The sequence below is a fragment of the Onthophagus taurus genome, chromosome 2 (assembly GCF_036711975.1).
Source record: "Onthophagus taurus isolate NC chromosome 2, IU_Otau_3.0, whole genome shotgun sequence".
Lineage (NCBI taxonomy): Eukaryota > Metazoa > Arthropoda > Insecta > Coleoptera > Scarabaeidae > Onthophagus > Onthophagus taurus.
Window position 1 is genome coordinate 4,173,940 of NC_091967.1, and position 216,575 is coordinate 4,390,514.

Sequence of the window (216,575 nt, forward strand, 5' to 3'; positions counted from 1 at the left end):
ATTTTGAATTGTCAGTTTCAACAACATGTTTACTCATCTGGAATAAGTGTTTTGAAATGTAAAAACATAACAATTAATGTTTATAATAAATAGTATTGTTTCTCTGTAAGTAGATAACACTTTTTTTTTGTATTGTTGCTCATTTCAATAAATTAAGTCTGTTTTGATTAAGCTAAAAATGCGTTACGTAATGAAACTAGTGCGGTAATGAACTTCATTACGTAACTCGAATCACCTCAAATGAGTGCGGTAATGATGACTTATCCAGGCAGTCGTAGATAATAGTATATTAAAAAACAAGTTTCGTAAGACACGTTTGAAATGCACGAATTCAAGTTGAAAAACGAGTTTTTTAATGAATGAGTGCTTTAAGTCTTATGAAACGTGTTTTTTTATGCTATTTTTTGTAATTCGCGTTTTTATATTTTTTTTTTTACAAAAATAAAATAAATTTTAACAATGTAGGGAAATAGGTATGTAGCAGTTGGTAACAACATAACACTTCAACATAGAAATTTGAATGACAAATAGAAACTGTCAAAACACAAAACCTCCCAAAATAAGAGAAATTGCTGAGTCACTCAGAGTTCAATGTCCTCATCATTGTGGACCTTGTATTCGTTCTAAGAACGTGTTTAAACATCCATAGACAAAAATTGTCACATTGATAACTAGAAAAATTAATGACCCAATGTCACCAACTTGAACTGATTCCATAAAATGTTACTAAAATCTCATTACAGCATCGGATGCTATAAAGAGTGTCATTACAGCACCCGTTTGAGTACTGTAATAGCTTTCATTACCGTCGCGAATTACAAAAAATAAATTTACAATATAGTAAACAAGTTAGATTGATTTTAAGTTAAAACTGGTTACAAATTTCAGATGCTAAGAGGATCTGGTGAATTTCATAAAGAGTTTTTTTTGGTACATACTCACCTATCAATTGATTCCCCGTGATATCTAATTACACAGGGTGTTAATTCACATTGGATTGAGTGATTTTTGTAAGGATCATAAATGTTGCATAATATAAATAATAATATTAAAAGATAACGCTAAAATGATTATCTTTAATTACTAGATGTTGCAAAACTATTCTAATATTTGATATCAAAAGTAATTAAGGTCAAGGTTACTTAAATATAATAGTAAATATGAAAACTTAACTGATCTAAACTTATTTATATAACAACGAATCATTATTTTATTAATAAAATATTAATTAAATAATAACCAGAAATTTATTTTTACGCGATAACCTAAGCTTCTTAGTATTTACCAAACATTTCGATTTCTTTGAAAATCGACGACCTCTCTTTCTGTGAATATAATTAATATGTTAATACACCGAGATATGACTGAAATTATATAAAGAAGAGCTTAAACGTGGTCGCAAGTAGTCATGATTCGAACAGTTATGAAGCCGCATCTCATATTACTAATAGTGTTTGTGCTCAAACATCAATTAGCTCACTCACACAAATGTACGTATTTAATTAAACAGCTTTGAAACATTTTAATTTTTTCGTTTAATTTTTAGGTGAAATCCCCGAAAATGATGTAAGTGATTTGTTACAATCAAATTTGACTTGATTTAATAATTTTTTTTTGTTAGGAATATGCAAATTGTGTTGTTACAAAAAATCTCAAAGATTATAACATTAAGACGGTTCAAGGCGAATTCTATAGGTTAAATTTATTAATTAATTTTTTATCTTACTAAATAATCATTTATTTTGTTGTATAGCTTTAAATCCGATTGTTTATACACTTTATTAAGTTATGAAAGCGACGATGGCGATCAAATTTCTATTAATTCCGCTAATTCTAAGGTTGAAATTGTTGTGGGTGCGAAACAATACGAGCTAAAAGTTACAGGTACTTCCTTTTTAAAAATTATTTAAAAGATTAAATCGACAAAGTTATTTCGGTTTCAGGAAAGAATCAATTCGTTTTTGCAACACCAGATAAAATACATAAATTGCCAGTTAGTGTAGGTAAAATAGATGTGTCAAAACCTGGGGTATATGCAGTTGCGAAATTCAAAAATTTGGGATTAACCGTAAAATGGAACGGACAGGTATTAAACGAATCAATTTTATTAACAATTTTTTAAGATAAATTACTTTAGGAATCAGTTGTAATCCAATTAGATAATGCTAAACAATACGATTTATCAGGAATTTGCTCTAAAGATTGTTTAGAAAGCACTCCATCTCTCCGAGAACAATGGAAATTAACTGATAAATGCGTTGATGAAGAATCAGGAAAATGTTTAACCGTGCAAGATAGGTCAAAATCATTACAATACTGCCGCACCATATTAAGAAACAAAAAATACAACAAATGTTTAAAAGCATTAAACGTCGATTCATTTTTATCAGAATGCCAAGCAGTATTTTGCAGTTGCAAAAAACCTAAAGTCGAGATGTGTATGTGTGAGTTATTCGATAGTTTCATCAAACATTGTGAAGCAAGAACCGGAGAAGCAATATCATGGAGGGAGAAAAACTTTTGTGGTAAATACTAATTGCCATTTTTAAAATTTAATTTAAAAAAACATCGTTTTTTAGAAAAAAAGTGCAAAATTCCGAACCAAGTTTACGTCGAGTGTGGGCGTCGACAAAAAGCGTGCGGTGAAGTTGTTGAAAACGATAAAGATGATAAAGCTTGTATTGAAGGCTGTAGATGTCCGCTAAATTTGTTCTTATCAAACCAAAAGTGTATTACCGCAAAAGAATGTCCATGTCGATATGAAAATGTTGATTATGCCGCTGGAAGTAAATCGACTCAAGATTGTAATACATGTGTATGTAATGGAAATGATGGATGGGATTGTACTACGGTATGTTTATCTAAATTAAGATTAACCTTAAGACCTTATTTGGTGTCTAAATAGTCCTACATCAAAGTCTCGATGTAAATATTACATCGATTATACAGGGTGTATCTGAATGACTGCAACAAACTTCAAGAGGTGATTCTTTAGTGAATTTTAAGGGTACTTTGATATATGAACCATGGGCGACTTCGGCTCCCCTAAGGAGCTACACCCCTTCAAAGATGGCGGAAAATTTAGGTTTAATTTTTTTTTCTCAAAAATCATAAACGCTAGGAAAATGAAATTTAGGAAATATGCTTAATTCATAATAGAGCACGTTTTGACCCTATTTGTACTTTCAACCTACCCTTCTAAACTACTAAACGTAACCACCCCCTTTGCATTTTTGCGAAAATTTTTTGTATGCAGATGATAATAATAATAATAATAATAATAATAATAATATTTATTGGCACAACCCACATACTTTACATATATAATATCAGAAAGAAAATAAACAAAAAAAAAAAATTACAAAAACAATATATATTACAATAGAACGGGGTTGCAACCAAATGGACTGCGTTTGGCTCGTAACATAGTCACGATCCACTCCTCCACGCAGCCCGGAAAAAAAAAGAAAAACTATAGATATATAACAATATAGATGGATTAAGCTAAATACCTCAAACAGCTTTTGACCAGATCCACCAACTGACCAGTTTAAACACATCGAACATTGCCACACCCAACGAACCCACCCTCACCGCAGCTCAGACAAATATTTTATGACGGCCTTTTTAAATTCATATCTCGACTTAAAGCAAAAGCAACGATTAAGATCAATGAAATACTTTGCAATATTGTATGAAAATGATTTCTTAAATAGTTGAATGATAAACTACATCACAGTAATTAAAATGTGATAGTACAAATGACTCACATAACAATTTTCTAAGTTTGACATTCAAAACCGCTTTGTGTGAATATAACAGCTTTAAACTGGCAAACGCCCTCCCGACCAGGCAGGACACAAACTTCCTCAATCTCAATTCTGAATCTATCCAGACTCCCAAATACCTGACTGAATCCTGATACATCACCTCAGCCCCTCCAATAAGCAATCCCAAATCCCGCTGCGCAGCCAGTGTATTTCTTCCATTCGCAAAGACCAAACCAACAGTTTTATCCGAATTCACCACCAAACCGTGATCATCCGCAAAGCGAAGAATCCCGGTCAAGTCCTGATTGATTTGACTAGAAACTAACGCAACATCCGATGGCTTAAAGGAGTAATATATCTGTGTATCATCCGCATAGAGATGATAGCGACAGGTACGAATGTACTTTTGAATATTGAGTGTATATATCGAGTACAGCAGTGGACCAAGCACTGAGCCTTGGGGCACGTCCGATTTCACATTTAAGATGTTGGATCGACTGCCCCCAAACAACACACTCTGTGTACGATCTCGCAAATAATCGTCCATCAACTGAACACCACACCGGCTCATCCCAACATAATGAAGCATACATAACAGCAACTTATGATCGATCATATCAAAAGCCTTTGAAAAATCTAAAAGCACAAGCACTGTAGTTAATCCCGCATCCCTAGCCGTAACAATGTCATCCATAACGTTTGCCAGCGCAGTGGCACAACTGTAGCCAGATCTAAAACCTGACTGCAAATCGGGCAAGATTTTAAACTGATTTAGGTGACTCGTCAATTGTGATGCCAGTATCTTTTCCAGTACCTTAGACAGAACTGGAAGAACCGATACGGGTCTAATATCATTTAAAGTGTGAGGACCAGATTTTTTGGGTAGTGGTACAACCAGCGAACTTTTCCATTTATCTGGAAATACCGAGTTAATTATACATGAATTAATCACGTGTGTGATGTAGGGCAGTAAAACAGGTAGACATAGTTTAATCATTTGTATGCTTACACCGTCAGACCCGACAGAATTAGTTTTAATAGTCAGTAAAGCCTTCATTACATCACTCTCCTCAACTGCAGAAAAATTCATAGCTAAGTCGCCGGTCATACCACAAACAAAATTTGAAGTGTAGTAGTTATAAATTTCATCAGGCGGAGGTGTGAGGTGTATCGAATTAATGAAATGATCGTTAATAGTATCAGCATTAATTGCTTGATCAGATAAATTGATTGATATGTTCTTTCTACCAACTCTCAAATTTCTCAAAGTATTCCACGTTTCCTTGGGCGATTTTGTACGCAAACAATAATCGAGATATGCCCTTTTTTCATTTTTAATTCAAATTACGCAGGTCCCTATAGTAGCACCAATGAGCATTTAATCTAGTTGCTCTGTATTTCCTGAGAGCTTTATTACGTAAACCCATCATCATTCTTATGGTACAAGTTAACCAAGGTGCAGGAGGACGCGTAAAGACCACCGATTTCAGAGGGACGTGCTTATCAAAAAGATTTAATATATTTTCAGTTAGTTTATTTACTTTAATATTAATGTCGTTCTCTAACAGAAAATCTTGCCACGATAGCGAATTTAAATCAGCCTGAAAGTTATCATAATTAATCGATGAAAATGAGCGAAATGTTTTCAGAATAGGAGTACGCAGAGATTTTCCCAACCTAAGGCCACAAAAAACCATATCATGATCGCCAATATCAGTCACACTCATCACACCAGACGACTCAATACCATCATGATTAGTAATAATTAAATCGAGTAATGTGCGAGTACCATTTGTTACTCTCGTAGGTTCCGTAATCAATTGCTGAAATCCAAAAGATTCTATCACATCGAGCAACTGAAATGAACGGTAAACCGTATGATCACCCAAATTCACATTGAGATCACCCACAATGAAAACCGTTTCGAAGCGATCATTAAGGGTCTCAAGAACACTCTCAAAGGTTAGAATAAAATTAGGGAAACTACCTTCAGGTCTATACATTACACACAATGCCATGTTCTTACCATCCACTCCAACACTGACCACCATAAATTCAACACCATCCTGCACCGAATCGTACACATTTAAATGTTCCACGTGCAAATAACTTTTGAAGTAGACACCCAATAATAAATACATTAGAAAAATTTTACATAGATAGATGAAAGTATTCTAAAACTTTTTTGTCTCTCTGAAATTTTTCCAAAAACGACTAATTTTTGAGAAAAAAAATAGTAAAGCAAACACTGCCCGTTAAACAACGGGGTTGTCGATCAAAAGTTGGAATGAATTTTAAATGAAAAAATCTTAGTAAGCTTTGCAATCTTTGTCAGAAATATTTTTGACGTTTAAATGTCAGTTTTTCTTACTATTATTGTTTTTCAAATTAATTTTTGAATAAAGTTCTATCGCAATTACTCGACGATTCAAAATTTTAAATAACACAATAATAAAGTAAGAAAACCACTGATATTTAAACGTCAAAAATATTTCTGAGAAAGATTACAAAGCCTACTAAGATTTTTTCATTAAAAATTCATTCCAACTTTCGATTAACAACCCTACAGCTTAACAGTGAGTGTTTGCTTAATTATTTTTTTTCTCAGAAAGTATTAAATTTTCGAAGAACATCAGAGAGACAAAAAAGTTTTAGAATAGTTTTACCTATCTAACTGAAATTTTTCCAATGTATTTATCATCTTCATAAAAAAAATCTAGGCATAAATTGAACGGGGGTGGTTACGTTTAGTAGTTTAGAAGAGTAGGATGAAAGTACAAATAGGGTCAAAACGTGCTCTATTATGAATTAAGCATATTCCCTAAATTTCATTTTCCTAGCGTTTATGGTTTTTGAGAAAACAAAATTAAACCAAAATTTTCCTCCATTTTTGGGGGGGCGTAGCTCTCCAGGGGGGGCGAAGTCGCCCATGGTTCATATATGAAAGTACCCATAAAATTCACTAAAGAATCGCCCCTTGAAGTTTGTTACAGTCATTCAGATACACCCTGTATATTCATTGATTTTTGATTATACTTCTAATATAACAAATAAAATTACAACTACCGTATTTTCTCGAATCTTATCCGCACTCGAATCTAATCCGCACCCCGATTTTAAAAATGCATAATGGTAAAAAAATTTAGTTTGCGAATATAATCCGCATCTTTCTCTGAGCAATTCGACAACAACAAAATGATGCGATGCTTGTTGTTAACCATAAATATATAATAATAATAATATATTTATGCATAGTATACATATATACATAAAATTATTATAAATTAAGCCAGCACAAATTAGGCGGAGTTCAGGTGCAGCCTGCTCTTCCAACAACACCTGCTCTTCCACTCAAACCTAATAAAACTAATTCTAAATATATAAGAGAGAAAAAGAAAAGAAAAACGAAAAGAAAAAGACCCGATGGTGAAATCATAATTAATTACTAAGCGTAAACTGCCCGATCCCTGTCGCCCTACAATGCATTCTGAATTTGAGACAAGCGGCCGTTCACTCTGTGACGAAACAACCTTGAAGAAGTGCAACATTTTATAGTTGATGGCAAATCATTAAGAATATGTGTTATTTGGTATGAAAAGTATTTCTTAAATAGCTGGTGATGATGTATCGGCGGGGTACGAGTGCCCTTGAATCGAATATTCAATTGAACATCGGTACGAAATTTTATTTTATTGAAGAAGTATGGAGATTTCTTCAAAGTAATTATATTAAAGAACAAAACCGCCGAATGAAGTATGCGCCTGTTTTTCATGTTGAGCCAACTCAAATCCTTTAATTTGTGCGAAACATGCTGACGTCCCCGTAACCCAAATATCAAGGGCAAGCAAGAATTTTGAATTTTCTGAATTTTTTTCGTATTACTATACGAAATACACTGATCATACAATGTATCACAATAATTAAAATGCGCTAACACCAAGGCCTCGCACAAAAGCACCCTTGTTCTACGATTGAGGAACGACCGACCGCCATAAATCAGCTTAAGAGCAGCATACGCGGAAGCAGTGCACTTATTGATGTGTTTATTAAAGTTTAAATTTTCGTCCAATAAGACACCCAAGACACCCATCTTGACCCGACCTCGAACAGAATTATCACTTATCACCTTTCTTGGCCCAAATAAAATCAGCTCTGTTTTAGCAGCTTTAAGACAAAGGCAGTGACGCCTATCATCGACATCCGATGGCAGAAAAGATATATATAACTGGGTGTCATCCGGGTAGAAATGATGATTACAACTTTTTATGTATCTGTTAAAATGCGATGTGTAAAGTGAGTATAGCAGTGGACCCAAAATGGAACCCCGAGGAACACCGGACGTTGTCGAAAGAAACGATGAAACGCAACCATTCACCTTCACGCACTGCATTCTGCCCGTCAAGTAACTGTGCAAGTAACTAACCCCGATGCAAGATCATCAAACCCAATGTAGCGAAGCTTGGCATGATTGATAGTATCAAAAGCCTTTGAATAATTTAAGAGACACATCAAAGTGTATTTTCCTTGGTCTGTGCTTCGTATGACATCGTCCACAATATTCGACAGAACTGTATTACAGCCATAATGCTTTCTAAAACCTGACTATGTAGGCGGTAAAAGGTTGTATTCCGTAACATAGTCCATTAATTGTAATTCGATTACTCTGTCTGTAATTTTAATACTAGCAAAGGTTGGACAAACTACAATTTCCCAAAAGCTCCTAATGATTTTCAAAAAAATTTCAATTTGTCTCAAACAGTGAATGCCGACGAAATGGCACTATATCTGGATATGCCTCCCAATTTCCTTAGAAACGAGTGGTTGCGAAAAATTGTGCATAACATTAGTATGCTAGCAGCAACAAGTGACAAAATTGGGGAAAAATTGCTGTCATTATTAATATTGAGAAAAAAACCATTCTGAAATCCGAAAGACTTCCCGAATGACGTCTTAGTTAGGGCACAATAAAAGGATGAATAATGGAAAAGCTGATGATGGAATGGTTAAGACAAGTATGGAGTCGTAGACCAGGAACACACATGGAAAACGATTCCTGAAAACAATTATAACGTCATTTAAGAAGTTTTGTATAACCACTGCTTTGGACAGATCCGAAGATGACGAAATATGGACAGAAAATGATACATAAAAATGTAAATATCGTTCTAAAACCCTTAACAGCGTTATTGTTATAATGCGATTTTATTTTACTATTTTCCAAATCGCAACTATACGACTGCGAATCTAATCCGCACTCGATTGTAATCCGCATTTGATTTTAGAGCATATAAAATTTGTAAAAAGGGTGCGGATTAGATTCGAGAAAATACGGTATAAAGTTTAAATTTTCAAAAATTTAATTAAAAGCAGATATTAACAAGTTATTATTAAAATATTAATCTTGTAGGAGATGTGTTTTGGTGAAGCAGACGTTACGGGAGATCCCCATTACACCACTTTCGATGGAAAACGTTTTGATTTTATGGGAAAATGTGTTTATTATTTAGTGAAAGGACTCGACTTCTTTATCACAGCTGACCATTACGTTTGGCAGAACGGACAGTTTGTGGTATGTTAAAATAACCTTATTTAATTAAAACGATGTAAAAAAATTTTTTTATTTACAGAAAGATTTTAAATCTCCTCTTCCATCCTGGACGAAAATGGTAGAAGTACATCATGGGGATAACGTAGTTTCATTAAAACCGAATTTGGTGGTAACCTTTAATAATAAACCTTTGACGAAATTCCCGCATAAAGAGTCAAATATAACTGTTAGTAAACCAACGGGTTCAAAAATAATTGGTATTAACAATTAAAATGATTTTATTATTAAATTATTGATTAATTAATAATCTTTTTAGTTGAATTACCTAATTACCTTCAAGTTCATTGGGATGGTCAAACTACGGCTAAAATTCGCGCACCAACAACAATGCGAGGTTATTTGCAGGTATGATAAGAAACCCCTTTTTTAAAGCAATTTAATAAAATTTTTATTTAGGGTTTGATGGGCAATTTTAATAAAGATCCAAAAGATGATTTTGTATTACCAAACGGAGATTTAGTTGATGATCCAAATGTATTTGGACATTCATGGAAAGTTGAAGGAAGTTGCGAAGAAGAGAACACAGACCCTATTCCAGATCCGTGCCAAAATAATCCGGCACATAAACGAGATGCAGAAAAAGCTTGTTCTATTCTTAACGGAAACTTATTTTCTGGTTGTAAAGACCACAATTCAAAAGAATCGTATGATTCATGCGTTTACGATTGTTGTCATGCGGATGATTTGGTAAATTTTAAAACTTATCCTATATAATAAAATATTTCATTTGAGTCTTTAGGGGGATAAATGCGCCTGCGAAATTATAGCAGCTCACGCAGGTCGTTGTTTAAATAAATCAAACCAATGGAGAAAACAAGTTCCCGCTTGTGAAATAAAATGCCCCGCAGGATTGGTCTACAATTATTGCCTAAATCCTTGCGAAAGCAGTTGCGATTATATTGCGGTAAATCCAACCTGTCAAAAGCAATGTTTGGAGGGTTGTGGTTGTCCAGAAGGAAAAACGTTAGATGAAAATAATAAATGTGTCGAAATAGAAAACTGCAAATGTAAATTGAATGGGAAATATTTTCCAAAGGGATACAAAATTACTGAAGATAAATTTATTAAGTACTTAAATTTACTAAATCAGAAACTTTTCAGTTCTTGACTTATTTATTTAATTTTTTATAGGACATGTACAAAAGCTAAATGGATTCAATCACCTAATAATGATTCAAACAATAAAAACATCAACTCCATCGACGATTTAAAAGCTAAATGTAAAGATATCAAGAATTCTGTATATACACCATGTAAATCGTCGAATTTTTTAACATGCAAGGTTAATAAAAATAAAAAAATAATATTTTTTTGTAATAACATTCCTTTTTTTTTGAAGAATATGGACAAATCGCAAGATGACACAACTAATAATAAATGCGAAGAAGGTTGTGAATGTGAAGAAGGTTTCGTGTTAGACACAAAATCCAACAGTTGTGTGTTACCACAAAATTGTCCTTGTTTCTTTAACGGAAAAAGCTACGATGATTTAGCAGAACGAAAAATTTTTAATGGAAAATGGTAAAAAAAGAAAACAATAAAAAAAATTTTTATACAAACATAATTTTCAGTATTTGCAAATCGAATAAATGGGAATGTACGAAAAAAGAAAACGCTGTTGAAAAATGTAGTATCTTCGGTGATAGCATTCGAAATTTTGATGGAAAAATAATATCATTTAATAGCGGCTGCGAGTTTGTATTAGCTAATGGAGAATTTAATAAAAAACCGTATTCAATAAACATAAAGGTAAAACAATTTTAATCAAATATTACTTAAAATCTAATTTAAATTCTTCTTAGTCTGGTGAAGTCTTTATGTCTTACACCGATGATGAAAATAACAACGTTGAAATCGAAATAAAAAAAAATGCGGCTACTTTTAATAATGAAATCGATTTACAATCAACGAAAATTGTCGATTTGGACTCAATTGGGATTCAAATTATATGGACCAAAGAAGGGTATCATTTAAAATTCAAACCTGAAAATATCGAAAATGTAAGTTGACTTAATTCTTTTATAATAATTGTTTTTGGTTTTTCTTAACATTGTGTTGATTTAGATGAAAATACTTTTTTCTATACTTTTTCAATGTTATATTTATTTAAGTTCTCTATTCGACATGTTTCGAGGATCCAGTCCTCATCGTCAATTCGTCAATTCGAAAATTCGTCAATTCGTCAATTTTTGACGAAAATTTTCCTGAAGATGAGGACTGGATCCTCGAAACATGTCGAATAGAGAACTTAAATAAATATAACATTGAAAAAGTATTTTCATCTAATTCTTTTATGTTAATAAATTATTAAAAGATGTAATTAAAGGTTGTAGGTCTTTGTGGAAAACTTGAAGATCCGGATACCATGAAAGATAAGGATAACTTAATTGCGTATATTGATTCTTGGAATAATGAACCAAGTTGTTTTGATACAATAAACATTCCAACGGTATGTTTTAAGGGGGGAAATTCATTTAGAACCGTCAAAAAACTCACTTTTTTTTCCATAAAAAGTTGCCTGAACATCTTAAGAATATGATAGCAAAATTTTAAAGCGAAATTCTAAGTACTTCCGTTAAAATAGCGTATTTTCCCGGTGCGCGTTCTTCGTGAAAATTATACATATAAACTAACTGGCGCACAGTGGGGTATTTTGAAGATCTACGCGGCCAAAAATATTTTTTCACTTTACTCAACTCTAAAAGTATTTATATAGGCTTTTTATAGTGTTTTATAAGTTTTCTATTAAATCTGGATAACAAATGGGCTATCCTGCAATATTAAAGTTCACGAGAACTATCAGTTCTTCATCGGTTGAAAAACGAAACAATAGACAAATCAAAGTTATATTAACTACTATAAAACAATAAATTAACATCGAAACGCATAAGAAGTTGTTAACTAAATGATGATACTGAAGAAAATGATGTGTTAAACGATTTTTCGTGCACAGACAGATTGTCATTTTCATCTGAAAAATCTTGTCCTTCTGTATAAGGTGCAGCACAAATTAACATTGCTGTCGTTTCTTTTAAAAATGGTTTGCTTTTTTTGGGAGATTTGGTCACATTGCTGTTATGAACGGGTCTGAAGTTAATAATAGTCGATTAATTACATCGTGGTTACAGGATTCTCTTGAGAATTTTCGAGCATAATATAACCTATAAAATCTAAAATGTTTGTTTCGGGCTTCTGACGCTTCTTCTGATAACTGGCCAATCGGAAGTAACGCGCTTTCTATAACTGCTGCTCCGTGAACAAGTATTTTGTGTAATGTAGGAGTCATCGGATGCCAGGGGTAAAGTTTAACATAGAGCTCGGCAGTTTCCTTCGCGTATGCAGCAAAATAATCTGAAGAGACTTTAAATCCACTCGAGATGGTTTCCAGGATTACTTTTAACCTATATATTAAGTTAACATCAATTCCTGTAATTTCTGCTGCTAGCTCATGGTCCGAAAAAAATCTCCTACTTGTTGCCATCATTACTGTTACCGAATCCCGGTTTAGGTACATCTACGATCAAGCCCATCTTTTCTCGAAAATTCTTTTGTTTTTCTGTTTTTCTTTTCTTTATTACAGCTTTCTCAGTATCTACCTTTATTTGCCATTTTTTTACAGGTAACTTGTAAGAAAGATGTAAAATCGATTCAAATAGTCTTATTCGGGCATGTAACACAGAAAGACCAAAACCAAGTGCCTCCGTTTTAGCTTCTGTTTTTACGTTTAAATCATTAAAATTTTTTGAGGTTAAACCACAGATATAACATCTCATGGTAGAAGTAGTGCCTGTAATAGCATTGCAGACTTTTCCATCTACCATGGTTAGCATCATTGTGTGTTTAACTGAATAACTTTTGTTAGAGAGTGTAACTGTAGAATTTTGTAATAAATCTATTTCATTTTTAATATATTTGATCTCTTCTTTAGTTAAGTCGGTGGTTTCTTTACTACTCTATCTTTATAGGGCGACAATAACGGGGTGAGGATGGTTTTGGATTCTGCCAGATGACTTTATTGTTCATAGAGCAACTAAGTTAAAGGAGTACAAACGAACTCTGGAATAAGTGCGCATCAGTGTCAGATTCATTTACAAACTTTTGTTTGTATTGAGATTGTTGTGCCCCATCACATCCCCACTTGCTCATTAAAACCAACGAATCCCTCTCGGATTTCTGCAAAGATTGCACTACTTCTTCTAGATGCTTAAGAAGGCGCGTGGCAGTATAATCCATTAAATTTTGAATTTTTATTTCGGCACAAGTTTCGGTAACCTTGTAAGCTTTCTTATCAGGATGACATTCCTGTTTTGCTTTTTGTAGTACGCTATAGCAGGGATATATGTTTTTACTGTAACTTCTTATTACCTCGTACTGACTTCTGGAAAGTCCTGCTTCAACAAAAAGTGATAAGGCTTGAGAAGTACTTAATTGTGAGGTTATCACATTTTCTTTTTCAATAGAAGATTTTTTGTATTTTGTAGCTCGCTTTGGTGAACTGGTGATATTTTTAAACATCAGTGAAGCATCTCTTTTTCCACTGACTCTTAACTTCGACTGAGCGGCAGAAGTAAGGACATTTAAGTCGGTAGATTGACGTAACTTTTCAGTTTTTCTTCTTTTGCTTCTATCACTTAATTCATCAAACGGCTTTATCGGTCGTCCTACTTGCTTTGAAATGTTTGCCTTCGGAACGGTGAATGTTCCAGCAAGCCATTCTTCATTTTTTTTCAAAAAAAGCTTCTCTTTTCGTAATGCTGCAGCCCATCGTTTGTTCATTTCGGATTTAAATCTTGAAAAATGTTGCTTTATTTTTTTTGCCTGCTAGTCCGAGGAGTCTCTCAAAAGATGATTTTCCAAAAAAATCAATTTATCGTTGATATTATTTAAATCCTGACGCTGCATAAGAGTAAATAATTCTTTCCTAGTCATCATTTTGACATTAGAAGTTCCTAAAGAAATCAATCAATAAAGACTTATAGAACTTAATTTCTATCTCGTATATATAGATAACACTGATAGACTAATAATGGTGTTGCAGTGTGTACGAAAAAAATTATTAATAATTATAATTAATAATATTTCAGAATTAAAATATTACTCTCAAAAATTCAAAATAAAAACTTTAAATCGTTAAAAGGTTACATAGAAAACTATAAGACCTTTGTTACAAACGAAACTACATTAATATTCCATAATTCGTGTTTGAATTAGATAGGCGTCAAACACAAGTTGTTTTCGAAGTAATTGCGCGTTTTTCAAGAAATAAACACATGTTCTCTTCTTCTAATCTATTACTGTCTGGAATCCCAATCTTTCTCACCACTCAGTACTTTAAAAAATCCATTGTACAAATAAAATTACAATAAAATATTTAGATCGGCTGTATGTACTAAGTATATGTTAACAGTTAAGACTTGATCATTTGAAAATTCGCAATATTTCACAGACAGAAAGAGATGTGTTATATACCGTTGAAAAGAGCAGAAAATTTCCCATGAGATGAATATAGTTCTAGAGTTTTCTCCCCGTCATACAAGAGAGTTAGTTATTGACCTAAGCGTGGTTTAGCCGCGGCAAAAATTCGTGGTTTAGGTAGTTCATAGTCAGAAAAAAGGATTGTGCAAACGTGTGATCACGGTGTGTCACACATCGTTGGAAAGAGCAGGAAAAGAGCTGAATATAGTTGTAGAGTTTTCTCCCTGTCAAATAGGAAAGTTATTAGTGCAAGAAATATTTGCGTGTTTCTATCGGTAGGGGCTTTTTCAGGTGGGTTTTTCTTACAGACGCAGATAGATATTGGCGGACGAAAACTCGGAATAAGATAGTCCAAGGTCAGCTCTTTCCGAATATATAAGCCATTTATTGAATTTCCATCTGTTAACAGCTGCACAAGGCCGTGAGTTTGGTAATTTTGAGGTAAATTGAATGCAGTGCGACGTTTCTTATTTTTTCTTGCTCTTATTATCAGCATATCGGCGGACGAAAACTCGGTTTAAGATAGAGAAAAGGCCAAGCTTTCCAACCGTGTGCTTACTTTTTCGCTATCTTTCTAGATAACAAAGATATGGGCCCTAGAAGTAGGGGGAAATATAAAGGAAAAAGTTTGTTGCTATCGTCTCGCCGGTTATAAACTATGTGACTCACGCATGATCACGTGATCAAAAAAATCGATTATTTTTATAGCAATATCTTGTTTAAGCTCTTGATTCTATGAAGTTTTAATTTCAAATGATTTAAATTGTAGAAGTTATAAACCTTTAACAAGTACGTTATAGATAACAATCTACAAGTCTTCCCGGTTTTTATAACTCTGTATCTTTACTTCTGTGGGAATAAAACAATATTCGTATCATTTGATAGAGTTTTTTACCGTGTTCAGTGCTTTGGCTAATGTTGTTATTTGTTGCAAATGTAAAGATACCATATAATTTGAGGTAGATGGAATGAGAGGTCTTGGGTTCAAGCTCGTTTTGCTTTGTCATTGTGGCCGAAGAGACATAAATTCCGGACAGTTAATTCAAACTGGTTATGAAATAAATCGTAGAATTGTTTTTGTTATGCGTCTGCTGGGCATTGGGAGGCAAGGAATAAATTTATTTTGCAATTTTATGGATATATGCGACGGTTTGAGTAATAGTGCATACAATAATATTGTTAAACATCAGCATTCAGCCACCAAATCGGTGTTCGAATATTTCAGCGGAAAAGCTGTTGAAGAAGAAATGAAAGAAAATGAAAGGCAAGAAAGGTCAATCTTGAATTTAAAAGTATCTGGTGATGGTTCTTGGAAAAAGCGCGGATTCAAATCATTATACGGCGTAACATCGCTTATTGGGTACTATTCTGGTAAAGTTATCGATGTAGCTGTAAAAAGCAGTTATTGTCTGTACATTTTATAAAAATAAAGAAAATACAGAAGAATATATTGACTGGTATGAAGAACATAAAGAAAATTGCATAAAAACTCACGAGGGTCTGCCGGTAAAATGGAAGTCGATGCACTTGTAGAGATGTTTTTGAGATCCGAAGAAAAGTTTGGTGTAAAAAATACGGCAACTATATAGGGGACGGAGATTCCAAAACGTTCGAAGCAATTTTAGAACAAAATCCATATGGCGACGATTTTCCAGTAATTAAAAATGAATGTATTGGACATGTTGAAAAGAGGATGGGATCCCGACTACGAAACATAAAAAAAACATACAAACTTGGCGGAAAAGGAAAATTGACAGATACTCTAATCAGAAAACTTACGACATACTACGGTCTTGCTATCCGTAGAAATATCAACAGTGCAGAGGACATGAAAAAAGCGATAATGGCTAGTTATTACCACATGTGCTCTACAGATGAACATCCAAATCACCAACATTGTCCGTCAGGATCCGAGAGCTGGTGCAAGTGGCAAAAAGCTAAATCAAACGGGATCTGGATCCAGTGCCATTGCATCCAGATGTTCAGACACACATATATTCAATTTATGAAGATTTATCCAGAGAAAATTTATTAATAAGATGTTTGGGGGGCCACACTTAACCCTTTGTGTCCCAAGAAGTCAAACATTTTAAAACTTTGTGACAGAATCAGACAGAATTAAAACGCTATCAAAATACACTCAGTAAAGGCCTTTGGAATAAAATTTTAGCAAAATATGCAATCCCCCTATTTTCGCATAGTCTAAACGTCAAAAGAGATGCTAATTCAAAAATTCCTGGAAACCGTGTTTATTGAAATTAAGAAATAAAACTTATTTTAAATTGAAGCTTCAATTCTGTTTAAATCGATGTATAACAATCGATGGGTTGAATTAAAAAAATATTGAGAAAACGAGTATTGAGTTAAAACTAACATTTTCGTATAACCTAAAAGTGTCAAAAAAGATGCAAATTCAAAAATTCCTGGAAGCCGTATTTATGGAAATTAAGGAATGAGACTTATTCTAAATTAAAGCTCAAAGCTTTTTCTTTAAAATGATGTATAATAATTGTTGGGTTGGATTGGAAAAATATTGAGAAAAAAAATGTTGAAACAAAATTTACATTTTCGTATAACCTAAAAGTGTCAAAAAAGATGCTAATTTAAAAATTCCTGGAAGCCGTATTTATTGAAATTAAGGAATGAGACTTATTCTAAATTAAAGCTCAAAGCTTTCTCTTTACAATGATGTATAATAATTGTTGGGTTGGATTGGAAATATATTGAGAAAAACAATGTTGAAACAAAACTTACATTTTAGTATAACCTAAAAGTGTCAAAAAAGATGCTAATTTAAAAATTCCTGGAAGCCGTCGTATTTATTGAAATTAAGGAATGAGACTTATTCTATATTAAAGCTCAAAGCTTTCTCTTCAAAATGATGTATAATAATTGTTGGGTTGGATTGGAAAAATATTTTAAAAAAATGTTGAAATAAAACATACATTTTCGTATAACCTAAGAGTGCCAAAAAAGATGCTAATTTAAAAATTCCTGGAAGCCATTTTTATTGAAATTAAGGAATAAAACTTATTTTAAATTAAAGCTTAAAGCTTTCTCTTTAAAATGATGTATAATAATTGTTGGGTTGGATTGGAAAAAAATAGAGAAAAAAAATTTTTAAACAAAACTTACATTTTCGAATAACCTAAAATGTTAAAAAGATGCTAATTTAAAAATTCCTGTAAGCCGTATTTATTGAAATTAAGGAATGAAACTTATTTTAAATTAAAGCTCAAAGCTTTCTCTTGAAAATGATGTATAATAATTGTTGGGTTGGCTTGGAAAAATATAGAGAAAAAAAATTTTGAAACAAAACTTACATTTTCGAATAACCTAAAAATGTTAAAAAGATGCTAATTTAAAAATTCCTGTAAGCCGTATTTATTGAAATTAAGGAATGAAACTTATTTTAAATTAAAGCTCAAAGCTTTCTCTTGAAAATGATGTATAATAATTGTTGGGTTGGCTTGGAAAAATATAGAGAAAAAAAATTTTGAAACAAAACTTACATTTTCGAATAACCTAAAAATGTTAAAAAGATGCTAATTTAAAAATTCCTGTAAGCCGTATTTATTGAAATTAAGGAATGAAACTTATTTTAAATTAAAGCTCAAAGCTTTCTCTTTAAAATGATGTATAATAATTGTTGGGTTGGATTGGAAAAATATAGAGAAAAAAAATTTTTAAACAAAACTTACATTTTCGAATAACCTAAAAATGTTAAAAAGATGCTAATTTAAAAATTCCTGTAAGCCGTATTTATTGAAATTAAGGAATGAAACTTATTTTAAATTGAAGCTCAAAGCTTTCTCTTGAAAATGATGTATAATAATTGTTGGGTTGGATTGGAAAAAAATAGAGAAAAAAAATTTTGAAACAAAACTTACATTTTCGAATAACCTAAAAATGTTAAAAAGATGCTAATTTAAAAATTCCTGTAAGCCGTATTTATTGAAATTAAGGAATGAAACTTATTTTAAATTAAAGCTCAAAGCTTTCTCTTGAAAATTATGTATAATAATTGTTGGGTTGGATTGGAAATATATAGAGAAAAAAAATTTTGAAACAAAACTTACATTTTCGAATAACCTAAAAATGTTAAAAAGATGCTAATTTAAAAATTCCTGTAAGCCGTATTTATTGAAATTAAGGAATGAAACTTATTTTAAATTAAAGCTCAAAGCTTTCTCTTTAAAATGATGTATAATAATTGTTGGGTTGGATTGGAAAAAAATAGAGAAAAAAAATTTTTAAACAAAACTTACATTTTCGAATAACCTAAAAATGTTAAAAAGATGCTAATTTAAAAATTCCTGTAAGCCGTATTTATTGAAATTAAGGAATGAAATTTATTTTAAATTAAAGCTCAAAACTTTCTCTTTAAAATGATGTATAATAATTGTTGGGTTGGATTGGAAAAATATTAAGAAAAAAAATGTTGAAACAACACTTACATTTAAAAGAGTCAAAAAAGATGCTAATTTAAAAATTCTTAGAAACCATGGTTATTGAAATTAAGGAATGAGACTTATTTTAAATTTAAGCTCAATGTTTTCTTTTTAAAATGATCTGTAATAATCACACCTAATAACCATTTATCAAAGAAATACCTTTTTGAACAACAAAATTCAACAGCACCACTTTTCACTAAACTTCTAACCTCACATCTGGATGAATAAGTTTAAAGTGTACCTAAAAATCCTACAGTGCGGTTTGCGACGTTTTTTATACAGATTATTTCTTGTATACACTTGTATAGTAGAAAGTACAGACAGCTCTAAATGCGCCGAATAGATAACTACAGTTTAAAATGAGTGTTTAAAATTACCGGTACTTTAAAGTACCGTCGGGACACAAAGGGTTAAAATGCCAATGAAAGTTTCAACTCTACTATTTGGCGATTGGTTCCAAAGCACCTGAATTCTGGCTTAAAAATAGTGGATATTAGTACATATATTGTGGCTAGTTTATTTAATGAAGGACACAGTAGCATATTAGAAATAATGAGTAAATTAAATCTAATTATTGGGAGGCAAGCCAACATATACGCTGAACAAATGGACGAACATCGAATTACTCGGCAGTAACGATGTAACGAATCTGTGTTTAAAGAAGCTCGAAAAGCACAAAAAGACCAGTTGGCGATCGAAAGTGAATTTTATGAAGAAGCTGAAGGTCTGATATACGGTCCGGGTATTGCAGACTAGCCAACAAGTTATTCGTGATTGAAAAAAATTTGTTTTTACGACTTGAAACTTTAACGCGCTTTTTCTCAAATCAATGTATTTACACCTTATAAGCACGATAACTAATAAACTACTTGACCGATTTTCATTAAATTTGTTACACATATAAATAATAATATCACCTTCTATTTGAACCTCTAAGTATACATAAGTTATGTTAAAAAATTACTTTTTTATTAATTTATATATCAATATTTTCTTAATAAGTTATAACATTATTTTAAAACACCTGTATTTTTTAAATGCTTAACTTTTTTAAACTTTTTTTTGGTTCACATAGAAGATATGAATGTTGGGAATAATTTAAATGAAGTAATTCTAACCACTGTAGCGAATGCTAGAATGTTTGAAACGGAACCGCTCACTCCGTAATGTTCCCCTATCTGATCACTATTTGCCGTTCGCCTATAAAAGTTTTAGAATATGTGAATACATATTTTTATAGTACAAAGCATCACTAAATAGTAGTGGGTATCAAAAAGGTTTTAAACTAATTTCAACTTCACGAAAAAATAACTTGAAAATGCGCTTATTTTATCTCGTCTAAATGTATTTCCCCCCTTAATTGATTGTACAACTTTTGAAACATTTACGTAATTAATACATTCCTTTTTATTTATATAGAATAAAGAAAGTTTCAACTTTGATGGTAAACCCGCACCAAACAAATGCGATGTTTTAAAAGGTCCAATTTTTGAATCCTGCACCAAACACATTCCAGTAGATGATTATTATAAAACATGCGTTATATCAGCACAAAATCAAGAAAATACAGAAGACACTGATAGCATTTATTGCGCAATATTTGCTACGCTCGCTCAAGAATGTATCGATATAAATAATCCGATAAAATGGAGATCACCAGATCTTTGTCGTAAATAATTTAGGATATATTTTTAGTGCACATAATAATTAATTGTTTTCTTTCAGCAATTGATTGTCCTGCTAAAACTACTTATAGCAGCTGCATAAATTTATGTTCTTGTGAAGATATTGAAAAGAATGGTGTTTGCCCTGAAAAACCATGCATTGAAGGATGCGTTGCAAAGAAATGTAATGAAGGAGAAGTATTTAAAACTAAAAAATTTGACGAATGCGTCACAATTAAGGAATGCTCCAAAATCAAATGTATGAAGGAATTAGAGAAGAAGGATGATGAAAATTGTAAATGCGAAGATGAAAAGATTGTGTGCACACCTAAAGTGGTAAATTAATTTTGAATTGAATAGATAATTAAATTTCTAATAAAAATATTTTTAGACTGAACCACCGGTTACAATTCCAATTACTACAACAACTGAACCAGTGACTAGAGCACCAATTCAACCGCCAATTGAATTACCTACTCAACCACCAACTCAACCTCCAACTCAACCTACAACTCAGCCACCAACTAAACCCACAAAGATTGAACCAACTAAAGAACAAAAAGAATTATTTAACGTATTTAATGACGTCAAAACAACTTTAAAACATGTAAGAATTCAAAAATTTTTACTATTTAATTAATTATTACTATTTTATTATTATTTTAGATAAAAGAGAGTCCCTTATACGATTGTAAGTTTACAAATTACACAAAAATTAATGAAAAATGTTTAAAACAGTTTCTATTTTTAGCTTTACCACCGAAAGAAAAAGAGTTGATTGAAATGTTTGCCGGTCATGTTGTTGAATTTGAAGATGAAATAAATTGTCAACATAAAATTGCGGATGTGCAAAAATGTAGATGTATCAATAACGAAGAGGTTTGCAATCACAACATTAAAGTGAGTTATACTACGGTTTTATTACAAAATATTTTTATTTAATAAAATTATTTAAATTAGAATCAACAAGAAAATCAACATGAAATATCTAATAACTTGGATTTAATACTATTTATGAAACAACATTTGAAATGTGTAGAAGATGAATTTAACAACCCCGAAAATTGCACGTGCATAAACGGACAAAGAATATGCCCTGAAAAAGAAGTTTTAGTATCAACTGTAAGTTAATTAATTAATAAAATCTAATTATAAATAATTAATTTAAACGTTTCAGACTTCTAGACCAAAACCAAAACTTTATTGTAAGTAAAATAAATATCTTAAACGATTAATTTTAACACAACAAAATTGTAGATTACATCACAAAATGCGAACGACGAATTGCTGTTTCGTTGTACAATGTACAATTTGCGAAAAAAGGTCAAAATTGTTATAAACAATTGAAAGAAAATCCATCGAATTGTTTCTGCGTGGATGAGCAAATGGTGTGTTACCCAAATACTCCAAATCCAGAGGAAAATATTAGAATACCTAAAGGTAATAAATAAAAATAATCAAAATAAATTTTTTAAATCAAACCATTTTAGATACACCACCAGAAGTTTACAACGAATACCTTAATGATGCTAAAATCCAATTACAATGTCAAGCTAGAATCGCTAATCGACAAGAAACATGTTGGTGTGAAAAAGGAAAAGAAGTTTGCGAGAAGAGACCTCAACCAATTCCCGAACGTGATAATGTAAGAATTTTTATTTTATGTATACGCTTATTATTTAATAATAAAATTTTGTTGTTATTTTAGTACGAAATAATCAACGAATACAGTAAGTTAAACAATATATTACGTTCAATTTAAAATTAAATTATTTAATTATTGGTTATATGTAATTATAGAGGAATCAACAATTAACAGAAATGAAATTTACGACCAATTTCATAAAGGTCTCGAGTGTACCGAAGATTTGGGCGAGGACAGTCAAGTTTGCACTTGTATAAATGGTGAAAAAGAATGCTTTGATATGGATTTCGTAAGTATCCTTTTGTTATTATGTAACTAAAAATATATCAAATTCTACAATATATCTGATCAATATTGCCTTTTTGTGATTTAAAAATATATACAGGGTGTATCTAAATTGATTGAAAATTAACTTTTTAGTCACAACCACTTCTCCTCCAAGTTACAGCCCTCTAAAATTAGGGGAAAAAATGACACGCACTTTTTTGTCTCTCGTCATTTTCTCTTAAAATTGTTAGTTTGACCACAAAAAAATAAAATAATACACAGGCTCAGGTGAATTAACCCTTTGTGCCCAAAGAAGTCAAAAATTTTGAAACTTTGTGACAAAATTAAAACGCTATCAAAATACACTCACAATCAGTAAAGGCCTTTGGAATCAATTTTAGCAAAATATACCAAATAGCAAAATATTAGTACCATAATCCCCTCATTCAGGACGAAAATGATATTGAGAAAAAACATATTGAGCAAAAACTAACATTTTCGCATCTTTTATCAATATAATTGCTAATTTAAAAATTCCTGGATGTCGTATTTATTGAAATTAAGGAATGAGACTTATTCTAAATTAAAGCTCAATGATTTCGCTTTAAAATGATGTATAATAATGGTTATGTTGGATCACAAAAATGTGTAGAAAAAAAATGTTGAAATTAAACTTACATTTTCGTATAAGCTAAAAGTGTCAAAAAAGATGCTAATTTAAAAATTTCTGGAAGCCGTATTTATTGAAATTAAGGAATCAAACTTATTCTAAATTAAAGCTCAAAGCTTTCTCTATAAAACGATTCTTAATAATTATTGGATTGGATTGGAAAAGTATTGAGAAAAGAAATGTTGAAATAAAACTTACATTTTCGTATAACCTAAAAGTGTCAAAAAATATGCTAATTTAAAAATTCCTGGAAGCTGTATTTATTGAAATTAAGGAATGAAACTTATTCTAAATGAAAGCTCAAAGCTTTCTCTTTAAAATGATGTATAATAATTGTTGGGTTGGATTGGAAAAATATTGAGAAAAAAAATGTTGAAATAAAACTTAGATTTTCGTACAACCTAAAAGTGTCAAAAAAGATGCTAATTTAAAACTTCCTGGATGCCGTATTTATTGAAATTAAAGAATGAGACTTGTTCTAAATTAAAGCTCAAAGCTTTCTCTTTAAAATGATGTATAATAATTGTTGGGTTGGATTGGAAAAATTTTGAGAAAAAAAATTTTTAAACAAAACCTACATTTTCGTATAACCCAAAAGTGTCAAAAAAGATGCTAATTTAAAAATTTCTGGAAGCCGTATTTATTGAAATTAAAGAATGAGACTTGTTCTAAATTAAAGCTCAAAGCTTTCTCTTTAAAATGATGTATAATAATTGTTGGGTTGGATTGGAAAAATATTGAGAAAAGAAATGTTGAAATAAAACTTACATTTTCGTATAACCTAAGTGTCAAAAAAGATGCTAATTTAAAACTTCCTGGATGCCGTATTTATTGAAATTAAAGAATGAGACTTGTTCTAAATTAAAGCTCAAAGCTTTGTCTTTAAAATGATGTATAATAATTGTTGGGTTGGATTGGAAAAATATTGAGAAAAAAAATTTTTAAACAAAACTTACATTTTCGTATAACCTAAAAGTGTCAAAAAAGATGCTAATTTAAAACTTCCTGGATGCCGTATTTATTGAAATTAAAGAATGAGACTTGTTCCAAATTAAAGCTCAAAGCTTTCTCTTTAAAATGATGTATAATAATTGTTGGGTTGGATTGGAAAAATATTGAGAAAAAAAATTTTTAAACAAAACTTACATTTTCGTATAACCTAAAAGTATCAAAAAAGATGCTAATTTGAAAATTCCTGGAAACCGTGTTTATTGAAATTAAGGAATGAGACTTGTTCTAAATTAAAGCTCAAAGCTTTCTCTTTAAAATGATGTATAATAATTGTTGGGTTGGATTGGAAAAATATTGAGAAAAAAAATTTTTAAACAAAACTTACATTTTCGTATAACCTAAAAGTGTCAAAAAAGATGCTAATTTAAAACTTCCTGGATGCCGTATTTATTGAAATTAAAGAATGAGACTTGTTCCAAATTAAAGCTCAAAGCTTTCTCTTTAAAATGATGTATAATAATTGTTGGGTTGGATTGGAAAAATATTGAGAAAAAAAAATTTTTAAACAAAACTTACATTTTCGTATAACCTAAAAGTATCAAAAAAGATGCTAATTTGAAAATTCCTGGAAACCGTGTTTATTGAAATTAAGGAATGAGACTTGTTCTAAATTAAAGCTCAAAGCTTTCTCTTTAAAATGATGTATAATAATTGTTGGGTTGGATTGGAAAAATATTGAGAAAAAAAATTTTTAAACAAAACTTACATTTTCGTATAACCTAAAAGTGTCAAAAAAGATGCTAATTTAAAACTTCCTGGATGCCGTATTTATTGAAATTAAAGAATGAGACTTGTTCCAAATTAAAGCTCAAAGCTTTCTCTTTAAAATGATGTATAATAATTGTTGGGTTGGATTGGAAAAATATTGAAAAAAAAAATTTTTAAACAAAACTTACATTTTCGTATAACCTAAAAGTATCAAAAAAGATGCTAATTTGAAAATTCCTGGAAACCGTGTTTATTGAAATTAAGGAATGAGACTTGTTCTAAATTAAAGCTCAAAGCTTTCTCTTTAAAATGATGTATAATAATTGTTGGGTTGGATTGGAAAAATATTAAGAAAAAAATTTTTAAACAAAACTTGCATTTTCGTATAACCTAAAAGTGTCAAAAAATATGCTAATTTAAAAAATTCTGGAAGCCGTATTTATTGAAATTAAGGAATGAAACTTATTCTAAATTAAAGCTCAAAGCTTTCTCTTTAAAATGATGTATAATAATTGTTGGGTTGGATTGGAAAAATATTGAGAAAGGAAATGTTGAAATAAAACTTACATTTTTGTATAAGCTAAAAGTGTCAAAAAAGATGCGAATTTGAAAATTCTTGGAAACCGTGTTTATTGAAATTAAGGAATGAGACTTGTTCTAAATTAAAGCTCAAAGCTTTCTCTTTAAAATGATGTATAATAATTGTTGGGTTGCATTGGAAAAATATTGAGAAAAAAAATTTTTAAACAAAACTTACATTTTCGTATAACCTAAAAGTGTCAAAAAATATGCTAATTTAAAAATTTCTGGAAGCCGTATTTATTGAAATTAAGGAATGAAAGTTATTCTAAATTAAAGCTCAAAGCTTTCTCTTTAAAATGATGTATAATAATTGTTGGGTTGGATTGGAAAAATATTGAGAAAAAAAATTTTTAAACAAAACTCACATTTTCGTATAACCTAAAAGTGTCAAAAAATATGCTAATTTAAAAATTTCTGGAAGCCGTATTTATTGAAATTAAGGAATGAAACTTGTTTTAAATTAAAGCTCAAAGCTTTCTCTTTAAAATGATGTATAATAATTGTTGGGTAGGGTTGGAAAAATATTGAGAAAAGAAATGTTGAAATAAAACTTACATTTTCGTATAAGCTAAAAGTGTAAAAAAAGATGCTACTTTGAAAATTCCTGGAAACCGTGTTTATTGAAATTAAGGAATGAAACTTGTTTTAAATTAAAGCTCAAAGCTTTCTCTTTAAAATGATGTATAATAATTGTTGGGTTGGGTTGGAAAAATTTTGAGAAAAGAAATGTTGAAATAAAACTTACATTTTCGTATAAGCTAAAAGTGTCAAAAAAGATGCTACTTTGAAAATTCCTGGAAACCATGTTTATTGAAACTAAGGAATGAGACTTATTTTAAATTAAAGCTGAATGCTTTCTACTTTAAAGTACCGTCGGGACACAAAGGGTTAATTCAGCGATTGGTTATTAGTAATTAAAAAAATTAAGTTATGTCAAATTGATCTCAGCATTATTTTATTTTTTGTGATCAAACTAACAATTTGTTAGTTGTAAAATGTCAAGAGATAAGAAAGTTGCAGATTTTTTCCCTTAACTTTAGAAGGCTATAACTTGGAGGAGAAGAGGTTTTGACCAAAAACTTATATGAACTTAATTTTAATCTTAAAATCTTTCGCATCAATTTAGATACATCCTGTATATATTCGTAATTATATATTCTTTTAGGAAACACCAACGGAAGTAGAACCATCCGATGATGGTAAATATGGCATAATATGGTTTAATCAAATTAAAAATTTAAATGATAAAATTTTATGTTTTAGGTGATACAGATAACATAGATCCATCACAAAAAATAATAACGTTAATTACGGAATCAGAGCCAAAAATTGTATGTTTAAGAAAGAAAAATTTAGGACCGAATTGTCGTACATATAAAATGAGTCACGTGAAACGTAAATACTTATAATTAAAAGAGAATGATTTTTAATTTTTCTCATTTTTCAGCGACCCAAGAAGATGTTACGCAATTAAACGTTTACCATCAATACATTCGCCACATCAACGAACAATTAAATTGTTTAACAACTAAACCATCTTATTGTCTTTGTGTTAATGGTAAACAAGAATGTTCGTTTAAAGAATTCAATGTGAGTGTTTTAATAATGTTTTTATTAAATTATTAATTTTTGCTTTCAATTTTAGATCAGGGATATTAAAGAAAAAGGTAAGAATTGATTTGATTTATTTTTTTGTTGTTGTTATATTTTGTATTCGTTCTTATGAGCAGAAAGGAATCAAATAATTATTTATACCACATTTTTGGAACACATCAACGCCCAAATGGAATGTTTATCGCGATTAAATAGAGAATCATCAGGTTGTTTCTGCGATAACGGCCAACAAAAATGTGAAAAGGATAAAAATTATGTAAGATTTTTTATTTTTTTATTGATTTTTCTCATATTTTTATTATTTTTTAAGGTGATTTATCCGTTGTTTGATAACCATGGTATGTAAATAACTTAAATAATTATTAATTTGATTAATTTAATCATCTTTTAGTTCTTGAAGAGTACGATGTCGACAAAAAATTCACCGGAATAGAAAATCAATTGGAATGTTTCAACGCGTTAAAATCAATATCGATGAAATGTTCTTGTAGAAATGGAGCTATGGAATGTGAACCGGATGAGGTATTTAATTTCTTATAGAATGAATTAATTAAATTAATTATTATTTTATTGTAGGATTTACGAAAACCGGAACCAAATGGTAAATAATTTATTATAATATATCTTCATATATTATTTTTTTTTCTTTTATAGATGAACTTGCTAAAGTAAAACGAAACATCCCCGAGCAATTAAAAACAATTAAAACAATCGAGAGAAAAATGTACTGCATCATTAATAATGGTGCTCCAAGACCTTGTGGGCGAGTTTTTTCACCACAAAAAGTCGTACCAGTTATATCACAAGATGATAAACAATTATTAAAAGTTTATGGCAATTACTTTGATCACATAGAACTCCAACTATCATGCTTTGCAAATATAACTAGTCCTAATTGCATGTGTTCTAATGGAAAATTAGTATGTGGGATTGAAATTGTAAGTTTTTGTTAATTGAAACATTTATAATCAAATAAAATTAACGCAATTATAGGAAAACATGAATGAACGAAGAACTAAGGTTGCCAACACCCTCCAAATTTACGCACTCTTTATAAATTACGTCGAATCTCAATTAAATTGCGTCGAATCTTTAGGTGATAATCAATCTGCTTGTAATTGTGGGATAGAAAAAATGTGTGGAGAAAACCCGCGTCGAAATGTAATAAAAAAGTTTAAATTAATTTCATTTTATTTATTTTTTTTATTTTTAGAAACTTGTTTCACTTGTTGATGCCACAATTTATAGTAACCGAAATATTAATTCGCAACTTAAATGTTTATCTGAATTGAATAACAGAAATGATCGTCAGTGTTACTGCTCAAATGGATTAATGATTTGTGATGAACAATGTAAGATTTAAAAATAAATTAAAATTAAATTAATAAATCTGATTTACTTTTCAGTTGAAAGAAGATGTCCGGAAATTAAATGCCCGAAAAATTCAAAACTTGTTAAAAAATGCGCCGAGTGTTGTCCGGAATGCGAAACTGAACATTGCCTTGTACCAACAACTTTAAGAAATGGTACAGTAAAATTAATCCCGAAACAGGTAAATAAACATAAATAAACGTAAAATTTATTTATTTTATGAGATTTGTTTAGCTTGATGAATCGTGGATGGAAAATATCTGCAAAGAATGTTACTGCAAAAAAGACGATATCGGAACGTACACTCAATGCATACAATACATTTGTCCGGTATTAAACAGTCAAGATATACTTTATAAATACGTAAAGGAAGAAGGAAAATGTTGCCCGCAACCGGTACAAATTGGATGTAAACATAATGAGAGATCATATCCATTAGGATCAATAATTTCAAAAACATTGTGTGAAACATTATCGTGTGTTAAAAATCGTCATGGAGATATTGTAAAACAAATACATAAAACAATTTGCTCTCCATGTCCTAAGGTAAATTAAATTTTCTGTGATATACAGGGTGAGTCAGAAAGAATACAAACAGAGTATTCAATTTTACATAAAAAAGGTACTCTTATTGAAATTGTCTAAGTCTATCGGGTTTCGAATTATTTACTTTTAAATGTTTAAATGTATTTTTTCTTCTAAAATATTTATTTTTTAACATAAGCAAAGTTGGGTTATTTTTCCGCTTATGTTTCGACAATTGCCTGTTAATTGTCAACATTGATCTAATTTTCGTGTGCAATAATCATTTTTACCAACAATAAAGTTATTACCAATGTGAAAATGTCATAATGAGTTTTTTAATAGTGAGAAATCCAGATTTAAGTCCACTGGATTTTTGAAAATGGTTACAATATTCTATTGTTATTAATCAATTGTTTTTGTTATCGATTATTATCGTTACTGATTGCTATAGTTACTGTGTGTTATTGATTTTAAATGTTAACCTTAAAATTACTTTGAAACAATTAAAAGCAGATAACTTGGAAACCAGTAGACTTAGACAATGTAAGCAAGAGTACCTGTTTTGTGCAGAATTGAAAACTCCTTCAGATTTCTGGTTCTAATTCACCATACCTCAACTGACAAAATAGTCATGACTTGATATCTCAAACATACAGTGTGTATCTAGCGCCCTCTACGAGTAATCACAAAACAAATATCAAATTCGTATTTCTCATGCTCGGAAACATCTAACTACCAAATTTTTTGTTAATAGTACAAAAACTTTCAAAATTATCAAGAAATTTCGAAATAAAAATTTAACTTTCAACACCCTGTGTATTAAAAACCACCGACATTTGTATAAGACTGTTAGGTTAAATCGTCATATTTTGGTGTCTAGTGTCTCCGGTATTCCGATTTCCCATTCTTTCTGACTCACCCTGTATATATAATAACTAGTTCTAGGTTTAGTGTTAGTTCTAGTTTTAGTTCGATAAAAATGTGTAACAATCTAACGCTGAATAATAATTAAAACTAGAGCTAATACAAACATGAAAGTAAGTTAGAAGTAACACTAGATCAAGAACTAGAAATATTCGGGATTAGCCGTACGTCTCTTCAAAGCCGAATGATTCTAGTTCCAGATTTAGTGTTAATTCCATTTTTAGTTCAATAAAGATATTCTCACAATCTAGCGCTGAATAATAGTTAAAACTAGAACTAACACTAGACCTAAAACTAGAAAGATTCGAGTTTAGCCGTGCGTCTGAAGACGTCTGAACATGATTCTAGTTCTAGGTCTAGTGTTAGTTCTAGTTTTACAATAGCACTATTACTAGAACTAACACAAGACCTAGAACTAGAATCATTTGGGTTTAGCCGTCTTGAAAGAGGTGCGACTAAATCCAAATGCTTCTAGTTCTCGGTCTAGTGTTAGTTCCAATTTTGAACTATCACTAGAACTAACACAAGACTTAGTGCTAGAGTCATTCGGGTTTAGCCGTCTTGAGAGACGCATGGCTAAACCCGAATGTTTTTATGTAGGTCTAGTGTTAGTTCTAGTTTTACACTAGCACTATCACTAGAACTAACACAAGACCTAGAACTAGAATCATTCGGGTTTAGCCATCTTGAAAGAGGTGCGGCTAAATCCAAATGTTTCTAGTTCTCGGTCTAGTGTTAGTTCCCGTTTTGAACTATCACTAGAACTAACACAAGACTTAGTGCTAGAGTCATTCGGGTTTAGCCGTCTTGAGAGACGCATGGCTAAACCCGAATGTTTTTATGTATGTCTAGTGTTAGTTTAGTGTTAGTTCTAGTTTTACATTAGCACTATCACTAGAACTAACACAAGACCTAGATCTAGAATCATTCGGGTTTAGCCATCTTGAAAGACGTGCGGCTAAATCCAAATGTTTTTAGTTCTCGGTCTAGTGTTAGTTCCAGTTTTACAATAGCACTATTACTAGAACTAGCACAAGACTTAGTCCTAGAGTCATTCGGGTTTAGCCGTCTTGAGAGACGCATGGCTAAACCCGAATGTTTTTATGTAGGTCTAGTGTTAGTTTAGTGTTAGTTCTAGTTTTACACTAGCACTATCACTAGAACTAACACAAGACCTAGAACTAGAATCATTCGGGTTTAGCCATCTTGAAAGACGTGCGGCTAAATCAAAATGTTTCTAGTTCTCGGTCTAGTGTTAGTTCCAGTTTTGCACTAGCACTATCACCAGAATTAACACAAGACCTAGAATCATTCGGGTTTAGCCATCTTGAGAGACGCATGGCTAAATCCGAATGTTTCTAGGTCTAGTGTTAGTTCTAGTTTTAGTTAAATAAAAATTTATAACAAACTAACGCTGAACACTAACTAAAACTAGACCTAACACTAACACTAGATCTAGAACTAGAAATATTCGGGTTTAGCCGTCCGCTTCGTAAGATGGCTAAATCCGAATATTTCTAGTTTTAGATTTGATGTTAGTTTTAGTTCATATCATATACAGTGTCAGCCAAAAAGTCAGCAACACCTTTTCTGTTCCATTGCATCTACGTTTCTGAAATTTAGTTTTTATGGGTGGCCACTTCTGGCCCTCCGGAAGTAGATCTTAACTCCGTTATTTTAAATGGAATGCTATAGTATTTATTGCACCTTTTAATTATATGCAAAAAATATGTTGACCTTGATAAAAGTATTTAGCATTTTTCGTGTTCGAGTTATTTTGATTTTCACCATGCTGTATCTCAGGCAATATTCATTCAACAAACTTCTAACTTGGCACGATTACTCTTCAGATAATACCAAATAGATTGTCATTTGTTATATGTTATAGAGTATCTTATACAGGCTGGTCAAAAAGAGTTTCAGGCATTCCGTGCATGTTTTGAAAAATTTCCCAATATCAGGGAAACTACAATAAAGAGGTATAGACATGTTTACGGATGATTTGTAGAGAATTAAATTCTCTCTGTGATAGGTTAAAAAAATATGGGTCGTTCCATTTAAAATTTTCGACTTTCTTTTCGCCATTGAATGCGGAAAATTTTTGACCAACCTATATAAGATACTGTAATACAGCCAATGACAATCTATTTGACAACATTTGAAGAGTAATCGTGCCAATTTACAGCTTTTTTGAATGAGATATGGAATTTTAAAGATCATGGTATATATCATTGGTCTGACTTAAGACCAATAAGCATATTGCCGGTTCTCTCAAAGGTGATGGAGAAGATTTTATTTGAACAACTTAGCAAATATATTGTAAACAACAGCATTCTGCCGGACCGACAATCTGGTTTTCGCCCTGGGTTCAGTTGCGCGACCGCGCTGGTTGACGTTGTGGATGACATTGTGGGAGCGATAAAATTACCGTTCTTTGTCTGCTTGATTACTCGAAGGCCTTCGACACTTTGAACCATAAAATCTTGCTGTCCAAACTGCACCATATAGGGTTAAAGTGCAAGGCAGTTAATTTACTGGGGAGTTTTTTGGATAATAGGGTGCAACGTGTGAGTGTGGATGGTCGGGTGTCGGAGGCAATGACGGTATCGACAGGTGTCCCACAGGGATCGGTCCTTTTCTCAATATACACTAGCGATTTTCACAAGCATGTATCTTTTTGCAATATGCACCAATATGCCGATGACACTCAGCTTTATGGGTTTTTTGGCGAGGGTGAGGTGGAGGAGGCTGCAGGCGGATAAGTGCTGACCTAGATAATCTTGTGAATGTGTCTCGTCGTCATAATTTATTAATTAACTCAGCAAAAACCGGTGTTATTGTTTTTGGCCCGAAAAAACTTAGGGAAAGAATTAAACCCAAACTTGACATACGCATAGGAAACCAACAATTAACGTGCAAAGATTCAGTTAAAAGTTTGGGAATAATTATTGATGAGAATCTAACTTTCAATGAGTATATTAATAAAAAGATCCGGGCGGCATACTGTCAATTAAAATCCATTTATAACGCGCGTCATTTTCTAACCGGTAGCAGTAAACGTTTACTTTCTGAGAGCCTGGTGTTATCGGGTTTTAACTATGAGGACATGTTGTACTCCTCTTTTCTATCTAAACGTATAGCTCGAAAAATACAAAAAGTACAAAATTCATGTCTGCGACTAATTTTTGGTATAAGGCGACGAGAGCACATTAGTCACAAGTTGATTGAAATAAGCTGGTTAAATATGATCAACCGCAGAAAATTACATTGCGCAACAGCTTATTTCAATATTATAACGACAGGTCGACCACCCTACCTTCGCCGGAAGATACGGTACAGGACGACGTGCACACCCTCAATATTAGGTTTAAGGGAACTCTCACACCACCCATTCACAAACGTCTATTTTTAAAGAAATGCTATTTTCATACCAAATTTCAAAACTGGTTAACGAGATTTCTGGATCTGTAGGACTGTGCACGTCCGTTGCATTACTTAAACGTCGATATAGGGCAGCCTTGTTTTCGGCTCAATGCACCTTTCAGGGTTACCGATGATGTTAATACCTCAGCTCTGCCGTATCTGCCTTATTTGCGCATAAATTCTCTCTTGTTCGTGTTTTCTTTCTCTTTTCATGTTCTTTTCTGTTTTGTCTATGTTTATGTTTATTATTTTTAAGGGGGTGATTGTGGAAGAACGATAGGAGACTATCGAACATCACCTTTTGTTCATAAATTTAAATTTAGATATATAAATTTTTTTTGTATTTTCTATAATATGTACCTATATCGATTTTTGTGAACAATAAACTTGTTTATTATTATTATTATTATTATGGTGAAAAGGTGCAATAAAAACTATAGCATTCCATTTAAAATAACGAAGTTGTGGTCTACTTCCAATTAACCGGAAGTGGGCACAATTTTGCTTCTAAAAGTTTTTTTGTATCGTGCTCTATTTCTCGAGTGTTATCATTATGCCATTAATAACTTGAAAAAGCAACAAATTCATCAAATTTTTACATTTACGTATTTTTCTCAATATTAACGCATTCAAGAGCAAAAGTGCAAGAGAGCAATATTGTTAAAAATAAAATTTGCTACAACTTTTGTTCTAAAAGTTTTTTCGTATCGTGCTTTGTTTCCCGAGTGCTACCATTAACAATAAAAAGTAACAAATTCATCAAATTTTCACATTTTTGTATTTTTCTCAATATTGACGTATCTAAGAGCAAAAGTGCAAGAGAGCAATATTGTTAAAAATAAAATTTGCTACAACTTTTGTTCTAAAAGTTTTTTCGTATCGTGCTTTGTTTCCCGAGTGCTACCATTAACAATAAAAAGTAACAAATTCATCAAATTTTCACATTTTTGTATTTTTCTCAATATTGACGTATCTAAGAGCAAAAGTGCAAGAGAGCAATATTGTTAAAAATAAAATTTGCTACAACTTTTGTTCTAAAAGATTTTTTGTATCGTGCTTTGTTTCCCGAGTGTTACCATTAACAATAAAAAGTAACAAATTCATCAAATTTTCACATTTTTGTATTTTTCTCAATATTGACGTATCTAAGAGCAAAAGTGCAAGAGAGCAATATTGTTAAAAATAAAATTTGCTACAACTTTTGTTCTAAAAGATTTTTTGTATCGTGCTTTGTTTCCCGAGTGTTACCATTAACAATAAAAAGTAACAAATTCATCAAATTTTCACATTTTTGTATTTTTCTCTATATTGACGTATCTAAGAGCAAAAGTACTAGAGAGCAGTTTTGTTAAGAATAAAATTTGCTACAACTTTTGTTCTAAAAGTTTTTTTGTATCGTGCTCTATTTCTCGAGTGTTATCATTATGCCATTAATAACTTGAAAAAGCAACAAATTTATCAAATTTTTACATTTACGTATTTTTCTCAATATTAACGCATTCAAGAGCAAAAGTGCAAGAGAGCAATATTGTTAAAAATAAAATTTGCTACAACTTTTGTTCTAAAAGTTTTTTTGTATCGTGCTTTGTTTCCCGAGTGCTACCATTAACAATAAAAAGTAACAAATTCATCAAATTTTCACATTTTTGTATTTTTCTCTATATTGACGTATCTAAGAGCAAAAGTACTAGAGAGCAGTTTTGTTAAGAATAAAATTTGCTACAACTTTTGTTCTAAAAGTTTTTTTGTATCGTGCTTTGTTTGCCGAGTGCTACCATTAACAATAAAAAGTAACAAATTCATCAAATTTTCACATTTTTGTATTTTTCTCTATATTGACGTATCTAAGAGCAAAAGTACTAGAGAGCAGTTTTGTTAAGAATAAAATTTGCTACAACTTTTGTTCTAAAAGTTTTTTTGTATCGTGCTCTATTTCTCGAGTGTTATCATTATGCCATTAATAACTTGAAAAAGCAACAAATTTATCAAATTTTTACATTTACGTATTTTTCTCAATATTGACGTATCTAAGAGCAAAAGTGCAAGAGAGCAATATTGTTTTATTTGACGAACACTGTATAGTATATTTTATTTATATTTTTCGTACTAATTTTCTTAATAATAATATTTTTTTAATTAGGGTTTCAATTACACTCCATCGACTACTCATTGTTGCGGAGAATGTACTGCAATGGGTTGTATGTATAACAACGAAATTAAACAATTAGGAGATGTTTGGTATACTGAAGATAAATGTTATAAAGTGATATGTACTCAAGTAAATGGTAGATGGATATTATCAAGACAACGTAAAATATGTCGTCCAATCCGTAACTGTAATGGAATCATAGAAAAACGCGAATGTTGCAATTATTGTAACACTTCAGTTCTTTAATATTTTAGTACTATAATAATTGTGAGGAAAAAGTGTATTCAAATTTTATTTTAAATAAATATGTATTAATTTTGTAGCATCAATCAGTTTTTGATTAGCTTAGAAAGCAACGATATAAAATATCTAGAAATTGAAATTTGTGTCAGCTACAATCTATTTGACTGATAGCCAATCAATACCTAATAACCGTGGATTCGATTACCCATCTAGATATTTCATATTATAGACAAGATAATTAACTGTTGCTCTCTCCAACGCATAACGATAATTTTTCCATTTAAAATTAAGTTTCTTGTTGCGTTATTAATTCTTCGATCTTTTAATTTTCCAACATTTAATTTTAGTAATTGCAATTTCTTGTAAAACTTTAACATATCCCCTTCATTATTTAATTTAAGTTTCTTACCTAGAAACACTCTAACGAAGCCAATTAGCAACAACGTAATAAACTTTTAGCGTCAAACTTACGTAAGAAATTAATTAAGGAAAAGTTTCCAGACGGAAAGCTCAATGTCATCCCGTTAAACGTGTTTCGACTCGTCTCATATTCTGAAACGTTGACAAAAAAATTATAGAAGTATTACGATTCGATCGTAAATTGGCAATAATCTCACATTGAGGACCAAGTCTAAAGCTGAAAGAGTTCGCCGACTGATATATTATTGATTAAGGGTTTTTTTTTCAATCAACACGTCTGAATAGACGATAAACAAGTTCAACGGACACAAACAAGGGATTTTTTTCTCAACATCCAACTAAATGTATGGAAATTTACCGTCACGGATTTTTTAACGGTGCTTTTTTTGTCAAACGATTTAAAACGTTTCGGTTTAAAACCCAAAGGGGAAAGAGAGTATCCCATTCAGTATAAATTGGAAAACACAACAAGAATTTATTGATGGAGTCAGAGGGTTTTCCCTTAATTTAACTTAATATAACACCTTTGCCTTTGTCAGTTTCAATTTGAACCCTTCCTAATCCGTCTTAATACCTATCGTAACTTTAACGATTTTACGTCAAAGTTCATTGCTTCTTCTATTTACTTTGTTAAGTTGCATTTAGTAATTTTATCTATTTAATTCAAAATGTTTGATTTAATTATTAAATGATTCATCTCATTTTTTATAATCATCGTTGTTCTGATTTTTTAAATCCAACTCTGCATGTTTGATTATTATAGATATGAAATATAAATTTTAAAAGATCGTATTTCATGAACGAATTGAGATATCATCATGAAATAAAGATCATTTTAAAGCTAATTTGATGAAGATTTAATGTGCCATAAATAATTTCTTGTTTTCCATAAACATCGTTGTTATGGTTTTTTAAATCAAACTCTTCATATTCGATTTTTTAGATTTAAAATATAAATTTTAAAAAATCGTATCTCATGAACGAATTGAGATATCATCATGAAATAAAGATCATTTTAAAGCAAATTTGATGAAGATTTAATGTGCCATAAATAATTTTTTATTTTCCATAAACATCGTTTTTATGGTTTTTTAAACCCAACTCTGCATGTTTGATTGTTATAAATATGAAATATAAATTTTAAAAGATCGTATCTCAAGAACGAATTGAGATATCACGATGAAATAAAGAACATCTTAAAGCAAATTTAACGAAAGGTGAATGTGCCATAAATAATTTCCTATTTTCCATAAACATCGTTGTTATGGTTTTTTAAATCAAACTCTTCATATTCGATTTTTTAGATTTAAAATATAAATTTAAAAAAATCGTATCTCATGGACGAATTGAGATATCATCATAAAATACAGATCATTTTAAAGCAAATTTGATGAAGATGTAATGTGCCATAAATAATTTTTTATTTTCCATAAATATCCTTTTTATGGTTTTTTAAACCCAACTCTGCTTTTTTGATTGTTATAGATATAAATTATAAATTTTAAGAAATCGTATCTCAAAAACGGATTGAGATATCATGATGAAATAAAGAACATCTTGAAGCAAATTTAACGAAAGGTGAATGTGCCATAAATAATTTCTTATTGTCCATAAACATCGTTGTTATGGTTTTTTAAATCAAACTCTTCATATTCGATTTTTTAGATTTAAAATATAAATTTAAAAAAATCGTATCTCATGAACGAATTGAGATATCATCATGAAATAAAGATCATTTTAAAGCAAATTTGATGAAGATTTAATGTGCCATAAATAATTTTTTATTTTCCATAAACATCGTTTTTATGGTTTTTTAAACCCAACTTTGCATGTTTGATTGTTGTAGATATGTAATATAAATTTTAAAGAATCGTATCTCAAGAATAAATTGAGATATCACGATGAAATAAAGAACATCTTAAAGCAAATTTAACGAAAGATGAATGTGCCATAAATAATTTCTTATTATCCATAAACATCGTTGTTATGGTTTTTTAAATCAAACTCTTCATATTCGATTTTTTAGATTTAAAATATAAATTTTAAAAAATCGTATCTCATGAACGAATTGAGATATCATCATAAAATAAAGATCATTTTAAAGCAAATTCGATGAAGATTTAATGTGCCATAAATAATTTTTTATTTTCCATAAATATCGTTTTTATGGTTTTTTAAACCCAACTCTGCATGTTTGATTGTTGTAGATATGAAATATAAATTTTAAAAAATCGTATCTCAAGAACGAATTGAGATATCACGATGAAATAAAGAACATCTTGAAGCAAATTTAACGAAAGGGGAATGTGCCATAAATAATTTCTTATTATCCATAAACATCGTTGTTATGGTTTTTTAAATCAAACTCTTCATATTCGATTTTTTAGATTTAAAATATAAATTTTTAAAAATCGTATCTCATGAACGAATTGAGATATCATCATGAAATAAAGATCATTTTAAAGCAAATTTGATGAAGATGTAATGTGCCATAAATAATTTTTTATTTTCCATAAATATCGTTTTTATGGTTTTTTAAACCCAACTCTGCATGTTTGATTGTTATAGATATGAAATATAAATTTTAAAAAATCGTATCTCAAGAACGAATTGAGATATCATGATGAAATAAAGAACATCTTGAAGCAAATTTAACGAAAGATCAATGTGCCATAAATAATTTCTTATTATCCATAAACATCGTTGTTATGGTTTTTTAAATCAAACTCTTCATTCGATTTTTTAGATTTAAAATATAAATTTTAAAAAATGGTATCTCATGAACGAATTGAGATATCATCATGAAATAAAGATCATTTTAAAGCAAATTTGATGAAGATTTAATGTGCCATAAATAATTTCTTATTTTCCATAAACATCGTTGTTATGGTTTTTTAAATCAAACTCTGCACATTTGATTTTTAGATTTGAAGTATAAAACTTCAAATAATCATATTTCAAGAACGAATTGAGATATCATGATGAAATAAAAAGCAATTTAAAGCAAATTTACTTAGTATTTAATAAGTTAAAGATCATTTCGTCAAATCTTCAAATTTCAGATTTATGAATTTTTGAACGTAATCATGTATAACCTTCAACATAAATGTTAGGGTAATTGTAACATCTAATTATTGAGATATTAAACGAATTAAAAACGTTTTGATTACCCAAGATGAAACACAATTTATGGTAAAAAGTAACAAAATCACTTTTAAATCAATTTGTATCGTTTGAATGAATTCAGCCTGATTGTAGATGTTAAAGTAAAAAGTTTCTTGGTCTAAGTGCGTTCTCGAAGACGAAGTAAGGAAAGCAATGGTCTCAATCTGTACACGCCACTTCGACACAAATCAACTGACGAATTTCTGCGGACGAAAGATTGTTCGATACATTACAATGCGAATCGAAACTGGAAACCTCTTTGTGCGATGTGAAATCTGGTAATGGGGTACCGAGATTGAAGTATAATTTTATTTCATGTAATATTGTGTAAATATCTAATAAATAAATCTAAATAAGAAAAGTTAATTAAATGAAAGAGAATACGAATCCGGTTTAACCGAAAGTCCATCTTAAATGTAAACGAACCGTGCAAAGTAACCAGAGTTGCCGATTAACAACTTGCTTGTTTTTGTGGGTTCGGAAACTTCGCTACACAAACTGTCTTTGTAAGACAACCGAGATTTACTCTCGCCATTATCTGGAGTGGTGACAATTCGTAAACAATGTTGAATATTGTTATTAACACAAACGAATAGGAATAAAACTCTTTCAACAAAAGATAATGGTAAAGCTCTAGTTAAGGAATACATGACTGTAAATTGTGTACGGATGATCGACAAGAAATGAAAGCCCCATTATTAAGGAAATTGTTTCCAAGAACTTGCATTACAATGACATGAAACATTAACGACATAGACTCCCGAAGATTACAATTCTTGCAGGATACTGATTTATTTTCATCTAGAATAGTGTTTTAGATTTTATAATTTCATTTCTCTTAATAAAAATCAAAAATATCACGGAATTTATATTAGAAAGAAGTGGGTCGATTTAATTTTTTCGTTAAAAGCACGTAGCACGAGATTCCGAAGTGGCCGAGAATTGAAACGTATAAATTCTAATCGATAGCAGAGCTAAAGCTTCGACATCGATTACCCAGCATTAAATACCTACTTGAATGTTCTTATAACAAACAATATTACGTTTTATTTACATATTATTCAGCTCAAAATTGCCCAAGCATGATATTTCCGGTCGAATAGTTTAATTTCAAGATGAAATTTGTGTTAATTTTATTTATTATGTTTAATTATTGTATCAAATTATTAATTAAATTTAGTGAGGAAAACGCGTTAGACCGGAACGATGTTCCTTCATGTTGAAACTCCATAGATGATGTTTGTGTAATTAATAGGACTGTTTCTATAATATCTTTGGGGGTTAACGCTCATTACTTAATAAAATAACACCTAAAATATTTTATCTTCGTTACCATCTTTTTCTTCTTGCGACTTTGTGAAAGAAGAAATCTATATGGTGATCTCTTATAGGACATTGAGTTTTATCTATAAAGTTATGTCTCAAAGAAGGTTTTTAACGTGGATACGACGTCTACCACTATCTTTTATTAATGGATCAACAAAAATGTGGGGAGTTATTTTATGTTAAAAATTTCAGTCTATATTTTAACCTCTTAGTTTTTTAGGCTTTACCCTTTTATTGACCCTTTTAATCTTACCCTTCCTAATGATACCTCCTCTTATTGTCTTTCTGGGTCAACCAGAAACATTCTCTTGAGTATCCTTACATTCTGCTTCGTCTCCATTCGATTAATAAATTGTAATTGCTCATAAATATTAAGGGGGAAGATATATTTAATAATTTCCTTGTCCTTTATATGATAAAAATATATCTCTAAAACTTTTCAAAATGAATGGCAAATGGTAATTGTCTTGAGGAAGGCTTCATTTAAAAAAAATCAATATTTTAAGAACTACAACGTATTTTGAAAAATCGCTTCTTTTGTTGGAAAGCCCATATTTTGAGGTAGCTATGATGATAATTTGATAATGATTTACTGAAATCCTGATTTATTATGATTTTATGAAAATTTAGTGGAAATAATAGTTCTCCCTAGAAAATGAAAAAAACCGCGTTGTTTTTAAAAATTAATATCTCAAAAACTAGAAGATATTTTAAAAATCCGTTTCTTACCTTGGAAAGCTTATAAATTGTATAACAAATGTTGATAATTTCGTAATAATTTATTGAAATCTCGATTTGTTATGATTTTTTGAAAATGATTATTTATCCCGAAAAATGAGAAAGTGCTTTATCATGTTTAAAAAGTCATATCTCAAAAACTAATGGATATTTTAAAAATACGTTTCTTTCTTTGGAAAGCTTATAATTTGTGTAACAAATGCTGATAATTTCGTAATAATTTATTAAAATCCCGATTTGTTATGATTTTTTGAAAATGATTGTTTATTTCGAAAAATGAGAAAGTGCTTTAGCATGTTTAAAAAGGCATATCTCAAAAACAAATGGGTATTTTAAAAATTCGTTTCTTTCCTTGGAAAGCTTATGATTTGTATAACAAATGCTGATAATTTTGTAATGATTTATTGAAATCCCGATTTGTTATGATTTTTTGAAAATGATTGCTTATCCCGAAAAATGAGAAAGTGCTTTATCATGTTTAAGAAGTCATATCTCAAAAACTAATGGATGTTTTAAAAATTTGTTTCTTTCCTTGGAAAGCTTATGATTTGTATAACAAATGCTGATAATTTTGTAATGATTTATTGAAATCCCGATTTGTTATGATTTTTTAAAAATGATTGTTTATCCCGAAAAATGAGAAAGTGCTTTATCATCTTTAAAAAGTCATATCTCAAAAACTAATGGATATTTTAAAAATACGTTTCTTTCTTTGGAAAGCTTATAATTTGTGTAACAAATGCTGATAATTTCGTAATAATTTATTAAAATCCCGATTTGTTATGATTTTTTGAAAATGATTGTTTATTTCGAAAAATGAGAAAGTGCTTTAGCATGTTTAAAAAGGCATATCTCAAAAACTAATGGGTATTTTAAAAATTCGTTTCTTTCCTTGGAAAGCTTATGATTTGTATAACAAATGCTGATAATTTTGTAATGATTTATTGAAATCCCGATTTGTTATGATTTTTTGAAAATGATTGCTTATCCCGAAAAATGAGAAAGTGCTTTATCATGTTTAAGAAGTCATATCTCAAAAACTAATGGATGTTTTAAAAATTTGTTTCTTTCCTTGGAAAGCTTATGATTTGTATAACAAATGCTGATAATTTTGTAATGATTTATTGAAATCCCGATTTGTTATGATTTTTTAAAAATGATTGTTTATCCCGAAAAATGAGAAAGTGCTTTATCATCTTTAAAAAGTCATATCTCAAAAACTAATGGATATTTTAAAAATACGTTTCTTTCTTTGGAAAGCTTATAATTTGTGTAACAAATGCTGATAATTTCGTAATAATTTATTAAAATCCCGATTTGTTATGATTTTTTGAAAATGATTGTTTATTTCGAAAAATGAGAAAGTGCTTTAGCATGTTTAAAAAGGCATATCTCAAAAACTAATGGGTATTTTAAAAATTCGTTTCTTTCCTTGGAAAGCTTATGATTTGTATAACAAATGCTGATAATTTTGTAATGATTTATTGAAATCCCGATTTGTTATGATTTTTTGAAAATGATTGTTTATCCCGAAAAATGAGAAAGTGCTTTATCATGTTTAAGAAGTCATATCTCAAAAACTAATGGATGTTTTAAAAATTTGTTTCTTTCCTTGGAAAGCTTATGATTTGTATAACAAATGCTGATAATTTTGTAATGATTTATTGAAATCCCGATTTGTTATGATTTTTTGAAAATGATTGCTTATCCCGAAAAATGAGAAAGTGCTTTATCATCTTTAAAAAATCATATCTCAAAAACTAATAGATATTTTAAAAATCTATTTCTTTCCTTGGAAAGCTTATGATTTGTATAACGAATGCTGATAATTTTGTCATGATTTATTGAAATCCCGATTTTTTATGATTTTTTGAAAATGATTGTTTATTCCGAAAAATGAGAAAGTGCTTAATCATGTTTAAAAAGGCATATCTCAAAAACTAATGGGTATTTTAAAAATTCGTTTCTTTCCTTGGAAAGCTTATGATTTGTATAACGAATGCTGATAATTTTGTCATGATTTATTGAAATCCCGATTTTTTATGATTTTTTGAAAATGATTGTTTATTCCGAAAAATGAGAAAGTGCTTTATCGTGTTTAAAAAGTTATATCTCAAGAACTAATGGATATTTTAAAGGTTTGTTTTTTTCCTTGGAAAGCTTATGATTTGTATAACAAATGCTGATAATTTTGTAATGATTTATTAGAATCCCGATTTGTTATGATTTTTTAAAAATGATTGTTTATCCCGAAAAATGAGAAAGTGTTTTATCATATTTAAAAAGTCATATCTCAAAAGCTAATGGATATTTTAAAAATCCGTTTCTTACCTTGGAAAGCTTATAAGTTGTATAACAAATGCTGATAATTTTGTAATGATTTATTAAAATCCCGATTTGTTATGATTTTTTGAAAATGATTGCTTATCCAGAAAAATGAGAAATTGCTTTGTCATGTTTAAAAAGTTATATCTCAAAAACTAATGGATGTTTTAAAAATTCGTTTCTTTCCTTGGAAAGCTTATAATTTGTTTAACAAATGCTAATAATTTCGTAATGATTTATTGAAATCCCGATTTGTTATGATTTTTTGAAAATGATTGTTTATCCCGAAAAATGAGAAAGTGTTTTATCATGTTTAAAAAGTCATATCTCAAAAACAAATAGATATTTTAAAAATCCGTTTCTTTTCTTGGAAAGCTTACTATATGTATATTAAATGCTGATAATTTTATAATGATTTATTGAAACTCAAATTTTTTATGATACTTTAAAAATAGGTTACAGAATCGAATATTTTGAAAATGTGTTAAATGTTAAAATGATATCAACTATAAACCAGCGAAAATGAATAATCGATTGTGAACGGTAAATTACTTGATTTGAATGTGAAAATTAATACGAGACTATGGTAAATTTATACTGACGTGGACATTATGAATAAATTTTCCGAGTCATTTGTTCGATCGGTTTATCGGCGATATTAATCGAAATACTATTCCTCTTCTTTTATAACTGAAAGTTTAAATTCTCCAAACACGAAAAATAAAAATAAAAATAAAAATAGAGTTTATTAAACTTTTTGTGTTGGTAAAATTGTTCGGATAAGTGATACACAGGCAATCATAAAATAAAACAGCCCGACCTAAAAATTATGGGTCACCACACCTTTTACAAACCGCTGTAATTGGAACAGTAAACATAAACTTCATTGACGTTATTGGCTCGTCAGAATTTAATCGTGATTTCGACTACATATCAGGATTAAAACCATTAAATTTATATGTTTCGTTCTCGTTCTAATAACCCATAACAAAAAAAAAAATAATAATTACATTAATAAAGTCGATTAGTATTGACAAATTATTAAATTGGATACCATCTCGCGAACTTTCAAGATTAAATTCTAGGGGAAGGACTACAAATTGAACCCCGAACTAATTAGTATTATGAATTTATTAGGTTTAGAATTCGGATCCTCAGTTAATTAGGGCCGAAGACGTCCTTCTATACCCACTTGATGGTATTTAGTTTGATAAGGTGAAGATACCGGGACCAATTAGAAGGCTTTTGCATTAAACCAATTAATTAAGAAAATTACATTTTCGTTAAATATTATTACAATACCCGTATTAATACATTTAGAATTTCAAACTTTCTTATAATACAAGGTGTTTAAAGCTGATTTAATTTGAATTTTATTAAAAGCTTTAACAACACCCGTATGTACAATTTACGGGTGGTAAAATGAAAATTTTAATCAACAAAAACCGTAATTTATGATATGGGGTAACACATTCGATGAATGAATCTATATTAACTAAGCTCTTAATGCAACACATGGTCCCGGATATATAGGTCGGAGTTAATATGAATTTATATTGAACAAAATTGCTCGTCTTCAGCGCAAGCAACAATTTCTTTTAATCTGTTCGTAGTGGTAACCGCCTTCCAACAATCTGCCGGAAATTAAGTGAAGCCATACGACACCGGAGATTGACGTAGTTATAAATGCTTCTTTCATTAAAAAACTTTAATAAATAGAAAATTAAAATATAACGACATATAACGATATAAAATGGTCGTTCTTTTTTTAACAAGCTTCGCCGTGATGGTAGAGTGCTGTCAGTAACCGTGGTAGAGCTTAAATAAACTCCTAGCTGCTTCCGCAAACATTACGTCTGGATATTCAAATTGCATTTGCATTTTGGGCGCTTGTAGGCTTTTATGGGAGCCACATTTAGTTGAAACATGAGTATATTTACAGTACCAGAGGAAAAGTGCTACGTTTCCACAGGTGAGAAAACTTGAATAAAAAAAATTTATAAAATATAAACGAAGCCTTCGAAAAGTCATAAAAGAGGACTTCTTTTCGTTCCAACTTTCTTTTCGAAATGTTTTCGAAGAAAAATTTGTAGCGAAACTATTATTAAAAATTAACGTATTCGGTCGATAAGAGCAGACATTGTAAGACCATCGACCTTTCGAGATGCTTCTAACCCATTAATCGAACATCATTTATGAAGAGGATAGCGAGGTCATGTATCGATTTCGAAATTCCACTGCCATAGAATAGTACAACAAAAAGTATTAGGTATCGTAATGAAATTACCAGTTATAAAAATAAAAGTCAGTAATAAAGATAATATCCCAACAAATCATTGATTCCATAAATCTTAATGTATAATAGGTAATAACTTCTCTTGATGCTGAGTAGGAGCTATTTTGGAAAGCCATTAATTTACGTAACACCACAAAATTTATTATCCACTGCAAAATCTCGTTTAAAACAAAATGGGTAATTTAATACATTTTTATTTAAACTGATTGTGCGTTACTATTGTGGGAATTTCACCTCGTTGAAAAGCGGAGTATTGCAAACGTTCACCTTAAGAGTACTCCATTCGTACTTCCACGGCACCGAGGAGAATCCAAGTAATTACGTGCTTTAACCAGAATGACCCTTTACCAAAGGGAATTCACTTTTGTACAAGTGACAAATGATTCGAACTGTGTTCACAATACAAGACTTCTCCCAACATCCAACCAGTCTCTTAAGTACTACATTTAAGTGTTAGAATATAAAAATGTTACGTAACATTTACACGAGTTTTAAATTGATTGAACTGAACGAAATTAAAATATTGAATAATATCCTGTTTCATAATTGAGGTATTTATACTTTTTTAATTACATCGTCTGATGCTTTTATGAAAATGCAACGTAATCAAACAATGTAGAAGATGAGGTGATTCCGAATATAAATTTAATGTGCACACTTCAAGTGAATTCGAATGGAGTCGGAGTGGGAAATGTGCAACCCATGTTACTGTACTTCGATCATAAATACTTAAACAATTCGACTGGACAAATCTGTGGGAGTCATCCATTACAAATCGAGAGATAGTATGTGCGATGGTTTGTTTGCATCCAGGGAGTGTTCCAATTTAAATTGGATTGAGTAACAATTTTGTCTTGCTTGTTCATTAATTGTCAATTAATCAATTTTAGTTTATTAAACACTCATCTAACACTTCTGGAGTGTGAAAAATCGGTTTCTTGGAAACCATTATGAATTTTCCACAAATTATTCCACGTTTATCCAGAAAAATGAGAAAGTACTTTATCATGTTTAAAAAGTCATATCTCAAAAACTAATGGATATTTTAAAAATGCGTTGCTTACCTTGGAAAGCTTATATTTTGTATAACAAATGCTGATAATTTCGTAATGATTTATTGAAATCCCGATTTGTTATGATTTTTTGAAAATTATTCTTTATCCCGAAAAATGAGAAAGTACTCTATCATCTTTAAAAAGTCAAATCTCAAAAACGAATGGATATTTTAAAAATCCGTTTCTTACCTTGGAAAGCTTATAATTTGTGTAACAAATGCTGATAATTTTGTAATGATTTATTGAAATCCCGATTTGTTATGATTTTTTGAAAATGATTCTTTATCCCGAAAAATGAGAAAGTACTCTATCATCTTTAAAAAGTCATATCTCAAAAACGAATGGATATTTTAAAAATCCGTTTCTTACCTTGGAAAGCTTATAATTTGTGTAACAAATGCTGATAATTTTGTAATGATTTATTGAAATCCCGATTTGTTATGATTTTTTGAAAATGATTCTTTATCCCGAAAAATGAGAAAGTACTCCATCATCTTTAAAAAGTCATATCTCAAAAACGAATGGATATTTTAAAAATCCGTTTCATACCTTGGAAAGCTTATAAATTGTATAACAAATGTTGATAATTTCGTAATAATTTATTGAAATCCCGATTTGTTATGATTTTTTGAAAATGATTGTTTATCCCGAAAAATGAGAAAGTGCTTTATCATGTTTAAAAAGTCATATCTCAAAAACTAATGGATATTTTAAAAATTCGTTTGTTACCTTGGAAAGCTTATAATTTGTACTATAAATGCTGATAATTTCGTAATGATTTATTGAGACCCCGATTTGTTATGATTTTTTGAAAATGACTGTTTATACCGAAAAATGAGAAAGTGCTTTATCATGTCTAAAAAGTCATATCTCAAAAACTAACAGTTTTTTTAAAAATCCGTATCTTACTTTGGAAAGCTTATAATTTGTGTAACAAATGCTGATAATTTCGTAATAAGTTATTGAAATCCCGATTTGTTATGATTTTTTGAAAATGATTGTTTATCCCGAAAAATGAGAAAGTGCTTTATCATGTTTAAAAAGTCATATCTCAAAAACTAATGGATATTTTAAAAATTCGTTTCTTTCCTTGGAAAGCTTATAAATTGTATAACAAATGCTGATAATTTTGTAATGATTTATTGAAATCTCGATTTGTTATGATTTTTCGAAAATGATTGTTTATACCGAAAAATGAGAAAGTGCTTTATCATATTTAAAAGTCATATCTCAAAAACTAATAGATATTTTAAAATTTTCTTTGTTTCCTTAGAAAGCTTATAATTTGTATAACAAATGCTGATAATTTCGTAATGATTTACTGAAATCCCGATTTGTTATGATTTTTTGAAAATGATTGTTTTTATCAGGAAAAATGAGAAAGTGGTTAATCATGTTTAAAAAGTCATATCTCAAAAACTAATAGATATTTCAAAAATTCGTTTGTTACCTTGGAAAGCTTATAATTTGTGTAACAAATGCTGATAATTTTGTAATGATTTATTGAAATCCCGATTTGTTATGATTTTTTGAAAATGATTGTTTATCCCGAAAAATGAGAAAGTGCTTTATCATATTTAAAAAGTTATATCTCAAAAACGAATAGATATTTCAAAATTTCGCTTCTTTCCTTGGAAAGCTTATAATTTATATAACAAATGCTGATAATTTCGTAATGATTTATTGAAATCCCGATTTGTTATGATTTTTCGAAAATGATTGTTTATCTCAAAAAATGAGAAAGTGCTTTATCATCTTTAAAAAGTCATATCTCAAAAACTAATAGATATTTTAAAATTCCGTTTGTTGCCTTGGAAAGCTTATAATTTGTACAATAAATGCTGATAATTTCGTAATGATTTATTGAGACCCCGATTTGTTATGATTATTTGAAAATGACTGGTTATCCCGAAAAATGAGAAAGTGCTTTATCATGTTTAGAAAGTGATATCTCAAAGACTAATAAATATTTTAAAATTTCGTTTCATTCCTTGGAAAGCTTATAAATTGTATAACAAATGCTGATAATTTCGTCATGATTTATTGAAATCCCGATTTGTTATGATTTTTCGAAAATGAGTTTATCTCAAAAAATGAGAATGTGCTTTATCATGTTTAGAAAGTGATATCTCAAAGACTAATACATTTTTTAAAATTTTGTTTCATTCCTTGGAAAGCTTATAATTTGTATAACAAATGCTGATAATTTCGTAATGATTTATTGAAATCCCGATTTGTTATGATTTTTCGAAAATGATTGTTTATCCCGAAAAATGAGAAAGTGCTTTATCATCTTTAAAAAGTCATATCTCAAAAGCTAGTAGATATTTTTAAAAACCGTTTCTTATCTTGGAAAGCTTATAATTTGTATAACAAATGCTGATAATTTTGTAATGATTTATTGAAATCCCGATTTATTATAATTTTATGAAAATGATTGTTTATATCATCCGATATTTTAACAATCCGTTTCTTTCCTTGGAACAACATCTAACACCTCTGAAGACAGATTATGTTTAGAAAATCGTGAAAAATCGGTTTCTTGAAAACCATGATGAAATTTCCACAAATTATTCCACTTTTCAATAAAAGTATCGCAGTTAAGTGAAGCATCACTTTTAATTCATATTTTCAAGAAATAATAGATGTTAATTTATGAAACGGATAATATTAAATACCATTAATGTTTTAAATGCAAAATTACAAAATCTCTAAAACAAGAAAATAACATAATAATAATAATAATCTCTTTATAACATATGTTCAAAGTGCTGTCCTTGCATTTCGACGCACAACTGCGCACGACGAATCCAATTTAACGATAATCGTGGAAATCGTGGACGTATGTCCTTTGTAGCGGCAGTGATGCGATGTCGTAGTTCGTCGATTGTATTAACCTCGGTGGCATATACTCTATCCTTCATGAATCCCCATAAAAAAAAGTTAATGGGTTAAGATCGGGTCTACGTGGTGGCCATGGAATAGGTCCACCTCGACCAATCCATTTTTGCCGAAAAGCATTATCGAGGAAATCTCGTACATTACGACTAAAATGTGCAGGACAACCGTCGTGCATAAACCACATCTCACGTCGCATAAGTAGCGGGATATCTTCCAGGAGTACTGGCAGATTTTCTTGTAAAAACTGTAAATAAGAAGTTCCATTAAGAGTTCTTGGTAATTCGAAAGGTCCTATTAATGTATTGTTCACAATTCCCGCCCATAGATTCACTCTGAATCGTTGTTGAAAAGAGCCTTGACGAATAACATGTGGATTTTCGTCCGACCACACATGGGAATTGTGAACATTTAGAACACCATTTCTGGTAAAACAGCATTCAGCCGTTACCAGTATACTGTCCGCAAAATCTGCTTCTCTGTTGGTACGATGTAGTAGCCACTCGCAAAATTGCAACCGCAAAGGATAGTCAGCGGGAGTCAGTCCTTGCACTTTTTGAAAATGATAGGGGTGTAAACCGTTACTTTTCAACGTACGCCAAACAAAATTCTGGGATACCTCGAGTTGGTGAGAAATTTGACGAGTACTCGTGTTTCGATCCGCTTCCACAATTTCTAGAATTTCTTCTTCCACATTCACTCCATGTCTGTTTAGTCTACCGCCACCAAGACCTTTCTTAGGTTGCAAATTTCCTGTCTCTCTTCCCCGCTGGATTAACCGAAGAAAAGTGTTTTCAGAAGGGATCTGTCGATTTGGATATCGTTCTAAATACAGACGTCTTGCGTGTGCAGCGTTTTCTCCAGCAGCTCCATAAATAATAAGTATATCTACGTATTCTTCGTTACTGTACATTACCATTGTATTTTTTGATTAGTAAAAATTCTAATTTTGACGTTAAATGACATTGATTATGAAAATTAAATGACATGTCCGTTGCTAGGTAACCAAGTCAACTGGATTGACAGCAATAAAAACATGGTATCAGCGGTTCTCAAAAAACAAACACCAGTTTTTGAGTGATTTAACAAATTTTTAAATAGCCGTAACTGCCATATTACAAAGATTTTATTATTGGTGCTAATCAGGCATTGCTTAAGTAACCCCGAAATATTCGCAGTTTGAATTTAAACGTAGTGTAATACCGTATATCGTAAGAAATGCTGGGCAATTAATTCAACTTTAATGCTCTATATCTTTGTGATTATTACGTTGTAGTCAAAACATTATTAAGAAAATATCTTCAGTTTGGCCCCTAGTACTTGCTCTTTTAATCTGCTCGGTATGTTATAAATCACCCTGTATAACAAATGATGAAATAGTCAAAAAGATACTGATTTAGATTTTTTAATAATGTAACTTCATTTTTTTTAAGTTACTTTAGTTGCTTTTTTTTTAAATGATTTTGAATGAAATAATTAATGATTAGAGTAATTAAACTGTTGAATTTATAAATCGATATTTACTAAGATAAATTTGAAAAGTTACAAAGTAAAATTTATCACCGTTGATTAGTTAGAAGGCTGAACTCGCCTAGTTTAACAAAAGTTATTTTAGACCGGACGCAGAAAACTTATACGAAACTAAGCCATTCGGAAAATTGCTGTACTTCCAATTTGCTAACACTAAATACGTATTAAGTAATCTACGTTGATGGATAATTCAATCTTAGTTTAGCGGGAACGTACAATAACTAATTATTTAAAAGCGTTGCGAGCAACAACTAAACTAACTTTTCCGGTTACAATTTAATTTCAAACCGACTAACTTTACGAGTACTTATCAAAGGAAAACTGTGAATGCCGTTTTACAGTTACAACTTTTCGATTTTTCAACCGTGATAATAGCCCACATACTTTTTTGATACTTTTGTTGGTTTTTTCATCAGTTTTTTTCATTCGCATCGTTTCAACTTTTTAAATATTCGCGAAACTTCAAACGACCGCTTTTTTTAGGATGATTTACCAGCTTGATAGCTTGGTTTTAACATATAAAAAAATTTTTAAAGTAAATTCGGTTTTTTATAATTTGCATTTTAAATCATTATTACATAATCAAGATTGGTAAACTGATTTTGACACTTAAATTAGAAGATAAATAACGACGTCATTTTCTCAAGGTAAATGCATTTATTCACGGAACTTTAATCCTCCGCACCGAGTTGATTTATTCAAGAACTTTATTTAAGAACTTACAATGAAGTAATTAACACTGCGCATAAACGTGCTGAGTGAAAATTAAATGCTTGTCGTCTTCTTCAAAGTGTTTTGTCGACAATTTTTTAATTACTACTTTCATAAAGCTCAAAGACATTAAATAGACACTTATTCATTTTAAATAATCGGAGTACTTTAATTAAACGACACTTTATTTAGATTTAAATTTGTAATGCTAAAACTGTTAGAGTTGCGTAAATGGCGAATTATTCTGAATCGAATTAGATTACAAATCCTTTCAAAATCTAAATCGGATTAGTTTAGATGTGTCGAATTAACTACTTAGGTACACAGATGCAGCACAATTCTCTTTTCTCAAAATCGTCAAAACAAATACGTATTTCATTTAGTTGAATGTACTTTTGGTCTAGTTACTCTTTTCTTTTATTATTCAAAGTCGTTTGAGAGACCTCGTTTAGAAATTAAAACGAAGTGCTCATTACTGTACTGAAGTGCTATTCGTATAATGGGTTTTAATTAAACCATGAGACCTTAAATGCAGCAATAAGAATCTCATAAAACGACACTGAGCAAGCACGACACTACTACTTTGCATTACTTAAATAAACAGGTATTAAGACACTTTCGAACCGAAGAAAAATCAATATAATTGAGTTATTTTAGGTGCATCGAAATCGTAATTATTGTTTTCATACATATTTTACGACCACATCAACTTTAACCCTTTAATATCTTTTGAATAATTCAGAGTCGAAGGAGTCGTATTAAAACTTTACTGCCAAGTAAATGAACTGAATGGTTTTTCTTAATGTTTTCCGCATTTATTGTACCCTGAATAATGAAAGAAAAATATTTATGTAAGTATTTTTTGGTATTGAAATCAAATATTTTCACTCTTCCAACGTTGTCATCACAACTTCCCGAATTCTTTATTATAAAAAATTCCTCGTTGAATTACAAATTTTGCTTGGAGACGTCACCACGTGTACAGCACATTAAATCGAACGGGGACCGATGCCTGAGATGAAAATGAAAAATGTTCGAAACGATGCAATTTGTTTGCAAACGAGAGAGCTTCCTTTTAAGCCAAACACCGAAGTGGGGAATACTTAACTAGGCAAAGTAAACGAAAAAGAAGAAGGATGGATGCTATTGAATATTTTTTGGAACCATTATAGAGTGAGTTATGAATTTCAAACATCTTTAAACACAAATTTATTAAGTGTAATGATATGATTACTTTTCTGCGAGTAAAAAGTCACAATATCAAGGGACTTTCTTAAAGTGCCAAGTTGCTGGTTTTGCTCTCGAAGTTGTGAGTTAAGAAAGTTCTCCGACGCCGTCGATTTTTATTGCTACTGATTTCTCCAATATCGACGTCATTTATATATTTCCATCAAAATAAACTAAATCAAGTGATTGAATAAACTAATTGAATTAATAGACACTTGATGCGATGAAATTTAATAAACTAAAAGTTATTTATATAGGAATTAATTTATGCATTGAGGTGTATTGCGTACATTTAATTATCGTTCAATTAGTAATTTATGGTGAAGTTATCGGGAGAGTGAATTTTGGTTTGGCACATTATCGGAAACTGCGTTATAATCATTTTCCAGCAGAGGCATGTTCGATAAGGGTCATTTAGTTTGAACATATTCGCATCATTCCTACCTGCATGCGCAGGTGGTTTCATCTTAAAATTACGTCAACATCAATATTAGTTTTAATCTCGAAATGAACTTGAAGGGGAAAATGTTGGAAATGAGATATTAAGTATTATGATGGAATTCTTTGATTTTATTTAACCATATTGAAGGAGCAGACAACAGTGCATTACTAATTAATATTCCTCCGACCAGAAATCGATTTTTTTTGCCTAAAAATAAGTGTCCGATTTTGTTTACGTTGTTAATGCCCAAAATCAAAATTTATAGAAACTGGAAGCCGCATTTTGCAATTATTGCCTCCATCTACTTTCATGGTTTCTACCATAGATTGTTGGTGCGAAGGATTGTTGCTGCAATGACTGAATTGCATTAAAAATCTACATAACATTTTGATTTTGAACCCAGTTCTATTTGAAGCTATATTAAATTCATTGTAACCAGGAAGAATGTGTGGCTTAGCGTTGTCTTGCTGGATCCAAATTGTTTAGCGACGACCAGATCTTCATTAGAAACCACTTTTGTCTCAATGGTCCCAGCTGTCCGACTTTTATTGCTTCGTTTAGCAGGTTCCAAAAACACAAAAGGCCAAATACCAAGTTTTCCATCAAAGTTCTTGTTTTCAGAATGATTTCAACGTGGACGAGCTACAGCGGCTAAGAACATTACTTTTGTGAGAAAACGCTTACTTTTGCAGGTCCTGTGTGGTACGTCTCAGCTGTTTTGGTGAGGTAAAAGCATTTATCGTCTCCACGAATGCATTTATGCTTTTTGGTTTAAGCATTGACAGACAATATTTCAGTCTTTCAATGTTATTGGCGTCTGTGAGGAAAGGCTTTACTATTCTATCTCAATTAGTTCTTGAGATACGATTCATTAAAGTTTGATGTCCTACACTTTATCATTTTTAATTATAGCCACACAGAGTTAAATTCAAAAAATCATAACACGACAGTTTGAAAATTTGAAGAAATGAAATTGAGCTCGCTTAATACTAATTGAATTTGCTTCAAAATGCTGTTTGTCTCATTCTAATATCTCAATTAGTTCTTGAAATACGGTTGATTAAAATTTGATGTCCTCACTTTATCATTTTTAATTATGGTTACGCAGAGTTAATCTTAAAAAATCATAACTTTGAAGTTTGAAGATTTGAAGAAATGAAACTGAACATGCTAAATACTAATTGAATTTGCTTCAAAATGCTGTTTGTCTCATTCTAATATCTCAATTAGTTCTTGAGATACGATTGATTAAAGTTTGATGTCCCATACTTTATCATTTTTAATTATGGCCACACAGAGTTAATTTAAAAAAATCATAACACGAAAGTTTGAAGATTTGAAGAAATGAAATCGAGCTCGCTAAATACTAATTGAATTTGCTTCAAAATAGTTTTTGTCTCATGCCGATATCTCAATTAGTTCTTGAGATACGGCTGATTAAAATTTGATGTCCTACACTTTATCATTTTTAATTATGGCTACGCAGAGTTAATCTCAAAAACTTATAACCTTGAAGTTTGAAGATTTGAAGAAATGAAATTGAACATGCTACATACTAATTGAATTTGCTTCAAAATGCTGTTTGTCTCATTCTAATATCTCTTAAGAAATTTTTGACGGTCATTTAAGTATTTAAATTGAATTGGTGATGTCTTTTACATGTTGATAAAGCCCAAAATCAAAATTTATAGAAACTAGAAGCTGCATTTTACAATTATTGCCTCCATCTACTTTCATGGTTTCTACCATACATTTTTGGTGCGAAAGATTGTTGCTGCAATGACTGAATTGTATTAAAAAAGGCTAAATCTAAGACTATTGGGTGGCTGACATAACATTTTGATTTTGAACCAAGTTCTATTTGAAGCTATATTAAATTCATTGTAACCAGGAAGAATGTGTGGCTTAGCGTTGTCTTGCTGGATCCAAATTGTTTAGCGACGACCAGATCTTCATTAGAAACCACTTTTGTCTCAATGGTCCCAGCTGTCCGACTTTTATTGCTTCGTTTAGCAGGTACCAAAAACACAAAAGGCCAAATCTCAAGTTTTCCATCAAAGTTCTTATTTTCAGAATGATTTCAACGTGGACGAGCTACAGCGGCTAAGAACATTACTTTTGTGAGAAAACGCTTACTTTTGCAGGTCCTGTGTGGTACTTCTCAGCTGTTTTGGTGAGGTAAAAACATTTTTATCGTCTCCATGAATGCATTTAAACTTTTTGGTTTAAGCATTGACAGACAATATTTCAGTCTTTTAATGTTATTGGCGTCTGTGAGGAAAGGCTTTACTATTCTATCTCAATTAGTTCTTGAGATACGATTCATTAAAGTTTGATGTCCTACACTTTATCATTTTTAATTATAGCCACACAGAGTTAATTTCAAAAAATCATAACACGACAGTTTGAAAATTTGAAGAAATGAAATTGAGCTCGCTTAATACTAATTGAATTTGCTTCAAAATACTGTTTGTCTCATTCTAATATCTCAATTAGTTCTTGAGATACGGTTGATTAAAGTTTGATGTCCCATACTTTATCATTTTTAATTATGGCCACACAGAGTTAATTTTAAAAAATCATAACATGAAAGTTTGAAGATTTGAAGAAATGAAATTGAACTCGCTTAATACTAATTGAATTTGCTTCAAAATACTTTTTGTCTCATGCCGATATCTCAATTAGTTCTTGAAATACGGTTGATTAAAATTTGATGTCCTCACTTTATCATTTTTAATTATGGTTACGCAGAGTTAATCTTAAAAAATCATAACTTTGAAGTTTGAAGATTTGAAGAAATGAAATTGAACATGCTAAATACTAATTGACTTTGCTTCAAAATGCTGTTTGTCTCATTCTAATATCTCAATTAGTTCTTGAGATACGGTTGATTAAAGTTTGATGTCCCATACTTTATCATTTTTAATTATGGTCACACAGAGTTAATTTCAAAAAATCATAACACGAAAGTTTGAAGATTTGAAGAAATGAAATTGAACTCGCTTAATACTAATTGAATTTGCTTCAAAATACTTTTTGTCTCATTCTAATATCTCAATTAGTTCTTGAGATACGGTTGATTAAAGTTTGATGACCCATACTTTATCATTTTTAATTATGGCCACACAGAGTTAATTTAAAAAAATCATAACACGAAAGTTTGAAGATTTGAAGAAATGAAATATCGAGCTCGCTTAATACTAATTGAATTTGCTTCAAAATAGTTTTTGTCTCATGCCGATATCTCAATTAGTTCTTGAAATACGGTTGATTAAAATTTGATGTCCTCACTTTATCATTTTTAATTATGGTTACGCAGAGTTAATCTTAAAAAATCATAACTTTGAAGTTTGAAGATTTGAAGAAATGAAATTGAACATGCTCAATACTAATTGAATTTGCTTCAAAATGCTGTTTGTCTCATTCTAATATCTCAATTAGTTCTTGAGATACGGTTGATTAAAGTTTGATGTCCCATGCATTATCATTTTTAATTATGGCCACACAGAGTTAATTTTAAAAAATCATAACACGAAAGTTTGAAGATTTGAAGAAATGAAATTGAACTCGCTTAATAATAATTGAATTTGCTTCAAAATACTTTCTGTCTCATGCCGATATCTCAATTAGTTCTTGAGATACGGCTGATTAAAATTTGATGTCCTACACTTTATCATTTTTAATTATGGCTACGCAGAGTTAATCTCAAAAACTCATAACTTTGAAGATTTGAAGAAATGAAATTGAACATGCTAAATACTAATTGAATTTGCTTCAAAATGCTGTTTGTCTCATTCTAATATCTCAATTAGTTCTTGAGATACGGTTGATTAAAGTTTGATGTCCCATGCATTATCATTTTTAATTATGGCCACACAGAGTTAATTTTAGAAAATCATAACACGAAAGTTTGAAGATTTGAAGAAATGAAATTGAACTCGCTTAATACTAATTGAATTTGCTTCAAAATACTTTTTGTCTCATGCCGATATCTCAATTAGTTCTTGAGATACTGCTGATTAAAATTTGATGTCCTACACTTTATCATTTTTAATTATGGCTACGCAGAGTTTAATCTCAAAAACTCATAACCTTGAAGTTTGAAGATTTGAAGAAATGAAATTGAATATGCTAAATACTTAGTTAATGAAAAACACAAAAAATGTGTGAAGAATTAGTGTTTATTAATTAATTTGCTTATCTGCGCAACCGGTTTCAAAAAATATTACTTTTCGTCTTCAGGCGCAACTAAAAACAGAAAATCGAAATACAATATGACGTCAAGAAACATAACAGTTAAAATTCTTACCGTCTAAAACGAACGATGGACAGAGTTAAAAAACGCTTCATTTATTTTAAGATTATACACACATATACTATATCCCAGTATATGTTAACAATTAAGATCAAATAACGATATAAAACACTACACACGATACAAGAGAAAGGTGGTCGGGTCGATATGAAAGGTTACTAACAACCGGTATCTGTAACAATTGTACGTATTGAATATGAAGTCATGGAAAAACTGGTCTTTTTACGAAATTCAGAAACATTCGTGTGTGAGGGACGTCGGTAATTTCATTTAGAGTAATATAGTTTGCGTCATTTTTCAATTTAATAATTTCCATTTCTTCCAAAAGATCCAATTTTTTGGATTTAGGGTAGTTATGAAGGAGTAGGATATTTTTGCTGTCTATTTGATGGTCGTTGTCCCTTAAATGTCTAAAAACTGCGGAATTGTCGTTTTTTAGATGTTCTTTAAATCTCACTTTTAAATTTCTGCCCAATGTATGCGGCATTACAGACCTTACATAAGATTTTATGCACACCATTAAGTTGTAGTTTTTCGAATTTATGTTTACAATTAACTAGAAAGTTAGAAATTTTGTTGTTTTTAGGAGTAATACTAAAATTATAGGTGGACACGACTCTCTGTAGTGAATTAATTATAGGATTGTATTTGGAGACAGAAATGAACCTGTTTGGAGCTGTTCGGTGAGGATACAGTTTGGAAGTGATTAAATTGTTATGGATTTTATAAAAGGTTCGTTGTAAGTCTTCCAATTTGAAACCGTTGTTTAAACCGATGTTTATAATGGTGAGAATTTCGTTATTGAAATCTTTTGTACTCATAGGAGTTTGTAAGGCTCTGAGAAATAGGAAATTGCAGGAAGCATATTTGTATTTAAACGGACAGAAAGATTTTTTAGGAATTATTGTATCTGTGGAGGTAGGTTTTCTATAAATTTTGTAATTAAGGCATTTATTAATAGAATCTCTTGAGATGTTTAGATCGAGGAAGTTAATTTGGCCATTATTTTCTCTTTCAATTGTAAATTCAATAGCTCCTACTAAAACTGAAGGAATAGCATATAACTATTCTTATTCCAGTAACGCATGATAAATGGCTTGCCTTGTGTTGGGACTTAAGTTTGGTCTTTTACTACCGGTTCTTGTCAAAATGTTTTCCCTCTCTCCCATTATTTCCTTAAACCGGATCTTTATGTGAGGTCTTGAAAAGTCGCGTTTTTTAGATTAAAATCTTATACTGTAGGAAAAATTATTTATAAAAATCGATATCGGACACTTATTTTTGGACGGAGGAAGTACAATATTTTTAATAATGACTCAAGTACAACTTACGCAATAAAATTGTATCAATATTAATACAGAAGTTGCCCTATTAAAGTTTCTAATGAAGGTAGGGCTGCGCTATTAATAATGGAAGCGACGCAGAGCGACGCAGAGCAAATTTTACAAAGCGGTGCATAACGGAGATTAAAGTTCATAGTAGCAACTAGCTAGTAGCTTGACGGTTTTTAAAATTCTTTTTTTTTTTTTTTTTTTTAATATCAACAATAACCAGCTCAACATTACAATGTTCTTTCATGGTTTTTATAATATAATAAGGTGGTTTCACAATGATACGTGGGAAACAAATGTCTTCCTGAAACTATTCACTGTTTATTAGAATATCTTCTTCTGCCAGGTTGTCTTGGGGAAGTTTTCTTTTTAGTCGAGTATGGATTCCTAGCTCTCCCAGGTGATGACTGCGTGCACTTGGACACTTTTGCAAATTTTCCAGATATTTCCTCGTTGTTTTGTTAATATGTTCATTGATCGTTTCTATATGCAATTCTTCATGTATTTGCGAATTCCGCACAAACCACGGCGCATCTACAGCTATTCTTAATATTTTGTTTTGCAGAATTTGGATTTTGTTGATGTTTGCTTTAGCTGATGAACTCCAAACTGGGCATGCATATGTTACTATAGGTCTTATTAATGATTTATAAAGTAGCACTGCACATTCAATTTTTAATTTTGATCTTCTATTAATGATAGGGTATAGTTCGTGTAATCTGACGTATGCTTCGTTTAGTTTTTTGTTAATATGGTACTTCCATGTGAGCCTTTGGTCCAAGTAAACACCCAGATATTTAACTGCGCTATCTTTCGGATTCCAATTTAAATGATGATCATCTATTGTTATCATCGTGGGATTTTTGACTTGTCTAAGAGTGAATATCTTGGCCTCACACTTACTGGGATTTAAGTGGAAACACCACGTTGACAACCACCTATTAATTTCATTAATTGAAATTTGCAGATCTTTGATAGATTGTTCCTGGTTTTCATTTTGCGTTATGATAACCATGTCGTCTGCAAATAATGCTTTTTGCTCATTTTCGTGAATTGGAATATCATGTAAGCAGATATTAAATAGAAGAGGTGAGAGAACGCTGCCCTGTGGAACTCCTGACTTGATGGGTTTTGATTCCGATGTATAAGCATTCACTCTAACGCAAAATTTTCTATCTTCAAGAAATGAGTAAATTAATGCTTTAAGGTATTCCGGAATGTTAGTTTTCAGGACCTTATAGATTAAGCCATATAGCCATACTGAATCAAAGGCTTTAGATATGTCTAAGAACGCAGCTGTTGTGTACTGTTTATTTTCGTACCCTCTTTCTATTATCTCGACTACTCTTGTTAGCTGATGTACTGTTGAGTGACCAGGTGTAAAACCATATTGGATGTTAGGTATGATTGTGATTTTGGGTCGTAAGCGTTCAAAAATCAGTTTTTCGAAAAGTTTACCCAAGGTTGGAAGCAAGCTAATTGGTCTATAGTTTTCAAGATTTCGTTTATTTTTCCCGGGTTTCTTAAACATTAATATTTCAGCCTCTTTCCATGTTTTAGGAAAATATCCCATATTCATACATATATTGAAGATGGAACTTAATATATTTAAAGTCTTATTCGGTAGATTTTTTATCACAGCATTGGGAATGAGGTCGTGGCCAGGAGCTTTTTTAATTGGTAACTTTTTGATAAGCGTTTGCAGTTCTTCTGGTGTTACATGATCTATGGTACTATTGTTAACAGGAAGATTAGTTTCTACATGCTGTCGAATTTTATTTGTGAATGAAAAGCTAGCTTTTGAGAATTGTGGAGTGAATGTTTTCTCTAGATAGTTTGAAAAACCTGTGGCTTTCTCAGCATCTGTACTGTAACTATTTCCTTGATAAGTTAATGTTGGCATAGGTTCGCTTTTTTTGATAATTCTTTTCGTTGTTTTCCACATTCCCGGATCATTCGTCTTAATATTTTCTATTAAATTATTGTAAGTATCTATTCGATGTTTATTTAGTTCGTTAGTAATTTGGTGAGTTAAATAGTTAAGTTCTCTTTTAATAGCTGGATCACGTGTTCTCTGCCATTCTCTTCTTACACGACTTTTTTGTTTAATCAGTTGAATAATGTAAGATGGAGGAATGTAGTGATTAGGATTAGTAGATGTTTTGGTGGGCTTGAAGCTACTACGTACAGATGTACATATTTTATTGGTAAGAATCCTCAAGTTATTGTCTATGTCAGAAGGCGTTATTATATTGTTTATCGGTATTCTTACTTTTACTACTTCTTCTCTGAATTGTTCCCAATCCACTATTCCATATATTAACCTGGGCCTGATACTTTTAAATTTAGGTTTACGAGCTATTGTTATTATAATCGGTAGATGATCTGAATTTAATTCGTGGATTACTGTTTGTTCAATAGGCAATGATATCAGTTTCGTAACTAGTACGTCTAAGATATCTGGTTGATGATCATTTCTATACGGGTAATAGGTGTATTCATCAGGTGCGTGGATGAGTAACCCTACATCAGTAAGGATGTTGTTTAGGATTTGACCGCTAGGATTGTTGGCTCTACATCCCCAAATTTGGTTTTTACTATTTAAATCTCCTATTACTATGGTTGGTATTGATGAGTTAAACATTATTTCAAAGTCTTTTTTATCTAGTTTGACATTTGGCTGTTTATAAGCACATATAATTCTTAACTTAGTTTTATTTTCGAGATTAACAGTAATTCCTACAGTTTCGACTGATTTTGTCTCAGGAAGCAACCATTCCGAATGAAGCAGACAGTTTTTAATAAAGATAGCAACACCACCTGCTGCTGCTCTTGATGGACGATCTTTTCGATATATACTATAACCCCCTATTGAAAGTAGCTCTCTGTCTGCTAGGTGAGTTTCTGTGATACATGCGATGTCTATCTTATATCTTGCTAGAAAAGCAGCCAATAGATTTTTTTGTAATTTGATCCCATTAATGTTGAAATTTAAAATGTTGATGTCATTGAGTGACCTGTCTAATTTAGGCATTGAGGATGTTTGGGATTAGTTCATTGATAATAAACGATTTTAACTTTAAGTGGATTAATAAGGTTTTTTAGGAAATTTAGGATGGTATCTGACAGGGCTGAGGGATTGGGAAGGTTACTCAATAGGTTGTTATTTGTTTCTTCGGTGGAATTTAAATTGTTGTTATTGCATGAGGAGGGTTGCGTTTTTGTAGCTGTTGCGTAAGAAGAATGGGTGATACGTGGTGGATATTGTTTGTTGCTTTGATTCTGTTGATCGTGGTTTACATTTTGTTGACGTCTGAGGTTATATCGGTTGTGTTGTTCTTGAATTTCTTTATGAGTTTTACATCCTCTATAATTCGAAGGATGTTCATCTCCGCAATTCGCGCATTTAGGTGGTTCTGGAGCTTTCTTTTTACAATTAATATATGAGTGTCCTTCGCCACATTTAGCACACCTTGGTTGTAGAGCGCAATAATTTTTTGTGTGGCCATATATCTGGCAGTTGTGACATTGTGGGATATGTGATGACCTTTTGCGGGGTTCTACCGTAACTATTGCCTTAAATATTTCATTGACATTAAATATTTCTTTTGCGTTATCTGTGGCTGTTAGTTCCACCGCGCATAAAGGCATTGGGTGCGTACTTTTGTTCAAAAGTCGGGTTACTTTGATTATAGGTAATTTTTTAATTTTGAATTCATCTTCTATTTCTTTGTCAATTAAAGAAATGGGTACGTTTCTGATTACTACTGATAATGGTTTGTTATTTGGGTCTTGGAAGGTATGATATTCTACTTTATTCTCTTTGTAGTACTTCGTAAGGGTTCGATAATCATTAGCGTTTGTTAAATTAATTTTGAGGTAAGTATTTTTATATGCGGTAGTAAACGTTTCAGTTGTTAGTGCTTTTATGTCACTTATTATTTCATTGTGGTTAGTAGCGTTGCGTAAGAATATAGGTGGAATTTTTAGTATATTTGATTGCGGCTCATCTCCGCTTTTTTTACTATCATTCGATTTTGATGAACTACCCTTATTACTCGTACTACCATTGTTATTTTTTGATTCATTATCTTCGTTCTGACTATCCTGAGTTATTATATCCATAGAATCTTCATTTGTTGATAACGGATAATATCGGTTTTGTGTAACTAGTTTGTCTGGTGGGCACCAGTTGTATCGTTTAGTGACCTCGCTTACGGGAGGGGATAACTGGTCTCGAGAACGTTTTTGGCTCGCAGACATTGTCTATTAATAAAACCACCCCGAAGGGTGACAATTCGATCTAACTACCAATTATTACTTTTGTAGAAGGCCCGTCGTTTTGTGTTTAAGATAAGTTACTCACGTGGAGTTTTATTTTAACAAATAACTCACTTTCGTCTTATACGGGAAACTCGTTCACGAAACACGTTCGTTCACTTCGAATACTCCGACACCTGTCGGTTTTTAAAATTCTAATAACTATCATGCTCCAAAGGATTTCTAATACAAAACCTTCACAAATGAATAAAATGTATCAATTCATTAATGTTCTTTCTTACATAATATTTTAAACGATTTTTATGAGGCGAATTCTAAGGTAACCTTTAGTTTTATCTATTTTAACGGGTCTAATTGAAAGTAAACGATCTAAATGGGTAGAAACTTTAAGTGGACGGGAGCGGTTCAATTTCCTTCATCTATTTTAACGCTTCGCGCTAAGCAAACGAAATTATCACATTTTTGTATTCTTTTTAGTTTGGTTTGAAGAAACTTCGATATCGATAATACTAAAATTTCGTCTTTAAAGTAATAAAAAAACTGTGAATGGAAAAAAAATTAGAAACCTGTGATCAAATCGATATATTGATTTCATTTTCCCAATGGAAATACATAGGGAATCAGATTGGCGAAGGGGAACTACAACCGTAAGAGAATTGCGGTTTTTACGATTGGGTTTTATTATCCAAATCCAATCGTTATATTTATTAAAATCGATAAAAAATTGTGATGTTTTCATTAATTATCAAAAAAGAAAATCCTTCCACGAAATATTTTGTGAAAGCTCGTATACAAAACGAGTTTTAAAAATTTTACAATAACTTCAAACAACGATATAGAACCGGTAATGACACTTTTTTTGAATGTGTGAATACAATTTCAGTTAAAATCTCCACAAAAGTAATCCTTGAATAGATATACGACCACGTACGGTATACATGAAAATCGATTACACGTACAAAAAGCTTTTGATTATATTTTTTTGTTGCTAGTATTAAATAGAATTTTTTTTCGATATCTATAAAACCTTCAATTTTATGACTTTTAAGCAAAAAAGAACACTTTAGGGCATTAGGAAACACTGTAATGGTTTGGATGGAGCTTTTATATCGAAAAAAAAGATTAAAACGGACAAAAAAAAATAATAGAAAGTATATTTTAAATGAATTTATGGAATAGTGTGTATACATAACAAGTTGAATGTATCTTTAAAGAGTGTTGTTTTAAAATTACTTGTTGGTAAAGTATAAAACTTTAAAGTTTCATCATAAAGTGTGTTATAAATGATTTGTGGTTTAAGAGAACTTTTCTTGAGAAAGAATTCTTGCATAAAATGCAGTGTTTAAAATCGTTGAAGCTGGCTGGATACCTGGAACGTTTTAGCATTTTTACATCATAAAATCTACAAAATAACTTCTAACCAGGTCAAGTTAGACGACATTTTTATAAAAGGGGTTTATTATACGGAATAGTTTTGTTGTTGAAAGCAAAATCTTTTAAATAAAAATAATTATATTAATAAGTTACTTGTCGATGAAAATTATACGTTTTTTTAGGAAGGAAATAATAAACGCACCAAAGTTTATTGTACAAACTAAAGTTTACATTAAATTACGAATTGTTTGCGCTGTATTATTACCACGAACATATTATTTCTGTTAAACTAGAAACCAAAAGAAAACATCACTTCAGTTTCCAAACAAAGATCATAAAATAACGTTTTCATGTATTTCGAGAATAGTTCCAATACAACTAAAGTATCCATTACATACATATAACGTAACGTTACACCGTAATTTGAAAATTCGAAGAAGTATCACTTAACATATTAAAAACTAATTCAATTTGCTTTAGAACATTTTTTATCTCATCCCGATATCTCAATTAGTTCTTGAGATACGATTCATTAAAGTTTGATGTCCTACACTTCATCATTTTTAATTATAGCCACACAGAGTTAATTTCAAAAAATCATAACACGACAGTTTGAAAATTTGAAGAAATGAAATTGAGCTCGCTTAATACTAATTGACTTTGCTTCAAAATGGTGTTTGTCTTATTCTAATATCTCAATTAGTTCTTGAGATACGGTTGATTAAAGTTTGATGTCCCATACTTTATCATTTTTGATTATGGCCACACAGAGTTAATTTAAAAAAATCATAACACGAAAGTTTGAAGATTTGAAGAAATGAAATTGAATATGCTAAATATTAATTGAATTTGCTTTAAAATGGTGTTTGTCTCATTCTAATATCTCAATTAGTTCTTGAGATACGATTGATTAAAGTTTGATGTCCCATACTTTATCATTTTTAATTATGGCCACACAGAGTTAATTTCAAAAAATCATAACACGACAGTTTGAAAATTTGAAGAAATGAAATTGAACATGCTAAATACTAATTGAATTTACTTCAAAATACTTTTTGTCTTATGCCGATATCTCAATTAGTTCTTGAAATACGGTTGATTAAAATTTGATGTCCTACACTTTATCATTTTTAATTATAGCCACACAGAGTTAATTTCAAAAAATCATAACACGACAGTTTGAAACTTTGAAGAAATGAAATTGAGCTCGCTTAATACTGATTGAATTTGCTTCAAAATGCTGTTTGTCTCATTCTAATGTCTCAATTAGTTCTTGAGATACGGTTGATTAAAGTTAATTATGGCCACACAGAGGTAATTTCAAAAAATCATAACCTTGAAGTTTGAAGAATTGAAGAAATGAAATTGAACATGCTAAATACTAATTGAATTTGCTTCAAAATGCTGTTTGTCTCATTCTAATATCTCAATTATTTCTTGAGATACGGTTGATTAAAGTTATTTATGGCCACACAGAGTTAATTTCAAAAAATCATAACCTTGAAGTTTGAAGAATTGAAGAAATGAAATTGAACATGCTAAATACTAATTAAATTTGCTTCAAAATGCTGTTTGTCTCATTCTAATGTCTCAATTATTTCTTGAGATACGGTTGATTAAAGTTAATTATGGCCACACAGAGTTAATTTCAAAAAATCATAACCCTGAAGTTTGAAGAATTGAAGAAATGAAATTGAACATGCTAAATACTAATTGAATTTGCTTCAAAATGCTGTTTGTCTCATTCTAATATCTCAATTAGTTCTTGAGATACGGTTGATTAAAGTTAATTATGGCGACACAGAGTTAATTTCAAAAAATCATAACCTTGAAGTTTGAAGAATTGAAGAAATGAAATTGAACATGCTAAATATTAATTGAATTTGCTTCAAAATGCTGTTTGTCTCATTCTAATGTCTCAATTATTTCTTGAGATACGGTTGATTAAAGTTAATTATGGCCACACAGAGTTAATTTCAAAAAATCATAACCCTGAAGTTTGAAGAATTGAAGAAATGAAATTGAACATGCTAAATACTAATTGAATTTGCTTCAAAATGCTGTTTGTCTCATTCTAATATCTCAATTAGCTCTTGAGATACGGTTGATTAAAGTTTGATGTCCCACACTTTATCATTTTTAATTATGGCTACGCAGAGTTAATCTCAAAAAATCATAACCTTGAAGTTTGAAGATTTGAAGAAATGAAATTGAACATGCTAAATACTAATTGAATTTGCTTCAAAATGCTGTTTGTCTCATTCTAATATCTCAATTAGTTCTTGAGATACGGTTGATTAAAGTTTGATGTCCTACACTTTATCATTTTTAATTATGGCCACACAGAGTTAACTTCAAAAAATCATAACACGAATGTTTGAAAATTTGAAGAAATGAAATTGAGCTTGCTAAATACTAATTGAATTTGCTTCAAAATGGTTTTTATCCCATGCCGATATCTCAATTAGTTCTTGAGATACGATTGATTAAAGTTTGATGTCCCATACTTTATCATTTTTAATTATGGCCACACAGAGTTAATTTAAAAAAATCATAACACGAAAGTTTGAAGATTTGAAGAAATGAAATTGAGTTCGCTAAATACTAATTGAATTTGCTGCAAAATACTTTTTGTCTCATGCCGATATCTCAATTAGTTTTTGAGATACGGTTGATTAAAATTTGATGTCCTACACTTTATCATTTTTAATTATGGCTACGCAGAGTTAATCTCAAAAAATCATAACCTTGAAGTTTGAAGATTTGAAGAAATGAAATTGAACATGCTAAATACTAATTGAATTTGCTTCAAAATGCTGTTTGTCTCATTCTAATATCTCAATTAGTTCTTGAGATACGGTTGATTAAAGTTAATTATGGCCACACAGAGTTAATTTCAAAAAATCATAACCTTGAAGTTTGAAGAATTGAAGAAATGAAATTGAACATGCTAAATACTAATTGAATTTGCTTCAAAATGCTGTTTGTCTCATTCTAATATCTCAATTAGTTCTTGAGATACGGTTGATTAAAGTTAATTATGGCCACACAGAGTTAATTTCAAAAAATCATAACCCTGAAGTTTGAAGAATTGAAGAAATGAAATTGAACATGCTAAATACTAATTGAATTTGCTTCAAAATGCTGTTTGTCTCATTCTAATATCTCAATTATTTCTTGAGATACGGTTGATTAAAGTTAATTATGGCCACACAGACTTAATTTCAAAAAATCATAACACGAATGTTTGAAGATTTGAAGAAATGAAATTGAACATGCTAAATACTAATTGAATTTGCTTCAAAATGCTGTTTGTCTCATTCTAATATCTCAATTATTTCTTGAGATACGGTTGATTAAAGTTAATTATGGCCACACAGAGTTAATTTCAAAAAATCATAACCTTGAAGTTTGAAGAATTGAAGAAATGAAATTGAACATGCTAAATACTAATTGAATTTGCTTCAAGATGCTGTTTGTCTCATTCTAATATCTCAATTAGTTCTTGAGATACGGTTGATTAAAGTTAATTATGGCCACACAGAGTTAATTTCAAAAAATCATAACCTTGAAGTTTGAAGAATTGAAGAAATGAAATTGAACATGCTAAATACTAATTGAATTTGCTTCAAAATGCTGTTTGTCTCATTCTAATATCTCAGTTATTTCTTGAGATACGGTTGATTAAAGTTAATTATGGCCACACAGAGTTAATTTCAAAAAATCATAACCTTGAAGTTTGAAGAATTGAAGAAATGAAATTGAACATGCTAAATACTAATTGAATTTGCTTCAAAATGCTGTTTGTCTCATTCTAATATCTCAATTAGTTCTTGAGATACGGTTGATTAAAGGTAATTATGGCTACACAGAGTTAATTTCAAAAAATCATAACCTTGAAGTTTGAAGAATTGAAGAAATGAATTTGAACATGCTAAATACTAATTGAATTTGCTTCAAAATGCTGTTTGTCTCATTCTAATATCTCAATTAGTTCTTGAGATACGGTTGATTAAAGTTAATTATGGCCACACAGAGTTAATTTCAAAAAATCATAACCTTGAAGTTTGAAGAATTGAAGAAATGCAATTGAACATGCTAAATACTAATTGAATTTGCTTCAAAATGCTGTTTGTCTCATTCTAATATCTCAATTAGTTCTTGAGATACGGTTGATTAAAGTTAATTATGGCCACACAGAGTTAATTTCAAAAAATCATAACACGAAAGTTTGAAGATTTGAAGAAATGAAATTGAACATGCTAAATACTAATTGAACTGGCTTCAATATGCTTTTTATCTCATACCGATATCTCAATTAGTTCTTGAGATATGATTAATTAAAATTTGATGTCCTACACTTTATCATTTCTAACCATGTCAAGTATTATACGGAATAGTTTTTTTGTTGAAAACAAAATCTTTTAAATGAACATAATTATATTAATAATTACGATTTGTTTGCGCTGTATTATTACCACGAACATATTATTTCTGTTAAACTAGAAACCAAAAGAAAACATCACTTCAGTTTTCAAACAAACATCATAAAATAACGTTTTCATGTATTTCAAGAATAGTTCCAATACAACTAAAGTATCCTTTACATAGATATAACGTAGTCTTTTCAACATTTCCAGGTCGTTGACTATCGACATCTCATATCTTAGAAGTTTCTATCAAAGAGTTCAAGTTATTGAAAGTTACCCACCGTTCATAACATTACTTGAAACATATATTTTTTTAAATTCTTTTTTGTTGCAATCAAAAAAATATCTAGTACAATTTAAATATCAACCACTGTAAATCTGCACGGTCAACCAGTGATAGATAAATTGAAACCCGTTATATTTGTTTTTGTTCATTTTCCTCGCTATCGATTTAAACGTAATTTTTTTATTGTTTTATTTTCAATTTCGTTGAACGTTTGCAGACACAAAATCGGATGGCAAAGCGAAACCGCAAAATTGCGCTCGTCAGTTCGAAACGATTCAGAATTATAGCTTATTTTTCTCCCCTTCTTCTTCGGTTTTTATTGGACACTTTCTGCACTTCTCGTAATCAAGACGATTCGCGCCGTTTAATTTCGAACGTGGTTAATGGAAAAACCGCCCGACCGGGGACGAATTGATGTATACAAACGTGGTGACGTTGAAAAAATAATCATGTCTTTATAGTGTTATAAGGTTTTACGAGCTTAGGCCTGAGTTATAAAACCGTATGTTTATGTGCTTATGATCCAGAAATTGTTTAGATATACGTAAATATTTTATGTATATTAATCGTTATCTGGAACTCTTAATATAGAATATGAATTAAAATGTCTTAAAATTTTGACCGAAATGAAATAGGACAATGAAAAATAGGTGAAGCTTACCTACGTGAAAAATGAAACGTACTTTCAAAAAGCTGGTAATTTACTGTTACGTGCATCTCACGAAACATTCTCTGCACAAATGACCATCTTCGTAGTAAATGATCCGCACGTTCTATCTTGAAAGTTTACTTTAAACTATATATTAGAGTCTACGTCTGTTAAAGGGGGGAATACATTTGGAAGTTTGATCATTATTTTATCAAAAAAATGTAACTTCTTAAAACTACTTCATCAGTGCAAACAAATTAATGAATACCTTGTTAATTAGTAAAACACGAAAAAGACCTTTTCTTTATTATTCAACCCTTTTCAATTTTAATTAAGTCCATCCGGCATTTTTAGTGGTTTTACTTGTACGTCATATCATTATTTTTCATTACGAACGTCTAAGTGGCGCAAACAGAATGCTGTAAACAACGAAAATTTTATTATTTTGGGGTTAGACATGATCAATAATTTTACGTAATTGAAACTCTTTATATACATTTTATAACTTTATTTGCAATAAATTCAAAATGAGATTATGATATCCTTAAACGCGGGTATTTTATACGACGATATTTACGACTATAAAAGAGATATGACTATAAATATTCTGAAGGATTTCGGTTTGGGTTCAAACGACTCAATAAAGATGGTTTTAGACGTGATGTGTTCATGCATTTACAGTGTGGCTTTATATTTATTTAAAAAAAAAATTTAGCAAACATTTTGAAACAGATGCTGAACGAGACTGTATCTTGTCGTTATAATTAAAGTGTGAAATATCACCCTAGAGCCGTCCCTTATGGGCCTGTCAAATATTTCATTCTCACAACGAAATTTTATCCACCAGTAAGTAATCAACCGCACCTGTTACGAAGGTTAGGCACTTCAATTTAATATAAATTAACTTTTTATAAATATATATCAAGATAAACATAAAAATTTAGAAAGATTCAATAATAAGTGTTTTATTACATACATTCAACAAGTATTAAATTGCGGTTATTACAAGGTTATCAGGTTGTGCTGCTAATGATGGATTTAAACGGAAATGTAAAGAGGAACATTGGAAATATCGGTATGGATATTGAACACTCTCTTTGTTGCCTTATTGGCGTATTTGAGATCAATGGTTGTAATTTATGGCAGTGTCATACTTTCAAATGGAATTTGATGCACGGCTTTCGCGCATACTCTCCATTCCGTACTAAATTGTGAAATACTCGAGTTGGATAGAATCCAAAAGCCGATTTGCTCCTATTTGTTCAACGTATAACTGTTCGTACTTTAAATATTTTTTTTCTTAAACATTTTTTTGTTACTTCTACATAAATCCAAAATCAATAATATAGTCGTTTATACAGGGTTTTCCAATAAGAGGTGTTATTTTGATATTCAAAGAAAAATGCTATTTTTTAGTATAAATGATCAGATGTTTATTTCATTATAAAGAAGAAAGTATGCCGTTAATATTGGAAAATAATATTAGGCAAATGACCACCACGACCACGCTGACAGGACAACATCCTTTCCATGAAATTTTCCATAACCAAATTGCAAAGTGGCTGCCCTATGTCCTCAATAGTCTCACGAATTCCATCTTTGAGATCTTGAATCGACGCTGGGCTGTTGGCGTACACCTTCTCTTTCACGTAGCCCCAAAGGAAGAAGTCGCAAGGTGTTAAATCACAAGATCTCGGTGGCCAATTGTGATCACCTCTTCGAGAGATAACACGGTCCGGAAACTTTTCCCATAAAAGATCAATGGTTTCGTTGCTTGTGTGGCCACTTGTTGTCCACATCAATACCATCCAATTCCGGCCATAAAAAATCATTAATCATCTCTCGATAGCGCAATCCATGTTGCTCCAGCCTCATTTTCGAAAAAGTAAGGTCCAATGACTCCGCCGGACCATAAACCGCACCAAACAGTCACACGTTGAGGATAGAGAGGCTTTTCAACAATAATTCTTTGGTTTTCCGAGCCCCAGATGCGACAATTTTGCTTGTTGACGAAGCCACCGAGGTGGAAATGGGCCTCATCACTCAAGATGATTTTTCGATGGAATTCCGGATCATTTTCATGCATTTCAACGACCCAATCAGCAAAGACACGACGTTGTTGATGATCGGACGGCTTGAGTTCTTGTGTTAACTGAAGTTTATAAGCCTTAAAACCCAAATCTTTATGCAACATACGGTGTAATGACGTTTGTGGAATGCCTAATTCCAAAGAACGACGAGGAATGGACAAACCTGGGTTTTCTTCAACACTTTCGGCTACAGCAGCAATATTCTCGGCTGTTCTTGAGCGACGTGCAAGGGTTTTATTCTTCACATCACTAACTTGTCCCAACAGCTCGAATTTTTCCACCAATTTCTGTATTGCGGTCCGACAAGGTGCTTCACGACGACCCAAAAATGTTCGAGTTTTACGAACCGTCTCTGCCAAAATTTCGCCATTTTAATAGTGAATTTTAATAATTTCAATGCGTTGTTGAAGCGTGTATCGTTCCATTTTTATTAATGGCGTACTTTCTACTTGTCAAATGTCAAAAAATGACAGCTTCAAAAGTGACATCTACCGAAATAACGGGCTATTCAAAATAACACCTCTTATTGGAAAACCCTTTATATTACGAAAAGTGTTATTGTTTTGTATGATTCATTCAAAAAATCGTTACACCGTAATTTGAAAATTCGAAGAAATATCACTTAACACATTAAAAACTAATTTAATTTGCTTTAGAACGTTTTTTTATCTCATACCGATATCTCAATTAGTTCTTGAGATACCGTTGATTAAAGCTTAATGTCACATACTTTATCATTTTTAATTATGGCCACACAGAGTTCATTTCAAAAAATCATAACACGAAAGTTTGAAAATTTGAAGAAATTAAATTGAGCTGGCTAAATACTAATTGAATTTGCTTCAAAATGGTTTTTATCTCATGCCGATATCTCAATTAGTTCTTGAGATACGATTGATTAAAGTTTGATGTCCTACGCTTTATCATTTGTAATTATGGCTACGCGGAGTTAATTTAAAAAAATCATAACCTTGAAGCTTGAAGATTTGAAGAAATGAAATTGAGCACGCTAAATACTAATTGAATTTGCTTCAAAATGCTGTTTGTCTCATTCTAATATCTCAATTAGTTCTTGAGATACGGTTGATTAAAGTTTGATGTCCCATACTTTATCATTTTTAATTATGGCCACACAGAGTTAATTTCAAAAAATCATAACCTTGAAATTTGAAGATTTGAAGAAATGAAATTGAACACGCTAAATACTAATTGAATTGGCTTCAAAATACTTTTTGTCTCATGCCGATATCTCAATTAGTTCTTGAGATACGATTGATTTAAGTTTGATGACCTAAACTTTATCATTTGTAATTATGGCTACGCAGAGTTAATCTCAAAAAATCATAACCTTGAAGCTTGAAGATTTGAAGAAATGAAATTGAGCACGCTAAATACTAATTGAATTTGCTTCAAAATGGTTTTAATCCCATGTCGATATCTCAATTAGTTCTTGAGATACGATTGATTAAAGTTTGATGTCCTACGCTTTATCATTTGTAATTATGGCTACGCGGAGTTAATTTTAAAAAATCATAACCTTGAAGTTTGAAGATTTGAAGAAATGAAATTGAGCACGCTAAATACTAATTGAATTTGCTTCAAAGTGTTTTTTATCCCATGCCGATATCTCAATCAGTTCTTGAGATACGATTGATTAAAGTTTGATGTCCTACACTTTATCATTTGTAATTATGGCTACGCGGAGTTAATTTTAAAAAATCATAACCTTGAAGTTTGAAGGTTTGAAGAAATGAAATTGAGCTCGCTAAATACTAATTGAATTTGCTTCAAAATGTTTTTTATCTCATGCCGATATCTCAATTAGTTCTTGAGATACGATTGATTAAAGTTTGATGTCCTACACTTTATCACTTTTAATTATGGCTACGCAGAGTTAATTTCAAAAAATCACAATCTAGAAGTTTGAAGGTTTGAAGAAATAAAATTAAGCACGCCGAATACTAATTGAATTTGCTTCAAAATGTTTTTTATCTCATGCCGATATCTCAATTAGTTCTTAAGATACGATTGATTAAAGTTTGATGTCCTACGCTTTATCATTTGTAATTATGGCTACGCGGAGTTAATTTTAAAAAATCATAATCTAGAAGTTTGAAGATTTGAAGAAATAAAATTGGGCACGCTAAATAACAATTGAAGTGGCTTCAAAATGCTTTTTATCTCATGCCGATATCTCAATTAGTTCTTGAGATACGATTGATTAAAGTTTGATGTCCTATATTTTATCATTTGTAATTATGGCTACGCAGAGTTAATTTTAAAAAATCATAACCTTGAAGCTTGAAGATTTGAAGAAATGAAATTGAGCACGCTAAATACTAATTGAATTTGCTTCAAAATGGTTTTAATCCCATGCCGATATCTCAATTAGTTCTTGAGATACGATTGATTAAAGTTTGATGTCCTACATTTTATCATTTGTAATTATGGCTACGCGGAGTTAATTTAAAAAAATCATAACCTTGAAGTTTGCAGATTTGAAGAAATGGAATTGAGCACGCTAAATGCTAATTGAATTTGCTTCAAAATGCTTTTTATCTCATGCCGATATCTCAATTAGTTCTTGAGATACGATTGATTAAAGTTTGATGTCCTACATTTTATCATTTGTAATTATGGCTACGCGGAGTTAATTTAAAAAAATCATAACCTTGAAGTTCGAAGATTTGAAGAAATGAAATTGAACATGCTAAATACTAATTGAATTTGCTTCAAAATGTTTTTTATCTCATGCCGATATCTCAATTAGTTCTTGAGATACGATTGATTAAAGTTTGATTATGGCTACGCGGAGTTAATTTTAAAAAATCATAACCTTGAAGTTTGAAGATTTGAAGAAATGAAATTGAGCACGCTAAATACTAATTGAATATGCTTCAAAATACTTTTTATCTCATTCTAATATCTCAATTAGTTCTTGAGATACGGTTGATTAAAGTTAATTATGGCCACACAGAGTTAATTTCAAAAAATCATAACCTTGAAGTTTGAAGAATTGAAGAAATGAAATTGAACATGCTAAATACTAATTAATTTTACTTCAAAATGCTTATTATCTCTTGCTAATATCTCAATTAGTTCTTTAAATACGACTACTTAAACATTGTTGGTTTACAAAACAAAACCAAAAAGCAAGTTTACAGAAACAATACTAACTATTTATGGGAGTAATTAATTTAAACCTTGCGTAAATAACGACTGTTTTATTATTTGATTATTTAGAAATTTAAATTCAATTGTAGCTTTAATTTAAGTAAATTGGTCTGTTCCTTGTTCCATTTATCTTAGTGGATTCAGTATTGGAACTTTTCCGTGGCAAGTTTTGCCAACTATTTCGAATGCAAAACGAAGCGATACCCCCCATTTAAGATTCAACGAGCGTGACAAAGATAAATTTGTAAAATTCAAATTGTTTAAATAAAATTTGATGCTAATTACAAAGTGGGGAAGATAACATTTTATAAACAAAATTATTTATATAGGAATTTATCAAATAACAAATCTAGTTTTAAAACGGCTTTTATATAATACTGGCGTGCCGTTGACAGCGATCCCAAAGGTACGAAACAAAAATAAATTATTAACGATGCTTTTAAATAGGTAAAAATTATTGTTTGAAAAAAAATTTGATTTTTTTAAAATTTTGCTATATAAATAACAACTTATGACATATTTCGAACTTTGTTCTTTTATGGTTTTCCTCATTCGAAGTTTGTAATCTCACGGGAAATATATTTACAGCATACACAACACTTTGGTGTAACTTAAAGTATGTTCTTATCAAATTAAATAAGTTGCTTAAACTTAAAATAAAAATTATGTCGAGTCAAGAAGATTCCGCAAAATCTTTGAAACTAATGATGACCAGATTTTCTTTTGAAGATGTTGAAAAAGCCTTCCATCACACACCTCATTGAACTAATTATGAGGACATCTCAGCAAATAAAAAAATAATACTACCTAATAACCCATAGGTAATTTTGAAACATTTTTACATAAAAATAAATCAAAGAAAATGTTGTGTTGAAATTGGTGATGGTAAGAAGAGTGAGAGTTTCCATGGAAAGACAAAAAATTGTACGTGCAATTTAATGGGTGCTTCTTGCGCGCATGATCCCGGTATCGTGGGTCCAGTTTTGCGCGATCCTCCTTCTGGCAACCGTTGTTCATCAGATTCAGTCTACATGAATTCGCGAACCCGTCGAAACATGCGACGTTATCTCATATGAGTCGCCCGGTACGAACATTACACGGTTCATGAACTTTGCCTTCATCCCGTTTTAGACGATTTTCAGCCGCTCGATTCGCCTTTTTCATGCGATTATAAATGTAAGTTTGATGTTCTCATAAACGAAATAGAAATTTAGATAAAAATATTAATCAAAAAAATTATAACAAAAAAGGAGTTTCATCAACAACGAAAATATTAGTTTTAAAACAAAAAGCGATTAACACACAAAAAAAAAACTAAATAGTATTCATATACACGAATAGAAAAGGAGGAAGTTAAAAGCATGTTTCAGCTTGTTTGTTCACATTTATTAGTTATATTTTTAAGCTAACTGTATCAGATAAAACTTCGATATCTTGTATTTACATTTTTTTTTTAAATTCGTTGAATTAAATTAAATTAACATAGATATGCATCTGAAAAAATGTTTCATCTAAACCCAGATTTAAATTAATAAAATATTGAAAATTAATTCCGTCTCTAAAAGAAATATGAAGCCTGGTTAAACATTTTTTTTGTTATAAATTGATTTGTTTTTAATTTATTTATTCAAAATAAAATATACCACAACGATATTTTATTTACTACCAAAAAGAATTAAATTGCAAAAATATATTATTCCTGCATAATTTTGATTCATAGAATTTCACTTGTTCAATAACAAAAAGGAGAATAAAGGGTAAAATTTATATTTGAATTCTAAATATTTCACAATAATGAAAATTTAATTTAATTTATTACGTATTTTAATAAAAAGCTGTTTTCTATTCATCAAATATCAAAGCAACGCGAAAACTATGAATTTTGAAACGGGTAAAAACAAAACAATGGGAACTATTTCAATTGTAATTAAAATTTGATTATTTCGATTATTATATACCGTTAAATTAAACTAATAAAAACAATTATTCGATTTTATAAAGCTTTGTTAATAATACATTTGAAAAGAAAATTCCAGCTTTAATATACCCACAACAATATAAGCTTAATTTAGGTTTTGGCAATAACCATATCGTTACCTTTCGAGTGTTATCATCACAGCACGGTTAGTGATGTGCCACGTTATTGACGTTCAAAAGAAGTGATCGCCCCTCTAAAAGATAATAAAGTTACTAATTACTCACACTTTTATGACCGACACACTCGATCGAAATAACCCATATTCTTGATCCACCCAATAATTATTGCTAATATCAAACCGTTAAACGCACCTAATTAAATTTTATTAATAGATTATCGCTCATCTCTACATATTTCATGAATATATCGTGACATTTTACCATATGTATATTATCCCAACAAAATAATGTATCATTTCGGTCACAATTATATTTAAACAAAGTTAATTCGTATATAATATCGTGGAAGGGTTATTTATAAAAATTAAGACGTGATTCTATTTTCAAATTAAAGCTGAGGATTTCTTCTTTAAAATGGTGTATAATACACATTGAGTTGTATTGAAAAAATTTTGAGAAAAAAGAATTAGAAAATTTTCGTGGCATTTTCAAGGCGATAAAATGACTAATAAGTTTAAATATCCGTGTAAGGGGTAATTGTTTATGTAATGAAACGATTCTGGTACCAAATTAAAGCTGAAAGATTACTCATGTATAAAATTTTTTGAAATAAAATCGGGAAATTTTTTCGTTTTCGATATTACTTCAAAATATCAAAATGTAGGACTAAATTTAAAAACGTTGTATTTCTGTTATTTATGTAAATTATGAAACGATTTTATTTCCAAATTAAAGCTGAAAGATTGCTCTTTAAGACTACGCATGAAATATGTTAGGTTGAATAATGAAAATATAGCAGAAAAAAATCAAGAATTTTTCTTATATTTTCAACATTATCAAAACGATAAAATGTAAGTCAAAATTAAAAAAAATCGTGGAAGGGTTATTTATGAAAATTAAGAAGTGATTCTATTCTCAAATTAAAGCTAAAGATTTCTTCTTTAAAATGGTGTATAGTACACATTAAGTTGTATTGAAAAAAATTTTAGAAAAACGAATTAGAACATTATCGTGACATTTTCAAGATGATAAAATGAAGAATAAAATTTAAAAATCCGTGTAAGGGGTAATTATTTATGTAATGAAACGCTTCTGGTACCAAATTGAAGTTGAAAGATTACTCTTTTAAACTATGTATAAAATATATTCGGTTATATTATAAAAATTTTTTGAAATAAGATCTGGAAATTTTTTCGATATTACTGCAAAATGTAAGACTAAATTTAAAAACGTCGTATTTCTGTTATTTATGTAAGTTATGAAACGATTTTATTTCCAAATTAAAGCTGAAAGATTGCTCTTTAAGACTATGCATGAATTATGTTAGGTTGAATAATCAAAATTTAGCAGAAAAAAATCGAGAATTTTTTTTATATTTTCAACATTACATCAAAACGATAAAATATAAGTAAACATTAAAAAAATCGCGGAAGGGTTATTTATGAAAATTAAGAAGTGATTCTATTCTCAAATTAAAGCTAGATTTCTTCTTTAAAATGGTGTATAGTACACATTGAGTTGTATTGAAAAAAATTTTAGAAAAACGCATTATAACATTATCGTGACATTTTCAAGATGATAAAATGAAGAATAAAATTTAAAAATCCGTGTAAGGGGTAATTATTTATGTAATGAAACGCTTTTGGTACCAAATTGAAGCTGAAAGATTACTCTTTTAAACTATGTATAAAATATATTCGGTTATGTTATAAAAATTTTTTGAAATAAAGTCGGGAAATTTTTTCGTTTTCGATATTACTTCAAAACGTCAAAATGTAGGACTAAATTTAAAAACCTTGTATTTCTGTTATTTATGTAAATTATGAAACGATTTTATTTCCAAATTAAAGCTGAAAGATTGCTCTTTAAGACTACGCATGAAATATGTTAGGTTGAATAATCAAAATTTTGCAGAAAAAAATCGAGAATTTTTCTTATATTTTCAACATTACATCAAAACGATAAAATATAAGTCAAAATTAAAAAAATCGTGGAAGGGTTATTTATGAAAATTAAGAAGTGACTCTATTCTCAAATTAAAGCTAAAGATTTCTTCTTTAAAATGGTGTATAGTACACATTGAGTTGTGTTGAAAAAAAATTTAGAAAAACGAATTAGAACATTATCGTGACATTTTCAAGATGATAAAATGAAGAATAAAATTTAAAAATCCGTGTAAGGGGTAATTATTTATGTAATGAAACGCTTCTGGTACCAAATTAAAGCTAAAAGACTATACTTTATAACTAGGTATGAAATATGTAAGGTTACATTAAAAATTTTTGAAAATAATTTAAGCAATTTACCTACTAAGAAAAAAAATTTGGTTTTGTTAGATTCATTTTTCAAGATAAAAATTTTCAATTATTGTCTGAATATAACAGGATCATTCTTAACTTTTGCTAAAAGTGAAAACTTTCGTAATTAATCAACGTGTAGTTGAGAGGTCTTTCCGGAACGCGCTCAAGGGCTGTCGAAACGGCCTCTTTGATAAACAAGTTTCAGCTCTTAAAAGCTAACGGTTTGTCGACGCCTCTGTTTAATTTTCATTTTTAAGATTATTCCCTTTGTATGGATATTTTAATTCAGAAAATCTCTATATGTTTGGAAAGGCTGCATTCTATAGATGTGGTGTTACAACCCTTCCTTTAAAGTGGTTGGAAGTTGCTTGGGTGCCGAGCTCGTTACTCCATTTTATTATGAAAGCATTAAATCGAGACGCGCTAACACGTTAAATCCCAGCTTTACTGTTGATCGAGGAACCCTGACTTACTCCACCTGTTCAGTTCACAGAATATAACTATCATACCTTTATATAATCGTTTATTTTTACCCTATTTTCAATCAAAAAATTGATTACGATAAATTTTAATTAAATTTTTTAACGTATTTATTTATTTTGTATTTCAATTTGTAAAGTTAAATAAATAAATTTTAAAATAATTTAATTGGTTATATGAACATAACATTTTTGTATATTACGTTTTATTCAGTAAAATTATACCACAATATAATATTATACAATATTGTGTTGATTTTTCTTGCGTTCAGAATTTAAATTGCGAAATTTGAAAAATGAAATTTGAATTTGAAAATTGTCGCGGACTAATTTTGCAAACGATTCAAATTACCCTCGTGGCAACCTAAAATAGAATCCAATAAAAAGTTCTATTATCACACAGATAGATTCGCCGAATATTGCACGAAAAAATTCCAAAATAACACCTCTTTTTTGGATGTGTCCACTGAAAGTTAGATAAAAAATAAATCATGGAAAACAGGCGATTTTCTAAAGGATTATAAATCATAGTAGTAAATGGTCGTTATTACTAAACTACAGAAAGGTCGTAAATCTCCCATTATAATCGTTGCTAACATAGATTTAGCATCCAAAGTGCAAATTCGTGCTTTACTATATGTATTGTCGTCTTTGGTTTAAAGAAATTTGTTACAAAAGAATCGAAAATTTTATTTTTACTGTAATAAATTACTTCGTCCCAAATCAATAACAAAAGTAGAAAATAAAATGAATTTACACAATACTATTTAAAATGGATTAAATCGGAATATGATATGCACAATGAATAAATATGTGGGTTTTCAGTTCCCATTGACATAATTCCAGTTGAAATTAGAGACGTACATTTCAATAGAATTAGTAACTACGCTCGTAATGAAATACATTTTGCACATATTCTGCAAATAATATTCAAAAACAGTTTTTACGAATTAATTTCGTTATTAAAATTCACATTTTTAAAACGAACAATATCAATTCGAAATGAAAAGAAACGATTACTCTATAACAGAACTAAAGGGAGAATGTCATTTGCGAAATACAATATTGGAAAGTTGGAAGCAGAATGTTTTGTTTACTTACCAATATCAGGTAGAATGAAATTTTCCTACAGCGGAAATCAATATTCAATATTGCCCAGTCGCTTATAAAAGATAGTTTTGTGTCTACTACTCAAGGCAGCGATTAAAAACGTCGAAAGCAGACGTTCTTAATTGGATTTTCATTTAAATATTTATTATGTAAGGCAAATTTCTATTTATTTCTAAAATTAATATAAAATAAAAAGAAATGAATGCCTTGAATAATTCTAAAAAAGTAGCTATATTTAAATTATGTTTTAATAGAATTGATTTCTTTTGCATCTTCAAAGAGTGTTCATCTTCTAATAGGATTTTTATCAATAAAGATATTTTTTACCATCTTATTACGTTCCTTTGAAAGTAGCTTTCGAGGAATCTTTTTTTACTTTTATTTACGAAAAATTCCTTTATATAGAATGTTTACGAGTTGATATGATGTTAAATGTAGAGCTTCGGCTACAAGTGACCTCGGAAACGCAACTATGTGATGATTAGGGCACTTAACTTTTGTAACAAAAAGATACGATTTCCCCCCTCCACTCGTTCTTAGCAAAAAATTTCATACAAAATCTAAATTAAATTCTAAAACTATTTTCTCAATAAAAAAAATATATAAATAAATTTTTTTTAAGATTATGTTCTTAATTATTGATCAAATCAAAAATTTTTATTAACAATATTTGTTTAGAATTACTTCAGGAACAGTGTTTGTTAATAAAATTTTTTGCTAACTTGAAATTTTAATTTCCCTCTGAATAGTATGGTATCAAAATTAATTATCTCAACAATTATTGTTTTTATTAAAAAATGTTTTAAATAAAATTTGTTTCAATTTCGATTTTGAATCAATTATCTTAATAAAAAATTTTTACATCTCTATTAATTAAGCATCTAAGTATAATTATGTATAAAAACGGAAAAATTATTATTTTGAGGTTATCTCCTTAATTATTGATTAAATCAAAAAAGAATATTGACAAAGTTTGTTTAGAATTGTTTCAGGAACAATTTTTGTTAACATAATTTTTTTCTAACTTGAAATTTTAATTTCCCACTGAATAGTATGCTAAAAGAATTAATATTTTTGAGGTTATATCCTTATTGTTGATTTAATCAAAAAATGTTGTTAACAAAATTTGTTTAGAATTACTTCAGGAACAGTGTTTGCTAATACAATTTTTTGCTAATTTGAAATTTTAATTTCCCTCTGAATAGTATGCTATCAAAATTAATTATCTCGACAATTATTGTTTTTATTAAAAAATGTTTTAAATAAAATTTGTTTCAATTTCGATTTTGAATCAATTATCTTAATAAAAAATTTTTACATTTCTATTAATTAACCATCTAAGTATAATTATGTATAAAAACGGAAAAATTATTATTTTGAGGTTATCTCCTTAATCATTGATTAAATAAAAAAAAAATGTTGACAAAGTTTGTTTAAAATTGTTTCAGGAACAATTTTTGTTAACATAATTTTTTTCTAACTTGAAATTTTAATTTCCCACTGAATAGTATGTTACAAAAATTAATATTTTTGAGGTTATATCCTTATTGTTGATTTAATCAAAAAATGTTGTTAACAAAATTTGTTTAGAATTACTTCAGGAACAGTGTTTGTTAATAAAATTTTTTGCTAACTTGAAATTTTAATTTCCCTCTGAATAGTATGCTATCAAAATTAATTATCTCGACAATTATTGTTTTTATTAAAAAATGTTTTAAATAAAATTTGTTTCAATTTCGATTTTGAATCAATTATCTTAATAAAAAATTTTTACATTTCTATTAATTAACCATCTAAGTATAATTATGTATAAAAACGGAAAAATTATTATTTCGAGGTTATCTTCTTAATTATTGATTAAATCAAAAAAAAATGTTGGCAAAGTTTGTTTAAAATTGTTTCAGGAACAATTTTTGTTAACATAATTTTTTTCTAACTTGAAATTTTAATTTCCCACTGAATAGTATGCTAAAAGAATTAATATTTTTGAGGTTATATCCTTATTGTTGATTTAATCAAAAAATGTTGTTAACAAAATTTGTTTAGAATTACTTCAGGAACAGTGTTTGTTAATACAATTTTTTGCTAATTTGAAATTTTAATTTCCCTCTGAATAGTATGCTATCAAAATTAATTATGTCGACAATTATTGTTTTTATTAAAAAATGTTTTAAATACAATTTGTTTCAATTTCGATTTTGAATCAATTATCTTAATAAAAAATTTTTACATTTCTATTAATTAACCATCTAAGTATAATTATGTATAAAAACGGAAAAATTATTATTTTGAGGTTATCTCCTTAATTATTGATTAAATCAAAAAAGAATATTGACAAAGTTTGTTTAGAATTGTTTCAGGAACAATTTTTGTTAACATAATTATTTTCTAACTTGAAATTTTAATTTCCCACTGAATAGTATGCTAAAAGAATTAATATTTTTGAGGTTATATCCTTATTGTTGATTTAATCAAAAAATGTTGTTAACAAAATTTGTTTAGAATTACTTCAGGAACAGTGTTTGTTAATACAATTTTTTGCTAATTTGAAATTTTAATTTCCCTCTGAATAGTATGCTATCAAAATTAATTATCTCAACAATTATTGTTTTTATCAAAAAATGTTTTAAATAAAATTTGTTTCAATTTCGATTTTGAATCAATTATCTTAATAAAAAATTTTTACATCTCTATTAATTAAGCATCTAAGTATAATTATGTATAAAAACGGAAAAATTATTATTTTGAGGTTATCTCCTTAATCATTGATTAAATCAAAAAAAAACTTTGGCAAAGTTTGTTTAAAATTGTTTCAGGAACAATTTTTGTTAACATAATTTTTTTCTAACTTGAAATTTTAATTTCCCACTGAATAGTATGTTACAAAAATTAATATTTTTGAGGTTATATCCTTATTGTTGATTTAATCAAAAAATGTTGTTAACAAAATTTCTTTAGAATTACTTCCGGAACAGTGTTTGTTAATACAATTTTTTGCTAACTTGAAATTTTAATTTCCCTCTGAAAATTTATTATTTCAACAATTATTGTTTTTATTAAAAAATGTTCGAAATAAAATTTGTTTCAATTTCGATTTTGAATCAATTATCTTAATACAAAATATTTACATTTCTACTAATTAAGCATTTAAGTATAATTAAGTTCTTTTAATCAAGATTTTCTGAGAACGAGCGGAGGGGGGAAATCGTATCGTTTTGTTACAAAAGTTCCGTGCCCTGGTGATGATTATAGTATAAATAAATATTTCAAAATATCCTTAATGATCTGAAAATAGAATCATAATATCATAAACACTATATTTTTTATTTATTTTTATATATTTTTCTTAAATAAAATAAAAAAGTTGTTTGATGTAAAAGTTAATTTCATGAAATCAAATTTTGATCGAAATTTCCGTTAGAATGAGTACTACTATTATATTGCGTCGAACACGAGTTTCTTCACGCAATACAAAGCTCAAGGAGGAAATGCGATAAATTCAATACCTCTCTACATCTCAAACAATTTTATTTAAAAGACATTTTCTAAAACCTTTGCATTTTCAATCAATTTATCATTTCATCAAATAAATTTCAATTTATCAATATAAAAAGTATAAACAAAAATTTGAAAGGGTTCAAAAGAGGAAAAAAATAAAGCTCGGTTTTTACGACTCATTTTTTATGTGATGTATTATCTCAGTGTGACATCGTTATTTCAGTCTGTTTTGATTTGGTGCGCGAACCCGGAAGTGTTCTTATATAAAAACGAGGGAAATGGGCGAGTTATTACCCCATTTATATTCGTATATATTTAGTTGAGACATAAATATCTTATCATTCTACTAGTTTAAGCGTGAAAGCGGCAAAATGTTTTATAGCTACTCGAAAAGAAACGATATTTTATTTTTCTTGTTCACAATAAGTACCATTTAAGAAATGTTTTTTTAATAAAATTTATTCAACAAAGTCTCTTTGGAATTAAAAGTTTTTAAAATCCTTTCTAAAAGTACCTAGTATTACTAAAGGTTGAATAAAGTTAATAATATTATTTCTAAAAAAAATCTGTTTGAATTAAGTTCACAATAAACCTGAAAAATAGGTTAATAACAAGTTTATGTATTACGTATAAAAATAAGAAACAAAAACTAAGAAAGTAGAGCAAATTAAGAAATTATGTAACTATTTATAGTAGGGTATCTTGATGAATGGTTTGGATCAATATCAACAGAGAGTAAATTATAATTTATGCCGGGTAGTTAATGTTACGTGCATGGTTTGAAATTTTATTTTAAGCTCGACTTGAGTACACAAAGCTAACGCAGCTAACATTATTAATGACTTTAACGTTAACATAAAATAAATATTTAGATAGAGTATAAAGAAAATAGTCGCGAAATCGATAATTTCTAATTTAACCAATTTAAATATAACAAAATAAACAATTTCTTAGCAATTTTATCAACAGTATCAAATAAATTCTGGTATTAACTGCATTTTTTCACTTTATTATTATTATATATCATCATGAATAGAGTTATTACCACTTTAATACAAATTGTTACTTCTTTGTTGATATTTTTATTTATTTAGATTACAGCATTAAAAACTAAAGCAGCTAACGTGATCATATATCACGTATAATTGTTAACGGATACACGAAACACATAAATTTCCATCAAGGTATTTTCTGCAAATCCGTCGTAAGCTGTGTGTACATACGGCACTGTGGTGGATTAGTAGAGTAAATTGAATACATTAAATGCAGAGTGTGATCGATTACAGCAAATATCACAACTAGAGATGCGTGTCAACCCCACCTCTAAGGATTTCCAATACAAATGCTATAAATGTAGTAATAATATACAGGTGTCTCACGTAACTGGTTCGTTAGAACTTTTTTAGGTTCCACTATTCATAGAGGTTTGAAATTTTGGTAGCATAGGTTGTTCATTCTAAACTTTCAATCTAAAACCTACCATGTTTTCGAGTTATTTTGATTTTAAGCTTTTTTTGGCAAATTTCACCATGCTCTTTAAAAGCCTATATCTCAGTTAACGTTCATTAAAAAAACCTCTGAATTGGCACGATTACTCTTCAGATGTTGCCAAATAGATTGTCATTTCTTGTATCAGAGTATCTTATACAGGTGGTCAAAAATTGAATTACCGTTTCTCCATATTCAATGGCTAGAAAGTCGAAAATTTTAAATGGAATACCCCGTATTTTTTACCCTATCAGAAAGGGAATTTAATTCTCTACAAATTATCTATAAACATTCCTATACCTATTTATTGTAGTTTCCCTGATATTGGGACATTAATCAAAGTATGCACGGAATGCGGGAAAACGTTTGATTTTTTTATTAGAAGGCAATGGAATTTTGACAGTTTTTGGTCCATATTTGTGTTATTGTTGTTGTTACTTACTTTTGATCACGAGTGAAAGTTATTGTATATAGTCATATTTTAAATTTGTTTTATATTCATGGCAATGGCCTCCACGATCTCGATTTAACACCATTGGATTTTTATTTGTGGGGTCACTTAAAAAATCAAGTGTACAATTCACCGATCAACACACGACAAGAGTTGCGTGATAGAGTGATGCGTGCACTACGTCCTATTGATGGCGACCAACTTCTACGGGCCACAACCGTAGAAGTCGAAAGAAGAGTTGAAAAATGTTTAATGGTGAATGGTCAGCATATCGAACAGTTTTAATTTTTTTATAATTTTAAGTTTTTGTTTTTTTATATGTTATTCATTCTAATTTCTGTTATTAAATTGTTGTTTTTCATTGTTTCATTTATTCTTCTTGCTGTTGGTTATTTTTGGTAAATAAAAGCGAGCAAGCTAAAGGTTATTCAACCATAGTTAATTGTAGAAATAATACCAATAATAATTTAAATAAATTAAACGATGAACTGTCAAAATGTCTTGGCCTGCTAACAAAAACACAAACGGGCTTTGGGATTTTATGTCTGATTTTGATTAATTTTCCAATATCAGGGAAACTACAATAAATAGGTATAGGAATGTTTATAGATCATTTGTAGAGAATTAAATTCCCTTTCTGATAGGGTAAAGAAATATGGGGTGTTCCATTTAAAATTTTCGACTTTCTCGCAATTGAATATTGAGAAACGATAATTCAATTTTTGACCACCCTGTATAAGATTCTCTGATACAACAAATGACAATCTATTTGGCAGCATCTGTAGAGTAGTCGTGCCAATGCAGAGCTTTTTTGAATGATCGTTAGCTGAGATATGGGCTTTTAAAGACCGTGGTGTAATTTGTCAAAAAACATTTAAAATCAAAATAACTCGAAAACAAAAAACGCTAGGTACCAATAACTTTTATCAAAGTCAACATATTTTTTTACGTATAATTGAAAGGTGTAATAAAAACTATAGCATTCCATTTAAAATAACGAAGTTGTGGTCTATTTCCGGTAGACCGGAAGGGGTGGCCATCTTGAAAATATTTTAGATCGAAAGTCTAGAATGAACAACCCATGCTACCAAAATTTCAAACCACTACGAATAGTGGAACCTTAAAAAGTTCTAACGAACCAGTTACGTGAGACACCCTGTATACTAAAGATAAGTTATTTTTAGTATCACACATCGTTATAGAAAAGTGAATTGACGCTAATATGATGTAGTCACCACTTCGTCGTCTTATTATTCCAACTCCGTTTCGTTAAATCATACAAATTGTATACAGAAGACAGTATATTTTACGTAAAAGTTATTGAAATGAATATTATTTTATTTATTCGAATACTTAGGCATCATAAGTTTTAAAGTAACTAAATAAAACGCTAAAATTTAGGTAAAGTTTTAATGAAAACCTTAAAGTTGGAGATACAGAGTTAATAATATTTGGTTTTAATTTCGAGAGATATATTTTTAATTCACCTTAATTCCAAACATTTACACGATTTCTTTGATTAATCAACGTTTGTGAAACAGCACTAAACTCACTTTTAACTAAATATAAAGTTGTAACTTTATTATAACCTTATATACAGGGTGATTTATATCAAACTTTGACATATGATAGCTAATCCAATTACCAAAAAAAAATTTTATGAACATATTTCAATTATTTACGAAATTATAACACTTTAAAGTTTTAATTTTTATATCATAATTAATTGCTACATTTTTTTAAAAATTAATATTACAAATATTGTTCAAAAGTTCTGCTAGAATACATGCTTCACAACGACGAATTAAAGAGTCAAAGTTTGATGGTGAGCTAATAAATCACCAACAAAACTTTCTAGTTCTAGGTCTAGTGTTAGTTCTAGTTTGAATTATTATTCAGCGCTGACGCACAGTGGTCCTCAAGCGGTAAAATGTGAACGAAAATCAAATTTTCGAAATTTTTCTTTTCGTTTTTTTTGCATGTTACATGTACTTTAGGTCCTAATAGACTGAGAGGTGAAAGGAATACAGTCTTATGTACTTTCTAGTGCCAACTGTACGCAATAAAATAGTACTACAATTCTTGTGTATTAAATATCATAAAATGCTACAACTTTAGATGAAGAAAATATATTGTGTTTCACTTTTTCAAGACAATGCGTTGTTGCTATCTTGAACAGTATAGAAAGGTCTTCATTTGGCACTTTTCTAATTTTTAAAATATTATTGCAGAAATACGTAATAAGCACTTCTTTTAAAGCTAATTAACACCTACTTGAAGTTACAACCAAATGTTTTAACATATATATCTGGCAGAAGACGCAAGAATATTCTTATTGTTTGAGATGTGCTCTATATAACATGATAACCACATCTTGCTTTAACTTGCTCCTTACCAAGATATTAGCGATCAAAGATGATCAGTGCCTGAGTGTGTTATTTGACTGTTTTCATATAAAATGCTTATATTCTTTTTCTTAAAAGATAAATCTCGTATATTTGGTGTAAACCCGCATAACAATAATAGAATACCAGACTTAAAGTTTCGGGCATATTTAACAACCGGAAGTGGTTGTTAGATACAGTGCGGCAAAAAACTGGAACACTTGAAATATCTACTTTTTTTATAAGTACGAAGGTTTTCACGGCCGGAGTTAATTGAACTAAAATTAGAACTAAAACTAGTACTAACTCTTAACTAACTAAACTGGTTCGAAGTATTTCTGAAGAAGGTTGCAACATGGCATCCGAAACGTCAAACCTTTTCTTAGAAGACGCACGACAAAACCCGAAAGTTTCTAGTGTTAGTTGATGAACGGTAGAGCTAGAAGGTTTTAAGTTTGATTAAGTTCTCCATGCATACATTGGGTTTTTTGTGTGTCTGCTTCACATTTCATATAGATTAAAAATTAGAACTTGCAAGGTGACTGGTTCATACGTACTTTTACTAAATTATCATCAGAGATTTCATTAAACAGTGGGTACAATATTAATTGCAATGAATTTGATAAATACTGTTTCAAAACTGCCGAAAAGTACGTCCATTTTATGGTTGGTACTATATGCCAACCAGCGTTCATAAAATTTTGATACATGGATCTGCAGTCATTAAAGAACCTCTACTACCTATTGGAGAGTTGTTGGAAGAAGCGCAAGAAGCTAATAACAAAAAAATCTGAAAATTTAGAGACACACAAGGAAATGTAGTAGACTGGATACGAATGAAGATCTATTTAAAAGACTGCTACTCAGCTCAGATCCATTTATAAGTAATTTTCAACAGCACATTTCTAGAAAACATAAAAAGATGAGTATGGAGACTAAAAGATTACTTATAATAGACAATGTAGAAGACCAGGAAGAAGAAAAAGATCGCGAAGAAGAAGATGAATATGACGAAGAACAAGAATCAGAACAAGAGCTATATGAGGCAGGATGCAACGAAGATGAAGATGACAAAGAATGGTCTGAAACAGAACAAAAAGAAACACACATTGTTAAGCAACGTAGATAATTTATAGAGAATTAAATTTCCTTTCTGATAGGCTAAAAAAGCATGGTGCGTTCCATTTAAAATTTTCCACTTTCTCGCCATTGAAAATGGAGAAACAATAATTCAATTTTTGACCACCCTGTATAAGATACTCCGATACAACAAATGACAATCTATTTAAGTACGAAGGCTTTCACGGCCGGTGTGAATTAAACTAAGATTGAAAATCTATTTGACAATCTATTTGACAGCATCTGAAGAATAATCGCTCGTTGTAAACAGCATGGTGAAATTTACCAAAAAAAGTTTCGGTAGACCGGAAGTGGCAGCCATCTTGAAAATATTTTAGATTGAAAGTTCCGAATGAACAACCCATGCTGCCAAAATTTCAAAATTGTACGAATAGTAGAACCTGAAAAAGTTCTAACGAACCAGTTACGTGAGACACTGTGTAGTTAAAGATTTATTTATAGAAACCTTACATCGAAGTAAACTATATAACCAATTTAGTTTAAACAATTTTGTATTTAGCTATCCTTCACGATTTAATAGCGTTGTATAAAATTTTGTATTTATCCAATTCTAAGGACCTAAATTATATGAAAAAAATAGAATGTGACCTCAAGTAAATTAGTACTTCCGGTTGCCATATTTGATCCAAAAGTTCACATAGTCTTTAGCATATAGTCCTATAGCCACATACCAAGTTTCAAAAAATTATCTCAACCCAAACTGCGTTAAAATATTTTTGTTCGGGTTTTTTCGAATTTAGACCACTGTATGACGTCACGAACGGGCCTTCGAGCTGTGCACTTATTCCCGGAATGTAGCACTTCTCTTAGATTCTCCCGTCCTTGGCATAAATTATTATAAAACTACGTAGACTGAACACAACGGTCCGAATTTGTGTTCATTAAAATTATTCATATAACGGCCTTTCGGCTAAAACAAACACCCCTTCTCCATATTAATCTGTTTTAATGGTTTTACTGTGTTAATATACAGTGTTTAAAAAATTATTGCAATCAAACAACATAATTATCTCTATTTAAAAAATTGAACATAAAAGAATCTGATTGTAATGCGTCAATATTTTTCTTCTATAACAAAAAGAATTTTTATATCTGATGAATAAAACTTGTTAGTACACCGAATCAAATTTTAAAGGATACCTTATATTTTTACAATGTTCGACAGGTCATATTTTTTTGATGCATCGCGTTGTCGAGCTGACATCAAACGTTATGATCGATAAAAGCACGAACAGGGCACCACGATAATGCTCGTACATTAATCCGATTTATGTCAGCTATAACCGCGTTTCGAAGGCTTTTTATACCAGACGATCCTGTTATTAATGCTATTATTGCTTACGCACGATTTATACACTAATTTTTACATCAAAATCAAAACCTATGTTAACAATACGTTTACTTCATTTTGCAGAAGGCGCTATTTTTTGTAATCCGGTAGATTGACTTTAATCCGACATGGGCTATCTACAAAATCTATCCGAGCTAATTGCTTGTGTATGGCTTAAATGTTCAATTGTTTGAATGGAACGGGTTTATTTTGTGGAAAATTGTATATCAAAGAAATAACATTCTATCTAAACGAGAAGTAGTAACATAAAGGTAAAAGGTTTGCTCGTTAACTCAAAGTATTGGCAAACGAATACAAGATAACGAGAAATGTGGGTTTTGAATTTCCCAAGGTTGCCGCCTGTGTTTTAGGGAAAGGTTACGACATGAGAATCTTAACTTGTATGCCTCCACTATCTGGGTTCGTTTAGAAAAGTGGTAAAAGTAGTAAACGTAAAATGTGTTTAGGTACCCACTAAAGTGGTCGAAATAAAATTTGTAAACAAATGATTTATTACTTATATTTGTTAATTTTTGCATTTTATCAATTTATCGTTGGAGTTTAATAAGCGAACTGTTATTTCATGATTGCGATGCAATTTAGTTTCCCAGTTAGACCGAAAACCGTACGAGCGAAAATCGAATTAATTAAGCTAATGGTAGTTAACGCTGCGTTTGTTCGTTTCATGCGTTATAATAGGTTCGGGATACCGCTTAGATTACATAGAGATCATTTATTATTTTATTTATTTCGTAAATTTCTATTAACAACGTATTTTTAATGGAATTTTCTTTATGAAAATTTGCATGATGCAAACCGCGTAAATAATCTTGCAAAAACATATTTTAACTTAAAGTTTAATAACATGATCGGAATTTAAATTAGACGTCAAAAAGATCACACTACCGTTACGTTAAAAATGATGAACCAAAATGTGAACGATATTTTTAGACGCTAAAATATAAACTGGGTAATGTGTTGATGTTTATGTTGTGTGTAATTAAGTAATTTTTCATGGCTTTGTATGAAGTATTTATTCTTTCAACACAATGCAGCTTATTTTGTTTAATACAAACTAAAAAGAGGATACTTTAATTAATAATTGGTGATATGCTCACAAGGATCCTTCAAGAAATTAATTTATTAGCGAAGTTTGAAAGTTATCGATGAAAATTGCAACATCGAAAATTTTATCAAAACTTCAAATTTTGTTTTCTCAAAAACTAAAAGTTATTTTGCAAAATGGGTTAGTTCATTGGAAAGAGGACACTTTTATTAACACTTTGGGAAATTTTCATACTTATATTCCAAGAAATGGATTTTATACGAATTTTTAAAACTTAATCGGCGAAAATTGCAAAATTTGAAAAAATTGTCGATCATTTCAAAAATTTTTTTCTCAAGAACTAAAAGCGATTTTTCAAAACGGCTTGTTGCATTAAAAAGAGGATACTTTAATTAATAATTGGTGATATTTCCAGAAGGATCCTTCAAGAAATTAATTTTATAGTAAATTTTGAAAGTTATCGATGAAAATTGCAACATCGAAAATTTGATCAAAACTTCAAATATTGTTTTCTCAAAAACTAAAAGTTATTTTTCAAAATGGGTTAGTTCATTGGAAAGAGGACACTTTTATTAACACTTTGGGAAATTTTCAAACTCATATTCCAAGAAATGGATTTTATACGAATTTTTGATGTTTAATCGGCAAAAATTGCAAAATTCGAAAAAATTATTGATTATTTCAAAAATTTATTTCTCAAGAACTAAAAGTGATTTTCAAAACGGCTTTTTGCATTAAAAAGAGGATACTATAATTAATAATTAGTGATATTTCCACAAGGATCCTTCAAGAAATGAATTTTATAGCGAATTTTGAAAGTTATCGATGAAAATTACAACATCGAAAATTTTATCAAAACTTCAAATATTGTTTTCTTAAAAACTAAAAGTTATTTTTCAAAATAGGTTAGTTCATTGGAAAGAGGGCACTTTTATTAACACTTTGGGAAATTTTCATACTCATATTCCAAGAAATGGATTTTATACGAATTTTTAAAACTTAATCGGCGAAAATTGCAAAATTCGAAAAAATTGTCGATCACTTCAAAAATTTGTTTCTTAAAAACTAAAAGCGATTTTTCAAAACGGCTTGTTGCATTAAAAAGAGGATACTTTAATTAATAATTGGTGATATTTCCACAAGGATCCTTCAAGAAATTAATTTTATAGCGAATTTTTAAAGTTGTCGATGAAAATTGCAACATCGAAAATTTTATCAAAACTTCAAATATTGTTTTCTCAGAAACTAAAAGTTATTTTTCAAAATTGGTTGGTTCATTGGAAAGAGAACACTTTTATTAACACTTTTCGGAAATTTTCATACTCATATTCCAAGAAATGGATTTTATACGAATTTTTAAAGCTTAATCGGCGAAAATTGCAAAATTCGAAAAAATTATTGATTACTTCAAAAATTTATTTCTCAAGAACTAAAAGTGATTTTTCAAAACGGCTTTTTACATTAAAAAGAGGATACTTTAATTAATAATTAGTGATATTTCCACAAGGATCCTTCAAGAAATTAATTTTATAGCGAATTTTTAAAGTTGTCGATGAAAATTGCAACATCGAAAATTTTATCAAAACTTCAAATATTGTTTTCTCAAAAACTAAAAGTTATTTTTCAAAACGGATTGGTTCATTGGAAAGAGGATATTTTTATTAACACTTTGGGAAATTATCATAGTCATATTCCAAGAACTAGATTTTATACGAATTTTTAAAACTTAATCGGCGAAAATTGCAAAATTCGAAAAAATTGTCGATTATTTCAAAAATTTATTTCTTAAGAATTAAAAGCGATTTTTCAAAACGGCTTTTTGCATTAAAAAGAGGATACTATAATTAATAATTGGTGATATTTCCAGAAGGATCCTTCACGAAATAATATTTATAGCGAATTTTGAAAATTATCGATGAAAATTGCAACATCGAAAATTTTATCAAAACTTCAAATATTGTTTTCTCAAAAACTAAAAGTTATTTTTCAAAATGGGTTAGTTCATTGGAAAGAGGACACTTTCATTAACACTTTGGGAAATTTTCATATTCATATTCCAAAAAGTCAATTTTATACGAATTTTTAAAACTTAATCGGCGAAAATTGCAAAATTCGAAAAAATTGTCGATTATTTCAAAAATTAATTTCTCAAGAACTAAAAGCGATTTTTCAAAACGGCTTTTTGCATTAAAAAGAGGATACTATAATTAATAATTGGTGATATTTCCAGAAGGATCCTTCACGAAATAATATTTATAGCGAATTTTGAAAATTATCGATGAAAATTGCAACATCGAAAATTTTATCAAAACTTCAAATATTGTTTTCTCAAAAACTAAAAGTTATTTTTCAAAATGGGTTAGTTCATTGGAAAGAGGACACTTTCATTAACACTTTGGGAAATTTTCATATTCATATTCCAAAAAGTCAATTTTATACGAATTTTTAAAACTTAATCGGCGAAAATTGCAAAATTCGAAAAAATTGTCGATTATTTCAAAAATTAATTTCTCAAGAACTAAAAGTGATTTTTCAAAACGGCTTGTTGCATTAAAAAGAGGATACTTTAATTAATAATTGGTGATATTTCCAGGAGGATCCTTCCAGAAATTAATTTTATAGCGAATTTTGAAAGTTGAAGATTATTACAATGAGGTTGCTAATGACAAACCTGATATAAATAAAGTTGTATTCAATGAAAAAAGAGATACTAATTCTTGTGAATGGTGGAGTACTAAGTAATAGGTTTTTAATATCCGACTTTTTCCGGGTATTAAAAACTTTTGTGGGTTACACTTCTCCATACAGATGATTACAATTAAGTAAATTCATATATTTCTTTCAGTATGGGAATTTTTCTGGCATTTCCAGCCATTTTCTTGCAATTTGTAGTTTGCCAGAGAAAATGTTTGGACATTTTCTGGAAATGCAGAATTTGATTATCCACCTCTCAATTTTTCGTTCATCGAGTAAGTTTGGAACAATTTACAAGCTCTACACCACGAAATTACAGGTTGTTTAAGCCACAATAACTTAATAGAAAACTAACTATCTGTTAGAATCGATACCCCGAAGAGTGTGGGAGTATGTAACCAATAGGCACATATCGGCTACAAGAAACAAGTTATCTAAGAAAATAGTTATATTGAAGGTAAGAAGGATGAGTTAAGAGATAAACAAATAAATCTTTTTTATTATTATAAACTTATTTAATAAACATTTGTATAAATAAGATAGTTACAAGTTAATTAGAATCAAATCAATGCATCGTAGTTCAAATCAGAACCATCCGTGCATATTGTCCCCGCAATATGTATGTTCGTGATATCCTATCTATGAACATACGTAATAAACCGTGTAGCCCCGGTGTAACCACAATTAGTTAAACGTAATTGCGGCTAACTTGCCGCATGTTCCCACTATGGTGTTCGCGATGGCATCAACAGTCTTCATTAACATACATATCAATATTCATTTAGTAATCGATAAAATAATTTGAATAATAATAAAGATGGACAGATTTAAGTAAATTTTTTAAATACATTTTTAAAAATGAATTATTGTCTTAATTGTTAAAAAACTTGTACAATGACTTGAGGTATCCTACAAATTTGGGCGTGGTGGATCGATTCCGTGGCTTCTGTACGCATCATTTCTGGACGTCTTCCCTTCTATATCTAACAGTGGAAACGTGGTGCAAACGTCAAGACCATATTTCGGATGATGCGTTCTTCTGAAAATTCAATTTATACCACGAAACCAACGAATTCAACTGTCGGGAAATATATCCGCGAAAAAAATCTTCTAGAAATCCAATTTCACATCATATTAGCAGAGAAATTTTAGATCCTCAATTATATTTACATGTTAATTATTACACGAATCGAGATATTTTATAAAGTAAGTTTTAAAGGTTATCTACATATACATGGGGAAGGTGCTACACGAATTTGCACTTTAACCCATTTCCATTTACTCTATGCTTATTATAACGTTATGCTACTATCTATTCGTTATTTTTCAACAAAAGTTTTAACGTTGGTCGTTAAGAATAATCCATCATTTACATGGTTTGACTATGAATCATATGATGAGATGGGCACAAAAGTAATTTAGAATATGTCAGTCGACATGTATGAAAACGACGGTTGGCAAACTATTTTTCATTCTTGGTTCGTGGCCAACAAACATCCTCTGGTACATTTACACAAAATTTCGGGTTGAATGAGCGAAATTGGTGACCGTTATAAAACGACAAACAGTACCAATAATTGATCATGTCGTTTTACCGGACGAAGAGAAATCGACGAAAAGGTATAAATTTTGGCGAATGAACGAAAATTGCAATTCTAACAAGACCAAACGAATAGTAAAGTCAATAGAATACCCTTCTCACTGGAATAACAAGATAAAGATAAAATACGTTTTTAAAAAAATATCCAGTTCGTTAGTTTCTATTCTAACTTTTTCTTTTAATTTTAATACAATTTTAAATCTTTTTAAAATTATTTTACAATAAAAATGTTATAGATAATGGTACATAATTTGCATGAAAAGGGTTGGAAATGTCAAAAGCTAAAATCTTGATATTAATTTGGAAGCGATTCAGTTTTGGTTTAATTTAATTTCCTCGCGCAATACGGTTTCCATACAATTTAATGCACAACTATTCAATGCAATCTGTGGTGACAAGTGACTCGTGTTTGATAGTTTGTTGCTCAGTTGCGCCGTGAAACTGGGAATTGTCGGGTTATTAAGGCTGGTGTAGTTTCATATTTTGTCAGTAATATATCTCGCATAGACAGGATATTGTTATTATTAAAGCGCAACGTGTAATTAACTATAGTTATTTTCAAAATTTAATCAAAATTTATCGTGCAATGAATTTATATTGGAATATTAAGTAATGAGAGAATGCTGTTTTTGTTATTCAATTTGAGGTTACTGCAATATACGAATGCAGTAACCATACTTACGAAACTACTATGCATTTGAATTGTCCCACATAAAATGCAATATAGCTTAATAGTACAGGGTGTCCCAATTTCGATGTCCGCATAGGCTATCTCCGAAACTAAAAGAGATAGAAAAAAAGTAGCTTACATGTCATGATCTCGTTTTTCGAGAAAATGCTAATGCCGAAAACTCCGAACAGCTATAGTCTTTTGTTTTCGCCCTATCGGCAAAAACTGAAAATTTTGCGAAAACGACAATCGCGAATATCTCACTTATTATCAAAGATGGAGTATTATAAATAAAACAATATATGGGCAACTTTTTACGAAGAATACAGTGGCGTAGGTAGAATTTTTTTCCTATCTTTTATTTTCGAGATTTTAGACGTAACTTTATTTTTTTAAATGGAAACCGTAGTTGGCTATGACCTAAAATAATTTGTTATTTTCTTCTGATAACAAATATCTATAGTTTGTGGGGTATATTTCTTATAGTTATTGAGTAATTAACAAAAATTCATTTTGTTTGATCTAAAAGTAATGTATGTACACTGTTGGAAATAATTCACGAGCACACCCTGTATAATCTGAACGCGTGTGTCTAGCGCAATAAAATTTGGTATGGAAGTAGTACTAAAGTAGTGTAACTTACTCTTACATGGAGAGCGGCACAACTCTGCTGGGAGGAGAAACATCAAGAGCGAGAGTATCCCCCGTGAGCTTCGCGTACCATCGCTACACGACGTGGCATGGAGTCAATAAGTCGCTGTATTGTAGCAAGAGGGATGGCCAACCATGCCACCTCAACTCGCCTCCATAGCTCCTCATCGTTAGCCGAGGAAGCCGGATAACGTAGAAGTCTCCGACCAGTCATTTCCCAAAAATGTTTGATCGGATTTAGATGCGGAAACCGAGCTAGCCATGGAAGCATTCGTATACGGTGCTCTTCCACAAAGGTCTGTACAACACGCTCGATGTGCTGTCGTATGTTGTCGTGCATGTATAGCAGACCTGGGAGCCGCCAAACGTAGGGAAGCACAACGGACCGTAGCACCTCATCTACGTATCGTTGACCCGTCATGGTCTGCTATACACGCAGCAGACGTGTACGTCCACCATGTGTAATAGCACCCCAAACCATAATGCTCGGTTGTCGGTGGATAGGGCATTCTTGCACGCACTGCTCGAGTAGACGATCACCACGTCTCCGACGAACTAAAATTCGCGCATCACCGATGCTCAATTCGAATCTTGATTCGTCGGAAAACAAAATGTTCCTCTACTCGGCAACCCTCTAATGCCTAGCGTTGACCCATTCGTGACGTATGCTGCGGTGCTCGGATGTTACTGGAATCCGCTGTTTCGCACGACGCACGCGCAGTCCACTATCTACCAAACGCCGCCGTACAGTTCGCGTAGTGAGTGCACCTTCCCCTGCCGGTGGTCAAACAGCTCCAAGTTGCCTAGAGGAGGACTCACACAACGCTAAAGCGCTGAGCACTAGAGCGCGATCCTCGTGTGCTGGGGTCACGCAGCTACGTCCTACCTCAGACCATTCTCGCCATACCCGTTGCACTGCCGATAACGACCGGTCTACGACGCGCAATTTCACGGAACGATACACCCTCAATGTGCATACCCTCAAACATTCCTCGCTCAAACTCGCTTAAGTAACGCGATCGCCCATCCATTGCGCACAGAGTACGATAACAATGTGGTTCCTCACACCACACTAAAAACGACCGGTATTTTCCATCCACTTCGCTCTCCATAGCGACGGAATGTTCCACTTGGAAGAGCGGCTCAGTCAACAATGCCGCGACGGAACAACTCGAAACTCGATGAATAAACTCGTCTACAGTAAACCTTTGTGCTCCGCAAATATCATGGATTTATCTTCACACGTTCAGATTATATAGGGTGTGCTCGTGAATTATGTCCAACAGTGTATTTAAAAGTTAATGTTGCAATGGTGATAACCATACATACTATGATGGAACATAATGTATCAAATAATTGCCAAAGTTTGTATTTAAAAATTTGATAACAACTCTGACATTATGTGCCGGTACGAAGCACTAGCATGTTAAGTGTGAAAGTATAACAAAACTGAATAAAACTTTACAATGAATTTCGAAAATTATGAAAAATGTAACATGATGGAACGCTATATGTTATCAGATAAGAATGCCACGTTAGCCGCGGAATTATATTTCACAAGTGTCCGGAAAAAAGACAACCGCACGTAAGAACCTTCAGCCGATTAGCAGAAAATTTAATAGATTTTTGGTCCTTCCCCAAACCACGTGCAAAAACATACCAAAATGACCTGCAAGAGGATGAAGTCAAACTGTGGCTTCAAGTCGAGTATACTCGAGCATAGCAGCGAAAAGGTTTAAAAAAATGAGCGATGACTTCCAGAAAAGAAAAATTGAGTTAGGTTAGTTTTGTTTACAAATGTCAATCAACTCTAACAAATATTTTTGCGTAATGTTAAGATAGGTCAGTTTTCTTTTGAACCCCAATTACAGCGTGAAGGAATGTCGGTTTTCTTTTGTACCCCAATTATAGCGTGAAGAAATCCCAATTAAAACGTGAAGGAATGTTAAGACAGGTAGTCTTTTTTTTGAAACCCCATTAAAGCGTGAAGGAATGTTGAGTAAGGTTAGTTTTGTTTTGAAACCCCAATTATAACGTGAAGGAATGCGGTTTTCTTTTGTACCCCAATTATAGCGTGAAGAAATTCCAATTAAAGCGTGAAGAACCCTAATTAAAGCGTGAAAGAATGTTACGATAGGTCAGTTTTGTTTTCGCCTGGCAATCAACCCGGAAAAAAATATTAGGTTGTGTTGGGTTGGGTTGGGTTGGGTTGAGTTGGGTTGGGTTGAGTTTTTGTAAACTATACTAAGAGGTCTACAATTAAACTAGACAAATTCTTAACTGCAAGATAATATATGAAATTACGCTAACAAAAGTCTAAACTTCAAAAGAAATGTCTGGAACCTCACTAGGATTAGGAAGAGATAACCTAAATTTCTTATCAAAAAGATATATTACATCGGCCAAACTCTCATTTATGTGAGAAAGACTAGAATTCGATTGACCAAACTCCAAACTGTAAGAAAATACCTGGGGCTACAGTGGCCAAACTGTAAATTCCAAGAGAGAGTCTAGAATAACACTGGCCAAATTCTCAATTGCAAGAAAATGTCTGTAATTACAGTGCAGTAAGTCTAAACTGTAAGAAAAACTGTAGGTTACAAGAAAATGATGACCAAACTCTAAATTATACGACATAGTCTTGAAATGTAATGGCCAAACTCTAAGCTGCAAGTAAATGTCTAAAATTTTAAACTGCAAGGAATATTTAAATATGGGACAAGCATTATTCTGCTGGAGACGTGAGGCTTTCAACTACACATGACATGAAAGAATATAGGATTCTACCTCCTGACTGACATATCGCTGAACCATAAAATGAAGATTAAAGATATTATTAGTATTAGTCTCAATTTACGCCACTTCAAATAGTTCAGTTCGTATTGAGATGTTTACTAACCATTTTAAGAGAGGTACCGGTTTCTAGTTCTAGGTCTTGTGTTAGTTCTAGTAATAGTGCTAGTGCAAAACTAGAATTAACACTAGACCGAGAACTAGAAACTTTCGGATTTAACCGCACGTTTTTCAAGACTTCTTTTATTAACATGTAACATTTTATGTGGGACAACGTGAAATTACAGTGAAATTCTCCTAACTCGAATCACTAAGGGAGCAGAAATTAGAAATACGTATATTTAAAACAGAAACCTTAATACTATTGTATGTAGAAAATTAATCAAGATCTTTGTCAAAAAAATCTTCTTTTAAATGTAAAGAATTAAGAATATTATCTGGAACACTCTCTCTTGTTAATACAAAGGTTTCAAGCTTTTTAAGAGAGGAATAAGCTTCATCAAATGTAGGCACAGCGATAAGTAGTTCATTTTCAAGATAATCATCACCCTCATCTGATTCTGAAACAATAAGAACCTTAGATTTGTTTTGGTTCAAGAGTCTGTAGTTTCAGAGTTTTTGGTAAATTCAACTTACAGAAGTAAAAGTTGAAGAAATTCCATAGGAGTTCAGTTCGAGTTACAGAGAAATTAAATTCGACTTAGAAAGATAAAAACACATTTGAAACCTAGTCAAAGCTTAAGTAGTAGTCGTAAGCTTGAGCTTACGAAAATTATTCTACTTATGTTAGAGGGTAATTCGAGATATAGAAGTTATTTTTGTATATTGCTTCTATTTTAATTTAATTTAACAATCTCTAGAAATTGAACGGATGAAGTCTCATTTAAGTTTGATAATATTCAACAATCTGATGTAGCGTGACCCCAGTCCAGAGTGACCTAAATATTTATTACTAAAAACGCCACATTTCCTCTGACACTCAACATAACTTTGTCATCTTTCAACATCGTTCTTGATAACGTTAAATATTGTCCCCAAAATTAGGCCTGATTTTTAATATTTAATTCTATTTTCAACGTTTATTTCTGTAATTTCAATTATACAAAGTTATTTATGATCTTCATCGGAAATAAATTATCTGATGACATTTAATATTGCGTGTTGTGTTTAGATATGGACGCGCGATAACAATGTTGCTTTTGGTGCTCAATGAGATCAATTAATTTTATGTTACGTAAAGTAATTTGCAGCGTTTATAATGTTTCATTTTATAATGTAAAGGCTATTACAATAACAGCTACGTTTTCATGAATATCGATTTTAATATTTCATAAGATTCTATCAATTTTTTTTACTTTACAATGTAATTCTTTCTTAAAAATGTTCCTTAAAAAGATTTTCATTCTTAACGGTTCTACAAAAAAATGTAACGACGGCTAAAAGATTAAAACTCATTGTATTCTTTGCCGCGAGGGAAACAGACAAAAGGTCGAAAATGGGTCAGCGTCATATAAAGTACTTTTCCATTCAATGGGGCGGCTTGCACTCCGTGACTTTCTCGAGATATAAATCTGTTTTCCTTAATACCCCCTTATTTTTGAACCTAATCTTTCATTAATTTCCGTTTTCCACATATATAAATTCTTACAATATAATTTACATTTTTTATAACTAATATTAAGCGTTTCCTATTCTACGTGTAAATTAGTGAGAACTAATTACTAACAAAGTTTTAACCTGTCAAAACTTACGCGACAAACTAAACACCACGTTGCTTATTTCACAGGTTGTCAGTCAACATTTAATACAGTTGGATTTTCGATGTTTACTGGAAAATGAAGTTATATGAAGTTAAAACAAACAAAAATTAACAATAAAAACCGCTAAATATGTTCCACAGAGTAATAAAATAATAATATGAAAAGTTAAATTGTGCGCCTCGAAAGCTCGACTTGTAGAGTGTAAAACAGATCGTTTTAGTCAACGGAGTTTATTACCTAATAAATTCACAAGAGTTCATCTTCTAGTTTTGAATTTATCGCTACCTATTTTAATGTTGATATGTTACAATTTAAAACCCAATTCGTCTTTAATTCATGAAATTGAATTGAATTTTTCTTGAAAACCAATCTTAAAATGGTTTTTAATATTGTTAATGTGAGTAAACATTACATCTAATCTTGAAATGGGATTAAAGCACATGGTGCTTTAATCCATTATAAAGATGAAATACTTTTTTGTTGAAGCGTAACTATAAAACCATAATATATAAACAGCCAGAGGGTTGATATAATATCTGGCGTACCGTAAAACGTTAAATTTCGCGATATTGACGTTTCAAATTGGTTTTCGTAACGTGTGACGACGTGAAATATTTACCAACCTTTCGTTTCAAAATTTATTGCCAATCATTAACGTCTGCCCAATAAAAAATTTTATTATCCGAAATTATTTATCCGATAAGAAAAATAGATCATCAAATAATATTGATTCGATTCGAAATTTATTGAAAGAGAAACGTGATTTTGGGAGGACGTGACGGTATCAATGGATAGCACGCAATCAAATGCAATTTGGAAATCTCCGAGTGATTGCTCGAACGCAAATAGTGATCAGGGTTCCCATCTCGAATTCGTCGTCCATTGATAGCACATTACGTGAACATGTGTAAACTGAAATAAATTTAATTAAGTATAGTTTAAACCGATTTACACACATTAATTTGTAGTGTACTCTAAACTTATCTAATTCAACAAACTATAGTAGACGCCACGTCATCGTTTTCCGCTGTTACAAATGCCATACGTAGTAAATTAAAATTCACAAACCGCTAGAGAGTAATGTGTGTTAGAAAGAGATAGCATTAGTTTAATATGTCTGCTGTACAATTAAAATAGCCACGTCGAAAAAGTATGTCTGTTCTTCTAAGGGATGTAACTCTATAATTATAACCTCAAATCGAAACGTCTTGTGAATCTGTTGGTGTTTTCACAAGCCGAAAATGAAATAAATTAATACTTACTTAACCCTTTGTGTCCCAAGAAGTCTAACATTTTGAAACTTTGTGACAGAATCAGACAGAATTAAAACGCTATCAAAATACACTCAGTAAAGGCCTTTGGAATAAAATTTTAGCAAAATATGCAATCCCCCTATTTTCGCATAGTCTAAGTGTCAAAAAATATGCTAATTCAAAAATTCCTGGAAACCGTGTTTATTGAAATTAAGAAATAAAACTTATTTTAAATTGAAACTTGAAGCTCTCTGTTTAAATCGATGTATAACAATCGATGGGTTGAATTAAAAAAATATTGAGAAAAAGAGTATTGAGTTAAAACTAACATTTTCGTATAACCTAAAAGTGTCAAAAAAGATGCTAATTTAAAAATTCCTGGAAGCCGTATCTATTGAAATTAAAGAATGAGACTTATTTTAAATTAAAGCTCAAAGCTTTCTTTTTAAAATGATGTATAATAATTGTTAGGTTGGATTGGAAAAATATTGACAAAAAACATGTTGAAACAAAACTTACATTTTCGTATAACCTAAGAGTGCCAAAAAAGATGCTATTTTAAAAATTCCTGGAAACCGTATTTATTGAAATTAAGGAATGAAACTTATTTTAAATTAAAGCTCAAAGCTTTCTCTTGAAAATGATGTATAATAATTGTTGGGTTGGATTGGAAAAATATAGAGAAAAGAAAATTTGGGACAAAACTTACATTTTCGAATAACCTAAAAATGTTAAAAAGATGCTAATTTAAAAATTCCTGTAAATCGTATTTATTGAAATTAAGGAACGAAACTTATTTTAAATTAAAGCTCAAAGCTTTCTCTTTAAAATGATGTATAATAATTGTTGGGTTGGATTGGAAAAATATAGAGAAAAAAAAGATTGAAATAAAACTTACATTTTCGTATAACCTAAGAGTGTCAAAAAAGATGCTATTTTAAAAATTCCTGGAAACCGTATTTATTGAAGTTAAGGAATGAAACTTATTTTAAATTAAAGCTCAAACCTTTCTCTTTAAAATGGTGTATAATAATTGTTGGGTTGGATTGGAAAAATATAGAGAAAAAAAATTTTGAAACAAAACTTAGATTTTCGTATAACCTAAAAGTGTCAAAAAAGATGCTAATTTAAAAATTCCTGGAAGCCGTATTTATTGAAATTAAGGAATGAAACTTATTTTAAATTAAAGCTCAAAGCTTTCTCTTGAAAATGATGTATAATAATTGTTGGGTTGGATTGGAAAAATATAGAGAAAAAAAATTTTGAGACAAAACTTACATTTTCGAATAACCTAAAAATGTTAAAAAGATGCTAATTTAAAAATTCCTGTAAGCCGTATTTATTGAAATTAAGGAACGAAACTTATTTTAAATTAAAGCTCAAAGCTTTCTCTTTAAAATGATGTATAATAATTGTTGGGTTGGATTGGAAAAATATAGAGAAAAAAAAGTTGAAATAAAACTTACATTTTCGTATAACCTAAGAGTGTCAAAAAAAATGCTACTTTAAAAATTCCTGGAAACCGTATTTATTGAAATTAAGGAATGAAACTTATTTTAAATTAAAGCTCAAAGCTTTCTCTTGAAAATGATGTATAATAATTGTTGGGTTGGATTGGAAAAATATAGAGAAAAAAAAATTTTGAGACAAAACTAACATTTTCGAATAACCTAAAAATGTTAAAAAGATGCTAATTTAAAAATTCCTGTAAGCCGTATTTATTGAAATTAAGGAATGAAACTTATTTTAAATTAAAGGTCAAAGATTTCTCTTTAAAATGATGTATACTAATTGTTGGGTTGGATTGGAAAAATATAGAGAAAAAAAAAGTTGAAATAAAACTTACATTTTCGTATAACCTAAGAGTGTCAAAAAAGATGCTATTTTAAAAATTCCTGGAAGCTGTATTTATTGAAGTTAAGGAATGAAACTTATTTTAAATTCAAGCTCAAAGTTTTCTCTTTAAAATGATGTATAATAATTGTTGGGTTGGATAGCAAAAATATTAAGAAAAAAAATGTTGAAACAACACTTACATTTAAAAGAGTCAAAAAAGATGCTAATTTAAAAATTCTTAGAAACCATGTTTATTGAAATTAAGGAATGAGACTTATTTTCAATTTAAGCTCAATGTTTTCTTTTTAAAATGGTCTGTAATAATCACACCTAATACCTACTGAGGGAGTGTGACGAGCTAAGAGAGGAGGTGATCGGCTGGAAGCAGGTGCTGGGGGAGGGGCAGAGGGAAGAGAATGGACGAGGGAGGTGGAGGCGACTAGGCAGCGTAGGGTGATGCGGGGAGGAGATGGGGAGGGGTAGGATAGGAAATAAAATGTATTGTATTGTAATGTGATATATGTAATTGTAGTATGGTTAAAATTTAATTGTTTGTGGAATGTATTGCTTATTTGGTAGCAATAAACTTAATTAATAATCACACCTAATAACCATTTATCAAAGAAATACATACCTTCTTGAACAACAAAATTCAACAGCACCACTTTTCACTAAACTTCTAACCTCACATCTGGATGAATAAGTTTAAAGTGTACCTAAAAATCCTGCAGTGCGGATTACGACGTTTTTTATACAGATTATTTCTTGTATACACTTGTATAGTAGAAAGTACAGACAGCTCTAAATGCGCCGAATAGATAACTACAGTTTAAAATGACTGTTTAAAATTACCGGTACTTTAAAGTACCGTCGGGACACAAAGGGTTAATCCCTTGCGACCTGTAAATAACCTTTTAAAGTATTTGATAAATAAATAAATAATTACATAAATTTTATTATAAATTAATATTAACGATTTTTCCTAAATTTGACAATGTTTGACATATAACCTCCATTACTAACCTAACATACATTTAAATGTATGTGGTGAAATAATCTAAGTCAAGTCACTGCCAGCTCTCGTGGTTTCTACTGTAGTAATAACATCCTTTCTTTTCGAGTAGTTCGCATTATGAATTCAATTCACTACCTTTTTGACCTCTCTCTAAAAGATGGAAAATTCAATAACCTCGTGAAAGTCTCTTCTAACCTTAAATTGAACAGTTTCGGTTCGTCTGTATTTAAGTAAGTGACTTTACACAGTATGAATTTTTCAACGATGACACCACTTCTTTTTATACCAATTATTTAAACTTACTGATATTTTTATTCTTGATTTCACCTGATATTGTGGCGAGACGCAATCATCATATTTATCATATTCAAGGATGATCCTAAATGCAAACAATCGATAATCTCGTTTACATAGCCATTCAACAAGTTTCCCACACATTATAATTACGTGTCATAAGTAATTGATTGCCGTAGCCTAAATCCCAAGTGAGCTTCTGCGGAAAATTCAATCAATCATTCTTAAGACTGTGCGCTATTCACAGCTTTAATAGGTATATATGAAAAAACAATGTCACATACTTTAGTAAGTGGCAACAAAAAACTAATTTCAAAAAAGTATATAAGAAAATTATTGCCAATATCATTTATTTTCTTAAAATTATGCATTTGTTTGTGTAAGATACATTCGAGAAGACTCGAGAGAAACGAAAAGTAAACCTAGGGAGCTGTCGGAAATACACTCCGGAAGAAGGTCGTGAACTTTAACAAGACCTCAAAACTAACTTTACGTGTAAATAACCAGAGGGAATAATAGATCTATAACTTAAAAGTTTTACTATGAATGATCTTGTTATTCTAGTTTAAGTTAATTTTAACATTTTAGTTTTAAGTCGCCATCAAATTAATTAGAACGATCCATACTCCACTTTAATGCATTTTTATACTACTTAAATATAACTTCTCCCATTTGTGATTTATTTTACGTAAAGGGTGTTGGATGCACTAGAAGGCAACTTGGAGATCTATATATGAGGTCAAGATGACGGTATCACTTACATAGGGATGACACGCATATCAGAACGCATATCGATCTCAAGTGGATCTCAGCTTATAGGGTGAAAATACTAAAAACATACTGAGATGTCTAAAATTAAACTATCCAAATTCTTAATTGCAAGATAGTATATGAAATTACGCTAACAAAAGTCTAATCTGCAAAAAAATGCTTGGAACCTCATTAGGATTAAGAAGAGATTAACTTAAATTTGTTATCAAAAAGATGTTTTACATCGGTCAAATTCTCATTTATGTGAAAAAAAAATACTTGGAGTTGTAGTGGCCAAACTATAAATTGCAAGAGAGAGTCTAGAATAAAATTGTCCAAATTCTCAATTGTAAGAAAAGGTGTGTAATTACGGTGCAGTAAGTTTAAACAGCAAGAAAAACTGTAGGTTACAACAACGGGTTGTGCAAACTCTAAATCATAAGGTATAGCTTTGAAATGTAATGGCTAAACCAAAATTACACTAGAAAATATTAATCTGAAGGAAAAATTAAAAATGGGGCTGAAATTAAAACTGCTGGAAGGGTGAGTCTTTGAATTACACATGACATGAAAGAATATAGGATTCTACCTCCTTATTGACATATCGCATATCACCATAAAATGAAGATTAATGATATTATTATTATTAGTCTCAATCTACGCCACTCCAAATATTTCAGTTCGTGTTGAGATGTGAATGCCAATACAAGATGTGGCTGATAAGATTGCTGAAATGCGAAAACTCTGCTTCTGTAGTAAATCGTTCAATGGTTACAGGACGAACTGTGTTATCTAGCTGTTGATCGTGAAACGATTTGAAGAATTGTCTTCTTAACCCTTTGTGTCCCGACGGTACTTTAAAGTACCGGTAATTTTAAACACTCATTTTAAACTGTAGTTATCTATTCGGCGCATTTAGAGCTGTCTGTACTTTCTACTATACAAGTGTATACAAGAAATAATCTGTATAAAAAACGTCGTAATCCGCACTGCAGGATTTTTAGGTACACTTTAAACTTATTCATCCAGATGTGAGGTTAGAAGTTTAGTGAAAAGTGGTGCTGTTGAATTTTGTTGTTCAAGAAGGTATGTATTTCTTTGATAAATGGTTATTAGGTGTGATTATTACAGATCATTTTAAAAAGAAAACATTGAGCTTAAATTGAAAATAAGTCTCATTCCTTAATTTCAATAAACATGGTTTCTAAGAATTTTTAAATTAGCATCTTTTTTGACTCTTTTAAATGTAAGTGTTGTTTTAACATTTTTTTCTTAATATTTTTCCAATCCAACCCAACAATTATTATACATCATTTTAAAGAGAAAACTTTGAGCTTTAATTTAAAATAAGTTTCATTCCTTAACTTCAATAAATACAGCTTCCAGGAATTTTTAAAATAGCATCTTTTTTGACACTCTTAGGTTATACGAAAATGTAAGTTTTATTTCAACTTTTTTTCTCTATATTTTTCCAATCCAACCCAACAATTATTATACATCATTTTAAAGAGAAAGCTTTGAGCTTTAATTTAAAATAAGTTTCATTCCTTAATTTCAATAAATACGGTTTACAGGAATTTTTAAATTAGCATCTTTTTAACATTTTTAGGTTATTCGAAAATGTAAGTTTTGTTTCAACATTTTTTTTCTCTATATTTTTCCAATCCAACCCAACAATTATTATACATCATTTTAAAGAGAAAACTTTGAGCTTTAATTTAAAATAAGTTTCATTCCTTAACTTCAATAAATACAGCTTCCAGGAATTTTTAAAATAGCATCTTTTTTGACACTCTTAGGTTATACGAAAATGTAAGTTTTATTTCAACTTTTTTTTTCTCTATATTTTTCCAATCCAACCCAACAATTATTATACATCATTTTAAAGAGAAAGCTTTGAGCTTTAATTTAAAATAAGTTTCATTCCTTAATTTCAATAAATACGGTTTACAGGAATTTTTAAATTAGCATCTTTTTAACATTTTTAGGTTATTCGAAAATGTAAGTTTTGTCTCAAAATTATTTTTCTCTATATTTTTCCAATCCAACCCAACAATTATTATACATCATTTTAAAGAGAAAACTTTGAGCTTTAATTTAAAATAAGTTTCATTCCTTAACTTCAATAAATACAGCTTCCAGGAATTTTTAAAATAGCATCTTTTTTGACACTCTTAGGTTATACGAAAATGTAAGTTTTATTTCAACTTTTTTTTTCTCTATATTTTTCCAATCCAACCCAACAATTATTATACATCATTTTAAAGAGAAAGCTTTGAGCTTTAATTTAAAATAAGTTTCATTCCTTAATTTCAATAAATACGGTTTACAGGAATTTTTAAATTAGCATCTTTTTAACATTTTTAGGTTATTCGAAAATGTAAGTTTTGTCTCAAAATTTTTTTTCTCTAAATTTTTCCAATCCAACCCAACAATTATTATACATCATTTTCAAGAGAAAGCTTTGAGCTTTAATTTAAAATAAGTTTCATTCCTTAATTTCAATAAATACGGCTTCCAGGAATTTTTAAATTAGCATCTTTTTTGACACTTTTAGGTTATACGAAAATCTAAGTTTTCTTTCAACATTTTTTTTCTCTATATTTTTCCAATCCAACCCAACAATTATTATATACCATTTTAAAGAGAAAGCTTTGAGCTTTAATTTAAAATAAGTTTTATTCCTTAATTTCAATAAAAATGGCTTCCAGGAATTTTTAAATTAGCATCTTTTTTGGCACTTTTAGGTTATACGAAAATGTTAGTTTTGTTTCAACATGTTTTTTTTTAATATTTTTCCAATCCAACCTAACAATTATTATACATAATTTTAAAGAGAAAGCTTTGATCTTTAATATAGAATAAGTCTCATTCCTTAATTTCAATAAATACGGCTTCCAGGAATTTTTAAATTAGCATCTTTTTTGGCACTCTTAGGTTATACGAAAATGTAAGTTTTGTTTCAACATGTTTTTTGTCAATATTTTTCCAATCCAACCTAACAATTATTATACATCATTTTAAAAAGAAAGCTTTGAGCTTTAATTTAAAATAAGTCTCATTCTTTAATTTCAATAGATACGGCTTCCAGGAATTTTTAAATTAGCATCTTTTTTGACACCTTTAGGTTATACGAAAATGTTAGTTTTAACTCAATACTCTTTTTCTCAATATTTTTTTAATTCAACCCATCGATTGTTATACATCGATTTAAACAGAAAGCTTCAAGTTTCAATTTAAAATAAGTTTTATTTCTTAATTTTAATAAACACGGTTTCCAGGAATTTTTGAATTAGCATATTTTTTGACACTTAGACTATGCGAAAATAGGGGGATTGCATATTTTGCTAAAATTTTATTCCAAAGGCCTTTACTGAGTGTATTTTGATAGCGTTTTAATTCTGTCTGATTCTGTCACAAAGTTTCAAAATGTTTGACTTCTTGGGACACAAAGGGTTAAGGCCCCTACAGACGGGAACAGTAGCAGTAGAATCCACACGTGGCGGTCACTGTATTGTTGTACTGGCTGCCACCACAACTGTTGTATTGGCGGCCAGTGTCATCACGAAGGATTTGACGAGGAATACAAAAATGCAGTAGATGAAGCTATTGAAGAAGTTGTTGTTGAAATAATTCATTGTTTGAGTGAAGAATTGCAAGAGATACTAAAAAGTAATAGGTCTTGTTGGGTCAAGGATTGTGTAGGACGTCGCAGTAACTTCAGAGCTTCATCAACGATTTTAAGTGAACTTGCCGAAGAAGATCCACAAGAACATAGAAAAATTATGAGGATGAGTTATTATTAGTTGCAATCTCTGCCCGTATAAAACTTAACATTTTTAGCAACTGGTGATTCATATCAATCCCTCGCAATTTTTTTCAAGTACCAAAAAACACAATTTCAAGTTTCATGTCAGATGTCCTCAAAGCAATAACGACAGTATTAAACGACACATGAAGGTAATTTCAATGAATGTATCAAGTGTCTTTAATTTAGTGTCTTTTTATTGAATCAATTTATAATGCCAAAAGCGTTTACAAATCGGTTTTTGGTCATTTCAGATTGTTTTAAATTAATTCATTTACATGGGTGAAATTGTCACTACTTTCATCATCTGAACCCTGACCGTTGTTGGAGGAGGTACCAGAACTCATAGGAGCTTTAATCGTTGAAAAAAGTTGAAGGCCTATTCTCAGTTAGCTTTTATAGCTTTTCAATGGCCCCCTCAACCTTAAACAATTTGCTTAATCACCTTTTTTTGTATAATGGCGTTGTCATATGCGTAGATGGTACTGGAAAGAGTGGAGTTTGAGCCGTTTCTTGCTGGTCCTCCACAGCATCTTCAAGTCTTCGATTTCAACATCATCATTGGAAGTCTTGCCGGTTGCTGGAACATTCTGGAAAAACACAAATGCTCATTAATATTCAGGTATTACACATTTTCCAGTGTACAAGGGAAACAGAATTTCCCTTCATGTGTAGGCGCAATTAATGGAATAAACGTGGCTATAAAACGTCCACCTGGAAGTTGCTCAGAGTTTTTTAACTACAAAGGGGGCTGCAGCTTTATTCTTTTGGCGTTGATAGATGCAGACTACAAATTTTTGTACGTTGATGTGGGAACCAATGCAAGGGCCAATGACGGAAGTGTTTTCCGGTTGTCATCACTCAAAGTAGCAATGGACAACAAGACAGTAGAGTTCTCTGAAGAACACTTCATTGTGGGAGATAACGCATTTCGATTGGGTGTAAACCTAATGAAGCCCTTTTCAACAAAGAATTTGACATTAGTGACATTATCTTTAACTACCGATTATCACGTGCACGCTGAGTGGTAGAAAATGCCTTTGGTATAATGGCAGCAAGATTCCGCATTTTTGGAAAACAAATTGAAGTCAATTTGAAAACAGTAGATTTGATAGTGTTGTGTGCATAATCAGTTACATACTTTGCAAGGGGTTGGATTGACCAAAAAGATACTGAAAGTGGTAGTTTCTTCCCTGGTCCATGACGCTCAACAGGAACAGTACTGCCATCATTGAGAACAGCGCGATCAACCAACTCACATTCCAAGAAAGCTTCAGATACAAGAAGGAAATTAGCAGAGTTCTTTAACGGAGAGGGACGTGCATCTTGGCAGATGAACAAAAATGTGTACAAAAATGTAAAATAAAGGATTTACCATAAATAAATTAGTTTATTGTTCATTTGATATTATTTTATCACCAAACTCGAGGTTTTGAGAAACGCTTACTTTTAGCACTTCTGCTCTGTAGGCGGACTTTGATTTTAGCTCTAAGAAATCCCATATCAGGTACTTGTACTTCCAAAACAACCATTCATTCTTCAATTTTAACATCGCACTCTGTCTCTTAGCCTTGTTGACATAGTCTGGGTGACGGATATTCCACAGCAGTTCGTTATGTTATCACAGTTATGTTATCCGCACTCCATTTAACACTCGGTACTTTCTTCTGCTCACCATTTTTCATGGCCGCCATTAATGGGTAGGTCTACTAGACGCCACTAATTTCCCCGTCTGCAGGGGCCTTTATACTAGTATAACATAATAACACTTCATTAGTATATAGAAGCTAAACAACTTCATTCAACACACAAAATGAGGAATTCTTGCTTCAGATTTAATCAAAATCCAGAATAGATGTATTAAAATAGATGACATCTTAATTAAAACACTTTGAATGATCTGCAATGTAATTTTAGAAAATGAGGTAAGTAAAATTAAAAACTTAGTAACTTCTTTTTTTAATGGTTGTCAATTATAAAATACGAAACATCGCCTTTGATGTTCATCAAAGGAATTGCGTCAACGAGTTCGCTTTGTGCCCTTTGCTTACTCAGATTACTTTAAAACCCAATTGACCGTTCTCAACTTTATACTTTTACATCAATTGTTAAAGTAGCATTTTTGTTTAAAATTTAAATTTATTTGTATCTAATTTTATTCGTAGGATTATTGGAATATTGCCCAGATCAATATTTGTCAAAAATTTGTATTCAAAACCAAATAAACATTAAATTTTTCGTAATTTTAAAATAGAAATGAGAAAGTGCTGTGTTAAAAGAAATTTGTAAATAGGGTGATTTGTAATGGAAACATTTATTCATTAAATTAGCATCATATCTCAACACTAACGAGATGGAAAATGAAAACTGCCCCAAAAGACTTTGTGTATAACGTGTTTGTTTCTGGGTCATAATTAAAATAAATGATGATGGAAAGGCATGTAAGATATAATGAAGCCACTACAACATCTGTTATAATGAACAAAGTTATCAAGTTTATAAAGCAAACAACAAGAATTTTTAATATAATTTTTTTTAAATAAAGTAATAATTAAAAGTTGCTTCGTTGAAACGGCTAAATGTTATATTCACGGAAATAATGAGGTGCACAAGAAGACGTCGTTAAGTTACAAGAACGTATTCCTGGTGAAGGTTTTCTTGAAAGTTATACAATGGATTTTGCTTGAATATATTTTGCTTTTTCGAACATCAACAGAAAAGTTTAGAAAGGATAAAAAGTCTTAAAATTTAAGAAGTAAATGTAATTCGAAAACATCTATATATACAGGGTGATTCACATAAGAACCGAAACAAAGCAGGGACATGTAGAGGACAATAAATTAAGATGATTTAAGGCAACTTGTCTCTATACCAAGTTGTACCTCTGAGGAGTTATTATAGGCTTTCAAAGTTGGATCTTAAATTTTTAAAACATTGAATATCTTCGTAATACATTAAGCTTGAAAAACCAAATTTGGTATATAACGTATACCGAGGGTATTAATTGGTAGCAAGTTGAGACCAATTGAGGCATTTCAAAGGGTTGATTAAGGGTGATGGTTCCCTAAATTTTGGCAGATTTTTTTAACCTTTTTGTGGATTTAATACATTATTACCTCATTTCATGTGGAATTTAATTCTAAAACTGTTTTTACTCTTACTATTTTTTAAAAAACATTGTCATTTTCATAAAAAACTCAAAAAACTAAAGACGTGTATCTGGTTAATGCTACTTAAAATCATCAAAAATTCAGTAGTTGGCTGTGAAATTGTACGTAATTTGAGGAATAAACTGTTTATTATGAACTAAAAAGACATCATCCATAAACAAATTTAGTTTAGGCATAATAATTTTCTAGTGATAAAGAGAAAATCCCCAAAATCTCAAAATTAAGTACTTTTGGTTTTAAAATCGATCATAACTCAAGAATGAAAGGTGATGACGAAAAGTTTTTTAGGAATAAATTGTTTATTATGAACTAAAAGGATATTATTGATAAACAGATTTTGTTTAAATGTAATGATTTTCTAGTGATAAAGAGAGAATCCCCATAATGTCACAATTGAGTACTTTTGTTATCAAAATCGATCATTACTCAAAAATTAATTGTGATGGAGATAAGCTTTTTTGAAATAAATTGTTTATTATGAACTAAAAAGACATTACTCATAAACAAATTTGGTTTAGTTATAATGATTTTCTAATGATAAAAAGAGAAAATCATCGAAATATCAAAATTGAGTACTTTTGGTATTAAAATTGATCATAACTCAAGGGTGAAAGGTGATGGAGAAATGTTTTTTAGGAATAAGTTGTTTATTATCAACTAAGAAGACATCATCCATAAACAAATTTAATTTAGGTATAATGATTTTCTAGTGATAAAGAAAAAATCACCAAAATGTCAAAATTGGGTACTTTTGGTGTTAAAATCGATCATAACTCAAGAATGAAAGGTGATGACGAAAAGTTTTTTAGGAATAAATTGTTTATTATGAACTAAAAGGATATTATTGATAAACAGATTTTGTTTAAATGTAATGATTTTCTAGTGATATAGAGAAAATCCCCATAATGTCAAAATTGAATACTTTTGTTATCAAAATCGATCATTACTCAAAAATTAATTGTGATGGAGATAAGTTTTTTTTTTAAATAAATTGTTTATTATGAACTAAAAATGAACTAAAAAGACATCATCCATAAACAGATTTGGTTTAGTTATAATGATTTTCTAGTGATAAAGAAAAAATCACCAAAATGTCAAAATTGAGTACTTTTGGTATTGAAATAGATTATAACTCAAAAATTAAAGGTGATGGAGAAAAGTTTATTTGAAATAAATTGTTTATTATGAACTAAAAGGACATTACTCATAAACAGATTTGGTTTAGCTTTAATGATTTTCTAATGATATAAAGAGAAAATCATCGAAATATCAAAATTGAATACTTTTGGTATTAAAATAGATCATAATTCAAAAATTAAAGGTGATGGAGAAAAGTTTATTTGAAATAAATTGTTTATTATGAACTAAAAGGACATTACTCATATACAGATTTGGTTTAGTTATAATGATTTTCTAATGATAAAAAGAGAAAATCAACGAAATATCAAAATTGAGTACTATTGGTATTAAAATTGATCATAACTCAAGGATGAAAGGTGATGGAGAAATGTTTTTTAGGAATAAGTTGTTTATTATCAACTAAGAAGACATCATCCATAAACAAATTTAGTTTAGATATAATGATTTTCTAGTGATAAAGAGAAAATCCCCAAAATGTTAAAACTGAGTACCTTTGATCTTAAAATCGATCATAGCTTAAAAATGAAAGGTGATTGAGAAAACTTTTTTAGGAATAAATTGTTTATTATGAACTAAAAAGGCATCATCCATAAACAAATTTAGTTTAGGTATAATGATTTTCTAGTGATAAAAAAAATATCACCAAAATATCAAAATTGAGTACTTTCGGTATTAAAATTGATCATAATTCAAAGATGAAAGCTGATGGAGAAAGGTTTTTTAGGAATAAGTTGTTTATTGTCAACTAAGAAGACATCATCCATAAACAAATTTAGTTTAGATGTAATGATTTTCATGTGATAAAGAGAAAATCCCCAAAATGTCAAAATTGGGTACTTTTGTTATCAAAATCGATCATTACTCAAAAATTAATTGTGATGGAGATAAGCTTTTTTGAAATAAATTGTTTATTATGAACTAAAAAGACATCATCCATAAACAGATTTGGTTTAGCTTTAATGATTTTCTAATGATAAAAAGAGAAAATCATCGAAATATCAAAATTGAATACTTTTGGTATTAAAATAGATCATAATTCAAAAATTAAAGGTGATGGAGAAAAGTTTATTTGAAATAAATTGTTTATTATGAACTAAAAGGACATTACTCATAAACAGATTTGGTTTAGTTATAATGATTTTCTAATGATAAAAAGAGAAAATCAACGAAATATCAAAATTGAGTACTTTTGGTATTAAAATTGATCATAACTCAAGGATGAAAGGTGATGGAGAAAAGTTTTTTAGGAATAAGTTGTTTATTATGAACTAAAAAAACATCATCCATAAACAGATTTGGTTTAGTTATAATGATTTTCTAGTGATAAAGAAAAAATCACCAAAATGTTAAAATTGAGTACTTTTGGTATTAAAATAGATCATAACTCAAAAATTAAAGGTGATGGAGAAAAGTTTATTTGAAATAAATTGTTTATTATGAACTAAAAGGACATTACTCATAAACAGATTTGGTTTAGTTATAATGATTTTCTAATGATAAAAAGAGAAAATCATCGGAATATCAAAATTGAGTACTTTTGGTATTAAAATTGATCATAACTCAAAAATTAAAGGTGATGGAGAAACGTTTTTTAGGAATAAATTGTTTATTATGAACTAAAAAAACATCATCCATAAACAAATTTAGTTTAGGTATAATGATTTTCTAGTGATAAAGAAAAAATCACCAAAATGTCAAAATTGAGTACTTTTGGTGTTAAAATCGATCATAACTTAAGAATGAAAGGTGATGACGAAAAGTTTTTTAGGAATAAATTGTTTATTATGAACTAAAAGGATATTATTGATAAACAGATTTTGTTTAAATGTAATGATTTTCTAGTGATAAAGAGAAAATCCCCATAATGTCACAATTGAGTACTTTTGTTATCAAAATCGATCATTACTCAAAAATTAATTGTGATGGAGATAAGCTTTTTTGAAATAAATTGTTTATTATGAACTAAAAATCAACTAAAAAGACATCATCCATAAACAGATTTGGTTTAGTTATAATGATTTTTTAGTGATAAAGAAAAAATCACCAAAATGTCAAAATTGAGTACTTTTGGTATTGAAATAGATCATAATTCAAAAATTAAAGGTGATGGAGAAAAGTTTATTTGAAATAAATTGTTTATTATGAACTAAAAGGACATTACTCATAAACAGATTTGGTTTAGCTTTAATGATTTTCTAATGATAAAAAGAGAAAATCATCGAAATATCAAAATTGAGTACTTTTGGTATTAAAATTGATCATAACTCAAGGATGAAAGGTGATGGAGAAATGTTTTTTAGGAATAAGTTGTTTATTATCAACTAAGAAGACATCATCCATAAACAAATTTAGTTTAGATATAATGATTTTCTAGTGATAAAGAGAAAATTCCCAAAATGTTAAAACTGAGTACTTTTGATCTTAAAATCGATCATAGCTTAAAAATGAAAGATGATGGAGAACATTTTTTTAGGAATAAATTGTTTATTATGAACTAAAAAGGCATCATCCATAAACAAATTTAGTTTAGGTATAATGATTTTCTAGTGATAAAAAAAATATCACCAAAATATCAAAATTGAGTACTTTCGGTATTAAAATTGATCATAATTCAAAGATGAAAGCTGATGGAGAAAAGTTTTTTATGAATAAGTTGTTTATTGTCAACTAAGAAGACATCATCCATAAACAAATTTAGTTTAGATGTAATGATTTTCATGTGATAAAGAGAAAATCCCCAAAATGTCAAAATTGAGTACTTTTGTTATCAAAATCGATCATTACTCAAAAATTAATTGTGATGGAGATAAGCTTTTTTGAAATAAATTGTTTATTATGAACTAAAAAGACATCATCCATAAACAGATTTGGTTTAGCTTTAATGATTTTCTAATGATAAAAAGAGAAAATCATCGAAATATCAAAATTGAGTACTTTTGGTATTGAAATAGATCATAATTCAAAAATTAAAGGTGATGGAGAAAAGTTTATTTGAAATAAATTGTTTATTATGAACTAAAAGGACATTACTCATAAACAGATTTGGTTTAGCTTTAATGATTTTCTAATGATAAAAAGAGAAAATCATCGAAATATCAAAATTGAGTACTTTTGGTATTAAAATTGATCATAACTCAAGGATGAAAGGTGATGGAGAAAAGTTTTTTAGGAATAAATTGTTTATTATGAACTAAAAAAACATCATCCATAAACAAATTTAGTTTAGATATAATGATTTTCTAGTGATAAAGAAAAAATCATCAAAATGTTAAAATTGAGTACTTTTGGTATTAAAATAGATCATAACTCAAAAATTAAAGGTGATGGAGAAAAGTTTATTTGAAATAAATTGTTTATTATGAACTAAAAGGACATTACTCATAAACAGATTTGGTTTAGTTATAATGATTTTCTAATGATAAAAAGAGAAAATCATCGAAATATCAAAATTGAGTACTTTTGGTATTAAAATTGATCATAACTCAAAGATGAAAGGTGATAGAGAAAAGTTTTTTAGGAATAAATTGTTTATTATGAACTAAAAAAACATCATCCATAAACAAATTTAGTTTAGGTATAATGATTTTCTAGTGATAAAGAAAAAATCACCAAAATGTCAAAATTGGGTACTTTTGGTGTTAAAATCGATCATAACTCAAGAATGAAAGGTGATGACGAAAAGTTTTTTAGAAATAAATTGTTTATTATGAACTAAAAAAACATCATCCATAAACAAATTTAGTTTAGGTATAATGATTTTCTAGTGATAAAGAAAAAATCACCAAAATGTCAAAATTGGGTACTTTTGGTGTTAAAATCGATCATAACTCAAGAATGAAAGGTGATGACGAAAAGTTTTTTAGAAATAAATTGTTTATTATGAACTAAAAAAACATCATCCATAAACAAATTTAGTTTAGGTATAATATTTTCTAGTGATAAAGAAAAAATCACCAAAATGTCAAAATTGGGTACTTTTGGTGTTAAAATCGATCATAACTTAAGAATGAAAGGTGATGGACAAAAGATTTAGAAAACCTAGTCATCAAATAACTTTATAACCTATTTGTCAAGTTTGACTTACAATTTCATAGCCGACTACTAAATTTTCTCTTATTTTAAGTAACATTACGAAATACGTGTCTTTAGTTATTTAAGTTTTTTGTGAAAACGACAAAGTTTTTTAAAAAATAATAAGAGTAAGAAAAGTTTTAGAATTAAATTCCACATGAAATGAAGTAGTAATGTATTAAATCCGCCAAAAGGTTAAAAAAATTTGTCAAAATTTAGGGTACCATCACCTTTCTTCTTGTGAATCACCCTGTATATTTAGCCAGGCTTGACTCATTTCTTGTTTGATATCTGAATACAAAAATACGGTTCGTATTTACCCTCTCTTATTTTTTCAACAATTACGCCCTCCACGCTATTTTTTTAACGTCCACTATTTTAGCAAACTTTACGTTTCCCGTTCGCGTTTCTATTTACTTTTCTTTTAACAACTTCATCATAATTTTTGCAAACATTCAAATAGTGCATTTTTAAATTTAAACTATCCCCGTAAATTAGTATAACCATTCGGAGTCATCTTTGAACATGGTTATGATTTATTAACACAAAATTAAATAGCGGTTATAAACGGAATATGAAAGGTAGCGAACGTGAGGATATAGTCGTAGTTGTGAAATATTGATACATAGCATGGTAGATGTGTTCGTAGACAGAGAGACAGGAATTTCGTAATAGGAGGTGGTAGCTTCGCCTCGGAAATTATGTGGTGCACTGCAGCTGACGAATTACTAAACCGACTGTCAACAAAGCAACGCGATAACTAGGCGTTATCGCTAAATTTTGTTGGATGGAAACTCACAGCATGCAGTAAATAACGTCACAAACCTCAGATTTCCCTTCAACATAATGATTTTACTATTAATATTCTCTCCAGTTTAGTAACTGGAAAATAATTTAAACTATGCAGATATACGAATATATTTAATAATGAACATTAGCATATTGTGAAAAATCTGACACACGTTATAATGGACTCATCAAGAGTTTTCACACACTCTGCCAATGTTGTCGAGATAACACAACACGTTTAGCTATGCGCATCGAATCTGACACAAAGTAATCTCGTTTCACGCAATATGAACAGAACGCCAAAACACGGACATTAATTTCAAAAAAAGGAAATCGAATTTTTCGTATGCTGTAAATCACTTCGATGATGCAATTTTGTTCTACTTCACGTGTTAAATGACGGCTTAAAAACCACTCACTTTTTATCTGACGTGCAATTTTTATAACTCAACATACAAATCCGATTTAAAAATTAAATTGAATTTAGTCTAATTTAACACAAAAATATGATTCCATTTTAACCACAAAGTTACAGGACACTAGAGCGTGCCCTTACGAAATGCTGTTATAACTCATTAAAATTATTGATTGGATATAGATCAAAAGGGGTTGATTTCAAACAACATGGTTCTATTAAACTTGAATTTGTAATTACATTATATAAATCGATCTTTGATCATTTCTAATGAATTTTCTTAAAGAAATGAGGATATTTGAAAATGTAAGTAAAATTTAATTAAGTTTAATTATTATTTATTTATAATTATAAGTGAGTGTATAAATTTTAATGTGATCATAATAACATTAATTTATTATAATTAAATTTACGGAGGGGCGGCAGAGTAGGGAGGAACGACTGGTATGATGGCGAGTGCAGGAAGGCGAGAAGGAGGTTGAGGCAGTGGAGACGAAGGAAGATAGGGGTGGATAGATATAGGGAGGCCAGGAGAGGATACAGAGAGTTATGCAGTAGAAAGAAAACAGAACTGAGGGAGAAGGAGGCGGCAGAGGTTAGAAGGATAACAAGGGAAGGGGAGGTCTGGAGGTATCTTAAAAAGAGAAAGAAGGGTAGGGAGAGGATAACCAGCGAAATATACATGACAGATTGGAAGAGTTACTTTACGGGATTATTGGGAGGGAGATGGGGGAGAGGAGATAGCAGAAGAGGAGATGGAAGCAGTGCTTAGGGGATTGAAGAAGGGAAAGGCGCCAGGGGAAGATGGGATCCAGAACGAGGCATGGTTGGAAGCATCAAGGGTGGTGAGAGGGAAGTTGTTGGAGGGGATGAATAGCGTATGGAGAGGGGGTGGGTTTCCGGAGGGATGGAAAGTGGGGGTAATTTGCCCAGTATATAAAAAGGGTAATAAGGGAAGGGTAGAGAGCTACAGAGGAATTAACCTACTAGACTCGGCATACAAGGTATACACGAAGATACTGCTGGGAAGACTGGAGGAGGAGATGGAGCTGGGGGGAATTTTGCCGGATGGGCAGGCAGGCTTTCGGAAGGGAAGGGGAGCAATCGACAACGTGTACGTGTTGAAGCATCTGGCAGATAGAGAGCTGGATAAGAAGGGAGGGAAATTGTACGCCCTGTTTATAGATTTGAAGGCGGCTTTTTATAAGGTGGATAGGGGAAAGTTGTGGGAGGAGATGGGGAGGAGGGGGATCACGGAACACCTAATAGCGAGAGTGAAGGCTAGGATAAAAGTGGGAGATAAGCTGAGCGACATGTTCTGGACGACGAAGGGACTGAGGCAGGGATGTCCGCTGAGCCCAAGTCTGTTTGCGTTGTATACGGCGGACCTGGAGGATAGATTGGGGAAGGGGCAAATGGGAGGGTTGGTGGTGGGAGGTAGAAAGGTGCATATGTTAGCATACGCGGATGACATCGTGGTCATGGCGAGAGAAGCGGCGGAGATGAAAGATATGATAAAGACATTGGAAAGATATTTTAGGGGGAAGGGGCTGGAAGTGAATGAGGGGAAGACAAGGATGATGAAGTTTTGTAAGGGTGGGAGAAAAAGAACAGAAAACTGGAGATGGGAGGCAAAAGAGATCGAGGAGGTTAGGCAGTATACTTACTTGGGGTATATGTTCAGGGAGGACAACAGGGAGGGGTCGCATGTGATAGCTATGGCAAAAAAGGCGAATAAGGTGATGGGACAAGTATGGGGTTGGGGGAAGAGAGTTTTTGGAAGGAATGTGGCAGCGAGGAAGATTATGTTTGAAAGCCTGGTTAGCAGTGTGATGAGGTATGGAGCAGAGGTATGGGGATGGAGAGAGCAGGCAATGCTGGAGGACGTGCAAGCTAGATTCTGGAGATGGGTGCTTGGAGTGGCGAGAGAAACACCCGGGTATATAGTGAGGGAAGAGGTAAAGGTGGATAAGGTCAGAGTGGAGGCGGGCAGGAGAGCAGTGAAATATGAAGAAAGAATAGAAGGAAGGCCAATCTGCGGGATCTTGGGGGAGTGTTGGAGGGAAATTAGAGAGGGAAAGATCAGATATGGGAAAGGAGACAGAGACAACTATTATAGACGAGCGGGCTACTCGGTAACTGAGATAAATAGTAGTCGAAGGGTGGGTAGGGAGATGTGGAGGGAGTTGAGAGATAGGGACCGAGATGTGCAGAGACAGGAAAGAAGGACACAAATAAAAGAGGGGAGGTATAACGAAAGGTACAGGGACATAATAACGGGGGGGGCTGCCTAGATACTTGTTATTGGAAGGGGATGAGGAAAGGAAGAAGTTGATGGCTAGGTTCCGTTGTGGAAACGAGGAGAGAGCTAACAGATGCTGGATGGCCGATGAGGAGAGGTGGTGTAGGCTATGCAGGGAGGAATGGGGGAAGAGGGTGGAGGGTGAAAATAATATACTAATAATATATATTACAATGTAAACTGACCGGCAAAAAAAACCGGCCACTAAAATTTTGTCACAATTTCAAAGCTGGGTTTCTCGCGAACCACTCATTCGATTTTGATGCTTCCTTTTTTGATCGAAAGGTTGATTCTTCTGTAATAATCCTGCGATAGAAATTTTTATTCGGATATTAATTTGAGCATATACAGGGTGCAAGAATGAGAAAAGCATTTTTTCTCGAAATTTGTAATACCCTGTGGAGTGCAGATGCTACAGCAGAGGGTGTTAACTGTAATCAAACGGTAACCCAATCTTTTCTGAACATTTTGTTTTTTTATTCACTCTATTATCTCTGTTACTAACGAAGATGCAGTGTGTTAAAGCGAACGCCTGTGAAAACAAGACAAACAAGCATACAAAATCTAAGGTGGCGCGCTAAGTAGCGTATGTCAGTTGTTTCGAATAGTAAATTGACAGTTGTCAAAGATGCCGTTGTCAATAACTGATGTTGCGCGTATTATTAGTTTAATTGAAGATGGCAAAAGTCAGCGGTACGTTGCCCATACGTTGGGTATACGCCGAACAACAGTTCAGGATGCCTGGAACCGATATGTGGAAACAGGAAATTTTACTAGGCGGCAAGGTTCCGGTAGAAGACGAGTGAAAACAGCAGTTGATGATCGATTTATTGTGCTAAACACTCTGAGGAATCGTAGAACGACTGCTATAGAAACTCGGCATCGTCTTCAAATGGTGCGTGGGATTGACGTAAGTGAAAGAACCATTCGTCGAAGACTTGCTGAAAGTGATCTAACTGCAAGAAGACCTGCCAAAAGACAGCGGCTGCTCCAGAGATATCGGCGAGCACGTCTTCAATTTGGGCGCCTACATACGAATTGGAAAATGGAACAATTTACCCCATTGTTCCATTTGTAGTGCTCTTCACTGATGAGTCCCGATTATGTCTCCGGTCTCCTGATGGTCGAGAACGAGTGTGGAGACGTCGTAATGAAAGGTTTGCGACCTGCACAATTTCGGAAAGAGTACCTTTCCATAGAGGTTCGGTCATGGTATGGGCGGGTATTTCGATGGAAGCGCATACAGCGCTCATCTTTGTTGAAAATGGCACGCTAAATGCCCACCGTTATATCCAAGATATTCTGCAAGAAGCTGTCGTGCCCTATTTCCATTTTATTGGTGACGGATTCATGCTAATGCATGACAATGCGCGACCGCACGTAGCACGTGTGGTTAGCGAATATCTGGATGAGGTGGGTATTGAACGGATGGAGTGGCCAGCGTGCAGCCCGGACCTTAACCCTATCGAACATCTTTGGGATCAACTTCAGAGACGCATTCGTCGTCGTCCTGTTCTACCGGACAACCTTCAGGAGTTACGAATTGCTCTTGAAGAAGAGTTTACCGCAATTCCTCAGGAATCAATTACAAACCTAATCAGTTCGATGCCGCGTCGACTACATGACGTTATTTTGGCTCGTGGGGGGCACACACGTTATTAATTTTCGTGTTATTATTAATTATTACATTAAATTAAATTTGTTTTCTTGTTTATGTGTCCTTGTTTTTACTGCATATTAGAACTGAGAACAGATGTTTACAATAATGAAGGACGTACGCAATTCTGTAATTCTAAGAAAATGTAAGTGCTTCTGAAAAACTGTTTTAGTTTTCAAGGTCAGTGATTTAAGGCGCCACTTTTAACAATGATTAAAATTCTGTATTGGCTTCTTTGGAAATTCCCGGCCACACCATCACAGAAGACGCGCACGTCGATATCTAAGAAGCAGCCTCGGCCCTTTGGCAGCCTTCTTGCAGCCAGACCAGTTCTAGCAAGTTTTCAGCGAATGGTTCTCTCACTGACATCAACAACACGCACCATTTGAAGACGATGCTGAGCTTATGCAGCTGTCGTTCTACGATTGCTTAGAACAATAAAACGGTCATCAGCTACTATTGTCAATCATCTTGTTTTCACAGGCGATCGCTTTAAAATGCTGCATCTTCGTTAGTAACATAGATAATAGAGTAAATAAAAAAAGAAAATGCTCAGAAAAGATTGGGCTACTGTTTGATTCCAGGTAATGCCCTCTGCTGTAGCAGCTGCACCCCACAGGGTGTTACAAATTTCGAGAATAAAAGCTTTTCTCATTTTTCTCACCCCGTATATGCTCAAATTAAAATCTGAACGAAAATTTCTATCGCAGGATTATTATAGAAGAATCAACCTTTCCATCAAAAAAAGAATCATCAAAATCGAATGCGCGGTTCGCGAGAAAGCCAGCTTTGAAGTTGTGGCAAATTTATAGTGGCCGGTTTTTTTTGTCGGTCAGTTTATTAAGGAAATAAAAATTGTAAATATTAAAAACAATAAAATGCTTATTATTATAGAAATAAATTTAATTAAATAAAAACATTTATTATAATTGTTTCGACAGAAATCTTGATGTTTAAAAGCTTTCTATGCTTATCTCCTATAAAGTTAGTGTAGCATTTGTCGCGAGGACTGTTCCAGTTTGTAACAAGATAGAAATAACCCCCATACCTCTTTTAAAAACTTTTCCTCTGATCTCACGGTTCGTTTTATTTCGTACAATTCCAAGTTAACTCGAAAGTTACGGATTACTACGAAACTAAATCAATTCCTTCTTGTATTTCGCTTCTTTACTTTTTCTAATAAAAGTAATATCAGCCAAAGTTGTATTCGGTGTTAACGAAACTTTTCGACGTTACCTTGTATACGACTTTAAAGAGTTTTACTCTGGTTAGATTTGATTCTTTTTATTTCAGCTTTTAAGAGCTATTTTATAACGAGAATATGTTTTTAATTTTTTATGGGGTTTACAAATTTTCCACGGAAGCAAAATTACTCGAATGTACTGAACCGTTCAAATGTTACTCTCGAAGTAAAACTCCCTCTTGTCGAGAATCCATTAGAGAATACGACTCAATTACCGTTAATGTTACCACTTCCGTCTATCAGAAATGTACAAGTAAAGCAGGAATTTTTTATTTTAAACACGTTGTGTTATTTTAATATTTAGTAATCATAATTATGACGATATATTTTCTGGTTGCCATAAAAAAACGAAAAATAAATAAACAAAATATTATTATCAAGTCGAAACCAGTCTAAACATACAAATTAATCTAGTTATTTTTTCTCGCTGAAAAAACACCAAAAAAGAAATAATATTATTATAATATAAATACTTACTTGATGTAATTATCACATCAATTCCAAAACGTGATAAGTAGTGAACATAAAGTGTTTTAGCAATACGTGATGCAGTAATTGATGAAAGAGGAAAAGCTTCTGTCCATCTAGTAAATCTTTCAATTATTGTTAAAATGTAAGAACAACCACCAGAAGGACCTACAATATCAATGTGAATATGTTCAAAACGGCCTTTAGAAATATCAATCTTCATAATTGGAGATTCTGCATGTCTTTGGATTTTTGAAATTTGACATTTAGCACATGCTTTTGTCCAAAGAGTGGGCCAAAAATATCTTGTATTGATTAATTTTTTAGAAGCTCTTATACCTGGATGAGAAATACTATGTAAATCAGTAAAAATCGAATGACGTAATTTATCTGGAATATAAATACGTTGATAGGAAGGTGAAGAAATATCACACCAAATTGGAATATTAGAAAATGGAATTGTTTCTTGTTTTAGACGAAATTTAGAATCAGGATTACAATTTTGAGTTTTAAGTAATTCTTGGAGTTGTTGATCTGTAGACTGAGCTTGTTGCAAAGTTTGAAGTTCACGATCATAAGTTGAATATTTTAATTGGTTGGGGGAAAGTTTTTTTGAGAAAAATGCAATTGGTTGTGAAATGTTGTTGTTCGATTGTTCTAACGTTGCTCCAATGGCATAATTGGAATAATGGATGGTAAGAATCAATTTGGCAGACGGGTTAGGGTGAGCTAAAATTGTAGCTTTAGCTAATGAAGATTTTGCCTTTTGAAAACTTTCTTCACATTCATTTGGCCAGGAAGAAATATTTTAAGATTTTGAAGTGATGTTGATAGAGAATGAAGAGGATCTAGTAGTTGAGAAAAATTTGGAACGAACCTATGATAAAACTTTATGTTTTAAAGTTTTTAGAATTGGGAAATCATTGATAAGCGATATTCTTTCATTTGAAGGAAGAATTCCTTTTAAAGAGACAGTGTGACCTAAAAAATTTAATTGTGAAACTCCAAACTCACATTTTGAGAGGTTAAGACTAATACCATATTGGTCTAATCGATTAAATAGTTGCTTAAGATGATCTAAATATTCATCTTCATCCTTGCTCGCAACTAATATTATCATCCAGATAAACGAAAATAAAGTTCAAACCTTTAGTCACTTCGTTGATGAACCTTTGGAATGTTTGAGCAGCATTTCGTAATTGCAGTTTTATAAATATCTTCTTCTGCAACTGGGATTTGATGATGAATTTGCAAGTTAAAATCTTGAATGTTTGCTAAGGAATATCTATTTGGTATCGCAAGAACATTCAATTGTCTATACTATAGACTCTATAGTTTCCACTAGGACGACAGGTTGTAGAATCTTTTTTACTAACCATGTGAAGAGCTGAAGTAACAGATCATTCATGTTATAAATTCAATTTATATTTTCATACAATTTTATAGAATTATTCAAAAATTAAATTTGTTGTAATTATAAAAATAAAATATGAGATATATTAAATCTGGAGAGAGTTACCTGTGTTTATTTTAAAATTTTTTTTGCTATTAAATGCTTCTTAGTAATCGTCTAAGTGAAAATCGTAGCCATTGTCCAGTTCATCTAATTGCATACTTTGGAAATCCACTTTGTATCTCAATAATTCTATGATTCCACCGAAATCCTGAACAAATTGGGATCCTTTCTGCGATTTATCCGTTATTTCGAGGGTAATTCTTTTAGACATAACATTTCAAATTGGTTACGGTATGTAGACGATGTCTTTTGTGTTTGGGAAGGTGATGAAAATTCGATTATTAAATTTAGTGAGTTTCTTAATAATATTCATCCTAAACTTAATTTTACTTATGAGATGGAAATAGAAAAAAGTATAAATTTTTTAGATCTAAAAATCACTCGGACAGATGAAAATATAACTTATAACATTTTTAGAAAACCTACAATGGTTCCATCTACTATACCTTTTAATTCTGCTCATCCATTAAATCATAAATTGGCAAATTTCAGATTCCTTATTAATAGATGTATTGATTACCCTTTATCTGTTGAAAATAGAAATATGGAATTTAATTATACATATATATAATTTAGCGAAAAATAATGGTTTCCCAAAAAAAATTATTGATAAACTTATAATTAGAATTCAACAACAGAAAGATCCATTATACATTAAAACAATAAATACTTCAATTTACAAATCTATTTCTTATAACTCTATTTCCGCAGAAAGCAATTTCTTATTTAAGAAATATAATATTTCATTAGCATATTCAAATAATAACACTTTATATAATTTACTTTCCAATCATCATATAAAAGAAAATAATCAAATGAAAGATAGTGGGGTTTATTCTATTGAGTGTTGCAATTGCAATAGTATATACAGGGTGTATCTGAATGACTGCAACAAATTTCAAGGGGTGATTCTTTAGTGAATTTTAAGGGTACTTATGAAAGGGGATATATGAACCATGGGCGACTTCGGCTCCCCTAAGGAGCTACACCCCTCCAAAAATGGCGGAAAATTTTGGTTTAATTTTTTTTTCTCAAAAAACATAAACGCTAGGAAAATGAAATTTGGGGAATATGTCTAACTCATTTGGGGAACTTACGGTTCCTGACGGTGAGTCCTTTTTTAATATGTTCAGAGTTCACTTTTCATTTTTAATTCTAGTTATTTGATTTTAAATGGAATAATTTCCTGAAACATGTACGACTGTATATTTAAATAAAGCAAGTAGAAGTTATTTTATTATTTATTACATATTTAACTTGCAACATGGATTCCAATATATAATTGATGCGATAGTTACATCAAATAATTATTTATATTATAATAATAACCACTTATCAAGCTTTTAATTAACGTCGACCTTAATTAATTTTGCTGTGAAGCCTGTTTATTCACTACCAATTTCTCTTAGTGCAAATTGTTTGGTGGATGTAAACAGGTTTTATTAATTAAATTAAATATTTTCAAAATATCTTCTATGAATTCATCCCGATCCTGGTATTTTCATAGTTTTCGTCTTCTCCCTTACTTTTAACCGAGTTAGAGGTTGGTAAATCCTGTGTTGGGGCGAATAAAGTTGTTTGACATCTTGAAATCCGTGTAGGACTCTTAGAACTTGAATGCTCGAACTTGGAGTGTCATACATATAGAAACGGTAAAGCTTATAATGAAGGACTGCAACCGGTGCGAAAACTCAAGACCTCCACATTTAAAGATCGATATCTTTACAACTGTTCGATTAAAAAAAAAATGATAAATAGCCGAATGCAGGAAAAGCAAGTAAAAAGTGGGAAGATGCTGTAGAGGGGGAGACATGGATGGGGGTGCAAAGTTGGAAGAGATCAACTCTAGGTAGATAATAATAAAACAAACTTTCCTACTATTTTTTTCATCAAACTCATGGGTTGTGAAGATATCGATCTTTAAATAGAAAACTTTTGGCACGGATTTTAAAGGATATACTCTCAAATAACAAACACAATTTTTTCATATAATTCGTTTATAACAGTATTAATAAGTATTTAAATGTAAATCTGTTAAGTATTTAAATTTGGAGCTTCAACAAAGACCCCTTTAAAAGTTGTAGAAAATCCTCTAAGCCAATTAAGGCTTGAACAACTAACCAGGAAGCGTACTAATTAAATTTCAGGTTTGGCGGCCAAAGATATCCGGTAGAACCATACGGTTAGCGGACATTTGCATAACATCGTATCCGAAGAACAGAGAGTTTCACAAAAAACTTTAATTAGTTGATCTTTGACGATGCATACAAGTTATAATAGTTCCGGATTTATCTCGTTATCATTAGGGTAGGCACACACGGTCGATTTTTAGTCGGCCGATAGTTTAGTCGATGGACATAAATGTATTAAGTTTAATGTAGGTGCGCACACAACACGACTGCAGATCAACTCGATTTTTTAATCAAAAGAAGTCGATGTACACTTATGATTAAAAAGTTGTGCAACTATCGTACAACTGCAATAATGCCACAGCTTCATATTGAAGCTCACACACAGTCGATAGTTTAGTTGAGGTTTTTAGGAATTTAGGTTGCGCGCGCAACTTTAGTGAGAGTTGAGCTGTCTTCTCTAGTATAACATAAATCGATTACTACTTTAGTTTCTCTCAATTATTTTATGATAAGTGAATTTATATCAAAAATTAAGTTAAATTATTTTCCGTTTTGCTACCGCAGTTAATTATATACTACACTAAATACAGTGTGTTAATTAATTATCGTACCCGACGTCATCATTGCAAGTATGCAACCAATATCACAGTGCAATACGCATTATACGCAAATCGTGTATTGCAATACCAATATTGTGATAATGGTTGCATACTTTCAATGATGACGTCGGGTACGATAATTAATTACCACATTGTATATTAAAGTAATTCAACTACATTATTTTAAAAATTTGAATTATTTCCAGGTATTATTCAATATTCAATACAATATACAGTTTAGTCGGTTATAAATTGATAATGCATCGCGATTTCAAACAAATCCAACTAAACAGTTTCGTCGATGAATAATCGACCGTGTATGCCTACCCTTAAACTTGTTGTATTTGGTATTTTGTTGTATTTGGCGAAGTTGCAATATGCAAAAAAATTAATTTATGTAGAAATTTTTGATAATATACAGGGTGTCCCGTTAAGCGTACTGAGCGACTGTATCTCTAGAACGGTAAGGCCAAGAGGTTTGGGAAAAAAATCCTTATAAGCAAAGTGACCAAGAGAAATAGTTGGAAATTATTTTGAAGTTCGTAATTCGACCGCTAGGGGGCGTAACTACCATTGAGAAACATAAAGTTGCCGCTATCTCAGAAACTTAGACGATGAGCTATAACTTTGACAACATCATTTAATAGCTTGGATAATACCGCATCGCTTTTGTTTTGCGATATTTCTCATATCTGTCATAATAAGGGAGGGGGAGGCCAATGCGTTTTCATATGTTTACATTTTAATATCTCCTAGACCATTCAACCGATTTGAATGTTTTCGGTGTTGTTTGAAAGAGCATTTTATGCTCTTTTTAAAGATATTTTCAGTAAGACCGTCTGCTTTAAAACAAATGAGCTAGAGGACGTTATCTGCAGCGATTACATATTTTTGTCATTTTTGAAGAAAAGTTAAATGGAACGATACTATTTACTTCACAGATCCTTAGTCACCTTAAAATTTGCTAAATTTTAGTGAAAACCGCATCTCGATATCGCCACCCGTTCTCGAGTTATAGAAGAAAATGTTAAAAACTCGAGTGCCATCAATCGGATTCAGTTACCTCATCGAGAAAAGCAAATCACATTACCATGGTAACTGTAAACATGTCATTTACTAACGCAGAAGCGTATGATAGAGCATATGATGATTTATTTTCAATGTTTCGAATGCGATGCAACTGCATGGCAAAAATGTGCAATGCAATTACGACAAAGAAAGACATTTTTCTCTAGAAGTGTTTTTAAGATTGACTTAGCGATTACGGAAAACTGGCAACGTGTAGCCCATTCAGACATCTCTATGAATTCGTAAATCACATTGGTGCGCAATGTGATCCCACATAATCTGGGAACTCCGAAAACAATTGTCCACAAGAGTTCTCAAGAGAATAATATCTCCACCACGTTGTTTTACATCAGGCCTTAACAGATACCGATTATGATAACAGACTGAACTATTACCATTGACTTTTAAATATGATTTGGGCAAATCCAAACCTTTTATCACAAATGCTATGGATGCATGAAGCATCTGTCCACAAGCTGATGTAAACTTGCATAATATGCATTCCTGGTTCGAGAAAAACCCACATTGCTTTCACCCCTTTATCTATTGGGTAGACTAAACGACCTGACTTTTCAAGAAAAACCAATAACCAGGGAAAATATGACAAAACACTAAATACCAGTAGAAACGTATCTAGGGCCGAGACTTAAGCAGCGCTTTTTTTTTCGTCGAAACTAGATTAAATAAATGCATCGAGGTTTATGAAAGGCATTTAGCACATTAGTGAGTTATTTTTGCCAAAAATTTAAGTTATTCTAAGTGTTTTGGTTTATTTTGTTTTATTATCATTGTTGATGTCTCATTGATCCGTTGGCTTTTCAACACGCCTCAAAAGTAGTTTTGAAGCAGTTCTAAGCTTGGATAAAGTGTTCTAGAATGTTCTAGATAATAAAATTATTGTTCTCTCTTATTTGTTTCTTAAGGTAACTTGATCCGATTAAGATATACGAATTTTTAACATTTTCTTTTATAATTCGAGAATGGATGGAGATATCGAGATGCGCTTTTCACTAATATTTAGCAAATTTTATGGTGATTAACGGTCCGTGAAGTAAATAGTACCGTTCCATTTAACTTTTTTTCAAAAATCACAAAAATATGTAACCGCTGCAGATAACGCCCTCTAGCTTATTTGTTTTAAACCAAGCGGTCTTACTGAAAATATCTTTTAAAAGAGCATGAAATGCTCTTTCAAACAAGACTAAAAATATTCAAATCGGTTGAATGGTCCAGGAGATATTAAAATGTAAACATTTGAAAACGCATTGGCCTCCCCCTCCCTTATTATGACAGATATGAAAAATGTTGCAAAACAAAAGCGATGCGATATTATCCAAGCTACTAAATGATGTTGTCAAAGTTATAGCTCATCGTCTAACTTTTTGAGATAGCGGGAATTTTATGTTTCTCTATGGCAGTTACGCCCCCTAGCGGTCGAATTACGAACTTCAAAATAATTTCCAGCTATTTCTCTTGCCCACTTTGCTTATAAAGATTTTTTTCCCAAACCTCTAGGCCTTACCGTTGTTGAGATACAGCCGCTCCGTACGCTTAACGGGACACCCTGTATACTACACTAAATACAGTGTGTTAATTAATTATCGTACCCGACGTCATCATTGCAAGTATGCAACCAATATCTCAGTGCAATACGCATTATACGCAAATCGTGTATTGCAATACCAATATTGTGATAATGGTTGCATACTTTCAATGATGACGTCGGGTACGATAATTAATTACCACATTGTATATTAAAGTAATTCAACTACATTATTTTAAAAATTTGAATTATTTCCAGGTATTATTCAATATTCAATACAATATAAATACAAGTTGTTTAGAAATCGATATGTGTGTGCATACAACACGATTTATGAACAACTAAACAGTTTAGTCGGTTATAAATTGATAATGCATCGCGATTTCAAACAAATCCAACTAAACAGTTTCGTCGATGAATAATCGACCGTGTGTGCCTACCCTTAAACTTGTTGTATTTGGTTTGTTTTAGAGGTAGTAACGCGAAGTTGAAATATGCAAAAAAAGGAATTTATGTAGAAATTTTTGATAATATATAAAAAATGTTTATGCCACAGCCACAAAAAAAATTGTACCTAAATTGCTTGTGGGGCGTGGAAGTAATATATTTACGGGCGGATTCTCGACTACAGGTCTGGGAAGTTGCAAAAAAGAAAATAAATGATATCACCACCACTAATGCTACGCCAACATATCATTTTGACAGTTTTAGTAGCCAACTAACTTAATTACGCATTATCCACGTTATTTAATATTTCGTTAACGACCTTTTTTACCACACATATTTTAAATTATTCATTAGTTAACAACTGTCAATCGTTGGAAAATTCAACTTTAGATTAATAGTGTTCGTATTCCATGATAAATTGGCTATCTAAAAGCAAAGTGATCTATTGTTTTTCACTCTCCAGAATTGCATTCTTATACCTAGACAAATCGACTTCTCCTCCGTTGAAATGGAAACTTTAAAGCACCCCAATCAAAAGTTATCGCTTTTCAAAGTTCTTTAGTGATCTTATTTAACATTTTATTTATTTGTTTCAGGTAAATACAAGCCTACAATAGAAGGTTTAATGTACCTAAATCATCATGAACACGACGTCGTTATCACTACAATCGAGTTATTACTCGACGGATCAAGATCAAATAAATTTGACGACAACGATTAGTCCGTCGACAACAACGATCTTTGACGCATCGAACGTTACGAATAATTCTTATCCATACGTTAATGTAACTGCTGAATTGCCATTAGCATATGCGATCCCGATGTATGGTTATATAATGCCTTTTTTACTTATCATAACGATCGTAGCGAACACGTTGATCGTCATCGTATTGAGTAAGAAGCATATGAAGTCGCCCACGAATGTCGTTTTAATGGCTATGGCTATATGCGACATGTGTACGCTTCTATTTCCGGCTCCTTGGCTGATATACATGTATACGTTAGGGAATCATTCGAAACCTTTATGGCCGATTGGAGCTTGTTATTCTTGGTTCGTAATGCACGAGGTAAGTAAATTTTGTTATGTAAAATAGAAAATTTTATTTGTTATGTAATTTTATTGTTCGTGAAATAACAACAAAGAAGGAATTACGATGATAAAACTCCGCAAACTTCATTAATTATTCGTAATATAAAAAGTCACGCATATGAAATAATTTTAAGATAAGGTTATAAAGGCATTTGAAATTGAATGTAAAACGAGTAGTATTTAGGTCGACAACGTTTATTAAATAGTTGGCTATAATTTAAAATATATTCACTTTTTAATTGCATCCACATAATATAGATATTTAATCTTATTGCTAGATTAAGAGAATGCAAATTTTATGATTCGGATTCCATTTTGATATCAAAATTCAATTTTAATTAAATACAGAGAATCTCCTTGAATTTACTATAAAAGTAGCACAACCACGTTTAACTTTAATTCAACATTTGTGAATTTCATATAGTTTCAGCAATTGCAACCAAATCGATAAAATTAACGCAATATTGTGAGTTGCAAAATGGAAAATAATGGCGTTGGAATGAACGGATTGAATAAAAATAGAATAAAATACGAATGAAACGATGAACGTTCGTAATTGTGAACTGAATTTGTTGTTTAGTTCATTTTGAATTCGGAATAAATCGGGAAATTCGATCAGTTAATTATTGCTAATTTTAATGCAGCGAAAAAAAACATTTGCAAACGTTTTCATTAAAATAGAATGCGATGGCCGGGAATCAAATCCGGATCAACTATCGCTTGTTACCGAGGCGCTACAATTAATATCATTTCAACTTGATTATTTTACCCCCTTCTTGACATGGTAAGAATATGTGTACTGTACCACCTGTAACAGGTGGTTCAAATTTGATGTCCGAATAGGCTAACTCGGAAACTATAAGAGTTAGAAAAAAAGTAGCTTACATGTCATGATCTCGTTTTTCGAGAAACTGCTAATGCCGAAAACCTCAAAGCGCTATCGTCTTTTGTTTTTCCCCTAGAGGCCAAAATTGAAAATATCGTAAAACTTGGTTATTATTATAGGTGGAGTATTATAACTAAGACATTGATTATTCGCTTATTAAATTCGTTATTTTTTTCTGATTACAAAAATATAGGGTGTGACAGGTCTATTTCTTATTGTTTTAGAATAAACTTAAAAATAAACCTTTTTTTTTAATGTCGTCAAAGAAATTAAATTTACAGTTTCCTGTAAACTATAACTAAAAATTAAGAAAACATATTTCTGATATATGAAACAAATACATTTGTTGAACTATTTAATTTATATTTGTTTTACACAAAAGTTGGAATAGATCACATTTTTTATTAATATTTAATATTATTATTAAATGACTCAATAAATTCTTGATAGATGGCGCTCATTAATTTTTTTTTATTTCAAATAAACAGCAACATTTGTTTGTATTCAAAAATTTTCTGAAGTGTCAAATTAAAAATCCTGTTTTTTAAGATGGATTAAGAAAATTACGAAAAGTTTAACATGTTAGAGTGTTACATATTACAAAATAAAGTAAATTTTACATAAATTTTTAGTAAAATAATTTTTAGTTATAGTACCATAATTTACAGGAAACTGTAAATTTAATTTTTTTTGATGACACTAAAAAAAGTTTATTTTTAGCTTTATTCTAAAACAATTAAAAGTAGACCTATCTAACCTCATATATTTATAATCAAAAAACAATAACGAATTTATTAAGCGAATTCGATCAGTTAATTATTGCTAATTTTAATGCAGCAAAAAAAAACATTTGCAAACGTTTTCATTAAAATAGAATGCGATGGCCGGGAATCAAATCCGGATCAACTATCGCTTGTTACCGAGGCGCTACAATTAATATCATTTCAACTTTTCAACCCAGCAAGTGCAATTATCTTGGTTATTATTATAGGTGGAGTATTATAACTAAGATATTGGTTATTCGCTTATTAAATTCGTTATTTTTTTCTGATTACAAAAATATAGGGTTTGACAGGTCTATTTCTTATTGTTTTAGAATAAAGTTAAAAATAAAGTGTCGTCAAAGAAATTAAATTTACAGTTTCCTGTAAATTATAACTAAAAATTAAGAAAACATATTTCTGATATATGAAACAAATACATTTGTTGAACTATTTAATTTATATTTGTTTTACACAAAAGTTGGAATAGATTGCATTATTTCACATTTTTTATTAATATTTAATATTATTATTAAATGACTCAATAAATTCTTGATAGATGGCGCTCATTAATTTTTTTTTATTTCAAATAAACAGCAATTTGTTTGTATTCAAAAATTTTCTAAAGTGTCAAATTAAAAATCCTGTTTTTTAAGATGGATTAAGAAAATTACGAAAAGTTTAACATGTTAGAGTGTTACATATTACAAAATAAAGTAAATTTTATATAAATTTTTAGTAAAATAATTTTTAGTTATAGTACCATAATTTACAGAAAACTGTAATTTAATTTTTTTTGACGACATTAAAAAAAAGTTTATTTTTAGATTTATTCTAAAACAATTAGAAGTAGACCTATCTAACCTCATATATTTATAATCAAAAAACAATAACGAATTTATTAAGCGAATAATCAGTGGTTAAAACCGAAAAAATTTTTTTTACTACGTCATCAAATTCTCTGTAAAAAGAGATATATTTTATTTACATTGTTAAATATAGTACCTTCATGTCTTTTCTGCTGTTATAAGTTTTATTCTATTATGGAAGTTAAAAAATGTGTGGAGATCGAGCTTTGAGGAGAATTTGTAAATGCAGAACCATGGGCTGTATCTTCGAAAGTAGTAAACTCCTTCGTTTTGATGTTAATCACAAAGTATCCTTACATTCTAGCACTCAATAGCTTTTGTTTCATATCACTTCCCTCAAATCAAAGCCAACTAATAATTTTAAATTAAATAATCAAGAAAATTAAAACTTTTTCAAGTTTCTACGAAAACCATACATTTTAGATATACGAATGTTATGACAAAGTTCCCTTATTTTCCAGCGTATAATACGCTGGTGAAGGAAAAAATTGGGGATGCCATTTAAAAAAATGAAGTTTTCTGCTTTTCGAGATAGGGAAATTCGACGCAAATTTCTGACCACCTGTATAATTTTTTAAAAAACTTTTTGTAATTCGCTACGGTAATGGAAGCTATAACAGTACTCAAACGGGTGCTGTAATGAGACTCATTACAGCATCCGATGCTGTAATGAGTGTAATGAGATTTTAGTGACATTTTATGGAACCAGTTCAAGTTGGTGACATTGGGTCATTAATTTTTCTAGTTGTCAATGTGACAATTTTTGTCTATGGATGTTTAAACACGTTCTTAGCATCGAATACAAGGTCCACAATGATGAGAACATTGACTCTGAGCAATTTCTCTTATTTTGGGAGGTGTACAGGGTGGGCAAATTTGGGTGTTATTATAGGCTATCTCGGAAACTATAAGAGATACGAAAAAAGTAGGTGCCAAGTTCCGGTCTCTTTTTTCGAGACTAACCCAATCCCGCAAACACCAAACCTCTATCTTCTTTTGTTTTTTAGTTATAGACAAAAAGTAAAATTTTCGTGATTTCAAAAAATGCTCATATTTCGTTTATTTTTGAAATTAGAATAATGAGGTTGATACGTTCTTAAGACACTTTTTTAAGTAGAATATACTGCCGTTGATAAATTTTAAAAATATTTGATGATTTTTGAGATACAACATAAAGTTGTATTTTTTTAAATACAAACTATAGTAGATTATGGTGTTACTGAAAAGAGCATATTTTTAGCTTTCCAATGATGTATTGCACGCATGGTGTATTTGGGGAAAATAAGCGTTATTTTTTAATTCTAAAATATTAAAGATTAATATTCAAAATTTTAATTATAGTAGGTGAGGAAAACGTTAAATGCCACTTAGTTACTATAGTAATGTGAGTTTACTGATCATTTCATTCATGAATTTTTTGAAACGAGTTTCCCGCTTAAAAATTCCTCAATCATTTTTATTGGTGAACAATGTCAGGGATAAGACACTGAGAAATTTAAATCAACTATTCAAAGTTTTTATTCGTTGATACAAAACCAACTTTATCCTGCATAAAGCTAGGTGTCCACTTGAGAGAAACTTCTGAGAGTAACTCTCGATATCTACTCTCAACTCTGTGTCCACTTGAGCTGTTTTAGCTTTCCGAGAGCTTCTATAAAACTTCCGAGAGCTTTCTCTCAGACAGTTCTCTCAGGACCGTGTCCACTAGTGAATTGTGTCCGTGCTATGGAAAGTAAAATTTATTTTCTTTCAGTGCTTGGTGTTTGTAAACATGGATGTAAACAAAATTGCAAGTGCAATAGTGTTGTACAAAATTAAAAAAAAAAAAAAACAAACTGAAAAAAATAAAAAGAAGCTGTTGGGATTAGAGCTGGGTGTCAACAAATATCAACATTCGTTGTCAAATTGATAGTTATTTGGCATACTGGATTCACAAAAAAGTGAACTCGATTGCTTTAATGGCACTTATAAATGCAAACTATAAGTTTATTGTCGTACACGTGATAGCTTAATAGTGGCTTGGCAGTATTTTGGAAAATTATTAGAAAATATAAACTTAAACACCTCAATTGCTGAAAGAGACTAGATATTGCTGGCAGAAGACTAAGTACTACTAATGAAAGACTACTAGATGTTGCAAATGAAGCAGATTCTTCTTACAGAAGACTGCACACTACTACCAGAAGACGAAATACTGTTGGTAGAAGACTAGATATTGCTGACAAAAGACTAAGTATTGCTAGTAAAAAACTAGATATTGCAAATGAAGCACATCCTTCTTACAGAAGACTACACACTACTACTAAAAATCAAATACTTTTAGCAGAAGACTTAATTTTACTGTCAGAACACCAAATTATGTTGTCAGAAGTTACTATTACTAATGGTACAAATCCCGTTTAAATTTCTGTCCAATACTTGTTAAAATTGCATCCTTCGCTTCCCGATTTCTATGTTCATTAGATGTGATATTCCAAAGAATTGAATTCTCTTCATACACTTCAATTAATTCAAATATTTCTTCTTGGGACTATTTTCTTTTAGGTGTTATCTTTAAACGTGTTATATTGAGAAAACTAGCAGCTACTAGCAGCAAAATTCGAACCGTGTTCGGTTTTTGACAGTTACTCTCACAATAGATAAATTGTGCGTGTCCACTTGAGTACAAATCTCAACGTGTTTACTCTCCGAAAGTTTGTGGGGACTCTCTGATAGTTACTCTCAGATGCGTGTCCACCAGAAAATATACTCTCGATAGCTCCTCTCGAGAGCATTTCTCGCAAGTGGACACTTAGCTTAATGGTACAAGACCAACTTTCTGTCATATTCGTGCAAAACCATATAGCAATTAGGTAGTAATTACCGTCCAAACCCGCCTACTATAATCAAAATTTTGAACATTAGCGCTTACTATTTTGGAATTGAAAATTAACGCTTATTTTCCGCAAATGCACCATACATGCGATACATCATTGGAAAGCTAAAAATATGCTCTTTTCATTAACATCATAATCAAGTATAGTTTGTATTTAAAAAAATACAACTTTGTGTTGTATCTCAAAAATCATCAAATATTTTTAAAATTTTTCAACGGCAGTACATTCTACTTAAAAAAGTGTCTTAAGAACGTATCAACCTCATTTCTCTAATTTCAAAAATAAACAAAATATGAGCATTTTTTGAAGTCACGAAAATTTGACTTTTTGGCTATAACTTAAAAACAAAAGAAGATAGAGGTTTGGTGTTTGCGGGATTGGGTTAGTCTCGAAAAAAGAAACCGGGACATGGCACCTACTTTTTTCGTATCTCTTATAGTTTCTGAGATAGCCTACTATAACACCCAAATTTGCCCACCCTGTACATCAAACATTTTTTTCAAGTGAATATATTTTGTGTTTTAACAGTTTCTAATGGTCAATTCAAAGTTTCTATTTTCAAGTGTTCCGGTGTTACCAACTGCTACATACCTATTTCCCTACATTGCCAAAATTTACTTTATTTTTGTTAAAAAAAAAGTATAAAAACGCGAATTACAAAAAATAGCAAAAAAAACACGTTCCATAAGACTTAAAGCACTCGTTAATTAAAAAACTCGTGGCTTCGCCACTCGTTTTTCAACTTGAATTCGTGCATTTCAAGCGTGTCTTACGAAACTTGTTTTTTAATATACTATTTCAAGGGTCATCATATGATGACTTGGTAATTCTGACATGGTTCTGATGAATTGGTACATTCCATTTAAAATAACGAAGTGGGGTCCATTTCCAGTATAACTGGAAGTTGGAGAAAACTGAAAATATTTAGCTGAAACGAGCACCTCGAATAAACGCCATATGCAAATTTTCAGAAAAATAGTGCCAGTAATTTGCCACATACATATCGTCATGTCAGAGCCTGTATATCGTCTACACAGTAGAATGTATGTGATTAACTTTAACGTTTTTTAAAAATTGAAGGGTAAAATTGTTTAAAAAAAAACTTTTTTAGGTAAGGTTATACCTTATTAGAAATTCTCCCATTAAATAACTTTTTAATGACGGCTATTAGGATAATATTTATCATTTATTAAAAATACTATTCGTTTTTGAAATAAATTTTTTTCTTTACATTATTTCAGGTCATTCCAAATTTATTCCACACAGCGAGTATCTGGTTAACATTAGCTTTGGCTGTACAGAGATACATTTACGTTTGTCACGCGCCGATGGCAATCAAGTTATGTACATTACCCAACGTGTACAAATGTCTAACATACATAATGATAGTAGCGGCTATACATCAAGGTACTAGGCTCACCGAGGAAGATTACAAGTCGGTAAGTTTTGAACGTGCCTAATACACAAACATAAACATATTTATTAGAAAATATTGATTATAACTTTGTGGTTCAATAATCACAATTTGAATTTATTCCGAACAATTTACCTCGAGTTAATCGTTATTATTAAACCGTTCAGTAAACAATTTCATTTGCTAATTAAATGTTTTGGTTAGGAGTTCAATTATAAATGAAATGTTTGCATTAATAATTAATCAATGCAATTTGGAATAACAACATAGCTAAACTTTATTTACAATTTTAGCCAATTTTAAAATGCTCCTCCTACTTTAAAAATAAGATATAATGGCTGTGATTTAAACAGAAAATTGTATACTTAAGTTATTTGAAAGAGAATTACGATAACAAGGATAATCTTAGATAATCACAGAACGTTTTCATACTGAAATAGATGGCCAATAAAATAAACAAATCACCTTGAGTGATGATTCAAAGCGAAAATGATCGGGTTTTCTTAACGATCATTAAATTTGCATCCTATTACGAATAGCAAACAACTTCCAATTAGGTGGTACTCTTTATTATTGAAGTAGTGTCAGGTGGTTCAAATGGTATAAAAGCGTAACGATAATTAGTGAGGAAAATCGATTTTATGTGAATACCAAAAAAAAATTATTGAAATAAACAAATAAATGAAACGATTAACTGACAAATAAAAGACAAAATTATTATCTCTATTCGAATAGTGGATGGGATGTTTTAAAATATTTACATGTTTATTGTGGGTATTTATTTATTTATCCGATTTTGAAAGAATTAATATTTATATTTTGCTTTATTATTTGATGTAAAAAATTAAAAATTTGCATGGAAGCTATGAAATCCACGAAACATAAAATTTATCCGGAAATAACCTTCATTCTATATTTGTGTTAGAATAAACGATAACTTCAAATTCAATAAACGTGTCATTTTAAATATCACTGGGATAAATTACCTATTTACACTCTCAGTAAATATTCATTCCTAACGTTTCAAATATTTCCTTTTTATTAAAAATCTTTTTTTATAAACTTATTTATCAACAGAAAAGGTTAAAAAGAAAGTAAACTACTTCACTTGAAATTGCTAGGATGGATTTGCATACTTGATCAGTAAAAAGGTAGGTAATGCTCTTACTACGTTAAAATGCTTGAACTTTTTCCATGCAAAATTAAATTTAATCATTTCATTGGATTACTTACTAAAACGTGCTTGTGAAATTTGTCACGTTGCAAAATTATTTGTATTTTTTCGCGATATAAAGAACGATTTAAAGAGATTTTAATTGGAATTGAGACATAAAAGAAAATTGCTTTATGATTCTATAATTATTATTCTTGGAAGGAACTTAACGATTATTATCTAAAATTTGGATGTGAGCCAAATGCTTTCGCAGGTAAACTATAAACGATAAAGAAGAAAAATAATCTCAGGAAACGCGACCAATTTTTCAAGGTCTCTTTACAAGTCTAAGACTTTTGAACTTAGACTTACATTTTCTTACAATAAAGTTTTTCGTAGTGTTAAGTTAACTAATATCAAAAAATTTAATAAACTTCAGAATCAATGTAAATTTGAAAAAGTAGTGAGGAATAATGATGGTTGGTTTGTTAATAAGAGTGATGTGGAGGAAGAGAAGACCCTTTGTTAATTCTAAAAGCTGATAAGGGCCAGGTAACTGTGGCAATGAATCGGTCAGAATATGTGCATAAATCGTTAAGTTTGTTCAGTGATCAATCAACTTATGTGGTTCTCTCACGAGATCCTACTACTACCATTCAAAACAAAAATAATAAATTTTCAAAGTTGTTACTTGAAAAGGATTACATTGAGAAACCTATTTACAACAGGTTAATTTGCCACAATGGTATTATTAGTAAATACTACGGCCTTCCAAAGATCCATAAACGAGATTGTCCTTTAAGACCAATCATTTCCTTCGTTGGTTCACCCACGTATGAGTTGTCGAATTTTGTGGCTCGTATTCTGACTGAAGCTTTCAGAGAGAGGACTTAGTATAGTATTAAAGACACTTTCACCTTTGTTGAAGAGATGAAAAGGAGAACCATACCTCCTAATTTTGTGTTGATCTCTTTGTTTACTAATATCCCCTTGTCATTAGTAAAACAAATCATAACTGATAATTGGGACATCGTACAACTTGTAACCCAAATCGACAGAGACCTTTTCATTGAGATAATAACTTTCCTCTTTGGATCTTCTACTTTTTCCTTTGATGGAAAGATTTACAGTCAGAAGTTTGGCACACCTATGGGTAGTCCCTTGAGCCCAATCCTCGCAATAGTGATGGATTATTTACTGGATCAATGTATTCCTTCACTTGATTTTACTTTTCCTTTCATTTTTAAGTATGTTGATGACATCATCTCCTCAGTTCCTTCCGATTCCGTTGACACTGTCCTCAGAGTATTCAACAGCTTTGATCAACACCTTCAGTTCACTGTAGAGACTAAGGTTGGGTCATCAGTCCCTTTTCTTGATACTAGGGTTATACGTGAACCCAACCAAAACATCATTTTGAATTGGTACACTAAACCTACATACTCTGGGAGATACATCAAGTATCATTCCAACCACCCTATTAATCAAAAAATTAATGTTGTCGTGGCAATGTGTAACAGAGTGAAGCTGATTTCTGATGAACGGTTCCTTAAAGATAACTTAAAAAAACTTCAAATTATTTTCTTAAACAACGGTTATCCCCGTAGAGATGGACCTGCTTGGTATACTCAATCATAACAATAACTTTCATTCATCCTTTGTTAATCTCAGGAATACTGACTGCATACATGAAAATCTCCTTCGTTCCCAACTTATCACCTCAGTTGATGTCTGTTCTGAAGACTGACTCTATAAAATTTGCAAAATTTAATGTTAGACCTCTTTCTTGTTTATTCTCTAAAACCAAGGATCATGTTCCCCTTCTAGCCCAGTCTCACGTAATTTACAGAATACCTTGTAATAATTGTAATGGTGCATATATTGGTACCACTACACAATATCTATCGAATAGAATTAACCAGCATAAAAGAGATTGCGTAGCTAGAAATGAGAAAAAAAGTGCTTTAGTTGCCCATCATGTTAATGAAGGTCACCATTTTGATTTTAATAATACAACTATCATAGAAAGGGAACAAGTATACCAAAAAAGGTTATTTTTAGAGATGGTCTATATTAACAAAGAAATAAAACCAGTTAACTTTAGAACTGATATCGATAATTTAAGCTCAATTTATAAACTGACCGGCAAAAAAAACCGGCCACTAAAATTTTGCCACAATTTCAAAGCTGGGTTTCTCGCGAACCCCTCATTCGATTTTGATGATTCCTTTTTTGATCGAAAGGTTGATTCTTCTGTAATAATCCTGCGATAGAAATTTTTATTCGGATATTAATTTGAGCATATACGGGGTGCAAGAATGAGAAATGCATTTTTTCTCGAAATTTGAAATACCCTGTGAGGTGCAGATGCTACAGCAGAGGGTGTTAACTGGAACCAAACGGTGACCCAATCTTTTCTGAACATTTTGTTTTTTTATTCACTCTATTATCTCTGTTACTAACGGAGATGCAGTGTTTTAAAGCGAATGCCTGTGAAAACAAGACAAACAAGCATACAAAATCTAAGGTGGCGCACTAGGTAGCGTATGTCAGTTGTTTCGCATAGTAAATTGACAGTTGTCAAAGATGCCGTTGTCAATAACTGATGTTGCGCGTATTATTAGTTTATTTGAAGATGGCAAAAGTCAGCGGTATGTTGTCCATACGTGGGGTATACCCCGAACAACAGTTCAGGATGCCTGGAACCGATATGTGGAAACAGGAAGTTTTACTAGGCGGCAAGGTTCCGGTAGAAGACGAGTGACAACAGCAGTTGATGATCGATTTATTGTGCTAAACACTCTGAGGAATCGTAGAACGACTGCTGTAGAAACTCGGCATCGTCTTCAAATGGTGCGTGGGGTTGACGTAAGTGAAAGAACCATTCGTCGAAGACTTGCTGAAAGTGATCTAACTGCAAGAAGACCTGCCAAAAGACAGCGGCTGCTCCAGAGATATCGGCGAGTACGTCTTCAATTTGGGCGCCTACATACGAATTGGGAAATGGAATAATGGGGTAAGGTGCTCTTCACTGACGAGTCCCGATTTTGTCTCCTGTCACCTGATGATCGAGAATGAGTGTGGAGACGTCGTAATGAAAGGTTTGCGACTTGCACAATTTCGGAAAGAGTACCTTTCCATGGAGGGGCCCATACCATTCGGTCATGGTATGGGCGGGTATTTCGACGGAAGCGCATACAGCGCTCATCTTTGTTGAAAATGGCACGCTAAATGCCCACCGTTATATCCAAGATATTCTGCAAGAAGCTGTCGTTCCCTATTCCCATTTTATTGGTGACGGATTCATGCTAATGCATGACAATGCGCGACCGCACGTAGCACGTGTGGTTAGCGAATATCTTGATGAGGTGGGTATTGAACGGATGGAGTGGCCAGCGTGCAGCCCGGACCTTAACCCTATCGAACATCTTTGGGACCAACTTCAGAGACGCATTCGTCGTCGTCCTGTCCTACCGGACAACCTTCAGGAGTTACGAATTGCTCTTGAAGAAGAGTTTACCGCAATTCCTCAGGAATCAATTACGAACCTAATCAGTTCGATGCCGCGTCGACTACATGATGTTATTTTGGCTCGTGGGGGGCACACACGCTATTAATTTTTGTGTTATTATTAATTATTACATTAAATTAAATTTGTTTTCTTGTTTATTTGTCTTTGTTTTTACCGCATATTAGAACTGAGAACAGATGTTTACAATAATGAAGGACGTACGCAATTCTGTAATTCTAAGAAAATGTAAGTGCTTCTGCAAAACTGTTTCGGGTACCAGTTTTAGTTTTCAAGGTCAGTGATTTAAGGCCACTTTTAACAATGATTAAAAATCTGTATAGGCTTCTTTGGAAATTCCCGGCCACACCATCACAGAACCACCATCGAATCTTTCGCGTTTCATAATTGTATAGTCCACAAATCTTTCATTTCTACGTCTTCATATTCGCTCCTGACTATCGGGTGATAGTAAACAAAGCTACTACTCATCCGTAAAAAGGACCTCTATTGCACTACTCATTCCTCCATTGCTCGATCTCCCAATTCACATGTAAGCTCGCAGATTGAAGACGCGCACGTCGATATGTAGGAAGCAGCCTCGGCCCTTTGGCAGCCTTCTTGCAGCCAGACCAGTTCTAGCAAGTTTTCAGCGAACGGTTCTCTCACTGACATCAACAACACGCACCATTTGAAGACGATGCTGAGCCTCTACAGCTGTCGTTCTACGATTGCTTAAAACAATAAAACGGTCATCAGCTACTATTGTCACTCATCTTGTTTTCACAGGCGATCGCTTTAAAATGCTGCATCTTCGTTAGTAACAGAGATAATAGAGTGAATAAAAAAAGAAAATGCTCAGAAAATATTGGGCTACTGTTTGATTCCAGGTAATACCCTCTGCTGTAGCAGCTGCAAACCACAGGGTGTTACAAACTTCGAGAATAAAAGCTTTTCTCATTTTTCTCACCCCGTATATGCTGAAATTAAAATCTGAACGAAAATTTCTATCGCAGGATTATTACAGAAGAATCAACCTTTCCATCAAAAAAGGAATCATCAAAATCGAATGCGCGGTTCGCGAGAAAGCCAGCTTTGAAGTTGTGGCAAATTTATAGTGGCCGGTCAGTTTAGTTACCTTTTATCCAATAATTGGTAGTCTCGGGATAGATCCAATGTTAATGAAGCATCTCTTTTTTTCTAATTACATATTATTGTTTATAAATTTAACGTAGATTTAAAAAATTTTTATACTTTAACTTTCTTATATAATATTTTTTAACTTTTGTGTTTTGTATCTCATTTAATTCAATTTTGAAATTTTTTACGCAGCGCCTCTGCCGGGTGACTGGTGTAAATGTTCAAGTCAAGTTTTTACGGTTTTTATTTTTCAACGTTTTAGTTGTAACGTTCGGATTCTTTAAGTCACAGCCATTTTGGTTGTAAAAGATTTTAACGTGTTTGGTTACTTTGTAGTGAACTTGGTTCATTGTTAACAATAAAGTTTGTTTTTTGACGCTTTTTGACACGTTTGACGCGTGATGTTGCTTGAGCTGATTAAATCGCTTTCCATTTGTAAGTAGATTGGTTTATTTTTAGACTAATTAGAATTGTTGTTTCACTGCTTTGTTTTCATTTGTTCAGTAACCCTGATGAAGGAATAAAAAAGATTCCGAAAGCTTGGTATAGAAAAAAGGAGGCTGTTTTATTAAATCCTTGAAAAATTGGTCGCGTTTCCTAAGATTATTTTTGTGTAGCGACTGTTACTCCGTTTCTATAAACGATAAAGGTAATTTTATGCATCAGAAGCAATCCTTTTGGTTCTTTGAATAAATTGAGATATCTATATTAAATCGAAGAACCAATGGTTTTCTATAAACGAGAGTAATAAATCATATCATCCACATATTTTACTGTGTTAAACCACCCATAGTCAGTGTCACAGTGAATATATGAAGAAAAATGGATATATCGGCGGAGTCATTAGTTACCGTTGTTTTGTTCCTTTATAAACTGTCGGTGAACGAACATGGAAAGCTTAGGGAATTTATAATCAAAGTTTCAAACTCAGATAATTAAAAAATAACAACGTTAAATATTCGACGCTAAAAGAAATATAACGAAAAAAGGTTTTAATTTTTCTTTAACTTAAGCAAAGTTTTAAAAGAAATTTCAGATCTTTTATATTCACTTTTAGTAATTTTATTTCTTAAATTACCTTAAATTAAATATTATAGTTCAAAGGTCATCGTTACGGTCATCCGATTCAAAATCGATACGGCAAGCAACTCAAGGTAATTTAACTATGAAACCACTACCGGAATTGTATCATTAAATTTTACTACTACATAATGGTTCATAAAACAAGGATTACGTGTATATGTTATCGTTGAAATTCGAGATCAAACTAACTCAAATTTTTAAATAAACATGAAAATCATCACAACCAATTCAAGTTCTCAATGATTTCCTCTACGGTGGCAAAAAATAAGGCATAATTGTCTTAATTAGCAAATCATAATAATACTGAGCTGATCCTGAATTTGTTTTCATCGCCATGGATTTCGCATGCTCTAATTAAGGTGCCTGTTATTACTGCGATAATTCTGTTAACATATTCTGACAAAAACTATAGTTCGTTTTGCCGGACCCCACTTGATTCCTCTGCAGATAAGAAGACAATACAAAATTTTTTGGACACTACAGATCCAAACACAACAGCACTTCTAAACAGTATGAGGTCAATGTAAAGTCACTTGGATCTGATATAAGGTATTTTTGAACACGAAAGAACTCTTACCAGTAGTAAACCCATTGATTTCTGCAGAACTCATCCAGACCCTCTAAACAAGTCGAAGCCTCTGGAAACTCTTTGGACACTGTAGACACCCCTTATATACTTCAGAGTTTCAATTACATTACATTACATTACATACATTACAAGGATCTATTGTACCCCGATAGATATCGTTATCAAATTTCACCGTGCAGTCCAATGCTCTTAACGAACATTAATACCTTGCTCGGCGAAAGATCATTCAGATCTTTTGAGGAGATAAACTGCGACCCAAAAATCGAGAATCTGATACGGTTAACGGCAGGGCAGTGGCATAAAACATGCTCAACCGTCTCTACTTCCTCCGCACATAGTCGGCATTCAACATCGTCGGCTAAATCGAACAAGTTGAGGTGTGCTTTTAGTCGGCAGTGTCCAATAAAAACACCCATTAGAACTTTTATGCTACTACGGGCAAGTCCTAAAATATTTCCGGGTCTCATTCCAAGAGAACTGGTCCACAGTAGGCGAAGTCTCTCTTCAGTCCACAGTCCAATTCTATATTTGGCAAATATGTTGCCAAATATCGTTGTAGTACTAAACAGGATATGAAAGATAAAATGATAACGTTAACTAACTAACAGTTTAAAGAATATATTATTAGCGTTCAAAATGCTGGTCAGAGTCAAACAGTACAATTTTCTGGAAATTTTTTGAAATGCTCGTCTAGATTTAATGGATCAAAAGACGCGGACGTTGCAGCGTTTGTAGATGCTATCGAAATGTATAAGAGTGTGCAAATGTATCCGATGAGAATACTCTACGAGGATTGTCAATGCTTTAGATGACTTTGCTCTGAGTTACTGGCACTGAAGTTGGAGATAAAGTTTTGGTTTGACACGCATGTACTTAGTAATACTGACAATAAAGTTTCTGGAAAGTTTGTTCCAAAACGTGACGTTACATAGTTACAAAAATTATCAGCCCTACTAGTTATCAGGTTTCAGATCCTCAACAGCCTGAAATTCGTTTATGCAAATACTATTCACCAGCCTTGAAAGCTTGCCAAGATAATAAACCGACGCAACCTCGCGTCTCGTTTCGTAGAAGAGGAAGACCTAAGAAAAATATTGCTGATTCTTCGTCGGGTCGGCGTCAGAGTCAGAGGGGGAGCCTGTAACGCAAAATAAAAATTACAGATAGACACCGGGAATCAAGAAATCCGCGTGTGTATTCTAGAAGACTACTACCAGCAGAAGACTTAAACCTGTTTGTCGATAAATACATTTTGCTCTCAAAAGGTTAAGAACTGCTAATAGAAGACTAAATATTAATTGTAGAAATGGAATACCGCTGAAAGAAGCTAGATTCTGCAAGCAGTGAATTAGATACTGCTAATGGAAGACTAGATAAGGTTTGCAGAAAACTACTTACAGTTTGCACAAGACAAAATATTGCTGGTAGAAGACTAGACACTGTTTCTAGAAGACTTCAAATAGCAGAAGGCTAATACCTGTTTGTTGGTAAATACATTTTGGTCTCAAAAGCAAATGTCTGCCCGAACCAGAGAATTTTTATTTTCGATCCAGGACTGCCGCTCAGGCAGTACAATCTGGTATCGAGCATTAATCACTGATAGTGATACCGCCAAATCTGACGGCATTGATAGCACAGTATCAGTGCTTATAATGTCTTCCGCAGCCCATTGATAGGACATGTCGGAACAGTTTAGAGCATATTGCTTAAATCTGTAAATGGTTGTTCTAGCCACTTTCTCTATATGCAAATGCAGAGGAGATAGGCCAAGCAGAACCTCCATTGCTAGAGTTGGCGTTGTGCCTATCGCACCAGAGATTGCCAATCCAGCTACTCGTTGAATTCGTGAAAGTTTACTGATAACTGAAGTCTGTCGGACTTTCCTATACCAGGCTGCTGCTCCGTATGTGATCATAGGTCTAACCACAGTCACATAGAGCCAGTACAGTCTTTCAGGGGTAAGACTCCAATTTTTTCCACAAAGACTGCGACAAGTCCACAAGGTTAGTCTAGCTTTGTGCAAAACTCCCTGCAAATGTCCATTCTATGACAGGGTTTTGTCTAGGATTACTCCTAGATATTTGACTCTTCACCTTGGATAGTTGGGCGGATTAGTCCATCCAACTTTCGCTTCCTGGTGAAGGGCACAACAATTGTCTTTTGCGGGTTTATTGAGAGGTTCTCTCCCTTACACCAAGCGCAAATAGTATCTAGGGTCACCTGGAGGACTTCAGATATCCTCGGCAAACAGGTTCCTTTGACCATAACGACAATGTCATCAGCATAAGCTTGTATTTCCACACCAACGGCTTCGACTATCGCAATCAGATCGTCAACTAGGAGGGACTAAAGCAGGGAAGATAACACCCCTCCCTGCGGGCAGCCACCTCCCGCCCTGAAGCGTATCGTATCACCGTGGAGTGAAGTAGAAACTATTCTACTATCTAGCATATTGCGGATCCAACCCCTATAGTTGCTTCCACTCCCCTGTCAAGAGCAGCTCTTTCAAGAGATTGTGGTATTGCGTTGTTGAACGCTCCCTCTATATCCAGAAACGCACAAACCAAGATTTTTTTATCCTGCAGCGTCCCTCTACCAACTAAGTTGTGTAGAGCCAATTCCAACTCAGTGGACCAGATACCAATGGTACCGTACGGATATACCGTTCCAGAACTTTTTCAAGGGTTTTCAGCAGAAATGACGTTAGGCTGATGGGTCGAAAGGCATTAGAAGTAGGAACCTTAGTCCATTCTGCCGGCATATATGTCCAGGCGACACTCGCTCTGAAAATTTTTACCAAAATTGGCAACAACAAAGACCTCCCCTGCTGTAACAAAGCAGGAAAGATATTGTCTTCTCCAGGCGATTTGAACGGCTTAAACGTTTGAATTGCCTGGTCCACGGATGTGTAAGTGACGACTTTTCTAGCCACACTTCAATCCGTATTTGAGGGGCGCTTTGCATTGCAGGAATAGCCCGCTGTGGCATTATCGGCCCTCATCATCAGGCTTCCTGGGAAGTGACTCTGCATGAGAAGCTCCAACGAGGCTCTGCTAGAGTCCGTAAAACTACCGTCAGGCCGCCTAAGTGAGCCCAGGGGTAGTGCCGGATCTCTAGCGAGAATCTTGTGAATTCTTGCACTGCTAGGTGTGTCTTTCACTCCCTCACAGAACCTCCTCCAAGACTCTCTTTTTGCCTTACGTATGTTTTTGGTGTAATTCATATAAGTCTATTCGTATAACCGTATAAGGTCATATTTAGTAGCAGGGATGACTGGGCGAAAGGAGGGCCACAACTAAAAAGAGGAGCCCTAGCCTGGTACACCGATGCTTCAAAGACAGTAAGATCTGGAGTAGGCATGGGCATCAGTGGGCCAAATAGCCACATCAAATTGCCCCTCAGCTCGGACTTAACAATTTTCCAAGCAGAAGTTCTTGCTATAAACTTCTGCACCGCTTTGAACCTACAGAAGGGACAAAAAGGTGCATCCATAAACATTTTCACAGACAGTCGGGCCGCCTTAAAGGCAATTCAGGCCTACACGTGTGGCTCCGCACTGATCAGAGAGTGCACCAACAACCTGAGAGAACTCGCTAGGGGCAATGATGTTACCCTATGGTGAGTTCCAGGTCACAGCAACATTGAGGGCAACGAAAAGGCCGACAAGCCGGCCAAAGAGGCAGCAAACACGCCCTTCATTGGACCCCAACCTGGATGTGGACTACAAAAAAGCCACCTAAAACAAATAATCAACAACTGGGAGGCTTCAAAGATAGCCTTACGCTGGAAAGAACTTACAATAGATCTTATAGGTCGCTGTAACGAGAGGGGCCGCCCTCCTCAGCCCGGCAGCAATAATAATAATAATGTCTTGGCCCGGTTGAAAAGCTTTCGGACCTCTTGTCTTTCGGAGCTAAGAGATTCGTTCCACCAAGGTGTGCCCCGAGTTGCAATTAACTAAATAAATGATTTATTTATTCATTAATTTATTTTGATTAAGCACTATAAGATAATTTCCATAAAAGCTCCATTACATTATTGGATATAACGTATAAATCCTTTTTTAGCATAATTACAACGCCGACATCAAGTTTCAATTGGTTTCCATTCACTATCAGTCATTACATTTCCGTTCCCTTTTCGCATTGAATTCTAACGCCTGATTTAGGATGCAACTATGTCATCCGTAATGGACGGACGATTTTTAAGCCCTCACTCGCTTTATTATTGTGCTCCCGAAGTCGTTTCATTTGCATTTACATTGTGAAATTCACCGTGAATTTTAACATTTTTAGTTGGAGATTTACGAATTAAAATAAAATCGAAATTAGTATTTTGTTATCATTGATAATACCAATTGAAATTTCTACAATTATCAATAGTGCTATAAATTTTAACGAGTTTCCCTTATAGGAGATAACCAAACGTTTCAAGATTATAAATTTTAATTATTATCTATTTAGTTCATGAATTATTTCTGTGTAAAGTTTATTAAATAATTCTTTTTGTAGGTTGTGATTGAATGGAATAACCAAAGAGTACACGTTTGTAATAAAACAACAGCAGCATGGATTCGGGATTACATCACAGAAGATATTTACTATTCGGTTTATTATCTTTTTAGGGTAATATTTGTTCATTTAATTCCGTGTATAGCTCTTGTAGTGCTCAATTTCCTATTATTTCGAGCTTTGAAGCAAGCTCAACAAAGACGCGATCAATTATTATCGAATAAAAATCAAAAATCCGAATGTAGAAAATTGCGTGATTCGAATTGTACAACACTTATGCTCATTGTAGTCGTAACAGTATTCTTAATTGTTGAAATACCTCTCGCTGTAGTTACATTACTGCACGTCCTATCATCCTCGGTCTCGGTTTTAAAGGGATTTTTAGATTACAAGGTTGCAAACACTTTGATTTTGTTCACAAATTTCTTTATTATTTTAAGTTATCCGATTAATTTCGCAATTTATTGTGGGATGTCGCGACAATTTCGCGAAACTTTTAAAGAATTATTCATCCGGGGGACTATTACAAATCGAAACAGCGGTTCAACAAGGTATTCTCTGGTTAACGGACCGAGAACATGCACAAACGAGACTGTATTGTAAATTAATTAAAGTATCTACGATGATGTGGTGTAATTTAAAAATTAGATAAATTAGTTTAATTAGAAATAACGAGTCGAATTAATTTATTTATTATTATTTATTAAGTCGATGTTTGTAAATAACTTTGTAGATAAATCAAATACTTGGGTCTCGGCCAATACTTTCAACGAAGTGAGCCCTATTTTGAAAGTATTTTGCTGATACAATATGAAAAAAAAAGTATTTGAGATTATTTGTGTATATTTGTGTATATTCAATGGAAATGAATATTATAAATTTAATGTAAAATAGATGTAATGTTTAAGTGTGAATCTATTCTATGTGTAAATAATAAAGAAAAATATTTAAAGATTTCTCTTTTAATAATGAGGTAAGTACTAAAATGCCACCCTTAATTTAATTCATCAAAAGGAGCACAGAAAAAAGACCAAAGAAAGTAAGTTGAAATTAAATTTTTCCTTAAACTTTTTTAAATCAATTATTTCAAAGTTGTTGGTTCAAAATGTACCAAGTTAAAAGTATTCTTTCGTACAACGAAAAGTTTATAGAATAGACGTGTTAACCCACTTTAACGTTCTGTAGTAAAAGACGGTTGTAGTTACGTGTCGAGGTTTAACCCATAAAATCTGTAATTTTACAACGAAATATTCGAGTTCTACAACCGTCTGTGTGGGTATATTAAGCTTCTTCGTTAAAAATCTTTTTTATGGGAAATAAACCATTTTTCTATATTTGGAACATACTGATTTTTCCATTCTATATTTTCATCAATAATTTTTAGTGCATAACCAAAATATTTTTGTCCATATTTTTGATTAAGATTTTTTATCTAAAAATATATAAAGATATTAATAAATAATACAAATGACAGTTTCGTGTTAAGCGAGTCAATATACCATTTTATCCGATTAAGCCGAAGTTGCTTGCGTTTAAGGCTCTACAGCAGTGTTTCTCAAAAGGTGTGCCGTGAATATCTTAAAGTGTGCCGCGAAATTTTGAAAGTCTTTTAAATTTATTAATTTAAATTAAATTTCTACTGTGCGCCGTACTCTCGTAAAGCCATCTATTGACTAAAGAGCAAGTTTCCGAAAAACCATCGGTAAAGCGTATTAGGTTATTCCCCGAAAATACTGTATATCCTCTCTAGGTTAGGTCCTCTAGGACTGTAAAACGTTTTGGGCTTTTCTTTATGTTATTCAATTGTTATTGTGTTTTCGTGCTATTTATTGAATAATTAGGATTTCTCAGGAAAAATAAGGTAAGATTATTTACAGGGTGTCCCAGACCACCCGTACCAGCCAATTTATTCGGAAACGGTGAGTCCTAGAGAGTTGAAATAAAAAATTCGTCAACTAAAGCAGACACCCTCCTTCTAGATAGTGTGTTACGACCGACCAACAACATCCGGAAGTGGGTGCAATTGAGTAGTACTTTAATATTTTATATGTAAAGAGGGGTCAATTACGATATCATCGTAAAGAACTCTTCAATAGAAATCTCTTTCGCTTGAAAAAAATTTTTATATTGCTAATCGTTTTCGAAATAATAAACCCTAATTGTTGGTACTTTTTACCGGTGTTATTTAAGTTGACAAATAGATGTTGCTATTCGTCGTTCTGAAAAATCGTGTAATTTAGAAATGGCTGGTTAATAACAAGAAATTGTTTTTACTAACAAAATGAATAAAATAACAAGGAGTTTTTTTTACCACAGAAGAATATTACAAAACACTAAATAATAAAACTTAATAAATTAAAGTAAAAATACCAGTTCTTATTAAACAAATGAATAAAATAACTATGGAAAGGAATTATTTGGACGACAAAACGACACAAAACGCTCAATCTAATAAAAAATTAACAAAATCAAGATAATAAAGATTATAAATGTTCAAATTGTCTACCATTTTGAGCAACACATTTTTCAAGCCGGAGCCTTACACTATCTACCGCATTTAAAATTTCTCTTGCACTTAAATTCTGACACGCTTCTTGAATTCTGTTCTTCATTTCTTCCTTTGTTGTTGGTCGATGTTTATAAACTAAATTCTTAAGTCGACCCCAAAGATAGAAATCAAGAGGGGTCAAATCGGGTGATCGTGCTGGCCACGCCACACAACCTCCTCTTCCAATCCATCGCCCAAGGAATTTTTGGTCACAAATCGCACGAGATACCGCAGCATAATGTGCTGGGCAGCCATCTTGTTGTAGCCACAATCTCCTCCTTATTGCTAATGGAATGTCACCCAACAAATCATGCTGCAATGTGCCAGCAAGAAATTCCGCATACCTGCGACCATTGAGAGTGCCATCAAAATAAAAGGGCCCAATTATGGTGTCGCCCAAAATCCCGCACCACACATTTAGAGACCACAGATTTTGATTGTTCATTTCAAGCATCCAATGGGGGTTAACTTCTGACCAGTAGTGGGCATTGTGCAGGTTTAACTGCCCATTACTTTTAAATGTCGCTTCATCTGTCCAAAGGATATTCCGATGAAAAAATTGAGTTTGGCCTAATAACCAATTACAAAATTGTAATCGGTTATTAAAATCTTGATCTCTTAATTCTTGGCAAAGATTTACATGATAAGCGTTAAAATTTATTTTCTTTTAATATCCGTTGGACTGAGCTCTTGGTGATATCGAATTCCCTTGCCATATCACGGACGGATAAATGAGGGTATAACTCAACATCGGCTATTACCTCCGCTGTTCGATTGTCTTGCACGGTTCTTTTTATTCTGTGTCTGATGTTGTGATGAGGACGAACTACCCCAAATCGCTTAACTCTACAAGCAAGACGACTGAAGACATGACGACTTTGCTGTGGTCGGTAAGGAAAGCGCTCGGCATACAATCTTTCGGCAGCCCGAAAATTTTGTCTGCATTCCCCCAATAACATCAACATGTCATACGCTTCTTCATTGTTGAAAGGCATGTTGATGTTTAAATAAAATTCTAATTAGTTGTTCAAGATAAATACGAAGAATTGATAACTGCTAGTTTCACAAAGTTGACGTTCTGTCAAGCGACATCTATTTGTCAACTTAAATAACACCGGTAAAAAGTACCAACAATTAGGGTGGATTATTTCGAAAACGATTAGCAATATAAAAATTTTTTTCAAGCAAAAGAGATTTCTATTGAAGAGTTCTTTACGATGATATCGTAATTGACCCCTCTTTACATATAAAATATTAAAGTACTACTCAATTGCACCCACTTCCGGTTGTTGTTGGTCGGTCGTAACACACTATCTAGAAGGAGGGTGTCTGCTTTAGTTGACGAATTTTTTATTTCAACTCTCTAGGACTCACCGTTTCCGAATAAATCGGCTGGTACGGGTGGTCTGGGACACCCTGTATTTACTTAATTGTTTATATTAATAACATAAATGCGATCTTAACGAAATTTACATGTTTTATAACTTAGAACTTTTATAGAGTTTGCAGATTTTTGACAAATAACGTAATTATCCAATTTACTTAAAAAATTAATATAGCCTACGTTTCCTTTATTTATACATTTTATTGTAAAAAAATATATATATTTTATCACGAAAACAGATGAGGGGTATCGGATTTATATCGGAATCTATTAGTACATAATCGTCAATAAGCAAAAATTTATAATAAAATTTTAAAATTAATGAAATAATAATAATTAGAATTAATAAATTTTAACATATTCTTTTTAGCTTATCAAAAATGGATTTAAGAAAATTTTTAACTGTTAATAGTGCATCCACTACAGCTGCTGACGAGGCAAAAAAGGCGAAAATTAATTCAAGAAAGTATAGTGAAGATTACCTTAATTGAAGGGGTCGGGAGAAAAAAGTGCCAAGCATCATTTTGGCCTAACCGAATTTAGCAGTGCTGTCTATGAGTAAATTGAACAAATTACAAGCAGCACTGTTTAGATTTCAATTATTGCCGTAAGATTGCTCTGTATTTGCATTGCATTTTATTACCTCAACTGGTTGTTTGCAAAGTTTTGGGGAAGACAGTGTCAAGCTTCTCATGAGACATGGAGGGAAAGAGGAAATGTGTTAGAAATCTTAAAGATTATTATGAAAACCTAGAAGATTTGTATGAAGAATTTGATGACAATCCCAATTATTTAGCAACAAACCCTCCCTACACCAAAACTGTCATGTGGACCTGCATTTTACTGCAGGAAACTGTGGACCTATAACGTAGGTATCCATAACTGCACTTCTGGACAAGGTTTTATGTTCATGTGGGATGAATCAGTTGGAAAAAGGGGTAGTGATGAAATAGGAAGCTGTATTGTAAAGTACTTATTAGTAGCAAATGTCCACGCAAAGAAGTTGGTAATATTTACCGACAACTGCGGAGGACAAAATAAAAATTGGAACATAATGTCGCTTTGATCACACCTTGTAGCTAGTAAACGTTTTGAAACAATAGAACATTACTTCCTGATAACTGGGCATACTTATCTTCCATCAGACCGTGACTTTTCAAAAATAGAAAAGTATCATACCAAGCACTGCCAAAATGTGTACAGTCCTGGGCAATGGAGAGAGATAGTAGCAAAGTGTGGAACAAAACACTGAACTTCATCGTAACATGCATGATGAGTGAGGATTTCCTCGATTTGTCTAGGGTGCAAGAGACCTACTTTAACACAAAAAGCAAGTTTTGTACAGATGGTGTTACTCCTCCACGATTTTCCAAAGCTATTTGCTTTAAATTTGACAGCGAAGAACCTTTTCAAATGAAACTCAAACACTTGATGAACGAAGAGTTTTTAGTGTTGAACCTAAAGAAACGTGGAAGGAGTTCTATTCCAGCACTATATTTAAAAAGAAATGCGCCCAACAAAATCAATAAGAAAAAATTAGATGATGTTAAATCCTTGATGCAATACATTCCTCCCATCTACCATGGATATTACAATGGCCTACAGTCTTCCGCTGAAGTAGACGACCAAAAAGAAGATGTTGTGGTAATATAGGCCTATTTGAAAAGTACCTTTTTGGTTAAGAGTATTTTTTGTCGATGACAGTGTGTGTTTTAATAAAAGTACAAACAAACCTAATGTTTTTTATTTTTGGGGAAAAAATGCCAAGCAACATTATTCAGTGCATATTTTTCTATACAACCATTTTCATCTTATAATAGCGTTTTTTTTACCTACATCTTCACTTTGTATTAAAAAACTTTGGTTTGTTGTCTGCACTAAAATGTTATTTATGGATTTAGTCAAACTTTCAACTTGCTATATCTCAAAACAACAAACATGATGCTTGGCACTTTTTTCTCCCGACCCCTTCAATTATGATTTTACATGGACAGGAAGCGTAGATACCCCATTGCCTTTATGTGTTGTTTGTGGGAATACAAAAACAAACGGAGCAATGGTTCCTAGCAAACTAAAACGGCATTTGGAAAAAGTTCACCCAAGTTTGGTGTCCAAATGCAAAAATTATTTTGAACGATTAATAACTAATAGTGCCAAACAATCCCAAAAATTCGAAAAAGCAGTAAGGGTGTCAGATAAAGCACAAATTGCGTCTTACGAGGTAGCCCAACTTATTGCACAGAAGATGAAACCTCATTCAATTGGGGAAACGTTAATTGGCCCTGCTTGTCGAATAATGGTGAAATGTATGTTAGGGAAAGAAGCAGAAACTGAAATAAACAAAATCCCTCTCTCCAACGACACCATTAGTCGACGAATTGCTGATATGTCGGAAAACATAGTTCACCAAAAACTTAACAATAAAATATTTGCCCTACAAATAGATGAATCAACAGACATTAGCGGAAAAGCACAATTAATGGGATTTGTACGCTTAATTAACGGGGATTCAATTATAAATCAATTTTTATTTTGTCAAGAATTGTCGGGGAGGACAACGGGTAAAGAAATATTTGATTGCGTCGACAATTTTTTCAAAAATTCCAATCTCTCCTGGAACTTTTGCACAGGAATTTGTACAGACGGTGCTCCTGCAATGGTCGGTAATGAGAAAGGGTTCTGGACGTACGCGAAACAAAAAAATGCTGATATTATTACTACTCATTGTATTATACATCGAGAAGCTTTAGTAGCCAAAACTCTTCCTACGGAACTAATATCTGTTTTGGAAGATGTGATAAAAATAGTCAATTATATTAAAAGCAAACCATTAAAATCACGGTTATTCAAAGAATTATGTGACAGCATGGAAGCTAATTACAATTGCTTATTATTGCATAGTGAAGTTCGATGGCTTTCTAGAGGACGAGTTTTAGCTCGTGTGTATGAGTTAAGAGAAGAACTTTGTGTATTCTTTAAAGAAGAAACGACTATGGGAGAAAAGGAGAAAAGAAGAATTTTGAAAACACAACAATTTTATGACTGTTTGAGCAATGAATTGTGGTGTGTTACCTAGAACATATCTTTTCACATCTTAACCATTTAAATTCAAGTTTGCAAGGACGACACGAAAATATTTTAACATCAACGGACAAATTAACTGCATTTAGTAATAAGTTATGTTTATGGTCAAAAAAAGTCGGCGAGAACAATTTAGAGATGTTTGCCAAAATTCCTGACACTAAGAGAAATTTACTGGCACCTTTGGTGAAAAGCCATTTAGACACTCTTCAGCAAGCAGTTGCCAAATATTTTCCATCTATCCATATAGAAAAGCATGACTGGATTCGAAACCCTTTTACTGGTAATACGTCAGACAGCAATCTTTGTCTTGAAGAGGAGGAAGAACTAATCTCCGAATTTCTCTCGAATTTTGGATATCAATTCATGATGAATATCCAAAATTATTTAAAAGAGCAATAAGTATTTTGCTCCAGTTTTCAACATCCTATTTGTGCGAATTAGGATTTTCAACATTAACAACCATAAAAAATAATAAACGATCACAATTGAAAAATGTTGAGGACGAATTGAGAGTTGCTCTCTCAACAATAAAACCAAATATAGAAGAGATAACAAAACATCGTCAATCACATATTTCTCACTAAAATACATGTTTATTACAGGTTTCTGTATTTTGTATTTATATTATTAATTATTACTCATTTTTTATTTTATTATAGGAAATGTTTCTATATTGTTCTTATATTCATATTATAATAAATCTTTCTTTTAAATTCTTTTCTATTTATTTATTTATAGTTAAAAGTAATTTTTTTAAAGTTGGAGTGCCCTCAATAAAAATTTTTTTCGAAAATGTACCGCGAGAGAAAAAACTTTGAGAAACACTGCTCTACAGTTAATATTATATCAACTTCTTAATCATAACATTACTGCGCCTCAAACAAGCAGCCTCGGCTTTACTTACAGTTAAAAATGTATGATTTCATCAGATTAAGCCGAGATTGCTTTTGGTCAAATCACTACAATCATCATATTATAGCGCCTCGAACAAGCAGCCTCAGCTTTACTTACAGTTAAAAATGTATAATTTCATCAGATTAAGCCGAGATTGCTTTCGGTCAAGTCACTACAGTCATCAATTTGTAGCACCTCGCCCGCAAATGGCCTCGGCTTTATCAAATAAAGTTAAAGTTAAAAAATTACCTTAATTCGATCTTCTTTAGAATGTAATATTGATGCAACCTCAATTATTATTTTATAAACATTTAATGAACTTTTTAATAAAACCAGAAAATACTGATCCATAAATGATAAAATAACATCTCTCCCAAAAACATTAAAACAATAAATTGATTCAAACGCAACTTGACGATCTAAATTTCGCATCAGACTTTGATTATTTACAATTTTATCTATATAATTTATTAAAATTTGTTCGTTCTCAACGCATCCAAGCGCTACTAAAATCCTTTTCTTTCTAAATTCAACGTTTTCCTCTAAATATCTTTTATACATATCCTCCCAGTCGTTTATATCGGCTTTTCTCAACCCGCCACAAAATACGTATTCTTCCATATTTGGCGATAAAACAACCGTATTATTAGATTTAAATTCTCGTAAAGTCTCAAAAGCGCTTGATTCGCATTGCGGGTCACGTAGATAACAAATTTGTGTCATTACAGCCACTCTCGTAAGCTTCGTCACGTGATCGTCTTCTTCCTTTTCATGAAACGTGAGCTGTTCAACGACATTTTTCAAACTCCTCAAGACGTACCCCTAAAAGATTTTATTTTATGCGTTGTTAATAATGTAAATGTTTCTACTTTAAATAAGTGTTCCACTTCTGATCGTTCAAGTTTATTAGCAAGGAAGACCATTTCAGTTAAAAATGTTTTAATAGGTAGATAATCCAATTCCTCAGACATATACATGCTTAAATCTAGGGCAACGGTATAACTTAATTCACCGGATTTCGCAAGATTAAATACGTCGTTAATTAACTGAGCTCGATTGACTGGGATAACGTTCGTGAACGTCTTTGTTTTAAGATAATTTATTATTCGATCCCAATTATTCATATCATAATTCACTCTATAGAAACCTAATATAATACAAAGAAATGTTTTAATTAAGAAATTTTAAATCTATATTATCTTAACCTGTTTGTTGTTTATTTGCAATAACAAAGCCATTAACGGGAAAATTGTCGTTTATTTGAAAATCTCGTTTATCAAACCAAAAATCGGCGGAGGTGTTTGAAAAATCGAAATCATCTCTTCTCGAAAACATAAAATTTATTGGAATTGGCCAAATTAGATTTTTGTTTACGGTTTTATATTTTTTGATTAAAAATCGTTTCTGGAAAATAAAAATAAATCGATATTTATAAAAAATATAAACAAAAACAAAAACTAGTGTAATCACGGATTTGGAATGTAATAATTTCTTTTTGACAAAAATAAACACTTTTAATTAGCAAGAAATAGTTTCAAAAAGAAATGCACAATAGAACATCCATGAAACACTCTCTGTATCGATTTGTATGTACAAAGATACAATAAAGTTTACATACACCCCAAAAAATGATAATATCTCAGCTCCTAAAATATAATTAATGTTAATTAATGCACTTTTTACCACTGTCTAGAACTAACACTAGACGTAGATGTAGAAACATTCGGATTTAGGCGCACGTCTCACAAGACGGCTAAACCCGAATTATTCTAGTTCTAGGTCTTGTGTTAGTTCTAGTGATAGTATAAAACTAGAACTAACACTAGATCTAGAACTAGAAACATTCGGATTTAGCCGCACGTCTCTCAAGACGGCTAAACTCGAATTATTCTAGTTCTAGGTCTTATGTTAGTTCTAGTGACAGTGTAAAACTAGAACTAACACTAGACTTAGAACTAGATACATTCGGGTTTAGCGGTGCGTCTGAAGACGCACGGCTATACCTAGAACTAGAATCATTCGGGTTTAGCCGTCTTGAGAGACGTGCGGCTAAACCCGAATGATTCTAGGTCTAGTGTTGGATTTAGTTTTGCAATAGCACTATCACTAGAACTAACAGAAGACCTAGAATTAGAATCATTGGGTTTAGCCGTCTTGAGAGACGTGCGGCTAAACCCGAATGATTCTAGGTCTAGTGTTGGATTTAGTTTTGCAATAGCACTATCACTAGAACTAACAGAAGACCTAGAATTAGAATCATTGGGTTTAGCCGTCTTGAGAGGCGTGCGGCTAAACACGAATGATTCTAGGTCTAGTGTTGGATTTAGTTTTGCAATAGCACTATCACTAGAACTAACAGAAGACCTAGAATTAGAATCATTGGGTTTAGCCGTCTTGAGAGACGTGCGGCTAAACCCGAATGATTCTAAGTCTAGTGTTGGATTTAGTTTTGCAATAGCACTATCACTAGAACTAACAGAAGACCTAGAATTAGAATCATTGGGTTTAGCCGTCTTGAGAGGCGTGCGGCTAAACCCGAATGTTTCTAGTTCTAGATCTAGTGTTAGTTTTAGTTTTACACTGTCACTAGAACTAACACAAGACCTAGAACTAGAATAATTAGGGTTTAACAGTCTTGTTAGACGTGCGGCTAAGCCCGAATGTTTCTAGTTCTAGATCTAGTGTTAGTTCTAGTTTTAATTGTTATGCAGTGCTATACCTAGAACTAGAATCATTCGGGTTTAGCCGTCTTGAGAGACGTGCGGCTAAACCCGATACTTTCAGTTCTAGGTCTAGTGTTAGTTCTAGTTTCAGTTCAATAAAAATATACAACATAGTGATATCTTATGCTAACTAGCACTATTTATCACTGTGTCTAGAACTCACATCAGATCTAGAACTAGAAACATTCGGGCTTAGCCGCACGTCTCACAAGACTGCTAAACCCGAATTATTCTAGTTCTAGGTCTTGTGTTAGTTCTAGTGACAGTGTAAAACTAAAACTAACAGTAGATCTCGAACTAGAAACATTCGGATTTAGCCGCACGTCTCTCAAGACGGCTAAACCCGAATTATTCTAGTTCTAGGTCTTGTGTTAGTTCTAGGTCTAGTGTTAGTTCTAGTTTTAATTGTTATGCAGTGCTAGACCTAGAACTAGAATCATTCGGGTTTAGCCGTCTTGAGAGACGTGCGGCTAAACCCGAATGATTCTAGTTCTTGGTCTAGCGTTGGATTTAGTTTTGTAATAGCACTATCATTAGAACTGACACAAGACCTAGAACCTGACCTAAACCTGATACTTTCTAGTTCTAGGTCTAGTGTTAGTTCTAGTTTCAGTTCAATAAAAATATACAACATAGTGGTATCTTATGCTAGCTAGCACTATTTATCACTGTGTCTAGAACTAACATCAGACCTAGAACTAGAAACAATCGGGCTTAACCGCACGTCTCACAAGACTGCTAAACCCGAATTATTCTAGTTCTAGGTCTTGTGTTAGTTCTAGTGACAGTGTAAAACTAGAACTAACACTAGATCTAGAACTAAAAACATTCGGAATTAGCCGCACGTCTCTCAAGATGGCTAAACCTGAATTATTCTAGTTCTAGGTCTTGTGTTAGTTCTAGGTCTAGTGTTAGTTCTAGTTTTAATTGTTATGCAGTGCTAGACCTAGAACTAGAATCATTCGGGTTTAGCCGTCTTGAGAGACGTGCGGCTAAACCCAATACTTTCAGTTTCTAGGTCTAGTGTTAGTTCCAGTTTCAGTTCAATAAAACTATACAACATAGTGATATCTTATGCTAACTAGCACTACTTATCACTGTCTCTAGAACTAACATCAGACCTAGAAATAGAAACATTCGGCCTTAGCCGCACGTCTTTCAAGACTGCTAAACCCGAATTATTCTAGTTCTAGATCTTGTGTTAGTTCTAGTGATAGTGCTAGTGCAAAACTAGAACTAATACTAGACCAGAACTAGAACTAGATACTTTTTAGTGTTAGTTCTAGTTTTAGTTCAATAAAAATATGCAACTTAATGATATTTTATGCTAACTACGCTACTTACCACTGTCTCTAGAACTAACATCACACCTAAAAATAGCAACATTCAGGTTTTGCCATTTTAAGAGACGCACGGTTAAACAGAATGTTTTTAGTTCTAGGTCTAGTGCTGGTGTAAGCCTAGTTTTATTTGTTATTCAGCGCTAGATAGTTGTATATTTTTATTGAGCTATAACGGACACTGATAGACTTTTTTTTAGGACTCTAGGTAGACTTTTTTGAGTTAAAGATATGATTATGTTTTGTGTTCCCCTTGATTAATAATAACTTATATAGTTTTTATGTAAAATATGGAAATAATATGGACTTCTTAAATGTTTTGTTAAGATATTATCATTTTCCGGGCTGTATGTAAACTTTATTGTATAACTGTATATAAGTTATAGGCAGATGGTTATTGTAGGAAAACATTTTCCCAAAGTCAAAATCAGACATAAAAAGATATCCCAGAAATCCTAACCCGGAATCATATATCAATAAATAGAAAATAGCATACTACGTGCTAAATGATTATCTTGGGCAAAAATATCAAAAATAGATAACATACAGAAAAACATTCCTAAAACAACCATTTACCTCCAACACTACTTAAATACTTGTTTTAACGTAATCGCTCCAGTTTTATAATTCCTATTCATTTTTACAACAGGATATCCTTCTTGATTCATCCACGAGCTCAATACATAACTAATATTAAACCCATTTAACATAGAACTCTTATTAGTGATATCAATTTCTGTTTGAAATGCTTGATAAAGATCGTCCGGTGTAGCTGTATTAAATTTTTTTGTCATTAAATACATGTTGAGAGCATCCTTAAAAATTGGTTTTGTTAAAAAATGTTTTGCCATGCGAATTATAGCGGCAGCTTTATTATAAGTTATCATAATTGGAGCACCCTCGTTGTCAGAACTTTCGTAATTCATTGGAACAGATTTATTAGTGCTATCATAATGAAGAGCTTCATGGATTACGAAGAGAAATTGTTCGTTTAATCTCCATGTGGGCTCGACCTAAAAAAATTGCGTAAAAATTGCGGTATATTTTTAAATTAAACTAACGAGGGAAGCCGCTAAATATTCGAAATATGTAGCAAATCCTTCGTTTAACCAAGAATATTTCCACCAATTTAACGTTACTAAGTTTCCAAACCATTGGTGTGCATTTTCGTGGGAAATAACTGTACAAACGTCTTGTTTTTGATTATTGGTCGAGTGATCCTTAGAAAATAATAAATACGATTCTCTATAAGTTATTAATCCCCAATTTTCCATTGCCCCTAAAAATGGTTTATCTGGAATCGCAACTTGATCCAATTTTGGTAATGCATATGGTATTCCAAAATAAGCTTCAAGAACTTTTTGGACTTTTAATCCAGTTTTTAAAGCGTATTCGCCAAATCCTTTATTAATATTTTCGGATTTTCCAAAAACCCTTTGGTTGTTTTCGCTAATAGATGTGAATTGAGATACAATGAGAGCCACTAAATATGTTGACATAGAAACTGTTTCTGCGTAAACATCCTTGTATAAACCATTACCTAAATCACTGAGTTAATTAATAAGTTATATATAAGTAATAAATAAATCGTTTACATGGTTTTTGATAGTGGCGAGTTAGATATTGAATTGTAATCGTTTGACCTGATTATAGAAATATTAAAGGTAGCTTTATATTCTGGTTCATCGAAACAAGGAAATGCTTTTCTTGCTGCTGAAGGTTCAAATTGGCTGGCGATAAATGTTCTTAGAAAAAAGGAAAAATTAATGATGAAATTTAATTAAATAAATAAGCTTACTTTTCTTGATTATTTTCGGTATATTTTCCAAAAAATAATCCGTCGATATCATTTTGTAAAGTACCAATATATTTGGTGAAAATTATAACATACTTTTTATCCTTCAACATTTTTTTATCCATTGTAATAATAAAGAAATTGCTTTCTTCATTTCTTGAGACATAATTTATTAAAACTAAATTCCCAAATGTATCTGTAACTTTTACCGCGTTGTCATCTATAGATAATTTCTCAGCATGCAATGTTAAATTAATGGTATTTTCTACAACAACTATTTTTATTGCAGCACTTCCTTTAAACGCAGGATTATTTGTATTTAGGTTTAAAGCAGGTTCTAATGTAATATCATAACTGATCGGTTTTATACTTTTCGGTAATCTTATTCCATTAGATTGCTTTGTATAAGGTTTATAAGGGCATGGACATTCAATTGATAATTTTAATAAAGATATTGAGATAAAGAGAATTAAGTCTTTGCCATGTAATACATACATCTGACATTTTCTTTCAAATTTGACATATCGATTGTAAAAACTAATTTTTAATATTTATGATCAATACATTGTGTAAAATCACGATTCTGCATCAAGGTCATTGACTCTAATTGTAAGTAAGAAATTTTATGTTACGTTATGGCTGTTGTGCAATGTTTGAAATTGTCAAGGTCAAAGTGATTTAATAACTTACATTACATAGATTATATATTGGGTAGGCGGACCAACCAACTCTGCAACCAACTATGCACTGTCAGCGAAGTCTTTCTTCAGTCCACAGTCCAGTGCCGGCGCTAGTAAATGAAGAGCCAGGGTCCGGGAAGCGGAGCGACGCCCCCCCCCCCCCCAAGCATTTTGGACGGAATGCGGGGGGGGAGCGCCCAAAATGCGGGGGAAAAATTAAAAAATGCATTTTAATTAAAGAAAAAAAATATGATCAAAGAACTCCCAACTCCCAAAATGATCTAATGCTTCTAAAAAACTAAATACTGCTTTCTGAAGACTAGATACTGATCTGGCAGATTAAATATTGCTTTCTGAAGACTAGATACTGCCGTCAGGTCTAAATACAGCATCTGGAACACTAAATACTGCTTTCTAAAGACTAAAATTGCTTTGTGGAGACTAAATCCTGCTTTCTGAAGACTGGATACTGCTGACAGGTCTAAGTACTGCAAAAGAAAGATAAGATATTGTTGGAGAAAACATACATAACGTTGGCAAAAGACTAGATACTGCTTCTAAAAAACTAGATACTGCTTCTAGAAGACTAAATACTGCGTTCTGAAGACTAGATACTTCCGACATGTCTAAATACAGCGTCTGGAACACTAAATACTGCCTTCTAAAGACTAAAATTGTTTTGTGGAGACTAAATACTGCTTTCTGAAGACTAGATACTGCTAACAGGTCTAAATAATGCAAAAGAAAGAAAATATTATGGAGAAAACATATATAACTTCGGCAGAAGACTAGATACTGCTTCTAGAAGACTAGATACTGCTTCTAGAAGACTAGATACTGCTTCTAGAAGACTAAATACAGCTTTCTGAAGAGTAGATACTTCCGACAGGTCTAAATACAGCGTCTGGAACACTAAATACTGCCTTCTAAAGACTAAAATTGCTTTGTGGAGACTAAATACTGCTTTCTGAAGACTAGATACTGCTGACAAGTATAAGTACTGCAAAAGAAAGATGAGATATTGTTGGAAAAAACATACAAACCGTTGGCAGAAGACTAGATACTGCTTCTGGAAGACTAAATATTGCTTTCTGAAGACTAGATACTTCCAACAGGTGTAAATACAGAGTCTGGAACACTAAATACTGCCTTCTAAAGACTAAAATTGCTTTGTGGAGACTAAATACTGCTTTCTGAAGACTAGATACCGCTGACAGGTCTAAGTACTGCAAAAGAAAGATAAGATATTGTTGGAGAAAACATACATAACGTTGGCAGAAGACTAGATACTGCTTCTAGAAGACTAGATACTGCTTCTAGAAGACTAAATACTGCTTTCTGAAGACTAGATACTTCCGACAGGTCTGAATACAGCGTCTGGAACACTAAATACTGCCTTCTAAAGACTAAAATTGCTTTGTGGAGACTAAATACTGCTTTCTGAAGACTAGATACTGCTAACAGGTCTAAATACTGCAAAAGAAAGATAAAATATTTTGGAGAAAACATATATAACTTCGGCAGAAGACTAGATACTGCTTCTAGAAGACTAGATACTGCTTCTAGAAGACTAAATACTGCTTTCTGAAGACTAGATACTGCCGACAGGTCTAAATACAGCATCTGGAACACTAAATACTGCTTTCTAAAGACTAAAATTGCTTTGTGGAGACTAAATCCTGCTTTCTGAAGACTAGATACCGCTGACAGGTCTAAGTACTGCAAAAGAAAGATAAGATATTGTTGGAGAAAACATACATAACGTTGGCAGAAGACTAGATACTGCTTCTAGAAGACTAGATACTGCTTCTAGAAGACTAAATACTGCTTTCTGAAGATTAGATACTTCCGACAGGTCTAAATACAGCGTCTGCTTTCTGAAGACTAGATACTGCCGACAGGTCTAAATACAGCATGTGGAACACTAAATACTGCTTTCTAAAGACTAAAATTGCTTTGTGGAGACTAAATCCTGCTTTCTGAAGACTAGATACCGCTGACAGGTCTAAGTACTGCAAAAGAAAGATAAGATATTGTTGGAGAAAACATACATAACATTGGCAGAAGACTAGATACTGCTTCTAGAAGACTAGATACTGCTTCTAGAAGACTAAATACTGCTTTCTGAAGATTAGATACTTCCGACAGGTCTAAATACAGCGTCTGGAACACTAAATACTGCCTTCTAAAGACTAAAATTGCTTTGTGGAGACTAAATACTGCTTTTTGAAGACTAGATATTGCTAACAGGTCTAAATACTGCAAAAGAAAGATAAAATATTTTGGAGAAAACATATAACTTCGGCAGAAGACTAGATACTGCTTCTAGAAGACTAGATACTGCTTCTAGAAGACTAGATATTGCTTCTAGAAGACTAAATACTGCTTTCTGAAGACTAGATACTTCCGACAGGTCTAAATACAGCGTCTGGAACACTAAATACTGCCTTCTAAAGACTAAAATTGCTTTGTGGAGACTAAATACTGCTTTCTGAAGACTAGATACTGCTAACAGGTCTAAATACTGAAAAAGAAAGATAAAATATTTTGGAGAAAACATATATAACTTCGGCAAAAGACTAGATACTGCTTCTAGAAGACTAAATACTGCTTTCTGAAGACTAGATACTGTCGACAGGTCTAAATACAGCGTCTGGAACACTAAATACTGCTTTCTAAAGACTAAAATTGCTTTGTAAAGACTAGATACTGCTGACAGGTCTAAATACTGCAAAAGAAACATAAGATATTGTTGGAGAAAACATTAAAAAGGCGCCGGCGCCCCCTTTTAGGCGACGCCCGGGTGCAGTGCACCCCTTGCACCCCCCGATAGCGCCACCTCTGCCACAGTCCAATCCTATGTTTGGTCATCGCAAATGAAACATATACAAACTGCTGGCTCTAGCCCTACAAACGCTTTAGCGCTGCCCTCTCGTGCTAGTTCATCTGCCGCTTCATTGCCAGCAACCCCAGAGTGACCAGGGACCAGATCAGAGAAACTCTGTTATTACTACTCAGTGTATTTAAAGTTCTTTTAAAATCGTACTGTCATGTTCTTTACCCCTCTCTCAAGAAGGATTGAAGGATTTTAGCACCCAAGTCAATAGCAAATACTTCTGCCTGGAATAGAGTACAATACGTACCCAGGTTGTAAACTTGCTTAATCCAATGTGTCTGACAGTATCTGTGAGCATGCAAACATCTGCCTGAACCTGAGAATTCGATCCATGACTGCCATTCAGGCAGTACAATGGTTTAATAATATGAGTAGGGAATAAAAATAATGGGCAATTTGGAATAAAACATGTTATAAACAATAAAATACCACATCATATAAATTTCTAAGAAATTCTTTATTAAATTGAGTTTACAAAAAAAAAAGTAATATCTTGTATATCATAAAACACTATTTTTTTTATAAATCGCTCTGGGGACGTGTCTCGATCCAAGATTTGATCGCTGGAACGGAACGCACGTTATTAGCGACGGCTTGCAAGTTGGGATACTTTTCGATCATGTTGGTTCCAAGCATAAAGTTAAGATAATCCAATAATCCGGTAAAATAGATATCGGCCCACGTAAGTTTTTTTAGCGCGAAATGACCGTTGTTTTTCTCGGCGATGCTTTCCAAACGCGTCAAATAAAACGGAAGTGTTTCCTCAATTAACGGACCTTTACGAGATTCTTTTACTGCCGCGTCTTGTTCATACCAATAATAAGCAATTTCTGAAAATAAAAATAAAACAGAACTAACGAAACATTTAAGAGATTATTTCCTTTAATTTACTTTGCCGTAAATCATTAATTGTGTCTACAACGGAGTCAATTTCTAAATTTTCCCAATCGGAATCTCCAACCAATTTAACTTTTTTAGCTACGTATCTTGTAATAGCAATACTTTGATGAGCTATTCTACCTGCTTCTTCATAAATTGGGACTTGACCAAACGGCATATCTATAATTTAATTAATTTTTTGTTAATTATTTTATCTTAGAGTTAATATATAAATTACCTGGTTTGATATTGGGCCAATTTTCCTGTTGAAATCGGTTATCATCAAAATTGATGTTACCGTACTTGAGGAGCATTCGAATCGGCTCCGCGAGAGCTTTAACCGGGAAATACGTGATTTTGATCTCGGACATGTCTGTTATTGGCTTCTGAAATTACAAGAATAATCGTGAAAACTCCGAGAATTCTGAATTGAAGTTTTAGATCGTTTCAATGCCTGTCATAACGTTTTATTGATTACACTATTTATTAAAACGATAAAAGAAATAATAACGGTTGTTATAACAACGGATGTGTTTCATATATTTTATGTATGTATCACAAATATATAATAATAAAATAAAATATTAAAGGATTTTTAAATATTTATGTTTTTCCAAGAATAGATTTTATTGATTATAAGTTCTTATACAGTGTTCGCCAAAAGTTAGCAACACGCGGTTTTTTTTTGTCCATCGCGTACTTAAGGGAATCCAATTTTAGGGTACCATGACCCCAAATTTCGGATATAAAGAAACAGAAGGGTTTTTACCCCTGAATGAACTGTAAATTACTGGGGCCTAAGTGCTTTAAGGGGCACACCTAGTGTGACCGCCTTAAAAAAAGGTGTTTTTCTTTAATTTTCTTAAAGAAAATTACTGGCTGAAATGTTTTAAAATTTTGAGGATATATTTATACATAGGTAGTAAGTATACACATAAATTTTCAAATGAAAAAAATTAATTTTCAGCGAGTTATTCGCTATCTCCCAAGTCACCAGGTTCTCCACTGCTGCAGTGATTGCAGCTTTTACCGTGGCTGAAATTAAAAAAAATAAACAGATTATTAAACTAGAAGGTATTGCCTATACAATGACCCACGATTATGAAAAAAAAATTTAAATTTTACAAAATGGCAGAGTTTTGAAAAAAATGTCGTATTTTGCTCAAAAATTGAATGATTTTTGGCCCATTTTTCATACAATCGAAGAACTGGAGGGTCATTGTACAGAGAAACATATATAAAATATGCAGAAAAAAAATCACAGCGATTGGATGATTTGTTTTCGAGTTACAACAACTGCAGCAAATTTGAAAAATGTAGTTTAGAGAAAAACGCGTTTAAAGATAAAAAATGATTGATTTCATTGTTTTTAATAAATAAAAATCATACTTACAGCTAATCAGCTATTCCAGGCCCATATAATTCACCTTCATCTTCTTCATAATATGCCTGCTGGGCTGTTGAAGCACTTCTTCGAAATGATCGACCTTCTTTCGTGCCAGCCTGTTGGCGATGCTCTGCTACTCGTAATCTTGTTTCATCTTTGCTAGCGGCAAAATCCCTTGCTGCAGGTCCAATTATCACTCCCATCACGTTAAATATTTTTAAAATTGATGAATAACCGTCATTGAATATTGACGTAGCAAAGTAAATCAATTCAATAGTTTTGAGACCATTGTGGAGGTGTTTCGGAGCAAAGTGCCAAAGTAAACCATTGTAGCTTTCGTTATTATTCTGAACTACTTCTTGAACTTTCGGATCAAGTGGGAGATAATCGTGCTTGAAGTTCAATCCTTCAGCTTCCGCGCGGCGATAAGCGCACCAACTCTCTGCGCCTTCTGGACAACTCGCATGGTTTGGATTCTTATCACTCGAACTCAAATGATGAAATGTAGCCCAGATTGCTTTATGCATTTTATCTACATTATCTTGATGTCGCATGATCGCTAGGCCGTAATACTTTTGAAGTTTATTAATTAAGTTGACAGTTAATTTTAGCGTGGTTTTACTTTTTCCTCCTAAGCTCTTATTGGCTTTCTTCAAACTACGGCATCGTGATCCCATTCTTTTTTTAACATGTAGACAGCACTGTAGTTTTTCTATCAGAATATTATATGGATTCAAATCTAATAATCCTTTATATGTGGCACTATCACCATCACCAATATATCGCGAATATTTCACACCGTATTCACTAATCGAGCGACCAAACATGTCTTTCACACTGTCGACTTCCATTTTTGAAGCTGATCCTTTATGATTTATGTCACAATCATCTTCGTGTAGTGAGAGCCATTCTTCGTAAGCTTCAGGATCGCTGTCTTTTTTATTTTTCCAAAAGACACAACTGTGACAGTAAGTAGACTTTACACTCGAATCGATGATTTTTTTACAATATTTTCCTGCAAGAGTTACTACACCAAAACGTGAAGTATGCCCACGTTTTCTCCACGTGCCATCTCCAGAAACAGTCAAATTTGTGTCTGAATTTTCCTTCTCTAATGTCTGCTTCTTCTCTTTTTCTACAGTTCCTTGCATACTGAATTTACAAATCGATTCTGCTGCTGTCCATAAATTCGAGAAACATCCAGCGAAAGTTTGATGATAAAATTTACTTGCTAAATCCATCAAACCGCAAAAAAGATTAATTCCGTTTATTCCCAAAATATTTATACCCAAAAGACGCATCACACTAAACGGATGGTGCGTTCCAGACAGTACGTCGCGCCTTTATCTTGCCTACATAAAGAAATAAGGCGCGACGTCCTGTCTGGGACGCACCATCTGTTCCGATTGGCCGGAACCCTCGCCACCCCGCAGAGCTTATTTCTGTTTCTTTTTAATTTGTAATTCCATTAAGTCGCTTTTAAAAAAATAGAGAGCCTTAATATTGAAAAGCTGATAACGGAATCCGACAACCAACATTATTTGACATATTTTGGTCAAATCCGCGAAGAAATCCACCCAACCGTTTTCGACATAACGGCGTCTTACTAAACCGCGATTTTCCGCGAAACTGTATGAAATATCGAAAAAATAAAACATGCCACTCATTGAGAACACATCAGACTACCACCTGTTCAAAATTAAAAATTTTTCGTACGATAGTTTTCGAGAAAAAAAATCGCAAAGTTGATAAAGTTGCCAATTCCGTAAAAAATCGGGTACATTTTTCATTTAACTCGCGGTAACAAGAAAACCGTGGATCCGAAAATTTTCAGATTAACATAAGTTACGTAGAAATGTTCAGTGATTACAACAAATTTTGTTGCAATTTTTTTTATGGAGCGGTTGCGAAGATATCGATCTCTAAAGTGAGGGGCCTTGACTTTTTGCACAGATAGTAGGTGTGCCCCTTAAAGGAATTCACCCTCACCTGTAGTTTTGTAATGCCAACTATACCGTCAAGGAATGTTGAATAAGGTAAGTTTAGTTTTCTTTTGTAATGTCAATTATACCGGGAATTAATGTTGAGTAAGGTTTTTGTTTTGCAACGTCAATCCAATGTTTTGGAAATAAATTATCCAAATAGTTTCGTATATCTCATATACTGTGCGCTGAAGTTGAGTGATTAATATTACATAATCTGAAACTGATCAATATATTATGGCGCCTCGGCTTTATCAAATCAAGTTTTAGATTTTTTGACCAATTAAGCTGAGATCTCATGCGGCTAAAACTCAACAATTAATATTATAGCAACCTGAAATTAGTCATTATATTTGATGGACTTTCTTGAATAATTAATTAACTTTATGGCTTTTGCGGGAATTTTATTTTTGCCAATTTTAAAGCAGAATCTTGTACATCTTGTATATGACAAAACCGTAAACAACAACAACAACTTTTTTATATCACTATGCTTACAACATATAAATTATCAACGGGTAAAGTGTCAACTAAATTATTCTAACACCCTCCCTCAATGTTTATAATGAATATTCTAATTAAATTAATCCTAAACCTTTCCTAAACTTCCTAAGTTTTATTTTATCTAACGATTTAGTCAGTATATCAGCTATCATATCTTCAGTAGGTAAATATTATATATTTATTTTATTTTTATTTACTAAATCCCTTATATAACGGTATTTCGTATCTATGTGCTTAGTTCTTTTCTTTAACTGGTCATTTTTGGTAAGTTTTATGCAACTTTGATTATCCTCGAAGATTATCGGTGTTACATTAATGCCTATTTCTGATAATAATCGCGTGTACCATTCAAGCTCTGTAGTTAATTCAGTTAGCGCAACATATTCCGCCTCAGTAGACGATAAGCTTACGCATTTTTGTTTTGTGCTGCTCTAAGTCATTAAATTGCCATTTAAGAATACACACAATAAAATTCCCGCAAAAGCCATAAAGTTAATTAATTATTCAGAAAGTCTTATTCAAGAAATATTTATATAGTATAATATATAATAAGGAGATATAACAGAAAGATTTCAAGATGGAAAGCGGAAAGCATATGGGTCAAATAAAGCTATTATCTAACAACAATTATCAGACATGGAAATTTCGAGTTGAGATGTTGTTAATTCGGGAAAATCTTTGGGAAGTTGTGACAAATGAACCATCAACTCCAAAAGAAGATATGTGGGACCTTACAGATAAAAAGGCTCGAGCAACAATTGGATTATTAGTGGATGATACCCAACTGAAGCTTATAAAAGGGAAAACAACGGCGAAAGAAATGTGGTTGTCATTAAAAAACTTCCATGAAAAGTCTACATTAGGAGTGACAACCAGACTACTCAAAAAGTTATGTAAAAGGGAACTCTCAGAAGGTGGTGACATGGAGATTCACATAAGGGAAATGGAGGAACTATTGGAGCAATTAACAACTGCTGGACATATTTTTCCTGAAGAAATGATTGTTATATTTTATTTACAAAGTTTGCCAGCTAGTTATGATCATCTTATAATTGCATTAGAAAACAGAACGGACACGTTGACAGCGGAATTTGTGAAACAAAGACTTCTGGAAGAGTATGAAAAACGAAAAAATCGGGACTTTGACGAAACTTCAAAGGCCATGAAGACACTGCAGTATTCTAGAGGTATAGAGAAGAAAAATATTGAATGTTTCTTTTGCAAGAAAAAAGGACACATGAAGAAAGATTGTCGAAAGTATATAACTTGGTTGAAGAAACACAAAGCCAAGATAGCAGAAGACAAGAAAGAAAATTCAGACAATGAAAAGGAAGAGTATTTGAGTTATATAGCGAAGGAAAATACCATAATTCATCATTGTAATAAATCCAACACTATAACAGGACAGCGAGACGACCAAATGTGGTACATAGATTCTGGAGCAACGGCCCACATGTGTAACAATCCAAAATTATTAGAACATATTAATAAAAACGGTGCCACAGTAGTTAGTGTAGCAGACGGTCGTAAGTTAAATGTCACAGGTACGTGCGTTATTAGAAGCATTGCTAATGATAGTAGTAATATGGTTATAAAGTTAAACAATGTTTTATATGTACCGAATTTAGATAGCAATTTAATTTCTGTTAGTAATCTAGTAAGTAAAGGGTTAGAATATTTAATGAAAAGGGAGGTTTTGTTAAATGTAAGGATAATATAATAATGAAATTTAATAAGTTAGGTAAACTATTTGTGTTAGATTTTGGTGAAAAAACATATAAAATATCATTGCCAATAATTAAAAGATGCGTACATGAAAGGCATAAGGTTTTAGCCCACCGAAATTTAACTGATATAAAGAAATTACAGTTATTATATCCTGAAAAGATTAATATTACAAGTTGTAACTGTTCAGATTTATGTGAAGAATGTTTAAGAGCAAAGATGACGCGACAGTTATTTATTAAAAGTAATAAAACCGAAAAAACAAATCCGATAAATTTAAGTCCAATAGAAGTTGTAACGAATCAAGGTTATAAATACATACTCAGTTTAATTGATGATTGTACAGACTATACAACTGTTTACTTAATAAAGGAAAAGAGTGATGTAGCAAACATAATTAAAGAACATATTAGTATGTTGGAAAATATATTTAACAGAAAACCAAAAATAAAATTCCCGCAAAAGCCATAAAGTTAATTAATTATTCAAGAAAGTTCATCAATATTGTGGTATAAAAAATGCGTAAATTGCTGACTTTTGATGAACACTGTATAATACTGATAATAGAAACAGTCAAAGCAGGACCGGATTATCCGATTAAAGTACATTCTCAGGTTTAAAATTATAACTAAATTTTACAATTTTAATAATTTTCGATTAATACCAACAATAATTGATTAAATCTTAATAAAAATCTCAACTTACCAGCTAAAAATAACCACTTTAATTCGGTTCAACCGGAGAATGATTTAACGTCAATTCTACTTTAGAACTACAACTGTACTGATAAGTTAAGACGTTTACACTTTGATTAAAACCGAGATGTTAAACGATTTTTATTGGAGGGGGTACTCCACAAAATTAAAAAATATTGCGAAATAACATTCTTAAGAGGATAACCTATTAGCAAAAACAACGAATACTATATTATTCAGCCATCGTTTAAAATTTTTGTATGTTTGTTACATCAAAATTTCTATTTTTTTATATAGTTTTTAGTGATGCATTTAGTTTTTTCAAAAAATGTCGCGTAACGTTTCTAAAATCACGTTTTAAAAAATTTTTAAAAACGGAATGCATCACGAGGTAGTGGAATGTAAAGTAAATCATATTTAAAGAGTTCAATTTTTTTATTAAATGCAGCAAATTTAAATAAAATGGGTTTAAAACGTGTAGTCCGTTTTGATTGCTTGTGGAGTATAAATACGGCAACATCGCAAATATTACTCCGTCCGAAACATTGCCCGAGACATAGTGTAGAGACTATGTAGACGTAGTGTCTCCCAAGAAAAACAAACCTGAAGCGATTAATATTTTCGGATAGATCAAAAAATTTGTATATCATTAATTTAAATTTAAACATTTAATTTACGTAGAATGCAAAACAATGTCTAAATGTGGCAATACATTTTTAATAATGAGAATATTTGCACAATTATCTGATCATCTACTATTAGATTAATTATTAAAATAAATACAAAATAAAAATATAAAGAAGCACCAAAGGTATATTTTAAAATAAATAATACAATATAAATAATAAAAAAATATATTAACTCATAAAAAACTAAAAATTTTCTTAATAACAATTTTTAAATTTTTTCAAATATTTTCTGATATAAGGGTACTAAAATTTTACATCATCGTAAAGAGAAAAACAATCTCTATCAAATGAGCCTAACGAAAGGGTACATTATCATTTAAAAAAATTCAAGTGTTATTCATTGCTCATTTGTTTTCTGAAATATAAACAATTGAATGCTGTCTTATTATGGCAAATAAAATATTAAACAACTTTTGTATAAAATGTTTTTTTATAAAGTTGATATATACTATATTCCATACATAATGGGCACCCTATATAAAAATTTATGGTGTTTCTGTAAGTGGTGGCATAATTTCAACCACATATACTGCTAGGAGCAAAAATTATGACAGCTAGTCTAAACATTTTTAATCTTTAAATACAGGTTGATTTATTAGCTCACCATCAAACTTTGACATATGATAGCTAATCCAATTACCAAAAAAAAAATGTTAATGAACATATATCCTATTTCAATTATTTACGAAATTATAACACTTTAAAGTTTTCTGCAGCGAATTTATTAATAGTCAGTAAAATCAAACATTCAACAAAAACAAAGTTGTCATTGTAATATATCAGTTTGCTGTAAGGTTTAATTATTACATACAAGAAGAAACTCAAAATGTACGCTTATAGCACTGAAGAGTATGCTGATATAATTTTAGTGTATTTTTTTGCAATTGAAACGGTCGACAATCAGTATCAGAATATCAAGAAAGATTTCCACAGCGTCATTTGCCATATTATTCAGTTTTTAGCGATTCTTTCAGAAGACTTTGAGAAACAGGTAATCCTATTCGACCGCATGTAGTTAATGTAGCGGACGAAGAAGCTGTAATTAATGCTGTCATTGATAATCCTTCCATCAGCACTCGAAGAATAGCACACAACATACATGTAAGTCAACATTTTGCATGGCGCGTATTGAATCGATAAGTCCTTCATCCGTATCGTAAACAGAACGTTCAAGCTCTACAGCCAGGAGATAATCAGCAACGGTTAGCATTTTGTGAATGGTTATTGTAGTAACATGCCCAAAATAATGACTTCATTTCAAATGATCGCTGGACAGATGAATCATGTTTTACACGAGATGGTATAAATAATTACCATAATGAACATATCTGGGCATTACAAAATCTGCATGCGATTAGACCAAGGAAATTTCAACAACGTTTCAGCATCAACGTTTGGGGTGGATTATTTAACAACAATTTACTAGGTTTGCATGTACTTGATGGACGTTTGAACGCTGTAAACTACAGATTTTTTTGAACAACACACTTTTCGATTTACTTGAAGATATACCTCTTAATGTATGTAATTCAAAATATGTGGTACCAGCACGATGATGCCCCCCTCATCGCGGAAGAATAGTTGTCGAGTGGTTAAATCAATATTTTCCAAACAAGTGGATTGGTAATGGTCCATTTGTTTGGCCACCTAGATCCCCCGACCTTAATCCATTGGATTTCTACTTATTGGGTCATATGATACAAATTGTGTATCAAGTGGAAATTAACACACGAAAACAGTCATTAAACAGAATACAAATGGCTGCTACTGGAACAAGAAATCAAGCAGACATTTTAATTCGGCTGAAGAACTCTTTAATTCGTCATTGTGAAGCATGTATTCCTTCTTCAGAAGGAGTCTATTTTGAACAATATTTGTAATATTTATGTGTTTTAAAAATAATGTAGCAGTTAATTATGATATAAAAATGAAAACTTTAAAGTGTTATAATTTCGTAATTAATTAAAATAGGACATATTTTCACTAACATTTTTTTTTGTAATTGGATTAGCTATCATATGTCAAAGTTTGATGGTGAGCTGATAAATCACCCTGTATAAATCAATAAATGGCTAAGGTATAGATTATCTGTAATAATTTTAATGATTTGTCATATACAGATAAAATTTGGTATACTGTGCAATTTTATAATGAGGAATCTGATAAGATCGCATTGAGGTCTTATATATAATCTAGAGTGCGTATGCTGTTGTCCCCACCACGCCTAAAATGAAGCCAGAAAGGTCGTCATGTTAGATGTACCAACTTAGCGGGAAATTCGAAATTCTTATATATACTTATGTAAGAATTTACATTATTATAAACTGGAAAGACAGAAAATAATAACCAAAACAAAACATATTAACTTTTTATTAATAAATAATTATTAATTATATAATATTTTAAAAGAACTTAATAATTTTTAACAATAACCCTTATAATTAACATAAACTAAGAAGAAAATATTTAAAACAATTCTGGTTGATCACGTTAACCTTTTGCTTATAAATAATTGTTAGTTTATTTTAAAAGAACTAAACATTCCTTAATAATAAACTTTACTTCAACTGCAATTGTTAATTTCAAGTCAAGTAACCAGAAACATTTTATAGACTGTTGTAAATAATCTTCCAACCTACCAAATTATAAAAAACATATGTGAAACAAAAATAAAATTTTAATAAAAATAACAATATGTTTATGAAAATTGTGAGGTTATTCTATTTTATCTTCTTCCGGTGAGGTTTCGGAGTTCGAACCAAAGTTCATATCATGCTCCAGCAACAAGGTGTCTGTTTGTCTGTTTATGTTTTCCTTCAAATTCTATTGTGAGGTTATAATTGTAGGTACAATAGAGACTTGAAACTATAGCTAAGTTCAGGTCGGTACATCCAACATGTCTGACTTTCTGATTACCCCCACCACCACCACATACGCACTCTAGATTATATATAAGACCTCAATGTAAGATCGGCATCCACCAACATCCCTTTTCGTGAAAATATATAATTTTAACTAACAATTGATAATAATGAAATACTAGCAATAACAGCTATGTTCCAAAAAGCGGCCCCGACTCGTATTCAAATGCATTCAACTAAGAATAAAATCAACCAAATTGGAATCTCGTTTCCAATTTTTCGCCAGCTAGGTAGGCCTCTTAAAGACTTAGTTGTTCTTTTCATAACATGATGTAATATTCGCAATATCTGTTTCTAAAATAACCTATCGACTTCGCAATGCGTTTAAGAAACGAAATTTAAAAGATCGAAACTAAATTATAAAGCGTAACTCAATATTTACACGGGAATTTCAATTTCCATTTCGCGGCGAAAATTCGCGTTTGAAAAATCCCTTTTAATTTCATACCGAAAATTGCACATCAATAATTATGAGTGTTTGTTTGGAAAGTAAATTAAATTTCTTTTTGATTTATCGATAAGTAATTTTAGTAGTATTAAAATTTATAAATAAAAAAATTAAATATATGGATGTTAAAACAGAAATATGAAATTTTAAAGTTCCGACCTGGAATAATAATTATCCTTGAAGATTGGAAGGTGGTAATAAGAAACGAGTTATATTCCGCGACGCCGACCACTTTAATTTCCCCATTTATTATTGTATTAAAGAAGAATTTCGTATTTCTTGCTTTTTTTGGGTGGGTGAAAATTTTCCGGGGAAAATAAGAAAAAAATTATTAATTTTCGTGTAATTCGTTATTGTATAATACCCAGCAGTACTGAGAGAATACATTAAACGGTCGTTTTGTTGGTGAAATGCGACATTTCCTAGTGCACGTGGGAACATTCACCAACTTCGACACTTCAATAACTAACAAGCTGATTTGTTAGGAAGTTTCCATCAAAACTCTGTATGTAACATTCACGGGAAGTTCTACTCAGGTGTTAGCAATTTTAGATGTCTACATTCGCTTCAAATCCTATAACCAAAACTTCCTTTACCCCCTTTAATTTAAATTTTATGATATAGATTAAAAATGTGTGCTAACGAAGTATTTACAAAGCATGCAGGCGAGAGATACGGGTTACGTTTTTGATTTGTAGGGGAGACGAATGTCGGAATAAACTGATGGAAAGGTCGTATACGAAAAGGGCATAAATTACCGTACATTCAGGTCTTGTTTGCGAGATATGCGATTTCGATTCAATTTCATACGAGGGTGTATTTATCGTTTCTCTGCGAATCGGAGTTTTTCTTTATTTCCATTCATTCTCAACCCTATATAGGTACTTTTCCAAGGTATCACCTCGATTCGTATTGATTTTTTCTCAATAAATATTATTTATTTAATAGTATTAATTTTTCGAGATAAAAACCTTATCATAATCATAATCATAATCGTCTAAAAGTTATCTGCTGGTTACGAAGCAGAGAGTTATTTAAAAAAACGTTCTATTTTTTAATGGAAAACTTGAGACGTCCTTTGAGTTGATATAAAAAAAAACATCCACTTTGAAGAATTAATCTAAAAAGTTTTATTGCAAGCTAATTCACTCCCAAAGTTTTGCAATAGAGAAATTGCTTTATAACATTTTTTCAAACTTAATTAATAATATTTCACTTTTGTATCATTTTATTGATAACGTGATTTTGCAAGGAAACGTGATATAACCTCAAATATATTCCTTTGCAAGCACAATTTCATGTAACAAATAGCAGATATGACGTTAAGGTGCTCTGAAAGCTTTATCTTCAAAGAGAGCCCAGTCTCTTTGCCGTTTACGACGTATTTCCGAACACACGTTTATATGAACTTTCCCTGTAGAGAATTGAGGCATTTGAAACCGTTTGCAACAAAAGAATTTTGTGCAATTTAGGAAAGAAACCTTATATTTAAAAAAATAATAAAGTAATGACGCGTACGTACCAAAATTGTGATGTATTCTCACAACAGAGTGAACGAATAAGCCGATTTAGTTGAAAAATATGACGCGGTTTATTTTAAGACAAAGTAGGTTAAACTTAGCAGTTCGGTGGAAGGAAGAATTTAAAATTCAAATTTTTAGATTGATTTTTTTCTCCTAATTCTTTTATAATAAATGCTTAAATTATGAAATAATTTGAAGGTTATTAAGTTCATCATTAACAATAAAATGTTGCGCTGAAGTACATTATCAAAGTATTCCACAAACATTAGATATTATAATAAGTTTTAGCAAACCCTGAAGTGTAAGGAATCTCGCAGCGTGAATAGATACAAAATCGCTATTGCCAAAGCATACTCTTTTAAGAATATCGACCCTATATCTAAAAATAACTTCTAAAATACCAAGGATCAAATAATGTGATATCAAAAATCAATTGGAAGAAATCTGCGAAGTCTTATTAACCGGAGAAGCTGAAATGATGAAATTACAACGTTTTGTACATTTATTTATTTATAATCAATAATCCTCTTTTATCCACAGAGGTGTCGAGGAGGTTTTACAGCTTTTAAATATTTTTCCATCACTAAACACCCGACTCCTCTATACAGGGTGTCTCAGTGAGACCGGCCATTAGACATTTCTGTGGTTCTGGCCAAAATAAAAAATTGAGAATTCAAACTTAAGTATTATCAATTACGTTCTCTTCGTCTAAAATATTTTCAGTTTTCTAGCACTTCCGGTTATACCGGAAGTCGCCACCTACTTTATTTTTTTAAATGGAACACCCTGTATATTGTTACATATTTGGATTTGTCTGTTTTGAAGGTTTATAAATAACTTTACTTTTTGCAATTTGATTCGGCCGTTCTCGGCCAATCAGACTTTGACGTTTGTCAATAAGTCATTAAACATTTGTTTTCCATGGCACACTAGGCTAAATATCCATATGATATGTGTGCATTTTTCAAAAAACCCTAATTATCTCCCAAATTATTAATATTAGGTATGGGCCATATGGGATATAAAAGATGTAGAATGAGACACTGAAGACGACTAAAAAATAAAATATAGGGGGTGCCATTTAAAAAAATGAAGTTATGGTACTTCCAAATTTTGAAAAGTTAACGTGCCATAGTAAAGTGGCCAAACGTTCTAGACAGCCGTTCTTGGCACCAAAACATACTCCATCATGTTGTTTAAGCATATTCTGAATCCTAAATAGATATCCCAAAAATCGAGTGTTCTCTGATTTTTTGAACAAATGTCCGCTGGAGCAGATTTTTCTAGAAAAATTCGAATAACTCGAGAACGGCAGTATCAAATTGCAAAAAGTAAAGTTATTTATAAACCTTGAAAACAGACAAATCCAAATATGTAAAAATATACAGGGTGTTCCATTAAAAAAAAAAAAGTAGGTGGCGACTTCCGGTATAACCGGAAGTGCAAGAAATCTGAAAATATTTTAGTCGAAGAGATCGTAATTGATAATACTTAAGTCTGAATTCTCAAATTTTTATTTTCGCCAAAACCCCAGAAACGTCTAATGACCGGTCTCGCTGAGACACCCTGTATATCAGCAAATTATTCTTTAGTGTTAATTGGCCTTTACCTTTCTTTTTGGTTTCAGTTAATGCTACAATACCGATTTCTTAGTGCTTGATCTCTTCTAATAACTCTTTCTCTTTACTATGTATGCCTCTTACGTTCCATGTTGCCATTTTTATTGTATTTTCTTTTTGATTTTCTTGTATAATAGATAATCTTGTATACAGGGTGTCCCGCAACGATTGTACAAAACTGCATCAGCGTAGTCTATGATCAAAAATAAACAAAAAAAGCCTAATAAACATGGGTCCGAAAATGGACCATTTTCGAGATATTCAAAGATTTAGTTTCATAAGTTGACATTGTTAACATCATGAATTTAAATTTGTTTTTATAATAATTAAGTCGTTACTATGATTACGATAAGTTGTCTAATCAAAAAAAAATAATAATACTACACGAAATTATTATTTTACTATTTAATTTTTTCAATTCAATTTGTTAAATATTCGTTGTTTTTATGCTGGTTGAACGATTTTCTTCGACAATCTTTGTTACTTGTTTTGTTAAATTATTAATGAACTGTATTAATTAACTTAATATTAATATACAGATAAATGGAAAAGTTCGCTGGTTGTACCACTACCCAAAAAATCTGGTCCTCACACTTTAAATGATATTAGACCCGTATCGGTTCTTCCAGTTCTGTCTAAGGTACTGGAAAAGATACTGGCATCACAATTGACGAGTCACCTAAATCAGTTTAAAATCTTGCCCGATTTGCAGTCAGGTTTTAGATCTGGCTACAGTTGTGCCACTGCGCTGGCAAACGTTATGGATGACATTGTTACGGCTAGGGATGCGGGATTAACTACAGTGCTTGTGCTTTTAGATTTTTCAAAGGCTTTTGATATGATCGATCATAGGTTGCTGTTATGTATGCTTCATTATGTTGGGATGAGCCGGTGTGGTGTTCAGTTGATGGACGATTATTTGCGAGATCGTACACAGAGTGTGTTGTTTGGGGGCAGTCGATCCAACATCTTAAATGTGAAATCGGGCGTGCCCCAAGGCTCAGTGCTTGGTCCACTGCTGTACTCGATATATACACTCAATATTCAAAAGTACATTCGTACCTGTCGCTATCATCTCTATGCGGATGATACACAGATATATTACTCCTTTAAGCCATCGGATGTTGCGTTAGTTTCTAGTCAAATCAATCAGGACTTGAGCGGGATTCTTCGCTTTGCGGATGATCACGGTTTGGTGGTGAATTCGGATAAAACTGTTGGGTTGGTCTTTGCGAATGGAAGAAATAAACTGGCTGCGCAGCGGGATTTGGGATTGCTTATTGGAGGGGCTGAGGTGATGTATCAGGATTCAGTCAGGTATTTGGGAGTCTGGATAGATTCAGAATTGAGATTGAGGAAGTTTGTGTCCTGCCTGGTCGGGAGGGCGTTTGCCAGTTTAAAGCTGTTATATTCACACAAAGCGGTTTTGAATATCAAACTTAGAAAATTGTTATGTGAGTCATTTGTACTATCACATTTTAATTACTGTGATGTAGTTTATCATTCGTTTATAGATCAAGTTAGTGCTGGTAGAATTCAGAGAGTGCAGAATAGTTGCTTACGATTTATTTACGGTATTAAACGTCGTCAGCATGTTTCTCATGTGTTAGAGGCCGCCAATTGGCTAAATATGTGGAGGAGAAGGGTTTTACATACCGCTTTGTTTTTTCATGGTGTTGTGACTTGGCGCATGCCTCCTTACCTGTACTGTCGCATAACTTACAGAACTGATATTCACAATCTTGGTACTCGATTCAGGGGTCAGGTCGCAATTCCAAGGCATAGGACTCAACTATTTAAGAAATCATTTTCATACAATATTGCAAAGTATTTCATTGATCTTAATCGTTGCTTTTGCTTTAAGTCGAGATATGAATTTAAAAAGGCCGTCATAAAATATTTGTCTGAGCTGCGGTGAGGGTGGGTTCGTTGGGTGTGGCAATGTTCGATGTGTTTAAACTGGTCAGTTGGTGGTTCTGGTCAAAAGCTGTTTGAGGTATTTAGCTTAATCCATCTATATTGTTATATATCTATAGTTTTTCTTTTTTTTCCGAGCTGCGTGGAGGAGTGGATCGTGACTATGTTACGAGCCAAACGCAGTCCATTTGGTTGCAACCCCGTTCTATTGTAATATATATTGTTTTTGTAAAGTTTTTTTTGTTTATTTTCTTTCTGATTTCTATATATATGTAAAGTATGTGGGTTGTGCCAATAAATATTATTATTATTATTATTATTATTATCTTATTATTTATTAAACTTTATCTTAACCATCGTAACCGTGGTAATCATATAATTACTGCATCTAAATCGTTAGAATTAATGATGTTTACAATAGGTCAGCTTATGAAACTAAAACTTTGAATATCTCGAAATTGGTCCATTTTTGGACCTATGTTTATTAGACTTTTCTTGTCTGTTTTCGATCAGAGAAAACGCTGATGCAGTATTGTACAATCGTTGCGGGACACCCTGTATAAACTAGCACCTCTGCCACAAGCGACCTCGTCTTAATAGAGGTACATTTCAGTCCAATTAAGTCAAGGTCGCTTGCGGGCGATGCGCTACATTTAATACCATATCAACACAAGACTGACGTCAAACAACGTAACACCTCGACCGTAATTATCCTCGGCTAAATAAACTGATGTCCACGATATCACTCACCATAATGAGGGCACATCTGGCAAGAGTAAAGGGTCATTATTAATCGTCTTTGATCTTATATTCGTAAAGTTACGCAACGGCCATGACGTTGCAAAAAAGGTTAATGACTCTAATCCACAACTATAACTCAATATGTTGCTTTTCAATTATTTAAAGAAAACGAATTATGCAATTTTTTAACTTTATTATTATTTTCTTAGATTGTATCAATCGATTGTGAGTTAAATAATAATTATAAGCAAGACATAACCGCAATAAGCAATCGTTTTTAATGGGTGTACGAGTAATATATTTTTTTAGGATATATTATTCAATCGAAAAGATTGCACAGGATGTTGCTGAAATAGAGTACGCGGACATTAGTTACTCGTCTACGCCAGGTGTTACAACATGATAAATCACGTACAATACCCAAGTGCAAGAATACAAATGACGTTACATACCGCGCATATATAGTCATAAGGTTTTTTTTCAATCCCATCATTCCAATTTACACCTTTCCACAATGAAGGTAAGTTTATATTAATATATTATTATTTACCAACCTCGCCATTTACTTCTAATTAAGATACAGTTAATGAATCGACATCAAATCACTGCTTATATACCAATAAGTCTTAAATAAACAGCAATTACTGCACCACTGATGTTTGTAAATCATCACTTGGTAACTGTAAACCCTAATTTGAAGCAATATAACCCCCAATTTAGTGTGATTGGCAAAAAAATAATACTAATTAATTGAATTTAATTTTTAGATAATGAAGAGATTATTTTTCTTGGTTGTACTATGTACACCAACGTTTACGGAACAATTCCCTCCTTATCCTCCAAGCGGTTGGCGACCTGAAGGTCCTGCATTCGAATTACCTAATTTGCAAAGAAATTTGCAATTCAATCAGAGGCAGGAGATTCCCCAACAGGGCTACAGCCCCGTTACCTCTTTTGCCCTTCAAAATCCTTACGAAGTTTATGGCTCAGCTAAAATTCAAACAACCGCATCGAATGTTGGAGAAAGCTATCGTACCGAACAAGAAGGATTTCATCAGTTAACACCGAAAATTCACGTCAAACAACCATTCAAACCTCCCCATGAAATAAATAATGACAGAAATGAATTAATAGAACAAGAAATGAGATCAAGACAAAATTCGAAACTTTTAAACGTTAACAATTATTTACCAAGCCCAGAAAATTTTCCAATTCAACGAAATAATAATGATTTACCAAATATTGATATTAGAAGTGGATCAGAACAAAATAAGAATAAAGATAGCAATCCCAACATTCGAACTGAATTAATTCCCAATTTTCCAGAATACAATCCCAATATAACTCACGTAGAGGATAGAGGGAATCGACACACACCTAGATTTAACGAAAATAATATCAATCCTAAAAGAAATAACACTCAAAGCGAAGTGGATAATAATAACAATAATAATGACGAATTTGGGAAAAGAATTCGAACGAGAAAAGTTAAAGTTATCCGCAGAAATAGAAAACCGTCAAGGGAAAGAGAAAATTAAATAAAATGATTTTTGTACATAATATAAATACCAAAAATAAATAAATAGTTATTAATTAAATAAAATTAATTAGTTTATATTTAACTTTAAGCTATTTAACACTAGATGGCGCAATAAAATGACAAACACAATAGAAATGACATTTAGATAACCTATAAATATGTCAATAACAAAAAATTTAATTTTTCTGTTAAAATCACAATCAAATGATGAAAAAGACGATAAATATGAAATTATTTTACGAGAAATTGGTTTTCAGGTGATTCAAGTAAAAACGATTGATTTTAAATACAAAAATTTAAATCTTCTAGAAAATAAGTTAAAATGCCCCAATGATTATGCAGGAATGATATTATCAAGTCCACGATGTGTTCTTGCTGTAAAATATGCATGTAAATTACCTAATGAATGGAAATTGAAGGAAAATTACGTTGTTGGAGAAGCAACATATGAATTAGCCCAAAAAGAACTTGATGTTGAATGCGGTGGAAAAGAAACTGGAAATGCAGATAATTTATCAATTTGGTTATTAAATAATAGTGATAAAATTGCAAAAAGATTTTTATACCCCCATGGTAATTTAAAAATGGATATTTTAAAAAACAAACTTTCAAAAAGTTCGATTACTTTAGAAGAAGTTGAAGTTTATGAAACAGTTACTAATGAACATATTGAAGAGGATTTTGGAAAAGTTACAGAATCTTTAAATGTTTTTCCTGAGTATATTGTTTTTTTTAGTCCTTCGGGATTAAAGGCGATTGAAACAATTTTATTTCAATTACCATTAAATTCAATGAAGGTATTTAAATGATTAGTAATTGTTTATTTAAGTTAATTAATTTCATTTTAGTTAATCGCAATTGGACCAACGACCGAATCAGCTATGATTAAATTGGGATTAACTGTTTTTGGTGTTGCTGAAAAACCGACTCCAAGTGATGTGCTTAAATTGTTAAAATAAATTGTATATATATATTTTTTTTAATTTTGTTGACTAATAATTATAAGAATACATTTTTAAATTGTTATACACTTGAAGAAATATTAATTAATTATTATACCCGACAAAGTATGCAACCAATATCACAGATTGGTATTGCAACGCGACGAAAGTTCCTAAAAACGATGGCGACAATTCATTAACTTTAAAAGCCGTTTAAAATATATTTAGATATATTTTAATAAGTATAAAAAATGCTAACTTTCTGTCCTTTTGTTTAAAATAATTTTTAGTGTATCCATAGATTGAAATTAATGTTTAAAGTAGTGGTTATTTTGATTTGTTTATACTATAGTTACTATACTATTGTTTATACGCTAGAAACAACGATAGTTCTAAAAAGAAATAGTTTAAAATTATCCAAGCTACCACTACATATTGAGATATGCAGCCAATATTACACAGGTCACGTGGGTTACGATAATTAATTAAATACTTTCAAGTTATTACGCTGAACCTAAAAACATTATCATTTTAATCAACAATAATTAGACATTAAATAACAGATTAAGAACAATTATTCATCTTGAATAACAAAGCTTTATTTTAATTCCACATAAATTTGAAATAAACAGGAAAAAGCAAAATAAACTTAAAATTTAAATTAATCATTAAACAAAGTAATAAATTCTATAATTTAGTAGTTACAACCTCAGGAAATTTTTGATTTCCAACCCAAATAAATTCAGAACGACTTTGCCTTAAATATTTATCAAAATGGAACCAAACACAACTAGTATTCCCTCCTTTTAAACAAAATTCTTCAATTAATCGAAGAATTTCAACCCATTTATAATGTTTATTATCTTCCGTTGGATACAACTTCGGCAATAAATAAATTGCAAGAATATAATTGTAATTGTGATCGTTTAATTGTATCAAAAGGTTTGTAAACGTAATTAAATCATTATTTTTCTCGTCTATAATTTTAAATAACTCGTTTATTTGAACTGAAAATTCCGAAATGATGCTGGAATCGTATTCTTTTATTGATTGATGTAAAAAGTTGTTAATAAGAAAAGCGAATTTGTTAAAATCAAAGTTTGATTCGAAGAAATGTTTGGTTATTTTGATAAAAATATTCGTGTTTAATAAACAATGTTTTGGGAAAAAATCCCATTGCATGTCGAGTATTTTTATAAGATTTAAATGGTTTATATCTTTGCTTTTTAAAATCTTTTTGCAGAACGACGTTGTAAAATAATTAAGTGATTTCCTAATTTGTAGGTAACCAATTTCTGCAGTAAAAGATGAAAGCTTTTCTTTCATAATTTCCATTGCGAACGAAAATAATTCTTTGCTATTTTCTTGATTTGTATTTATAATTAAATCCCAAAAACAATCTTCTCTTAATTCTTTTGCAAATAAATCTTCGACGATAATCTCAATTAAACTTTTTAAAACATTTAAAGGTAAATCGTTTAAAACATTTTTCGGTAAATTCTTCGATAACGTTATAAATAACGCAATCCTTTCTTTCTTTTTCATACTTTTTATCATTTCAAAAACATTCCAAATATAATCGATATTATACTCATTAGGAACAAATTTAATTTTTTTAATCATAATTTCAAGCAAATTTTTATCTTCGGTGTTAATCACTTTAAAATAATTAGATAATTGGTCATAATTTTTTTTATTTTTCGTGTTAAAAAAAATATCGAAAAATTTTTTAAAAATAATGTTTTTAATCGAAGAATTTTTCTCACTTTTTAAAGCTTCATTTAAAAATTGTTCACTTTCGTGAAGTTGTAGGGATAAAGCCAAAAATAAAGCATGTTTTGAAACGGAAATTGGTTGATTTAATTTAAAATCGTTCAAAAAATTTAAAACGTCGATTTCTTTCATATTCAAAACGGTTTTGTATAAAAGTTTTAACCCGAATTTTAAATAATCTCCAATACAAACTTTTTTAATAATTTCTAATTTTTGTGTTTTTTCTAATTCGATATTACATAAACATTTAATAACAACTCCGTGTAGAAATTTTTTATTTAAAGCATTTTCAGTTTCAAATTTTCCATTAATTGGGGGCATAAAATTCGATGTTGTTTCTAAAAACGTTTTCGTATTCGCGATGTAACACAAAATTGGCATTAAAAATTGTGCTTTTTGAGCATTATCATAATTAATATTGTTTGTAATATATTCCAAACTTTTTTGTTTTATAAAATCGTTTGAGTAATCACCAAAAGCTTTATAAACATTTATTGATGGGCAATATTCGATTGTGGATAAAATTAAAGTTAAATTATCTTCAATTTGTTTAATATCATTTTTAAAAAACCATATTAATAGGCTCCATAAGCTTTGAGTTTTATAATGTTTCCAAAAAGATTGATGGATATCTTTATCATTACATCTTTTTATTAAATATTTAAAATATTCATTGTTGTTATATGAATTTTCAAGTGAGAGAACGTGTTGGAGAATTTCTTTGTATGAAGATAAAGGAATTAAATTCCTTCTATGTTTCTTATTATAACAAAAAATACGTTTTATAATTTCCCTTGTTAATTGGTTATAAATTGCTTTGTTCTCCTTAAAACTTCCAACCATTTCAAGAATTTTATCTATAACTAAAACCATATCTTCCAATTCACGCATAGAAATGCAATTATAATAAGAATCTGACACAAGCTGTTTTAAATAATCCATTAAATGATCGTCGTACGATTTATTATTTTTAATTAAATACATTAAATAAGCCAAAGATATCCTTTCAGCACACAATCGATTACTGTATTCAGTTATAGTATAAGGCGCCATTTGATTCAATAAAATCAATTGATCTTCATTAAAACATTTTAAATTCTTAACTTCATCACAAAGATCAAAAACAAACACCTTAAAAGGTTGCACATCATTTCTGTATCTCTCAAAAACATGTTTTATTATTTTTGTAACTATTTCTTCATCTTTCAAATTTATTGCAACAAGTTTTGCTAAAAGTCTTAATTGCTTTTTACGTTCTTCCATCTTAAAACAAGTTTCCAACAACTTTTTAATTCTCACAAACGCTTCATTTGGATGTAATAAATATAAATAATCATCATTTGTGTGATAATGTTCTTTAATTATTACTTCTCTAATTGAAATAGGGATCATTTCTAAAAAGTGAAAAGGAAATTTCGTTTCATATCTTAAAATATTTTGGGAATATTTTTTACTAAATAAATTCTTGATTAAATCATATCGCGATTCTGGCGAATAATATTTTAAAATATTAAGTAATGATGAATTTTGTTTCGAAATTTGTTCTTCCAAAAACTCAATTGGAGTATTTCCATATAGTGTAAGCAAAAATTCATCATTTTCTTTAACTATTTTATACAATTCTTTATTTTGAAACCATTTAAGGCACTTTTCCCCCTCTTTTAAGACATTTTCGTTCGACGAAATCGTTGTTTTTGTTAAATGTTTTCCAATTTTAAAATCAAATTTGTATTTTTGTTGCAAATTCCAAAACAAAGTGGGGTCTTTTTTAATAATAAACTTAATTAACATCGAATAATCATTAAATTTAAAATTTTCATCAATTTTTTTTAATAAATCGAAATAAAATAATGGAAATGTATGATCTTTTTTATAAATCTCAACAACGTGTCTACTTGGTAATTTCCAAACATATTTTTCAACCTTAAACCTTATTAATTTCTTAGAACAACCTGGCAATAAAACGAACGCCATTTCAATGCCATATTTACACTCAATTTCTTCAAAATACTCATCTAAATGTTCTTCATTTTTAACAGTTTTAGAAATTCTATTAAGAATTTTTAGTTTGGTGATATAAGAAATTTCTGGGAAAATATCATCCATTACCATTTTAACACTTAACTTTGGTACAAGATCAGCAAAAAAATCAAAGTCTTTCAAAATCCTTCCAACATAACGATTATTACCACTTTTTAAAACATCTAAAACATCATTGTGTCTCTTTAAATGTAATAAAATATCGATTTTAAATAAATGTTCTAGCTTGGTTTGTGGTACTAAATTGGAAATAAATTCATTTTCATTGGTTTTTAGCTTTTCTGGAAGCGTCGATAAAAAAAGTTTGAAATTCTTGTGCGATTGTTGTAAGTTGGTGGTTTGGATTTTGTGGAATTCTGCTGTTAATGTATTTATTACGTCCATTTTAATACTGAAAAATAAAATTAAATTAGACTTTTTTATCAAAAAAGCGCATTTTACACAAAAAAATAAAGTGAGGTTATGTTCATTACTAAAATGACAGATTAAAATGTCATTTGAATGTCAAAATTTGAAGAGATTAAAAAATTTATTTATAAGTAAAATTAATAATTAATTTATAGTTATCTTAATAAAATTAAATTAGACTTTATTATCAAAAAAGCTTATATTTTACACAAAAAAGAAAATGAGGTTATGTTCATTACTAAAATGTCAGATTAAAATGTCAAAATTTGAAGGGATTAAAAAATTTATTTATAAGTAAAATTAATAATTAATTTATAGTTATCTTAACAACGATTTAGAATTAAAAATCCACCATAAATTAATTTATTTTTCGTATTTACACAACCTATTTATATTACCTGTTATGAGTAAACTAAAGATGTTACCAAATTCACAAATTTGTAATCTTAACTGATTTACAATCTGATTTATCTGGTATTAAAGTCGTTTCACTAGATACTTTTAACGTGGAAGAAACGTGTACGATTTTTTTGTTTGAATATCTTCTCTTATTTTTCTCTTTTTGAAGAGAGAAACATAATAAATAATAAACCAGTTGTTAGACTCTTTACTGATATTTAATTTAAGCATCAACACATTGGTTATCTACTCTATTTCACTTTAACAACTGTTGATATTTGCGGTATTCGAGTGGAAAATTATACTATTTGTACGGTATGAGTAATACAAAGTCAAGGTTGTATATTCCTGTAGATATTTTCATTTGAAATCAATACCTCTGTTAAATATACTTATTGTACTTTATAATCGATACTTTAGTAACAACTTTAATAACAAATTAACCATTATAATTTATATGTAATAATTGATTTCTCTTATAGCTTATAATTAAGTTCCAAAGAGATTTTGCAAATTTAAATCTTATATTAATATTAAATCATTTTGCTTTGTGTCTTATTATTTTTAGCAAACTTTCCCAACCCAAATTTTGGTAGTTATCCAGATAATAAATCTAAAAGATGCAATGAAACTTAAGAAATATGTATACAGAGAAATTTAATCAATTTATTGTATTCAGAATCTTTCTATTGTATTTACTTTGATACATTTGTATTTTGCTTTAGATTTATGTCAAAATATAGAAGATTTTAGAATAGAAATAGGTTTAAAATTAAAGCTTTTTTTATTATTAAAACTACATCAATACAAAATACTTAAAGTTACTATAGATATCTATAAGAAATCTTAATGAATACATAAAGTTTATGGAAAAGCTGGGTATTATCCTATATTATAAATTGTTTTAAGATATTTAACACCTTCTATTACTACGGTTACATTAAATATAGATATTAATGAAAACATCACCACAAATATAACATCTAAAAAAATGTTAAGGAATAAATAAATAATAATACCATTATATAAAGAAATTGAGTTGTTTAGAAAAGGATACGGATCATTATACGTTCCCATTTTTCCACCATATAAAGTTCTGTTACAAGTAAATATCTTAAATACCAAAATTCAATAAAGCTCCACAGCGATTTAAACATTTTGAGCAAATAATCCTAAAAAGAAATAATAATTTAATGCAACAAATTAATGAACATCTTATTTACCACAACAAAAATGGGCTGAAACTACAACTCCTTAACTATATATATATTATAAATTGTGCTAAATCGATGACTAATAAGCGGTTTATCAGCACGTGTTACCAGGAAAACACTTACAATACACTCAAAGTAAATTTTTAATTAAGCTAAACTTTAGATATTAACCTAAAAGTTAAGAAACGTCAAAATTAGTTGCAGCGCCATCTGTATTTAAGATAAAATACTTTTTAATTTTACGATTAATTTTAACTTTATCGCTTTTATTTTTCAAAAATAAAAATATTAATTTAATTATTAATTTTAAATATAATTTTAAATTGAAATCAACTTTATTTAAATTAAGGATTCTCTTACATTAAATTAGTTTTAGTGACATCTGTTGATCCGTAACAAAATCAAAGAGGTAAAGAAAAAATACAAACAAAGCCAGTTCAAAATGGCGGAAACCGGCGAAAAAACGTTGTTGAAGGAAGTTGTTGAATCGGAAGATTTACTTTGTCCCCCATCGAAAAAGCAAAAGATAACAGACGCGGCGGATGACGCTCAAGAGTCCATTCATACGAACATAAAAAATCTAGCTGATTTTACAATCGATAAGGTGTTGAGTAATAATACGAAATGTAAATCGGTGTCCCTGTTGGGTTCGTTTGAGGGTGTTGATGGAAAAGGTTTGGTGATTTTGGAGAAAACTGCGTTTGAAGATGATCATTTAACAACAAACAGTGAATACTTTCATAAAAACAATTCGTTAAATAAAATTTATCACAACAATATTTATGGGAATTATGAGTATTTAGTTAATGGAAGCTTAAATTGTGAGTATACAAGAAAATATTAGGTTGTTTATGTATTTTTAATGTATTTTTAGGTTTAAAAGCAATAATTGTTCATCCTGCGACTGATAGAGAAATTCAAAAATATTCCATTAGTACATTTCATATTGTAAATGAAACTGGGGAGTTATATAAAGATGTGGTTTTACCAATTGTTGAAAAAAAGTGTGATAACAACCTAGAAGTAAATATTTTTGAATCATATATTTTTTTTATTGCAAAATTTTTATTTTTTAGTGGGTGTATAACATTTTAGACCATAAATGCGAAGCTGACAGGATAATTTACGAAGATTCTGACCCTAAAATTGGTTTTGTTTTATTACCTGATTTAAAATGGAACGGAACCACTCTTGATAATTTATATTTAATAGCAATAGTAAAAGTGAGGGGTTTAAAATCATTAAGAGACCTAACCCAAGAACATCTCCCATTATTAAGAAATGTAATGAGTCACGGTTCTGTAAGTATAAAAATATAATTCAAAAACGTTAATTAAACACTTAATTTTTAATTTAGAAAGCAATAGAAGATAAATATGGGTTACCAAAATCTCAACTAAGAATATATCTTCATTACCAACCTTCTTATTATCATCTTCACATTCATTTTTCTTATTTACGACATGAAGCACCTGGTATTTTGGCTGAAAGGGCTCATCTTTTAGCAAATGTGATAAATAACATTGAATTATTATCTGATTATTATCAAAGGGTGACTTTACCGTACACAATTCGCGAAACGGATGATATATTTAAAGCGTTTGAACAAAGTGGTGTGTTAAAGAAAGTTGTGAGGGAAATTAAAAATAATGGGGACGAGAAATAATGCGTTTAAAAATTTTATAATTGAAATACGTCCGAAACTTCAATCAATTAATGTTATTGTAAATTTAGAATTAGATGTTAAGTGTTTAGGAAATAATTGGGATGTTATTTATGATGGTAAATCGTTTGTTGTGGGCACAAAATTATTTGAAATACCATATAGTGACAAATTTTTAGTTCCAGATAAAATTAGTTGTATTAATGTTAATGAGAATTTCTTATCATTTAAGTGTTTTACAAAAAATGATTTTGGCACATTTTCATCTCAAGTTCTTTTACCGGATATTCATCAAAACAATCGAACCAATTTAGATATAGAGATTAAAAAAAACGTTGATTATCAGATGCAATGTATTAAATGCTCAACGTTTTTATCAGAAAATATTTGTTTTAAAAAAATCCTACCTCTTCCATCAGAAAATATTGATAGTTCTAATTGGTTTTGCCACGGTCATAAAAATATAAAATCTTTAGATCCTGATTTAACCGATTTCTTCTACATTTATTCTTACATTCATTTAAATTCAAATTTATTTAAAAACATTTCTAAATCATCTATAATTTCTTGTAAAACTTGTTCAAATTGGTTAGGAGTTGTTTTAAATTCTGATTCATTTAGAATTTGGTCAAATACTATCTCTTTCTTACATGACACTAAATTATTCAGCACTGACCCTTTAAACGACGCTTATTTTGTAATAAAATCATTATTAAACGACTCAATTCTTGGTACATGCAAAATTATTTTGCATTGTTTCATTTCTGACGATGAAAGTAATTATATTCTTTTGTGGATATTAGAAAGAAATATTAATGTTATTTTTGGAACACCTAACGATTATTCAGATAACTTTGTTTCAAAAATATTATATAAATATGTTAATGATTGCGACGACTTGGTTACTCAATGGGGTAATGATCCCATAATCCCCACAGTACAAATATCAATCAATATGATAGCCGAGTTAAATAAATATTTAGATAAAATGAACTTATTATTACCGAAAATATTTTCTACATCAAACGGATTCAAAGTTTCTTATTTACCACTTAAATAAATCAAAAATTAACTGTTACTTGAGAATTCATAAATAAAATAATTTTTTACGTATTTCTTAATCTAATCTTGATTCCTTTGATACCCTTTTGATGTTAATTTTTTTTCTTTGAAACGTTCTTTTTAGAGTAAAAACCAAAGAAAACAAAGGATTTATTTTAAACCCTATCCGGCTTTTGAATGGTACGAGTTTATATCGGATCCCCAATGCTGAGAGAACAATCGCGGAATCTTCGGGGTTGAATGGAAAACGGTAATGATTTTGTATTGTTGCGACTGGATAAAGTGGGAACGCCTTGATTGTGCCACTCTCCTTTGAGTTAAAAAACGGAAAATTTAGCACGATTTTTGAATTATAACACAACTAATGAGACAAATGAAAATAATCAATTAAATCGTTTAATTCCAAAGAAATATTTTCGAACAAGAATTGCATGTGGATAAAGAAGGTACCCGTTTTAATTCCTTTTTGTAACTTTTGATAGATTGCTTTAATTTCTTTTTAAAACTATGATTAGAATTTACAGTTTTCTATATAATTTCTACGCACAAGTTTTGGATTTGAGCAATAGGTGATATAACGAGGTAATTAATTGTTGTCATCTCCAGATTTCAATATAAATTAGTTCTTTTATAACACTATCAAATCCTGGCTTGGAAACGATCTTAGAATTTTATTACCCAACCTGTATGTTTCTAGTTTCGGGTTGGATTGTGTTGCAACCTTCTTCAGAAACAAATTCGAAGTGTTTTCTGAAGAAGGTTGTAATCCAATCCAACTTATATTTTCAGTTTTGAGTAGGGTTGGGTTGCAACCTTTTTCAGAAACTTCTGAAAGTTTGAACTGTTTTTTGTAGAAGGTTGCAACCCAACCCAATCCAAATGTTTCTGGTTTCCAGTTGGGTTGGGTGCAACCTTCTTTAGAAAACACTTCGAACATTCTGAGGTTTCTGAAGAAGGTTCCAACCTAACCCAACCCGTAACTAGGAACAGACGGGTTGGATTGGGTTACAACCTTCTTCAGAAAACACTTCGCACGTTCTGAGCAGTGTTGTTAAATACCCCGGTATTTATTTTCAAGGGTAAATATCCTGGATATATACCCGGGGGTATTTACCCTCGATGGGTATTTTGAGGTATTTATAAATTTAATTTAAATTGAGTTGATGGCAGATTTGCAAGCACTTCAAGAATGCAGAGTCGCTTATCGACATAGCAAACTTATTTATAACATCTACAAGAATGCTACAATGACGGTAAAATTGCATGAAAGTATTGAAGAGAGTAAAAGTAGTAAAGTACTGATTGTGAGTAAAACAAGGCGGGACACAGAGTGCATTTAAACAACTGGATTGGACCCAAAAAGGCATAAACATTGATTGCAAATGCTTAAATAATTTGCGCTACGCGGACGATATAGTTCTTATATCGGATAGCCTTGGAGAGATTAAACTAATGATGAACGACTTAAAGGAGGTGTGTGCAAGAGTCGTGCTAAATATCAACAAGAAGAACATCAACATTGGGGATAATGAGATTGAGAGGGTTCACAGCAATGTAATCTTGGCTATGAGGTTCGTGTATCGAGAGATAATCAAACAAGCGAACTAAACAGAAGGATCTTAGAGACATCTTCAAGAGAAAAAGCCAACAAAGGCTTTCAATCAATGCGTTTCCGGTTATGACATAAGGCTCCCAAACTTTAACATTAACGGTAACCATTGCCAGGAGGGTCCAAGTTGCGCAAAGATAGATGGAGAGGTCGATCCTGGGTCTAACTCTGAGGGACTACATACGAAATGAAGATCTACGAAGAAGAACTGGCGTAAATGATGTGGTCAGCATTGTGGCAAAGCTTAAGTGGAACTGGACGGGTCATGTCGTGCGAATGAAGAATGAGCAGTGGACAAAATGGTTGCTTGAGTGAAGACCGCGAGCGAACAGACGAAGTAGACGTCAAAAGAATGACCAACAATTGGATTCAAACAGCACAGAATAGGGAAGGTCTATGTCCAACAATGGACGCAGAGGGCTGCTTGGTGATAATAATCATAATAACTTGATCTAATCTAAATTACGACAGATTCGTCTAATGATAATACGTCTTTGATTGTTGACAATTCCTCGTCTTCAACGTCCTCATCGTCTTCCTCTTCAATTTTATTGGAATCGATATATTTTATTGGTATCACTTTTATACCCACTGTTTGGGTATTTATTCTGGGTCGGGGTAAATACCCGGATAAATACCCATTTTAGAAATACCTACCCGCCGGGTATTTACCCAGCGCCCATCACTGGTTCTGAGGTTTCTGAAAAAGGTTGCAACCCAACCCGAAACTAGAAAGAGACGGGTTAGATTAGGTTGCAACCTTCTTCAGAACACATTTCTAACGTTTTGAAGTTTCTGAAGAAGGTTACATCCCAATTCAACCCGTACATTTCTAGTTTCGGGTTGGGTTGGGTTGCAACGTTCTTCAAAAACTTCAGAGGTTACAACCCAACCCAACCCGTATGTTTCTGGTTTCCAGTTGGGTTGGGTTGCAACCTTCTTCAGAAAACACTTCGAACGATCTGAGGTTTCTGAAAGGTTGCAACGTTTGTAACAGCTTATTTTTCCCTTAGAACCCTTTTTCTTCCTATATAATATCTTTATCGAACAGTATTGATTTTTGCTTAATATTCTTTGTTACCGTTTTGAAAATTTGCGATTAAGATTTCTGTTCTAGGTCTACAGGAGTGGCGTAATTTAGTCCTTGCCTTATGGATGTCTTGTTCCTTAATCATTTTTCCCCTCCCACTCAGTTTTTGAACCCTTAATTTCTTTAATTAAGTTTAAATTTTAATTATTTTATTGTTCCTACATATTTTGAGCCCTTTTATTTAATTTTATTGTATAATTTTCTAAATTTCTTCTAAATTCGGATACCTACGCCTTTTTAAACAAGTTTTTTTAAAGTTCCGCACATTATTTAAGCGAGGTTCAACCCGATTTAACTCTCTTTTTGCTGCAATTTAATTACTGATAAGACGTTAGTGGAATTCAGATTTTGGTAACCATTTTGGAAAGTTTTTGATTTTGGTTTTCAAAAGAACATTTTTTTGGTACACTCGCGAACATTTTAAAAGCCGCATTTCAACTCAGGTATGTTTTTTTTTGATCAATTAATTTTCAATAAATAATGCAATTAGTCTTAGACGTATTTTTTTATTTTTTTGCTCAGGCTTTTTATTTTGGAGTTATAATTTTGGCAATAATTTTTGGGCATTAACTTGTGGACAAAATATTTACAAACTTATTTCGACTTCAACCCGTTGAAGGGTTATCCCGTTTTATCCCCGTCATCCCAAGGACGCTGCCGCTCCTGTGGATTGGAACCATAGCTTCTGAGGTTCAGGAATAAGGTCAGAAAAGATATTCTTAATGTTGTGGAAAAATTTCAACCTGTTCATTATTAGTTTCAATTTAACAAAAACAAACATTATTAATTCAATTTAACTTAAAATTAAAAATTAGTACTTGCAAAATTAATCATTTAATTTTTTTCTTACCCTTCTGGTAAAACTTTATATACAGGGTGATTCACATAAGAACCGACACAGAGCAGGGACATGTAGAGGACAATAAATTAAGATGATTTAACGCAACTTATCTCTATACTAAGTTGTACCTCTGATGAGTTATAGGCCTTCAAAGTTGGGTATTAAATTTTTAAAACATTGAATATCTTCGTAATACATTAAGCTAGAAAAACCAAATTTGGTATACGATATGAGTGTACCGAAGGTATTAATTGGTAGCAAGTTGAGACCAATTGAGGCATTTCAATGAGTTGATTAAGGGTGATGGTCCCCTAAATTTTGACACATTTTTTTAACCTTTTGGTGGATTTAATACATTATTACCTCATTTCATGTGGAATTTAATTCTAAAACTTTTTTTACTCTTATTATTTTTTAAAAAACATTGTCGTTTTCATAAAAAAATCAAATAACTAAAGACACGTATTGCGATAATGCTACTTAAAATCATCGAAAATTCAGTAGTCGGCTGTGAAATTGTACGTCAAACTTGACAAATAGGTTATAAAACCTTGTTGTCAAATAACTTTATAACCTATTTGTCAACTTTGACGTACAATTTCATAGCCGTCTACTGAATTTTCGCTTAATTTAAGTAACATTACGAAATAAGTATCTTTAGTTATTTAAGTTTTTTATGAAAACGATAATGTTTTTAAAAAAATAATAAGAGTAAGAAAAGTTTTAGAATTAAATTCCACATGAAATGAAGTAGTAATGTATTAAATCCTCTAAAAGGTTAAAAAAATCTGTCAAAATTTAGGGTACCATCACCCTTAATCAACCCTTCGAAATGCCTCAATTGAGTTCAATTTGCTACCAATTAATACCCTTGGTGCACTCATAACGTATACCAAATTTGGTTTTTATAGCTTAATTTATTACGAAGATATTGAACTTTTTAATAATTTAAGAGCCAACTTTGAAGGCCTATAACTCCTTAGGTGTACAACTTAGTATAGAGGTAAGTTACTTTAAATCATCTTAATTTATTGTCTTCTACATGTCCCTGCTCTGTGTCGGTTCTTATGTGAATCACCCTGTATATTTTTTTGTTCTTTTCGATTTTGTTAGAACTATATAAAATCTTTTTTTTTACGTCCATTTTCATTTACATCCTGTTTAGGAATCATTTTTAAAAGATTTACTGGTCCAAAAAAATTTCTCCTTGATTTAAAATTTATTATATTTTCGTGGGTTTTCTTGAATTAACTAATTTTCCAACTTCTAATACCCAGTGGCATGGTTCAAATTATACTTTATCAGGATGAGTCATCATATATATCGAGAAAAAGTATAAAAAACATGCACGGAAAACGTGTTGCGCAAAAATCAAACAATATTTCATTTCTTTTTCCGTTCTGTGTACCTATAATTACAATCCAATAACGAAGGCAACATGTGTAAGCCAACGAGAGCTGTGTTGTAATTTTCGCCGTCACCTCAAATAGTGATTATTGAGTAAAAAGTAAAAAATTTCTCCGCATCATCATTTTATTTGTCCGCGTTCTGTCGATGTGGTCATTTTTATTATTAATTGTATTAATACAGGTGTAATCATGATCTTGACTTTAGCATATTGCTTCGTAAACATGTGAAATGTTCGTCCACTCATAGCTCTAGGCTATGTAACGTCAAAATTACATAGGCGCCTCAATTAACTTTGGTGTGCTTAATATGCGAAAAATGCATCTGCAAATTTTCCGTTTTATGTCACGTTAAATGAAGCTGAAACAAACAGTGAATGAAATTTCGCGTGGATGATAATAGCTTCACTTTCCGTTTGTTTCAATTCAAAAAACAATTAATGTGTTCTTTATAATGAGTTTTTCTTATTCCTTTTTAGATCTGGCGGATATTAAAAGAAAGAATACGATAACGAGATACGATCTTAGATAGGCCGTATTTTCGCTGACGGCGGGAGAAGCTGTCCTGAAAGCAAATACGTCTTGCTGTTAAAGAGGTAAATAAGAATATTCTGAGTGTCGGCTGTTAGTTCGTGCCCCATTGTTCCCCCCTTTTGTCTCGGTTTTAATGGTCGACTCTCACATATCTAATTTGTTTGCGTACGTTTTCCCGGGGTCCTATTTTATCCACGCGATCGATATTATCATGTGCTTTTTTCTACGCATTTGATACCTACCGTTTTTGTTCAAAAGAATTTCTCTTTCAATGAAATCATTTTTAAACTGAAAACTAGAATTTTAGTTGAAAATGAAGGAATGCAATTCGAACTTCTCAAACAATACATTAAGCGTAACCGAATGAACGATGTCTCCCTTTTGGTTTTGATGTTCACCGGTGGCATTATTAAATTGAGGTTCGGCAGTAGCTCTCGGATATTTGAAAGCGGAAGCGAAAACAGTTTGAAACTTGATATCGGCGTTTGATTAAGGGAACGTTCGTTCGTTGCCTCGCTCTGCGACGTTCTACCACTGCCCTAACATCCTTGTCTCTACCGATATTGCCGGTCTTCTTTTCTTCTTTAAACTGCGCTGTTTCTGCGTATATTTTTTTAGGGATTCTGGATCGTTTTCTATACGAAAATTTCGTGCAGTTTAATGTTCAATTTTCTGAATTATTCTCCATTCGTTTGAATTTAGGTTGCAAGGAATGTTTGATAAGTTGATTAAATGAAATAAATTTGTTTAGTTCAAAATTTAATTATTATATTTGATTCATTATTCTCAATTAAACGATAATTCGTAAAACGTATTAACAACCTAATTATGATATTTCCGCGTGTGAGTATTCCATATACTAATTAAACGGTAGTAAATATCAAGAATTGTTTAAACAGTTAAATGCCATATTATGAAAGATAATATTAATTGGAGTAACCAGTTCAAATTATCTATTTGCTTTTTGAGCGTGTAATGAGCCGAATGATTTAAAATATTCGTTTGATAATGGAAAGTTTTGACTTAAATTAGATTTTGAATTATTGTGATAGATTTAAATTAAATGTTACTGTAATTATTAATTGTAGTAGAATAACTGTTGTTATTTCCGGTACGTTATTATTTTGGTGAAATAGTCGAGGTCCGTGTAAATGGTTATAAACGACAACGGTGCAGCAACTTCATGTACGTTCTTCCCTATTTCATTAGTACCTACCGAAATGGTACGATGTGTTCATTATACTTTCGCGAGTCGTCGTCGACAGGGCGTTGTCGGTTGGAATTATGAATTATCGTTCCATTAATTATTCGCGATGGGCGCGGTACATCCGGCGAACATCACTTCGTCTCCTCTCCTGAGGGCTCCCGACGCCAACGTTACGGTGTGCTCGGCATACCTACGGCGGCGACGCCTATGGTGTTCTCTATCTACGGCGGTGACTCCCAATGGCAGAGTCCCTATGGCGGTGCAATTTCAACCGTTGCCCCCGTTGTCCCGAGGGAGGCATAACGCGGAATCCGACGGTATATGAAGGTTCGGACTGCTTTATTCGCATGTAAACGGAACGTGTCCCGCATGAAAAGCCCGGAGAGCCACCACGACTCCAGATCCAACGTTGTGGTGGTAAGGTAGTGTATGTCTGTCTACTGCTACGTATACACTACTACAAAAGATAGATAGTGAAGAATTGAATGAGGAAAAATGCCGGTGAACGGAGCTCGGAGACCACCGGGACGAGTTTACTTTTTCCCCTTATTTCGTTAATAGCCGATTTTTCAGCCAATAGATTTTCTTTTTTACATTCATTTCTTTCTTTTATGCCCATATCTCTAACTGTAAGATTAAGACATAATGATTTATATTCATATTGATACAACTCGAAGCTTTGCGCAAACAGAGTTTACGTTACTAACTACCAATTTGATTTTCAATCATATCTCATCATGCATAACATCAGTGTAGGTGTATTAGATTACAAGATACCCTGATTCAATCATTAATTATCAAGCTATTTACTACAGCTAATCTAAACATATCTGTATAGGAGCACAATTTCTGGTTTAATACTTTTCGAAATAATTTAGATGTCGATTCCAATGTCCTTATTATCATTGGAAAAGAAGTGGACGGGCGAAAGTAAAGCGCGAAAAAAAAACGCCCAAGCGTACTCATCCTTCACATAAATTCTCGGAGCTACACGGAAAGAGCATTGAGTTACAATGACGGCACTCGGGTTTTTATTATACCGGGAGGACTATCTCTGGCGCCTTCGCAGGGGGATGAGTTTTAAAATGGATCGCTCGTCGTTCACGTCTCTACGATTACTATCAGTGCGCACGGCAATTTTAACGTACATACGTGTCGGTTTCCGGCCACGTCCAAAATGTCGGTACGGTTGTTACAAGATATATTAGAGGTGAGATCAAATATGTTTTGTATTCGATATTAAAATCAGATATTGTATTTGGAAAATTGGAGATAGCAAAAGGGGTTCAATTGATTTATGTAACTAATACTTCTCAACATCTCATCACCAATAGCTTGTAACATAGTATATACAGGTGTATCTAAATTGATGCGAAAGATTTTAAGGGGTGATTTTTCAACTAAAATTCTCAGAGTACTATTTTATTTTTTTATGGACAATTTTAGGAGAAAATATTAAGAGACAAAAAAGTTGCATATTGAACCCTCTATTTAAATTAATTTTTTAAATAGAAAAGTGTAGGCGCATTAAAAAGTTCTGATGCGAAGTTCCCCTTATAAGAACATATTAGGGTTGGGTAACATCTTTGATTATATATAATATGGATTGAACCAACGAGAGAGATAGCTTGCGCAAGGTGATCGAACCGACATAGACATAGAAGCGTACTGCCATATAATGGGTGTACTGATAGAAGTGAGATAGATATAGAAGCGTACTGACATATAATATATCTATCTTTGTTACACTTTCACATTATCGCTTTCCATCTGCGTCTATTCACCTTGAGCAACATTTTTGTTAGTAGATATATTCAGTTAGCTCAATCCATATTATATATAACCAAAGGGTAACATATTAGTGGATTTATTAAAGAAAAACAATTTTATTCCCTTAATTTTAGAGGGCTGTAACTTGGGGGAGAATTGGTTTTGACCAAAAAGTTATATAAAAGACCCCTTAATTTGAAAAATCACCTCTTAAAATCATTCGCATCGATTTAAATACACCTTGTACAGGGTGTCCAAATTTCGATGGGTTTGCAGGGTATCTCAGTTATTATGAAAGATAGAAAGTTGCGGTTTTCGCGAACCTGGGCTACTTTTTTGTGAAACTTACAATGCCGCAAACCAAATTTTCATAGACCTCTTCGTTTTTGATATACAGGGAGTATTTCAAAATTTACGATTTTCAGACACCCCCCGTATCTCGGCTATCCGGAAACTTAGTAAAAAAGTAAAAACGGGGTTTTGAGTTATAAACACAACTTAGGTTTTTTTTTAAATGGAACCACCTATATTTTATTTTTTTATTGAACTAGAATTTTTTCAAGCTTTTCAATGATATATAATACTCTATACTTACCTTTATAATTAACCTCGAAATTAAAAAAACCACATTATTTTATAAGTAGGCTATGATAAATTAAGTGATCGCGTTGCTAGGATACCAGAATAAACGAAGAATTTTGAAAATACTATAATATTAATTATTGACTTATTAAAAAAATGTATCTATTAAATTTTGTTTGCTAAAAACGAAAAATTATTAAAAACTAAACATTATGCAAATATGGCTTCAAGTTACAAGAATTGTTCAAAGTTGTTACCATTTTGATGCACACATTGTTCACAAAGTTTAGTAATGCGTTTAATTGCATTTAGAATAGTTATGGGATGTTGCTGTAAATGTGAAAAAGCATCAGTTACAGCAATTTGTTCGATTCTGGGTACTATATACCCGATTCTTGATATATCCCCATAAAAAGAAGTCCAAAATAGATAAATCAGGTGATCTTGCTGGCCATCGCGTTGGACCATGTGTGCCTATCCACCTACCAGGAAATTTTGCAGTTAGGTAGCGACTCACTAACTGCGCATTATGAGCGGGAGCTCCGTCCTGCTGAAAATAAATATTATTTAGCCGAATAAGAGGAATATCATCCAAAATCTCTGGCAAAGCCCCTTGCAAGATGGCCAAATAGCGATTAGCGCAAAGGTTTCCTTCAAATATTTTGTAAACAATTCGTGGCCCACTAATAAAACATGCCACGCTAAAACCAAATTTTCCTTGACGCTCTCGCTCAATTACAATATGTTGGTTTTCTTGATGCCAATGCCTGTTATTATGACGATTATAGATTCCTGTGCTGGTAAAATATGCCTCATCAGACCATATAATAGAGGAACTAAATTCAATATTATTTTGTGCATGGTTCAAATACCAGTTACAGAATTCCAAACGTTGTTCGGCATCTCCCGGGTGTAAGTGGTGAACTATTTGTTCTTTGTAGGGTTTATATTTATACATTTTTAGAATCGCACAGGCTGTCGATTTTTTAATTCCAACTTCACATTCAATTTCCCTACATGATGTTTTAGGCGCGGCTTCCACACATCCTAACACGGTAATTTCATTGTTATTCCGATTTTCTTTATTATATTTTCTTGGCCTGGTCATCAAAAAACATCCATATTTCCAATTTTTGAATTTGGTTGCGCTCTTTCTGGATATCTGAAGTGAAACAATCTGCTAATAAATTGCTATTGCTGATAAATGTTGCATTCTACCTATTTATGTATAATTCAGCAGCTTGATTAACATTTTCATTTGCATGAATGTAACATGTCATATTTTTCATAATTTTCATAGCGCTCCATTTCAAGAAAAAGATAATTAAGTTAAGTTAATTAAAGGTAATTAAGTAACACACGACTTATTGTTAGCACAAAATTCAAAATTAAGTTCAACAGTAAATAACTATATTTACTTTGTTTATTCCGGTATCCTAGCAACGCGATCACTTAATAGACAACCTAAGCCTTGACGTAACAGAGATAGGCGGAGCTTATATCGACTCCAAACATTTTCATAGCTAAGTGTGTTGCTAACGGTAAATCACCATATGCAATTTTTCAATTAGTGTTAAAATAAAATAAACTAAGTGACTTTTTATGACATTTCAAATGACATTTTTATTACGGTTTATCATTAGCAACTGTGGTTAGCAACGAAATTGTTTGGAGTCGATATAAGCTCCGCCTATCTCTGTGACGTCAGGCTAGGCAGTCTATACAGCGTGTCCCGTATCTTCCGCATCAGAGCATTATACGGTTGTAGGATACATTATTCTGAAGCGATCTTTCTAATAAAATTTTTTCGAAATGTTATTAAAACAGTTCCCGTGCGGTTATTATAAACATTTCGAAAAAATTTTATTAGAAAGATCGCTTCAGAATAATGTATTCTACAACCGTATAATGCTCTGATGCGGAAGATACGGGACACGCTGTATATCATTGCCTACTTATAAAATAATGTATTTTATTCAATTTCGAGGTTAATTATAAAGGTAAGTATAGAGTATTATATATCATTGAAAAGCTTGAAAAAAATCCAGTTCAATAAAAAAATAAAATATAGGTGGTTCCATTTAAAAAAACGTAAGTTGTGTTTATAACTCAAAAACCGCGATGACTAGAAAAATTCTACGTGCACCATTGGATTCTCCGTGAAAAAATCTATTAGAACCCGTTTTTACTTTTTTACTAAGTTTCCGGATAGCCGAGATACGGGGGGTGTCTGAAAATCGTAAATTTTGAAATACTCCCTGTATATCAAAAACGAAGAGGTCTATGAAAATTTGGTTTGCGGCATTATAAGTTTCACAAAAAAGTAGCTCAGGTTCGCGAAAACCGCAACTTTCTATCTTTCATAATAACTGAGATATCCTGCAAACCCATCGAAATTTGGACACCCTGTACAGGGTGGGCAAATTTGGGTGTCATTATAGGCTACCTCAGAAACTATAAGAGATACGAAAAAAGTAGGTGCCATGTCCAGATCTCTTTTTTCGAGACTAATCCAATCCCGCAAACACCAAACCTCTATCTTCTTTTGTTTTCAAGTTATAGCCAAAAAGTCAAATATTCGTGATTTCAAACAATGCTCATATTTCGTTAATTTTTGAAATTAAAGAAATGGGGTTGATACGTTCTTAAGACACTTTTTTAAGTAGAATATGCTGCCGTTGAAAAATTTTAAAAATACTTGATGATTTTAGAGACACAGCAAAAGTTGTATTTTTTTAAATACAAACTATAGTTTATTATGATGTTATTGAAAAAAGCATATTTTTAGCCTCGGCCGTAAGCGACCTCGGTTTAATTGTGATGAATTTGTGCTGCTCTCTTTGCATATATTATTGCGGAGTGATAATTTTTGAATCTAGACTTGAATGTATTCATAGCATAATAAAACGCATAGACTAGGCGGAAAGTTAAGTAACTTTAAAATTCGTTACTCATTTAAATATAAATCATAGAAACAAAATTAAAAAAATATATATTACTTACTTTTTAGTAGTTTTAATTTACCTGTAATTTTTTTTGGTACGCAAATACATTCGACGTCATTAAAAGTTAAGCACTGGTCCTGGAAGCTTGCGGTAACCGCGAGCTTTAAATGGTCGGTTGCGTGCTTTTTCATTTGGACCGTGTCGGTCGGTACGTTAATGAGAGTCTCGGTCGGAAAGTCCCACACATTAGCAACGTTTAATTGGATCCGCGACGTCCCCTTTATTAATACTAGACCAGTCCTGTGTAATCCTGTATGTTTTAGTTCTGTTGGGTACGCCTCAAAGAAAACTAAGCGAAAAGTACGCCGCTAACCGACTAATCTACCTTGTACACACGTATTTTACAATCTCTACTTGTAGAAATTCTGATAAACGACCGATGTTTTGCTAACGCAAACCACGCTTTATTTTTGCTTGCTAAATGTTTGTTTCTTTTTTGTTGTCTAATTTTTTGGTTCTAAACATCATAAGATACATCGTTATTCTCGTTAGTCATGAAAATCTCGATAACTGTCTTCCCAGAGATAACTAGAGACGTAATATAATACAGTTTTACTATGCATTTTACTTATCACGCGATTCTGGTATTCCAGCTGACCCGTTTCCATTGTGATAGCACGGAAATTTGCATATATTTACATTTACGCGGGCACAATGGTCACAAGGGAAAGACAAAATCACAATACGGACGTGTTTTTGAAATAGCAGATAATGCCTCCGCACAGTTTTGTCCCGTATTTTAATATTTAACTTCTGTGTTCAAAATTGGCCATAAACAGCGAAGTCTTTATTAAACGCGTGCACTCCGATGAGTATCTAAACTTTGAAGAGAGGGTCGACATTAAACAACACATCTCCTTTAAATTTCAAAGAATACATTTTTATTTTGTAATGAATGTCCGCAATACTTGGAGATATTAAATAGTGGTATTTTTTTTTAATCTTTGATGTTCAATTTGTTTCGTAGGATATCGATGAAAGGATATACATAGTCCAATTCGTCGATTTGAAAGGAGTTCGAAATGGTATTCAACTTTCGTTCAAATTTCAATGTAAATTCTTAGCAACCTTAAAAATGTAATATTTTTAATTTTAAGATCGATAAACATTTGTGTCAATCACGTTTTCGTTTGCAAATAGTAAACTGTTTGATTTTCATTGTAGTGTTAGTGATGATGTAATTGGTTTATTGTGCCGACATTTTACGTGATAATTGAATCGTATCGGGAACGGTGTTACGCATTGATGTCGGGTGGTCGCGGTTTTATCGACGATTCAATCGATTCATTAATATTACACAAATTTAATTTCGAAGTTCCGGCGTTCGGCACTAGCTACCGCGTAATAGAAGAACTTGACGTCAGTCCAGACTTTCCCAGTTTAATTACTTCCTGCGAAATTTCCAGCATTAAGGAGTTCGGTAAAGGTACAACTTTTGCTTTTTTATTAAATCAAACATCGGAATTAATTAATCACAAACATCGTTATCGGAGTTACGGTAGTCCTGAGAAAATTACTGACAAATACTTCTAAAAGTGGTACACAATTACCCAATTTGACAATAAGACACTGATATTATTGAACGTGTTTATTAATTAGCTACCTACTAAGCAATTTGAGCACCATAAAATTATTGACCAAACTACCTAAATAATGTAATAATATTGGGTTCCACTCATAATTTTATTAATTAATTAATATACAATAGTTTTGTTATAAGAAATAATTACAATAAGGAGGAAATAATGACATTCCATAGAAAAATCCTTGTAAATCGAGAGCCTAGAGAGTTTATTAGTACTTCTTCAAATCGTTCAAATTAATATTATAATTAAAATATAAAGAACAACTCACGTATTGATATCAAAGTTGATATACCGAGGATAGTTAAAGCTGATCGTTGAAAAATTTCATAAAAGTTTGTTATAGTTCTCATTGATTTCGTCGTTATTTGTAAAAATGTTTTAATCAATGATAAATCCGTTCGTATTTCCGTCGTAGATTAAGAAATATTCGAGTGCAGGAAGTTAGCCCCCCATTTTTTGATTTTTAAATTTTTAATTGTTGTTCTAGATTGTTCTAGAGTTGTTCTACATTGTTCCAAAGCGGCAAATCGAAAAAATAAAAACTCCGCGAGAAAACCGAATAAACAGGTTTTTTGACTAGCCCCCCATTTTTGGAAAAATCAAATTTTCTTTGTTGTTCTGGGTTGTTCTAGTTGTTCTAGTTATTGTTCTAGAAAATCAAAATTATGGGTTACAGCATTACGAAGTTATAACTAAAAATAGGTTTGGCCGCCGAAATGTCTAGTTGATTGCTGTGACTATAGTTTTTCTATTATCAATTCCATATTACAAATATATACTTATTATAGCTAACGCAATCTGGAACAGCTATTATTTTCACTAGAACAACTCTCTAAAGGGCACTTTACTCTTTGAAAATTAAAGTTTTTAGAAATTTCAATCAGTAATTCTTGTGTCAGCGGTTTTATATTACACAATAAGAATTAAAAAACATAGAACAATCTAAAATAACTCAAACTTTGCCGATTCAAATTGTTCCAGATGTATTTTACGTTTAACACGGACATTAATTTTGCAAAATCACATATTTTTTGTTGCTCTAAATTGTTCTTGTTGTTCTAGGACTTAAAATGTTTATTTAATCACTGTGGCTTTAGTTCTTTTAAAGTTTCATATTAAAGATTAGTACTTCCAACAATTAAAACAATTCAGAACAGCTGTTATTTTCACTAGAAAAACCTTAAATTTGAGTTGTTGTGACATCGGACAGTTAATATAATAATAGTTTTAAAAAACTAAAAAAATATGGAATAATCTGACCATCCTAATTTTCTAAAAATCACAAGCTTCACCTTTCTCTTTAAACTTATAATAGTAAAACATAAGTTGCGATTTAAAGTGTATTTTATTTTGTATAAACTAAGTAATAAATTAATAAATAAACTAAACTAACACATAAAACAATAACTATTCGATCAGTATTACTATATCAGTACAATAACTTATTCTAAGGTAAACTATAATTAAATATAGTTTACTAAAACAAGTATTTTGAAGAATATATTTTTTATTGAAATAGATATTAATGAAACTTTTACTTATGAAAGAATTACTAACTGAAACTTCCCAAAATTTTAATTTTCAAAGAGTAAAGTGTTCTTTATAGAGTTGTTCTATGAAAATATTAGCTGTTTCAGATTGCTTAGGTATAATAAGTATATATTTGTGATATGGAACTGAAAATAGAAAAACTATGGTCACAGCAATCAACTAGACATTTCGGCAGCCAAACCTATTTTTAGTTATAACTTCGTAATGCTGTATCCCATAATTTTGATTTTTTAGAACAGTAACTAGAACAACCCAGAACAACAAAGAAAATCTGATTTTTCCAAAAATGGGGGGTTAGTAAAAAAACAGAGTTTTTATTTTTGCTATTTGCCGCTTTAGAACAATGTAGAACAACTCTAGAACAATCTAGAACAACAATGAAAAATTTAAAAATCAAAATATAGGGAGCTAACTTCCTGCACTCGATTACCCCCATAATTTACAACTCCAGAACAAAGTCTATATCCTCGCAAGTATCATCAGCTACGAAGTTACTCACTCTTTGAGTGATGTAGGACACTACACGGCATTTGTGCCCAACAATGCCAATTGGTTATTATTTAATGATTTAAGAAAAAAATCCATACAAGTTGAAGAAGCAACAGAAATAAATGCACAAATGTGCATATATATGTGTAAATGAGTTCCATGATATTAGTCTATTTAGATGATTTAATTTATTTAGTTATACTTTACATTAGAATAAGTTTTTGTACAGTTTCTGTGAAAGAATAGTTATTGTTTTGTTAGTTTGTTAGTTTAGTTTATTTATTAATTTATTACTTAGTTTAACAAAATAAAATACACTTTAAATCGCAACTTATGTTTTATTATTATAAGTTTAAAGAGAAAGGTGATTTTTAGGAAATCACTAGGTCAGATTATTCCATATTTTTTAATTTTTTAA

At 31.4% G+C, this 216,575-nt stretch overlaps 9 protein-coding genes across 12 annotated transcripts; 6 read left to right on the top strand and 3 right to left on the bottom strand.

Annotated features, from left to right (window-relative positions):
• The first annotated feature begins 1,393 nt into the window (after positions 1-1,393).
• On the top strand, positions 1,394-36,189 carry LOC111415360 (mucin-2-like). Its single transcript, XM_071193910.1, has 42 exons — positions 1,394-1,490; positions 1,547-1,566; positions 1,622-1,695; positions 1,754-1,884; positions 1,944-2,086; positions 2,138-2,525; positions 2,580-2,851; positions 9,178-9,339; positions 9,398-9,575; positions 9,635-9,723; positions 9,775-10,065; positions 10,118-10,446; positions 10,510-10,660; positions 10,718-10,899; positions 10,950-11,127; positions 11,181-11,378; positions 11,705-11,827; positions 20,727-20,976; positions 21,033-21,307; positions 21,363-21,578; positions 21,638-21,662; positions 21,723-21,871; positions 21,932-22,093; positions 22,149-22,176; positions 22,229-22,411; positions 22,462-22,616; positions 22,680-22,701; positions 22,772-22,905; positions 27,020-27,053; positions 27,118-27,249; positions 27,302-27,444; positions 27,500-27,521; positions 27,585-27,724; positions 27,779-27,806; positions 27,860-27,990; positions 28,045-28,069; positions 28,123-28,406; positions 28,462-28,629; positions 28,682-28,820; positions 28,875-29,020; positions 29,074-29,385; positions 35,852-36,189. Exons 1-42 carry the CDS (start codon positions 1,409-1,411, stop codon positions 36,104-36,106), a joined length of 6,549 nt encoding a protein of 2,182 aa, XP_071050011.1. The 5' UTR covers positions 1,394-1,408; the 3' UTR covers positions 36,107-36,189.
• A 40,998-nt stretch (positions 36,190-77,187) lies between these two features.
• LOC111421771 (Sex peptide receptor) lies at positions 77,188-156,025 on the top strand. The gene is made up of 4 exons (XM_071193929.1): positions 77,188-77,342; positions 135,790-136,260; positions 142,917-143,114; positions 155,074-156,025. Exons 2-4 carry the CDS (start codon positions 135,835-135,837, stop codon positions 155,674-155,676), a joined length of 1,227 nt encoding a protein of 408 aa, XP_071050030.1. The 5' UTR covers positions 77,188-77,342; positions 135,790-135,834; the 3' UTR covers positions 155,677-156,025.
• On the bottom strand, positions 155,762-169,581 carry LOC111421565 (aminopeptidase N-like). Its single transcript, XM_071193926.1, has 8 exons — positions 168,845-169,581; positions 168,642-168,791; positions 168,108-168,594; positions 167,643-168,059; positions 164,189-164,387; positions 163,853-164,130; positions 163,233-163,805; positions 155,762-156,505 (listed from the first exon to the last, which is right to left on the bottom strand). Exons 1-8 carry the CDS (start codon positions 169,336-169,338, stop codon positions 156,368-156,370), a joined length of 2,736 nt encoding a protein of 911 aa, XP_071050027.1. The 5' UTR covers positions 169,339-169,581; the 3' UTR covers positions 155,762-156,367.
• Positions 169,582-172,855: 3,274 nt separating this feature from the next.
• LOC111421562 (glutathione S-transferase-like) lies at positions 172,856-185,213 on the bottom strand. Of its 4 annotated transcripts, none has more exons than XM_071193913.1 (4): positions 185,170-185,213; positions 173,535-173,682; positions 173,309-173,476; positions 172,856-173,247 (listed from the first exon to the last, which is right to left on the bottom strand). In XM_071193913.1, the coding sequence occupies exons 2-4, from the start codon at positions 173,665-173,667 to the stop codon at positions 172,937-172,939; spliced, it is 612 nt and encodes a 203-aa protein (XP_071050014.1). In that variant the 5' UTR covers positions 173,668-173,682; positions 185,170-185,213; the 3' UTR covers positions 172,856-172,936. The 4 variants fall into 4 exon arrangements, with proteins under 4 accessions (XP_071050014.1, XP_022910500.1, XP_071050013.1 ...); XM_023054732.2 differs by lacking the exon at positions 185,170-185,213 and adding an exon at positions 179,600-179,695; XM_071193912.1 differs by lacking the exon at positions 185,170-185,213 and having other exon boundaries at positions 173,535-173,774.
• A 4,493-nt stretch (positions 185,214-189,706) lies between these two features.
• On the top strand, positions 189,707-191,056 carry LOC111421564 (GATA zinc finger domain-containing protein 8-like). Its single transcript, XM_023054733.2, has 2 exons — positions 189,707-189,967; positions 190,215-191,056. Exons 1-2 carry the CDS (start codon positions 189,962-189,964, stop codon positions 190,983-190,985), a joined length of 777 nt encoding a protein of 258 aa, XP_022910501.2. The 5' UTR covers positions 189,707-189,961; the 3' UTR covers positions 190,986-191,056.
• Positions 191,057-191,111: 55 nt separating this feature from the next.
• On the top strand, positions 191,112-192,017 carry LOC111421560 (uroporphyrinogen-III synthase-like). Its single transcript, XM_023054731.2, has 2 exons — positions 191,112-191,784; positions 191,836-192,017. Exons 1-2 carry the CDS (start codon positions 191,146-191,148, stop codon positions 191,944-191,946), a joined length of 750 nt encoding a protein of 249 aa, XP_022910499.2. The 5' UTR covers positions 191,112-191,145; the 3' UTR covers positions 191,947-192,017.
• A 485-nt stretch (positions 192,018-192,502) lies between these two features.
• Positions 192,503-196,961, bottom strand: LOC111421561 (uncharacterized). The gene is made up of 2 exons (XM_071193914.1): positions 196,548-196,961; positions 192,503-196,132 (listed from the first exon to the last, which is right to left on the bottom strand). Exon 2 carries the CDS (start codon positions 196,123-196,125, stop codon positions 192,616-192,618), a length of 3,510 nt encoding a protein of 1,169 aa, XP_071050015.1. The 5' UTR covers positions 196,126-196,132; positions 196,548-196,961; the 3' UTR covers positions 192,503-192,615.
• A 1,228-nt stretch (positions 196,962-198,189) lies between these two features.
• LOC111421559 (Decapping enzyme, scavenger) lies at positions 198,190-199,809 on the top strand. The gene is made up of 4 exons (XM_023054730.2): positions 198,190-198,583; positions 198,637-198,785; positions 198,839-199,063; positions 199,120-199,809. Exons 1-4 carry the CDS (start codon positions 198,205-198,207, stop codon positions 199,426-199,428), a joined length of 1,062 nt encoding a protein of 353 aa, XP_022910498.2. The 5' UTR covers positions 198,190-198,204; the 3' UTR covers positions 199,429-199,809.
• Positions 199,412-200,538, top strand: LOC139428910 (uncharacterized). Its single transcript, XM_071193916.1, has one exon. It carries the CDS (start codon positions 199,412-199,414, stop codon positions 200,483-200,485), a length of 1,074 nt encoding a protein of 357 aa, XP_071050017.1. The 3' UTR covers positions 200,486-200,538.
• The last annotated feature ends 16,037 nt before the right edge of the window (positions 200,539-216,575 follow it).

Coding starts and splice junctions, on each gene's coding strand:
- LOC111421559 (XM_023054730.2), top strand. CDS start 198,205: ATGGCGGAAACCGGCGAAAAAACGTTGTTGAAGGAAGTTGTTGAATCG. Junction 198,584..198,636: donor AGTTAATGGAAGCTTAAATT/GTGAGTATACAA, acceptor ATGTATTTTTAG/GTTTAAAAGCAATAATTGTT. Junction 198,786..198,838: donor AGTGTGATAACAACCTAGAA/GTAAATATTTTT, acceptor TTTATTTTTTAG/TGGGTGTATAACATTTTAGA.
- LOC111421560 (XM_023054731.2), top strand. CDS start 191,146: ATGTCAATAACAAAAAATTTAATTTTTCTGTTAAAATCACAATCAAAT. Junction 191,785..191,835: donor TACCATTAAATTCAATGAAG/GTATTTAAATGA, acceptor ATTTCATTTTAG/TTAATCGCAATTGGACCAAC.
- LOC139428910 (XM_071193916.1), top strand. CDS start 199,412: ATGGGGACGAGAAATAATGCGTTTAAAAATTTTATAATTGAAATACGT.
- LOC111421565 (XM_071193926.1), bottom strand. CDS start 169,338: ATGTATGTATTACATGGCAAAGACTTAATTCTCTTTATCTCAATATCT. Junction 164,388..167,642: donor GAGCGATTACGTTAAAACAA/GTATTTAAGTAG, acceptor TTTATTTTCCAG/AAACGATTTTTAATCAAAAA. Junction 163,806..163,852: donor AAGTGGAACACTTATTTAAA/GTAGAAACATTT, acceptor AAAATCTTTTAG/GGGTACGTCTTGAGGAGTTT.
- LOC111421562 (XM_071193911.1), bottom strand. CDS start 175,984: ATGCGTCTTTTGGGTATAAATATTTTGGGAATAAACGGAATTAATCTT.
- LOC111421771 (XM_071193929.1), top strand. CDS start 135,835: ATGAACACGACGTCGTTATCACTACAATCGAGTTATTACTCGACGGAT. Junction 136,261..142,916: donor CTTGGTTCGTAATGCACGAG/GTAAGTAAATTT, acceptor ACATTATTTCAG/GTCATTCCAAATTTATTCCA. Junction 143,115..155,073: donor CCGAGGAAGATTACAAGTCG/GTAAGTTTTGAA, acceptor TTCTTTTTGTAG/GTTGTGATTGAATGGAATAA.
- LOC111415360 (XM_071193910.1), top strand. CDS start 1,409: ATGATTCGAACAGTTATGAAGCCGCATCTCATATTACTAATAGTGTTT. Junction 2,087..2,137: donor CCGTAAAATGGAACGGACAG/GTATTAAACGAA, acceptor AAATTACTTTAG/GAATCAGTTGTAATCCAATT. Junction 2,526..2,579: donor GAGGGAGAAAAACTTTTGTG/GTAAATACTAAT, acceptor ATCGTTTTTTAG/AAAAAAAGTGCAAAATTCCG.
- LOC111421561 (XM_071193914.1), bottom strand. CDS start 196,125: ATGGACGTAATAAATACATTAACAGCAGAATTCCACAAAATCCAAACC.